At 42.6% G+C, this 245,698-nt stretch overlaps 1 protein-coding gene across 2 annotated transcripts; it reads left to right on the top strand.

The window, feature by feature from the left end:
* Window positions 1–77,494: 77,494 nt before the first annotated feature.
* Window positions 77,495–212,399, top strand: smad2 (SMAD family member 2). 2 transcript variants are annotated; one of them, XM_080205789.1, is made up of 10 exons: window positions 77,495–78,169; window positions 152,857–152,946; window positions 162,314–162,507; window positions 166,149–166,283; window positions 172,380–172,454; window positions 173,060–173,113; window positions 189,912–190,124; window positions 200,866–201,003; window positions 204,648–204,792; window positions 209,404–212,399. In XM_080205789.1, the coding sequence occupies exons 1-10, from the start codon at window positions 77,895–77,897 to the stop codon at window positions 209,525–209,527; spliced, it is 1,443 nt and encodes a 480-aa protein (XP_080061915.1). In that variant the 5' UTR covers window positions 77,495–77,894; the 3' UTR covers window positions 209,528–212,399. The 2 variants fall into 2 exon arrangements, with proteins under 2 accessions (XP_080061915.1, XP_080062003.1); XM_080205877.1 differs by lacking the exon at window positions 152,857–152,946.
* The last annotated feature ends 33,299 nt before the right edge of the window (window positions 212,400–245,698 follow it).

The raw sequence follows: 245,698 nt of genomic DNA, 5'->3' as shown, positions 1-245,698 counted from the left end.
ACGGAATTAGATTTCTAGGCTTAAAGTCTTCGCTTACAGATTTTTTTTATGGAAGAATGTTACTCACAGGCCACACACAGCAATATGAAACTAAGTGAGACCTCATTTTACAGTTGCTGAAACTCAAACTGCGTTTTGGTCAACCCTCAATCTTTACTTATTCTACCATGGCAATCATTTACAATTGTATTCTTAGCTTAAAAGACCATTATGTCATACATCTACCACATATGTCTACCATACCCCTTCCCTTAGTTTACATTAGGTGCCATTAGCTCAGCATTCTCAAACTTGCTGTCTTGGATAGAAGGCTATATAGTACAGTTTCAGTACAGTTTTAAGACATAATCTATTTACAAGTACAGAAAAGGACAAACACATAGTTCCAGATTCATTAGGGGGTTCCAAATGTATCTTAACAGATAACTATGAATCAGTCTTATAAATTTGACTGTCGACTTGACTTTCTCCAGATGCGAGCAGTTTCAGCACTTTGGTGAAGCTGTCTTTTAACAGTAAAATAGAGTTTTTAACACAAAATGGAATAAGAATGTAACTTCACTAAACATTCCCTAGCAGTTCACTGACCAAAACTGAATATATACTCCAGGTGGAGCGTGCTCAAAGCTTTGTACAACTGAAGCTTCAATTTCTCGTTTATGCATTCCAATGCTCTTGAGATAAAGGCCAACATTCTGTTACATTTTGATTATTTTTGTACCTGTGCACAAGCTTTCAGTTGTTTGTGCACATGGGGAACAAAATCCCTTTCTCTTAGTTTTTCACCATTAAGAACAATTCTAACTTGTCATTCTTCAATCCAGTGTGGATGACCTTGCACTGCCCACACTGAACTCTGTCAAAGCTTGCCTGCTCACTTATGAAAGTGCAATATTATCGAGGTCCCAGTGTCACAAATTCAGTTTATTCCATTGCTTACAGAAAAACTGTAAGAAATTCAAAATAAATTTAACTGGAACAATTATGACTATTATGTGCATAAAGCAAACATGAAGGTTTGTGTGATAACATTCATGTGTGGAGATCTCACATTGGACTAAAAAGAGGCAATTTGGCCCTTTTCTTCACTTAATATACCAGCCAACCTATTGTCAAATTTGTTTTCAAGAAAATTTATGAATGTTTCTTCAATTTGTGATAAAGAATTCCAATTTCCATTCTGTCTCGGAGCAAAAGTAATTTCTGTGATAGTATTATCCTTCACACTAATCATATAAGAACATAAGAAATAGGAGCAGGAGTAGGCCATCTAGCCCTTTGAGCCTACCCCGCCATTCAATAAGATCATGGCTGATCTGTCGTGGCTCAGTTCCACTTTCCCGCCCTCTCCCCATAACCCTTAATCCCCTCGCTTACCAAAAACCCATCAACCCGCGTCTTAAAAATATTTAGCGAGGCAGCCTCCACCACTTCAACGGGCAGAGAATTCCAGAGATTCACCACCCTTTGAGTGAAGAAGTTCCTCCTCAACTCCGTTCTAAATCGCCTGCAATGCTGGTGAATAGGTTCCTTGGCTGTAACAGGAAGTGTAAAACTTGAATAGATCCCTACCCTCCCGTCAATCCTTACAAAGGTGCTTTTGCACACTAAATATCACTTTCCAGCTCTGACAAAAGGTCATCCAGATGCAAAACATTGGCTCTATTCTCTCTCCATAGATGCCATCAGACTTCCTGAATTTTCCAGCATTTTCTGTTTTTATTACTTTCCTTATTACTACCCTAATGTCTTTATTCCTTTCTGCTTGCAAAAATGTTTCCCCATACAGGACAAAATTATCAAATTATTCTGGAACTCCCTCTCTAACAGTGCTGTGGGTGTACTTGCACAAGGCTTGCTGTGGTTTGAGAAGCTGAGAATAATTAGGGATGAGCAATAAATGCTGGCCTTGTCAGCAATGTTCAGTTAAACTCAGACAGACATGTATCACAGAAGTGTAAAACCTTGATCCTAAGCAATAATAACTCTGTAATTATTAAAAGCTTTCCACAATGGCCATGTATTCATCTAGCCTCAGCCATGTTGCACAGTCATTCCTACAATACATTGCCAGGGATTTCGAACAGGAAAGATTTTGCACTCCTGTGAACATTCAAGTTAAAGTGCACTTTTATTAATTGTGCTTGACCTCCAAGGCTTATAAATTTAGGGATACTTTGGTTAAAGGTCAATACTTGTCGATATTTTAAACATTTTGTTTAAAGCTGTTTTTTTTTATTATTCAGCTCAAGGGATGTGGGCATCACTGTCTGGGCCAGCATTTATTGCCCGTCTCTGAGGGCAGTTAACAGTCAACCATATTTCTGTGGCCCTGGAGTCACATGTAGGCCAGACCAGATAAGGATGACAGATTTTCTTCCCTAAAGGACATCAGTGAACCAGATGGGTTTTTCCGACAATCGACAATGGTTTCATGGTCGTCAGTAGATTCTTAATCCCAGATTTTTTAATACTGAATTAAAATTCCACCATCTGCTGTGGCAGGATTCAAATCTGGGTCCCCAGAGCCTGCCCCTGGGTCTCTGGATTAAATGTCCAGCGACAATACCACTATGCCACCGCCTTCCCTCATTGCAGACTTAACTTCAGATTTGGCCACAGTTACTTCAATGTTTTTGAGCATAAAGGTGATATTGTAGACCCCACAGAATGATAAAGTCAGTACAAGCTAAAGTCATTTTCATAAGGCAGCAGGCACTTTTGCAATATTGGACTAATAGAAACGATAGTCCATGTATTGTCGCTTAAAGCGTACAACTTGATTTTAAAAACTGTGAGAGCATTGATAGGGAGTGATAAAGCATTTTGCCCAATTACTCTGTTTTTAATAGATCAATTCCATTTTCTCACTATGTCCCTAAATCCCTCCTCTCTTCAGAATCTAGAAACCATCTAAATGTTGTCCACAATTTTGAGGGAGAAGATATGCCTGATTTTCCTTGTATTTCTCTAATGTTTCATTCATGTTCCCTGACACTTTGACCCTTTACCATAATAAACAATTTTTTTGCACCCACTTTCCTCTTATCGTTAAAAGATAAACTTTACTTTAGAATGTCTTGTTTCCAAATAAAAGTTGAATTCCTTAATCTTTTCTAAGATTTAAAATTAATTATAATTGGAATCATCCTCATTGCTCACCTTTATCCCCTTAAGACACAGAAAAATAATATGAGTCAATAACTGTTCAAATCTCATAATGGGTATTATAACCTATCAATTGCATTTGGATGCCTAGACTTTTCAGTAGTAATGATGGCAAAAATATAAGAGTGTGAAGTTACTGGCAGCTCACACCACGCTCCCACTACAGCAAAGTTGGAGAATTTGGTGCCTAGCAAAATCTCCATTCACTGCAGCGGGATGGGAACGTTCCATCAGTGTGCATGGCTGTAATATTCCAGCTTATTTGCTGTTGTTACTTCACAGAAACTGGTAACAATGTCTGGAGTGCACACATGCAGAACTCTAGAGGTTACTGTCAATGATTCCATGCTTCCCACAGCATACATTGTTGAAGTGCCTGTAGATGGCAATCAATGAACTGATGAAAACCTGCTCTTTTATGTTATGAGTCTCACTGTAAAATCCCTTGAACAGCTCACCTTATTGAAAGAGGTATAACTATTTTTAATGGTGTAATAGGTTCATATTCCCTGCTGAACAGCCTCACTGTACCTGGAAACTAATTTTGTATTTGTGAAAGATTTTTCCATTATGATAAAATATGTTTTTAATTGTTTTACAAAAAAAAATTGCTGATATTTTAGCTTCTATCTTAATTCCATTTCATTTGTTCTGCTCTTGTAATATTTTTAATTAAAAGTGAAATTTCAGTGTTTGTAACTTCCTGTTTTGCTGAATGTGAGAATGCCTCTATGTGGTTGTCTGCTTACCCTACTTAATGACATCAGTGTTGATGCACACCTGGAGATTCCCTTAACTTTGTATCAGATTCAACCTAATGTTAAATGCTACAGGTGTTATCAGATTTTTGTGGGTGACTTTCTTAGCGGTCAGTGGTGCAAGCCATTACTATGCCACTCCTGCAAAATGCAGCCTTCAATGTCATTGGAGGAGAGGAGCTCAGCATTTAGCCAACATAAATGCAGTTTCAAGTTTGAGTTCTGAAATTACCAAATAGTTTGGACAAATCATTGTAAAGTTTTACTGCCTAAACTGAATGGAGATTATTTGTATCCTTAAAAAGGACAAGTATGCAGAAGAGAACTGTTAGAAAACATTTGTGCATACATTCTGAAACCAGTTTATTTGAGTCTCCTATTGGTAGGAGTACATAGACGATTTTTCTTCAGTCTGTGTGTATCCCTGCTTGCTCCTAAATCACACTGACTTGCTGGAAGGTTTTCTTCCACAACCCTTTGTTCCTCCTTTAATGGATTGAGGGTGAGATTCTCTGGCCTCCCCTTAGCGTTTTACTTGGTGGCAGGAGGTGGAACATTGTTTGCTGGAGATGGGAGCCTCTGGTCCCACCACTGTCAATGAGAATTCCCATTGAAGCCACTCCATGGCAGCGGGAAGACTGCAGCAAGGGATGCTGTGTCGGTGGGACCAGAAAACCTGCCAGCATGAATGGCTGGAGAATTCTGGCCACATATGTTTTTATGCTAGAACTTTCTTTAGTTATACAGGATTACATTTATTACACAGCACGGAAGCAGATCGGTCAGTCCATACCAATGTTTATGGTCCACTTGAGCCTCCTCTCACACACTGATACCACACCTATATGCAAGTACTTGACTACTATAATCTCAATTGTGCGTTTATTTGCTCAATGTTCAAGTAAATGAAACAAATCCATCGATCAAACAAGGGGATACCAGTCACTGTATGTATTATAGCTATCATCTGGTTTCTCAACATTGATATTTGGAACGATGAACACTCGCATCAGATTGTGGTTTAGGCTGGAAACGACTAGATTGTGGTATTGAACAGTAAACTGATAATGCTTCAGTCCTAATAACAACCTGTAGATTTACACTGATTAAATCATCACTCTGCTCCTGCAAGATCAAAAACAACAAGGACCTATTTTTGTGCACACAGCACAAAACTGACCTTTGAAAATGATTCTTATGTCTTTTGCCTGAGCTTTTAGATCTGATTTTAATTCTGTGCAAAAGAAAGGGTTTTGAGTGAATTAAAATCTCTCATCCATTGACTTCTATTATCACTATCAGCTTCAGAATGACTATTGACAGATGTAGCTACAAATATCTTTGAAAATATACCAAAATAAAAGGAATTGAACATATATTTCTCTGAAGGTTCACAATGTAAAATACAAAGGACGTTGGTCAGAGAAAGGTCGAGGCTTAACGCTCAAGCCTGTAAATGCAGTGAATTTAGATCCTTGCAGATATTACCATATCTAACATCCTTTTGTTCCAGGGAAGCACCACACACGGTCAAACACTTTGAAGATACTGGACACAGCAAGCAGGTATGAATGCTTTTCAAATGTCAGTCTGCAGAAGCAGCTAACAGCAACTCACAATTAAAGTGACAGATTTAATGCAACCCCTTGTTATGGGAATGGTGGTGGTGGGGTCCCGTTAATCATGGGAGAAGCTGCATGTCAGTCTCTCCTGATTACGTTGGAGGGTGCAAGGGACGAAGCTGCCACCAATGGGATGTCAATTAACTCCTTAATGAACCAATTGTCATCCATTATCTCTGAGGCCATCGCAGTTTAGTGGTGACTCAGTGATTAAAGAGCTTTCCCACATCCTTGCAAGGCCACCCAGTAAATCTTGTTGGGTTTGTCTGCGGTTTTATGGACTTTACTCCCTTGGTATACTAAAGAACTTAATCCACAGCCAGATGTCAGGAAAATGCAGGTATTTTATTGTGGGTTTTGCTGGCTTCACATTCCAGCTCTGCTATTCTGAGGTAGTCCCTGAACAGATCTTAAGATCCCAAGGATCACATGATTTGCTCCCTTAATGGGCTATGTACCCCACATACATAATACTCCTCTCTCTTCAATAACAATTTCCCCAAAATAGAAAACAATAATCTAACTATTTACATACAATTACAAAATGTATTTACAGAATTAATCAGATGCAATGTAATGGAAACATTGTAGAATTAATCTTAGTTTTTGTATGTAATAATTATGTAATAATTGACATGATCTGTTTGTTCGGGCGACGAAGGCCCCATGGCAGGTGCCTCCTTGCACCTGGAACCAGAATTTGCTTCATCCTTGGTAATAGTGGCTTAGGTGGAACCTTCATCAGTGCACCCTCTTCCCATATGCTCTTGGTCGCCAGTGTTGGCCCCCAGCTTTACTTCACTAAAAGGAGGAACTCAATGCCTTCTTCTTCTCTTACACCAGTGACGCTGTCCTGAGCGACTCTGAAATGTTTGATGAGTTCCACCCTTTGGTGTGGGGCTGCAAACAACTGGCTCACATGCCATCACCAAATCATCCCAGTTTTCCACGGTTTGACTCAATGGGCCATCTGTGCTTCCTGCTTTCTCTCCTCCATTCTTCTTGTCTCATCTGGCTCATAGGTCAAACATTGTACGGAACTACCTTATAAATATCAATGGCACCAGGGAACTTCTGATGGTTGTGTGGGAATGTTCCTGTACCCATTTAAAACCTTGTTTAATCTTTGTGTCAGAGACCCTCCACCACCACCAACAGCCCCCCACCCCCGAAGCCTTCAAGGAGTGAATGACAGACTGTCCCTGGGTGGTAGAGCATAGACATTGCATAACGAATTCCATTTAATCCACAACGTCCCGCAAAATGAACTGCAATCTATTATTGCTTACATTCCGGTTTGAATAGCCAAACCTAGCAAACATGTTATCAAGTTTGTCGAGAATCGTTTCTATGGACATTGACTTCATACATATCACTTCTGGCTACTTCGAGTGTGCATCAACAGCCACCAAAAACAAATGGCCATCCATCTGCCCTGCAAAATTTACATGGACCTCTATATAGAACATAGAGCAGTACAGGGCCTTCGGCTCCCAATGTTGTGCCGACCTGTGAAACCAATCTAAAGCCCAACCAACCTACACTATTCCAATATCATCCATATGTTTATCCAATGACCATTTAAATGCCCTTAATGTTGGCAAGTCCATTACTGTTGCAAGCAGGGCATTCCATGCCCTTACTACTCTGAGTAAAGAACCTATCTCTGACATCTGTCCTAAATCGATCACCCCTCAATTTTAAAGCTATGTCCCCTCATGCTAGCCATCACCATCTGAGGAAAAAGGCCCTCACTGTGCACCCTATCTAATCCTCTGATCATCTTGTATGCCTCGATTAAGTCATCTCTTAACCTTCTTCTCTCTAACGAAAACAGCCTCAAGTCCCTCAGCCTTTCCTCATAAGACCTTCCCACCATACCAGGCAACATCATGGTACATCTCCTCTGCACCCTTTCCAATGCTTCCACATCCTTCCTATAATGTGGCGACCAGAACTGCATGCAATATTCCAAGTGCGGCCGCACCAGAGTTTTGTACAGCTGCAACATGACCTCATGGCTCCAAAACTTAATCCCTCTACCAATAAAAGCTAACACACTGTATGCTTCTTAACAACCCTATCAACCTGGGTGCCAACTTTCAGGGATCTATGCACATGGACATCAAGATCTCTCTGCTCATCCACATGATCAAATATCTTACCATTAGCCCAGTACTCTGTATTCCTGTTACTCCTTCCAAAGTGAATCATCTCATACTTTTCCACATTAAACTCCATTTGCCACCTCTCAGCCCAGCTCTGCAGCTTATCTATGTCCCTCTGCAACCTGCAACATCCTTCCGCGCTGTCCACAACTCCACCGATTTTAGTGTCGTCTGCAAATTTACTGACCCATTCTTCTACGCCCTGATCCAGGTCATTTATAAAAATGACAAACAGCAGAGGCCCTAAAACAGATCATTGCGGCACACCACTAGTAACTGAACTCCCGGATGAACATTTCCCATCAGCCACCACCCTCTGTCTTACAACTAGTCAATTTCTGATCCAAACCACCAAATCACCCTCAATCCCATGCCTCCGTATTTTCTGCAATAGCCTAGGCCGTTTGGCCGTTCCCATGGATGCAATGGCGACATGGCATTGCCTTATGAATTTTAGAACATGATAGACAAGAGCCCATTTTTTTCTCTCTTTGGGCCACCACTTTAGGCCACTACACATAACTGCAGGGCAAGTATTTTATTTGCATCACCTCTGGGTGCCCTTGCTCCAACGCTTTCCCCTCAAAGGACAGGGAATAACCCACAAGGCCCACATCAAACATCCATCCTACACCAACAATTCCCACTGATGGCTTAGATATGGTTTAAGTTTCACATTCTTCTGCTGACTTGTTCTTCCCTTGCAGAAGAGTCACTTGATAATATGGGATTCTTTTATGCGGCGTAGTGATAATTGGTACTTTGACATCTTCTGAAAAGTACATGATTTGGATAAACTAGTCCAGGGCCTCTTTATCACTAGGCAACAGCAGCCTGAATAAAGCATTGGCATTTGCATGTTGGTCTGACTGGCGGTAGTGAATCTCATGCCCAATGCTGTAACCAAGTTGCACCCATCAATGGAACACAGCAGTCTGTGGTCTGTCAGTAAAATAAACTGCCTGCCATATCGATGGTGACGAAATTTGATAACACCAAAGGTGATGCCTAATGCCTCTTTCTCTATTTGTGCAAACTTCTTTTCTGTTTTGGAGAGTAGCCCAGACGCGAATGCAATGGGCCCGTTTTCTCTATTTGTCTTCACATGGGATAGAACAGCTTCTACGTCATATAGCAAGGCACCACAACCCAACTATAGGGTTAGTCTGGGATTAAAATGAACTAAAACCTCGGATTCCTTTAATGCCTTCTTCTCACTCCTGCGCCCACATCCCTTCATTAATAATTGATGCAGTAGTTTCAGTACTGTCACACCGTACTTACGCAAGGATATTTTGGCCTTGGAGGGAGTGCAGAGGAGGTTTACTAGGCTGATGCCGGAGTTGAGGAGGTTGAGCTATGGGGAGAGGCTGAATAAACTAGGCTTGTACTCGTTAGAGTTTAGAAGAATGAGGGGAGATCTCATTGAGACGTATAAGATGATGAATGGGATGGATAGGATAGAGGTGGAGAGACTCTTCCCGCTCAGAAAGGATAGTAGGACTAGGGGGCACAGCCTCAAGATAAAGGGGGGGCGGTTTAGAATGGAGTTGAGGAGGAACTTCTTCACTCAAAGGGTGGTGAATCTCTGGAATTCTCTGCCCGTTGAAGTGGTGGAGGCTACCTCGCTAAATATTTTTAAGACGCGGGTTGATAGGTTTTTGATAAGAGAGGGGATTAAGGGTTATGGGGAGAGGGCGGGAATGTGGAACTGAGCCACGACAGATCAGCCATGATCTTATTGAATGGCGGGGCAGGCTCGAAGGGCTAGATGGCCTACTCCTGCTCCTATTTCTTCTGTTCTTATGTTCTTATGTCACCAAGTCTGCACAAATTTACCATAATAATTCATGAGTCCCAAAAAGGACCTCAGCTGGGCCACGATTTTAGGTCTTGGCACCTTCATTATGGCCTCCAGCTCCTTCAGTGCCTTATGTAGCCCTTCCTTCCCCATCAATAATGTGTCCTAAATATTCGACAGAGTCCTTGAAAATCTCAATCACCAGCCAGGCATTGGGAAAATGCAGGCATATTATTATGGGTTTTGCTGGCTTCACACTCCAACGCTACTGCTGTCGAGCTGTCCCCGAACAGATCTCAGGACCCCCAAAGGTCACATGACTTGCTCTCTTAAAGGGCTTTTCACCTCACATACATAACAGGAAGATTCCTATGGGTTGTGGGTGGGTGGGAGGTGGTCCCTGCTATAAAGCACTGAGGAAGGGCTCGAACATCTTTCACGAGCGATGGAAGACAGCGGGAGGTACTGATGAGTGGCAGGGGAGGGGGGTGGTCTAGGTCTGAAGTGGAACAGGAAGAGGAAGGTGAATTACTCTTGTGTTCACAGGGAGGGCCGATAGAGTCAATTGGGCAGATCTGGAGTTACGTGCATCTGAATAAGGTGATGTATCCACCTGCCCCCAGATGCCTTGCAACTCATATGCTCCACTTGTAGCATTTTTCAATGATAGGCCAGCTGGTAGCACCTGTTTGAAGTAAAGTTGAGCTTTAACTAATAGGCTTTTTTGAATAGTTACGTTATTAATCCCACATACCAGATGGTCTCTAAGCATCTTGTTAAGGGTTAAACCAAATCCACATGTTTCCACCAGTCACCTTAACCTCGGTAAGAAACCCAGAACAGATTCCCTGAGTCTCAGATTGCTGAGTTAAAACAATAACATATCAGAATTAGAGGTGGCTTGGGGTGTAGTATTCTCTAACTAGTTCAGTCAGTTCTTGAAAAGTTTTAGTACCCAGTGCCTCAGGAAACTCCAAATGACAGTAAATGCTGAAGCTCCACTGGCAGTCAGAAGAATTAGCCATTGTTTTTCATCTGCCATGATGTCATTTGCCCAAAAAAGTAACACATGCGTCCCACATATTGGGACCCAGTCTTTGACAACAGGGTTGAACACGTGTAAATAAAATAAAGGGGTGGCACATAAGAATAGCTTACATTAACCTAGGCCAAATGTTGCGAGTGAGTTCATTCAGAACCATGCTTACCTCATGAGGTAAGTGTCCCTTCGCCAAATGCAAATTTATTTACAAATGTTAGTAATACTCAGGCAAGTACTTCCCAATACAGAGTATATAACCCCAACACTCCATCTTATATACCTCAGCAGCGCTCCCAGATTGGACAGCTATTGCTGCCTCAGTCAGGGAGCTCATATTCTAACACGTCCATTTTGTGAACCTTATTAAAGTTATTACACTCTCTCCACAGATGCTGTCAGACCTGCTGAGATTTTCCAACATTTGCTGTTTTTGTTTGATTCCAGCATCCACAGTAATTTGCTTTTATCTTGAGGTTTAATGCATAGCCAATCTGGAGCCAGAGAAGACTGGTGGGAAGTACCTGCAAATTATATTGTGAGTTGTGCTGTTTATCAGAAGTTCCTGCTGTCCGGTATTCCCTTTACAGGGTGCAAAAGCTATGCTTGAAAGTTGTCTAAGGACTAACCCATTGACTGTTCTTCCTAAGGAAGAGGGCCAAAGTTCAGCAGATCTCTTTGTTCTAAGACAAATTTAAAGATGAATGTGACCATCCTTTTTGGTTGGCAGATGAGAGATGAATGGTCTCTTTAAAGACAAGTTGGCATGGCAAGCAAAAATTAAAATGTTAACACTGTGACAGAAGTGCTTATCTAATAGTGGACAGGCAAAACTGCAGCAATTCAGGGTGCTTCTGATGATGAACCAGTCATATTTGGTCATTTATACCATTTGATGGGGTAGATCTGTCTTTCAGCTCTGAGATTCTTTCTACCCTCCTTCAGAAGAAAAGTTTATGCCTAAATAGGTTTGATGGTCCTACCCAGACAAATAATGCTTTATGCTGGGTCAGTGTGGTTTCAGCTGCTTCAATTGCAGCACATATTTGGGGATGGTTAAGTCTTTACTAATGTCAAACTTCTACTAGGCACTGTGCAAATGGATAAAGGGGTTTAGAATCTGTTAGATATGAGGATGGGGTTTCTTACATATCAACATCCCACTGAAACAAAAAAAGAGTTTGCTTGCAAGGAAGTTACTGAAGGTTTTGGAAATGAGCACATGAGTTTTAAGCCTTTGCCTTTCTCCAGTGTGTACAGCATTTAATAGTCCTTTAAGTGTGTTGTTAATGTACAATGTCAGACCGCCACTTAACCTCACAACTGAGAATTTACAAACCATGGAGCATACTGAACCAAGATACTGAACCAAGATGACAGAAGCTATTAAAATTGGTTCTATTATAACTGTAGGAGGATCATAGAACAGTACAGGGCAGTACATGCCCTTCGGCCCTCGATGTTGTGCTGAGCTTTGTCCGAAACCAAGATCGAGCTATCCCACTCCCTATCATTCTGGTGTGCTCCATGTGCCTATCCAATAACCGCTTGAAAGTTCCTAAAGAGTCCGACTCCACTATCACAGCAGGCAATCCATTCCACACCACTCTCTAAAGAACCTACCTCAGATATCCCTCTATATCTCCCATGAACCTTATAGTTATGCCCCCTAGTGACAGTTACATTCACCCGAAGAAATAGTCTCTGAACGTCCACTCTATCTATCCCCCTCTCCACTCTAAACAGAAAAGCCCCAGCTCCCTCAACCTTTCCTCATAAGACCTACCCTCCAAACCAGGCAGCGTCCTGGTAAATCTCCTCTGCACTCTCTCCAATGCTTCCACATCCTTCTTATAGTGAGGTGACCAGAACTGCACACAATATTCCAAATGTGGTCTCACCAAGATCCTATACAGTTGCAACATAATCCCATGGCTCTTAAATTCAAACCCCCTGTTAATAAACACTAACACACTATTGGCCTTCTTCAGGGCTCTATCCACTTGAGTGGCAGCCTGTAAAGATCTGTGGTTATGAACCCCACTCAATAATTTAAATCATGACCTGCAGGTAGGAGATTACATACATATATATTCTCTGCCTCAGAGGTGGTGGAGGTGGCTTCATTGAATTTTTTTTAAGGCAGAGGTAGGCAAATGATAGGCAAGGGAGTCAAAGGTTATTCAGGGTAGAGGTGGATGTGTAATTTGAAACACAAACAAATCAGTTATAATCTTTCAGAATAGGGGTCAGGCTCAAAGGGCCAAATGGCCGACTTCAACTCCAATGTTGTATGTTCTTAAATTAAACTAGCAATTTTCCTACTAGCAATTAAATTTTTCTCAGACGGTGATGGCTAACACGAGGGGACATAGCTTTAAATTGAGGGGTGATAAATATAGGACGGATGTCAGAGGTAGGTTCTTTACTCAGAGGGTAGTAAGGGCCCTGCCTGCAGCAGTTGTGGACTTGCCAATTTTAAGGGCATTCAAATGGTCATTGGATAGGCATATGGATAACATTGGAATAGTTTAGGTTAGAGGGTCATTAGATTGGTTCCACTGGTCGGCGCAACATCGAGGGCCAGAGGGCCTGTACGGCACTGTAATGTTCTATGTTCTAAACATCCCAATGTGATCTGGGTTTCACAGTAGCTACCAAAAAACAATATATTGTATCCTCTCTTCAATCTCCTAGAAAAGTCACTAGCATGAATATACTCAGTTGCACCAGGTACACTATTAAAGCTTAAGGATCTTCCAAATGAAAGATCACTACCTGTAATTGGAAATGTATGTCCTTTTTGAAGGCTTCTTTGCTCCCAGTGTAGCTGTAATTTGTACAAATGTACTTCTGCAGTTGTTTGTTGACTCATTCCTGGTGCTGATTCATGCTAGGATGGATGACTATGGGTGCCAAACACCCTCCTGTGGCCATTCAGTCTTGTGTAAGGCTAGAAGATGAAGCCAGATTCTCTGAGCACAGTTCATGTTGAATAAAATAATGCCCGATAGAGTTTACACATCCAGACGTTTTTCAGCAGAGATTACTGGACTACAATTTTGAGTGGGGACCTTTACAATAGTTTTTTACTTGGCTGAGGGTTATGAGCATTGCTGGTGAGGCACGTATTACCTATCGCTAATTCCTCTTGAGTAGGTGTGTTCTGGTGAAGCTTGTCATCTCCACAAATTTGAACAGAATAGACAATATCAAACTGGAACATTTCCTATCTGATTCCGTTCCACACTCAACAATGTATGTACCAACTAAACAGTAAGAATACAATCTTTTTATTTACTATTATTTTATTTATTAGTCACAAGTAGGCTTAAGTTCACACTGCAATTAAGTTACTGTGAAAATCTCCTAGCCACCACAGTCCAGCGCCTGTTCGGGTACACTGAGGGCAAATTTAACATGGTCTATGCACCTAACCAACATATCTTCCCGCCTGCGGAAGGAAACCGGAGCACCCAGAGGAAACCAATGCAGACACGGTGGGAATGTGCAGACTCCACACAATGACCCAAGCGAGGAATTGAACCTGAGTCCCTGGCGCTGTGAGGCAGCAGTGCTAACCATTGTGCCACCATGCTGCCCTGTTACTATTTACTGTTACTGTTTGTTACTGTTAATGATATCATTTGAGTTTGCTTTAAAAGCAGGAACTACAGCAGAGATGAGCAAGTTTAAATGAGGCCAAATATTATTTTATTTATGAACTTAGTTCTTGTGTTGTGTGATATCAGAGGTAGCTTCCCACCTTCATTTAAATGAATTATCATTCAATAACTGCAGACTATTGTGACTATAGTTGATTAACAGTTTATCAGAATTGCTCAAACTACTGTTTCCTAGTCCAACCTTTTACACAACTTTAATTTTTTGAGACGCACATCGTGGGGCGGAAAATAGTGTTGATTGGTCTTTTATTTGATGTTTGGTAAAACTGGGTGTCCTGTTCGTTAAGGTGGGGACAAATCTCCATCATCTATACCTGGATAAATATGTTTAGTGTATATTTTGATGTTTGTTAGGTTTGAGAATTACTTTGATACACTTTCTTAATCCTAATAGACTTGACGCTGAATAGACTTTCTAGTGAGTCTAAGCAAGGAAGCTATGTTTCTTCAGAAAAGCTTATTATTCCTGGTTTACCACCTCCTCTGACACAAGTACTGACTTGCATTCATGGTATTATATTAAAGTACAAGTGCCGGGTTCTTCCAACCTGTTTAATTCAGCATCCACTGTATCTCATAAGGCACCCAATATTGGTCTTACCCAAAAGAATCAGGGAGGTGCCTCTGGATCCACATAAATCTTAGCTTGTAGCCCTTTGATTTTATCTAATTCATCACAAGAGACATTCTTATATGTTCTTATCAGTTTGGGCTCTTGAAAAATCTTGGCTCTATTCAATTTGATTTCTTTAAGCCAAAGACAGTCAAGAAAGCTTGGTCCGTCACCCATCACGATTATCATTGGGAGCTGGCTAGTCTGTTGTTCATGGCTTACAGATACCTGCCATAGCTGGTGTACGGTGCCATTTTGTGCCCTGCAGCCCTTCTGCACCTTTTTCAGTGCTTTCCATGGCCAGAGCCATCTCCACTTAAAATTTATGCGGACCTCTGCAAGCAATCTGTGTTGAATATATTGTTCATGCCACAGACTAACCTGTCTTGTAACATGTCATTTAGGGTGGCTCCAAAATCACAAGACTCCGATAATTGCTTCAGTTTAGCAATGTAAGTCACAAACGATGCGCCTGGGGCTCTCACCCTCAAATTAAATTTGAATCTCTGGAGTATGACTGATAGTTGAGATTGCAATTGAGCCTTCAATAATTCCATGAGCTCATTAAATAATTTAGAATTGGGCGCACTTGAGGCTGTAAGACTACGAATAAGAGGTCTGAGTTCCACAAACACCTGGAAGAATTGCTTTGCATTTCTCCTCCTCCCCAGTTAGTTTGTTTAGAAATAATATTCAAAGCATTCGATATATTGGGTGCGACCTTACAAAAAAATTCTAAGTGCTGAACCAGCTAAAAAAGGGAGAGAATCGCACTGCTTTTTACAGTGAGTTGTGAGTTGCAATTTTATGGCACTTGGTGCAATAAATGAGCCAGGATGCACTTCTTGCAGGTGGGGAGGGCAGAGCTAGGCTCACCACTGAAGCTGAACCCTTGGGGCACCATTGCGCAGGTGCTCTGATTTCCCAGTGCACAGGGCTATCACCTGCTGCCTGATCCCCCCTCCATGGACATCGCTGATCATTCCCTGTGCCAGTACCAACCCCCTCCACCCACTCATGGACATTGGGAACCCCTCCTGCCAATCACACTGTGCCAGTCCCCCTCCCCTCCCACATCACAAACATTGCCTCCCCTGAAGTGTTCATCCCCTCCCCCACCAATCAACCCCCCACTTGCATAGCTTCCCCCTTTCTGATTGCCATCCCTGCAGACTTTCCCTTTTCCCCTGCTGATCGCCCACCCCCCCTACAGAGATCCTCCTCTCCCCTACCAACCATCCACCCCTGCAAAGTTCCCCCTTCCCAATCACCACCACTGCAGAATTCCCTCCCTTCCCAATCCTCACCCCAGCAGAATTCCCTCCTTCACAATCACCTCCATCTGCAGAGTTCTCCTTCCTTCCTTCACACCCCTGCAGAGCTCCCTCTCCCTCCCTCTCTGTTATTGCTGCACCTCTATTCAGGCTCCCATACTAACTTAGGCCCCACACTCCCCTTGGCATTGCCCCAGCACAGTTATGGTGCCCAATAGGCACTGCCAGGCTGAAGCTGCCCCAGAGGCACTGCCCAGCCATGTCCCTGATCATCCAGGGGCTTCAATGGGGGCAAATTGGCAAAGTAAAATAATAAAGCCAAACAATGTTTTATTAGACACACTAGAGTGAAAAATTAGTTGTGTATAAACAATAGCAGGAACAGTTAAGGGTACAAAAAAGATTTACCCGGATGTTGCCTGGTATGGAGGGCATTAGCTATGACAAGAGGTTGGAGAAACTTGGTTTGTTCTCACTAGAACCTCGGAGGTTGATGGGCGACCTGATAGAAGTCTACAAGATTATGAGAGGCATGGACAGAGTGGATAGTCAGAAGCTTTTTCCCAGTGTGGAAGAGTCAATTACTAGGGGGCAGAGGTTTAAGGTGCAAGGGGCAAGGTTTAAAGGGGATGTACGAGGCAGATATTTTACCCAGAGGATGGTGGGTGCCTGGAACTCATTGCCAGGGGAGGTGGAAGCAGATATGGAAGTGACTCTTAAGGGATGCCCTGTCAAATACATGAATAGGATGGGAATAAAGGGATATGGTCCCAGTAGGGTAGGGGGTTTTAGTTCAGTATGGCAGCATGATTTGTGCAGGCTTGGAGAGCCAAAGAACCCGTTCCTGTACTGTAATTTTCTTTGTTCGTTGTTCTGGTATTTAAGCTGTAATTTGTACTGTACCCTCAGTATTGAGAACGTGTAAGTGAAAGAAGTCAGTTTGCTAACCTTGCCTCTCCAGCAAAAAATCAGGACATATTTATCATTGTTGGGTTATTTCTCTTTGTGTCTGAGTCACTGCCTTGTTATCTGGTCCTTCTTGCAGCTTTTAGAGATTGCTTCCTGCTCCAAGGTTAAACAGTAGCAGATAACTTGGCATGGTTGCTGACTGGCTGAGGGATAATTCAACCGACATTGCTTAAGCAACGGTTCATGGTGGTATCTTCAATCAGGCTGTTGCTCAAAATTTAACATTCAAATTTCAAGGAAAGTGATTGACTCTGTCACACAGATGTTCCATAGTTGCAGCCTGTAAGCAAAGGCAAGCTTTTTGTGTGTCTCCCAAACTGCAGTTTTGTTTTTTCAACTGGCATCTGGGTTTCCATAAAGTTTGACAACTTTGGTCGAGAAAAGTATTATCTGCAGCAATGTTTATGAAGATTACGGATGTGATTCTCCTGTTTTGACTCTAAGTGTTCCCACCAGCGGGAAAACCAGAGTGTTTCCCACTGGCATTAGCAGCACCTGACAGGTAGAATTTGGGACCTCTTCTTTTTGTAGTATATAGAAATGACTTGGAAGAGGGAGTAAGTGTTGTGATCAGCAAATTTGCAGATGACACTAAGATGGCTGGATTGGCGGGCAGTGAGGAGCAGTGTCTGGCAATACAATGCGATATAGATAGGCTGGTATATTGGGCAGATATATGGCAAATTTATATATGGCAGTTTAATCCTGATAAATGTGAGGTGATGCATTTTGGCCGGAATAATGTAGGGGGGAGTTATATGATAAAGGGTAAACCTATAAAGAGTATAGAAATGCAGCAGGACCTGGGGGTGCAAGTGCACAAGTCTTTGAAGGTGGCAGTACAAGTGGAGAAGGCTATGAAGAAAGCTTATGGTATGTTAGCCTTTATAGGAAGGGGTATAGAGTATAAGAGCTGGAGTCTAATGTTGCAGTTGTATAGAACGTTGGTTAGGCCGCATTTGGAGTACTGCGTCCAGTTCTGGTCGCCTTACTACCGGAAGGATGTGGAGACCCTGGACAGAGTGCAGAGGAGGTTTACCAGGATGTTGCCTGGTATGGAAGGACTGGGTTATGAGGAAAGATTGAGCAAATTGGGGCTGTTTTCCCTTGAAAGACGGCAACTGAGGGGGGATCTAATAGAGGTATATAAGATTATGAAGGGTATAGATAAACAGTGGTAAGCTATTTCCTATGTTAGAAACGCACAGTACAAGGGCCAACGGGCTTAGGGTGAGCGGAGAGAGGTATAACACGGAAATTAGAGGGAGGTTTTTCACACAGAGGGTAGTGGGGGTATGGAATGCTCTGCCAAGCAAGGTGGTGGAGGCAGGCACGCTGGAGTTGTTTAAAAGTTACTTAGGCAGGCACGAGTGTGTTGGAGATGGAAGGATATAGGAGATTGTTTTAAGTAAGGTTCATTAGCATTGGGACGTCCCTGGTAATGTATAAGGATGTGGAATGATACTAATGTTTTTCTCCTTTACTTCACAGGTTTTAAGTCGGTCCGTCTTGTTGTCCAACGAGGGGCATACACACGATGGGTCGTACAAGGGCTGCTCTTGGTTGTTTCGAGAATAGCCTAGTACTTCATGTCGTTAGTGTACACTTAAGCTGGACCAGATGCTGGACAACACGACAGCTCAGTGACTATCACTGTTTGCTGTGCAGACACATGGATTTGGGCCAATGTCTGTGGGAGTTTGCGCATTCTCCCCGTGCTTGCATGGGTTTTCTCCGAGTTCTCCGCTTTCCTCCCACACCCCAAAGATGTGCTATTAGGCTGATTGGAGGTATTAGATTGTCCCTAAATTAGTTTTCCCTCACTGTGGAATGCCATAAGCATAGATAAGGGTCATGGGCGGAGGGGGGTACTGGTAATGTTAAAATGGCAGCGTGGGCTCGTTGGGCTGAAGGGCCTGTTTCCCGGGCTGTTTTTGTTCTTTCATTTTCCCACTTGTAGCCTCTTTAAATATTCAAAGCATTAACCACAGCAGCCAACCCGATATTAGAGAGATTGGGAGGGCACCCTGATCTCCATACTGAGATGTGGAGATGCTGACGTTGGCCTGGGGTAAACACAGTAAGGAGTCTCACAACACCACGTTAAAGTCCAACAGGTTTATTTGGTAGCAAAATCCATTATCTTTCGGAGTGCTGCCCCTTCGTCAGCTAAGTGGGAGTTCTATTCACAAACAGAGCATATAAAGACACAAACTCAATTTACAAAATAATGATTGGAATGCGAGTCTTTAAGATAATCAACTCTTAAAGGTACAGACAATGTGAGTGGAGAGAGCGTGAAGCACAGTTTAAAGAGATGTGTATTGTCTCCAGACAGGAAGGTTAGTGAGATTTTGTAAGCCCAGGCAAGTCGTTATGGGGGTTACAGATAGTGTGACATGAACCCGAGATCCCGGTTGAGGCCGTCCTCATGTGTGAAGAACTTGGCTATCAGTCTCTGCTCAGCAACTCTGCGTTGTCGTGTGTCGTGAAGGCCATTTTGGAAAATGCTTACCCGAACATAAGAACATCAGAAATAGGAGCAGGAGTAGGCCATCTAGCCCCTCGAGCCTGCCCTGCCATTCAATAAGATCATGGCTGATCTGATAGTGGTTCAGTTCCACTTACCTGCCTGTTCCCCATAACCCTTAATTCCTATATGTGACTTAAACACATTTAACGAGGTAGCCTCCACTGCTTCAATGGGCAGAGAATTCCAAAGATTCACTACCTCTGGGAGAAGAAGTTCCTCCTCAACTCTGTTCTAAACTGACTCCCCCTTATTTTGAGGCCGTGCCATCTAGTTCTTGTTTCCTTTCTAAGTGGAAATAATCTCTCTGACTCTACCCTTTCTAGCCCCTTCATTATCTTATATGTCTGTATAAGATCCCCCCTCAGCCTTCTAAACTCCAACGAGTACAGGCCCAATCTACTCAATCTCTCCTCATAAGCTAACCCCCTCATCTCCGAAGATCAGAGGCCAAATGCCCGTGACCACTGCAGTGTTCCCCAACAGGAAGAGAACATAGAACATTACAGTGCAGTACAGGACCTTCAGCCCTCAATGTTGCGCCAACCAGTGGAACCAATCGAATGACCCTCTAACCTAAACTATTCCAATGTTATCCATATGCCTATCCACTGACTATTTGAACGCCCTTAAAGTTGGCGAGTCCACAACTGCTGCAGGCAGGGCATTCCACACCCTTACTACCCTCTGAGTAAAGAACCTACCTCTGATATCCGTCCTATAATTACCACCCCTCAATTTAAAGCTATGTCCTCTCGTGTTAGCCATCACCATCCGAGGAAAAGGGCTCTCACTATCCACCCTATCTAACCCTCTGATCATCCTGTATGCCTCAATTAGGTCACCTCTTAACCTTCTTCTCTCTAACAAAAATAACCTCAAGTCCCTCAGCCTTTCCTCATAAGACCTTCACACCATACCAGGCAACATCCTGGTAAACCTCCTCTGCACCCTTTCCAATGCCTCCACATCCTTCTTATAATGCAGCGACCAGAACTGTACGCAATACTCCAAGTGCGGCCGCACCAGAGTTTTGTACAGTTGCAGCATGACATCACGGCTCCGAAATTCAATCCCTCTACCAATAAAAACTAACACACTACACCTTCTTAACAACCTTATCAACCTGGGTGCCAACTTTCAGGGATCTATGCACATGTACACCGAGATCTCTCTGCTTGTCGACACTACCAAAAGTTCTTCCATTAGCCCTATATTCTGTACTCCTGTTACTCTTACCAAAGTGAATCACCTCATACTTTTCTGCATTAAACTCCATTTGCCACCTCTCAGCCCAGCTCTGCAGCTTATCTATGTCCCTCTGCAAACTGTAACATCCATCCTCATTGTCTACAACTCCTCCGACTTTGGTGTTGTCAGCAAATTTACTAACCTATTCTTCTACACCCTCACCTAGGTCATTTATAAAAATGACAAACAGCAGTGGCCCCAAAACAGATCCCTGAGGTACACCACTTGTAACTGAACTCCAGGTTGAATATTTCCCATCAGCCACCACCCTCTGTCTTCTATCAGCTAGCCAATTCCTGATCCAAACTGCTAAATCACTGTCAATCCCATGCATCTGTATTTTCTGCAGTAGCCTACCATGGGGAACCTGATCAAATGCTTTGCTAAAGTCCACATACACCACGTCAACTGCCTTACCCTTATCCACCTCTTTGGTCACCTTTTCAAAAAACTCGATAAGGTTTGTGAGGCACGACCTGCCCTTCACAAAACCGTGTTGACTATTCCGAATCAATTTATTTCTCTCTAGATGATTATAAATCCGATCCCTTATAATTCTTTCCAAAACTTTGCCCACAACAAAAGTAAGGCTCACCGGTCTATAATTCCCAGGATGGTCTCTACTCCCCTTCTTGAACAAGGGGACAACATTTGCTATCCTCCAGTCTTCCGGCAGTATACCTGTAAGCCAATGATGACATGAAGATCAAAGCCAAAGGCTCTGCAATCTCCTCCCTAGCCTCCCAGAGAATCCTAGGGTAAATCCTATACGGTGCAGGGGACTTATCTATTTTCATACTCTCAAGAATCGCTAACACCTCCTTGTGTACCTCAATCCCGTCTAGTCTAAAAGCATGTATCTCAGTATTCTCCTTGACTACATTGACTTTTTCCTACGACAAAGGATGAATGAGCACTGCTCGACAATCACCAAGCAAGACTGTTCTCTTCCTGTTGGGGAACACTTCAGCGGTCATGGGCATTCGGCTTCTGACCTTCAGGTAAGCATTCTCCAAGGCAGCCTTCACGACATAAGAACATAAGAACATAAGAAATAGGAGCAGGAGTAGGCCATCTAGCCCTTCGAGCCTGCCCCGCCATTCAATAAGATCATGGCTGATCTGTCGTGGCTCAGTTCCACTTTCCCGCCCTCTCCCCATAACCCTTAATCCCCTCTCTTATCAAGAACCCATCAACCTGCTTCTTAAAAATATTTAGCGAGGCAGCCTCCACCACTTCAACGGGCAGAGAATTCCAGAGATTCACCACCCTTTGAGTGAAGAAGTTCCTCCTCAACTCCGTTCTAAACCGCCTCCCCTTTATCTTGAGGTACAACAGAGAGCCGCTGAGCAGAGACTGATAGCCAAGTTCGGAACACAGAGGACTGCCTTAACCGGGATCTTGGGTTCATGTCACGCTATCTGTAACCCCCATACAAACTTGCCTGGGCTTGCAAAATCTCACTAACTGTCCTGTCTGGAGACAATACCCTTCTCTTTAACCTGTGCTTAATGCTCTCTCCGCTCACATTGTCTGTACCTTTAAAACCTGATTACCTGTAAAGACTCACATTCCAATCATTATTTTGTAAACTGAGTTTGTGTCTTTATATGCTCTGTTTGTGAATAGAACTCCCACTGACCTGATGAAGGGGCAGCACTCCGAAAACTAGTGGATTTTGTTACCAAATAAACCTGTTGGACTTTAACCTGGTATTGTGAAACTTCCTTCTTCATTCTGAGAGACAGGCCCCCCACTTCCCTCATAATAAACATGGGGAGCATCGCCAACCCCTCAGCACACAGGGGCATCCTCCCTTTCCCCACAGCAAGAACAGTCAGTGGACCCCCCCTCCCACCAATCCCCCCTCCACACACACACACACACGCACACACTCACCATGTAGACATGAGAGTGACCTGAAACCCACCCACCAACCCCAGCGAGTGGCCTCAAGCCCTTCTTGCCTCCATAACACATACACACAAGAGAGACGCCTCAGGCCCTGCCCCTTCAGGACCCTGCCCCCCATTAGGCCCCGCTCCTTGGCAGCGTCAACCTTGTACTGCCCAGCGGTGACAACCTGACATAGTGCCTTGGACTCTGAAGGGGGGAGGGGCGGCAGAGAGGTAAGTGCAGTGCCCATGTGCCTCTCTGCTGCTGCCAGGCATCAGAGGGAGGGTCCCCAAGGGACCTGGGGTTGGATAGGCTTCGGCTGGGGGGATGGGTTGTCCTCTTGGCTTTCTCCCGGGATGATGGTCATTTTCAGGATGGTGATTTTGGACACAATTCTGGTATAAAGCATGTATTACTGTCTCTGTACTTTTAAACCTTTGATGTACCATGGTCACTTTGATATTCATGCCCTTGGACACCTGGGAACCTTCAAAATCAGCACAGTACTCCATTCAACATTAGCGATTGGTCCAGGTGTTAATGACTTCTTTAAAGTGCTCTTGTAGAATGGACGTATTGGTTTTACTCAGTTTTACCGAGGAGATCTCCTTGCTTTCTCTCACAATGCACAACTGCTCTGAAAACCCTTTGAAGTTCTTTGATGATCAGTTTCAGTGGGGAGCTCCATATTTATAATCTCAATTAATGACCTGGATACCTGGATAGAAAGTACTACAACTAAATTTGCAGATGATGCTAAAATAGTTGGGATAGTAAGTTGCAGTGAGGAATTAGGAATTTACAAATGGCTATGGATAGGTCAGGTGAGGAGGTCAAAGTGTGGTAAATGGAATTTAAGTTGGGTAAATGTGAGGTTATCCATTTTGGTCAGAAAAATGGAAAAGCAACTTATTATCCAAATAGAGAGAAACTTCGGGGTACTTCAGTGTAGAAGGATCTGGTTATCCTTGTGCATGAGTCACAGAAAACTGATATGGAGGTACAGCAGGTAATAAGGAAAGCAAATGGAATTTTGGCATTTACTGCTAATGTAATAGAGTATAAAAATAAGGAAATGTTGCTACAGCAATACAAGGCATTGGTGAGGCTGCACCTGGAGAACTGTGTACAGTTGTGGTCCTCTTGTTTGAGGAAGGATGTAGTGGCATTAAAGGCAGTTCAGAGGAAGTTTGCTCGATTAATTCCGGAGATGAGGGGTTTAATTGAATAGTTTAGGCCATATGCTCCAGAATTAGAAGACTGATCGAAGATCTAATTGAGGTGTATAAGATACTAATAAACATTGAAAAAATAGATTTAGAATGGATGTTTCCTCTTGTGGGGCAACCTACAAGAGGTCATAGCTTTAGGATAAGAGGTGGCAGATTTAAAATAGAGATGAGGTGAAAATACTTCCCTGAATGGGTGGTGAATCTGTGGAATTCACTACTCCAGAGTGCTGTGGATGCCGAGACATTGAGTAAGTTTGAGGAGATGAACATATTTTTAATTAGTATTGGGTTGAAGGGTTATGGAGAATGGGCAGGAACATGGAGTTGAGGCTGAGACAAGATTAGCCATGATTGCATTGAATGGCGAGCAGGCTCAAGGGCTGAATTGCCTACAACTGCTCCTAGTTCTTATGCTCTCAACATTGAATGGTTATTATCTGATGCCTGGACCTTTTGAAGTGGTTTGAAAAAGTCGGAAGGAAGGGGGGTATGTTTTTGGGGGGGTGCACTGTGCATTGGGGGGGCACCTCTCCAAAATGACACCCATCCTTTATGTGGCCTGGCCTCCAAAATCTGCCTCCCATCCCTCTTCCCCACACCCTCCCACCGCCCCCTCCCAAGTCTCACTCTCTACTTGTGGTGGTGTGTTATTGCAGTGGGGTTGCCTATACATGGATAACTTTTCTGATGGTGGGGTGAGCAATATATCCCACTGTAAAATCCAAGCCCAGATATCAACTAACATTTGCAAGGAATACTCTCTGCATGACTGCAACAAACTGACTGTGAGTGATTAACATTTAACTTTAGTGATTAGTATAATAAACAGAATAGAGAGATTAGTTAACTAGAACATAGACTGAATGTCTGCTTCAATTTGAGTAAATCTGCTGAGCTGGAAGTCATGATGTGAAGATGCCGATGTTGGACTGGGGTAAACTCACTAAGAAGTCTCACAATACCAGGTTAAAGTCCAACAGGTTTATTTGTTAGCAAAAGCCACTAGTTTTCAGAACACATGCTGCCCCTTTGCCAAGTGACTGACCCTCTCCCCACACTGACCCTCTCCCCACACTGACCCTCTCCCCCACACCAGCCCTCTCCCCCACACCGACCCTCTCCCCCACATCGACTCTCTCCCCCACACTGAGCCTCTCGCTCACACCGACCCTCTCCCCATACTGACCCTCTCCTGACACTGATCAACCAAATTGTATAATTAGAGTATTTTCCAAATACTCAACTGTGTCACAAATGTCCCAATCAAGGCACATTACTGTGAACTACAGAAGGCAGGAAACTGACTTAATATTCATACCCACTCCCATCTTTCTTCCTCACACCATGCATTTGACCACACTGACCCTCTCCCCATACCAAACTGCTCCCCCACACTGACCATCTCCCCCAAACAACCTCTCCCCCACACCGATCCTCTCACCACACCGACCCTCTCTCCCACACTGACCCCTCCCCCACACTGACCCGCTTCCCATCCGCCTCTCTTCCCCAACCAACCCTCTCCCCCACACCACCCCTCTCTGCGACACAGACCCTCTCCCCCACACTGACCCTCTCTCCCCACACTGACCCTCACTCCTCACACTGACCCTCTCCCCACATTGACACTCTCCCCTAACCGCCCCTCTTCCCCACACTGACCATCTCCCCAACACCGACACTCTCCCCCACACCGACCCTCTCCCCCACTCCGACCCTCTCCCCCACATCAATTCTATCCTTCCACTCTGTTTGAAGAGATGGGACTTGTAGAGTTTTAAAGACAAAGGAGTCAAGAAGGTACCTTACCACTGGATGCCTATTCAGTGATCTTTATAAGGCCACTGGAAGATTCACTCTGGTGTTAAGATGAAGGGAATCTATTAAAAATCCGGGAAGAGTTTAGCTGCAAGAGTAGATACTATTGAGAAGAGTGTGACATAACATATAAATGTGGTGCGAATTTTTTGGCTATGTTAAGTGGCTAATGAGGAAAGTAGTTTGGTGTGTTAATTGCCTACTAAGTAATATTTAGTTCTATTGATTTTAGTTGGTTTATCAGAGTAGAAGTTTCAAAATGTGAAGTCTTGTGTAATTATTGCTATTGGTTCCTGGGCCATACATCTTTTATAGAAGTTATTATTCTAAATGGGGATCATAATGAAACACTGAGAGCCCGATTTTACCATCAAGTTGCACCCATTTTCGGGCACAAAAACTTGGTAAAGTTGAGCGGGAAGGATGATCTGCGCCCACCTCCGCGCCAGTTCCCCCTTTACCAAGGTCCAAAAATGGCCACAATTGGGACCGCACCCGGAACAGGCATGATGGTCACTTAAATGCATTTCAATAGACTTAATTGGCTGCATGCCTAACTTTACCAGCACTTCCCCCTTTACCATCGTGCTTGCCAGTCCTGAATTGGCGCAAAACTACATGCTCCATAAAAGTCCAATTCGAGTGCCCCATCAGTGGGGGCTAGCGAGGAGGTAAGTGCTGAGCGTCTGACAGCTTTCTGCTGCTTACGAGGGTGCTTTTGTTGTGGTCATTTTGTTTCTCGGGTCAGTAGGGGCTCTTCAAATGTGTTGGGGCGGGGGCAGATGCTCAGCAGGGTGTCCGATGGCATAGACCCCGGTCTTAGCACTGACCTCACATCTTATGGATGCTGCTGGGTCCGTGTGCACTCAGCACTTTGCCAGCTGAAGGATGTGCACAAAGCCCTTGCAAATTGCACTGCTGCAGCCTCTGAATTTTTAAGGAGCTGTGATTTGGGGAGCATGTGGATGGGGGAATAGGGGTCTGTGATTCTGGGGAGCATGTGGGTGGGGCAAGGGGGAGTCTGTCATTCTGGGGAGCATGTGGGTGAGGGAATGGGCAGTATGTACAGTGACTGTTGCTGGGCTCGGAGCAAGCAATGTTCTTTAACCTCTACATGTGTCCCTCTCCATCTCCAATCTCCCCTTCAGAATGATGAGAAGGCTTTTGCAATGCAACCGATTGATCTTGCTGTTCTTTCGGTTGCTGCTAGAGCTGAGGAAGAGGAGCTGGAGGAAGAACTGTGGGCACAAGAGGCCCACCCTTGTCACTTACAGGAGTAGAGGGAGATGGCCATCAGAGGCAGAAGGTGGCTGCCATTCACCCGGCGGGGGGGCTCTTGAGAAGGAGGGAGCAAAGACCACTGCAGTTCCGTGCACGAGTGTCATTTGAGCAGATGTTGGACACTGTGTGCCGACAATGGCTCCACCTCCAAAAGGAGACAGTGCAACACCTATTCCATCTGTTGCAGGACCATGGACACCGAGGCAGAAGGGGGCACCCATTCTCGGTGGCTGTCAAATTGATAGCCGCTCTGATCTCTTATGCAGTTGGCTCCTTCCAGACCCTTAGCAGAGATGTATGTGGCATTTCCCAGTCAGCTGTGTACACCTGTGTCAAGAAAGGCACAGACCCCATGAATGCCGGTGCTGGGCAGTACATCAAATTTAACCTAGGCCAGGTACAACAGAAAACCCGGGCTGCGGAGTTCGCAGCCATTGCGGGGATACCTAATGTACAGGGGGCCATTAACTGCACCCATGTTGTCCTCAAGGCTTGTGCAGAATCCATGAAGACTCATTAACAGAAAGGGGTTCCACTCCCTGAAAGCCCAACTGCTGTGTGACCACAGTATGAACATTATGCACATCTGCGCATGACACTCTGGCAACGTGCATGACAGCTTCATTCTCAGGAATTCTGACATATTGGAGGCATTTGAGGAGGAGCCCAAGCTGTCGGGGTGGCTCATGGGTGATATGAGCTTCCCTCTTCGGGACATGCTGATGATGCTTGTGCAGAGGCCTGTAATTGAGATGGAGACCTGCTATAATGAGACGCATGTAGCCACTGCGTGATAGTGGAGCGGTGCATAGGACTCCTCACAATGCAATTCAGGTGCCCCACAATACAGCCCTCTGATCTCTTCCTGCATTGTGGTGGTGTGCACAGCAGAGAGGTGACCTATTAAAGGAGGACGTTGAGGCCGACCAGCCAGGCATCACTGGGGAAGAAGCCACCCAGCAGGAGGAGAAGGAAGAGGAGGAGGAATAAGATGAAAAACAACACCATCCAGGCGCTGGAGGGCTGGCAGTTCGAATGAGGCATGCGAGGGTGGCAGGGGAGGCCCACATCACCTGGCAGTTCAGTTGCTAGGGGCCTGTGTCTGTGGGCTCCATTTCCCTCTCCCCCCAAAGTCCTTCTATCTCCTGTAACATCATCACACCAGAGTGATAGGCCTGGGTACGCTATGTTAGCGAGTTTTTTTTATTGTAATCACTAAATGTTTTTTTCACCACCCAGACGCGGGTTGATGGGTTTTTGATAAGAGAGGGGATTAAGGGTTATGGGGAGAGGGCGGGAAGGTGGAACTGAGCCACGACAGATCAGCCATGATCTTATTGAATGGCGGGGCAGGCTCGAAGGGCTAGATGGCCTACTCCTGCTCCTATTTCTTATGTTCTTATGTTCTATGACTAATTTGTCTCAGATTTGTCTCCTCTCCCACTGACAATCACTGGAGGGATGCTTCATGTTGACGTCAGTTGAGGAGGCCCCTCAATGCTGTGTTACTGAGAAAATGAAGCCATTGGTTCCCTAGAACCCACAAGCGTTTATAATGTCATAGAGGTTTACAACATGGAAACAGGCCCTTCAGCACAACTTGTCTATGCCACCCTAAGCTAATCCCAATTGCCTGCATTTGGCTCATATCCCTCTATACCCAGTGTATCCATGTAACTATCTAAATGCTTTTTAAAAGATAAAATTGTACCCACCTCTACTACTACCTCTGGCAGCTTGTTCCAGACATTCACCACTCTCTGTGTGAAAAAAATTGCCCCTCTGGACGCTTTTGTATCTCTCCCCTCTCACCGTAAACCTATGCCCTCTAGTTTTAGACTTCCCCACCTTTGGGAAAAGATATTGACTATCTACTTTGTCTATACCCCTCATTATTTTCTCGACCTCTATAAAGTCACCCCTCAGCCTTCTATGCTCCAGAGGGAAAAGGTCCCAGTCTATTCAGCCTCTCCTTATAACTCAATCCTTCTAGTCCTGGTAGCATCCTAGTAAATCTTTTCTGCACTCTTTCTAGTTTAATAATATCCTTTCTATAATAGTGTGACCAGAATTGCACAGAGCATTCCAAGTGTGGCCTTATCAATGTCTTCTACAACTTCAACAAGACATCCCAACTCCTGTATTCAATGTTCTGACTGATGAAACCGAGTATACTGAATGCCTTCTTCACCACTCTGTCCACCTGTGCCTCCACTTTCAAGGAGCTATGAGCATGTATCCTTTGATCTCTTTGTTCTGTAACTCTCCCCAACACCCTATGACTAAGTGAGTAAGTCCTGCCCTGGTTCAATCTACCAAAATGCATTACTCCAATTTGCCTAAATTAAACTCCATCTGCCATTCGTCAGCCCACTGGCCCAACTGATCAAGATCCCACTGCAATTGGAGATAACCTTCCTCACTGTCCACCATGCCACCAATCTTGGTGTCACCTGAAATTTACTAACCATGCCCCCTATATGTTCATCCAAATCATTAACATAAATGACAAATAACAGTGGGCCCAGCACTGATCCCTGAGGCCCACTGCTGGTCACAGGCCTCCAGTTTAAAAAAAACTCTCTACAAATACCTTCTGGCTTCTGTCAAGAAGCCAATTTTGTATCCATTTAGATATCTCACCCTAGGTCCTGTGAGATTTAACATTATGCAACAACGTACCATGTGGTACCTTGTCAACGGCCTTGCTAAAGTCCATGTAGACAACATCAACTGCACTGCTCTCATCTACCTTCTTGGTTATTCCTTCAAAAAAATTTATTAAATTCGTGAGACATGATTTTCCATTCACAAAGCCAAGCTGACTGCCCCTAATCAGTCCTTGCATTTCTAAATGCCTGTAGATCCTGTCTCTCAAAATATCTTCCAACAATTTGCCCACCACAGATGTGAGATTAACTGGCCTGTAGTTCCCAGGCTTTTCCCTGCAGCCCTTTTTAAACAATGGCACAACATTTGAAAGGCATCAACAATGGTATCCCCAATGAGCATGCCAAAAGTAGAACAATGCACAACTGGTCAGTCAGAAGTGCCCTGAACTAAAGGAAAATGTCTGTCTTCATTGCCAGCAAAGCTTATAACAAAAGAACAAAGAACAGTACAGTTCAGCACAGAAACAGGCCCTTCAGCCCACCCAGCCTGCCCCAAAACAGGATGCCTTCCTAAAGTAAAAATCTCTTACCTCTATGCAGTTCATATCTCTCTATTCCCTGCTTATTCGTGTATCTGTCAAGATGCCTCTTAAACATTTCTATTATAACTGCTTTTATCACCTCCTCTGGCAGCGCATTTCAGGCTCTTACCACCCTCTGTATAAAAAAACTATTAAAAAAATCTCCTTTAAACTTTCCCCCTTTTACCCCTAGTAATTGATGTTTCTACCCTGGGAAAAAGACTCCGAGTATGCATTCAATCCATGCCTCTCATAATTTTATGAACTTCTATTAGGTCACTCCTTGGCCTCCAAAACAAATTTGTCCAATCTCTCCTCATAAACTGGGCAACATCCTGGTATACCTTTTTTGTATCCTCTCCAAAGCCTCCCCATCCTTCTGGTGGTATGGCAACCAGAATAGTACGAAGTATTCCAAATGGGGTCAAGCTAAAGTTCTATACAGCTGCAACATGACCTGCCAATTTATACTCTATGCCCCGACTGATGCGCTTTCTTGACACCTTATCCACTTGTGTTGCTATTTTCAGGGACCTGTCGACCTGTATGACTGAATCTCTCTGCATGTAAATGCTTCTAAGGTTTCTGCCATTTACTGTATACATCCCGACTGCATTCGGCCTTCCAAAATGCATCACCTCTCATTTGTCCGGATTAAATTCCATCTGCCATTTCTCCACCCAAGTCTCCAGACAATTGCAGATCAAGGGATATGGTGGGAAGGCAGGATATTGAATTTGATGATTAGCCATGATCAAAATGAATAGTGGAGCAGGTTCAAAGGACCGAATCATCTACTCCTGTTTATGGTCTCTATGTTTCTTCATGCTGCTGTATTCTGTGTCAATCTTCCTCACAATCCACAGCTCCCCAATCTTTGTGTCATTTGCAAACTTCCTACTCAGACTATCTACATTCTCTTCCAAATCATTTATGTATATTACAAACAACAGGGGTCCCTGCACAGATCCCTAAGGAACACCACTAATCACAGATCTCCAGTCAGAAAAACACTCTTCCACCACTACTGTCTTCTGTGACCAAGCCTGTTCTGTGTCCATCTTCATCCTCATCGCAGATCCCATGTTACTTCACCTTCTGTATCAGCCTGCCATGAGGAGCCTTGCTAAAGTCCACATAGATAGCATCCACTGCCCTGCCCTTATCAATCATCTTTGTCATTTACTCAAAAACTCAATCAAGTTCATGGGACATGATCTCCCCATACAAAGCCATGCTGCCTTTTACTAGTAAGTCCACATTTTTCCAAATGTGAATAAATCCTGTCCCTAAGAATCTTCTCCAATAATTTCCCTGACATAAGGCTGATGCATCCTTCAGAGCAAACTAATTAATTCTCCCCAAGATAGATTACCTTCCCTGGTAAAAGTTTAGTCTTCAGCTGCCATACCAATAATGTGGCTATAAAAGCAAGGTTAAAGGGGTACTTCCCTTATATTGTTTAACCATTTGATGTCTTAATGCAGTAACATGTTGCAATTATCATCATTTACCTGGATTGGTAGAGGTTGGAGCAACATTCAAGAAATTTGAAACCAAAGAGACAGCACCAACCATAACCCACCACCAACCCAGCCTCCTGCCCCCATAATTCCTCCAACTCACTGGACTCAATATCGATCGGCTGCTTTACATGAAATATGTGAAATTTGTTTGTTGTCACAGTTACATTGACAACAAAACCCTCTTGCTGGAGCAGCCTCCACTGAAGAAATACAAGAGCAGAAATATAATGGAACCACCATCTGCTCCATGTTCTCCTCCATGTCATATACACTTGGCCATGTATCATTATTTCGGCAACCCACTAGCCTGCGCTTGGCCTAGACTCGCAATTCATTCCAATCAGTTGGCATCAGAAGTTGTTCACAATATTATCAAGCAGAGTAGGCTAGGAAAGTCAGCCCCCAGTTATCCTGCAGACTTAAATAAAGGATTGTGAAGCCATCGGGCATGCAGGGTTTCAATCCTCAACGTTTTCCAATCCAATTTTATTTCAATGGAAGCTCCATGGGGAATACAGAGAAACAGCAATTTGGATATGTGTGGATTTCAGCTCACAATTGTTCTCATTTTGTTAAATCATTATGAACAGAGATCATTTGAACTCACCAGCAGATGGAGACATTGTTCATTTTTCCATAGTTGAAGCTGAATTTCCAATCACAGCACTCTGCCACTATGATGATTAAAGACCTAAAATTTTCTGGGATTTTGCATATATTTCATAACCTCAGTTTGATAGTGGTGGCAAACTCTCAGAGGGTCATTTGACCCATTTGGCCAATCAGGCTAGAGTGCACGAGTCCTGGAGCTCAGCACGGCTTTTGCTGTCAGTTCAGAGTCTGGAGTTCTGGAATACAGTAACCTTTATATCACTCTCTGTACATAGTTACTTACCTTAATAAACCATTCTTTCATTAACCTACTTACTGGTCGCCTGTCTTTGCAAGATACCATAGTTGTCAATGAGGATCAAACAAAGTGCCTTCTAGCGCTGCAGAGATCAGGAAAGCAGAGCTTGTGTGGAAGCATTTTGAAACTCATTCAGCAATCTGTGTGTCAAAATGCCCCTTTTTGGGAAAGTAGATCCATTTGATCCTAACATGGAGCAGTGGGTGTAACATGTTGAACGCTTGCACAAGTTTCTTTAAGACCCATGAAATCAGAGGGGAAGAGGAGCAGTGGATAATCGTACTGACAGCCTGCAGGGCTCCAACCTATAGCCTAATAAGCAGTCTGACTTCTCCAGATGGCCCCAACTTCAAACATTTCCAGAAGCTTGTGGAATTAGTCAAAGAACATTATCACCCAAAGCCCTCAGTTATAATGCAGGATACAAATTTAATTCGACAACAGCCCCTGAGAAGTCAATAGCGGTGTTCCTGGCATGCCCAAGACAAATGGCTGAACAGTGTGAGTTTGTTGAGAGACAGGCTACTCTGTGGTGTTAACCACACAACTATACAAAAGAAATTATTAACAGAGTCAGAGATTACTTTAGAGAAGGCATTAGATTGCCAGGCTGTGGAAAAGTTGGGGGTTGGGGGTGGGCGGGTGTGATAAAACTACAAAGCGTGCAAGCAGGTGAGGTCCACCAAGTTTGACAGGAAGCCGCTGATAGTCAAGGTACCAGGGAGAAGGGCACAGGAAGTAATGAGCAAAGAGGTTCAGAGCAAAAAGGGAGTGCGGAGATATAGGGTCCATAAACGGGGAGCTGTGAAGAATGTTATCAGTGTGGGGGAGAACATTCCTGAGAAGTAAATTCAGGGAAGCTACATGTCATGCCTGCAATAGGAGGGGGCACATTAGGAGCAAATGCAAGATGAAACAAAGCCTACTGGGGGCCAGCAAAAAAAAATTCCAGTACAGAGAATTGAGACCCTGAAAATGATTCTGAAGTATACAGATTAAACATTCAGGTGGACAAGACAATACCAATTACAATTGTGATGCTGAGAAATGGTCAGCCACTCAGAATGGAGGTGGATATTGTTGCCTCCATTACAGTTGTAGGGAACAATCATATTGTTATTTACAAAGAGGGTTCAATCTCTGAAGTTAAGAAGCACTACGGCAGCACTAGCAGGACATCCTGGGGAAGCTTTAAGGATCCTAGGGGAAAAAAACAATGCCCATAAGTTACCAGCATTAGTCAGCTCAACCACCTCTAATAGTAGTAGGAGGCCAAGGACCAAGTTTGATGGTCTGAGGTCAGTTTCACCAAATTAGATTAAATTGCCTAGAAATCTTCAAAATTAATGATGGAAACTTCCATGATGCCTTAAAAAAAACAAGAGGGGTTCCAAGATGAGTTAAACAAGACACAGGGCCTAAGAGCAAAGGTTTATGTGGACCCTGAAGCCAGACCAGTTTTACAGATCCCAACCTCTATCCTTTGACTTACATGATAAGGTTGAATCTGAACTCAAGCGGCTGGAAGAATTAGGCATCATCAAGCCTATATAGTTAAATCAGATATGTGGCGTCTACAAAGTAACCCTGAATTAGGCAGCAAAATTGGATCTATACTCAATACTAAGAATTGAAGATTTGTACGCTAAATTCACAGGAGGCTTAACTTATGCTAAACCTAATATGAGCTATGTGAACCAACAATTAGAGTTAAACAAGGCATCTGGAGAGTTTGTTACAAAACCTATAAAAGGCTTACACAGTATACTCGGCTACCCTTCAGTTTCACTGGCATTGCAATTTTCCAGCGCACGATGGGAAGCTTACGGCAGGATCTACTGAAGATTGTTGTCTATCTACATGATGTACTGATTACAGGATCTTCCAAAGTGGAGCATCTGGCAAATTTTGAAGAAGTTTTCAAGAGATTTAAGAAGCTCAGAGTGAGGCTAAAAATGGAGAAATGTACCTTCCAGGCTCATGAAGTAACATACATGCTAAAGGGCTGCACCCTAGTGAGGCAGAAGGTAAAAGCAATTAAGGAAGCACCAGTCCCCATAAATATATTAGAATTGAAACATTTTTAGGGTTGGTGAACTATTATGGAAGATTTATTCCTAATTGTTCTAAAATGGTTGGCACCCCTACACACATGGTTCCAGAAGGACTGTAGATGGTATTGAAAAGAACATCAGAAAGAGGCCTGTGAGTAGGTTAAACTGGCATTGCCATCATCCAGTCTCTTGGATTATTTTGACCCCTCAAAAAGGATCAGTACAACTGCAATGTGTCTCCGTACAGGATCAGAGCGGTTTTATCGCATAAGATGGAAGAGGGTGCAGAAAAGCCTATCGCCTACGTCTCGAGGACTCTGACCAATGCTGAAAACTTTTATACTCAAATTGAAAAAGTGGGACTAGCCGTCATCACTAAGGCATCTACTATCACTTCTACCATTTCCTTCAGAACCCTGGGATGCATTCCATCCGGTCCTGGGGACTTGTCCACCATCAGTCCCTCTAGTCGATCAAGCACTACCTCTCTAGTGACAGTAATCACATTCAGGCCCTCAACTCCTACCATCCTTCTATCTTTAATATCCGGCAAACTATTCACGTCCTCCTCCATGAAGACCGAGGCAAAAAACTCATTTACGGCCTCAGCCATTTCCTCATCTCCCACCACTAAATCCCCACTCTCATCCTCTAAGGGTCCAACATTCACTCTAGCCAGCCTGGCTAGAGTGAATGTTGGACCCTTTCCTTCAGAACGGCAGAGATGATAGTCGATGCCTTAGTAATTATTTACCAAACTTCGCTGGATTCCGGGGAAGTGCTGGAAGATTGGAAAATGGCTAATGTCACGCCGCTGTTTAAAAAAGGTAGCAGGCAAAAGGCAGGGAATTGTAGGTCGGTTAGTTTATCGTCTGTTGTTGGAAAAATGCTGGAATCCGTCATCAAAGAAGAAATAGCGAGGCACCTAGAGAAGAATTGTTTGATAGAGAAGACGCAGCACAGATTTGTTATGGGGAAGTCGTGTTTGACAAATTTATTGGATTTCTATGAGGATGTGACTAGTGCGGTAGACAGAGGGGAACCGGTGGATGTGGTGTTTCTCGATTTTCAGAAGGCGTTTGATAAGGTGCCGCACAAAAGGTTGCTTCAGAAGGTTAGGGGGCATGGAGTTAGGGGTAAGGTGTTAGCGTGGATAGAGGATTGGTTGTCTAATAGAAGGCAGAGAGTTGGTATCAATGGGTGCTATTCTGATTGGTGGTTGGTAACTAGTGGAGTGCTGCAGGAATCGGTGCTGGGGCCTCAGCTATTTATCATTTATATAGATTATCTGGAGGAGGGGGCTGAGTGTAGGGTGTCAAAATTTGCTGATGATACAAAGATGAGTGGAAAAGCAAATTGTGCGGAAGGTGTGGAAAGTCTGCAGAGGGATCTAAATAGGCTGAGCAAGTGGGCAAGGGCCTGGCAGATGGAGTACAATGTTAGCAAGTGTGAGGTTATCCACTTTGGCAGGAATAATAATAGGAGGGATTACTAGTTAAAGGGCGAAAAGCTGCAGCATGCTATGGTGCAGAGGGACCTGGGGGTCCTTGTGCATGAGTCGCAGAAACCCAGTCTGCAGGTGCAGCAGGTGATCAAGAAGGCGAATGGGATGCTGGCCTTTATAGCGAAGGGGATAGAATATAAAAGCAGGGAGGTCTTGCTGCAACTGTACAGGGCACTGGTGAGGCAGCAGCTGGAGTACTGTATGCAGTTTTGGTCGCCGCACTTGCGCAAGGATATTTTGGCCTTGGAGGGAGTGCAGAGGAGGTTCACTAGGTTGATACTGGAGATGAGAGGGTTGGACTATGAAGAGAGACTAAATAGACTGGGTCTGTACTTGTTGGAGTTTAGAAGGATGAGGGGGGATCTTATAGAGATGTATAAGATAATGAAGGGGATGGACAGGATAGAGGTAGAGAGATTCTTCCCGCTCAGAAAGGACAGTAGGACTAGAGGGCACAGCCTCAAGATAAGGGGGGTGCAGTTTAGAATGGAGTTGAGGAGGAACTTCTTCACTCAAAGGGTGGTGAGTCTCTGGAATTCTCTGCCCGTTGAAGTGGTGGAGGCTACCTCGCTAAATATATTTAAGACACGGGTAGATAGGTTTTTGGTAGGCAAGGAAATTAAGTGTTATGGGGAGAAAGCGGGAAAGTGGAACTGAGCCATGTCAGATCAGCCATGATCTTATTGAATGGCGGGGCAGACTCGAAGGGCTAGATGGCCTACTCCTGCTCCTACTTCTTATGTTCTTATGTTCTTCATCTTTGGAGTGAAGAAATTCCATTAACACATTTATGGACAGCATTTCTTAGTAGTTTCTGACCACAAACCCCTATTAGGCCTATTTAAGGAGAATGAGACCATTCCTCTCATAGCTTCAGCAAGGGTCCAACACTGGCTCTATTGCTAGCAGCCAGTGAGTATGCTTTTCAACATAGACTGGGCACGCATATTTCAAACTGGATGTTTTATGCCACCTTCTCCTACCTAAAAGTATACCCCCTCCGCCAATACCACAGGAAATAGTTGTTGCTGTAAACTTTCCCGAAACATTGCCCATGTCGGTGCAACAGATCAGGTTTTGGACCCAGAAACACCCATATTGTCTCAAGTTAAACACATGGTCCTCCATGGCTGACATTATGGTAAGCCCAGTAAGAAGTCTCATAACACCAGGTTAAAGTCCACTAGGTTTATTTGGTGATAAATGCCACTAGCTTTTGGAGTGGAACTGAGCCACGACAGATCAGCCATGATCTTATTGAATGGCGGGGCAGGCTCGAAGAGCTAGATGGCCTACTCCTGCTCCTATTTCTTATGTTCTTATGTTCCTTCATCGGGTGGGTGGGGAGTTCTGATCACAAACAGTGCATATAAAGGCACACACTCAGTTTACAGAATACTGACTAAATGCGAATCTTTACAGCTAGTCAAGTTTTAAAGGTGCAGACAATGTGAGTGGAGATAGCATTAAGCATAGGTTAAAGAGATGTGTATTGTCTGAGCAGAGACTGATAGCCAAGTTCTGCATACATGAGGATGGCCTCAACCGGGAACTTGGATTCATGCCACACTATTTGTAACCTCCATGACTTGCCTGGGCTTGCAACATCTTACTTACTGTCCTGCCTGGAGACAATACACATCTCTTTAACCTATGCTTAATGATGCCAATGGTATGTACAAAGAAGGCTTCTACTCCACACAGGACACAACTGTTTAACATTCCTCAGGAAAGTAAGATCATCCTTCTTGGAGATTTCAATTCCAGGATTGGGAAAAACTCCCAACTCTGGAAAGGAACATTGGAAAGGAGGAGTTGGGAATCACTACTCTAATGGGGTTCACCTGCACACCAAATGCACAGAACACCAACTTATCATCACTGATACGCTGTTCTACCAAAAAGACAAGTTCAAGACTTCCTGGAAACATCCACAATCAAAGTACTGGCACATGGCCGACTTTGTCATTGTCTAATCCTGAGACCGAAAGAATGCCCTCATCACCAAAGTGATGACCTGTGCAGACGATGGCTGGACAGACCATGGACTCATCCACTCCTCCACATCCAAACGCCACCAGAAGAGGTGGATGATGAAGAAACAGCTCAGTAAAAAGATCAATATCGGGCAGTTTCAAAAGCCAAGCACTACAAGTTAATTATAGTGAACTTCCAATAATATCTTCACCAAAATCTCTGAAGCATTCATTCCAATGGAGTGAAGGAAAACTGAAAAGAAGACAGCCATCATCTCACAAGACCAGGAAACACCAAGACTGGTTCGATGAGTATGACTACACCATCCAAGACCTCATGGATAAGAAGAGGAAAGCTCTCTGTGCCTGGCAAAACTACATAACCAGCAAGGCAAAGAAGAGAGCTCAGCAATCAGCAAAGGCAGAGATACAAAGGAGAACTAAGGAAAACAAGAACCAATGGTGAACTGCAAAAGCTAAGGAGCTGCAACTTCTTGCCAAAAAGCATGACACCCAAGACTTCTTCAGTGCCACCAAGGCAATATATAGACCCAACATCCTAGGCCCTAAACTGATGTGGAGCAAGGATGGAACCCTCTTGAGAGACAGAGTTAACAACAGCCTTCGATGGAGAGAACACTTCAAAGAACACCTAATTTGTGACACAATCATAGATGAGGGCATGTTTGAGGAAATCCCTCAACTCCTCATCAAAAATGATCTTGGACTCCTATCAAGCATGGACGAAGTTGAAACTGCCATTAAACATGTGAAGAATGAAAAAGCCACAGGAGTGGACGGAATTCCAGTGGAGATTTTCAAACTTGGAGGGGAACATATCACCTGTCAACTCCATCAGCTGTTCCTGAAAATCTGGGGCTCACAAGAAATTCTAACTGACCTCAGGGAAGCTGTCATCGCCATCATGTAAAGAAAGGAGACAAAGTGGACTGTGGGAACTACCAAGGAATCCTCCTATTCTTCATCGCTGGGAAAATCATCACCTGACTTCCAGAAAGTCAATGTAGCTTCTGACGAAACCGTGGAACAATGGGCATAATTTTCACTGCTCGACAAGTTGAAGAGCTACGCCAATCTAGAGCAAATCAACCACTCTGCATGGCCTTCATTAATCTGACTAAGGCTTTTGACTCAGTGAATCAGGAAGTGCTATGGAAGACACTGTTAAAGGCCGGCTGCCCAGACAAATTCATCAACATCCACTGATTCCTCACCGATGGAAGTTGAGACGGAAATCTTTGAGGTCCAGACTGGAATCAAGCAGGGATTCCCTCCAACCTTTTCTCCATTTCATTGCCACCGTCCTTCAGCTTGGCAAGAACAAACTCCCCAGTGGAATGGACACACTGTCTACAGTGTAGACGGAAAACTTTTCAACCTCAACTGGTTTGAATCCAAGAAGAAAATGACACTGACATCGCGTACGGAACTTAAGTATGTGGATGTCATTGCCATCTTCCACACACTCGGAAGAGAATGTTCAAGCCATGTTTGACACCTTTGAAGAATTGGTCTCAGCCTCAACCTCAAGAAGACTCAAGGCCTTTACCAACCCATCCCAGGGCAAGATCTGGTCTCTTCCTCTATCAGGATCAACGGAATAACCCACCCAAACAAGGAACTTTTCCCCTACCTGGGGAACCTCCTGTCATCTAAGACGGACATCAGCGCGGAGATCCAACATCATATCCAAACTGCAAGCACCACCTTAAGGTACCTAAGGGTGTGAGTTTTTGATGATCATGACATTCATTTTGACACCAAGATCCTCATGTACAAGGCAGTCATCTTCCCAACTCAGAAACTTAGATGATGTACAGATGCTATCTGAAGGCCCTGGAGATGTACCATCAAGGCTGACTGAAACAGATTTTCTGCATCAGCTGGGAGGACAGGCATACTAACATCAGTGCCCTTGAAGGAGCCAAAAACCCCAGCATTGAGGTCATGATCATCCAAAACCAACTCTGCTAGGCTGGCCATGTGCTTAGGATGTCAGAGTCCCAACTGTCAAGGTAAATTTTCTCCATCCAGCTCGAGCAAGGCCCCTGAACAAGAGAAGGACAAAAGAAGGTTCACCACAAGAAATGCAACTACATCAATGCCTAGGAGAGCCTCATTCAGGAGAAACGTCCTTGGAGGAACCTCCTGACTGAAGGGTCACAATTCTTTGAGGACACCCGGCAGCAAGAGGAGGCCCAGAAAAGGAGCCTGAGAAAGGAATGCCAGTGATCTAGAGGAAACCAAGCTCCTTGAAAATTGAGTCACAGGTGGACAGAGTGGTGGAGAAGGCATTTGTATGCTTTTCATTGGTCAGAACATTGAATACAGGAGTTGGAACATCTTGTTGAAGTTGTACAAGACTTTGGTAAGGCCACACTTGGAATACTCTGTGCAATTCTGGTCACCCTATTATAGAAAGGATATTATTAAACTAGAAAGAGTGCAGAAAAGATTTACTAGGATGCTACCCGGATTTGATGGATTGAGTTATAAGGAGAGGCTGAATAGACTGCGACTTTTTTCTCTGGAGCATAGAAGGCTGAGGGTTGACCTTATAGAGGTCTATAAAATAATGAGGGGCATAGACAAGGTAGTCAATATCTTTTCCCAAAGTTAGGGGACTCTAAAACTGGAGGGCATAGGTTTAAGGTTAGAAATGAGTGATACAAAAGTGTCCAGAGGGGCAATTTAAGGTGAGAGGGGAGAGATACAAAAGTGTCCAGAGGGTAGTGAGTGTCTGGAACAAGCTGCCAGAGGTAGTAGTAGAGGTGGGTACAATTTTACCTTTTAAAATGCATTTAGATAGTTACATGGGTATGGTGGGTATAGAAGGATGTGGGCCAAATGTGGGCAATTAGGATTAGCTTAGGGGTTTTAAAAAAAAGTGCAGCATGGACAAGTTGGGCCAAAAGGCCTGTTTCCATGCTGTAAACCTCTATGACTCTATGAAACACCTGGCAGCGATACAGTCAAAAATGCAACTCTAGAATGGAGCTCATCAGCCATGCAAGGACCCAATAACGCAGGGTTTCTTAGGTGGACATTCATACTTCATAGCGAGTAATCACCAAAGAAGAGTTCAATTATTATTGAAATGTATTAATTGGGAACTTAAAGGCAGAGGAATGTGGTAACATGCCCCTTTAAGGGGTAAGCTCTAGGAAGGTCATGTGGGCCAAATAAGCCAGAAACATGAATCCTGGAACTGAGCATGGGTTTTCCTCACTTTAGGAGTCTGGAGTGGTAGAGTACAGTTGTCTTTATATCACTGTCTATACATGCTTATTTACCTTAATAAGCTGTTCATTAATTAATCTGCTTGGTGATCACCTAAGTTTACGAGATACTGCACTTAATAACTGAGTCATGTCATCCTTTTCAAAGAGTTATTGCAAACCAATCTCGGAAGTATGAGGGCAATGCTCAGTCAGATGAGAGATGTCAATCTTGGATAATAAGTCCACTTGGGTAATAAGTCTTCCTTACATCAATTTGCATTGGGCACATTCTGGCCAAGTGTTGTGGCATTGAAAATGGTCTTTGCCAATCGTGCAATAACACGTTCACAGGGAATCGGCATATCTCAAAGTGCTTTAGAGCCCAATCAAGTGTTGTAATGCAGGAGCCAGTTTGTGAATAGCAGGAATAAGTTAAATAACTAGGTCATTTTTGCTTAGTGATGTTTTTTGAGGTTGTGAACACTTTAGTCGTGCCTTTTGCACTCGGGTATTGAGCTCTACTATTATTGAGTATGAGGAATGTCAGGGATCCTCCTCCTCCTTTTATTTGTTTAATTATCCAGTATGAGTCATGACTGTAATTGACAGGAATGCAGAGCTTTGATCTGATCTGTTAGGTGTGAAATCACTTTGGTTTAGCAGATAATGCTTCTGTTGGTGAACATGCATGCAATTCTGTATTGGATAATCAGCAGCAGTAAGAAGTCTCACAACATCAGATTAAAGTCCAACAGTTTATTTGGTAGCTTTCAGAGCACTGCCCCTTCATCAGGTGAGTGAAAAGTTCGGCTCACAAACAGCGCATACATAGACACAAACTCAATTACAAGATATTGGTTGGAATATGAGTCTTAACAGGGAATCAAGTCTTTACGGGTGCAGACAGTGTGAGTGGAGAGACGGTTAAGCACAGGTTAAAGAGGTGTGAATTGTCTCAAGCCAGGACAGTTAGTGAGATTTTGCAAGCCCAGGCAGGTTGTGGCGTTACAGATAGTGTGACATGAACCCAAGATCCCTCATGTATGCGAAACTTGGCTATCAGTTTCTACTTGGCTTCTGTGTTGTCATGTGTCTTGAAGGCCACCTTGGAGAACATTTACCCAAAGATCAGAGGCTGAATGCCCTTGACTGCTGAAGCGTTCCTCGACTGGAAGGGAAATTCTTGTCTGGTGATTGTTGAGCGGTGTCCAGTCATTGTTGTTGTAGTGTCTGCATGGTCTCGCCAATGCACCATGCTTTGGGACATCCTTTTCTGAAGCATATCAGGCAGACAAGTCATTGCCGTGTATCTGGTTGATGATGTTCTCATGTGAGACAGTGGCATCCATGTTGATAATTCCACATATCTTGCAGAGGTTGCTGTGGCAAGGTTGCATGGTGTCGTGGTTACTGTTCTCCTGAAGGCTGGGTAGTTTGCTGGATATAACTTGTCCCATTGGTAAGAAGCAGCATGGGTTCATGAAGGGAAGGTCATGTTTGACTAATTTGGCGGAATTTTTGAGAACATTACATGTGCAGTGGATAACGGGGAAACTGTGGATGTCGTGTATTTGGATTTCCAGAAGGCATTTTACAAGGTGCCACACCAAAGACTGCTACATGAGATAAAGATGCACGGTGTTACGGGTAATGTATTAGCATGGATAGAGGATTGCTTAACTAACAGAAAGCAAAGAGTGGGGGGTAAATGGGTGTTTTTCTGGTTGGCGATCAGTGACTAGTGGTGTGACTCAGGGATCAGTGTTGGGATCGCACTTATTACGATTTACATACATGATTTGGAGTTACGGACCAAGTGTAGTGTGTCAAAATTTGACACTAAGGTGGGTGGCAGAGCAAAGTGTGCAGAGGACACTGAAAGTCTGCAAAGGGATATAGATAGTCTAAGTGAGTGGGGGAGGTTTGATCAAGCAGATGCAGCACGGATTTGTGAAGGGGAAGTCGTGTTTAACAAATTTATTGGATTTCTATGAGGATGTGGCTAGTGCGGTAGACAGAGGGGGACTGGTGGATGTGGTGTTTTTAGATTTCCAGAAGGTGTTTGATAAGGTGCCTCACAAAAGGTTGCTGCAAAAGGTTAGGGTGCATGGAGTCGGGGGTAAGGTGTTAGCGTGGATAGAGGATTGGTTGTCTAATAGGAAGCAGAGAGTTGGAATCAATGGGTGCTATTCTGGTTGGCAGTTGGTGACTAGTGGAGTGTTGCAGGGATCGTTGTTGGGGCCTCAACTGTTTACCATTTACATAAATGATTTGGAGGAGGGGGCTGAGTGTAGGTAACGAAATTTGCTGATGACACGAAGATGAGTGGAAAAGCAAATTGCGTGGAAGGCACGGAAAGTCTGCAGAGGGATCTGGATGGGCTGAGTGAGTGGGCGAAGACCTGGTAGACGGAGTATAATGTTAGCAAATGTGAAGTTATCCACTTTGGTAGAAATAATAGTAGGAGGGATTGTTATTTAAAGGGTGAAAAGCTGCAGCATGCTACAGTGCAGAGGGACCAGGGGGTCCTTGTGCACGAATCACAAAAAACCCAGTCTGCAGGTGCAGCAGGTGATCAAGAAGGCGAATGGAATGTTGGCCTTTATAGCGAGGGGGATAGAATATAAAAGCAAGGAGGTCTTGCTGCAACTGTACAGGGCACTGGTGAGGCCGCAACTGGAGTACTGTGTGCAGTTTTGGTCGCTGCATTTGCGAAAGGAGGGAGGCCTTGGAGGGAGTGCAGAGAAGGTTCACTAAGCTGATACCAGAGATGAGGGGGCTAGCCTATAAGGAGAGGTTGAATAGACTGGGTCTGTATTTGTTAGAGTTTAGAAGGCTGAGGGGGAATCTTATAGAGACATATAAGATAATGAAGGGGATAGATAGGGTAGAGGTAGAGAGATTCTTCCCGCTTAGAAAGGATAGCAGAATTAGAGGGCACAGCCTCAAAATAAGGGGGGGGGGGGCAGTTTAAATCAGAGTTGAGGAGGAACTTCTTCACTCAAAGGGTGGTAAGTCTCCAGAATTCTGTGCCCATTGAAGTGGTGGAGGCTACCTCGCTGAATATATTTAAGTCACAGGTAGACAGGTTTCTGATAGACAAGGGAATTAAGGGTTATGGGGAGAAAGCGGGAAAGTGCAACTGATCCACTTCAAATCAGCCATGATCTTACTGAATGGTGAGGCAGGCTTGAAGGGCTAGATGGCCTACTCCTGCTCCTATTTCTTATGTTCTAATGTTTTTATGTACGTCTGGCAGATGGAGTATGTTGTTCACCCATCGTCATCGATGAGGACCTCAACACCATTAGTCATTTTAAGGCTGGTTGCGGTTTGTCTGAAGATGACATGATCAGGCCAATTCGGGCACAGACTTGCATAGACACTGTAGTTGTTGCGCTGGTGGCTCTGGACTTGCACTGCTCGCACTTAAGTTGTGCTTCAGCAATACACTTTGCTTTGTAAGCTTGACAGCCTTTGTGGATGAGGCAGTGCCTAAATGGGTGTTTTGTGCCAGCGTTTCCAAGGTGGTCGTGTCTATGTCAAGTGACTTCAGGGAGGCTTTGAGTGTGTCTTTGAAACCTTTCTTCTGCCCTCCATATGAGTGCCTTCAAGCAGAGGGTTCCCCAAAAAGGGGCTGCTTGGGTATGCTCTCATCTGACATACGGATGACATGACCTGCCCAACGGGTCTGCGCTCCCATCAGCAGTGTGTGGACTGATGGTAGACTTGCTCTAGAGAGAACTTCAATGTCTGGTACTTTGTCTTGCCATCTGATGCATAATACTCTGCAAAGACAAGTCATGTGGAAATGATTGAGCTGTCTTGCATGCCTTCAATATCCATATTTCACAGGCATACAGGAGGGTAGTGAGTATCATGGCGCTGTAGGCCTTCAGTTTTGTTGCAGATGGAGTACAATGTTGGCAAATGTGAGGTCATCCATTTTGGTAGAAATAACAGCAAAATGGACTAATACTTAAATGGTAAAAAACTGCAGCATGCTGCTGCGCAGAGGGACCTGGGTGTCCTTGTGCAGGAATCTCAAAGAGTTGGTTTACAGGTGCAGCAGGTAATTAAGAAGGCAAATAGAATTTTGTTCTTCATTGCTGGAGGGATGGAGTTTAAAAACAGCAAACTTATGTTGCAGCTGTATAAGGTGCTGGTGAGTCCACACCTGGAGTACTGTGTACAGTTTTGGTCTCCTTACTTGAGAAAGGATATACTGACATTGGAGGGGGTGCGGAGGAGATTCACTAGATTGATTCCAGAGTTGAGAGGGTTGGCTTATGAGGCGAGACTGAGTAAACTGAGGCTAAACTCTTTGGAATTCAGAAGAATGAAGCGAGATCTTATAGAAACATATGATTATGAAGGAAATAGATAAGATAAAAGCAGCGAAGTTGATTCCACTGGCGGGGTGAAATTAGAATTAGGGGGCATAGCCTCAAAATAAGGGGAAGCAGATTTAGGACTGAGTTGAGGAGGGACTTCTTCACGCAAAGTGTTGCAAATCTGGGAATTCCCTGCCCAGTGAAACAACTGAGGCTACCTCATTGAATGTTTTTAAGGCAAGGATAGATTGATTTTTGAACAATAAAGAAATTAAGGTTATGGTGAGCAAGTGGGTAAGTAGAGCTGAGTCCACAAAAAGATCAGCCGCGATCTTATTTATTAGCGGAGCAGGGTCGAGGAGCCAGACGGCCTACTCCTGCTCCTAGTTCTTATGTTCTTATGTATAATGGTCTATTTGAGATTGCACAGTTATTTGAAGGCAAGGAGTGGGGGTGTGAGGATGGCCTTGGCGAGATGTTGGTCTTCATCGATGACACGTTGAAGACTCCAGAGGAGATGTAGTAGCTTCTCTGCTCTGGGGAAGTACTGGATAACGAAGGGTACACTGTCCGCTGTGACCCGTGTTTGTCTTCTAGTGTGGTTTTTCACTCTGGTGCATTGGAACTGTCAATCGATGAGTCGAGCACCATATCCTGTTCTTATGAGGGTGTCTTTCAGCGTCGGTAAGAGTCTGTGGTGATCCGCCTCATCATGTTTATATGGAGGGCTTGTCTGTAGGGGCTGACTTCTTTACCGTGTTTAGGGTGGAAGCAGGAGAAGTGGGGCATAGTGAGATTATCCTTGGGCTTGCGGTACAGTGAAGTGCTGAGGTGACTGTCCTTGATGGAGATGCATCTGTCCAAGAATGCAACCGATTCTGGAGAGTAGTCCATGGTGAGCCTGATAGTGAGGTGGAACTTATCGATGTCATCATATAGTTGTTTCAGTGATTATTCACCATGAATCCATAAGAAGAAAATGTCATCGATGTATCTGGTGTATAGCATCGGTTGAAGGTGCTGTGCAGTGAAGAGGTCTTGTTCGAACCCGTGCATGAAGATGTTGGCATATTGAGATGCAAATTTGGTCCCCATGTCTGTTCCTTGTGTCTGGATGAAGAACTGGTTGTTCAAGGTGAAGACGTTGTGGTCCAGGATGTGTTGTAGAATTGCGTCCTGGAGATTGGCAGTTGTTAGTGTTGAGTCCTGAGGCAGTTGCAGCAATGACGTCGTCGTGGGGATTGCTGGTATAGAGTGCTGAGACATCCATTGTGAGGATCTTTGGGTAAGCATTCTCCAAGGCAGCCTTCAAGACACATGATAACGCAGAATCGCCAGGGAGAAACTGATAACCAAGTTTCGCATACGAGGGATCTTGGGTTCATGTCACACTATCTGTAACCCTTGCGATTTGCCCGGGCTTGCAAAATCTTACTAACTGTCCTGGCTTAAGACAATTCACACCTCTTTAACTTCTGCTTAACCCTCTCTCCACTCGCATTGTCTGCACCTGTAAAGACTTGATTACCTGTTAAGATTCACATTCCAACCATTATTGAGTTTGTGTCTATATATTTGTGAACACAACTCTTCACTCATCTGATGAAAGGGCAGTGCTCCAAAAGCTCCTGCTACCAAATAAATCTGTTGGACTTTAACCTTGGGTTGCGAGACTTCTTACTGTGCCTACCCCAGTCCAACGCCAGCATCTCCATATCATGAAAATCAGCAGGTTTGTACCACACTCTTAGGTATATCAGGTGCTTTTCTGGGCATGTTCTGCTAACCTTCTCATTGAACCAGGGTTACTCCTCTGATTGAGGGTGCTGCATGTCAACTCTACCCGACACTAGAAATGGAAGGGATCCATTGTACTCCCTCAATGTCTAGCTGGTGTGTGACCTTAGGCAGCATATCATGCAGGCCAATGCTTGTATTCTGGTAACAATCATGATGCCTTTATTCAGTGGCAATTCACCGTGCCAGCTTATTTTCACCACCATAGCAAATCAGAGGTTAGTTATTGTGTGAAAAGGGATATTCACTGACTACATGGCTCACAACTCTGATTTGCAGGTCATGCACATGTGTAGCTTGCAACAAGAGGCAGGCTGACACAGGAAATTGGACAGAGTAAACCTTGGCATGTTGAAACAATTGATCTGCTACTGGACGTGCAGAAGAAGCCTTGCAGTGTTTGCTGGAGCAGGTCTCATGATTGCAGCATGCTGCAAACTCTTGCCAAGCTTGACCACAGACTATCTTGCAGGGTTCTCAGTGCACCAAGCATTTTGTCGTGTATGTTCATCAGACTTCATAACAGAGGGATTTGTCAGTGAGTGTTGAGTACCCACATATGTGCGCAGTTGGTGAAGAGCTGGCTGTGTGCAAGTTATGAGATGTGGGTGGGAGGCATACAGCAGAGCAAATTGTCTGAGGATGCAGTGGAGCATGTGAATATTCACTGTGACTTTTAGAGATGACTGGTGGGTGAGTGATGGAGAGGCTGAGGAGTGGCTGAGGCTTGTGGTGCAAAAATAGGACATGGCAATTTAAAATGCATTCACTGCCAAGCTTGGGCACTTGTAAAAAGTTACTAAACTTACAGCACTGCACCTGGTTTCCCTTAGCTTGTCTCCTGGCACTGAATTCCACAGCTGTTTTCTTGCTCTATCTTCTGAGCGTGTGTCTAGAAGGCCTTCTGACCTCTTCAATTACAGGGCAACCCTCCTCCACTAAAACCTCCAGTTCAGCACTGAGAAACCTTGGAAGCAACTCCTTCCCATGCGGTGTTGTTATTTATTGCTTTCCAGGTCAAATACAGTTCCTGCACACAACTACCAGCTCCTGATCTAGACACAACGCACTTACCCTTTATTAGGTAGAGACTTTAAGTTCAGGCAATTTGCGAAGCTTTGACCCTGATGAAAAGGTGATCGTCCTGAAATGTGAACTCTGTTTCTCTCCACAGATACTGCCCAACTAGATGATCTCATTCTAAAATATCCCTGGCACAATACTTGCTAAAGCCCTCTGGTGAGAGTTAGCAGCCAATACAGGTATTGTGCACGTGTCAGATGGGCCTGGAAAATCGAGGCCATGGTGTAAACTGATTTTCAAAAGGCATTCATAGCGCCTACTGGCAAACCTATTCAGAAAAAGTGTGTTGAAGGAAAGGTGGTAATTCAGGCTAAGGAGCAGGAGTAACGAAAAATAGATGTTTGTCTGACTGGAGAATATTCAGTGGGGTTCCTCCAGGAATCAGAACTAAAATTATTACTTTGCTTGTCCTTTATAAATGATCCGGCCTTGGGTATAGGGAACACAATTTCGAAGTTTGGAGATATTACCAAACTTGGACTCATAGTAAGCAATGATCAGAGTAGCAGCAAACTTCAGGAGGACATACATTGGTGAAATAGTCAGATAGATCATAGGTGAAGCTTAATACAAGGGTGAAATGATGCACTTTGAGAAAACGTGGAAATACATTATAATCTAAATGGTCCCATTTTGATGGGTGTGGTGAAGCATTTTCACATAACTTTGAAGGTGGCAGGGCAGGTTGACAAGGAAATTAAGAAAATGCATGTGATATTTGTCTTTGTAAACCTACAAGGTCATCCAAAACCTTTCCAAAGGCCTTAGCTGGAGTAAGAAAGGCATTAGAACAGTGGGATTATCACTGGACCAGAATCCCAGGGAGATGCTCCAGAGACAGAGGTTTGAATCCACCATGGTAGATGGGGAAATCTGAATTCAATAAAAAAAAATTTGGATTAAAAGTCCGATAATTGTCATAAAAACCCATGTGACTAGGCCTTTGCTGAATGCTTAACAAGCCACTCAGTTGAAAATTAATGCTGGCCTGTCCACATCAATGAATTAAATTCTGGGCAGAATGCTAAGTACTTAGAGAGAGTGCAAAGGAGAATGGTATAACAGATTGATAGAGATCAGTAATGTTGAAAGGATGGAATTGCTCTCCTTGAAGCAAATAAGGTTTTCAAAATGGTGAAACGTTTTGAAAAGAACAAGCAAAGAGCCATTATTTCATCTGGCAAATGGGTTGATAACCAAACCCAAATGTTTGACAAAAGAATGAGGAGAAAAACCTTCACACTTTCAACAGGACATTCATTTACAGGATGATACGTACAAACCTGGGATGTGGGGCTAAATTGAACAGCTTTTTCAAAGAGCTGAATGAACTTATTACTCTTCAAAGAATGGCTCAACTTCACCCACTCAAAGCCTCTCCTTTGTCTACAAGGCTCAATGCAGGAGTGTAACACAATAATCTCCACTCACTTGAATAACAGCAGCTACCCCAATGTTCAGGAAATTTGGCATCACTCAAGACTGAAGTCTACAGGTTAGACTTATGGACTTGGTATCTTTCCCCTCTACCAACAGGACGCCATGGATAAAGAACATACAATTAACAGAATGCACAGCAGCAAGTCACCAAGCTTACAAGACCTCACAGCATCTCCCAGTTCCAGGCTCTCTACCATTATGGAGAAGGTCAGCAAGATCTTCCAAATACAGGTTACATACCAAGTTACACACCATTATGACTTGGTCCTGTATTGCCATCTTGTTATCATCGTTGGGTCAGTACCCTGCAATTCCCTTCTGAACACCATCAGGAGAGTCCTGTTACCATGGGAAATTCTGTGGTTCAAGGAGGTGGCCATCTATCACTTTCTCAGGATGGGTCATAAATATGACCTTGCTACTGATGCTCACAGCCTGAGAACAATTAAAACATACATAAATTTAAAACTAAACTATCTGACTTCTTGGAGTCAGATTTTTGAATGGTTACAGAAGCAGGACTAGAGGCAGATAGCAGAAAAATCATCATGGAGGTGTGGTATGCTGGTTAGACAAGAGGTAGGAGCAGAAATAGGCCATTCAGTCCATTGAGTCTGCTCTACCATTTAACGAGTTCATGATTGATCTGCTGTAATAATCCTCCATTCTGGTTTCCCACCTTACATCCAATAACCCTTGAATCTTTTACTGATTAAAAATCTCTCCATCTCAGCTATAAATGTATTTTACGACTCAGCCTCTAGAGTCCTCTGCGATTAAAAAAAAAGGCTTTCAATCAGTGGCTTTGTTTAACAACTTGAAACTAGTGTCACATGAGCGTTCTGAATTCCTTAAATTGACAAACTCTTGGAAATTATAGGCAGTCACTGTTTGATTTCTCAAGAGAAACACAGAAATTAGGAACAGGAGTAGGTTATTCGGCACTTTGAACCTGTTCTGCCATTTATTTCCATCATGGCTGATCATCAAATTCAATATCCTGATCCTGCCTTCCTCCCATATCCCTTGATCGCTTCATCCCTAAAAGCTATATCTAATTGCTTCTTGAAATCACACAATGTTTTAACCTCAAGTACTTTCTATGGTAGTGAATTCCACAGATTCACCACTCTCTGGGTGAAGAAATTTCTTCACACCTCAGTCAGGCCTGTTTTCCCCCATCCCCAGTGGAGTCCTTGCCCTGCATAATATTAGATGCCTGCCCCCGCCTTACCATTGGACTGATAGATAGAGACTTGCCGATGACATCTACCCCCCACCTCCCCAAAAAGTAGCACTGCCTGTGAAGCCTGGCATTAAGTCAGAGTTGCCATGAGCACTGTGTGACGTGAACTTCAAAGTCACTAGCAAAATGCTGAGTCACCAGCTGCATGTCACAGATACTGTATACCATTATGTAGAACATAGAACATAACAGCGCAGTACAGGCCCTTCGGCCTTTGATGTTGCGCCGACCAGTGGAACCAGTCTAATGACCCTCTAACCTAAACTATTCCAATGTTATCCATATGCCTATCCACTGACCATTTGAATGCCCTTAAAAGTTGGTGAGTCCACAACTGCTGCAGGCAGGGCATTCCACACCCTTAATACCCTCTGAGTAAAGAACCTACCTCTGACATCCGTCCTATAATTACCACCCCGTAATTTAAAGCGATGGCTCCTCGTGTTAGCCATCACCATCCGAGGAAAAAGCCTCTACTATCCATCCTATCTAACCCTCTGGTCATCTTGTATGCCTCAATTAGGTCACCTCTCAACCTTCTTCTTTCTAATGAAAACAACCTCAAGTCCCTCAGCCTCTCCTTATAAGACTTTCCCACCATACCAGGCAACATCTTGGTAAACCTCCTCTGCACCCTTTCCAATGCCTCCACATCCTTCTTATAATGCAGCGACCAGAACTGTACGCAATACTCCAAGTGCGGCCGCACCAGAGTTTTGTACAGTTGCAACGTGACTTCACGGTTCCAAAATTCAATCCCTCTACCAATAAAAGCTAACACACCGTACGCCTTCTTAACAATCTTATCAACCTGGGTGCCAACTTTCAGGGATCTATGCACATGTACACCGAGATCTCTCTGCTTGTCGACACTACCAAGAGTCCTTCCATTAGCTCTATATTCTGTACTCCTGTTACTCTTACCAAAGTGAATCACTTCACACTTCTCCGCATTAAACTCCATTTGCCACCTCTCAGCCCAGCTCTGCAGCTTATCTATGTCCCTCTGCAAACTGTAACATCCATCCTCACTGTCTACAACTCCTCCGACTTTGGTATAGTTAGCAAATGTACTAACCCATCCTTCTACACCCTCCATCTAGGTCATTTATAAAAATGACAAACAACAGTGGCCCCAAAACGGATCCCTGAGGTACACCACTTGTAATTGAACTCCAGTTTGAATATTTCCCATCAACCATCACCCTCTGTCTTCTATCAGCTAGCCAATGCCTGATCCAAACTGCTAAATCACCCTCAATCCCAAGCATCTGCATTTTCTGCAGTAACCTACCATGGGGAACCTTATCAAATGCTTTGCTAAAATCCATATACACCACGTCAACTGCCTTACCCTTATCCACCTCTTTGGTCACCTTTTCAAAAAACTCGATAAGGTTTGTGAGGCACAACCTACCCTTCACAAAATCGTGTTGACTATTCCGAATCAATTTATTTCTCTCTAGATGATTATAAATCCTATCCCTTATAATTCTTTCCAAAACTTTGCCGACAACAGAAGTAAGGCTCACTGGTCTATAATTCCCAGGATGGTCTCTACCCCCCTTCTTGAACAAGGGGTCAACATTTGCTATCCTGCAGTCTTCCGGCACTATACCTGTAGCCAATGACGACATGAAGATCAAAGCCAAAGGCTCTGCAATCTCCTCCCTAGCCTCCCAGAGAATCCTAGGGTAAATCCCATACGGTGCAGGGGACTTATCTATTTTCATACTCTCAAGAATTGCTAACACCTCCTCCTTAAGTACCTCAATCCCATCTAGTCTAAAAGCCTGTATCTCAGTATTCTCCTCGACTACATTGACCTTTTCCTGCGTGAGTACTGACAAAAAAATATTCATCTAGTGCCTCTCCTATCTCTTCAGGCTTCACGCACAGTGTGACATTGGTCACACTGGATGCCAGTGTGCCTTCTTGATCCATTGATGGAGGATGATTTCAGCCAACAGGCCTTATAAAGAGGTGCAAATATATTAACCTGATGTTCCTGCTGTGTTGCAACGTGAAACACGGTCCACCATCGATAACTGGAGTAGAACATAGAACATAGAACACTACAGCACAAACAGGCCCTTCGGCCCACTAACTGCGCCGATCACTTGTATACCTACTAAGCCATAGAGCTATCTATAACCCCCAATCCCATTAGATCCCATATACTCATCCAGAAGTCTTTTAAAAGACCCCAGCGAGTTCGCCTCCACCACCACCGACGGCAGCCGATTCCATTCTCTCACCACCCTCTGAGTGAAAAACTTACCCCTAACATCTCCTCTGTACTTGCTTCCCTGCACCTTAAATCTGTGCCCTCTCGTAGCGACCATTTCAGCCCTGGGAAATAGCCTCCGAGAATCCACCTTATCTATTCCTCTCAACATCTTATAAACCTCTATCAGGTCGCCTCTCAACCTTCGTCTCTCCAGGGAGAAGAGTCCCAGCTCCCTCAACCTATCTTCATAAGGCATGCCTCCCAATCCAGGCAACATCCTTGTAAATCTCCGGCGGGAGGGAAAAGGGGGGGGCGTAGCTCTGCTGATTAAGGATAGCATCAGGGTGGTAGCAAGGGATGATATTGGAGCCAAGGATCAGAACGTGGAATCGTTGTGGGTAGAGATTAGGAACAGCAAAGGGAGGAAGACGCTGGTGGGTGTCGTCTATAGGCCCCCGAATAATGATCTGGAGGAAGGGCGGGCTGTTAACGCGCAAATAAGTGCGGCGTGCAGGAATGGGATGGCCGTAATTATGGGGAATTTCAATCTGCATATTGATTGGTCGACCCATGTTGGACGCGGTGGGCTCGAGGAGGAGTTCTTGGAATGCTGCCGGGATAGTTTCCTGGAACAGTGTGTGTTGGAGCCGACGAGGGAGCGAGCTATCTTGGATCTGGTGCTATGTAATGAGGCGGGTAGAATTAGGGAACTTGCGGTGAAGGAGCCTCTTGGGGAGAGTGATCATTGTATGGTGGAGTTTCTGGTGCAGATGGAGGAGGAGAAAGTGGGTTCCCGGACACTCGTCCTTTGTTTGAACAGAGGGGAGTATGGTAGGATGAGAGAAGAATTGGCGAATGTGGACTGGGGGAGCGCGTTGGAAGGTAGGTCTGCTGAGGAGCAGTGGAGGATCTTTAAGGAGATCTTTCTTGGTGCTCAGCTGAAATTTATTCCGATGGTCAAAAAGGACTGTAGGAGGAGAGGTAATAAGCCGTGGATAACGAAGGAGGTGAAGGAAAGTGTTAAATTAAAAGCGGAGGCGTTTAGAGTAGCTAAGAGTAGTGGGCGAGAAGAGGATTGGGAGAGGTTTAAATGTCAACAAAGATTGACAAAGAAGTTGATAAAGAAGGGTAGGAGAAACTATGAAGCTGGGCTAGCGCTTAACATAAAAAAGGATAGCAAGAGTTTTTATAAGTATATAAAAAGGAAGAGGCTGGCTAGGGTGAACGTTGGTCCCTTAGAGGATGAGAAGGGGGACTTAGTGGTAGGGGATGGGGATATGGCTGAGGTCTTGAATAACTTTTTTGTTTCGGTCTTCACGGAGGAGGACATGAATAATTTGCCGGGTGTTAGAGATGGAAAGGTGGTAGGACTGGAGGGTCTCGATGACATTACTGTTACTAGAGAGGCGGTGCTCGACAGACTGGAGGGGCTGATCGTGGACAAGTCCCCAGGACCGGATGGAATGCATCCGAGGGTTCTGAAAGAAATGGCGGAGGTGATAGTGGATGCCTTGGTGGTTATTTTCCAGACGTCGCTGGATTCCGGGGAAGTGCCGGAAGATTGGAAAACGGCTAATGTTACGCCGTTGTTTAAGAAGGGTGCCAGGCAAAAGGCAGGGAATTATAGGCCTGTTAGTTTAACGTCTGTTGTAGGTAAAATGTTAGAATCCGTCATCAAGGAGGAAATAGCGAGGCATCTTGAGGGGAACTGCTTGATAGAGCAGACGCAGCACGGTTTCGTTAAAGGGAAGTCGTGTCTGACAAATTTACTGGAGTTCTATGAGGATGTGTCTAGGGCGGTGGATAGAGGAGAGCCAGTGGATGTGGTCTTTCTTGATTTTCAGAAGGCGTTTGACAAGGTACCTCACAAGAGGTTATTGCAGAAGGTCAGGGGGCATGGAATTGGGGGTAGGGTGTTAGCGTGGATAGAGGACTGGTTGGCAGAGAGTGGGGGTCAATGGGTGCTATTCGGATTGGCGGATGGTGACTAGTGGAGTGCCCCAGGGGTCGGTGCTGGGGCCTCAGCTATTTACCATTTATATAGATGATCTGGAGGAGGGAACCAAGTGTAGGGTGTCGAAATTTGCTGATGACACTAAGATTGGTGGAAAGGCAAATTGTGCGGAGGGTGGGGAGAGTCTACAGAAGGATCTAGATAGGCTGGGCGAATGGGCCAGGAAATGGCAAATGGAATTTAATGTTGGCAAGTGCGAGGTGGTCCACTTTGGTAGGAATAATGGTAGGAAGGATTACTACTTGCGTGGAGAAAAACTGCAGCAGGCGACGGTGCAGACGGACCTCGGGGTCCTTGTGCATGAGTCGCAAAAACCCAGCTTGCAGGTGCAGCAGGTGGTCAGGAAGGCGAATGGGATGCTGGCCTTCATCGCGAGGGGGATTGAATATAAAAGTAGGGAGGTCTTGCTGCGGCTGTATAGGGCATTGGTGAGGCCGCAGCTGGAGTACTGTGTGCAGTTTTGGGCGCCGTACTTATGCAAGGATATTTTGGCCTTGGAGGGAGTGCAGAGGAGGTTTACTAGGATGATGCCGGAGTTGAGGGGGTTGAGCTATGAGGAGAGGCTGAATAAATTAGGCTTGTACTCGTTAGAGTTTAGAAGAATGAGGGGAGATCTCATTGAGACGTATAAGATGATGAATGGGATGGATAGGATAGAGGTGGAGAGACTCTTCCCGCTCAGTAAGGATAGTAGGACTAGGGGGCACAGCCTCAAGATAAAGGGGGGGCGGTTTAGAATGGAGTTGAGGAGGAACTTCTTCACTCAAAAGGCGGTGAATCTCTGGAATTCTCTGCTCGTTGAAGTGGTGGAGGCTACCTTGCTAAATATTTTTAAGACGCGGGTTGATGGGTTTTTGATAAGAGAGGGGATTAAGGGTTATGGGGAGAGGGCGGGAATGTGGAACTGAGCCACGACAGATCAGCCATGATCTTACTGAATGGCGGGGCAGGCTCGAAGGGCTAGTTGGCCTACTCCTGCTCCTATTTCTTATGTTCTTATGTTCTTTCAATAGCTTCCACGTCCTTCCTATAGTGAGGCGACCAGAACTGCACACAGTACTCCAAGTGGGGTCTGACAAGGGTCCTATAGAGTTGCAGCATTACCTCCCGACTCCTAAACTCAATCCCTCGATTAATGAAGGCCAGTACACCATACGCCTTCTTGACCACATCCTCCACCTGCGAGGCCGATTTAAGAGTCCTATGGACCCGGACGCCCAAGATCCCTCTGCTCTTCAACACAGCTAAGACTCCTACCCTTGATATTGTATTCCTTCATCCCATTGGTCCTGCCAAAATGGACCACTACACATTTATCTGTGTTGAAGTCCATCTGCCATTTCTCCGCCCAGTCTTGCATCCTGTCTATGTCCCGCTGCAACTTCTGACATCCCTCCAGACCATCCACAACACCACCAACCTTCGTATCGTCTGCGAACTTGCTAACCCAGCCCTCCACTTCCTCATCCAGGTCATTTATGAAAATGACAAACAGCAAGGGTCCTAGAACAGATCCCTGGGGCACTCCACTGGAGACCGACCTCCTTGCAGAAAAAGACCCATCCACAACCACTCTCTGCCTTCTGCAGGCAAGTCAGTTCTGGATCCACAAGGCCAAAGCCCCCTGGATCCCATGCCCTCTCACCTTCTCAAAAAGTCTTGCATGGGGGACCTTATCAAATGCCTTGCTGAAGTCCATGTAAACCATGTCTACCGCTCTTCCTTCGTCAATGTGCTCAGTCACATTCTCAAAGAACTCAACTAGTCTCGTAAGGCATGATCTGCCCTTGACAAAACCATGATGACTATTTCTGATCATTCTAAACTTCTCCAAATGCTCATAAATCTTGTCCCTCAGAAGCCTCTCCATCAACTTACCAACCACCGAGGTCAGACTCACCGGTCAGTAATTTCCCAGGCTAATCCTGTTCCCTTTCTTGAAAATAGGAACCACGTCTGCAATCCTCCAATCCTCCGGAACCTCTCCCGTCTCCATCGACGACGCAAAGATCATCGCCAGGAGCTCTGCAATCACTTCCCTCACCTCCCACAGTATCCTGGGGTACATCCCATCTGGTCCCGGCGACTTGTCTATCTTGATAGAGTTTAAAAGTTCTAACACATCCTCTTCCTTAACATCCACATACTCAATCTTTTCCATCTGCTGCAAACCTGTAGTACAACCTCCCAGATCACCTTCCACCGTGAATACCGAGGCAAAGTACTTATTAAGCACCTCTGCCATTTCTTCCGGTTCCACACAGACTTTTCCTCCTTCACCTTTTATAGGTCCTATCTCTTCCCTTCTCATCCTTTTACTTTTTACATATTTGTAGAAGGCGTTGGGATTCTCCTTAATCTTACCTGCCAAGGCTTTCTCATGACCCCTTCTGGCTCTCCTAATTTCCTTTTTAAGCTCCTTTCTACAAGCCTTATACTCCTCTAGATCCTTATCATCTCCGAGCTCTCTGAATCTTTTATACGCCTTTCCTTTCTTCCTGACTAGATTCACCACAACCTTCATGCACCACGGTTCCTATGCCCTACCAAAACCTCCTTGTCTCATCGGAACGGTCCCAGGTTGCTTTCACAATAATGGTAAACTGATATTTTCAATCTCATAATATTTTCTGCTCCTACCCACCTTGGTGCCCACCACGGGTGGGAATGGAAAATCCCAGTCCATTTTTTTTGACAAAAGGCATGTAACCTCTGTCTGGGTTCCCAAGATGGTTTAAAATTTTCAACCATTAAGACTTGAAAGGAAGGTTGCGGGGTCATGTGTCTGAACGGATAGTTAAGCGCTGCTTAGTCTGGCCTGGCTTCTGAAATTAAGCTGGCCTTGGTATAATTCTCTTTCAATTTGGTCTCCAAAGTCCAAGAAGTCAATGGTGTCTCCTCAGAGGCAATGAGGTATGAGTTTTTGCAATACTGCCAAATTGATTCCTATTGTTCAAGGATTATACATAGACATAGCTTTAGCCATTTTAAAAGTGTCTTTGTCCAATTTTTAAAATATTGGAAAATAGGACATCTACAACAATGTAGAGAATGAAATCTAATTCTCCTGACAAGAGTGATTGTTAGTTATCAACATTACAAAGCACTCTCAGTTTCATTTGATGAACAATGTGCTGTTGATACTCTCTCACTGCCCTATAAGCCTGACCCATATGTGAATCCCGTTCCATACCGACATGACTGAGTATTAAATAAAAGCAAATTACTGCAGATGCTGGAATCTGAAACCAAAAGAGAAACGCTGGAAAATCTCAGCAAGTCTGGCAGCATCTGTAAGGAGAGAAAAGAGCTGACCTTTCGAGTCCAGATGACCCTTTGTCAAACCTAGCTTTGACAAAGGGTTGTTTGGACTCGAAACATCAGCTCTTTTCTCTCCTTACAGATGCTGCCAGACTTGCTGAGATTTTCCAGCATTTTATCTTCTGATTGAATATTAACTTCCCTCTAATGTGGCCCAACAAGCTTCACAGTTTCATTGAATTAAGGCAATAAAGATGGATAGTAGTTGTTGGTTTTACCAGTGATGCCAAATCCAAAATTGAATTTTTAAAGGTTTTAGAAGCAAGAAGTCTGGGGAAATTAAAAGACTTTCTGACTACTTCCATCTTCTCATAGTCAATTACTTTTTCCATATCGTACTTTTCCAAGCTTGGAATTGGAAATGTTTGATATTCCAATTGGATTAGGCAGAATCTGGCATTCCCTCAGAATACTAAACTAAATTTTCAAGTCTTCGTTCAAATCTTTTCTTGATGCTTCTGTGTCCCAGATGTAGTAAAATCACATCTGTGATAAAGGCCTGTTAATAATCAATCTCCTAGATATTTAATGGCAAGTGGAAATCTAAAATATGATGCTAGCAATCTTCACTGTAATGTAGAGAACAGTGCTCAAAGAGAGGAGTTAATGTGTTAAACATTAGGCAATTTAAAGTCCCAAGTCCTTAGTGTATGTTAAATTGTCTGAGGCAACATCAAAAGGTTCTTCATTCACAAAGGGGTTCAGAAGGTGAGGGAGAGACGGGGGGGGAAATGTCCCGACTCCAGAAAAGCATGCAGGAACTGCTCCAACTGCAGTCGATGGGGGTTGATGTCAGGGAGGATCTCCAGGAGGTGAAGAGCCAGCCTTGCTCTTTGCCTCAGAGGCCACCAAGGTCATCTTCCAGTCCAGGGTCCACTCCGTGGAGCAGGATGAAAAGTGCTCGCGTTTCTTCTTCCAGAAGGTACACAGAGAAACCTCTGTGATCAGCAGCCTGAAGGAAGAAGTCTGCTCAGTAAGGTCATCGCAGTCTGACATTCTGAGGATCTGCAAATCCTTCTATGCCGGACTGTATGACCTGAAGCCAACAGACAGCACAGCCTCCCAGTCTTTCCTGTCGTCTCTCACACAGGTCTTAGACGGCGGCGAGCTGGACAGACTGGTATCTCTGGATGAGCTGACAAAGGCCGTCGAGTCGTTTCAGAAGGGTATAACTCCTGGACGTGACGGCTTACTGGCTGAGTTTTACTCGGCGTTGTGGGACTTGACAGGCCTGGACCTCCTGGAAGTATATCAGAGTATGTCTCTGGAAGGCAGAATGTCAGAATCTATGAGGAAAGGCATCATTACCGTCATCTACAAGCAGAAAGGGGAAAGGGAAGAAATTAGAATTTGGCGACCCATTTCACTATTGAACATGGATTATAAAATTCTGGCCAAGGTCATCGTCAACTGGGTCAAATCTGCTCTGGGGTCGGTGATTCATCCTGATCAAACCTGTGCTGTACCAGGCAGGAAGATCTCTGATAGCCTCGTGCTACTCAGGGATACGATTGCCTACGCGCAGATCTGGCAGGTGGATATGTGCCTCATCAGCCTAGACCAGGAGAAGGCATTTGACAGAATATCACACAGCTACATGATGAATGTGCTCTCCAAAATGGGCTTTGGGGAGGGAAACCACAATTGGATCCGACTGCTCTACACAGACATCAGTAGCGCAGTTTCAGTCAATGGGTGGAAATCAGATAGTTTTCAAATCAGGTCTGGAGTCAGGCAGGGCTGCCCTCTCTCCTCCGTCCTTTTTGTCTGTTTCATTGAGCCATTTGCCGGGGCCCTCAGAAGCGACCCAGGCATCAAAGGGGTGACAATCCCAGGCAGCAGAGGCACACAGGTCAAAACCTCCCTGTACATGGATGACATGGTTGTCTTCTGCTTGGACCCCTCATCTGTTCGCAGGGTCCTCCAGGTCTGTGAGCAGTTCAAGCTGGCCTCAGGAGCCAAAGTCAAGCAGGGCAAGAGCGAGGCCATGTTCTTTGGGAACTGGGTTGACAAATCCTTTGTCCCCTTCACCGTCAGGGCAGACTACCTGAAGGTGCTGGGGATATGGTTTGGAGTGGCAGGGGCATGCGCCAAAAACTGGGACAAGCACATCGTGAAAGCCAGGCAGAAACTGGGCTTGTGGGAGCAACGCTCCCTCTCCATCACAGGAAAAAACCTGGTGATCTGATGCGAGGTGTTGTTCATGTTGTTGTACATGGCGCAGGTGAGGCCTATCCCCAAATCCTGCGCTGTAGCAGTGGTGCAGGCCATCTTCAAGTTTATCTGGAGATCAAGATGGATCGCATCTGGAGAGAGGTGATGCACAAACCTCCAGAGAACAGAGGGAAAAACATTCCCAACGCCGCCCACATCCTGATGGCCACCTTTGCGTGTGGCTGCATCAAGCTGTGCTTAGATCCTCGGTACACTAACAGCAAGTGCCACTACTTTTTGAGGTTCTACCTGTCCCAAGTGTTGTGGAGGATGGGTCTGGCCACACTGCCGCGGAATGCTCCAAGTAGTTGGACTGTACCGCAGCACCTGTCCTTCGTGGAGAAATTTTTCCGCAAACACACCTTTGACCACATGGCAATTAAGCACCAGTCAGCGCGTAACGTCCTTGGGGCCCTGAAAGGAGATGGCGGATCCTGTCGGATGGTTCCCTGAGCAGACTGTCAGTTTCATCTGGCAGAACGCCTCATCACCAGAACTCACAAACAAGCACCAAGATCTGGCTTGGCTGGTGGGGAGAAGGGCAATCCCCGTCAGATCCTTCATGCACGCTCAAGGTCTCAACACCATCGCACGCTGCCCTCGAAGCGGCTGCAGGGCTGATGAGACGGTCGCATACCTCCTTGTGGAATGTGCCTTTGCAAAGAAGGTCTGGAGTGAGATGCAGTGGTATTTGTTGAGGTTCGTCCTGAGCAGCTCGGTGACGCAGGACTCTGTGCTCTACGGGCTGTTTCCGGGGACGCACACCGAGACAAATATCAACTGCTGCTGGAGGGTCATCAACTCGGTGAAGGACGCACTTTGATCTGCCCGAAACTTGCTGATATTCCAGTTGAAAGAACTGTCCTCGACCGAGTATTGTAGACTGGCACATTCCAAGGTCCAGGACTACGTGCTAAGGGACGCGCTGAAGCTTGGGGCAGCTGCTGCAAAGGCACAATGGGGAAGGCCACACTGTAAGGCCTTCTAACGGAGGCAGACGGAGGACCCAGGAACTGCAGAACACCCTCGGCCTGCGTGACTGTGTGCCAATCTGAGAAATAACGGCACACAGTAAAATTTAAGGCATGTATATAATTTTGAGTTTTGAAATGTTGTGACTGTAATTTGTATAGGACTGTAAAAATGTTTTTATTCTGCACTGTTTGCAATTCATAGACATGTAGATTTGCAATGGTTAAATTGAGATTTTTATGAATAAAGTATATTTTTGAAATAAAAAAAATTGTCTGATCATGCCTGAGATTGCAGTGAGTAAAGCATCACTGGTCTCAAGACTAAGAATAGCTGGACATTGAGCTGATTAATATCTATTACCTCCCTTCCCAACACTCCTTCCTCACCAGTAAGTGAGGGTAATTGTGAATGTCTTGTTAAAACAGGATTCACCTCAACCTCAGGACTTCAAGTGTTCCTCAGGGTAGCATCCTGGGCCCAGTCATCTTCAAACATGGGGATGTTTGTTGATTATTTGTGTTCAGTACCATTTGCGATTCTTCAAATACTGAAGTGGTCTGTGTTAAGTGCTCAAAGACTAGTGTCTAGTGTAGTGTTTTTATTGAACTGAATGGAACATGGGTGCCCTCAGACATTCCCTCATGGAACAGGTCACATGACTATCGCAAGCCAGCTAGAACACTTTAGTAGTGGTTGCATTTCCAAACCCAAACATCTCCATTCCATAACAAACACAGACAACTTTGCACGCATTACCCACCAAACCACAAATGTTCTCATGTATTAACAAGCTGTTAATTGTGGGATGGCATAGTGGCACAGTGGTTAGCATTGCTGCCTCACAGCACTAGGAACCCGGGTTCGATTCCTGACTTGGGTCACTGGCAGTGTGGAATTTGCACATTTGCCTTTGTCTGTGTGGGTTTCCTTCGGGTGCTCCAGTTTCCTCTCACAGCCCAAAAGACATGCTAGTTAAGTGCACTGGCCATGTTACATTCTCCCTCAGATAGGATGGGAATGGAGGGATATGGTCCCCGGAAGAGAAGGGGGTTTTAGTTCAGTTGGGCAGCATGGTCAGTGCAGGCTTGGAGGGCCAAAGGGCCTGTTCCTGTGCTGTAATTTTCTTTGTTCTTTGGATTCAGCTTTAGTCGCAAAAATTTGATTGATTCTACAAGTTGTGTTACTAAGGCCATATACTGACCAAAGCACTTTTTTTTAACCTTGATCCCTAATATTGAACATATAAGTTCATTTGAAGTTTAAAGCGTGCTTTTAAGGCTTTCAAATTTTCTGCAGTCTGTTTTTTCTATTCGTTGGATAGATTTGCGGTGAAATAAAACTTGTAGCAGTTTGTCCCCAGCATTGTTAAAAGTGTAGCTACCTGTATTGGTTCTTGCTTAATTAAATTGTAGTTTTGCCACTGCCAGTTCTGCCACATATCTCTTTTCATTTCAATAGGAGCTGAGAGTAGAAAATTTACAGAGATTTTGTCACACCTAGTATTTCACTTGCAGTCTTCAGTTTGTGTTAGCATTCCTCATCTGTGCTTTTTTTCTTCAGTAGCTGCTTTGCAGGCTGAACATTTCAGTGTTACTCTTTCAGTAGCTGTGGCTTTTCTTCCAGCTTTTTAAAACAATCTCTGCTCCAGTTGTCGACCTGGTGAAACTACAACACAGGACTACTTGCATGGCAAACAGTAGAAACAGTATATGACAGACAGAGCTAATTGATTACAAAGCCAACTGATCAGTTCTAAGCACGGTAGTGCTGCCGCATCTGGTTGTGAATTGTGGTGGACAATTAAACAAATCACTGGAGGAGGTGGTTCCACAAATATCCCCATCCTCAATAATGGTGGAGTCCAGAAAATCATGCAAAAACAAGGCTGACACAATTGCAATCACCTTCAGCCAGAAGTGTCAATTGGATGATCCATCTCAGCCTCCTCCTGAGGTCCCCAGCATCACAGATGCCAGTCACCAGCCAATTCGACTGATGTGCCATTGATCTATTCTGTTTTGTATCCTCCCCTGCCCAAAGTTGAATTTCATCCAATTCATTTTCCTTATCCATTACACATCCAAAAGTAAATGCGTTTATTTATTTTCAGAATCATTGAGAGTTACCAGGATTTTATGTCAAAAGGAAAAGTTACCCCTTGAGTGAGGCAGGTAAGCCCCTAGGGTCATCCAATCCCTTCTGCTGGTAAGCGAACTGGCCTTTGTGTCAGAGAGGGTATTGAATGATAAAATTTGAGGGAGTGGTATTGGGGGAAGGTATGTCTTCATATCTTTATATCAGGTACACCTGGAGTGTGACCATATCTCAGGACTATTAACTGTGGGGGTTATCCCTAATTTACCTGCGGATGGGATTGACCTGCTCATTAGCAATGACCCAGCAGGGTGAAATGATACCTCTCTGGTGGTCTTAGAGAGGCTAAGTGAGGTCATGGAGACATAGCAATTGCAGGTTCCCTTAAATTTTCCTTGACTTTAGTAACCCAGTCTATGGGCAGACAAACTCCATCAAAGGAGATTAAGCTGGCACCACAAATGGATGGCATTGCAGTTTAGTTATCTAAAACAATCCATAGAAATTTAGGGGAACCAAAGGAAGTGATGAGTAGGGCTTTCTTGGTTGACGCTTGTTAGAGTATGAGATCAGAAACTCCAAGGTATAGTATGAAGTCAGCCTGGACCCCAACTATTTGCCATTTTGGCATTAATGTGAGGATATAATGTTTCCAAGTGCCATTCTACTGACAAAACTGGGAGGTTTCTATCAAAACGCATTTTATTTAATGGCACAGTTTAACTATACCAAATGAATTATCTTAATATTTAACATTTGAACAATGCTTAAACATATGATACAATTCATAACTGCTAATGTATCCCTACATCCCTGTGTAGTTCCAATTCAAAATATTCCCCTTACACACTTAAAACCCCCTTTTGTTAGAGCATAGAACCGTGCAGCATAGGAACAGGCCCTTTGGCCCATGATGTTGAGCTGAACATGATGCCAAATTAAATCAATCCCTTCTGCTTGCCCTTGCTCTATATCCCTCTATTCCTTGCATATTCATGTGCTTATCTAAAAATCCCTTTAAACACCCCTATCAGATCTGCCTGTGCCAACACACCTGGCAGCGAGTTCCAGACACCTTTTTCACAGAATCTCTACAATGCAGAAGGAGACCATTCGGCCCATTGAGCCTGCACCATCAAGAATCCCACCCAGGCCCTACCCCCCATAACCCCAGATATTTATCCCGCTAATCCCCATGATGCTAAGGGGCAATTTAGCATGGCCAATCAACTTAACGTGCACATCTTTGGACTGTGGGAGGAAACCAGACACCCAGAGGAAACCCACACAGCCACAGGGAGAACATGCAAACTCCACACAAGACAGTCACATAAGGCTGAAATCGAACTCAGATCCCTGGCACTATAAGGCAGCAGTGCTAACCACCATGCCATTACTTACCCTTCACATCTCCTTTGAACTTTCTGCTTCTCTTTCCCTTCAGTGTATGCCCTCTTCAAAATCAGTTAGCAAACACAGGCTTATATGCTTGTAATTAGATTGCAGTCTTAGAGTTCTCAGAACACTTCTGGGGAGGGGGAGGGAGAGAGAGAGAGAGAGAGAGAGACAGACAGACAGAGAAACACCTGTCTTCTGACAGCCCCAAACAGCAATATTGAGAGACAAAGACAGAAAGACACCTCTGGCTTCTTTCAGAACCAGACAGTAACTGACTGTTTTAAAACACTGTCTCTCCTGCAAGCTTAACCCTACCCATTAACACATGTCTCTGTCAATCAACCTAATCAAGTTCCTACTCTGAAACCTCAAGGGAAATGTAAGTAAACAGAAATACACTAATTCTATTTAGACAAATACAACATTAGCTAAAATCAGTCATTATCTTGCAATCTCAACATGGAGCTGCCTGTTGTCCAGACAAATAGGCACTGAATAAAACAGAACTCAACTTTAAACATACCTCTTCCAAGAAACATGATATAAATACATTTCTTCAAGGCACAGTGTATTCACATCTCCCCCTTAAACAAAATGAACCAACAATATGAAAAGATGACTTTCCTCCGGGTGCTCCGGTTTCTTCCCACAGTCCAAAGATGTGTGGGTTAGGTTGATTGGCCATGCTAAAATTGCCCCTTAGTGTCCTGACATGCATAGGTTAGAGGGATTAATGAGTGAATATGTAGGGATATGGGGTTAGGATCTGGGTGGGATTGTGGTCGAAGGGTCGAAGGGCTAGATGGCCTACTCCTGCTCCTATTTCTTATTTCTTATGTGGTCGGTAGAAACTCGATGGGCCAAATGGCCTGTTTCTACACTGTAGGGTTTCTATGATTCTATGACTTCATTTTTCAAAACATCTAGTTTTCACACTATTAATCCTCTATAAGAAATATATACATTTTATTATGTCAAAGTATGCAAATATAACAGTAGTACAGTCCCAGTTCAACGTGAACATTCATTCCTTTGTCATCAAGTCTTTATAAGACTTTGCAATCACGTTCTCTCTTCTTGCTTTTTGTGACATGATGCTGTTGTTCAACTGCTTCCTCTGTCTTTTCAGAGGACTCCTTCTGTTTTCAATCCTGCTTTGATTCCAAGTCCCAGAGTCTCCAATGGAATATCATAGAACATAGAACATAGAACACTACAGCACAAACAGGCCCTTCGGCCCACGAGTTGTGCCGATCACATCAACACCTACCAACCTACAGACCTATCTATAACCCTCAATCTCATTAAACCCCATATACTCATCCAGAAGTCTTTTAAAAGACCCCAGCGAGTTCGCCTCCACCACCACTGACGGCAGCCGATTCCATTCACTCACCACCCTCTGAGTGAAAAATTTACCCCTAACATCACTTCTGAACCTCCCTCCCCGCACCTTAAATCTGTGTCCTCTCGTAGCAACCATTTCAACCTGGAGAAATAGCCTCTGAGAGTCCACCCTATCTATTCCTCTCAACATTTTGTAAACTTCTATCAGGTCGCCTCTCAACCTTCGTCTCTCCAGGGAAAAGAGTCCCAGCTCCCTCAACCTAACTTCATAAGGCATGCCTCCCAGTCCAGGCAACATCCTTGTAAATCTCCTCTGTACCCTCTCAATAGCTTCTACATCTTTCCTATAGTGAGGCGACCAGAACTGCGCACAATACTCTAAATGAGGCCTGACAAGGGTCTTATAAAGTTGCAGCATTACCTCCCGACTCCTAAACTCAATCCCTCGATTAATGAAGGCCAGTACACCATACGCCTTCTTGACCACCTCCTCCACCTGCGAGGCCGATTTAAGAGTCCTGTGGACCCGGACCCCAAGATCCTTCTGCTCTTCAACACTACTCAGACTTCTGCCCTTGATAGTGTACTCGTTCATCCCGTTGGTTCTGCCAAAATGGACGACTACACATTTATCTGCGTTGAAGTCCATCTGCCACTTCTCCGCCCAGTCCTGCATCCTATCTATGTCCTGCTGCAACTTTTGCCATCCTTCCAGACCATCCACAACACGACCAACCTTCGTGTCATCAGCGAACTTACTTACCCATCCCTCCACTTCCTCATCCAGGTCATTTATGAAAATGACAAACAACAAGGGTCCCAGAACAGATCCTTGAGGCACTCCGCTGGTGACTGACCTCCATTCAGAAAAAGCCCCATCCACAACCACTCTCTGCCTTCTGCAGGCAAGCCAGTTCTGGATCCACAAGGCCAAAGGCCCTTGGATCCCATGGCCTCTCACCTTCTCAAGAAGTCTTGCATGGGGGACCTTATCAAACGCCTTGCTGAAGTCCATGTACACTACGTCCACGGCACTTCCTTCGTCAATGTGTTCAGTCACATTATCGAAGAACTCAACTAGGCTTGTAAGGCACGACCTGCCCTTGACAAATCCATGCTGACTATTCCTGATCATGTCAAACCTCTCCAAATGTTTTCTGTTCCAAGGTAGTTTATTAATTTCTTTATTTGTTCTGGATGTTCATCCCAGTTTACTGCATGTTCTGTGACAGAGATATGTAGCAGATTGTTTCATTTGGTGTCAAGATTTGTTGTAATTATGGTTTTAGCGATCATTGTGGCAGTTACGCTGTTGCAAAAACTGTCATTGAACATCAGCTATGAACAGTACTGGTTCTCATGGTATCCATGTCTGTGCAAGCTGCATGGATTCATTATCCCAGCAGTTCATTTTGAATGATGGTAGTGTTTCATTAAAAAGTCTTATTTCACGTCGTGTCCTTTTTTTTGTCTGCAATAGTAAAACACGTGTGCTATTCAGTCTCCAACTTGAGATCACATATGACTTCTGACTGATCTACGTTTTTATTCTCATAGATGATGAGCTGTGTTGACAGTCCTGAAGTTTATGCTCAGGTGATTTCAATAATTCAGGAACAGATTTCAAATCAGCCAACTCTTCTTGCAACTGTCTCTGCATCTGCTGACTTTTCTTATTCACATCATTGATCAGTAACTTTTCCACCTTCACCAGTTTCGGTGTCTTTATTAACTGAAATTTGTAATTATCCATCAGTCCCTCAAAGTGCTTCGGCTGCTTCATCTCAGAGTGAGAAAACATCAGCTTCTCCTTCTGAACCTGTGCTAACTTCAGTGGATTAAGTCTATGCAGATATTGCTCAATTGGAACAGCATTTTCCACATCCACCTCATGTACAATTGCTTTAGTACTTTACAGTTTGTTCCCACATATAGTTCAATGTGATTATAATAACTCTTTCAGGTCATTTTTACTTTCCTCTGGAAGGTAACTCTGTGATTTATCCAAATTTCTCATTACTTCTTCATTATCCAATCTAATTTGAGGGATGTGAAATTCAGAATCAACTGGATTTGAGTTGTAACAACTAAAATATCTTTTTTCTGCCTCCCTTCTCTATCAAAATACCATTTGAGCATATTAACCTGGTACAGTCTGGGAATTTTCCTTTTATCTGGCGTTCTTATCAAATAATTCACCTCACTCACTTTCCTTTCAAATTGATAAAGCCCACTAAATCTTGCTTTTAATGGTTTACGTAGCACTGGTAATACTTTATCCCCATTAACAATACTACAAATTTTTGATTTCTTATCTGTTTATTTTTTTCATCACATGCTGTGCTACCTTTAAATATTGACTAGCTAAGACACTACCCCTCGTTAATATTTCCCAAATTTGACACATAGTCCAACAATGTAGTCTCAGAATGCTAGCTGAGCAATTTCTCTTTGATCAATTGAAGTGGTCCTCTCACCGCATGACCAAAAATTAATTTGAATGAACTAAATTTAGTTGATTCAACAGGTGCATCCCTAATTGCAAAAAGTACAAATGGAATTCCTTTATCCCAATCCTCTGGATAATCCTGGCTATAGGTCCTTAAAGTTTGATCCACCGTTCTAATGCTCCCTGCGATTCTGGATGGTACGCAGTTGACTTAAATTGTTTTACTCCTACGATATCCATAACTTTCCTGAAAAGCTTTAATGTAAAATTTGATCCTTGATCTGAATGGATTTTTGTGGAAAATCTATATCTGGTAAAAACATTTAAGCAATTGCTCTACATTCCTTTTCACTGTACTAACATGTAATGGAATGGCCTCTGGAAATTTAGTAGACACATCAATTATGGTCAACAAATACTGATTCCAACTTTTTCTCTTAGGCAAGGGTCCCACACAATCAAGTAGGGACCTTGTAAAATGTTCCTCAAATGTTGTAATGAATAGTAAGGATGCTGATTTGATTACCACTTGAGGTGTTCCTATTGCCTGACATGTGTGACATGTATGGCACTGCATCTCCATGCAATTCAGGCCAATAAAAATATTTTTGTATTTTTGTTTGGGATTTCTTACTCCTAATTGACCACCTCCTGATACCTCTTGTGCTACCAGTAACATCTCTTAACTAAAATGCACCGGTAATACAACTTGAACTTTTGCACGTTTTTCATCTGCCTGAATATGTAAAGGTCTCCACTACTTAATCAAGACATAATTTTACTACAATAACACTCTGGTATACACTCATTCTTCTTTGTATGCTTTATCCAGATCATTTAGCTATTTACCATTTATATAGATGATCTGGAGGAGGGGGCTGAGTGTAGGGTGACGAAATTTGCTGATGATACAAAGATGAGTGGTAAAGCAAATTGCGTGGAGGGTGTGGAAAGTCTGCAGAGGGATCTGGATAGGCTGAGTGAGTGGGCGAGGACCTGGCAGATGGAGTATAATGTTAGCAAGTGTGAGGTTATCCACTTTGGCAGAAATAATAGTAGGAGGGATTACTATTTAAAGGGCGAAAAGCTGCAGGATGCTATGGTGCAGAGGGACCTGGGGGTCCTTGTGCATGAGTCGCAAAAACCCAGTCTGCAGGTGTAGCAGGTGATCAAGAAGGCGAATGGGATGTTGGCCTTTATAGCGAGGGGGTTAGAATATAAAAGCAGGGAGGTCTTGCTGCAACTGTACAGGGTACTGGTGAGGCCACAGTTGGAGTACTGTATGCAGTTTTGGTCGCCGCACTTGCGCAAGGATATTTTGGCCTTGGAGGGAGTGCAGAGGAGGTTCACTCGGCTGATACTGAAGATGAGGCGGTTGACTATGAAGAGAGACTAAATAGACTGGGTCTGTACTTGTTGGAGTTTAGAAGGATGAGGGGGGATCTTATAGAGACGTATAAGATAATGAAAGGGATGGATAGGGTAGAGGTAGAGAGATTCTTCCTGCTTAGAAAGGATAGCAGGACTAGAGGGCACAGCCTCAAGATAAGGGGGGGGTGCAGTTTAGATTGGAGTTGAGGAGGAACTTCTTCACTCAAAGGGTGGTGAATCTCTGGAATTCTCTGCCCGTTGAAGTGGTGGAGGCTACCTCGCTAAATATATTTAAGTCACGGGTAGATAGGTTTTTGACAGACAAGGGAATTAAGGGTTATGGGGAGAAAGTGGGAAAGTGGAACTGATCCACTTCAGATCAGCCATGATCTTATTGAATGGCGGGGCAGGCTCGAAGGGCTAGATGGCCTACTCCTGCTCCTATTTCTTATGTTCTTTATGATACAACTGCTTTATCTCAGTATCTTATAGAATCTCTACATTGAAGAAGGAGGCCATTCAGCCCATTAAGTCTGCAATGACTCTTCGAAAGAACAGGCCTAACCTGTAACCCCACGTATTTACCCCGCTAATCCATTTAACCTACACATCTTGGGATACTAAGGGACAATTTAACATTGTCAATCCACCTAACCTGCACATCCTTGGGGTGTGGCAGGAAACCAGAGCACCCAGAGGAAACCCACGCAGACATGGGGAGAATGGGCAAACTCTACACAATCACCCAAGCCTGGAATTGAACCTGGGACCCCGGGGCTGTGAGGCAGCACTGCTAACAACTGTGCCACCCTCCTTCTGTTGTATTTCTGCCAACTTTCCTGAACTAAAGATATCTGCTTCAACCTCCATCTGTTACTGTTCTTTCTCAACCATCCGATCAAAACTTGTTTCTGATCACTGAACTGCAGTCTCCTTATCTTTACTCTTTGATTGCTTCTCCTGTCTCAACCTGTGGCTTTGTGATCTTGTTATCACACAGTCAGGAACAATCCCAGGCTATGCTTCGTCCAACATGTCAGTTGTTCGGATTTCCACTGATTTTTCAAACACGATAGGCATCGCTCCCACCTGTGATCTAGCTATATTGTTACCCAGGATAAACTGTATCCTTCAGAAAGATAATTTCTCTATTACTCCTAACACCACTTGACCACTTTTCACTGGACCTTCCAACTGTACCTTACATAATGGAGCACTACATTTTTCACAATGAATTCCACACACTAACACCTTTTCTGGCAATGTTCCATTCAAACTACATAGCTCCTCATTGCTCACATTACAAACTGACTTGCTCCCATAACTCTTAAAATCTTAACTTCTTTACCTACTTCTCCTTGTACACATGAATAAACCTTACCCACACAAGCCTTCTTTAAAGAGATCTGGTGCTTGCTTAACAACTAACTCCTGAACAGGTTGTACATTCTTTTGCACATCTTTAACTTCAACCATGTTTTCCTTTACTGCTGGATAATAGATGTAGGATCAGGTTGGTCAGTTTCAGATCTGGAAAATGGAGGTAGAACTCCATTTACATCACCATAGCTAGTGATGTAGAAGATGTAATGATGGACTTGGAATTACAAGAGAACTTCTAAATGTGTCTAGCAAGGTAAATTGACAGGATTAAACTGGTTATACCTCAATGCAAGTATTACAAACAAGGTGGATGAGTTAAGAGCACAGGGAGAGACATGGTAGCATGATGTCACTGCCATAACAGAAACCTGGCTAAAAGGAGGGCAAAACTGACAGCTCAACATCCCTGGTTATAGTCTTCAGACACAATAGAGTGGGAGGTAAAAGAGAGAGAGTAGCACTAATGGTTAAATAATCAATTCCAGTTGTGAGAAGTAGGCACAGTAAGAAGTCTCACAACACCAGATTAAAGTCCATCAGATTTATTTGGTAGCACAAGCTTTCGGAGCATTGCTCCTTCATCAGGTGAGTTCTCAGTTATGAGAAGGGATGATACACTAAATGCATCAACAAACAAAGCTTTATGGGTTGAGCTTAGAAATAAAAAAGGGGCAGTCACACTACAGGGAATATACTACAGATCCCCAGATGGTGAAAGAACATAGAACATAACAGCACAGTACAGGCCCTTCGGCCCTCAGTGTTGTGCCAAGCTATGTCCAATCCCAAGATCAAGCTATCCCCTCCCTATAATTCTGGAGTGTTCCATGTGCCTATCCAATAACCACTTGAAAGTTCCTAAAGTGTCCAACTCCACTATCACAGCAGGCAGTCTATTCCACACCCCAACCACTCTGAATGAAGAATCTACCTCAGATATCCCTCCTATATCTCCCACCACGAACCTTATTGTTATGCCACCTAATAACAGCTATATCCACCCAAGGAAATAGTCTCTGCACGTCCACTCTATCAATCCCTCTCATCATTTTATAAACCTCTATTAAGTCGCCTCTGATCCTCCTCTGCTCCAAAGAGAAAAGCCTGAGCTCCCTCAAACTTTCCTCATAAGACCCACCCTCCAAACCAGGCAACATCCTGGTAAATCTCCTCTGCACTCTCTCCAATGCTTCCAGATCCTTCTTGTAGTGAGATGACCAGAACTGAACACAATATTCCAAATGTGGTCTCACCAACATCCGGTATAGTTGCAGCATAAAGGGAGTTGAAAGAACAAATATGTTGGAAAATTTCTGCCTGCAAGAACAAGGAGGCAATAATAGGGGGACAAAATTTTAACACTCCCAATATCAACAGGCGGCTCTGTGACACCATGGTTAGCACTGCTGCCTCAGAGCTCCAGGGACACAGGTTCAAACCCAGCCTTGGGTGATTGTCTGCATGGAGTTTGAATCACAGAACTCAGTTCCTCCTGATCACAGTTCTGCTGCTGATGCAGCAACCATGCCGGCTTCTCCTGCCACCTTCTGAATAAAGGACCTCCTTCCTCCCCCTCACTGCTTCTAGAATGATGTCTAGCTCGGTAGAAAAAAGGGCAATCCAGCTCCAGGAACCAGTCATCTTCCTTGATCCCTGGTACTTCCATTTTCTCCACCAAAAGATAGTCACAGTAATGGCTGCTGTGATAAATTTAAATGGGGCCTGCTGAACCTGTCCTATAGTCAATTAGCAGCCTGCCTCCAAGAAACCTGCAAAACTTGACTTTTCCCTCTGTGACCTCTATGGTGGGGACAGGACCAGGAAAAAGTTCTGATGTGTTTTCCCAAACTAAAAGTAAATTCCTGCCCCAAGATTCTACCCATTCTGTGAACACCACAAATTATCATCATGCATTACTTCAACTGCATTTTTAGAAATTACCTTTCAAAGACCGAGTAGTCATGAAGATGGCAGGAACCATGTTGCAGGCTGGGGGTAAATCTGTTGGATTAAGTAGTTGAAATGGGATTGAGATTATTTTGTTTAACTGGGCTATGTTCTATGAGTCTCCAAGTCATTAGTGGACCAGTTCTGTTTATACAACAATCCAACAACTTCATGGTTACCTTTACTGAAGCTGTTGAGTTATTCTAAAGGCTGAAATGACAGTATTGATGGAAGTTATGAGAATCTCTGAGCAAAGCAAAGCAGAACACTACCAAATGCAAGTTCCCCTCCAAGCCACTCACTGTCCTGACTTGGATATATAGAGCTGTTCCTTCACAATCGCTGGGTCAAAACACTGGAATTCCCTCCCTAATAGCATTGTGGGTCAACCCACAGCATGTGGATTGCAGCAATTCAAGAAGGCAGCTCACCACCAAGCTAGGGCAGCGAGGGATGAATAATAAATGCTGGCCTACCAGCGACACCCACGTCCCACAAACAAATTAAAAAAGATCTCCTGGTTTGGAAGGAAAGGGGAATGGGATTCAGAGTTATTGGTGAAATGGCTAGGGTCTGTCAATATTGGGTAGAGAGTGTTTGTTGAGTACTAGAACATATTAGGAGTATATGGAGGAGGGTCTCAGAACCAGTATTATGGAGGAAGGTCAGGATGTCAGAGCTGACCCCAGTCCAACGCCGGCAATTCCATATCAGACCTGTTAGAGATAGAATAGCAATAAAGAATAGAATCACTACAGTGCAGAAGGAGGGGATTTGGCCCATCAGGCCTGCACTGACAACAATTCCAGCTAGGTCCTATCCCAGTGACCCCACATATTTACCCCGCTAATCCCTCTAACCACGCATCCTGGGACACTTAGGGGAAGTTTAACATGGCCAATGCACCTCACCCACACATTTTTGGACTGTGGGAGGAAACCCATGCAGACATGGGGAGAACATGTAAATTCCACATAGAGAGTGACCCAAGCTGGGAATCAAATTCTGGAGCTGTGAGGCAGCAGTGCTAACTACTCTGCCACCCAAAGGTACAGGAATTTGTCAATACTAAGGATGAGGGGCCCAGGATGCGATAGCACAGAGGAACTGGATCAAGATTTGGAATACTGGTAGAGGTATAAGTTTTAAGTTTATTTATTATTGTCACAGTAGGCAATGAAGTTACTGTGAAAATATCCTACACTCCGGTGCCTGTTTGTGTACACTGAGGGAGAATTTAACAAGGCCAGTGCACCTAACCTGCACATCTTTGGACTGTGGGAGGCAACTGGAGCACCTGAAGGAAACCCATGCAAACATGCCCATGGAGAACGCACAAACTCCGCACAGTGACCGAAGCCAGGAATCGAACCAAGGTCCCTGGTGCTGTGAGGCAGCAGTGCTAACCACTGTGCTACCGCGCCACCATGGGTGTATCACAAATCCAGAGCTCTTGAAATAACCCTTTTGTGAAGTGGATTTACTTGGGGCAGAGTCTAAGAGGTGTATAAATTGCAAACACTTGGGGAGTTTTCTTCAATCTGTGGCTTTTCAAAAAAAAACCTGAGGCCTCCACAGAAAACATTAAAACACATGTTGTCATCACATTGTTGGGAATTCTGAAATGTTTCTATGTGCAAAACCTTAATGTTTGATGGAAGATTGTTATTTTGACAGGTATTTTATTCATTCTCTCTTCTAACTGGTCATACAATTTTTTTTGTAGTGGTTTCATATTGGTAGTTTCCTAACCACTTTTCTTCCTTCTGTATTACTGTGTTACACAATAAGAAATCTCACACCAGGTTAAAATCCAAAAGGTTTATTTGATTGCAAAAGCCTGTCATACTGTCTGTAACTCCCACAACTTGCAAAATCTCACTAACTGTCCTGTCTGGAGACAATACACATCTCTTTAACCTGTGCTTAATGCTCTCTCCACTCACTTTGTCTGTACCTTCAAGACTTGATTACCTGTAAAGATTCACACTCCAATCATTATTTTGTAAATTGAGTTTGTGTATTTATAAGCCCTGTTTGTGAATAGAACTCCCACTCACCTGATGACACATTTTGATTTGATGTGTCTTAAGTTTCCTTTGTACTTTTTGTTTCTGTTCGGGCTGGTCCCCTTCCTTTTGGGGAGCTGCCCCTTTTACTTTGTCCTAATGTAATTTGAGTTTGTTTACTTGGTTCAACCCCAAAGACCCCACCCCCGCTCACCTGATGAAGGGGCAGCACTCCAAAAGCTAGTGGCTTTTGCTACCAAATAAACCTGTTGGACATATACCTGGTGTTGTGAGACTTATTACTGTGTTTAACCCCAGTCCAATGCTGCCATCTCCACATCCTTACTGTGTTATTACAGTATATACAAAGTAATGGATATAAAAAGTAACACATCAGTTACACATGAAGAGTTCAGATTAGCTCAGAGAGTAAAGCGTGAAAACTGCTTTTCCAATTTGGTTTGAACCACAATGTTACATTCTTTAAACATTTGTCAGTGTTATTATTTACAAAACTTCGAAAGAGGGATTGCGGATGGAGGTTTCATTTTGATATTGGTACAGGGTAGGTTAGTGCAAGGTTTTAAGAGTTCTTTGATTTAAGTTGAGGTACCATTTGGATTGTGGGGGGGGTCAGGATTTCACTGCACAAAGAGGGCCTGGAAACCACAACAACATCAATTTAAGAACAAAGTTTTCAAACTGCATTTGTTTTACGGTAATGAAAAATATCTGTAAATTCATCATCAAATTGGGAAAAACATACACATATCACCTATCTCTGATGTGGTTCATTACTTCGTAGCTCACAAAGTAGAAAGAGGATGGTAAAATTTAAACTCTCCCTGCCTGCTTCCCATTGAGAATCCAGGGGCAGACTGGCGGAGGAATACACCAACATGCATATTAAATAATAAGCTCAAGCACTTGGGAATGTGAAGTGGTGGCCCAATTTACCACCCGTGAATTTTACACGAGTGGAAAAGGATTTCCTTTCTCCAAATCCAGGGGCCTTTCTGGTTCAAGAAGATACTTCATTCACTTGTAGTCCCTTGAACTATTTTTGAGAGGAGGGACATACTCCTTGACCGCTTCGCCCTCCCCCTCCCCAAAGAAAGGAGGAAAAAAAGTTTTGCTGAGGCATCAACCAAACCTGTTGACCGGACGTTCCCCCGCGCACGCCAAGGAAATGATTGACGTCCACCTCGCCCAATGAACCGCGGGGTCGCTCGCGGGGGCCGGCGTTCGGTGTCCGGGCGCGCCAATCAGGGCGGGCAGCGCCGGCGCGGAGTGGGCGGGGATTCGCAGCGGGGAGCGGGGAGGTTGGGTTGAGCGGTCGCGGGGAGGTTGATAATCGTTTCTCTCCGTCAATCAAAGAGAAAAAGGGAGCGAGGAAGGCTAGGGGGAAGAGAGAGAAAAAAAAAATCAGATCTGCTCACGGGAGGATGTCAGAATTAATAATAAATTAATGCAGAAGTGCAAGGACGTTGTTTTTTGTAGGGATTTTTAAAAATATCTCGAATCGTTTCGATTGATGAGCGGCGGTTAGCGAGCAGCGCGAGGCACAATTGTTTGAATTTTTGAATCGTGGTTGCCGTTTTTTTTCTCCTCCTTTTCCAGCCGCCGGCGGCCTCCTGGTAAATTTTCCTCCTTCCTTTCCACCTCTTTTTCCTACCTCTCCTCCATTCCCTCCTCTTTTGCTTCCCCTCCTTCCTTCCCTGGGCTTCAACCATGTCGATCTTGCCCTTCACGCCGCCCATCGTCAAGCGTTTGCTGGGCTGGAAGAAAGGTGGCGAGTCGCAGTCTCCCTCCCCCCAGTCCCCGTCCCAGCAGCAGCAGCAGCAACAGCAGCAGCAGCCACAGCAGAACAACGGGCAGGACGACAAATGGTGCGAGAAAGCCGTCAAGAGCCTGGTGAAGAAGCTCAAGAAGACGGGGCAGCTGGACGAGCTGGAGAAGGCCATCACCACCCAGAGCTGCAACACCAAGTGTGTGACCATCCCCAGGTAAGGAGCGCCCGAGCTTCCCTCCGCCAAACTTCCCTCCCGAAACCGCAGCTCCATACCAGTTGCATTTTACTGGCACCTTCTCTCCAGTCAAGTTAATCCAACCCCCTCCCCCATCCCCTGTTTTAAAATTTAATTTTACTTGGCCAACGAAAGCACATGTAGGTCCCAAGGCCAGTACTCATTGAAATCACTCCTTTTGGTAATCTAAGGGAAGTTCCTTTTGCAGTTTTGTCTGATTTGATGATCATTTTTTTTAAAAAAAAGCCCCTAGGCCACAGTCTGGTTCCTGCCAATTGTAAACATCGATGCTTCGGGTAACGTAAGAGCGCTGTTGGCCTCTTTGGAAAGTAGTTCTCTACATCTAACGCATAGGATGTTTATAAATTCATGAATATAGCTTTTTCCCTCTAAGAGATATTGTAATTTTGTTTACAAAGAGGGGTAGTTATGACTTTATCACAGCATAGATCTGGATCAATATGTAATTTTGTTTTATTTTGTCTTTCTAATCCACCTGGGGCCCAGATACATTTGTAATCATTTCTATTTATGTGAAAGAGAGTGCTGCTTTATTTCTGTTTAAAACTTGGCTAACTCCTCACATTTAAGATTAAATGTAATTTTTAAAGGATTTGGTTGATGTGGGAATATTTTACAATGTTGTAGACTTGGCCAGGATCCATTTCTTGCCCATCTCTGTTGCCTAGAGAGTGTAGTGGCAGTCATTTCCAGTGGTGGTCTCATTGGTGTTTGAAAGGGAATTCGAGGGTGTTGCTTCAGTATGATGAAGGCACAGAAGTATAAACCTGTAGGATTGTGTTACTTGGTGATTGGTGTTCCTATGCCATTGTTTTTATTCTTGTTGTAGTGGTCACAGGAGTGTGGTCAATTCTGTTTTTTAGTATGGACAAGAGTATACAGAATGCAAATAAATTGTCATTGGGATAATTTTTTTATTTTGTAACCTACAATTGCTTCTTGAAGAAACATTTGGATTATGTTTCCAAAATTAAGTTGATTTTTATAACTGCGATTTTTTTTCAAGTATGAAAACGTCCCTAAAGGGCATTTTCCTATATTAAAAATGCAAGAAAAGTAAACAAGTTATTTTTATGTTGGTATTTGTTTCACTAGAGAAAGTAAGAGCATGTTTAATCCTCTTTGAGCCAAAATGGGAGAACTGATATCTTTACCTCAAAGTGGTGTCTCTTCTCCACCCAAGTAAGGGGCACAAGAGACAGAGTATATTACAAATGAAACCCCTCTCTTTAATTTAATTCTGAGTCATCTTGACCTAGTGGTGCAGCAATAACTATATTAGGGAAAGGCAATGAAATTTCAGTTAATAGACATTTACTTTACTTTGACATTATTTATTGTGGAGCATTTCCATTATCATTGATCAACTCAGTCAACTTGCAAGCTTGAAGAAACAATGCAAGAAATTTTGTTGACTTTTTGAACATTGCATTTTAGTTGTCACAAAGTTACAATTCATGAATTGATTCCAAAAATATTTGATCTATGAACAAAACAAACACTGGATACTTACATTGTATGCTGAAAATGATCATTGTTTGAAGCAAATGTATAATGGAGATTTTTAAGTAAAAAGATTATGCCCAATATTTAGTCTCTGTTCAGATACTGATGAAACTGCTTATGAATTTCCAGCTTTCGGCCCCCTCCATCATACAAATTACAGCAAAATGAAAAAAGACTAAATTTAAATTGTCTATTAGGACTAAATTCTCATTCCTTTAAACAATGTATGTAGTTTATTTATTGTTGACTGTGCTTCCCCACCCCCAGCCTTGGGTAAGAATTAAGTGACAACATGGTTTAATATGCAGCTAGAAAGTGCTGTCTGATTTAGTGTTGATGTTGAGGCTTATGATAGCATTGATCTGTAAATGTTACACCATTGTGATCTGCCTAGAAAATGGGAAGCAATTTCTTTACACGATATTTTGGACCATTTTAGTCTGGAGGCTTGGTGTTGGGTTTTAAGTTTTTGGATAATTCTACCAAAACAGATGGTCCATTAGTGATTCTGAATCTGATCTTTACTGTAGATTTCATTTTATTTCCATACGTAGTAAATTTTTCTAGAATTATAGAATGATTCTTCACGGGTCATTTGCTCATCATAACTGTGCAGGATCTTTGAAAGCTACCAATTAGTCCCTCTCCCTGATCTTTCCCTTTAACCAAGCATATTTTTCCTTTCAAGTTTATTCAGTTCCCTTTTGAAAATTATTAAATCTGTTGCCGCCATTCTTTTTTAATTTGTTCTTTCATGGGATGAGTGTCGCTGACAAGGCCAGCGTTTGGTACCCGTCCCTAATTGCAAGAGTCAATTGTGTGCCTGGAGTTCTACATAGGTCTGACTATTTCCTTCCTCAAAGGACATTAGTGAACTAGATGAGTTTTTATAACAATCACTGATTAATTTCATGGTCAACATTATTGAGATGAGCTTTCAGTTTGATTAATTTAAATTCCACTAGCTCCAGTGGTGGGATTTTATCTCGTCCTCAGAACATTAGCCTGGGCCTCTGAATTACCACTATGCCACTGTCACAAATCTTCCTATAACCTTGCCTGTTCTAAGACATACAACTTATTTTAATAGAACATAGAACATAGAACATTACAGCGCGGAACAGGCCCTTCGGCCCACAATGTTGCGCCGACCAGTCTTATTTTTTAAAAAAAAAACATTGACCCACTAATCTAAACCAATCCCTTTTCGTCCATAAACCTATCCACCAATCTCTTAAATGCCCCCAAACTAGGCGCATTTACAACTGCAGCAGGCAGGGCATTCCAGTCCCTCACCACCCTCTGGGTAAAGAACCTGCCCCTGACATCCGTCCTATAACTACCCCCCCTTAATTTAAAGCCATGTCCCCTCGTGCTAGATTTCTCCATCCGAGGAAACAGGCTATCACCATCCACCCTATCTAAACCTCTAATCATCTTATATGTTTCTATAAGATCCCCTCTTAGCCGCCTTCTTTCCAGTGAAAACAACCCCAAATCCCTCAGTCTCTCCTCATAGGACCTCCCCTGCATACCAGGCAACATCCTGGTAAACCTCCTCTGCACCCTCTCCAAAGCCTCCACATCCTTCCTGTAATGTGGGGACCAGAACTGCACACAGTACTCCAAGTGCGGCCGCACCAGAGTTGTGTACAGTTGCAACATGACGCTGCGACTCCTAAATTCAATCCCCCTACCAATAAACGCCAAGACACCGTACGCCTTCTTAACAACCTTATCTACTTGATTCCCAACTTTCAGGGATCTATGTACACATACACCTAGATCCCTCTGCTCCTCCACTCTATTCAAAGTCCTCCCGTTAGCCCTATACTCAACACATCTGTTATTCCTACCGAAATGGATTACCTCACACTTCTCCGCATTAAACTCCATCCGCCACCTCGCGGCCCAGCTCTGCAACCTGTCCAAGTCACCCTGCAAACTTCGACACCCTTCCTCACAATCTACCACACCTCCGACTTTGGTGTCATCAGCAAACTTACTAATCCACCCAACTATACCCTCATCCAGATCATTAATAAAGATTACGAACAGCAGTGGCCCCAAAACAGATCCCTGAGGCACACCACTCGTAACCGAACTCCATGATGAATAATTACCATCAACCGCCACCCTCTGTCTCCTATCTGCTAACCAATTCCTGATCCAAGTACCTAAATTACCACCAATCCCATACATCTGCATTTTCTGCAGAAGCATACCATGGTGAACCTTATCAAACGCCTTACTAAAATCCATATATACCACATCTACTGCCTTACCCCTATCCACCTCTTTGGTCACCTTCTCAAAGAACTCAATAAGGTTAGTAAGGCACGACCTTCCCGCTACAAAACCATGCTGACTATCTCTAATCAATTCATTACTCTCCAAATAACTATAAATCCTATCCCTAATAATTCTTTCTAAAACCTTGCCCACTACAGAAGTAAGACTCACTGGTCTATAATTCCCAGGGAAGTCTCTATTTTCTCTATTCTCTCCACCTAATTGAGACTTTCACCCTGGTACAATTTTAATAAATCTCCTCTACTCCTGATTATTGGCACTAGTGTCATTCCAAATTGACCAATCAAAGATTGAGTTAACAAAATGTGTTCCTGCCCATTTTAAAAGGAGCACAAAATGCAAACTAAAAGAAAAGCTAAATCATCTTGAATAATATCAATATATCTACAATGTCCTCCAGTCATTCTAAGTCCCACTGGTCATAGAATGCCTCAAATGTACCAAAAGCACAGTATACACAGTCTAGGGCCAGCAAAGTGTGAGCATAGTTGCAGCAGGGAAACAGGCTGCACCTTAGAATCATAGACTCCCTACAGTGCAGAAAGAGGCCATTCGGCCCATCAAGCTTGCACCGACAACAATCCCACAAAGACCCTACCCCCATAACCCCACATATTTATTCTGCTAATCCCCCTGACATTAAGGAGCAATTCAGTATGGCCAGTCAACTCAACCTGCACATCTTTGGATGAAACTGGAGCACCTGGAGGAAACCCATGCAGACGCGAGGAGAATGTGCAAAAGACCAGAATTGAACCTAGGTACCTGATGCTGTGAGGCAGTAGTGTTAACCACTGCCATCATGCTGCCCATCAGGCCTGAAGACCCTACTTGAAATATGGTAGCCAGGAGATGCCACACTGTTTCAATTGGGATCTAAACAGTGTTTTGAGGTCTCAGCATAACTTACTTGCTTTTGTATTCTGTCTCCATTAATAAAGCCAAGGGCCCTGCATGTCTTTTCGCAGCCTTCTCAACTTACCCCAGCATCTTGTGTATGTACAGCTCCAGGCCTATCTTCTTGCTCCCCTTATTGTCTCCTTTCATCTTGCCAAAATGAATCACTTCACACTTATGTCAAATTTCATCTGTCATTTATTTGTCTGTTTGAGCTGTCTCTGTCCTCCTAAAATGTTGTTATTCTTCTTGCTATATTTCTGAATTTTGTGTCATCAGCAACTTACGAAGCCTAATGCAACTGGTGAAACAGCAGTTCCTTCAGATTAGGCACTTAGACCATTTTGGACTTAACGTTGCATTCAACAACTTCTGAACGCATGCTTCCATTTTGAACCTTAAATCATTTTTTACCTCCCAACCCCATGGGGCCATCTGTAACTCGTTTTATATTTTGCTCTTCACATAGTGCTGACCTTTGTTCTGTTATTAACAACTTCTGCAATCTTACCTTTATGGACTATTAGCACCTTCTTTATTCTAGTCTAATGTATGTGGTCTGAGCTCCTACCTATCCTGTGTTCTATATTTTGCTCCACTCCCTCTTCAACAGTATAAAATCATCACATTTCTACCCCTCAAGAGGAGTCATGGACTTGAAGCATAATTCTATTTCTGTCTCCACAGACTTTGCCGGTCTTGAGTTTTTCCAGCATTTTCTTTATTTGGACTGATGCTGACCTCTTAGTACAGTCTGAGAATCACTCATTCATACTTACTCCAACACAAAACCCAAACACTGTGGATGTTGAAAATCTGAAATAAAAACAGTCTTGGAAATTTTCATCAGATAAAGAAGAATCTGAGGACAGGGAAACAGTTTCAGGTCAGTGATTAGTTATGATGCAAAATTGTAAGCCTGAAACATTAATTCTGTCTCTCTCTTCATAGATCCTGACTGAACTGCTGAGTATTGTGAGGATTTTAAAATTTTTATTTGTTTGCTTTCTATTTTTAGCCAAGTTTTTTAATTTGCCCCTTTAAATATGCTCCCTGGTTATTCATCTTTTGTGATGGGGAAAAGTTCCTTCCTATCCATCCTATGTCCCTTTGGCCTTCTCTGCTCCAAGGAAAACAGCCCCAGCCTATCCAGTCTCTCCTGATAGTTGAAACTCTTCCAATCCAGGCAACACCTCGAGTGCAATCACTTCCTATAATATGGCAACAAAGACTGCACACAGTACTCCAGTTGTGGCCTAACCAGCATTTTATACAGCTCCATCAGAACCTCCCTGCTCTTATATTCAGTTAATAAAGGCAAGTATCCAATTTGCCTTCTTAACCACTTGTCCTGTCCTGCTGTCTTCAGAGATCTATGGACCTACACACCAAGGTCCTTTGATCCTCTATACTTCCTAGGGTCTGATCATTCATTGTATATCCCCTTGCCTTGTTAGTCCACCCAAAATGCACTACCTCATACCTTTCAGGGTTAAATTCTATTTGCCACTTTTCTGCCTTTCTATATCGTCCTGTAATCTAAAGCTATGCTCCTCACTATTTACCACACCACCAATTTTTGTGTCATGGGCAAACTTGCTTATTATACCTCCTACATTCATGTCCAGATCATTAATGTGCACAAGGAACCCAGCATCAATCCCTGTGGAACATCACTGGACACAGGCTTCCAGTCACAAAAACAACCTGTGACTATCACACACTGCCTCCTATCATGAAGCCAATTGTGGATCCAGTTTGCCAAATTTCCCTGGATCCCATGGGCTCGTAACTTTATCAGTCTCTCTGCACCACCACCACACACACACACACACACACACACACACACACACACACACACACACACACACTCTCTCCTCCCCCCCCCCCCCAATTTAAAGCCCAATTTACGCAATCTCATCATGGGACAACCCCATCAATCCAGGAGTTAATTAGTCAACCTCCACTGCATAGTCTCCAGTACAAATATATCCTTTCTTAAATGTGGAGATCAAAATTGCAAGCAGTAGTCCAGATGCGTTCTCACCGAAACCATGTACAAATGGAGCAAGATTTTTTCATTCTTGTACTCTGGTCACCTTTCAATAAAGGCCAATCTGTCATTTGTCTTTCTAATTCGTTGCTGTACCTGCATATGTTTTCTGTACCAACACACCCAAGTCTCTTTGAACGTCATATGCAAGTTTCTCTAGTATATATAAAAAAAAACTGCCTTTTTTAATTCTTGTGGCCAAAGTGAATAACATCTCACTTTTCTCTATTGTGGTCCATCTTGTTGCCCACGCATCCAATCTGTTTGCAGCCTCTGCGTCCTCCCCATTTGGCTTGGTGTCATCAGCAAATTTAGATAAGTACTCTGTTTCTTCATCTAAGTCATCAAACCTTCCCGTTATTTATATGCTATTTTACCTGCTAGTCTTTGATAACTGAAAGTGGAGACTTATTTGTTTTCTTGTAGAGTTTAGCCCTCTCTTTACATTAAATCAGACTACTGATGTCCTTGAGGAATTCACCTTTTTACTCTTCTGAATGTATTTTGAAAGCACCCAGCACACAATTGAACCAAGTTGTAGAATTTCTGGAATGGTTCAAGTACCGAAGTCCTAGAATTCTAAATTTTAACAATAGAATTATATACTTCTTTAATTCATTCAGGGGATTGGGCTTCGCTGGCTATGCCAGCATTTTTGACCACTCCTAATTGCCCTGGAGAAGGTAATAGTGAGCTGCCTGTTTGAATTGTTGCAGTCTATGTGGTGTTGGTGCACCCACAGTGCTTGCAGGAAGTGAGTTCCAAGATTTTGACACATTGACAGTGGAGGAAAGGCGATTATAGTTTCAAGTCAGCATGGTGCATGGCTTGGAGGAAAATGTACTGTCTGCCTTTAATTGTTCGGGGATGGGGGGAGCGGTGAGGTGATAGTGGCAGTGTTTTTATTTCTGTAAATTGCTATGTGCCTGTATGTTGATACTTAGATTCCTGTAGGAGCTTTGAGCTTTCTTTACTGCTGTTGATGTTGGGTGGGTAGTGATCTGACGTGCATTGGGTCATGGGGATGTTGGGTGCTGAAGTTGAAACATTAGTTGGCGATAGTTGGTTTTTTAATAGAATTTTAAGTCAATTATAAACCTTTTGTCAAATTCAAATGATTTTTGATTAAGCAATTACATTTTTAAACAGCGATGAGTTTTTTGAAGGGGTAATCAAGAAGGTAGATGAAGGCAGTGCAGTTGACATTGTTTACATGAACCTTAGCAAGGCCCTTGACAAGGTACTGCATGGTTAGTTATTTCATAAGGTTAAATTTCACGGGATCCAAGGTGCGGTGCCAATTGGATACAAAATTGGCTTGATGACAGAAGACAGGGTGGTTGTAGAGGGATGTTTTTCAAACTGGAGGCCTGTGACCAGTAGTGTATCTCATGGATCGGTGCTGGGTCCACTGTTTCTCATTTATATTAATGATTTGGATGAGAATATAGGAGGCATGGTTAGTAAGTTTGCAGATGATACTAGGATTGGTGGCATAGTGGACAGTGAAGAAGGTTATCTCAGATTGCAAATAGATTTGGATCAATTGGGCCAATGGGCTGATGAATGGCAGATGGAGTTTAATTTAGATAAATGTGAGGTGATGCACTTTGAATCAGGACAGTACTTAGTTAATGGTAGGGTGATGGGGAGCGTTACAGAGCAAAGAGATCTAGGGGTAGAGGTTCATAGCTCCTTGAAAGTGGAGTCATCTGTGGACAGGTGGGTGAAGAAGGCATTCAGTATGCTTGGCTTCATTGGTCAGAATATTGAATACAGGAGTTGAGATGTCTTGTTGAAATTGCACAAGACATTGGTAAGGCCAAACTTGGAATACTGTGTACAGTTCTGGTCACCCTATTATAAAAAGGATATTATGAAATTAGAGTGCAGAAAAGATTTTACTAGAATGCTACTGGGACTTGATGGTTTGAGTTGTAAAAGGCTGGACAAACTGGGAGTTTTTTCCAGGAGTATAGGAGACTGAGGAGTGATCTTATAGAGGTCCAAAAAATGAGGGGCCTAGGTTATGTAGACAGTCAATATCTTTTCCCAAAAGTAGGGGTCAAAGGTTTAAGGTAAGGCATGGACAAGTTGGGCTGAGGGGCCTGTTTCCATGCTGTAAACCTCTATGACTCTGTGGGTGTTACTTTCAAGGCCAGCGTTTTTGCCCATTTAATTTCCCATGAAGGTGCTGGTGAACCATTGAAGTGAATCAAGTAGATAAGGTTGTTAAGAAGGCATACGGTGTCTTGGCGTTTATTGGTGGGGGATTGAATTTAGGAGTCGCAGCGTCATGTTGCAACTGTACACAACTCTGGTGCGGCCGCACTTGGAGTATTGTGTGCAGTTCTAGTCCCCACATTATAGGAAGGATGTGGAGGCTTTGGAGAGGGTGCAGAGGAGGTTTACCAGGATGTTGCCTGGTATGGAGGGGAGGTCCTATGAGGAGAGACTGAGGGATTTGGGGTTGTTTTCACTAGAAAGAAGGCGGCTAAGAGGGGACCTTATTGAAACATATAAGATGATTAGAGGTTTAGATAGGGTGGATGGTGATAGCCTTTTTCCTCGGATGGAGAAAGCTAGCACGAGGGGGCATGGCTTTAAATTAAGGGGAGGTAGTTATAGGACGGATGTCAGGGGTAGGTTCTTTACCCAGAGGGTGGTGAGGGATTGGAATGCCCTGCCTGCTGCAGTTGTAAATGCGCCTGGTTTGGGGGCGTTTAAGAGATCTGTGGATAGGTTTATGGATGAAAAGGGATTAGTTTAGGTTAGAGGGTCATTGTTTTTTAACTGGTCAGCGCAACGTTGTGGGCCGAAGGGCCTGTTCTGCGCTGTAATGTTCTATGTTCTATGAACTGCTGTAAGTAATGTGTAGGTTAGGCTTGTCCGACTTGCAGCCTTAAGCCATATTACATGCCCCCACTGGAGCCAATTTTCAAAATGCCAGTGAAACATGTATGTTGAAGTAGAGGATTCTGCAAGGAGCTGTTTCTCCAGTTGTAGACCATTTCTCTCCCATGTTTGCTGCTGATAGGCCCAATAGTGCAACAGAAAATATAGGAGAGATTAGAGGAGCAGCGAACAATGGAAGTGATGAAGTTGCTGCAAAGAGGCTGTTTTATGCATGACGCAATGGCAGGAGTCAGAGCGCCAGGGCACTGAAGAGGAGAAGCTGGCAATGAGGCCACATGCGAGGGGACTGAAGTGCTGTGGAACCAAAGGTAGAAGACGTGGACGGGGAAGAGCCTGATTGGTGTGTATGAGAGAATGAGTGCATGTCTTCCTATCCCAGTCGTGGGTTTTGTTTCTCACTCTCAGCTGCACATGCACAGACACAATGAGCACTGAGGGGAACCAGTGGATGCGGTGTTTTTAGGTTTCCAGAAGGCCTTTCGACAAGGTGCCTCAAAAAAGGTTGCTGCAGAAAATTAGGGTGCGTGGAATTGGGGGTAAGGTGTTAGTGTGGATTGAGGATTGGTTATCTAACAGGAAGCAGAGAGTTGGAATCAATGGGTGCTTTTCTGGTTGGCAGTTCGTAACTAGTAGAGTGCCACAGGGATCGGTGCTGAGGCCTCAACTGTTTACCATTTACATAGACGATCTGGACGAGGGGCTGAGTGTAGGGTAACAAAATTTACTGATGACATGAAGATGAGTGGAAAAGCAAATTGCGTGGTGGGTGTGGAAAGTCTGCAGAGAGATCTGGATAGGCTGAGTGAGTAGGCGAGGACTGGCAGATGGAGTATAATGTTAGCAAAAATGAGGTTATCCAACTTGGTAGAAATAGTAGTAGGAGGGATTATTATTTAAAGGGTGAAAAGCTGCAGCATGCTACAGTGCAGAAGGACCTGGGGGTCCTTGTGCACGAATCGCAAAAACCCAATCTGCAGGTGCAGCAGGTGATCAAGCAGGCGAATGGAATATTGGCCTTTATAGTGAGGGGAATAGAATATAAAAGCAGGGAGGTCTTGCTGCAACTGTACAGGGCACTGGTGAGGCCACAACTGGAGTACTGTGGGCAGTTTTGGTCCCTGTATTTGCGAAAGGATATATTGGCCTTGGAGGGCGTACAAAGAAGGTTCACCAGGCTGATACTGGAAATGAGGGTGTTAGCTTATGAAGAGAGATTGAATAGACTGGGTCTGTACTCGTTAGAATTTAGAAGGCTGAGGGGGGATCTTATAGAGACTTACAAGATAATGAAGGGGCTAGATAGGGTAGAGGTAGAGAGATTCTTCCCACTTAGGAAGGATAGCAGGACTAGAGGGCACAACCTCAAAATGAGGGGGTGGGGAGCAGTTTAGAACGGAGTTGAGGAGGAACTTTTTCACTCAGGGTGGTGAATCTCTGGAATTCTCTGCCAGTTGAAGTGGTGGAGGCTACCTCGTTGAATATATTGAAGTCACGGGTAGGTAGATTTCTGATAGACAAGGGGATTAAGGGTTATGGGGAGAAAGCAGGAAAGTGGAACTGATTCACTTCAGATCAGCCATGATCTTATTGAATGGCGGGACAGGCTCGAAGGGCTAGATGGCCTACTCCTGCTCCTATTTCTTATGTTCTTATGAGACTGGGAATGAGCCTGCCACATGTTTTGGCCATTCTCTGAACCCCTCACTCTGTTCATTTTAATTATTTACTTTTTAAAAATGTAATCTATTGCAATATAAAAGTGTTTTTATTTTTGCTCGGTAATTATTTCTTCTAATTTTTTTATTGTCAAGTGTTGTGAAGTTGGTGTTTGTACAATTGTCTGTGTAAAAGATACTGTTTTTTCTGTGCTAAAAAAAGTTTTTAAAGATGCAGGTGCATATGCATTACACAGACTGAAACAGAGAGACATAGAAAAACTACAGCACAATACAGGCTCTTTGGCCCACAAAGTTAGAACATAGAACATTACAGCGCAGAACTGGCCCTTCGGCCCACGATGTTGCGCCGACCAGTTTTTTTAAAAAAAAACACTGACCCACTAATCTAAACCAATCCCTTTTCGTCCATAAACCTATCCATAGATCTCTTAAACGCCCCCAAACTAGGCGCATTTACAACCGCAGCAGGCAGGGCATTCCAATCCCTCACCACCAGTTGTGCCGAACATGTCCCTACCTTAGAGACTAAACACTGTATCAAAGGCCAAGACAATGGGCTGTTTTTGAATTTTGCCCAATTAATTTAAACTAGGCACTTAGCTACCAGCAGCCTATTAGATTTAAATCTAATGTTTTGGTAACCTGAGAGCCAATAAGAGACAGGGGGTGTGGGAGATAGGGGAGGAATGGCAGTGGCGCAACTGGAGAAGAGCACCTGCCGCAGCTCTCAGCTTTAGAGAGAGAGGGAAAGACAGCCAACAACTGCTCTCTGCCACTGCTCATTTATGTCCTGTAAGAAAGCCTCACCTTGATTGCAGATAGTGGAAGATGACAGATTCCAGACAGAAGATTCTGGAAGACGACAAACTTGGTTGTAATTTAGAGAGTGAAAAAAGTTCTATTTCTTGTTAATTTATGGGAATTGTATTTATCACATTATTAGAATAGTGTTTGTTCAGTTTGTTAATAGTTAGTTAACCTGTTCACTGTCAGTTAGATGAATAAAGTATAACTGATTTTTAAAGAGGGAGTCTCAGGTAATTATTTTTGATGTAACCACAAAAAGTTGCTGAAGAGCAGATCATACTATTTCTCAATACTCTTAACAGATTGAGGTGAGGTACTTCTCTTTGAGTGGTTAAGTGTTGGTTCTGAGACAGGGGATCAACCTCCCCTTTATAACACAAGTGATTGATCACTTTATGAAATTTATTCAGCAGGCCCTTGAGTGAGGAAGAAATAGAAATGTGGATCTTTGCGTGAACAGGCTGAACAAGCCTGGCATAGATGGTCCATAGTTTTGTTAGTTTGGGAGTTCCAGTATTTTGATCCATAGAGAAAAGTGATATATTTCAGAATATTAGTGTGTGATTTAGAAGTGTCTTTGAAATATGACATTTCCTTACCATATCAAAGTTGCTTTTGAAGAATCACCTTTTTTAAGGGCAAGATCTGCAAAACATAACAGATTACAAGATGAAGGCATGTAAAATCTCTGGCACCAATGCACCCTTCCCTGATGAGCTCAGTGCATTCTATGCCCATTTTGAGCAAGAGGTCAGTGAGAGCATGCCCTCCACCCTGAAAGCCTTGGTTAAACCTTTATGCAAGGTTGTCATTGGAGCCATCAGAGCAGCCTTCTTGAAGATCAACACATGGAAAATGATTGGCCCAGATTGGGTACTTGGACGAGCGCTCAGATCCTGTGAGGACCAATCGTCAACCTCTCTTTACAACAATCTGAGGTCCCTATCTGCTATCAAAGAAAAGCTGGTCAGCGAGCCTTAATGACTACCATCGGTAGCTCTGACTTCCATCATTGTGAAGTGCTTTGAAAGGTGAGTCATAACATGCATCAATTCCGGCCTCCCAGATTGCCAGGATCCGTTACAGTTCACCTACCGCCACAACAGATCCATAGCAGACGCCATCTCCCTGGTCCTGTTCTCAACCCTGGAACACCTAGATAACAAAGATACCTATGTCAGATTCTTATTTATCCACTCTAGCTCAGCCTTCAACACCTATGAAACTCGTCTCCAAACTCCATGGCCTGGCGCTCAGCTCTTCCCTCTGCATTTGGATCCTGAACCCACAGGCTGCAATCAGTAAGGATAGGCAATAACAACTCCACAATCATCCTCACCACTGATGCCCCACACAAGTCCATTGCCCCTTCAGTTCCTTGCTATACTCCATACAGCTATGAATGCGTAGCCAAATTTCCTTCCAACTGGATTTTCACATTTGTTGATGAAACCACCGTAGTGGGTCAGATCTCAAACAATGATGAGATGGATTACAGGAAAGAACTAGAGGAACTGGTGCAATAAAGACAATCTTTCCTTTATTGTCAACAAAACTAAGGAGATTGTCATTGACTTCAGGAAGTGTAGTGAAAGGCATGTCCCTATCTACATCAAAGGGGATGAAGTTGAAATGGTCGAGGGCTTCACATTTTTAGTTGTCCAGATCACCACCAAACGGTCCTGGGCCTGTCTTGCTGACGCTATTATTAAGAAAGCCCAACAAAGCCTCTACTTTTTCAGAAGACTCAGGAAATTTGGCATGTGAGCTATAACTGTCACCTACCCCTACAGATGCACCATAGGTTGTGTCGCAGCTTGGTATGGCTCCTGCCTTTCTAAGCAAAAAAATTACAAAGCATCGTGAATGAAGCCTAGTCTATCTCGCAAATAGTCTCCCACCTCTTGACTATGTTCATATTTTCCGCTGCCTCGACAAAGCAGACAGCTTAAACAAGAACCTCGTGCACCCCAGACATACTCTGTTAGTCATTGAGGTTTTTTTAAAACCCTTAAGTTAGTCCCAATTGCCCGCATTTGGCCCATATCACACTATATCCTTCTTACCTATATAACTGCCTAATGCTTTTTAAAAGACAAAATTTTACCCGCCTCCTCTTCTACCTCTGGCAGTTTGTACCAGACACTCACCACCTCTGTGAAAAAATTGCTCTTGATACTTTTGTACCTCTCCCCTTGAACCTATGCCCTCTAGCTTTAGACTCCCCTACCTTTGGGAAAAGATACTGACTATCTAGCTGATTTAAGCCTCTCATTATTTTATAGAACTCTATAAGATCACCCCTCAGCCTCTTAAGCTCCATAGAGGAAAAATCCCAGTCCATCCAGCCTCTCCTTATAACTCAATTCACCAAGTCCTAGCATCCTAGTAAATATTTTCTGCACTCCTAGTTTAATAACATCCTTTCTATAATAGGGTGACCAGAACTATACGCAGTATTCCAAGTGTGGTCTTGTACGACAAAACACTTCCAAGGAGCTACGAACCTGTACCCTTAGATCTCTTCGTTCTGTAACTCTCCCCAACACTCTACCATTAACTGAGTGAGTCCTGCCCTGGTTCAGTCTACCAAAATGAATCACCCCACGATAATCTAAATTAAACTCCGTCTGCCATTCATCAGTCCAGTGGCCCAATTGATCAAGATCCCGTTGCAATCCGAGATTACTTTCTTCGCTGTCCACTACGCTGCTGATCTTGGTGTCATTTGCAAACTTACTAATCATGCCTTGTATATTCTCATCCAAATCATTAATATAAATGACAAGTAACAGTGGACCCAGCGTCGATCCCTGAGGCACACTGTTTGTCACAGGCCTTGAGTTTGAAAAACATCCTTCTACAACCACGCTCTCTTCTGTTATCAAGTCCTGCAGGTGGAGGGGATCTTTCCTCTTCTGGGATAATCTAGAATGAGGGATCTCTGTTTAAAAATAAGGGGTCACTCATTTAAAATGAGGACGAGGCAAATTTTTTCTATGTGGTGAGTCGTTGGAACTCTTCCTGAAAAGGCATTGGAAGCATTCTTATATTTTTCAGGCAAAGGTGAATAGATTCTTGGTAAGCAAGGGAGTAATAAGTTATTGGGGGTAGGTAGGATTTAATTTTGAGGTTGGCAGATCAGACGTGATTTTATTAATTGCCACAGGTGGCACGAGAGGCTGAATGGCCTACCCTTGCTCCTTGTCACTATGTAATCCAAGCAGGCAGTAAATCATTCCAGCACACACCTGATTTTCTGTCATTTAGGTGACAGAAAGGATTTGGGGAGAAGAATGTAGGCTTTCTGCCACAAAAAGGTTCAGTCACTGATATGTTATAGAAGCCATGATATTTATGTTCAGTAAAGTTTTTGGTCAATGGTGTACCACAGGGAATTGATATTTTGGTATTCAATGATGGTAAAGCAATTGAATGCTAAGAGGAGGTGGTTCAATTGTCTGTTGTTGGAGTTGGTCATTGCCTGACACTTAATGTGGCAAATATTATGCTATGCATCTGTCCGAGTCTGGTTGTTGTCCAGGTCTTGCTGGATGTGGGCAGGGATGGCTTTAGTATCTGAATAATTTCAAATGGAACTGAACACTGACACAGTAGTCAGGTTAAGCAGAATTTGAAATCGGTAATTCAAATGGAATTACTCAAGTTCATTAAGATGCACCACTTGAAGCAGGTTGTAGTTGTTTCATGGCATTTTTTGTAGTTTTTGTGCTGCTGTGAGAATAGAGGTGACCAAATGCTAGAAGGCTGGAAATGATGTGGTCTTTGAGTTAAGATGATAGATACATAAAGTTAAATTGTCATTGCAATCACAATGAAAGATCAGAGCCTTGAATTTGTCCATTTATTATATGGTATGCTTGGGGAGAGTGTTTGCTAGAGCAGTTGGGGAGGGTTTGAACTAACATGCCAGGGGGATGGGAACCTATGTAAGGAGTCAGAGAAGAAGGGAGCAAGGACAAAAACAAAAGGTAGAAAAGGGAATAGGAAAAGTGATAGGTAGAGAAACCAAGAACAAAGTTCAAATAGAGCTAGGAGAAAAATAGTGAGATCAAGACAAACAGTGTTGAAAAGATGAGCTTAAATTCGCAGAGCATTTGCAATAAAGTGAATGAACTAATCACGCAGTTAGAAATAAACAGATACGATATAATTGGGATTACGGAGATATGGCTGCAGGATGACCAGGCGTGGGAATTGAATGCCCCAGGGTATTCAATATTTTGGAAAGGACAGGCATAAAGGAAAAAGGTGGTGGGGTGGCATTGCTGCTTATAGAGGAAATTTACACAATAGTGAGAAAGGAGTTTATATGGGTAGAGTTGAAAAATATCAAGGGACGAAAAACATTAGTGGGTGTTACATATAGACCCCCAGACAGGATTGGGAATGGCATTAAACATGAAATTATTGATGCATGTGATAAGCGAATATCGGTGATCATGGGTGATTTTAATCTGCGCAAAGATTGGGCAAATCAAATTTGCCTCTGCCGTAAAGGAAGAATTCTGGAGTATATATGGGATGATTTTCTTGATCACTATGTGGAGGAACCAACTAGAGAGCAGACCATCTTAGACTGGGTACTGGTGTAATGAGAATGGAATTATTGCCAATCTAGCTGTACGAGACCCCTTGGGGATGAGCGACCACAACATAATAGAATTTTTTATCAAAATGGAGAGTGAAGTAGTTGATTCGGAGACTAGGTATTGAATCTTAATAAAGGAAACTGAGGATGTGAGGCATGAGTTGGCCTTGATAGATGGGGGAGACTTAGTTGAAGAGATGACGCTGGATAGGCAATGGCAAACATTCAAGGAATGAATGGGGGAACTGCAACAACTGTTTATTCCTGTCTGGCACAAAAGCAAAATGGGTAACAGGGCCAATCCAAGGCTTACAAAGGAAATTAGAGAATGTATCCGATCCAAGAAAGAATTGGCCAAAAAAAAAGTCTGAAGATTGGGAGCAGTTTAGAATTCAGCAAAGCAGGACTAGGGGATTGATTAAGAAGGGGAAAATACAGTACAAAAAGTAAGCCCGCAGGGAACATAAAGACTGACTCTAGAGTTTCTATAGATACATGAAGAGAAAGAGGTTGGTGAAGACACATGTAGGTCCCAACAGACAGAAATGGGGAGATGTATTATATGGGTCAAAGAAATGGCTGAGCAACTGAATACACACTTTGGTTTTGTCTTCATAAAAGAGGACACGAATCAGATGCCAGAAATGTTAGCGAATGCAAGATTTAGTGAGAGGGAAGAACTGAGGGTGATCAATATTGGTAGAGAAATGGTACTGGGAAAATTAATGGGATTGAAGGCCAATAAATCCCCAGGGCCTGATAATCTACACCCTAGAGTACTTAAGGAAGCGGCTGTAGAAATAGTAGATGCATTGGATTCATAGATACAGATTGTGCCATGGGCACGGGGGAAAGAGCAAGATGGTGTGTCATACTCAGGGGGAATGTCTCTATCGTTTCATGTTGAACCCGGAATCATTTCCGTGAACCTAGCAGGGTGACATAACCCCGGTTCAACTGCTCTTCTAATGTACAACACGCAGTTTACTTGTACACATTCCCGTCTCTTAATGGCTATTAGCACCATGCTCCAGCCTTTATCACCATTTATATTCCCTTTGTCTTTTTCTCCATGTTATTCCTATCAAAGTAAGAAGTCTCACAACATCAGTTAATGTCCAACAGCTTTACTTGCTAGCAAATGTGACTAGCTTTCGGGGCTCTGCTCCTTCGTCAGGTGAGTAGGAGTTCCATTCACAAACAGGGCATATAAAAATACAAAATCAATTTACAAAGTAATTATTGGCATGTGACTCTTTATAGGCAATCAAGTCTTAAAGTGAGCGGAGAGACGGTTAAGCACAGGTTAAAGAGATGTGTGTTATCTCCAGACAAGACAATTAGTGAGATTTTGCAGGATTCTATGGACTCTGGAACAGTCCCTGTAGATTGGAGAGGAACAAATATCACTCCAGCGTTCAAAAAGGAGGTATAGAGAAAACGGAATTATATACAAGTAAGCTTAGCATCGGTAGTGGGGAAAAATTCTCGAATCCATTATCAAGGAATTTATAGCAGAGCATTTAGAAAGCAGTGGCAGGATCAGATAGAGTCAGCATGGATTCTGATCGATAAGGGAATTAAGGGTTATGGGGAGCAAGTGGGTAAGTGGAATTGATCCACTTCAGATCAGCCATGATCTTATTGAATGGTGGGGCAGGCTCGAGGGGCTAGATGGTCTACTCCTGCTTATATTTCTTATGCTCTTATGTGTGAAGAGGAAATCATGTTTGACAAATCTGTTGGAATTCTTTGAAGATATAACTATTAGAATTGACAAGGGGGATCAGTGGATGTGGTATATTTGGACTGGCAGAAAGCGTTTAACAACGTCCCGCACAAAATATTATCATACAAGATTAAAGCGCATGGGATTGACGGAAGTGTATTGAGATGGATAGAAAACTGGTTGGCAGAAAGGAAACAAAGAGTAGGAATTAATGGGTGCTTTTCAAATAGGCAGCCAGTAACTAGTGAGGTGCCATAGGGACAGGTGCTGGAACTCCAGCTATTCACAACATATGTTAATGATTTGGATGAGGGAACAAACTGTGGCATCTCAGAGTTTGCAGATGTTACCAAGTTGGGTGGGAGGGTGAACTGTGTTGAGGATGCAGAGAGATTTCAGAATGATCTGGACAGGTTGGGTGAGTGGGCTAATCAATGGCAGATGCAGTATAATTTGGATAAGTGTGAGGTTATTCACTTTGAAAGCAAAAACAAGAAGGCAGATTATTACCCAAATGGCTGTAAATTGGGAGAGAAGAGTGTGCAGTGGGACCCATGTCCTTGTGTACCAGTCACTGAAGGTAAGCATGCAGGTGCAGTTGGCAGCAAAAAAGGCAAATGGCATGTTGGCCTTCATTGTGAGAGGTTTTGAGTACAGGAGCAGGGATGTGTTGTTGCAACTGTACAGGGCCTTGGTGAGGCCACACCTAGAATATTGTGAGCAGTTTTGGTCTTTTCTGAGGAAAAGGTTCTTGCTCTTGAGGGAATGCAATGAAGGTTTACCAAGCTGATTCCAAGAATGGCGGGATTGATGCATGAGGAAAGATTGACCAGGTCAGGATTGTTTTCACTGGAGTTCAGATGAATGAGGGAGGATCTCATGGGGACTTATAAAATTCTAACAGGTTCTAGGCAGGATAGATATTGGGAGGGTGTTCCTAATGGTGGGGGAGTCCAGAACCAGAGGTCACAGTCTGAGGATTCAGGGTAAACTATTTAGGACAGAGGTGAGGAGACATTTCTTCAGCCAAAGAGTGGTGAGTCTGTGGAATTCATTACCACAGGAAGTAGTTGATACCAAAATATTGAATGCATTCAAAAGGCGTTGGATATAGCACTTGGAGCAAATGGGTTCAAAGCTTATTGGGGGGGTAAAAGCAGGATTAGGCTGTTGAGTTGGATGATCATCCATAATCTTGATGAAAGGTGGAGCAGGCTCAAAGGGCCAAATGGCCTCTTCCTGCTCCTGTCTTCCATGTTTCTATGCACTTCATGCCATTGATGCTCTGTGCAGTTAATGTTTTTGATGCAATCACTTTCAGTCAACACTTAATTATGGAGATGTCACTTGGGGACAATTTGTTGATTGTTATCGACTGTATTTAATTGTATTTGATTACAAGATGGTAGCTGTATTATTATCCTGAAATTAGGTATGAGACAAATTATATTCTTTTGAGTTTAGCTTCATGCCTGAACCTTCCATATTTACTGTTGCATGTGTGTTGTGGAAAGTCAGAGGAGAAAGGGAACTTAAGTGAAGAATTTTTATTTTACATATCCATTTTGCATGCATGTGTTCTTCTATCATGTCTTGCATTTGTCAGTGTTTTCACAACCTGAAAGTTCACTACAAGAGCAGGTAGATTTCCACCATGTGGTGTATTATACTTTAGTAATATACAGCCCTCTTTCCTTTAAAGATATTAAATCTAATTGCTCTTCTGGAGAAAGAGGGAACACTGCAGACTTGATCTGTTCTTGGCTATTAGGAAATTGTCAAGGATAAGCAGTGGAGATTTATGTGATTTGCAAAGTGTCTGAGCGTATGCAGGTGACCAGGTGGATTTTCAATTTAATTAAGACATTGTCAATTGCTTGGACTCGTAACTGACAGATTTTCAGAGATTGAGTCCGCTATTGTAGGACAATCTCAACTCGGGTGAAATGTAGATGATATTTGCTATTTGAGCGTAATAACACTTGCAATTTGAAGTTGCTTATGAGAGAAACACATTTGCTTATGTAATCTTAATGCTGTGATTTATTTTCTGCCTAACTTTCAAGCAATTATTTTACTTATGCATGTAATACCTTTGTGTCTTAGTTCATCTGCTGATGCCCTCATTCTTGTCTTTGTTACATCTGGACTCAAATATTCCAACACTCAACCTGGCTGGTCTCCCACATTTTACTGTCCACAAACTTGAAGGCAACCAAAACATAAGAACATAAGAAATAGGAGCAGGAGTAGGCCATCTAGCCCTTCGAGCCTGCCCTGCCATTCAATAAGATCATGGCTGATCTGTCGCTGCTCAGTTCCACTTTCCCGCTTTCTCCCCATAACCCTTAATCCCCTCTCTTATCAAAAACCCATCAACCCGCGTCTTAAAAATATTTAGCGAGGCACCCTCCACCACTTCAACGGGTAGAGAATTCCAGAGATTCACCACCCTTTGAGTGAAGAAGTTCCTCCTCAACTCCTTTGCCCATCTCTTTAGTTGCAACAAGTCCTGCTCATTGAGCTATGCTGGCTCCCAGTCAAACAATGTTTGATTTTAAAATTATCACCCTTGTTTTCAAATAGTGGCACAGTAGTTAGCACTGCTGCATTACACCACCAGAGACCCAGGTTTGATTCCAGCCATGGCTGACTGTCTGTGTGGGTTTCCTCTTGGTGACCTGGTTTCCACACACAGTCCAAAGATGTGCATGTTAGGTGGGCTAGAACCAGAGGGCACAACCTCAGGCTAAAAGGACGATCCTTTAGAACAGATGAGGGGGAATTTCTTCAACCAGACTGGTGAATCAGTGGAACTCAGAAGGCTGTGGAGGCCAGGTCATTGAGTGTCTTTAAGACAGAGATAGATTCTTGATTGATAAGGGTTATGGGGCAAAGGCAGGAAAATGGGGATCAGAAAAATGTCAGCCATGATTGAATGGCAGAGCAGACTTGAATGGACCAAGTAGCCTAGTTCTGCTGCTATGTCTTATGGTGTTATTATTGGCCATGATAAATGTGTGTTGTTGTAATGATAGGGTGGGTGAAAGAGTCTGGATAAGATACTTTGACAGAGTCAGTGCAAATTCAATGGGCTGACTGGCCCCCTTCTGCTTTGAAGGGATTTGATGAAATCCCTCTAAGTCCTCAACAATCCTCACTATAATCTCCTCCAGCCCAATAATCCTCTGAGATATCTGCAGATTCTGGCCTCTTGTGCAACCTCTTGTATTAATTTCGCCATCATTAGTGGCTGTGCCTTCAGTTACCTAGGTCCCAAGCCGTAGAATACCTTCCTCCCTAGATTGCTTTCCCCTTTAAAAGCAGTCCTTAAAACCTACCTCTTTAACCTTTAATAGCTTCCTTATGTGGCTTAGTGTCACGCTTTAAAGCTCCCATGAAGGGCCTTTGGATATTCATTACATTGAAGGTGCTATGTAAATGTTGTTTTTGATGTTGCATCTGATCCTAAATGTACATAAAAGCCTTTATTTTTATTAGCCAGGAATATGAAGCTCATTGAATATCATCACCGTGTTTAAGTATCTGCAAATTGAGTTATTGAATCCATAAGAGTTTCCAGTTGCTCAAATATGTAGAATTTGAGTGCAGCTCAGGTTTTAAGAATTCTTAACTCTGCCCAAGAAGTGTTGCTGGAGATTAATTGGATGTCTAAGTGTTTTGATCTTTGCCCAGCAAAGATTGTTGTTCTCATAAGGATATCTGTTATCTGGAACTGAATTGAGGGAAGAAAATCCAAATCTCCTCCGTGCTGATGGAACTTTCTGTGCATGTTCTATTGTGAGCCAGACTTGCTTACCAATAATTAGTAGATTCCCAATATATTACAGGTGCTTCATTTAACATTGGTTGCATCTAACAATCTGGAAAATTGTCTAGGTGTGTCCTGATAGAACACATTCAACCTGGCCAGTTACTGTCCCATCAGTCCAGTCTCAATCACCAGTAAAGTCGCCTTTTGTCAACAGCCCTATCAAGCAGCATTTGCTTAGCAATGACCTGTTCATTGCCATTCAGTTTGGGTTTTGCCAGGGTCACTCAGGTCCTGGTCTCATAGCCTTGGTTCAAACAAGGACAAAAGAGCTGAACTCGAGGTGAGGTGACAGTGACTGCCCTTTGACATCAACTCAGCATGTGACCAAATCATATCAAATTATTGAGTCACAGAGGTTCACAGCATGGAAATAGGCTCTTCGGTCCAACTTGTCCATGCTGCCCTTTTTTTTAAATCCCTAAGCTAATCCCAATTGCCTGCATTTGGCCCATACCCCTCTATACCCATCATACCCATGTTTTTTAAAAGACAAAATTGAACCTGCCTCTACTACTACCTTTGGCAGCTTGTTCCAGACACCACCCTCTGTGTGGAAAAACTTGCCCCTCTGGATACTTGTATCTCTCCTCTTTCACCCTCAACCTATGCCCTCTAGTTTTAGACTCCCCCACCTTTGGGAAAAGATATTGACTATTTAGCTGATCTGTGCTTATTTTATAGACCTCTGTAAGATCGCCCCTCAGGCTTCTACTTTCCAGAGGAAAACGGTCCCAGTCTATCCAGCCTCCCCTTATAATTCAATTCATCAAGTGCCGGTAGCATCCTAGTAAATCTTTTCTGCACTCTTTTTCTAGTTTTATAATATACCTTTCTGTAATAGGGTGACCAGAACTGCACACAGTACTCCAAGTGAGGCCTTACCAATGTCTTATACAACTTCAAAAAGACGTCCCAACTCCTGTATTCAGTATTCTGACCAATGAAACCAAGCTTGCTGAATGCCTTCTTCACCACTCTGTCCACCTGTGATTCCACTTTCAAGGAGCTATGAACATGTACTCCTAGATCTCTGTTCTGTAACTCTCCCCAATGCCTTACCATTAACTGAGTGAACCAGGGCAGGACTTAATCTATCAAAATGTATCATCTCGCATTTATCTCTGTCTGCCAATCGTCAGCCCACTGGCCCAAGTGATCTAGATCCTGTTGCAATCGGAGATGGCTTTCTTCACTATCCACTACGCCACGAATCTTAGTGTCATCTGCAAACTTACTAACCCTTCTGCTTATATTCTCGTTCAAATCAGTAATGTAAATGACAAATAACAATGGACCCATCACTGATCCCTGAGGCATACCACTGGTCACAGGCCTTCAGTTTGAAAATCAACCCTCTACAACATCCTCTGGCTTCTGACAAGACGCCAATTTTGTATCCATTTAGATACCTTACCCTGGATCCTGTGGGATTCGGTCTTATGCAACAACCTGCCATGCAGTACCTTGTTAAAGGCCTTGCTAAAGTCCATGTAGACAACATCAACTGCACAGCCCTCATTTATCTTCTTGGTTACCCCTTCAAAAAACTCAATAAATTTGTGCCATTTGACCTGGTGTGGCATCAAGGAACCTGAACAAAACTGAGGTCAATGGGAATCTGGAAGGGTTGGGAAAACCTGATTTTTCAAGCTTGCTGATGATACCACTGTAGTAAGTCAGATCTCAATGACGAGACATTACAGAAATGAGATAGAGACTATGGTAAACTGGTGCAACGACAATAATCTCCCTCCATGTCAACAAAACGAAGGAGATTGTCATCGGCTTTGGGAAATGTAGTGGAGAACATGTTCCTGTGTACATCAATGGGAAGAAACGGTTGAGAGTTTTTAGATGTCCAGATCACCAACAACCTGCCCTGGTCTCCATGCTGACACTGTAGTTAAGAAAGAAATGTCTCTACTTTCTCAGACTAAGGAAATTTGGCATGTCAGCTACGCCACTCGCCAACTTTTATAGATGCACCATAGAAGGCATCACAGCTTGGTATGGCTCCTGCTCTGCTCAAGATAGCAAGAAACTACAAAATGTCATGATTGGAGCCCAAACAATCATGAATCCAGCTTCCCATCCACTGACTCTGCCTACACTTCCTGCTGCTTTGGCAAAGCAGGCACCCCGGACGTTCTCTCTTTCTTATGCCGTTGGGAAAAAGATACAAAAGCCTGAGGTCATGTACCAACCGACTCAAGAACAGCTTCTTCCGTGCTACCATTGAGACTGGACTTCTGAATGGGCCTACCTTGCATTAAGTTGATCTTTCTCTATACCCTAGCTATGACTGTAACACAATCTGCACTCTCACATTTCCTTCTCTTTGAATGGTATGCTTTGCGTAGCGCACAAGAAGAAATACTTTTCAGTCTATACTAATACATGTGACAATAATAAATCAAATTAAAAATCCCTCTACTGTTTGGAGTTGTACTTAAAGATGGTTGAGGTTTTTGGCGGCCAATCATTTCACTTCCAGGCCATTGCTGCGAGTTCCTCAAAGTAGTGTCCTAGGCCCAGTCATCTTCAGTTGCTTCATCAATGACCTTTTTTCCATCATAAAGTCAGAATTGGGGATGTTTGCTGATTGCAAATGTTCACCATTCATGACACCACAGATTCTGAGTCACGATCAGTATCTCAGTACTGCCCAGGTCTGCTTTCAAAATACAGCAAGATCTGGACAATATGTAGGCTTGGGCTGACATATGCCAAGTAATATTTTGCCTGGAACTTGTGTGGTACACGATTAGCAACATAACCTAACCATTGCTCCAAGACACTCAGTGGTGTTACCATTGTTGAATCACCCATTTTTTAACATCCTGGGAGTTAGCATTAACTAGAAAGTGAACTGAACCAGCCATGTAACTATTGTGGCTACAAGAGGTCAGAGGCTAGGAGTTTTGTGATCAGTAACTCACCACCTGACTCCCCAAAGATTATCCACCAGGCACAAGCCAGATGTGTGATGGACTGCACTCCACTTGCCTGGATCCAATAGCACTCAAGAAGGTTGACACATCTGGGAGGCATCCCTCCCACAAACATTTACTCCCCCCATCGGCCTACGGTGATCGCAGTGTGTACCACCCCCAAGGTGTACTGCAGGAATTTACAAAAGCTCCTCTGACAACACTATGTAAACCCATGACTGCTACTATCTAGAAAGAGATGGTCAGCAAACATATGGGAACACCACCTGGAAGTTCTCCTGCAAGCCACTCTCCATCTTGACAGTTGCTGGGTCAAAAATCCAGGACCCCCCCCCCCCCCCCCCCCCCCCCCAACAGCACTGAGTGTATCTACATCTTAGCAACCCCTAAATTTAAAACAGTGAGTTCTAGTTTTGGACTCACTCACAAGAGGGAACATTCTTTCCACGTCCGCCTTGTCAAGAGTATCCAGGATCTTCTATACGTCATCAAATTATCTTTCACCTTTCTAAACTACAATTTGTCTAACCTTTCCTCCTTAGTCAACTTGATCACTCCACTCTAGGAAACTTCTTCTAAACTGCCTCTAATTGTAGTTGCATCCTTCCTTAAATAAAGAACCAAAATTGTGTGCACTATTCAAGATGTGCCTGTATAACTGAAGCATAGCATGCTTTTATGTTCAGTTTCTCTCCTAATTTAAAAAAGAATTCCTTTTTTTATTGCTTGCTATACTTGCATTCCAACTTTGACATCTGCACTGGACTATCTGGATCACTCTTCACCTCAGCATTGTGCAGCTTTTGTCTGTTTAATTAATACTCTGCTTTATTGTTCTTCCTGCAAATGTGAACATTTCTCACATTATCCTCCATCTGTCAGATTTTGGCCCACTCACTTAACCTACCTATATCCGTCTGCAACCTCCCTATGTCTACTTTGTAACGTACTTTTTGACCTATCTTTCTGTCACCTGCAAATTTAGCGAGCACGTCCTTGCTCTCGGTCATTTATATAAATTGTAAAAAGTTGAGGCCCCAACACAGACCCTTGCAGGATACCATTTGTCACATATGTTGCCTCTTATACCATGAGCTTTAATTTTTAACAATAATCTTTGGCATCTTATTAAATACCTTCTGGAAATCCAAAAAAAAAACACGTCTACAAGCTCCCCTTTATCCACAGCGGATGCTACTCTAAAACTCCGATTAAATTGCTTGAACATGATTTCCTTTTTAACAAAACCATGTTGACTTTTCCCGATTTACTTTGAATGTCTCTAAGTACCCAGCTCTATCTCCTTTGATAGATTCTAGCATCTTCACAACAGAAGGTGAACAAAACTTCCTGTCTTCTTGAGTAGAGGATTTAAAATACAGGCTACTTTCCAGTCTAATGGAATCCTTCCAAAATGTAGCGAATTTTGGAAAATTAGCACCAATGCCTCTACAGCCTCATTAGTCATCTCAAAATCTTGGGGTGAAATCCATTAGGATAAGGAGTCTTGTCAGCCCACAGCTACATCAGTTTGTTCAATACCACTTCCCTAGTGATTGTAATTTCAAGTTCCCTTCCCCCTTCCACCCCCTAGTTTATAACTATTACAGGAATGTGTTTTTTTTTGTATCCTCGGCCTGTGAAGACGGAAGGAAAATATTCATTTGTTAATTTCATCTGCCATTTCTTAATTATCTATTAATTCCCCATCCTTACTCATGAGAGGACCAACACTCATTTTACTTGCACTTCTACTTTTTAACTACCTGTAGAAACTCTTCATCTTTACACTTCTACCTAGCTTTCCTTCATAATTTAATTTCTTTCTCTTGATTAACTTTTTAGTTATTTTCTGCTGTCCTCTTATGTTCAGATATGCCACTCATTGTATACTTTTTTTCTTAAATTTGATGCTTTTCTTAACTACTTCAGCCAACCATCGATGGTGGGTCTTCCCCTTGGAATTTTTTTTAAGCAGCAGGAATATGCTCAGTATTCTCTATTGATGCTCTCCCTAGGCTAGTGTCGAAGCTTACTACAGCTAGCTCAGTTTTCATGCCCATGTAATTGCTCTTGTATTTCTAACTTAAACTAGTCTTAGACCCACTTTCTCCTTTTCAAACTGGATGTAAAATTCAGTTGTATTGTGGTCGCTACTACCCTGTGGTGCCTCCACTCTGAGGTCATGAATTAATCCTGTTACATTCAGCATAGTAAATCCAATAGAACCTGGTCTGGTTGGTTTCAAAACATGCAGCTCCAAGAAACTGTCTATCAAGCATTCTATGAACTCCTTATCCAGGCTACTACTGCCAATGTGGTTTTTCCAGCTTTTTTTTATTCGTTCATGGGACATGGGCATCGCTGGCCCGCATTTATTACTCAACTCTAGTTGTCCTCGAGTAGATGTTGGTGAGCCACTGCCTTAGCGATTAATATAACTTGAGTGGCTTGCTAGGCCATTTCAGATTACACTTGAGAGTCAACCACGTTGCCGTGGCTGTGGAGTCACATGTAGGCCAGAGCAGGTAAGGGCATTAGTGAACCATCTGCTGTGGCAGATTTGTAGCAAGTAGCTAAGCTCTTGACTCCAAAGGCCTGTGCACCATCCACAAAAAACAAGTCAGGAGTGTGAATACTCATCACTTGCCTGGATGTGCACGTTTCCAATAACACTCAATAAACTTGACACCATCCAGGACATAAAGCATGCTTGATTGGCATCCCGTTAATCACTTTCGACATTCAGTCCTTCCACCTACTGCGCACAGTGCCAATAGTGTCCATTATATACAAGATGCATTGCAGGAACTCACCAAGTATCCTTTGATAGCACCATCCAAACCCATGACCTCTATCCCTGGAAGGGCAAGATCAGTAGATGCATGGGGAAGCCACCACCTGCAAGTTCCCATCCAAAGCCCCACTCCATCCTGATTTGGAACAATGCCACTGTTCCTTCAGTATTGCTGGACCAAAATCCTGGAACTCCCTTCCTATCAGCACTCCAGATGTATCTACACCTCAAGGACTTCAACAGTTCAAGAAGGTGACTCAGCACCTTTTCAAAGGCAGTTTGGGATTGACATGAAATGCTGGCCTAGCCATTGTTGCCCAAACTTGGAAGTACATTTTAAAGCATTTTAGTTTACCAATGTCAGGCTAATAGTTCCCTGTTTTCTTCTCCTTTCTTGAGCAACAGGGTTACCTGTAATATCTCCCAAAGTGTGGGGACTCTTCCTGAATCTGCTGGAATTCTGGAAGTTCAAAACCTATACATATGCAGTCTATGCAGCTAACTCTCTTTTATTTTAATAACAAATGTCGGTCTCCAGTTCCAAGGCTTTCATCCAATTAGTTCCTTCAATTTCTCTGGTACTTTTTAGTAATTACTAATTTCAGGTGTTATTTTTGAGTTTGTTTTTGTTAAATCCTCCCAATCTTTAAGCTTGACCTTATTGGCCTTTTATTGCAAGGGGATTGGGGACAAGAATAAAAATATCTTCCCACAGTTGTATGGAGGGTTTAGAAAGACTACATTTGGAGTACTATGTGCAGTTTTGGTCACTGTATTTTAGAAAGAGTGAGCTTGCATTAGAATTCGTACAGCAAAGATTCACTAAATTGATCCCTGAAATGAAGGCATTATTCTATGAGTAAATTGGACTTGTTTAAGTTTATTTATTAGTATCACAACTAGGCTTATATTAACAATGCAGTGAAGTTACTGTGAAAATCCCCTAGTTGCCACACTCTGGCGCCTGTTAAGTTACACTGGGGGAGAATTTACTATGGCCAGTGCACCTAACAAGCATGTCTTTTGGACTGTGGGAGAAAACCAGAGCACCTAAAGGAAAACCACACAGAGATGGGGAGAACGTGCAGACTCCACAGTGACCCAAGCCGGGAATCGAACCTGGGTCCCAAGTGCTATGCGGCAGCGGTGCGAGACACTGTGCTGTCTATGCAGTTTAAAAGAATGAGAGGTGATCTGATTGAGACCTACAAAATACTGAAGGAGCTTGATAGAGTAAACACTAAGATTGTTTCCATTGGATTGAGACCTAAAACATGAGCACGGTTTTAGGGTAAGGGGCCGATCATTTAGGATTGAGATAATGAGGAATTTCTTCAATCAAAGGGTTGTGACTCTTTGGAATTATTTATCTCAGGGTTATGAATGCACCATCATTGAATATATTGACTGGTTCAGATAAATTTTTGGTGTCTCAGGGAATTGAAGGATTTGGGGAGTGGGCAGGAAAATGAATTGGAGTTGAAGATAAGCCATGATCATATTGAATGGCAGAGACACCCTATGGGCTGTTTGGTCTACTCCTGCTTCCATTTCTCATATTAGCTCTTCAGCAGTAAAGTAATAACTTGAAGTCTTTTTTGCAACGAGTGCACCTTTTTATTCACTTATTATTTTATTCACTGCAGCCTTCCTGTAATGAGAAAATATGCATATTTGATTGATAAGCAGCTGACTGATTGGGCCCTTTTTTCCTTACCCCTCATTTTGCAACTGCTGTAACAAGGCAACTAAAGCATTAGTGGGCTAAATTTCACTGTATATAATGAAGGGGCTGTGCCATTTTTGATTTGATACCTAGGAAAATTCAATTACATCTTTGGTTTGATTTATCTGAAAGGAAATTCATGTTTTCTCAATTATATACCTGCGTTAAGATTTTTCTTTCAATTTTTTTGTTTGACATCTAATCCAGTTACCTGTAATCTAGTGCTGAAGTGCTGACACTCATTTTTGGTCTGGATCCATAGGCACCAACATGCTTCTAGTATCTCTTCGTTATTCATGGGTGTTGGCAGACTTTTCAGCCATGGAGGGGGTATTCTGTTCCCCAATATTAATTTCACTTTGCCCACAAGCGTCGTTGGGTAACAATTAAATTGGAATCCAGTATGGCTATTTAATCTTGACTTTGCTGATACTGTGATCAGCTTTGCACAAAAAGGGGTATATGCTATCAGTACGATTCCTTAATCAGTTAGATCTACGATCTATACCTCATTCAGTTTGCCATCTTTGTTCCATGTCCCTTGATAGTCTCATCTAACAATCCATTGACCTTGATTGGTTTGACTGGGCCTGTATTCACTAGAGTTTAGAATGATGAGAGGAGATTTGATTGAAATATTTGCAATTCTAATAGAACTGGACAAACTAGATGCTGGGAGGATGTATTCCCTGGGGAACCTAGAACATAGTCTCAGGATTTTGGGTAGACCATTTAGGACTGAGATGAGGAAAGATTTCTTCACTCAAAGGGTAATGATCCTGTGGCATTCTCTACCACAGGAGGCTGTGGAGGCTAAGTCACAATGCATACAAAGATTTTTTTTTAGATTTTAATGACATCAAGTGATATGGGGGAAAGTGGGAATAGGGTATTGAGATAAAGATCAGCCAAAATCATTTTAAATGGTACAGCAGGCTTGAAAAGCCATGTGGCCTACTCCTGCTCCTAGTTTGTGATCTTGAATCTTGTTTGACCTGCTGTGACTTCCAATATGTCTGGAAAAAGTGCTTCCTGAATTTGATCCTACATGGCCTACCTTTTATGTTTCAGATTATGCTCTCTTGGTCTGGATTTTTGCTACTCAAGGAAATTGTTGCTCTGTATCCACTTTTTGAATTTCAATCATTTAGATTCACTGAGGTTTACAGCATGGAAACACGCCCTTCAGCCCAACTTGTCCATGCCTCCCTTTTTTTTTAACAGCTAAGCTAGTCCATATTGCCCATGTTTGGCCCGTATCTTACTATATCCATCCTACCCATGTAACTGTCTAAATGCTTTTTCAAAAACAAAATTGTATCCGCCTATACTACTACCTCTGGCAGCTTGTTCCAGGCACTCACCATCCTGTGTGTGGAAACAATTGCCCCTCTGGATCCTTTTGTATCTCTCCCTTGTCACCTTAAACCTATGCCTTCCAGTTTTAACCCTCCCACCTTTCGGCAAAGGCATTGACTATCTAACTGATTTATGCCCCTCATTACTTTACTTTATAGAAAGCTATAAGACCACCCCTAAATTCTAGGGAAAAGAGTTTTAAATACCTTGATTTCGTTTCAACTTTTTGAAGTCTACAAATAAAAGTAATGTTTATGTATCCTATTCTGTTAATTTGATCCCATAAGCCTTGTTTTCGTTCTGGTGAATTTGCACTATACTTTTACCAAGGCCAATATATATTGATCCATTGTCTTCTGGTGGAAGAATGAATAAACTTTTAAGGATATAGCACTTGGCAACATCCCAAAGCAATTGGTAGCCAATGATATACACTTGAAGTATAGTTACTGTTTAATGCAGAAAACAGGACAATGCAATTTGCACAAAACAAGTCCTGCAAATAGCAATGATGTCATGACTAAATAATCTTTTGCGATGTTGGTTGAAGGATAAGTATTGGCCAAGGCATGGGAAATGCCCCTTAGTGTTAAAGTAGCACTTTAGGGCTTGATTTTCAGTAGTGCATGGGGGTTAGGTTGGGTATGGATGTGCTTTGTATTGGTGCTGTCAAATGGCATGTCAGTATCCTGACACATCCAGAATGTGTTATTTTTGAGAGGGCATGTGTTGAAGTTTGAAGTTGGCAAACTATTCACTGTCTGCTCTTGCTTTGAAGGGTCATCAATTTGAAATGTTAACTTCGTTTTTATTCACAGATGCTGCCTGATTTGCTGAATAACTCCAGAATTTTTTTGTTTTCATTTCAAAGCTTGTTAATGGGTCAGAAGGCGATTTTCAAAAATCAGATTGACAAAACCGAAACGTCTGGTACATATTCTGCTGAAAAATCATTTTTAAAATGGGATTATTCTCATGGAACGGTTCTAGATCTCTTTGACAATTTTGTCACATGTCGATGCAGTGTGGCTGCTGGCCCTCAGATTTCATACCTTCTCTATTGTACAAAGCAGTGACAAACCCAATCATGGCTGCCATCTCCCTTTAAGGATTGCTGTCTCCTGGCAGTGCATGGTGCTATTAAGTAGGTACCAAACTCTCTTCCAGCTTAATTAGGGAATGTAAGATACAATGCTATCATTGGTGCAGGGCCATGACCTGGATGTGGTCTGGGTGGGGTTTCCAACACTAGATTGAAAATTGAGCCCTTGAGATCTTTCACTTGAGGGGACAGTCGGGGCCTTCATTAAAAGATGGTGCAACTCCCTTAATATTGAAAGTTGGAGTCTGCAACTTATGCCCAGTTCTTGCATTAGTCCATATCACGTTGAACCTAGTTTGGTAACTTCTGAATACATTGCGATTCCTCACCTATTTTGCTTAATATATTAGAGTGGAAACTATAAGGTTCTGGAGATTTGTCTGGAGATTTTTTTTTTTTCCTCCGTTGTTTCAATTTTACTTAAATCCTTTAGAGTTCTTGCACCACCAATATTTTAACTTCCTGCTCCTCTTGAAAGCAGATACGCACTTCTCATTGAACAGAACTTCCATTTCCTTAATTATTCAATATTGACCAGCACCCCAGTTTACGTTCGGAAGCTTGATTAGACCCAAACAATTTTTCTATTTTGACATAAATGTGAGGAAGGTAGGATATTTATTTTCAGAAATGATTCCAGTGACAAAGTAGTGATCTTTTATAGTGAAGAAAACTTTACTTAATCTCTCACAAATCACTCTAACAAATGAAACAGTGTAACCATTAAAATATTTAAAATGAAAGGAAGCAACTTTACTTTTTTAGCTTATGACTGTTCCATCATGCTTAAACCAAATCTATTTTTCAATAAGTACAGCTAAATATCCAGGCATACTTGCTTCCTGAGAGATAGAGGGCCAGAAGCCAGCAAAATCCTTCTAATTAGGCTTGAACTATAACTAAATGCTTTCTGCAGAAGGTTTTCTCTGCTACAGACCCAGCTCTGGATATTAACCACAACATTGTGATTCTGCCAATCACTCTAATCAGAAATCCCAGGGGAATTTAAGTAAACAAAAGTCCATTAGCTCGACTTAAGGTTGATATGAGTGATTACTCTGCTGTCCCAGCCTCTGAGTTGCATTCCTGCCAAACATACCAATTGCCTGAAGCACAAAGCTGAATTTTTAAATATTCCCCCTTTTTTGTTTTTTTTGCATTTTGCTTTTTTTTGTATTTGTATTCCTTTTGCTTTTATGCTCTCCACTGAAGTTATACTTGTGTTTTTGTTGTCTCCACCTTTTTGTTTGTTACTTCTTTAGCCATGGTTGTTTCATTACACATACGTAGTACTCTTAAAAGATAAATACTGCATTAGTTTTGTCTCCTAGCGTTTGTTATAGTTTGTAGACCTAGCTTGTGAGTGAAAATATTGGCTGACCAGAACCATTTTTTAGATTTTTGTTACACAGTAAATTTATAAGTGCTCTTGATGTTACAGTATCCTGTAAAAATGACTACCTGATTTTTAAACAAGATGGCAGATTAAAAAATTTCAAATCTTTGTTATCTATTTTATTCACCTAGAATGTCAGCATACATTAGCCTTGCAATGTTGCATGCATGAAAATTTCTGTATTTGTGGTATCAGTTATTATCAGCCAGAAGCTAAACCTTCATCAATTTAGTTGTCTTCTCCACAGTAGGATGCTCTTGTGTATACAACAGGGCTCTGCTGTATATAATGCACATTCCTAAAAGACTGAGTCATTTGTCATTTGGCAAAAGGAAGGACAAGGTAAACTATTTGAGCCATGTGGATCTCCAGTACCAAGCTTTTTACAGAAAGCAAAGCAATATTATGATGGCCATTTCACTGAACCTGTTTTTGGATAAAATATATCCTATTTGTTACAAGATATCCTGCTGTGTTTGTTAATAAATTAGTGATGTAGGATGTCTAATTAGCAAATAATCCTCCAAGAGAAAATGATAATTAGACTGCTTATTGCAAGAGTGAAGCTTCAATATTTTTACTTTGCAACAGTTTTATTTCATGTTTTGGGATTGAAGATGTTCAAAGCTACTCCAATGGTAGATTACATCAAATTCTGCATAGATAGTATGAAAATTTTTGACTCTTGTATAAATGATGAACATTAGCAAGATTGCATTGCTAGTTTAGGTTTTCCTCTTGCGTCAGAAGATTGTGAATTTGGGTACTATTCTATGATTTGAATGAATAATCTCGTGCAGTACTCAGGAAGTAATGCATTGTTTCAGCTGTTGTTTTTCATACCTAGTCACCGAGAGATAAAAGATCCTATGGCAATATTTGAGCATGAGCAGTAATTCTCTATGCCGTCCCCAAAATTTCTTGCTCTGGCTGACGGCAGAAAAGATTACCTAGTCATTTTCTATTTTTGGGATCTGATGGACACTTTTTTAGCACTTCTTTTGACCTCCACTGCTCAATCAAGACCACTTGTCAGAGTTTGCACACTAAAGCACGTTTCTGCTTAATTAGAGGTTGGACCTGTTATTATTCTTGAGAAGAGCTTCTGTGGTGAAACAACAGGGAATTCTGTTGTTGTATTGAACCAGAGCTGATGTTAAGTTTATTGTTTGCCAGGAAATTATGCCAGCAATTGCCATGGGTTACTTTTGACAGAACAAATACCTTTTTAAAGGTAATGTTTGTAGCTTGAAAAAGAATGCCAGTCAGATCTCCTCCATGTTGGCTATGGCCGTTTAGTTTTGGGGTCTCTGGAAGAACAGTAGGCTGCTCAGCCCTTCAAGCCTGCTTTGGCATTCAGTTATATTGTGGCCGATCTATAACCCTCTTCCGTTAACCGACTTTGTTCCATATCTTGTGATAGCTTTGACAAAAAAAATCTTGGCGTTGAAAATTTAAATTGATCTAGTACCCACAGCCTTTTGGGGGATTGAGTTTCACGTTCCTGCTACTCACTCCAAAATCAAATGCTGTAGAATACTGCTGCAACTGACCTAAGAATCTATAACTCCTGTTCACTAGATTTAAACAAGTTAGAAAGAACATAATTTTGCAACATTTAGAATTTTAATATCTTTTAAATTTCTCTTGCCTTTTTTCCACAGGCTTTCTAAACATTTATATACAGCTGCTGCATTTTCTCATCAACTCTACCTCTCCCTTAAGAGCTCTTGCCAGATTGGATAAGGGTAGTTATTTTCTAAAGTCCACTTTTGCCTGTTACTAATTATTTTCCTTACATAGATATGTAAAAAGTGTATCTCTAAAGATTCCAAAATTTTCCCTATGCACAAGTTAAATTGATGGCCTGTATTAGTTCTGTCTTTTCAGAAAATAAAAAAAAGTTACAATCTAGTCCCCCAACACGCATCCAATGTCAATGGTAACCTGAAATGTAATTAGAGTTTCTTTCTCTCATTCTGTCAGAATCCTTCGATATTTCCTGAAAGATCTTGGTACTGTTTCTTTAGCATGACTAGCTTCTGTAACACTTTTACTAGTATATTTCATGTGATTTGTATTTTTAATCAATTCATGATTTACCTCATTTTGGTATCAAGTTTTGTAAACACTGAAGCACATTAGGGGTAGTATACTGGAGTAGTAAGGACGCCTTGGAGGGCTCATTCAGCAAAACAATGTGGGTAAAGCTCAGGAATAGAAAGGGCATAGTCATAATATTGGGGTTTACTATAGATTTTCCAACAGCCAGTGGGAGATGCAGGAACAGATATGTAGCCAGATTTTGGCAAGGTATGAAAGCAACAGGGTTGTTGTGGGTAATTTTTAACTTCCCCTTATTGACTGGGACTCATTTAAGGGGCTAGAGGTGTGGAAAGAGCATAGTTTGTAGAGAGCATCTAGGAGGGCTTCTGAAACAGTATGTAGGTAGTCCAACTAGGGAAGGAGCCGTACTGGACCTATAATTGGGAAATGAGACTGGCCAGGTCGTCAACATCTCAGTAAGGGAGCAATTCAGGAACAGTGACCACAATTCAGTAAGCTTTAAGGTACTGATGGATAAAGGTAAGTATAGTTTTCAGGTGTAGGATAATCCAGGTAATTCTTTGTGACAAGATTTACTCCCATTTGGAAATAAATGGTATCAATGGTATTAGTGAGAGGCAACATGATTTTGTGGAGGGAGGTCATGTCTCACTAACATCGAGTTTTTCAAGAAACTGAAAGGATGATTGAGAGTAGGGCAGTGGATGTTGTCCACATGTGCTTCAGCAAGGCCTTTAACAAAGACACCTGTTCAGACTCCTAGGTATTGACTACAGCTCTGCCTCAATGCTATTATTGCTATGAAACTTATCTCCCAGCTCTGTGGCCTGGGTCTTGGCTCCTTCGTCTGTGACTGGATCGTGAACTTCCTAACCCACAGACTACAATCAGTAAGGATAGGCAACAGCACCTCCTCCATGATCATACTCAACATGAGTGCACCACAAGGCTGTGTCCTCAACCTCCTATACTCCTTATACACCTATGACTGTGGCCAAATTCCCATCCAACTCGATTTTCAAGTTTGCTGATGACACCACTGTAGTGGGTCGGATCTCAAACAATGACGAAGCAGAGTACAGGAATGAGATAGAAAAACTGGTGAATTGGTGCAGTGATAATCTCTTCCTCAGTGTCAACAAAATGAAGGAAATTGTCATTGACTTCAGGAAATGTAGTGGAGAATATGCCCCTGTCTACATCAAGGGGGATGAAGGATAAGTGTTTGAGAACATCACGTTTTCAGACAGGTGACCAGATCACCAACAACTTGTGCTGGCCCCTCCATGCTGATGCTATAGCTAAGAAAGCCCACCAATGTCTCTACTTTCTCAGAAGACGAAGGAAATTTGGCATGTTAGCCATGATTCTCTCTCCAACTTTTACAGATGCACCATAGAAAGCATTCTTTCTGGTTGTATGGCTTGGTATGGCTCCTGCTATGCCCAAGACTGCAAGGAACTATAAAAGGCCATGAAGGTAGCCCAGTCCATCACGCAAATCAGCCCCCTATCTGTTAACACTGTCTACACTTATAGCTGCCTCGGAAAAGCAGCCAACATAATTCAGGACCCCATGCATCTTAGACATACTCTCTTCCACCATCTTCTGTTGGGAAAAAGATATATAAGTCTAATGTCACTTACAAATTGGCTTGAACAGCTTCTTCTCTGCTGCCATCAGACTTTTGAATGAACCTAACTTGCACTGAGTTGATCTTTCTCTACACCCTAGCTATGACTAACGTCACGTTCTGCACTCTTCTCGTTTCTTTCTCCATGAGCAATTTGCTTTCTCTTTATAGCATGCAAGAAACAATACTTTTCACTGCATACTAATACATGTGACAAATCAAATCAGTGTGGGTTTCCTCCCACACTCCAAAGATGTGCTGGTTAGATTGATTGACCTGCTAAATTGCCCCTTTGGTATCAGGGGGTGATGAAGGATCATCTCGACTCAGATGTTGGTTTTGTGCTCTTCTCAGAATGATAGATGTCAGACACTGGCTACCTTTTGATACCGGGATGATGGTTGTCTTGAAGCAAATGGGGACCTCAGATTGTTACGAAAGAAAGGATGAAGATGTCTGCGAATACCCCTGCCAGCTGTTCTGCACAGGACCTGAGTGCTAATCTGGACATCCCATCCAGGCTAGTCGCTTTCCATGAACCCACCTCTGCAAGGGTGACCTCTGACACTGTTTCTTCTGGGGTGAAGGGCACAGTCTCGCTGACCACTTGCTCAAAACAGGCGTAGGATGCACTGAGCTCATCAAGGAAGGGTGTGCTGGTGCCAGCAATTTTACATGCCTTCATCTTGTTGCCTGTTATGTCTTGCAGACCTTGCCAAATTTGGCAGGGGTCTGTGTGACTGGCCTGGGACTCTAGCTTGGTAGAGTACTGTCTCTCGGCATCTTTGGATCTCCTTAGATCACGTCTGTCTTTCTTGTTTAATCATGATTTCTTATATAGTCATCGACACTTCAAACTGCTGGCTCCAAATGGAGAGGATCTCCAAGAAGATCGCACATATCAACTTCTTACTTTCTTGTATAGGGCAGGATTGCTTGACTTGAATGCCTCAGACCTAAACTTTAATAGCAGTGGATATTCCTGTTCATCCATGGTTTCCGGTTGGGAAACATGTGGATTTGCATTGTTGGCACAAAATTTAGAAACATAGAAACCCTAAAGTGCAGAAGGAATCTGCATCGACAACAATCCACCCCAGGCCCCATTCTTGTAATCCCTCATATTTGCCCCACTAATCCGTCTTACCTACGCATCCCGGAACACTAAGTGGTAATTTAGCATGGCCAATGCACCTAACCTGAATATTCATTCAGGCTGGTTGCAGAGTTTTTAAATACTGACCAGTCTACTACTACCGGACTGAAGGAGATCATCTGATTCCTCAGACCAACATTGCACAGCTTCTGATGGATTCTGCTGCTCCAATTTTTGCTTGTAAGCTGAGAGTAGAAGCACAATCTTGCAGTCTGTTTTACCAAAGTGTGAACAAAGAAAATTACAGCACAGGAACAGGTCCTTCAAGCTTGCACCGACCATGCTGCCCAACGTAACTAAAACCCCTTACCTTTCAGGGGACCAAATCCCTCTCTTCCCATCCTTTTCATGTATTTGTCAAGATGCCCCTTAACTCACTATCATATCTGCTTCCACTACCACCTCTGGCAACGAATTCCAGGCACCCACCACCCTCTGTAAAAATCTGCCTTGTACATCCCTTTAAACTTTGCCCCTCGCACTTTAAACCTGTGCCCCCTAGTAATTGATTCTTTCACCCTGGGAAAAAGCTTCTGACTATCCACTCTGTTGGTGCCTCTCATAATCGTGTAGACTTCTATCAGGTTGCCCCTCAACCTCCGTCGTTCCAGTGAGAACAAACCAAGTTTCTCCAACCTTTCCTCATAGCTAATGCCGTCCATACCAGGCAACATTCAGGGAAATTTTTTCTATATCCTCTCTAAAGCCTCCACATCCTTCTGGTGGTGTGCCAGCTCACCTCTGATCCCATGTGACTTCACCTTCTGCATCAGTCTGCCATGAGTGACCTTGTCAAAGGCCTTACTGAAGCCCAAGTAAACAACATCCATTGTTCTACCCTCATTGATCATCTTTGTCACTTCCTCGAAAAACTCAATCATGTTCGTGAGACACGATCTCCCAAGAGATAATGCATTTTGGAAGGTCAGACACAGTTAGGAAATATACAGTAAATGGCAGAACCCTTAAGAATATTGGTAGGCAAAGGGATCTGAGCGTACAGATACACCAGTCATTGTGTGGGTGGATGATAGAATGGTAAGCATGTTTGATATTTATGTAGCAGTGGTCTAGGATGTTTGGGCCTCTGGTAGAACAGGAGACGTGTTGGTGGTATCTTGGACGCTCTTGAGCTTGGCTTGATTGAAGTCCTGGCCATGATGAAGAAGGCCTCAGGGTGTTTTGCCTTGAGGCCATTTGTGGTGCTGTATGTTTTGTCCAGTGCGGTTTTCATGGGATGGAATGTAAACTGCTGTTAAAATTACGGAAAATCGTAGGAGCAACGTTTTAGCATCAGGTATTCTAGGTCCAGGGAGCAGAAACTCGCCAGTGTCGCTACGTTTAGACACCACGAGGTGTTGATTAGGGAGCAGACCCTACCTCCCCTAGCTTTGCCTGAGACTGTTGTGCAGTCCATTTGGTGGATTGAGACTCCCTCTGGTTGTAGGGCACAGCCCAGTGAAGCAGGAGTGAGCCATGTCTCCATGAAGCAGAGCGCACAGCAGTTCCTCAGTTCTCTTTGAAATGTGAGTCTAGCTTTAAGTATGTCTGTCTTGTTTTCCAGACATTGGTCATTTGCCAGGAGTAAGCTGGGGAGGGGGGCCTTGGGACCATTGTTTCGCACTCGTCTGCATGCTTACCTACGTGCATGGACTGTAGTAGTTCAAGAAAATGGCTCATCATCACCCTTGAGGGCAGCTTGGGATGGACAACAAATGCTGGTATGCCAGCCCATATCCTGTGGAAAGAATGAAAAAAATATACACGGCAACTCGAGATGGACAACAAATATAGGTTCCCCAGGATCTTCAAATTCCTGAGACATACCTTGCATCAACATAAAGGGATTGTTAACTTCATTAATATTCAATGAAACATTTTATTTGAATGACTCCTCTTAGCTGTTTTGAAATGTTCTTCGTTTCTTCATAGTTCTTTAATTTTTCATTTGTTTAGTTGCGAGTTCTAAGGCTAGCTCATTTGCATTTATCTTTTCAAGGTTGTTTCCAGATCTTCGAGAACTTAGATTTGTAAATGCTCGCCAGCAGCAATACTTTCTGACCTTGTCGCAGTGCTATTATTATGTATACAAAATATCCCAGACAAGACAATTTTGTGGTATTCCTGATTTTACTATCTGTTCAATATAAGGGAACTGAACTCCTTAAAACTTTGGTGCATTTGTACATGTTGAAATGAAGGTAAGGGTTAAATGTATTCCAGTTTAGAAGCAATGCGAAATGCTGTGCCACTTACTCGCCTGGAAGGAAAATGTACATTAAGTTTTAATTTATCATTTAGACTTTTTAAATTCCAGATTTTCATTTGAATTCAAATTTCATTATCTGCCGTGATAGAATTTGAACCCGGATCCTCAGAGTATTAGTCCAGTGACAATAACAGTCTACCATGATGTGTACATTTATTTCATACAATCCAGAACAGTTGAACTTTCAGCACTCCAGGGAAGATGATGGTGATATTGTCACTGAATTAGTAATAATCCAAAGGGCCACACTTTTCCTCTGGGTTCAAATCCCCACTACAGCAACTGGTGAAATTTTAAATTCTGGAATTGAAAACCCATCTCAGTAATGGTAACTATAACAACTATCATTAATTGTTGTAAAAACCCTTCTGGTTCGCTGGTGCTGCAGGGAAGGAAATCTGCTGTCCTTTCCTGATTTAGCTTGCATGTGAATCCAGACTCCTAATAATCTGGTTGACTCTTAAATGGCCTAGTAAGCCACTCAATTAGAGGGCAATTTGGATGGGCAACAAATACTGGACTTGACAGTGACACATCTCGAAAAAGAAAACATTCTGAAAAAATCTTGCATGCTGGATCTTTTTACAGGATCTTTGGCAGGACTGCATCATCTCCAATGTTGATACAACCCTGCGTACATTTATATAAATTCACCAGGATTACAACAAAGATGTATTTATATAGCAGCTTTTAAATAGCAAAACATTTGAAGCTGCTTCACGAGCATTATAAATAACAATTTGACAGTGAAGTACATCAGGAAATATATGGGCAGATGATGAGTTTGGTTGAAGAGGTAGGTTGTGAGGTGCATTTGAAAAGAACGTAGTGAAGCAATTAGGTTTAGGTAGGGAATTCTGAGCTTGTGGCATTTGCAACTGAAAGCATGGTATCAATAGTAGAGTGATCAAACTTGGGGATCCAAAATAGCTCGGACTTTGAGATTTGATTGATTGAAGTATGATGGATTAACAGGACTTGGTGTAAATTGGAGCACATACTAATATTCCTACTAGTTGCTAAGGTACATGGCTGTGCAGAAACTGAAAAGTCTGTGTAAGTCCTGGTGTGAAAAATAACTCGTCTGCAGCCTCAAAAAAACGTAAAGAGACAAGTGTGCTTGAAAAAAGGCAGTACATTACTGAAGTTTAAAGGGAACATGACGCAGAACAGAGTTTTGGATGGTAACAAATTAATGGAGGTAGCAAGTTGCAGGCAAGCCAGGAGTGTGTGTTGGTGTACTTTTTAACGATGATAAAGGGTTTCAGCAGCAGAGCAGCTGAGGCATGGGCAAAATAAGATGATGCTAAGGAGGAGGCATTAGATTACTGTAAGATGTTTCCATTTGTTGATAAGGCAATTTGATTTATGATTGTCACATATATTGGTATACAGTGAAAAGCATTGTTTCGTGTGTACCGTACAGACAAAGCATACCTTTCACAGAGTACATAGGGGAGCAGGAAAGGAGAGGATGTGGAATAGTGTAACAGTCATAGCTAGGGTGTAGAGAAAGATCAACTTAAAATAAGGCAGGTCCATTCAAAAGTTTGGCAGCAAGAAAGAAACTATTTTGGAGCTGGCTTGCCTGCAACTTTCTACCTCCATTAATTTGTTATCATCCAAAACTCTGCTCTGTGTAATGTTCCCTTTAAACTTTAGTAATGTGCTGCCTTTTTTTTCAAGCACACTGTCTCTACTTTTTCTTTGAGGCTGCAGATGAGTTATTTTTCACACTAAGACTTATGCAGACTTTTCAGTTTCTGCACAGCAACTACCTTAGCAACTAGTAGTGGAAACAACTTGCAGTGTTCTGAGAAGTGATCTCAGACTTCTGTATCTTTTTCCTGGTGGAAGAAGGTGGAAAGAGTATGTACAGGGTGCGCATGGGCCTTGATTTATGCTGGCTGCTTTTCTGTGGCAGCAGGGTGTAGTTGGAGTCAATGGATGGGAGGCTGGTTTGGTGATGGACTGGGGAGCAGGCGCCATACCAAGCTGTGATACATCCGAAAAGGATGTTTTCTGTGGTGCGTCTATAAAATTAGTGAGAGCCGTAGTGAACATGCTGAATTTCCCTAATGTTCTGTGAAAGTAGAGGCATTGGTGGACTTTCTTAATTATAGCCACAGCATGGAGGGACCAGGACAGGTTGTTTGGAGGTCTAGACACCTAGAAACATACTTATCCCCGTAAATGTGGACTGGAGCATGTCCTCCACTACACTTCCTGAAGTTGATGATTGTCTTCTTCATTTTGCTGACATTGGGGGAAAGACTATTATTGTCGCACTATTTCAGCAAATTTTCTATCTCTTGCACTCTGTCTCATTATTGTTTGAGATCCGACCCACTATGGTGGTGTCGTCTGCAAACTTGAAAATGGAGTTGGAGTGGAAGGTGATAAGAGCATATAGTGAAATTATAACAGCAATAGGTAGTTAGACAAAAACCTTTCTTCATGTGGTAGTCATTATTTCCTGAAAATTCTCGCATAAGCTAGCCAGTTTTAGTTACAATGATGAGGTGGCTGTGCAAAATATTAAATATTTTAAATATATTAATATTGCCTGTGTGCAGCAAAAACAGAGTACATTGGTGGTTTTGAATGTGGAATTCACTGAACTGCTGGTAAAATAAAGTAAATTGCTTAAAATTTAAGAATATTTAATTAGATTTGGGGAAGGGAATAGGATTAAACTAGGAAACTTTTCTGGGATGAGAGTTATACTGGCAAAATCACAGTTATCTTCAGAATTTGCTGGTGGCCTTTCTCTTTCAATTGGTTACGTTCACCTTAGTGATGGAAAGGGATAGGCATGAACCTCGGGTCAGTAGTTTTAGCTGGGGGAAGGGTAATTATGAGGCTATTAGGAGAGAATTAGGAAGCATAGGTTGGACTAGGAGATTACAGGGACTGGGAACGTCCGAAATGTGGAATTTTTTCAAGGAGCAGCTACTGCGGGTCTGTGATAGGTATGTCCCTGTCAGGCAAGGAGGATTTGGTAGGGCTAGGGAACCGTGGTGTACTAAAAAAGTTGATTCGTTGGTTAGGAAGAAAAAGGAGGCTTATGTTCGGATGAGGCTTGAGGGCTCAGGTAGTGCATTAGAAAGCTTTAGATTGGCTAGGAGGGAGTTGAAGAGGGAGTTAAGAAGGGCTAAAAGAGGACATGAGGTGACTTTGGCTGACAGGATTAAGGAGAATCCTAAGGCGTTCTATAGGTATGTCAAGAACAGAAGGTTGATTAGGGCCAGTTACAGACAGTAGAGGGAAGTTGTGTGTGGAACCAGAAGAGATTGGAGAGGCATTGAACCAATATTTCTCTTCGGTGTTCACGAAGGGGGACATGAATGTAGCTGAGGAGGACACTGGGGTGCAGGGGTGTAAAATAGAAAGTATTGCAGTTGATACCGGGGATGTGCTGGATATTCTAGAGGGCTTGAAAATAGATAAGTCCCCTGGTCCGGACGGGATTTACCCTAGGATTCTCTGGGAGGCCAGAGAGGTGATTGCAGAGCCTCTGGCTCTGATCTTCAGGTCATCGTTGGTCTCTGGTATAGTACCGGAAGATTGGAGGACAGCGAATGTTGTCCCATTGTTTAAGAGGGGGAACAGAGACTTCCCTGGGAATTATAGACCGGTGAGTCTTACTTCTGTTGTGGGCAAGGTTTTAGAAAGAATTATTAGGGATAGGATTTATAGTTATTTAGAGAGTAATGAATTGATTAGAGACAGTCAGCATGGTTTTGTAGCAGGTAGGTCGTGCCTTACTAACCTTATTGAGTTCTTTGAGAATGTGACCAAAGAGGTGGACAGGGGTAAGGCAGTTGACGTGGTATATATGGATTTTAGTAAGGCGTTTGATAAGGTTCACCATGGTAGGCTTCTGCAGAAAATGCAGATGTATGGGATTGGGGGTAAATTAGGTACTTGGATCAGGAATTGGCTATCAGATAGGAGACAGAGGGTGGTGGTTGATGGTGAATATTCGTCATGGAGTTCGGTTACGAGTGGTGTGCCTCAGGGATCTGTTTTGGGGCCACTGCTGTTTGTAATTTTTATTAATGATCTGGATGAGGGTATAGTTGGGTGGATTAGTAAGTTTGCTGATGACAGCAAAGTCGGAGGTGTGGTAGATTGTGAGGAAGGGTGTCGTAGTTTGCAGGGTGACTTAGACAGGTTGCAGAGCTGGGCCGCAAGGTGGCGGATGGAGTTTAATGCAGAGAAGTGTGAGGTAATTCATTTCGGTAGGAGTAACAGATGTGTCGAGTATAGGGCTAACGGGAGGACTTTGAATAGTGTGGAGGAGCAGAGGGATCTAGGTGTATGTGTACATAGATCCCTGAAAGTTGGGAATCAAGTAGATAAGGTTGTTAAGAAGGCATATGGTGTCTTGGCGTTTATTGGTAGGGGGATTGAATTTAGGAGTCGCAGCGTCATGTTGCAACTGTACACAACTCTGGTGCGGCTGCACTTGGAGTACTGTGTGCAGTTCTGGTCCCCACATTACAGGAAGGACGTGGAGGCTTTGGAGAGGGTGCAGAGGAGGTTTACCAGGATGTTGCCTGGTATGGAGGGGAGGTCCTATGAGGAGAGACTGAGGGATTTGGGGTTGTTTTCGCTGGAAAGAAGGAGGCTAAGAGGGGATCTTATTGAAACATATAAGATGATTAGAGGTTTAGATAGGGTGGATAGTGATAGCCTTTTTCCTCGGATGGAGAAAGCTAGCATGAGGGGTCATGGCTTTAAATTAAGGGGGGGTAGTTATAGGACGGATGTCAGGGGTAAGTTCTTTACCCAGAGGGTGGTGAGGGATTGGAATGCCCTGCCTGCTGCGGTTGTAAATGCGCCTAGTTTGGGGGCGTTTAAGAGATCTGTGGATAGGTTTATGGACGAAAAGTGATTGGTTTAGATTAGTGGGTCAGTGTTTTTTTTAAAAAAACTGGTCAGCGCAACATTGTGGGCCGAAGGGCCTGTTCTGCGCTGTAATGTTCTATGTTCTATTGATGTAGTCTTGCAATAACGGCAAGTGGTATTGGGTAAGGAATTGAGGATATTTTAACCTAACGATAGAATGGCATTACATGTTCAAATCAAAATGTTTTTTGGCCTGAAGGTGATGGTGTACTGACAGCATTGATGCTTTGCTCTTGATAGAGCTAATGGTGGAGATAGATGCTGAAAGTTACAATCCAGCTGCAATGACCTAGATTCTGCATTTGATGACTAAGCGAGAATGCTTGCTTACTGACCTCTAAGCAAGTTGTCCACAAAGATCTAGAGATCTTCATGATGTTTTCTCCTTTCCCAATGGCTTTACAAATCTGGTGCCAAATTGCAGTAGCAATTGCCTCAAAGCAGTAAGCAGCCAATCGTATTGACGTATTTGCACTCAATAAACTAGCAAGTAAAAGCACTAAAGTATTTTTACGTGGCAACATAAATGAGAAGCAAAAATGAAAGCATTTATATTTTATGCATAGGGATTTTTTTAACATTAGCGAAATTTGACATTCTGCAAACGCAAAATTCACTGTAAGGGGCAGTGTGAGATTTATTAGAAATTACGAAGTTAGCACACTTTTTAAAAAAAAAGTTCACCCCACAGACATGATGGACCAAATGGTCTCCTATGCTGAAACCATTCTGATTCATTCAACTAGATTTAACTCCTTTTTTTTGTTCAGCGAGACTAATGGTAGAAGAATGGAATTCTTGTCAATTCAATGCAGTCTGAGGATGCTTCAATGGGTGCGCCCTTTAGCAAATTATAAAATCATTGATAGCTTTCGGATTTTCATGTCACTCTATGCATGAACAGCCTTCAGAAATTTTCATCATTTCAGTGAAGGGATGACTGAATACTGACAGTTTCAACATCATTGTCATCACAAAATTTGGATCAGTGCTCCACTGGTGCACTAAGTGGTTGACTTCGCTGGTAGCTTCATATCGAGTGAACTGCTCTGCCCATAAAGATGTTGAATTTCAACTGTTAAGGTTGCATCAATCCAGGCAAGTAGTCAGTATTCCATTTCACCTGATTTGAGCTTTGTGGCTTGGAGAGGCTTTAAGGGAACTGCCTCGAGAACTGAATACCCAGGACCTGTGCTGCTTTTGTATCAACAATTTTGATATATTTTCGGACCATTTCTACTTTTGGTCATTGATTGCAAGGTATTGATAGTGGGAATTTAGTGGTAGTATTAAAGTGAGATGACTGAACTTGCTTTTGTTTGAATTGTCTTTAACAAGTGCAATATACTTTGATTTGATTTGTTATTGTTACATGTATTAGTATACAATGAAAAGCATTGTTCTTTTGCACTATACAGACAAAGCATACCAGTCATAGAGAAGGAAAGGAGACAGTGCAAAATGTAGCGTTACAGTCAAGAGTTTAAAAGAGTTAAAATAAAGTTTTAGAAACTTAGAACGAAAGTAAAAGATAGAATTAGATGGTGTGCTGGAATAAAAAATAAGAGGATATTCACAGCGCAGTGAAGGCAAACTGGATAGAATTTAACAGTAAATAATGCAGCAGTGGATAATGTCCATGAAGATAATTCTAAATAACAAGATTGAATACTTCATACATTCAGATGCAAGATATTTTCTACTTTTTTTAAGAAGGCATGACACTTGTAAGTGCTGACAGGGAGACTTGATTGTACTTGTGCAAGGAAAACAAAATTTAGCAGTCAAGTTCAGCGAGAAGTTAGGAACTCAAATGGCTTGTTGACCTTTTATTGCAAAGGGATTGGCATACAAGACTAACAGTCCTACTATGATTGTACATTTTGAAACCGCACCTGGAGTAGTGTGTGTGGTTTTAGACCCCATATTTAAGGGAGAATGCACTTGCATTGGAGGCAGCATAGTGACAGTGCACCGAGTAGGCTCACATGATGAGAAACTGAGTAAAATGGGCCTGTAGTTAGAGTTTTTAGAAGGATGAAAGGTGATTTAATTGAAAGATGTAGGATTCAGAAGGTAGATGGCTGTTTTCTGTAGCTGGGGAATCAAGAACTAAGGGGTTACCATCTTAGGATAAGGGGTTGATTCATTAGGACGGACATGAGAGACTCATTTTTATGTTTTTAAAATTTTGGAAATTTCAACCCATCTGGATTGACCAGATGGATTGCCTGACTTTGCTTCAGTGCTATATTTTGTCTTTTTACATAAATAATGTTGAGCCTGGAATCTTCCTGCATTGCATGGCTCAGCAGGGTATCGTTTTTCAAATTTCATTCTTGGGATGTGGTTATCACTGACAAGGCTTTATTTGGTTGTCATTTAGAAGATGACAATGCAGTACCTATTTGAAATATTTCTGGCTGTGAGGTGAAGCTGGTCCACAATGCTGCTGGATGTAGTGTTCCTGAATTTATTCTCAAGGGTGATAAAGGAAAAGTGATCTTTGTCCAGGTCAGGGTGCTGAGAGACTTTTGCTATTCCCATATGTTGGATGCTATTCACTTATGCTGGGTTGGCCCAACTGTGAAGTGGGCTTAGGCTAAATTGCAGAGTATTCTTGAGCTTGTCTGTAAAATTATCACCAGCATCTGTCTGCATGGATTTGCTAAGCTTGTCAATTTTTGGAATCATAGAACCTCTACAATGTAGCCATTCGGCCCAACAACGCTCCTGCCCAAGCCCTATCCACTTAACCCATGTGTTTGCCCTGCTAATTCCCCTGACACCAAGGGGCAATTTAGCATGGCCAATCAACCTAACCCACACATCTTTGGACTGTGGGAGGAAATAGGGGCTCCCGGAGGAAATGCAGGCAGACACTGAGAGAACTTGCAAACTCCACATGCAGTGACCTGAGACCGAAATTGAACCTGGGTCTCTGATGCTATGAGGCAGCAATGCTAACTACTATGGCATTATGCTGCCCTTTGATCACTGATTATAGCACTGCTCTGCTCACATTTGAAGATGTTAAGCCTTTAAATTCCACTGCTAATTTTTACTTGTCAAATACTTTATGCAGAATGGCCTTTCTTTGACAAGTATTTTTGGAGCCATTTTATAGTGATGTTACAGTATTCGGTCCATTTTTTAAAAAATACTTTAGAATAAACTGATGTTGCACAAGATTTTGGAAGGCTATCCACTTAACCCATGTGTTAAAAATCAAAAAATCAATTTCAGAAAGGGAAAGTACTATGAGTACTTATAGTATATCTTGCCCTTTTATGCTGCCAAGGTTAACATTTTAAAATTTTTACATGCCGCGATTATAGTCTTTATGTTAAATAGATGAGAATTCTCAACTCATCTGGAATAGTTACCTAAACAGACACCTTTATACTGATGGCCAGGTTTATTGTGGTCTGTGCTATTGTATTCCGATAATATTTCAAATGTTATTCAGAACTTGTTTTTGACAAGTTGCACCTCATTAGTCATTGCTTAAAATAAGTTGGAAAGCATGGAAATGTAATGTCATAGTAGTGAGATCTGTTTTGGCAATTACCTTAACTGACTTGTGTTCTTCAGTTTGGCTTGTGTCTGACTGTGTGTTGGCTTTGAACAGAGTCTGGGTGATTCGCATGCATTCAGCACTATGATGGTCTGTCAGGTCAAATGGGGTTTTTATAAGGAAATTGAATCATGTGGTTACAGTGCTGGGACCACTAAATTTCAGCACAAACAATGAAGCTGTATGTATTGAATTTCTTAACACAATTGAACTAAATGCTTCTGTTTAAAGCGTTATTTTAACTGTTAAGTTCACAGAATTGTTTTGGTGCAGAAGGCGGCCATTTGGCCAGTCATCTCTGCACCAGCCCTCCAAATGAGCATTATGACTTAGTGCCATTCTCCTGCTTTTCCCTGTATCCGTGCACACTGTTTCTATTAAAATAATCTAATGCTCTCTTGAATGCTTTGAACCTGCCTCCACCACATTTCCAGGCAGTGCATTTCAGATCTCAACTTGTTATGCAAAAAGGGTTTTTCTTGCAGCACATTATTTTGCCAATCATTTTAAATCTGTGCCCCCTCATTTTTGATCCCTTTACAACTAGGAACAATTTTTCACTACTCTATCCAGCCCCTCATGATTTTGCACATCTCTGACAAATCCCCTCTTAGCTGCCTTCTCTCCAAGGAGAACCGTCCCAATTTCTCTTCATAATTAAAGTTTCTCATGCATGTAAGCTCCCCTTGTGAACCTCTCCTTCACTGTGCAATTGGTTCACATACTACCTACAGTCTGGCATCCAGAACTGTACACAATATTCCAGCTGAGATCTAACTAGTATGTTCTACAAATTCAGTATAAACCTCTTGCTTCTTTACTGTCTCCATGAATAAAGCCTAAGATGCTGTTTGCCTTGTTGACTGCACTCTCCGTCTGTCCTGCTGTATTTAATGAATTACGAACATATACACCCAAGTCCCTCTACTCCTGCAACCTCTTAAGAATATATATTCTCCCTCCATGTTTTTCCCACCAAAATGAATCACCTTCCACTTCTGTGCATTGAACTTTATCTGTTCATGCCATCAACTTGTCTGAAGTTCTTGAAGTTCTACACTGTCTTCCTCACAGTTTGCAATGCTTCCATGTATCATCTGCAAACTTGGAATTGTTCCCTGCACACCAAGATGTAGACCATTAACATGTATATCAGAAAAAGCAAGGGTCTTAATACTGACCCCTGGGGAACTCCACTCCAAACCTTCCTCCAGCCTGAAAAATAACCACTAGCCAATTCGCTATTTCCTATTACTCACTCATTCTATATCCATGTTTCTACTGTCCCTTTTATTGCATGTACAATAATCTTTTTGCAAATCTTTGATAGTTTAAAAAAAACTACATAAAATCAAATTTTAGTTAACTGAAATTTTTGCAGTTCAAACTGTGCTTTTCAAAGTTAATGGTGATAAATTTGCCTGTTCTATTATGTTCCACTTCCCACTTTGCTGTCTTTGTTAATGTGATCTTCATCATCATCCTTAAATTCTGGCCTTCTCCACTTTTCATCTCCACTATTGGCAGCTGTCACTTCAACTGCCTAAACTGGAACACTGGAATTTCTTCTCTACCAATGTTTCTCTCCTTTACCTTGCTTATGAAAACCCATTTCTTTAAGCTTTTGATTATCTTTCCTAATATCTCTACAATGTTAGGGACCAGATCAGAAACCCCAAGGTAAATTATGAAGTTAGAGTAGACACCAACTTTTTTTATTTTGGCATCAATGTGAGGATAAATTGTTTCACTACAGGTGTGATTCTATTGACTTGCTAGAAAGCTTTCATCAAAACAAACTTTTATTTAACAGTACATTTTAATTATAGCAAATAACTTAGCATAACTTTTACCAATTGAAATACTTAAACACAACAATACAATTCTTAAATGCTAACTTGCCTCTTAATTCCAATTCAAGCAATATTACTCCAATAAACTTCAATTCCTCAAGTCTTGTTTTTTTTTACTTGTTAATCATCTTTGAACACTTCTGGAGAGAGAGAGGCACACCTGTCTTTGATACACAAACACCAGTCTCCAGAAAGAGCGCTTGCTTCCTTCAAGACCGTGCAGAATCCGCTTGCTTTTTTTCATGTAAACTTAACTCCTTCCATTAGCACATGACTTTGTTTGTTGTCAATCAAGCTAATCACAATCCTACTCTGAAATCCCAGGGGAAAAACTAAAAATGCATTAACTCAGATCAAAACAAACCTGTTAGCTAAGATCAATTAGCCTGCATTCTCAGCATGTGAACTACCTAATGCAGACAGATCAGCATTGTGTAAATAGAGCTGAGCTCTAAAATTCCCCAAGAAACATGATTTAAAAAATACATTTCTCAAAAGCATTGTATTATCACAATAGTTTGTGTCACATTTTGTTTTAAATTGCCATGATTCTGTGATTACTGAAATGTTAGATTGCAGTTTCTGGAGGAGCGTGTAAAGGAGCTGGAAGGGGAATTAGAGGAGCTCCGTATAATTCGGGAAGTGGAGGAGGACATAGAAAGGAGTTATAAGGAGATAGTCACTCCTAGGAATAAGTCTTGGGTCACTGCCAGGAAGAGGGGCAAAAAGCAGTTGGGGGGACAATCCCCTGGGGCTGTTCCCCTCCAAAATAGGTTTTCGGTCCTGGAGGCTACAGTTGAGGAGAAATCAACTGGGGATAGCCAAAGGGAGCAGGTCTCTGGGGGTGAGCCTATTGGCAAGCCTCAGGTGGTTAGGGGTAAGAGATTGGGCCTCGTGATTGGGGACTCCACAGTTATGGGGACGGATAGGAGAGTTGGAGGTAAGGGTAGGGACTCTGGGCTGGTGTGTTGCCTACCAGGGGCTGGGGTCCAGGATGTATCGGACAGAGTATTCAGGACTCTTGGGGTTGATCTCCCTCTCCCCTAAGTTATAGTTCATGTGGGGACACATGACATAGGGAGATTAAGGGAAGGGGATATTAAGCAAAGATTTATGGAGTTGGGGTGGAAACTAAAGGCGAAGTCAGAAAGAGTAGTTATATCTGGACTCTTGCCTGTGCCACGGGATAGTTTAGAGAGGAATAGGGAGAGGGAAAGTTTGAACTCGTGGCTGAGGGGATGGTGCAGGAGGGAGGGGTTCAGGTACTTGAGCAATTGGGGCTCATTCTGGGGAAGGTGGGACCTCTATAAGAGGGATGGTCTACACCTGAACCAGAGGGGAATCAATATCCTGGGGGGTAAATTTGCAAAAGCGATGCAGGAAGGTTTAAACTGATTCGGAGGGGGGGAGGGATAGTGAGGAAAGGGGGTGAAAGTGAGGGGGGCATAGTTGGGGAATGCAAGGCACGGCATAGTGGGGGTGGGGCGGAGCAGGGTTTGAAATGCGTGTACTTTAATGCGAGGAGTATTCGCAATAAAGTGGATGAACTTGCAGCGTGGATCAGTACCTGGGACTTTGATGTTGTGGCCATTTCTGAGACATGGATAGAGCAGGGTCAGGAATGGATGTTGCAGGTTCCGGGGTACAAATGCTTTAGTCGGAGTAGAGAAGAAGGTAGAAGGGGGGGTGGGGTAGCATTGCTAGTCAAGGACTGTATCACAGTGTCGGAGAGAAAGTTTGATGAGGACTTGTCAGTTGAGGTAGTATGGGCGGAGATTAGAAATAGGAGAGGAGAGGTCACCCTGTTGGGAGTCTTTTATAGACCTCCTAAAAGTTCTAGAGAGGTTGAGGAAAGGATTGCGGAGACAATCCTGGTTAGGAGTGAAAGTAATAGGGTAATTGTTATGGGGGACTTTAACTTTACGAATATTGATTGGAGTTGCTATAGTTCTAGCTCGCTAGAGGGGTCAGTGTTTGTACAAAGCGTGCAGGAAGGTTTTTTGTCTCAGTATGTAGACAGGCCAACTAGAGGTGAGGCTATATTGGATTTGGTGCTGGGAAATGAGCCAGACCAGGTGCTAGACTTGGAAGTTGGTGTGCATTTTGGTGATAGTGACCACAATTCGGTTACGTTCACCTTAGTGATGGGAAGAGATAGGCATGAACCTCGGGTCAGCAATTTTAGCTGGGGTAAGGGCGATTATGAGGCTATCAGGAGTGAATTAGGAAGCATGGATTGGATTAGGGGATTACAGGGACTGGGAACGTCTGAAATGTGGAGTTTTTTCAAGGAGCAGCTACTGCGAGTCCTTGATAGGTATGTCCCTGTCAGGCATGGTGGATTTGGTAGATCTAGGGAACCGTGGTGCACTAAAAGAGTTGAGTCGATGGTTAAAAAGAAAAAGGAGGCTTATGTTCGGATGAGATTGGAGGGCTCAGATAGTGCACTAGAAAGCTTTAGATTGGCTAGGAGGGAGTTGAAGAGTGAGTTGAGAAGGGCTAAAAGAGGACATGAGAAGACTTTGGCTGATAGGATTAAGGAGAATCCTAAGGCGTTCTATAGGTATGTCAAGAACAGAAGGTTGGTCAGGGCAAGATTAGGGCCAGTTACAGACAGCAGGGGGAAGTTGTGTGTGGAACCGGAGGAGATTGGAGAAGTATTGAACCAATATTTCTCTTCGGTGTTCACGCAGGGGGACATGAATATAGCTGAGGAGGACATTGGGTTGCAGGGGTGTAAAATAGACAGTATTACGGTTGATAAAGGGGATGTGCTGGAAATTCTTGAGGGGCTGAAAATAGATAAGTCCCCTGGTCCGGATGGGATCTACCCTAGGATTCTCTGGGAGGCTAGAGAGGTGATTGCAGAGCCTCTGGCTCAGATCTTCAGGTCGTCATTGGTCTCTGGTGTAGTCCCGGAGGATTGGAGGATAGCGAATGTTGTCCCATTGTTTAAGAAGGGGAACAGAGACTTTGCCGGGAATTATAGACCGGTGAGTCTTACTTCTGTTGTGGGCAAGGTTTTAGAAAAAATTATTAGGGATAGGATTTATAGTTATTTGGAGTGTAATGAATTGATTAGAAATAGTCAGCATGGTTTTGTAGCGGGTAGGTCGTGCCTTACTAACCTTATTGAGTTTTTTGAGAAGGTGACCAAAGAGGTGGATGGGGGCAAGGCAGTTGACGTGGTATACATGGATTTTAGTAAGGCGTTCGATAAGGTTCACCATGGTAGGCTTCTGCAGAAAATGCAGATGTATGGGATTGTGGGTAATCTAGGAAGTTGGATCAGGAATTGGCTATCAGATAGGAGACAGAGGGTGGTGGTGGATGGTAAATATTCATCATGGAGTACAGTTACGAGTGGTGTGCCTCAGGGATCTGTTTTGGGGCCACTGTTGTTTGTAATTTTTATTAATGATCTGGATGAGGGTATAGTTGGGTGGATTAGTAAATTTGCTGATGACACCAAAGTTGGAGGTGTGGTAGATTGTGAGGAAGGGTGTCATAGTCTGCAGGGAGACTTAGATAGGTTGCAGAGCTGGGCCGAGAGGTGGCGGATGGAATTTAATGCGGAGAAGTGTGAGGTAATTCACTTTGGTAGGAGCAACAGATGTGTCGAGTATAGGGCTAACGGGAGGACTTTGAATAGTGTGGATGAACAGAGGGATCTAGGTGTGTGTGTACATAGATCCCTGAAAGTTGGGAATCAAGTAGATAAGGTTGTTAAGAAGGCGTACGGTGTCTTGGCGTTTATTGGTAGGGGGATTGAATTTAGGAGTCGCAGTGTAATGTTGCAACTGTACACTACTCTAGTGCGGCCGCACTTGGAGTACTGTGTGCAGTTCTGGTCCCCGCATTACAAGAAGGATGTGGAGGCGTTGGAGAGGGTGCAGAGGAGGTTTACTAGGATGTTGCCTGGTATGGTGGGGAGGTCCTATGAGGAGAGACTGAGGGATTTAGGGTTGTTTTCGTTGGAAAGAAGGCGGCTAAGAGGGGATCTTATTGAAACATATAAGATGATTAGAGGTTTAGATAGGGTGGATAGTGATAGCCTTTTTCCTCGGATGGAGAAAGCTAGCACGAGGGGGCATGGCTTTAAATTAAGGGGGGGTAGCTACAGGACGGATGTCAGGGGTAGGTTCTTTACCCAGCGGGTGGTGAGGGATTGGAATGCCCTGCCTGCTGCAGTTGTAAATGCGTCTAGTTTGGGGGCGTTTAAGAGATCTCTGGATAGGTTTATGGACGAAAAGGGATTGGTATAGGCTAGTGGGTCATTGTTTTTGTAACTGGTCGGCGCAACATCGTGGGCCGAAGGGCCTGTTCTGCGCTGTAATGTTCTATGTTCTATGTCTTGGAATGTTTTAGTAAGTGAAAGGCACTATATAAATACAATTTGCACTATTGTCTTCTGTACAAATAATCTATAAATCACTTTGGATATTCTTGTTTGTGGAGAATAATCATTTGTGCAGGATCCATGTATTCTCAGCTGAAGTTGGTTAAGAACTGGAATGCTGCCAGCAGTGAGTCCAGATGTAATACTTGAATGAAACGATTTCAGCTCTTTAGGAATAAGGTATTGCAATTTAAAATAATAATTGAATCTTGAGACTGCTCCAAGCACTTAACAAATAATTTTTTAATTTTTTTTAGCTCATTCATGTGGACATTGTTGGCAAGTCCAGCATTTATTGCCAATCCCTAATTCCATTTGAGATGGTACAGGTGGACTGTTAGGGTACATGAGGTGCGGATGTATCCACAGTGCTTTTGGGGAAGGAATTGCAGGATTTTGACCCAGCAACAGTGGAGGATTAGCAATATATTTCCAAATCGAGATGAACGTATTGCAGTGTTTCTTTTCGATGGTACACACTGCTGTTGCTGTGCACCAGTGTGTGGAGGGAGTGAATGTTTAAGATAGATGGTGTGCCAACCAAGCCAGCTGCTTGTTCTAGATGGTTTTGCACTGCTTCAGTATTGTTGCAACTGCACTCATTCAAGCAAGTGTTCAGGGAAATGCAATCTTGTTTCTTCTGACTGAAACTCTGACGCACCAGTGCAACCTAACTTATTTGCAAAGCTGACCATGGAGTAGAAATGAGGGTAGTTCTCTCCTCAAGCAGGGGTTAAAGGATGGAGATAATTGGATGAAAAATCCTGTTGCTAACTTGCAAGACTTAGCATGTGCTGTAACTACCCTAAAATAAAACTGGAGACCATGCTATATGAGGAACCTTTCTAATTTAAAAAAACTATGCTAAAGTGTAAATGTACTTTTAGAACATGCACTAAATGTGTTTGTGATTGTTTTAAAGTCCTCTTTGCAATTTGATTTTCTCCTATTCTTGGGATGCTTTCTAATATAGAAGCATAGAAGGATAGAAGTAGGAGGAGGCTATCTGGCCCTTTGAGCCTGCTCTCACATTCATCACGATTATGCTAATCGTCCAACTCAATAGCCTAATTCTGCTTTCTCCCCATAAGCTTGGATCCCATTTGCCCCAAGTGCTAAATCCAGTCGCCTCTTGAATACATTCAATGTTTTGACATCAACTACTTCCTGTGGTAATGAATTCCACAGGTTCACACTTCTTTGGGTGAAGAAATGTTCACTCATCTCACCTCCATCTTAAATAGGCTATCCCAAATCCTCAGACTATGTTCTCTATGCCAAAGTGAAAAGTAACCTCAAATCTAGAATACTTGGGACCAGTAATGTTAGAATGCTTAATCGCAAATGTGTGAGTCACGTGTAAATAAGGCATAAAGTGACAACAATATAAAGCAGTAATAAAAGTTCCTGGATGCTGGGTTCAAGTAAAGTAAATTATACTCTGGCTCCGCTATAACCAAAAAGGAGTCTAAACGTGGGTGATTGGAGAGGGATTGCAATAACTATAACGTGGGAAAACACAGGAAATAGAATTGAGGCCCAGATCCTACCTTTATCAGCCTTCGTTGTCCATCGTGCATCCAGTTTGCTGTAGCACAGTGATTCCTAAACTGTAGATCATAATTCTTTGGATTTGCAGGGGTGCTTTTTTTCCTTTTGAGATTGTGGCACCACAAATGGCTAGTCCTAAATTGCATCTGTATGCAGAAGAAAATCCAGATAACTAGTGTTTCCAAATTTCAGAGTTCTGGATTTGAGGGGTCAGAGTGCAAAGTCTCTGCCATTTCCTTGCTCCCCATTATTAATTTCCATGTCACTCCATCAAGATAACAGCACTCACTTTAACGCAAGATGCATTTTTCATTTGGATTATGTCAAACTGTGATGAGCTAGAAACTATGTGGGGAAAGAATTCCCCTTCAGTTCTAATTTGTGACAAATGATTTTAAATATATGCAATTTGGCTGGGGAAGTAGCTAGCTGTTTTGTTGGTCATCAGGTGAGTATTGAGCAAGTGTTTTAAGGTTTATTCTATTCCTAAGGTTTAAAATAGTGTAGGAACTCTGCTTTTAGTAAGATTTATTAAGTTAGGGCTAAGTAAAATAATGTTAATAAAAGTAAAACAAAGTTAACTGTGAGGGAAATAATTTGAAGCCAGTGATGTCCTAGGAAATGTTACCAGCTGCAGAAACTTGAACTCTGGGTTTCTGAACTCGGATAGCTGCAGGGTTCAGAGAGGTGATCGCACTGCAGCTTTGGAGCTTGAAGGCAGAATAGGAATGGGTGACTTGCAGGCAGTTCAAGAGAAGCAGGAGGTACAGAAATCCATTGGGATCCTGCTCACTAATGGGTTTTCTATTTGGATAGTAGTAAGGATGTTGTTCCCTCAAGTGCAGTCAGGCCCAGATTTGTAGCACCACAAGCAGCTTGGCTGCACAGGAGGGAAGAAAGAGCAACAGTGATGGAGGATTTGTTGGTTTGGGGAACATACAGGTGTTTTTGTGGCTGCAGATGTGATTTCAGGATGGTATGTTGCCTCCCTGGTGTCAAGGTCAAGGATGTCATGAAGTAGCTTCATGACAATCTCCTGGGGGAGGATGAACAGCCTTGTTGTACCAGTGACTTGAGAGGAAAGGGGATGTGGTCCTGCTATCAGAATTTAGGAATCAGAATTATCTAGCAGGACCTTTCAAAGCAATAATCTCCAGATTACTCCCAGTGCCACGTGCAAGTGTGTGCAGAAATAGGAGGCAGATTAATGTGTTGCTGGAAAGGTGGTGCAGGATTCTTGGGACACTTGGACTGGCTCTGGGGGCTTTGGCATCTGTACAAGTTGGGTGGGTTGCACTTGAACAGAGCCAAGACTGAGTTCTTTGTGGAACATTTTTGCTAGTACTGCAGAGATGGCTTTAAACTAACCTGGCCTGTTGTGGGAATGAGGAGAAAATATCAGAGGAATACCAGATGCACAGGCTACAGGAGGAGAGAGGTTGCACTAGAATAGGGAAGAGTAAGTTAATTGATGGAGTCAGAGTAAGGGAGAACGTACTGAAGTCTAAATCAGGAATATCCTGCAGACATGGAGTATAGTAAATAAGATTACAAGTGAGGATTGCCATGTGGAATTGTAATGTTATAGTTAGAGTCCTGCTCAAGAAAGGGCAGTACTAGGTGTTCAATGTTCCAGGGTGCAATGTGTTTAGAAAAGAAAGTCTGTCTTACCTAAATACTGAATACCCCTGGATGTTCAGTTTCCATCTCTGGTCACCCTTCAGCCATGTCCCCGTAATCCCAACTATATCATAGCTATTTGCACGATTAATTCGTGCACTTTATTGCGAGTGCTCTGCACATTAAGGCACAAAACCTTGAGGCTTGTTGTTTAAATATTCCTTGTTCTGTTCCCATTATTTTTCACTGTGGCCCTGTTTGATTCTGACCTTTGGTTTCTCTGTCTATCATTGTACTTATTCCCTTTTCTGTCCTTTGTTCTTAACCTTGTTTGCTCTTCCTCTGACTCCTTGCATAGATTCCCTGCCATTTTAGTTTAAACCCTTCCCAGAATGATTATAGGGAAGAGAAACTTGAGTTATTAGAGAGATTGGAGAAGTTGGGACTGTTCTTCTTGGAGAGACGAAGCTAAGGAGATTTGGTGAAGGTGCGTAAAATCATCATGGGGCTGAAGGGAAGAAACTGTTCCAGCTCATAAATGGATCAAAACTGAGAGATTACATATTTAAAGTAATTTACCAAGTAGCTAATGTGATATGAGCAAAAATTTTTGCATACAGCAGTTGGTTTGGGTCTGGAATTTGTGGTGGAGGTAGGTTCAATTGAGGCATTCAAGAGGGCATTAAATGATCATTTGAATAGAAGCAATGTGCAGAGTTATAGGGAAAAGGCAGGAGAATGGCACCAAGTCATAATACTCATGCAAAGAACCGGTAGACATGGGCCATGTGACCCCCTGCATCATTACAGTTGTGATTCTATGAAACACTCAGCAGTTTTTTCAAAAATCAGACCTACTGTAATGCTAACTTTTTACAAGGCATTTTGCAGCCATTGGACCTTAATATTGACTTTACTAACTTGAAATCTTAACAATAGCTCCTGGCTTCTATCTGATGATTGATGGTGGATATGGATGCTGCATACAGTGACATTTTTGGGATAAGGGAATTCATGTAGGTTTGCTTTGGAGGAGGAGGTACTCTTAAACCTAACTGCTGGCAGGATGGTGAATATCCTTTTCTTCCAACAAAATTCCTAGGCAAATGAGACTTTTTGTACTTAGCTATTTTAAGGCCTTATTTGTCTATAACTTAATTTCTCACTATGCCTTCTTTGTGGGCATCTCTGTTTCTCCACTCTTTACACTTTATAGATCATTGTATTTCATGTCCTGGGTCCGTGGTTTTTTTCCTTCATATTCTGTTTGTTTTTCATCTGTAATCGTTGGTGCTAAGGAAGGAGTTGTACCTGATATCAGCTGACTTTGTTTCCATGGATACAGCTTTACCTGCTGTTGGTTTTGTTTATTTTGCAGATTTCAAACATCTTTTAGCCGCTGTTGAATAATAGGTTTTAAGTAAAAGACAAATTATAGCCACTTTTGGAACTTTTAACTGTGCCAGCCATATAAATATCAGGTAATTATATAAGAATATAGAAACAGGAGTGGGCCATTTAGCCCCTTGAGTATGTTTTGACATTGTTAGATTATGGCCATCTGCTTCTCAACTCTATTTTGATCCAATCCTTTATGCCCATGCCCAAAAAAGTCTATTAATCTTTGTTTTTAAAGCTTCAATTGCCATAACCGTTTAGCAGCTTTTTGGGGAAGTTCCAGATGTCAGCTACTCTTTATGTGAAATAATGCTTGCTGATGTCATCTATGAGCTCTAATTTTAATGTTCTGATTCCTTTTTCTATACTGCCCTACCAGAGGAAATTCTACTCCTTTGCTAATTTTGAAAGACATCAAGTAGACCACTCTTTAATCTTCCATACTTTGTACGAGCCTAGTCTCTGCTACCTGTTCTTGTAATTCACATTACATCAAAGCAGTACTGAGAAGGGATATGTCTGAGGGCTCGGGCACTGAGTCTATATGAGTAGAACTGAGAAATGAGGAGGAAATCACTTTGATAGAGTTTACTGTACGTCCCCACATAGTCAGTGGGAAATTAAGGAGCAAATATGCAAGGAGATTACAGGTAGCTCCAAGAAAAATAGGGTGATAATAGTAGGGAATTCTAACTTTCCCAACATTGACTGGAACAGCCATTGAATTAGAGGGTTGGATGGAGAGAAATTTGTTGACTGTATTCAGAAAGAATTTCTCATTCAGTATGTGGATGGCCTGACTAGAGAAAGGACAAAACTTGACCTTCTCTTGGGAAATAAGGAAAGGCAGATGACAGAAGTGTTAGTGAGGGATTGCTTTGGGACCAGTGACCATAATTCTTTTAGTTTTAAGATAGCTATGGAGAATGATAGGCCTGGCCCAAAAGTTAAAATTCTGAATTGGGGCAAGGCCAATTTTGATGGTATCGGGCAAGAACTTTCAAAAGTTAATTGAGGGAGTTTTGAGAAGGCAAGGAATATCTGGGAAGTGGGAGGTTTTCAAAAATGTGTTAACCAGGGTACAGGGTAAACACAGTCCTCTTAGAGTGAAGGGCAAAGCTGGTAAAAGTTAGGAACCCTCGATGACTCGGGATATTAAGGCACTGGTCAAGAAGAATAAGGAGGCACATGACATGCATAGGCAGCTGGGCTCAAGTGTATCTCTCTAGTATAGGGGGTGTTGTCATAGAGCTGAGAGAGAAATCAGAAGGGCAAGAGGGGGACACGAGATTGCTTTGGCAGATAAGGCAAAGGAAATCCAAAGAGCTTCTAAAAAATAAAGGGCAAAAGTGTAAATAGGGAGAGAGTAGAGTCTCTTAAGGATCAACAAGGTCATCTATGTGCAGATCCATAAGAGATGGATGAGATCCTAAATGAATATTTCTGATCAGTATTCACTGTTGAGAAAGGCATGGATGTTAGGGAACTTGGGGAAATAAATAATGACTTGAGGAGTGCACATGTTACAGAGGAGGAGGTGCTGGAAGTCTTGAAGCGCCTCCGGACCTGATGAAGTCTATCTCAGGACATTGTGAGAGGCTAAGGAGGAAATTGCGGGTTCCCGTGCAGAGATATTTGAATCATCGATTGTCTTGGGTGAGGTGCCTGAAGATTGGAGAATAGCAAATATATCTTTGTTTAAAAAGGGCTGCAAAGAAAAGTTTGGGAACTACAGGCCAATGAGCCTCACATCTGTGGTGGGTAAGTTGTTGGAAGGGATTTTGAGAGACAGGATCTACAGGCATTTAGAGACGCAAGGACTGATTAGAGACAGTCAGCATAGCTTTGAGAGTAGAAAATCATGCCTTTTTTTTTGAAGGGGTAACCAAGAAGGTAGATGAAGGCAGTGCAGTTGATGTTGTCTACATGGACTTTAGCAAGGCCTTTGACAAGGTGCCACATTGTAAGTTGTTGCATAGCGTTAAATCTCATAGGATCCAGGGTGAGGTAGCTAAATGGATACAAAATTGGCTTGATGACAGAAGCCAGAGGGTGGTTGTAGAAGGTTGTTTTTCAAGTTGGAGGCCTGTGACTAGTGGTGTGCCTTAGGGATCAGTGCTGGGACCACTGCTATTTGTTATTTATATTAATGACTTAGATGAGAATATAAGAGGCGTGGTTAGTAAGTTTGCAGTAACACCAAAATTGGAGGTATAGTGGACAGTGAAAAAGGTTATCTTGGATTGCAACAGGATCTCGATGAATTGGGCCAATGGGCTGACAAATGGTGGATGAAGTTTAATTTAGAAGATCATAGAAACCCTACATTACAGAAAGAGGCCATTTGGCCCATCGAATCTGCACTGAACTCAATCCCACGGAGGCCCTACTCCCATATCCCTACATATTTACACGTTAATCCCTCTAACCCACACATCTCCGCACACTAAGGGGCAATTTTTAGTATGGCCAGTCAACCAACCCCACATATCTTTGGACTATGGGAGGAAACCAGAACACCTGGTGGAAAGCCACACAGACACGATGAGAATGTACAAACTCCACACACAGTGACCCAAGCCGGGAATCGAACCCAGGTCCCTGGTGCTGTGAAGCAGCAGTGCTAACCACTGTGCCACCGTGCTGTTGTGAATCTAAAATTCTGCTATCCAGATCCTTTTCTTCTCGCCCAACATTTCCTTCCCCGTTTATTTATGCCTGCATTTGGTCCTTAGAACTTGCAATTTAAAATGTTCGACTTTGAATCCCTTCAAGGATATTTTCTTTCCCAAATCTATAGCCTGTTCCAAATCTATAAGCCTTTGCAAGTTCATGGTTGCCTCTGAACATCCATCAACCATCCCTTTTCTATAGCATTGGCATCTATGCCTTCAACTGCTCAGGCCCATGTCCTGGACTTGTTTAAACCCCTCTGCCTGTCTGCCATTCTCCTTTTAAAATACTCCATTAAACCACCTCTGATCAAACATTTGGTCAGTTCACCTCCTATCATTTTGGTTGACTTGACATCCTTGAGAAGTTTTTTCGCATAATGCTGCTTTAAGCTTACATGTATCTTATTTAAACATTACCATTCCACTACAACTCTGATTAGACTTTCCTATTGTGAAGCTAACTGACATTCAGTTGTGGCTACGCATTTTTTTGATTTGATAAAACTTTCACAATTTCCTGAAACTTCAGACTTCCATGCTTATATCTACGTCAGTCATTCTCAAACATTTTCAACCATGGGCCACTTGGGTTTTAGTCCAACCTATTTATTTGATAATATATATTATCAAATAAATAGGTTGGACTAAAACCTGGTGTTGTCAGACTTTTTACTGTGTTTACGCCAGTCCAACGCCGGCATACCCACATCACCACTTGGGTTGAGCAGAGGAACTGTTGACTATCAGTCTACCCTGTTTGATTTCACATGCCACTTCCTAAAAACTCATCAAAATTAATAGGAACTTAAGGACTCTAGGGCAGAAGATGATTAGGCTGCGCTAGCAAACACCATTTTATAAATTAATTAATGTGACATCACTGGCTAGACCAGCATTTATTGCCATTCAAGGCAACTAGGTATGTGCTAGGTATGACTGCAGCTGATGAAGAGTTTCCCCACAGTTCTCTTCAGTTGTGTAGTAACCTTTTAAGTGAAACCTTTGAGGAAATGGAGCTCATTAGACTGCTCCATTTCAAAGATGAGTTTAAGCAGCGCAGATTGGATACTCAGTTTTAAGTTTACTTGCAATGTCGGTTACTAATGTTTGCTATAACCTATATATATTCATTTGCAGGGCCCTGCCCAACTGTCTGTGCTTTATATGCTCTGTCTGAGGCCAGAACTCTCCATTCACCTGACGAAGGGACTAACCCCGAAAGCTTGTGGGTCTATTATCAAATAAATCGGTTGGACTAAAACCTGGTGTTGTCAGACTTTTTACTCTGAAAACAAGACGTGCAGATAGGTATTGTTCCTTTTTCAGTTAAAAGCATGGGGAACAGCAGTTTCCTCAGCAATCCCCAAGGCCAGTCAAAGGTAACTTTTCATTTTTGAACTTAAAAACAAAAACTTTTGGAATAACTGTTCCCTGGTGCGTTCACCTTGGCAACATCTTGACCAATCAGACCATTTGCTAATCGACCGGCAAGCTTTTTCTCGGTTAATTAGATTGCTCTTTCAAAGAGCTGACATAGCCATGATAGGTTGATGCTATCTTTTTCTGGGTGACACTAATTTTGGTAATGTTACACATGTAAGACCATATGACGTAGGAGCAGAATCAGGCCATTTGGCCCATTGAGTCTGCTTTGCCATTCCATCATGGCTGATATTTTTCTCATCCCCATTTTTCTGCTCTTTCCTTGTAACCCCTGATCCCCTTATTAATCAAGAACCTATCTATCTCTATCTTTAAGACACTCAATGACCTGACCTCCACAGCCTTCTGCAGTAAAGAGTTTCACAGGTTCACCTCTCTTTGGCTGAAGAAATTCCTCCTCATCTCTGTTTTAAAGGATCGTCTCTTTAGCCTGAGGTTGTGCCCACTGGTTTAGTATTTCCTACTAGCGGAAACATCCTCTCCACGTCCACTCTTTCCAGGCTTTGCTGTATCCTGTAAGTTTCAATAAGATCCCCCTCATCCTTCTGAACTCTGAGTACAGACCCAGAGTCCTCAACCGTTCCTCATATGACAAACTCTTCATTCCATGGATCAGTCTTGAGTCTCCTCTGGACCTTTTCCAAGGCCAGTACATCTTCCCTCAGATATGGGGCCCAAAACTGCTCAAATACTCCAATTGAGGTCTGACTGAAGCCTTATACAATGTCAGAAGTATATCCCTGCTGTATTATTCTAGCCCTCTCGACATGAATGCTAACACTGCGTTTGCCTTCCTAACTGCTGACTGAACCTGCACGTTAATCTTAAAAGAATTTTGAACAATGACTCCCAAGTCCCTCTTGTGTTTCTGATTTCCTATGCATTTCCCCATTTAGAAAATAGTCTGTCTCCATTCCTCCTTCCAAAGTGCATAAGCTCACACTTTTCCACATTATATTCCATCTGCCACTTCTTTGCCTACTCTCCTAACCTGAGCAAGTCCTTCTGTAGCCCCCCTCTTTCTCAATACTACCTGTCCCTCTACATATCTTTGTATCATCTGCAAACTTAGCAACAGTGCCTTCAGTTCCTTCCAAATCATTAATATATATTGTGAAAAGTTGTGGTCCCAGCACTGACCCCTGAGGCACACCACTAATTACCCACTGCTATCCTGAAAAAGACCCCTTTATCCTCATTCTGTGCCTTCTGCCAGTCAACTAATCCTCTGTCCGTGCCAAGATCTTACTATTAACATCATGGGCTCTTAACTTATTTAACAGTCTCCTATGTGGCACCTTGTCAAAGGTCTTTTGGAAATCTAAATAAATGTATACAATGGTATCTGTAGAGAAAGCTTTTTTTTTATTTTTTAACAATGGGCGATTTAGTTGCACTTTGTTTCTAAATGGCAAGGGCTTAGCTTGCCAAAAAAGAGGTAAGAGCATAAAGCTAAATGAAAAAACATACATTAGGAAAAAAGTACAGGTCTTGAGCAGTGGAATGGGAAAGATAGAGTGAACATTTAGCCAAACACAAAAAGAGAGTGTGAAAGAAATGGGTTATCAAAATCAACCACAACTTTTTATAATTGGATTAGGGTAAAGGGAGTAGTCAGAAGCATTGTGGGCCCCTTAAACAGATAATGGCTAAGAAAGGTGAAAGGGAAGCCAGGAAATTATAGAACAATTAGCTCATCTGTTGGGAAATGCTTGAGTCTATAATTAAGTATCTGGTAATTAAATGTTCAGCTCATCAGAGAGAGGATTTATCAAGGGTAAGTAATGACTGAATCTGATTTGAATTTTAATATCCAAGTAGTGGACAGGGCTGCTATTTTATATGGACTTCCATTTGATAAAAACTGTCAGACTGTTAGCTAAAGTTGAAGTTCATTGAATTGAAGACAAATTAGTGAGCAATTTGGGAAGTTGCTCGAATGGAAGGTGATCAAGATTTGAATTTAACAGGCAAGTGTTCAAATTGGCAAGATGTGACTAGCGATGCCATGCACATATTCGTGTTGGCACCTTGACTATTTGCTGTATTAAGTAAAGGTCAGATAATTGGATAGAAAATTACCCAATCAAATTTGCAGAAGATGCAGCAGTGTAAATGGAAAGGATTGGATAGAACAGAGTACTTTCTAAATGATGAAATGCTGACAACGGTGGAGGCCCAAGAGACTTGGTATTCAGGTACCTAGATTATTGAAATGTCATGAACAAATATAGAAAACAAACAAAAAAGCTAATGCCAGCATTTGTAGTGGATAGAACACAAAGCGGTAGAAGTCATTCTTTTAGTTCTACAAAGTCTTAGTTAGACCGCACCAAAAATATTGAGAGGTGTTCTGGGCACCACATTGTAGATAGGGTATATTGGCCTTAGATGGAATGTAGTATGAATTTAATAGAATAATACCTGGACTCCATGGTTGAACTACAAGGAGAGCTTAAACAAATGATGGTTGTGTTCATTGGAATTTAAAATGTTAGTTATTCGATTGAAGCATTAGAGATTAAAATGGAACAAAGCAGGTAGATAGTGGACCCAGTCATTTCAAGAGGGAAATTAGGAGATAAAATCAGAACATGCTAAACATGTGCAGGATTTATAGCATGTTCTCTTATTTCAGATTTCCAGCATCTGGAATTATTTGCTTTTCTATAAGTGAAATTAGGAAACACCGTAAAGTGGTAGAAGCTTGGAGCTGGTCCACACATGTCAACTGCTGCTGAGTCAGTTGTAAATTTAAAGGTAACGTAAATCAATTTTTGTCAGCCAAATTTGTGAAGGGATATAGGTAACAATGGATGTCTGAAGTTAGGCTGTAGATCACTCATAATCTCACTGAAAGGCAAAACAGTCTGGAAGGGCAGAATTACTTGGAACAGGATATTCTGGGGATAAGAACATTTCTATCTGCTACTGAGACGTGGCTGCAAGGTGACAGGGACTGGGAGCTGAATGTCCAAGGGTATCAAGTATTTAGGAAGGATAGGCAGGAGGAAAGAGGGGGGGTGCGTAGCTCTGCTGATTAAGGATAGCATCAAGGTGGTAGCAAGGGATGATATTGGAGCCAAGGAGCAGAAAGTGGAATCGTTGTGGGTGGAGATTAGGAACAGCAAAGGGAGGAAGACGCTGGTAGGTGTCGTCTTTAGGCCCCCGAATAATGATCTGGAGGTGGGGCGGGCTGTTAACGCGCAAATAAGTGCGGCGTGCAGGAATGGGACGGCCGTAGTTATGGGGGATTTCAATCTGCGTATTGATTGGACGACCCATGTTGGACACAGTGGGCTCGAGGAGGAGTTCTTGGAATGCTGCCGGGATAATTTCCTTGAGCAGTGTGTGTTGGAGCCGACGAGGGAGCGAGCTATCTTGGATCTGGTGCTATGTAATGAGGCGGGTAGAATTAGGGACCTTGCGGTGAAGGATCCTCTTGGAGAGAGTGATCATTGTATGGTGGAGTTTCTGGTGCAGATGGAGGAGGAGAAAGTGGGTTCCCGGACACGCATCCTTTGTTTGAATAGAGGGGAGTACGGTAGGATGAGAGAAGAATTGGCGAATGTGGACTGGGGGAGTGTGTTGGAGGGAGGGTCTGCTGAGGAGCAGTGGAGGATCTTTAAGGAGATCTTTCTTGGTGCTCAGCAGAAATTTATTCCGATGGTCAAAAAGGACTGTAGGAGGAGAGGTAATAAGCCGTGGATAACGAAGGAGGTGAAGGAAAGTGTTAAATTAAAAGTGGAGAAATTTAGAGTAGCTAAGAGTAGTGGGCGAGAAGAGGATTGGGAGAGGTTTAAATGTCAACAAAGATTGACAAAGAAGTTGATAAAGGAGGGTAGGAGAAACTATGAAGCTGGGCTAGCGCTTAATATAAAAAAGGATAGCAAGAGTTTTTATAAATATATAAAAAGGAAGAGGCTGGCTAGGGTGAACGTTGGTCCTTTAGAGGATGAGAAAGGGGACCTAGTGGTAGGGGATGGGGATATGGCTAAGGTATTGAATAACTTTTTTGTTTCTGTCTTCACGGAGGAGGACGTGAATAATTTGCCGGGTGTTAGCGATGGAAAGGTGGTAGGACTGGAGGGTCTTTATGACATTACTGTTACTAGAGAGGCGGTGCTCGACAGACTGGAGGGGCTGATTGTGGACAAGTCCCCAGGACCGGATGGAATGCATCCGAGGGTTCTGAAAGAAATGGCGGAGGTTATAGTGGATGCATTGGTGGTTATTTTCCAGACGTTGCTGGATTCCGGGGAAGTGCCGGAAGATTGGAAAACGGCTAATGTTACGCCGTTGTTTAAGAAGGGTGCCAGGCAAAAGGCAGGGAATTATAGGCCAGTTAGTTTAACGTCTGTGGTAGGTAAAATGCTAGAATCCGTCATTAAGGAGGAAATTGCGAGGCATCTTGAAGGCAATTGCTTGATAGAGCAGACGCAGCACGGTTTCATTAAAGGGAAGTCGTGTCTGACAAATTTACTGGAGTTCTATGAGGATGTGTCTAGGGCGGTCGATAGAGGAGAGCCGGTGGATGTGGTCTTTCTGGATTTTCAGAAGGCGTTTGACAAAGTACCTCATAAGAGGTTATTGCAGAAGGTCAGGGGACTTGGAGTTGGGGGTAGGGTGTTAGCGTGGATAGAGGATTGGTTGTCAAATAGGAGGCAGAGAGTGGGGGTCAACGGGTGCTATTCGGATTGGCGGATGGTGACTAGTGGAGTGCCCCAGGGGTCGGTGCTGGGGCCTCAGCTTTTTACCATTTATATAGATGATCTGGAGGAGGGAACCGAGTGTAGAGTGTCGAAATTTGCGGATGACACCAAGATTGGTGGAACGGCAAATTGTGCGGAGGGTGTGGAGAGTCTGCAGAAGGATCTAGATAGGCTGGGCGAATGGGCCAGGAAATGGCAAATGGAATTTAATGTTGGCAAGTGTGAGGTGGTCCACTTTGGTAGGAAGAATGGTAGGAAGGACTATTACTTACGGGGCGAAAAACTGCAGCAGGCGACGGTGCAGAGGGACCTCGGGGTGCTTGTGCATGAGTCGCAAAAACCCAGCTTGCAGGTGCAGCAGGTGGTCAGGAAGGCGAATGGGATGCTGGCCTTCATAGCGAGGGGGATTGAATATAAAAGTAGGGAGGTCTTGCTGCAGCTGTATAGGGCATTGGTGAGGCTGCAGCTGGAGTACTGTGTGCAGTTTTGGGCGCTGCACCTGCGCAAAGATATTTTGGCCTTGGAGGGAGTGCAGAGGAGGTTTACTAGGCTGATACCGGAGTTGAGGGGGTTGAACTATGAGGAGAGGCTGAATAAACTAGGCTTGTACTCGTTGGAGTTTAGAAGAATGAGGGGAGATCTCATTGAGACGTATAAGATGATGAATGGGATGGATAGGATAGAGGTGGAGAGACTCTTCCCACTGAAAAAAGACAGTAGGACTAGGGGGCACAGCCTCAAGATAAAGGGGGGGTGTTTTAGAACGGAGTTGAGGAGGAACTTCTTCACTCAAAGGGTGGTGAATCTCTGGAATTCTCTACCCATTGAAGTGGTGGAGGCTGCCTCGCTAAATATTTTCAAGAAGCGGGTTGATGGGTTTTTGATAAGAGAGGGGATTAAGGGTTATGGGGAGAGGGCCGGAAAGTGGAACTGAGCCACGACAGATCAGCCATGATCTTATTGAATGGCGGGGCAGGCTCGAAGGGCCAGATGGCCTACTCCTGCTCCTATTTCTTATGTTCTTATGTTCTTATGTACATTAGATGACAAAGGGTCATCTAGACTCGTAACATTGGCTCTGTTCTCTCCCCACAGATGCTGTAAGATCTGCTGAGATTTTGCAGCATTTTCTGTTCTTGTTTCAGATTTCAGCAATCACAGTATTTTTTCATTAGATGACATGATTTTTGACTAGGCATTGTGAATTAATTTTCTTTCTTTGATACTCACTTTTTATTTGGGAAATCTTATTTAATGGAAACCTGAATAGAATAATGGAAAAGCATTCTTGCATGCTAAAACTTATTTTATTTCCTTTGGCAACAAAGGGTCCGTATATATTCTACATTTTCATAGGAATTGTGAGCTTTGCATTCAAGTTAGCAGCCAAATATAATTTGCTAATCCTGAATTATATGTTGTCCAATATACAATTGTATCAGGGATGCAAGAATATGGATGAGACTTCATTCCATCTTTTGTGAACTGTTATAAATTCTACACAATTCTAACTGTAAGAGTTGTTTCAGGTTGTGAATGCCCTTGAGTGGATCTTTTTGAATGGGGTGTTTGCCCTGTTTGCTTGGAAAATGTTGTAATGCAAATGAATGCATTCAATGAACATGTTCGTTCAATATCAGCTGATATTGTGTGCTCTAAATGTTTTCCAACATTATATATGTCATCCCTTGTATCTTGGTAGTGGAAAAAGAAGCTAAAAGGAGTCAGTCTCAGAGGATTGATAATTTAAAGCCCTCATGCAGATAGATTTCACATCTTTTACTGTAATCCTTGTATACAACTTGATGCAATTTTATTATGCATGCATAGCCTGTACAAGTTGCATATTTAAGCATTTACCAATTTCGAATTTAACTTTGAGGGATTTTCGTATTTTGCCTTGGCCAAAAAGGATGAGACTCAGTCAACTTTTATTTGATGTTTTTTCCCTCCCAAAGCCCCTTAACTTTTATTGACCTAATAAATTTTGTAAACAAAAGCATTGTGACAGTTACCTTTCTCAGCATTAGTATTGTTGACAAAAGACATGGGATATTGCTACCAATCTGCTAAGAAAAGCAGCACTGCCAGTGTACTTCAGGGATGCTTTTAATTCATCATTTCCAAATGGTGCCAATTTGGTGATGAATGCTAGTCAGAAAAAGAAATTCCGACTCCCAGGTTTTGATGGAAATTTGCACTTGACTTGTAAGTCCACTATGCCTTTGTTGCTCAAATGTACCTCTTCGTAGGTTGATCAAGGAAAATTTTGGCAAACCGCATAAAATCCTTCAGCCTGCTTTGTAGCAGTTGAGTGGGAGATTGAGAGGTGGGCAGTGTTTACAATTAAGAAGAAATAATGTTATAGTGGTGCCTGTGTGAAGTGTGTAACTTTGTTGTGCAAGGGCTGAATTAAGCTTGAAGCCGAAGCTTCATATTACATAATTCCATGACGATGCCAAAGCTTGCACTTGAAGAATGGTGAAGCGAGTAATTTACTAGAGTAGTTGATACAAACTGTATCCCTGCAGCGCTCACTTTGGGTTGGTTGGAGGGGTGCAGTGAGTGGGATAATGCAGATATTAAAAAAGCAAGGAGGTAAAAAAAATATTTTAATAGGCTCTAATGATTCTGAAACTGTAGACTTTTAAATTCTAAACTTTCAAGAAGTTTAATGTCCAGTATAAGATGATGAATGGGATGGATAGGATAGAGGTGGAGAGACTCTTCCCGCTCAGAAAGGACAGTAGGACTAGGGGGCACAGCCTCAAGATAAAGGGGGGGGGGCGGTTTAGAACGGAGTTGAGGAGGAACTTCTTCACTCAAAGGGTGGTGAATCTCTGGAATTCTCTGCCCGTTGAAGTGGTGGAGGCTGCTTCGCTAAATATTTTTAAGACGCGGGTTGATGTGTTTTTGATAAGCGAGGGGAATAAGGGTTATGGGGAGAGGGCGGGAATGTGGAATTGAGCCACGACAGATCAGCCATGATCTTATTGAATGGTGGGGCAGGCTCGAAGGGCTGGATGGCCTACTGCTGCTCCTATTTCTTAAGTTCTTAAATTATAAAAAGTATTTTGTTAAATTAGTAATGACTGCACAACCTGCAAACGTATGGATGGCTTAATTTTAAATGGAGAATTGGATATGTATTTGAAGAGGCAATATTTACAGATTCATGAGTGGGAGAGTAAGATTAATTGAAGAGCTTTCAACAATGGGTTGAATGGCCTCGTTCTATTCTGTAAAATTCTATGATTGTAGCCTCATGGAAAATGTATAATTTGCTATTGAATTTTTCCATCACACCTGGTTATTATTTTTAATATTGCCTTTGCTTGCATTGAGAAATTGCATATTTTATTCAGTGCATAATTTCCACACAACATTAAAAGCTCCATGTGTGCAGTTAATGAAACTATTTGCGTATCTTAATTTTCTGCACCTTTGTGGCAAGAGAGAATAATTTCTTTTTGCTGACTTATTCAAAGTTGTATCTGCAAGTTTACCATTTCAAATTATTCCTTCTATTTGCCAATAACGTTCTGCTATTTTTTAAAAAATTCACTTTTTAAGCAAAACTTATTTTAAAAGTTCCCCCTAGTTCAGGTACTCCACACGTTTAAAAAAGGTTAATATTGTAGTGTTGTAGTGAAATGCTTTCAAAACGCCATACTTGCCTTTTATTTTTCACCACTTGGTTCTTTTGGTTGTTTGAGAGCTAAAGAAAATCCTGCATTATAGCTAGTGTTTTTGAACTTGTGGAATACTTAAAAGGGAAGTAGTTTGGTTTTTAGCTGGTTTGGCAGGGAAGTTTCAGAAAATGCTTGTTTTACAGGTATACAAAATAAATTGGAGTCGTCAGTGTGCCTAGTATTGCAGGTTTTGTCAAAGTACTGCTGGACGTGTTGGTAGACTGAGAGGGAGAGAGAAACTTTTTTGATCCTTTTGAGGGATTGGGAGACACCAACCTTTTTGGGAAAGCGTAGTCGATCCTGCTGAGAGATTGCTGCAAAAGGGAGTGGGACACATTTTTATTTAAAATGTTTTATTCTTTCAGTACTATAATGTTAACGACTGGGGAGTGGCACAACTGGGCATGGGACTTGAAATGTATTAGAATTGGGTTAGGTGAAGTATAATTTTCACTACCTTACTGTGGGGTATAAGATAAACAATAGGTTTTTCATGTTGCTGTGATATGAGGACTCAACTTGTGAATAGTAAATAATCAATGAGTGAATACATTTGGGTGATGAGTGACCGTTGACATGTCAAAGGATCAAGATGGGAAAGAATGACAATGCAAGAACCTTTTGAATTAATGAATAAAATAATCAGGAATAATTTGAGATTGCAGAGAGGTAGTTTAAGTATAAACCTATTAAAGATTTCATTCAGGGCAATGATGGATAATTCATCAAAATGTTATAAGCAGAGTTCCTGAAATATGTGATGCGTGGCAATCTAAGTTGGGAATTTGCAACTTGTTTAACTTCAGAAAGACATGATATAAGGGTTGCAATTTTGAGTCATTTTTTAAAATAAAATATTTTAAATATGAGTAAATGGGCATTTCCAAAGTGAAGAGTATGTCTGTATTGAAGAGATGTGTCAAGATTTGGAGGCATATTATCTCTAGGAACAAAGTAGGAATGCTATCAACACCAGAGCTCTTCATGTAACCCTGAGATCAGGTTAGCCTGTCTGGGGTAAAACTTGGCATTGGTCTCAGTAATTTAATAGAACAAGAGACATTTTAGTTAAAATGTCAAGATTTTGAATGTGAAAAGGAAAGACAAAAAAAATTATTTCTCCAAGAACTAACTAGTGTCATCGGAGAGGATAAGTTCGGAAAAGGAGGCAACCGAGAGTTTTGGCAGGGGACTAGGAAAAACATTAGCTGGAAAGGCAGAAAAACCACTGTTGTCGTTCTTTTGTGTATATAGTGTGCTATTTCTAAATAGTATTTTGTAAGTGGCTGGTAGTTTGCTGCTGCTGTTATGAACTTTTCTGTCTTGGTATTTGTGTTGCTTTTCTTGGGCTCAAATCTTTGCTTCGCAGAACATAAAGGAAATTGACAAACCTGTCATCTACCCTAGTACAGTTTGATGTCCAAGTAGGATCCGTAACAGTGCTCAAAGAAATAGATTTTGCAATTTGCATCTGGTATTAAGTGTATATGTGTGGAGAATGTGAACTAAGGATAAACTGTGGTGCACTTTTACAGTTTTATCTTAATATTGCATATTGTAGTTACAGTAGAGATTCATAACTTCCTTGTTTTGTTTTAAAGGTGTTTTCATTTGAACAAGATTTAATGACATTTTCAATAAATATCTTTAATTCCTCCTTTGATTATATTCAATATTTTGTTGATTTGGGGTAAAGGGAAAATGTGAAATGTTAAGTGCCTACTTGCTTATCGCAGAACATTATTTTGAAGCATGCTTTGTGAAATATGTGTCTCGTTTCTGTCATGCATTGTGGAACACCAACCACTATGCAATAAGCTTCCATGGTAAGTTGATCAAATGCATATTCTCCTATTTTTCCCCTAAAACTTATTGTTTGAATGGAACCTTGACATTTCTTATTTTAAAGAGACTTATTTTTATGTTTGTCTACATGTATGATCCTCCATCAGCTTTTCACTACACCATGCCCCATGTTTACCTTTTTTTTTTCTAATTTTATGCACAGCACATGCTCTGAAATTTGGGGACTGAGTACACCTGGTACAGTAGATCAGTGGGATACAACAGGCCTTTACAGCTTTCCTGAGCAAACCAGGTGAATATGCAGTCACTAAAAGCTCTGTTCTTCCACACAGTGAGATGTTGGAATTAATTTATGGCCATTTGAGAATTGTCAATGTTTGAATTCACTCTTGGTATTTCTAGTTGTCTCTTTTTGTGGATTTAAAAAAAAGGGCAAATAAAAACAGATGGAAATACGCGGCACATCAACATCGAAAAGAAGGTCTACACCCAAATGTTAACCTGTCTTTTTCTTTTTCAGATGCAGATGTGCCTGATGTGTACTTCCAGTATTTTGCTCTAACTCTGATTTTGTAACAAATCTTGTGTAATTTTTAAGCCGAGTAATAAGACATGTATTTGTATTCAAAGGGGCTAATTCCAGTCACTGTTTTTACATAACCTGCTAATGACAGGTTAACTGTTCAAACAAAATCATGTTTGCTAGGTTTATTTAGCTAGTATCAGTAATGGGAATGTAATTTGAAAAGATGTTATCTAGATAGCTATGACATCGTCTGTTTTTTAAAAAATTATTACATGTTTGTTAATTTTTTTATGTTGGGTAAGTCTGACAATAGTTGAGGATTTCTTGCATTGATTTTTTTTTGACATGAACATAACACTTCCTTATGTGCCTGAGATTTTGATTATCAGTGCTCAAGCTATAAGTTACAACTTTCACATCAGTGCTATTTCAGGATTCTGACTCCAAGAAAGCTTTGATTAAATTAGCATCTGGGAGAGAGAGAAACAGACTTCATGTTGCAGTTCTGATGAAATGTTATTGACCTGAAACGATAACACTGTTTCTCTCTCCACAGATGGTGGCAGACCTGCTGAATATTTCCAGCATTTTCTGTTTTTGTTGCAGATTTTCTGTATTTTGTTTTCATACTCGGCTTTAGTTTAACATTTGACCTCTCTTGCTCAAGTGTCACATTGATTAAAAATTTTGGAAGGTTTAAAGACGCTTCAGCCTATACAGCTGGTTAAATCATAAACTAAAGCAGCATTTAGTTATTTTACATGGCTCATTTGTACCCCATTGCCACTGAATAAGTAAATTACAATATGTATTCTTGATTCCTAATGAACATTAGCATTAACCTGCCTGTAAACCATTGCATTCTGAAGAATTATTCTCAGTGTGAGGAAGGAAAATATGTCTTTGTAGCGGCAGATTCTCTCTGACATATTGGACTGGTATGTTGCTAGCAAGTCTGGGCCTTGCATTGAAAGCTTATTCTGTTCTTCTACTAAATAACCATGATGAATTACCGTTCGTGAAACTAGTGTAACATTTTCATTTTCACAAACATGCCCATGTCCTGGTTAGCGAAGCTATTTATGGAAATCCTAAATTTTTCTGTATCTCTTGCTCAAGCTGAGTACTTGAAAGTAGAGAAAAGGAATTTTTATATTGCCCATGTCGAGCACCAGTCTATCCTGATATTGAAGGGACATATCTCCGAAGTAATTAACTATTAGATTAACTGTCTAATTATTGATACAGTATAAAGTTTTTTGAGGATCATAATTGGTTCAATCACCCATAGTTAAGTTTTTACACTACAATTCTGAAGGTTTGTAATCGATATTTGCATCTGTGTTCTGGATTATGTTTCTGATAAAACATAATATTACTGACAGCTTCTTTGTATTCTTCGCTGTCCTATGCATTTTTCAGTTGATGAGTTCCAAACCTGATTGTAATTCCAAGTTTGTTGACCTTCATTCTTCAACCATTCCAGTTTATAAACTGATTTCTAAATGTTAATTAATTCTTTTGAAGGCATGCCTGCCATGTTCGATTAAGATTTGGTTAAAAATTTCATGCTGAGGCTTCCATGCACCAAATAAATTTTTAGTACCTGTGAATTATGCATGGCCACATTGGTTGTTTAGTCATGCACATGATCAATCCCTAATTGAACACTTCAGTGGCCAGTAATGCTTGTCTGGCAAGTTCTTGTGTAATATGCAAATATCAACAGACTCTATTCAACCATACTTTTGGAAAGCAACATAATATTTCGACTGCACTTAAAATTCAACTGATATAACAAAGTTGTGCTTATTGATCGCACCAGCATTATTTGCTCTGATCATCAGTATAATAATACATTCTTGGGTTTCTTTTTGAGTTCTGAGGAAAGTATCTTTCAGGGAAAAGTAAAGCTACATCTTCTTTGCATTGCAGTTGCTCAAAAAATCGTGCCTTCTAATGGAATATTGGAACTGAGTAAGCCCAATGTAATGGCAAAGGAAGAAACCTAATTAGACTAATTCAAATATGGAGTTGCATTTTAGATGGGGCACAGATTTGGGTGAAGGTGGGATAGCAATATTTTCAATAACGTTGTAGAAGAAAAGATGATGGAATGATAATTTAGAAAGAACTTAGAATGCATGGAACTCTGTTGACATGCATAGAGAAATGTACAAACACCCATAGTATTTGAAACTCTTGATCATTAAAAAAACTCAATCAAGATCATCAAACATGATTTCCCTTTAACTCCACAGTGACTTGCATTTATTAATCCATACTTTTCTAAATGCCAGTTCATTTTATTTTGGATTAATGCCTACAAGTTTTTTTCACCATTGATGTTAGGTTGGCTGCCATGGAGTTACCAGGTTTATAACCACCCCGTCTTTTATTTAAATGGATATGGTATTTGCCAGTCTTTTGGCATCAGCCCAATATCCAAGAAGGACTGTATGGAGTTTGCACATTCCACTGTCCTCAACGCCCGCTCCCCCCCCCCCCCCCCGGTGTTTGCATAGGTTTCCTCCAGGTGCTCGAGTTTCCCCCCCCATACCCCAAAGATGTGCAGATCAGGTTGCTTGGCCTTAGTGTTAGGGGGATTAGCAGGGTAATCCATGGGGTTAAAGGGATAACGTCTGGGTGGCATTGTTGTCGGTGCAGGCTCGATGGGCCGAGTGGCCTCCTTCTGCACTGTCAGGATTCTATTCTATGACTGGATGGTAGTGGCCAGATGTTTCATTATTTCCATCTGTTCCTTAATGAATTAGGGTGCATCCCCCTTCTAGCCAGCTGACCTTTCTTTGAGGACTGCCATTGGTTTCATTCTCCTCTCTAGTGAAAGCAAATGAAATATACTTAATTTGTAAACTCAGCCATGCCTTCTGCTTAGTCTTATTTCGCTTCACCCTCCCCTATTCTGCCCTTTTCACTGTTTGTTTATCAAAGGCTTTCGTGCTTACTTTTATTTTGGATGTTAATATATTCTCATGTTTTCTTTTTGCCCCTCCTTGTACCCTTTTTAGTATCAAGGTTTTGGAATGGGTGCAGGAGCAATTTGCTAGAATGGTATCCAAGATGCAGTTACATGAAAGACTAGTGAAGCTGGGATTGCTCCCCTTAGAGTGGGGAAGGTCAAGGAGGGACCTAATAAAGTTAAAAATTATAATGAAGCTTAAAATTATGAAGGGATTTAACAGAAATGGGGAAAATGTTTCCAAAAGCAGAATGGTAGGCAACCAGAGAACACAGGTTTAAAGTAATTGGCAAAAAGGCTAGAATTGTTAACATCGGGAAAACACTCATTGAAATGCTAGCAGAAGCAGGTTCAATAACCTCTAAATCGGAATTGGATAAGCATATGTGAGGGGAAAATGCAGGACTATGGGGAAAGGGCAGAGGAGGGGCACTAATTGGATAACTGTTAAAGAGTTTGCACAGGTACAATGAGCCTAATGGTTCCTAACATGCTCTGTCATTCTATAATTCTGTGATTATTGTTACTACCTGGACATTTTTTTCTGTCACACAGGACTAAATAGTGCAAGTGAAAAGAATTTTGCATCACCAAAAATAAACATTACTGTAAATAATGTTAGAAAAGCATTTAAAACTAGCTACTTGAGTGGGAGCACAGTGCAAATATAATAACATTGCAGTATTAGCTTATAAACTAACAACACGTAAACCATTCTTTTGGTGCATTCTATGGTGGCCTAGTGATGGCTAGTACTGTTTTTGAAGTGTTCAACAGAGATAAAACAGTGAGCTCTAAGACCACATCTCTACCGTCACACGGACGATTTCAACCTCTGTACTGACTTTGCCCCTGCCCCTGCTCATAAGAAATAGGAGCAGGAGTAGGCCAACTAGCCCTTCGAGCCTGCCCCGCCATTCAATAAGATCATGGCTGATCTGTCGTGGCTCAGTTCCACATTCCCGCCCTCTCCCCATAACCCTTAATCCCCTCTCTTATCAAAAACCCATCAACCCGGGCAGAGAATTCCAGAGATTCACCACCCTTTGAGTGAAGAAGTTCTTCCTCAACTCCGTTCTAAACCGTCCCCCCTTTATCTTGAGGCTGTGCCCCCTAGTCTTACTATCCTTTCTGAACGGGAAGAGTCTCTCCACCTCTATCCTATCCATCCCATTCATCATTTTATACGTCTCAATGAGATCTCCCCTCATTCTTCTAAACTCTAACGAGTACAAGCCTAATTTATTCAGCCTCTCCTCATAGCTCAACCCCGTCAACTCCAGCATCAGCCTAGTAAACCTCCTCTGCACTCCTTCCAAGGCCAAAATATCGTTGTGTAAGTGTGGTGCCCAAAACTGCACACAGCACTCCAGCTGCGGCCTCACCAATGCCCTATACAGCCGCAGCAAGACCTCCCTACTTTTATATTCAATCCCCCTCGCGATGAAGGCCAGCAGCCCATTTGCCTTCCTGACCATCTGCTGCACCTGCTGTAAAATCCTGATTCATTTGTTACCTCTGTGTTTGGATTATCCAAAACTCTGCTATCCTTGCTTTTACATTTGCTAAATCCATTCCTCCATTTACTCTGTGCTTGCTGACCACCTGGCCAAGCAACACTTGAATTTTAAAATTCTCATCCTTGTTTTCAAATCCCACCATGGCTTTGCTTCCCCTTGCACCCTGCAAAGCTCTGCTCTAGCCCCAAAATTTTCCCAGATATCTGCATTAATCTAAAAATGGTCTCTTGAGCATTCCTGATTTTAATTGCTTCACGATTAGTGACTGTGCCCTAAGCTCCCTCTGCTCTTAAGCTCTAGATTTCCTCTGAAACCTATGACTCTCTCCCCCTCTTTCATATCTTAAGACACTCACTCAAACCTACTTCTGTGTCCATGCTTTGTGCCATCTGTTTTAATATCTCCTAATGTGGCTCAGTATCTGTAATGCTTTTGTGAAGCACCTTGGACATTTCATTGTTCTAGGTCCAAGTCAATGCAAGCTGTAATTTGCAATTTTAGATAATGAGAAAACCTATTTGGCTTTAAAGAGAAAATGCTCAATATAGTCAGGCTAAACGGCATCTGTTGGGCGAGAAATAAAGTTAACTTCTGAGGTCAGTAACTGAAGAAACTGGAATGTGTTACGGTTGTAATAAGAAACATGGTGGGTGGAGTGGGGGGAGGAGGTTTGATAAGGGAGGAAAGAACAAAAGGTAGAACACAGGTGTGAATCAGTGACAAAAGGAATGACAATGTGGTAAGTAAATAATAACATTGGTCTATCGTTTTAAATAACGACAGAATCATTACCAGCACCCTGCTGTCTGGGGGGGAAAAATGAAAATACTGTTTCTGAATTGAAATTGTTGAAGCCCAGAAGGCTGTAAAGTGCCTCAATTATGAGGGATGGGATGCTGTTCCATGAGCTTCATTGGAACAGTATAGGGGATAAAGAGTGTGAGCAGGTGGAGAATTAAACTGGCAATCGATGGAAGTTCAGGACCACATCTGCAAGCTGAATGAAGTCCCACAATCTGCTTTTGGTCTTCCCAACGTAGAAAAAGTCTGCTTTGTGGACAATGAATATAGTACACTAACTTGAAAGAAGTGCAAATAAATTGCTGTTTTACCTGGACAGAATGTTTGGGATTGTGGAAAATAGGAAGGTAGGAGGTAAACAGACAGGTGTTGCACAGGCATGTGCTGGGAAGAGGAGTAGGTGTTGGAGATGATGGAAGAGGGGAACAGCCCCTAAGGAATGCTGAAAGGGGAATGGAAGATGTGTTTGGTGGAAATGGTTATTCATGAAGAATGGTGTATTGGAACATTTGGCCAAGTGGAAACTTGTCTCAGTTCTGAGGCAAGCTTACAGTTGAGAGTGAGTATGGAAAATGCAATTGATCCCTTGAGGGCATGTTAGCCATAATGGAAGGGAATGATTTAGAGTCAGAGGTTTACAGCATAGAAACAGTCCTTCAGCCCAACTTGTCCACGCTGCCTAGTTTTTAACCAAATGCCTGCATTTGGCCCTTATTCTCCTCTACTCGTCTTACCCGTGTAATTCTCTAAATGCTTCTTAAAAGACAAAATTGTACCCGCCTCTCCTGGAATATGAAGTATTGGTGTGGAAAGTTGCATTCTGTTGAGGATAGGAAGATGAGGGTAAAACGGAGATTTAAAGCAAAGTTGATTGCTTTCACGGAATGGAGTGGTAATGTGACTGCGCATTTTACAATTTGCTCATTCAATGTAATGTTCAACAGTTTCCGTTTATAATTGTTTTTCAAATTCTTTTTGGATATCGCACCCTGGTAATGATTCTGCTGTTGTAATTTATTGTTTGTCAATGTTTTCTATTAACATCCCCCCTTTTGTGTTGCATTATTATCCCTTTCTCATTTAATCATTCGTGCCTGCCCCCACCCCCCAATTGTCTCTTTCTCTTAGTTCTTAAAGCATGTTGGCATCCATCACATTTTCCGTGAAAGATTGTTGACATGACATACTAACTATTTCTTTCCACAGATACTGCCTGACCTGCTGAATATTTCCAGCATTTCCTGATCATATTTTAGATTTACAACATCCCAGTGACCTTTACATATGATTGTAGTAATGGCTTATGTTGTTTTATCTTTAACCCTCTCCAGCAAGACAAAACAACTCCCTTTCTATGATCCTGAATTTAACTATCACAAAGAAGTGTGCTATCTTTGGTCTGTACTGTTTTTATATTCAAGATCAACTATCATAACCAGGGAGAAAGAAAAATAAAAATACTTTACAATTCTGAATTTGAAAATAGTTTATGCTTTGCTAAATTGGAGGTTTTGTCTGCTGGTAGGTTAAAAATGGATTATTTTATATTGCCAAGTTATAGTAAAGTAAGCAAGATTTTCAGTGCTATTTATACACATCAATGTAATTGAAACTCATGCTTATGTTCTGTAACTGTTTGAATTGCTTGAGGCTCCACATGGACTGAAACATCTACTTTTCTGTCCATTTTACTGTTACATAACTTCCCAAACACACAATTGGAATATTTAATACTTCATAGTAATTCCATTCAATGGAGAGCCTTTTCCCTCCCATTTCTCTTGACTGAAAACACCAACTTTTGGTAATGATTTTAAATATGCTGGTAACTCCCTCAACTTCTCTGAAGTTGCCATTCTACATGTATGGTTGCAGATTTTGTGTTAGGAGGACTTAGACTGTAGAGGACAGTTGTGTCTAATTTTCATTTACTCCTCCTCCCTTGATGTCCACATGAGTACTTCTAGTGAACATGAGAGAGAACCCTGGCTGATTTTTTTTCTCCAATGCCCACGCTTGTGTCTAAATCATATTAACAGCTGCGCTTCCTAAGATCTAAAAATTCATCTCTGACCAAACTTATCCTAGGACAAGTTTATGTGCCTTGCTGATCTTTTGCATTGAACAGCATTGATTGTTATGTCATCAAACATAGTGGTATTCTGGGCACAGGAATCTGCAAACAGCAGTAAGATGAATAACATTTAATGTGTTTTTAGTCATGGTTGATAAAGAAATAGTGATATACAATAGGACATCACTTGAACCTTTCAGTTTTCATTTAATATCTCAAAAGGCCGATCCCTGGAACAGTGCAGTTTCACTACATTGTGTTAAGTCCTGGTGTGGAACTTGAATTTATAAACTTATAATTTGAGATGAGAGCAGTCAGCTAAGTTATCATAAGGCCATTAAAGGTGTGGGTGTAAAATGTGACCTTACAAAATTTGAGAGCTAACCTAGTTTTATCAAATGTAGATTTTAATAAATTGATGATGCTTGGTCTTCTACATGTTCAATAGTAAAGTTTGTTTATTAGTGACACAAGTGGGATTACATAACACTCCAATGAAGTTACTGTAAAAATCCCCTAGTTGCTACATTCTGGCACCTATTTGGGTACAGAGAGAATTTAGCATGACCCGTGTACCCAACCAGTTTTTCCATAGGAGGAAACCAGATCACCCAGAAGAAACCCATGCAGACAGGGGATAATGTGCAGACTCCACACAGACATTGACGCGACCTGGGTCCCTGGTGCTATGAGGCAGCAGTGCTAACCACTGTGCCATCGTGCCACCCCTAACCACTGTTCCACCTTAATACTGCTGCTAGTGGTTATGGCTCGAGTCTGGCAATAGTATTGTAACATCCAAAATGTACTGCTTTTCACTTGGATTATGACTTGAATATCTTGCCACTGAAAAGTCTTTAAAATTCAGGAAAAAAAGGAATTTATTTTGTCTGGTTGACAATATGAATGCCAGGCGAATGGCTGCTTTTATAATTGAAAATCTTCTGTAACCAAAAAAGATGTTATCTCAATCTTTTCTGTTTTCTTAGATATGTTAAATCTTAAATAAATTAAATTTGATCATTCATTATTAGTTATATTCTCTTTGCTATGGTCAATATTGCTATAGCTAAGCTAATAAATAGGGTTACAAACTTCAGATAAAGCTTTTAGGAAACATGAAATACCAAGAAACAACTTGTTGTCGATCAAAGCAAAAGATAAGATTGGAATTTGCTTTTCTCCAAGCATTGGACAATCTATACATCCAAGTTTTTTTACACAGAGGATGGTGGGTGCTTGGGACTCGCTGTGGGGGGACGTAGTGGAAGCAGATACGATAGTGAGTTTTAAGACGCATCTGGACAAATACATAAATAGGACGGGAATGGAGGTATATGGTGCCCGGAAGGATAGGGGGTTTTAGTTCAGTTGGGCAGTATGGTCAGCGTAGGCTTGGAGGGCCGAAGGGACTGTTTCTGTGCTGTAGTTTTCTTTGAGTATAATGACTTCCAGGCTAATTTTACCCCTGAAAATATTAGTGTCTGAAAAAATGGACATTATGATTTGATATTTCCAGCACATGTTCTGAGAATGTTCTATGATTGCAATAGAGTACCATATATTGTGAGACATTTAGTTGCTCTCCCTTCTCTTGCTTCTTCACCTACACTGATAACTTAATCCACAAGATGTGGTTAGTTACTGAACTTGCTTTAAATTGTATGTTAAATATGATTTATTTCACTAATAACTCTAATGCTATTACTTATAAGTTGATATCCCAAGTTTTCTACATGAGATCTTCTTTCTGTGCAGGTCACTTGATGGCCGACTGCAGGTTTCACATCGCAAAGGTTTGCCTCATGTTATTTACTGTCGCTTGTGGCGATGGCCTGATCTTCACAGTCACCATGAGCTTCGAGCCATTGAAACTTGTGAATATGCTTTCAATCTTAAAAAGGATGAAGTATGTGTTAATCCGTACCACTATCAGAGAGTGGAGACACCAGGTGGGTGCTAGATTATACAAATTAATTTTGAAAATGTAATCTTATCCATTCATACACTTTCATCTTTTGTGGGATGAGTGCCGGCTGACATGTCCAGCATTTATTGTCATCCCTAATTGCTCTCTAAGGTAGTGGTGAGCTGTGGTTGACCATTGCAGTCCATCTGCTGTGGGTACAGTGGTCCAGCGATATTGAAGGAACAATGACAGTTCCACATTGGGCTGATGTGTAGCTCGGAGGGAAACTTGCAGGTGGTAGTATTCCTATACATTTACTGCTTTTGCCCTTATAGGTGATAGAGGTTGCAGATTTTGAAGGTACTGTCAACGGAACCTTGATTTGCTGCTATGCTGCTGCATATAATAAATACTGCTGGCACTGTTGGTGGTGGGAGAGCGAATGTTGAAGGTGTAGGATCAGTGCCAATCAAGCTGCTTGAGTGTTAATAGAGGTGCACTTGGCCAGGCGAATAGAGAGCATTCATAAGTCTTGACTTGTGCCTTGTGAATTATGGACAGGCCTTTGGGAGTCGAGAGATTATTTACTCGCCACAAAATTCCTAGTCTCTGACCTATTTTTGTAACCATGATATGTTTATGTTTTTGTTCAGTGGGAGATTCAGCCATGATGATGATGTTTTTAATGTCAAGGGGAGGTGGTTAGATTTTCACTGAGATGGTCATTCCCAACCCTTGTGTGCTATAATCACACTTGCCACTTATCAGCCCATGCCTGAATGTTGAATGGATTTTCTTTGTTTCTTGGAATGCGAGCTTGCTGGCAAGCTACCATTTGTTGCTCATCCTTAATTGCCCTTGAGGTGAGCTACTACTTTGAACCACTGCACCTATCTGGGGCACATACTTCTACAATGCTGTTAAGGAAGAGAGTTCCAGGATTTTGACCCAGTGGCGGAGAAGGAATGGTGATAACAGTTCCAAGACACGGTGGTTAGTACTGCTGCCTTATAGCACCAGGGACCCAGTTTTGATTCCTATCTTGGGTTGCTATCTGTGCGGAATCTGCACATTGTCCTCGTGTCTGCCTGGGTTTCCTCTGGGTGCTCCATTTTCCTCCCACAGTCCAATTAGGTGCGTTGGCCATGCTAAATTCTCCCTCTTGTGTACCCGAACAGACTTTGGAGCGTGGCGACTAGGGGATTTTCACAGTAACTTCATTGCAGTGTTAACATAAGACTACATGTGATAATGAGTGAACTTTAAATCAAGGTGATTTGTGGCTAGGAGGGGAATTTGCAGGCGGTGGTGTTTCCATTTGCCAGTTACTCTTGGCCTTCTAGGTTGTGGAGTTCACAAGTGTTGTTGAAGGAAACTTGGTGATTTGCTGCAGTGCATCCTGTATGTCATCCGCACTGTTGCATCAGTGGGTGGGCTGCCGATAAAACTGACTGCCTTTTCCTGAATGGTGTCTAGCTTGTGTTGGAATCGCACTTGTTCCATGACACTCCCAACTTGTACCTTTGTAGATGGTGGACAGACTTTGGGGAGTCAGGAGGCGAGCTACTCACCTCAGAATCCCCACTCTGACTTGATTTTGTGGCTCCAGTATTTACATAGCTGCCCAGTTCAGTTTCTAGTCAATGGTAAACCCCAAGATTTTAGTGGGGGAATTCAGAAATGGTGATGCTGTTGATTGACAACATGCAGTGATTAGATTCTCTCTTGTTGGCAGTGGCCATTGCTGGCAATTTTGTAGTGTAAATATTATTTGTCACTTATCAGTCTAAGTCTGACTTGCTTAGGTCTGGTTGCATGTGGAGACTGACTGCTTCAGTATCTGAGAGATGCAAATGGGGCTGAGCATGTGCAGTTATCTGTGAACATCACCATTTCTAACCTAATGATGGAAGGAGAGTCATTTGAAGCAGCTGTAAATGGGTGGACTCGGACATCACCTGACATTTTACTGTATATGGATATGGACTGCTTCTCTTCAGCAAAGAAGTTTAAATTCCACAATGCTCGCATGGGCTATTTTAATTGTTTTATGGGGCCTTTTTAAACTAGATTGTTAAAATGTGAACACCAAGGATGCTACTTTTTATGTGGAACATTCCTTGAAATTCATTGTCAAAACGTGCATGCATTGGCATGAAGCTGAAATGTTATGACTATTTCAACATTTTCTGTGCACTTTGGGGCTGATAATGGAGAACGAGCTGCAATGCTGAAGATCTTCTCTCATTGAATATCCCTACGGGATGTATTTGTGCATTCCACCATAAGAACACCAGCAGATGTAGCTGCAATCCAAACATTTATATTTTCAAAACTTCCGTATTTGTGATAAAACACACACTTCTATGAGGTTTCAAAAGAACACAAGCCAATTTAAATACTGCAAAGTCTGTACAAAGGAGTTCAGTGTGCAGTCGTGTGAATTGTCTCCAGTGTTCACTCCTGATCTGGTGAATTAGCATTTGCTTGGCCTCTTGCAGCTTTTTGCTACCTGCCAACAATATTGTTACATAAGCTTCATGGTATTTAAGCCCCAGGAATCAGTCAAATAATGCTTGTGATGTTCTGTTACTTTCCAGACTAATGACCTTTACTAAATTGGGCACCTTTTGGAGTCTTCCAATCACAGGACTCTTGATATTGATTCATTTTTCACCATAGAATCCCTATAGTTCAGAAGGAGACCATTTGGCCTGCTGAGTCTGCACAAACTCTGACAACATCTTCCCCAGCCTCATCTTTAACCGCATGACTTCCCTGGGCTTGCAACTTCTTACTTACTGTCCTGTCTGGAGACAATACACACCTCTGTAACCTATGCTTAATGCTATTTCCACTCACACTGTCTGCACCTTTAAGACTTGATTAGAAGTAAAGACTCACATTCTAATCAGTATTCTGTAAACTGTGTGTGCCTTTATATGCTCCTGTTTGTGATCAGAACTCCCACTCACCTGACGAAGGGGCAAACCCCAAAAGCTAGTGGTGTTTACTACCAAATAAATCTTTTGGACTTTAACTTGGTGTTGTGAGACTTCTTATTGTGGGAGGAAACCAGAGCACCCAAGAAACACATGTGGGGAGAATATGCAAACTCCACACAGTCACCCAAGGCCAGAATTGAACCCGGATCCCTGGCACTGAGGCAGCAGTGCTAACCACTGTGCCGCCCAGAATCTTGTTACTGAAGAGCAAGAAAGCATTCCGAGAGATGGCCCACTGAAAATTAAATGCTTATTTATAAACATTCAAATGAATAGTTTGGTTGTCTTTGGGTTTTTTCTTTGCTGGTGAAGAATAGGATTCAGTGTTTTCTGTTTTTTTGAAGATCCAGTGCAGTATGAAATGCATATGATTGTATTCTTTAACATCTTAAAAATGAGCCTCTTCCAAGCCTTCATTGTTTGCTTTGAATCATTTAGAACTGGTAGATATTTCAAAGGCCAACTCTTAAGGTTTTTACAGGTATGGTGAATTTCTTAGTCCTGAGATGCAAGAATTTGTGGTAAAGATTCCTAGGGATGTTTTATACTATTAGTATAATTGTGAAGGATATATTTGTACACCTAAATTATGCTGTAACTGGGGTGTCATGCACAGTTGGGAAATATGTTTATACCAGTCTGTTTCAGTGTAATTAATGATGTACACTATTCATTTCAGTTTTGCCCCCTGTACTGGTGCCACGACACACAGAAATTCCAGCAGAGTTGCCCCCACTTGATGACTATACTCATTCCATTCCTGAGAACACTAATTTTCCAGCTGGAATAGAGCCACAGAGCAACTACATCCCAGGTAACAAACATTTGTAACCTATTGGATAAATAATTGGTTTACCTTTTCAGCAATCATGCTTCTACATAACAAGGGGGAGAGAATGAAAGCAAGTTAAAATATTGTATCAATGAAGTCCAATTAGATATCTATTAATTTTGGGCAGGAGTTTTCAGGCTCTGCCTGCTGTTGGGATCATCTGTCCCGCTGAAAGTTAATGAACCATTGGCTGTTTGACTGGCCTCCTGCATTTCCCATGGCGGTCCTGTCACGATAGACCAGAAAGTCCCAGACCTTTTTTTTGAAACTTCTCCATAGTGTATTATTCATGAAAAGAAGTTGAGTAATATTTGCCTCAGGAATGAATGATATTACAGGTAAAATAGTTAAATGGATATAAATTGATTTTAAACAATAGAAAATAGCTGAGGAATTTAACAGGGTTACATTTTTATTTGTGATCGCTGCCCATAAATGTTATGAATGTGGATATGAAGAATTTTAGAAAATTTGATATTTAACAAATGATGTGATCATGTCCTAGAGAAGCTATTTAGATGTTGGAAATGGGAAAAAAAGTGCAATATGATATACTGTTAGGAAATTGGATTTTGCATTGAACGGCTGGGATTTTATTGATGAGAGAGAAAATGGGAAAAATTGGACAAGGGACTGTTGAGACATTGTTAGACTGGAGTTGTCTCCCAATTAACTTATCCCACAGCTTTGTGTAGTGCTGTATGTGACATTGAAAATGTTTCTCTAAATTTGCAATCAGCTAACATGCAAAGAATCAGAAATTGGTCACAAAATAGGTGGATGTTATTTGAGCCATGCAAGAGCAGTTCAGCTCGTTCCACTCACCAGCGCTTCCCTTCAGTTCTGTAATTTTTTTCTCTTTTTGGTTGCTTGTCTAATTCGTTTTGAAAACCAAGGTTGCTGCCGCAACACTTGGGCAATACAGTCGTAGAGTCATAGAGATTTACAGCATGGTCCTGGTAAATTTTCAACTTTAAAGCTGACCTTTCTGATACTCTATCAGATTTTAACCTATTCTCAACTGCATCTTTAACCATTTCCATCCCACAGGATGTGAGTGTTGCTGGCTAGGCCAGCATTTGTTACCCGTCCTAATTGCCTTCGGCTGATCTTGTCCATGCTGTCCCCTTTTTTTTAACCCCTGAGCTAGTCCCAATTGCCTGCACTTAGGCCATATCCCTCAGTACCCTCCAGATCCATGTAACTATCTAAATGCTTTTTAAAAGATAAATTGTACCCGCCTCTACTTCTACTTCTGGCAGCTTGTTCCAAACACCACCAGCCTCTGTGTGAAAAGTTCTTATTATCAGTCACTTTAATAAAGATATACTTCCTCATGTCACCATTGGTTCTCCTGCTAATCACCTTTAAAATTGGTATCTTGATTCTTGCCCTTTCTGCTATTTGGAACAGTTTATTTCTGTCTATTCTATTTGGACTTCTCATGATTGAGTATCACTATCAAATTTCCTCTTAATTATCTTCAAGGAAAGCAATCCCAGTCTACCTACCAGCTGATACCTTTTATCCATGGAACCATTCTCATAAATCTTTTCTGCACCCTCCTGAAAAGCTTAATGCACTTACTGAATTGCGGTGCTCATAACTGGACAAGGTATTCCAATTTATGCTGAACCAGTGTTTTATAAACATTCACTACAACTTTCTTGTTTTTGTAGTCCATCCTGTACACACATTTAAACAGTTTTTCAACCTGACCGCTCAACTTCATCTTCAGTGATTTGTGTTCTAGGATCCCCTTTGGAATTGTACCACCTTGTTTTTATTTCCTCATTTTTCCTTGTCTTTCCCTTTTATTAAATTTCATCTGCCCATTCTACCATCCTGACTGTTATCTGGAAAACTTACTATACTCCACTGTTCATAATTCTTCCAAGTTTTAAAACCCCAATCAAGCTAGTTAACATCTTTAAAAGATTAGTCTTGGCTCTCCTTAATTAAATCATATTTTGTCCAAATTACAGTTTTATCCCACCTTGTTGTTTAAATGTTTTGTCACCCTGAAAGTGAAACTGACTGGGCTGCAATTACTGAGTATCTCCTAGCACACCTTTTTGAACAACAGTCTAACATTTGCGATTCTAAAGTCCCCTGGCATCTCCCCATGTATTTGAGAATTGGCAGATAGTAGCCACTACTTCTGCAATTTCCACCTTTACGTGTCTCCACATTCCCCAATGTATCTGCTCTGGTCCTGGTAAATTTTCAGCTTAAAGGAGTATCAGAAAGGTCAGTTTTACTTAATCAGCTTTTAACCTATCCTCAACTGCATCTTTAGTCATTTCGATCCCACAGGATGTGAGTGTTGCTGGCTAGGCCAGCATTTGTTACCCGTCCTCATTGCCTTTGAAAGTAGTGACGACTCACCACTTTGAACTGCTGCAGACCATGTGGTGTAGGTCAGGGGTGGAGTTCCAGGATTTGGACCCAGTTTGGAGAGGTACTTTGACAACATTTTCCTTGTAAAGTGTTGCAGTCTCTGTGGAGACATGTAACCTGTAAAGGGATTCAAACTTCCAGCTATGAATACTTTTAAAACAATTGTAAACAAAAGGCTAAAAACACACTATTAACTAAATGTTATTTTCTTTTTGTGAGGCAACTTGTATTTTCGCTATTGAAAGTGATGTTCCCCTTCCCCTTGTATAGTTATCATCCAATTCACACTCCATGCAATTACAGTCCATTTTAACAAATATTTTGCACTTATGCCCAGCTTCCAACTGGTTCCTATGTCCTTATTTTGGCAACTAGTAACTTGTCTTCAGGCACTTTCCTCAGTTTTTGGAGAGTTTCTTTAATCTGCCAACAGCAAAATCTATTTCAATTAATCATCATATCCCTGGCAATGCCAGAACAGGTTTCTGGCAATCTGTAGAAAACTTCAGGATGTGTCTCATCAAAACCATCTCCCCTTCATGTGGTAGCTTACAAAGTCAAGCAGCCTTTGACCACTCAGAACTTCTGCTGTTTATCAATGACATCCATTAATTTGTAGGGAAGCTTGTAACATCTCAAAATGACTACCTACCCTCTTTCCATGGCAACGCGAAACACACTAACCATATATATAGATCCTACAGTGCAGGAGGCTCATCAAGTCTGCACTGACCACAACCCCATCTAGGCCCTATCCCATGATGTCATGCATTTAACCTAGCTAATCCTCCTGACACCTGACACTAGGGAGCGATTTAGCATGGGCAATCCACATAACCCGCACATCTTTGGACTGTGAGAGCACCTGAGGAAACCCACGTAGACATGGGGAAAATGTCTGTCTGTGTGAAGTTTTCACAATGACCTAAGCCGGGAATGGAACCCAGGTCCCTGGCGCTGTGAGGCAGCAGTGCTAACCACAGTGCCACCGTGCTGCCCTTAAATGGTATCTATCATTGACCTCCACTCCCCTTCACCTTAAAAATAATTGGATAATTTACAATACAGTTGTTTACAAACATATCTACAACATCCTTCTGCAGTTATTGGAAATCCTAGGTCTACTTATGATAAACTCAAACTGCTTCCATTGTCTCAAAGCATAAATACATTACATCTCAGTAAAACAATCTGGATCTTCCCTATAATCTTCAACAATCAAATCTCTCGGGCTTTCTGTCAGGCTGTTGCAGAACAGAGCACATGACTACCTTCATTTTAAAGCTACATCCCAAAATATAATCTGTAAACTCTCAATTTTAACAAAACAAAGATAAAGAGCTTGTTGGTAACTCTGCCACTATGTATAAATCCCTTTTTTGGGACCTAATCAGGCCTAACCCTACTGTTACTATCCATTTACAATTTACGTGGTGTTGCAATTTAAAAATCTCAGATACTTGCGACCAGTTTGCTTACTCCAGTGTTTTACCCCGGTGCCCTTATTTGCAAGATGGACAAAGGACAAACACACGTAAAGGTTCAACAAGTTTATTAACAATAACACTACTAAGCCTTAAGTTACTCACATAGAACGAGAGGATACCCCAGATTCAAATATACTACCCGCAAAGATGGTTTGGTTAAAACTGCAGGCTTGATTCTGAGTCCCTCTGGTCTTTCGTCACGAAGGTGAGCCTCTGGCAGCTTCTTCCTTCCTTCTCTGGTCAGCCTTCCGAATGGCCAAGGGTCACCTCCTTCATCGAGTCTTCGCTGCTGGTGTCTGAAAATGTGTCTCTTTATCCCCTGCTTGCTTGTCTTTCCAGAACTTCTCTGGCTTCTGGCCAATGAACCCCCAAGAGGGGGTGCCAATACCCAGTGGGTTTCTTGATGTGTGCCTGACAGGACACCAGGGTCCGCCCCCAGGTGTCCATCTCCATGCTGCTGCTTACATGTAACCCCTGTTATCAGATTAAGCCAACTGCAGGAACTCTCGAGTGTGGGCATCTAACAATAGGTCGGTGCATTTCAATGGAGTGCAATGATATCCTGCTAAGTATCATTAGGGTGCAGCGACCTTTGATGAGAGATTGATGAATCAGGCCCAGACAGGTTTGTGTATTGTACAGTTGGCCTGCCTGAGGTTTTGACTGTGTTCGATTTTTAATATGCCCAATTCTTTAATTTAGGATATCCAATTTTATCAGCCTTAAAACTAGGCCCTGTTTATATTACATTGGCATGGAACCATAAAGGACTTTTGGGTTCCCTTTTCTGTTGACTGTCAGAGTCTTTCATATTTAGCTTGTTCTTGTACAGTCAACCTAACATTTTTAATGATTCATTTTACTCTCTTTCACCGTCCACGGAACTCTCACTTTGTTTGCCTTTCCTTTTGCATCTTGTAAGATTTACTTGCACTGTAACTAAACTATCTCTTTAGGCAGCCCATTTTTCTCTTACACTTCTGCCTGCCAATTCTTTTCAAGCTTTTCAAAAAATCATTTTACCTCAACACAGCCATTCTTACAGCACTGAAATTGCTCGGTTGCTAATATCAGCTAGCAGAAGCCCACAAAGCATTTGTATGCTTAAGCAATTAGCCTACTTAAACAGGTTCTATTCATCTCCTCTCATCTCCTCCTATGTTACCCTGTTGTCCCTTACTTGCCCCTTCCACTCGCTGTTCCCATACACTACCTTTCCTTGCATGGAGTCAATGAAACATGTGCCCCACATGCCTTTGCATCTGCCAAGCTACCCAGTGAATCAACCCACCACCAATTGTAACAATAAGGACTGAAACTAAAAACCTTTTCACTTGTTATTTTAGTGCATTACTCTGAAGTAATTCTGTAACTTTTGCACTCAACTGGCCTCTTAATGTCATCTTTAGCTGTGTGAGAGAATGTAGTAAGAAAATGCCATTAATCCCCTATAGTTTGAACTGTTACTGTTTTTCCCTAAAAACAGATTTACCTTTTCAGCACACTTATGGCTTTAATGGCCCAGAATATCTTGAATAATTTGTCTTTCTTGGTACACACAACACCTGAATGTTATGATGTTTTAAAATATCTAATTTATAACTTTATTATTATTTTATTCATTGTTCCCTAAATGTTCTCTTGCTGACACTTGATCCATTTAAACTATTGTAATACACAGAATCAGTAATCCTAACTTCCTTGTTGGATTAGAAATATATTAATGTGGGAAATTCTCCTGAACACATTTCAGAAACACTCCTCCTTCTGCCCTTTTATGCTATTTTTATCCCAATCTGTTTTATGATATCACTACTTGGGCCATCGTTAGTTCTTGCACGCCTCTACAATTTACCTGCAAATTTGCTCCTCTAAATACTCCTGACAAGTTGACGGCAATAGAATACACCTAGTAATGTAATGATACCTCTATTGTTAATACTATTATCCTTCCTCCATCTCTGCTAAACATTATCCAATATATTTGATACCCAGTCCTCTCTTTTTTTTTAAATTGAGCAACTTCATTTTTAATCCAGTTAATATACAAAATAAATTGAATTGACATGAGAAGTACTAGTAAGATACAGGTGTAAATTAATCCTATTACTGGATACAATATGAAATGGCATTTGATCACTTCAGCGATAAGTTGGCTTTATGGCCAGGATGACATGTCTTATTTTAATAGAAACACCACCACCTGGCTACATCAGTGAAGATGGGGAGACGAGTGATCAACAAATGAATCAAAGTATGGATACAGGTGAGCTTTTCTTGAAGGGCATAGGTATATTGGCGAATTTACAATGAATCTTGGAACTCTTTAATCGGTTTGTTGTTGATCAGGGTTTTGCATTTAAGAGGAAGTTGGAGGCTATGGTTTGCTATTAGTTAACTTAAAAGGGAAATGAGAAAATGTTTGACCATTTCAATACCTTGGTGCTCTGAAAGCAAGATTAGTTTCCTGTGACATTAAATAACAGATGTTTGCTGACTTAAAAATGGATGCAAGAAATTGTGCTACTGGAAAGTCAAGGAACTTCAACCAATGACTATAAAAAGTGTAACTTACAACGTGTTTAAAGTTTTGTTTTGCTAATTTCAGAACAAATGCAAAAGATTTAATATTACAAACTGATTAAAATTTAGCGTAAAATCCATAAATCCAATTTATAATGCATAGTGAAGTAATTATTTAATTTGTATGAGTTTTATCACTCACTTGGTGAAGGAGCAGCACTGCAATAGCTCATGCTGCCAAATAAACCTGTTGGACTTGAACCTGGTGTTGGGACTTCTTACTGTGCCCACCCCAGTCCAATGCTGGCACCTCCAAATTGAGTTTTGTGCAATTGCTTTCATTTTTAGGGTCTCCTGCAGAAATGTCACCAAGTACCTTGTCACCAGTCAATCATAGCTTGGGTAAGTAGACATTCTTCAACAAAGCCTTGTATTAAAAAGTATTGATTCTTTTTTAGGTTTCTTTACTCACTCTAGGGATGGGAGCATTGCTGTAAAAACCAGCGCTAATGACTCATTTCTAATTGCCTTTGAAAGTGTGTGAGCTGCCTTCCTGAACTCTCTGGCCCACATGGTGTAAGTACACCCAGACTGCTGTTAACAAAGTAGTTCTAGGATATTCATGGATAGAGCAGGGTCAGGAATGGATGTTGCAGGTCCCGGGGTACAAATGCTTTAGTCGGAGTAGAGAAGGAGGTAGAAGGGGGGGTGGGGTAGCATTATTGGTCAAGGACTGTATTACAGTGTCAGAGAGGAAGTTTGATGAGGACTTGTCTGTTGAGGTAGTATGGGCGGAGATTAGAAATAGGAGAGGAGAGGTCACCCTGCTGGGAGTCTTTTATAGACCTCCAAAAAGTTCTAGAGAGGTTGAGGAAAGGATTGCGGAGACGATCCTGGTTAGGAGTGAAAGTAATAGGGTAATTGTTATGGGGGATTTTAACTTTACTAATATTGATTGGAATTGCTATAGCTCTAGCTCGTTAGAGGGGTCAGTTTTTGTTCAAAGTGTGCAGGAAGGTTTTTTAACTCAGTATGTTGATAGGCCAACTAGAGGTGAGGCTATATTGGATTTGGTGCTGGGTAATGAGCCAGACCAGGTGCTAGACTTGGAAGTTGGTGTGCATTTTGGTGATAGTGACCACAATTCGGTTACGTTCACCTTAGTGATGGATAGGGATAGGCATGAACCTCGGGTCAGTAGTTTTAGCTGGGGGAAGGGTAATTATGAGGCTATTAGGAGAGAATTAGGAAGCATAGGTTGGACTATGAGATTACAGGGACTGGGAACGTCCGAAATGTGGAATTTTTTCAAGGAACAGCTACTGCGGGTCTGCGATAGGTATGTCCCTGTCAGGCAAGGAGGATTTGGTAGGGCTAGGGAACCGTGGTGTACTAAAAAAGTTGATTCGTTGGTTAGGAAGAAAAAGGAGGCTTATGTTCGGATGAGGCTTGAGGGCTCAGGTAGTGCATTAGAAAGCTTTAGATTGGCTAGGAGGGAGTTGAAGAGGGAGTTAAGAAGGGCTAAAAGAGGACATGAGATGACTTTGGCTGATAGGATTAAGGAGAATCCTAAGGCGTTCTATAGGTATGTCAAGAACAGAAGGTTGGTTAGGGCAAGATTAGGGCCAGTTATAGACAGTAGAGGGAAGTTGTGTGTGGAACCGGAAGAGATTGGAGAGGCATTGAACCGATATTTCTCTTCGGTGTTCACGCAGGGGGACATGAATGTAGCTGTGGAGGACACTGGGGTGCAGGGGTGTAAAATAGAAAGTATTGCAGTTGAAACCGGGGATGTGCTGGATATTCTAGAGGGCTTGAAAATAGATAAGTCCCCTGGTCCGGATGGGATTTACCCTAGGATTCTCTGGGAGGCTAGAGAGGTGATTGCAGAGCCTCTGGCTCTGATCTTCAGGTCATCGTTGGTCTCTGGTATAGTACCGGAAGATTGGAGGACAGCGAATGTTGTCCCATTGTTTAAGAAGGGGAACAGAGACTTCCCTGGGAATTATAGACTGGTGAGTCTTACTTCTGTTGTGGGCAAGGTTTTAGAAAGAATTATTAGGGATAGGATTTATAGTTATTTAGAGAGTAATGAATTGATTAGAGACAGTCAGCATGGTTTTGTAGCAGGTAGGTCGTGCCTTACTAACCTTATTGAGTTCTTTGGGAAAGTGACCAAAGAGGTGGATAGGGGTAAGGCAGTTGACATGGTATATATGGATTTTAGTAAGGCGTTTGATAAGGTTCACCATGGTGGGCTTCTGCAGAAAATGCAGATGTATGGGATTGGGGGTAATCTAGGTACTTGGATCAGGAATTGGCTGGCAGATAGGAGACAGAGGGTGGTGGTTGATGGTGAATATTCGTCATGGAGTTCGGTTACGAGCGGTGTGCCTCAGGGATCTGTTTTGGGGCCACTGCTGTTTGTAATTTTTATTAATGATCTGGATGAGGGTATAGTTGGGTGGATTAGTAAGTTTGCTGATGACACCAAAGTCGGTGGTGTGGTAGATTGTGAGGAAGGGTGTCATAGTTTGCAGGGTGACTTAGACAGGTTGCAGAGCTGGGCCGCGAGGTGGCGGATGGAGTTTAATGTGGAGAAGTGTGAGGTAATTCATTTCGGTAGGAGTAACAGATGTGTTGAGTATAGGGCTAACGGGAGGACTTTGAATAGTGTGGAGGAGCAGAGGGATCTAGGTGTATGTGTACATAGATCCCTGAAGGTTGGGAATCAAGTAGATAAGGTAGTTAAGAAGGCATACGGTGTCTTGGCGTTTATTGGTAGGGGGATTGAATTTAGGAGTCGCAGCGTCACGTTGCAACTGTACACAACTCTGGTGCGGCCGCACTTGGAGTACTGTGTGCAGTTCTGGTCCCCACATTACGGGAAGGACGTTGAGGCTTTGGAGAGGGTGCAGAGGAGGTTTACCAGGATGTTGCCTGTTATGGAGGGGAGGTCATATGAGGAGAGACTGAGGGATTTGGGGTTGTTTTCGCTGGAAAAAAGGAGGCTAAGAGGGGATCTTATTGAAACATATAAGATGATTAGAGGTTTAGATAGGGTGGATAGTGATAGCCTTTTTCCTCGGATGGAGAATGCTAGCACGAGGGGGCATGGCTTTAAATTAAGGGGTGGTAGTTATAGGACGGATGTCAGGGGTAGGTTCTTTACCCAGAGGGTGGTGAGGGATTGGAATGCCCTGCCTGCTGCGGTTGTAAATGCGCCTAGTTTGGGGGCGTTTAAGAGATCTATGGATAGGTTTATGGACGAAAAGGGATTGGTTTAGATTAGTGGGTCAGTGTTTTTTTTAAAAAAACTGGTCAGCGCAACATCGTGGGCCGAAGGGCCTGTTCTGCGCTGTAATGTTCTATGTTCTATGTTCTATTCACCGGCACTAAAGGAATAGTGATGCAAGTTCTTTTCCTGACATGGCAACAATTGCAAATGGTGATGTTCTCATGCATCTGCTGTCCATGGTGTTTCTGGATGGTAGAAGTTAAGGAAGGTGCTGTTGAAGGAGCCTTGGTGAGTTACATAGAAACAAAGAAAAAACTACAACACAGGTATGTCAAGAATAAAAGATTGGTTAGGGCATGATTAGGGCCAGTCAGCGACAGTAGTGGGAAGTTGTGCGTGGAGCCTGAAGAAATAGGAGAGGCACTAAATGAATATTTTCCGTCAGTATTCACGCGCGAAAATGTCAATGTAGTCGAGGAGAATACTGAGATACACGCTTTTAGACTAGATGGGATTGAGGTACATAAGGAGGAGGTGTTAGGAATTCTTGAGAGTATGAAAATAGGTAAGTCCCCTGGACTGGATGGGATTTACCCTAGGATTCTCTGGGAGGCTAGGGAGGAGATTGCAGAGCCTTTGGCTTTGATCTTCATGTTGTCATTGGCTACAGGTATAGTGCTGGAAGACTGGAGGATAGCAAATGTTGTCCCCTTGTTCAAGAAGGGGAGTAGAGACCATCTGGGAATTATAGACTGGTGAGCCTTACTTCTGTTGTGGGCGAAGTTTTGGAAAGAATTATAAGAGAGGATTTATAATCATCTAGAGAAATAAATTGATTAGGGATAGTCAACACGGTTTTGTGAAGGGTAGGTCGTGCCTCACAAATCTTAGACCTTTTTGAAAAGGTGACCACAGAGGTGGATAAGGGTAAGGCAGCTGACGTGGTGTGTATGGATTTTAGCAAAGCGTTTGATAAGGTTCCCCATGGTAGGCTATTGCAGAAAATGCAGATGCATGGGATTGAGGGTGATTTAGCAGTTTGGATCAGGCATTGGCTAGCTGATAGAAGACAGAGGGTGGTGGTTGATGGGAAATATTCAACCTGGAGTTCAGTTACAAGTGGTGTACCTCAGGGATCCGTTTTGGGGCCACTGCTGTTTGTCATTTCTATAAATGACCTAGATGAGGGTGTAGAAAGATGGGTTAATAAATTTGCTGACGACAAAGTCGGAGGAGTTGTAGGCAGTGAGGATGGATGTTTGCAGAGGGACGTAGCTAAGCTACAAAGCTGGGCTGAGAGGTGGCAAATGGAGTTTAATGCAGAGAAGTGTGAGGTGATTCACTTTGGTAAGAGTAACAGGAGTACAGAATATAGGGCTAATGGAAGGACTGTTGGTAGTGTTGACGAGCAGAGAGATCTCGGTGTACATGTGCATAGATCCCTGAAAGTTGGCACCCAGATTGATAAGGTTGTTAAGAAGGTGTATGGTGTGTTAGCTTTTGTTGGTAGAGGGATTGAATTTCAGAGCCGTGAGGTCATGTTGTAACTGTAACAAAACTCTGGTGCGGCTGCACTTGGAGTATTGCGTACAGTTCTGGTCGCTGCATTATAAGAAAGATGTGGAAGCACTGGAAAGGGTGCTGAGGAGGTTTACCAGGATGTTGCCTGGTATGGTGGGAAGGCCTTGTGAGGAAAGGCTGAGGGACTTGAGGTTATTTTCGTTAGAGAGAAGGTGGTTAAGGGGTGACCTAATTGAGGCATACAAGATGATCAGAGGGTTAGATAGGGTAGACAGTGAGAGCCTTTTTCCTCGAATGGTGATGGCTAACACGAGAGGACATAGCTTTAAATTGAGGGGTGGTAATTATAGGATGGATGTCAGAGGTAGGTCCTTTACTCAGAGGGTAGTAAGGGCATGGAATGCCCTGCCTGCAGTAGTTGTGGACTTGCCAACTTTAAGGGCATTTAAATGGTCAGTGATTAGGCATATGGATAACATTGGGTTAGTTTAGGTTAGAGGGTCATTAGATTGGTTCCACTGGCGCAACCCCGAGGGCTGAAGGGCCTGTACTGCGTGGTCATGTTCGATGTTCAAACAGGCCCTTTGGTCTACATGTTGCGCTGAACATGTCCCTACCCACTTGGCTTACCTATAACCCTGTATCTTACTAAGTTCCTTGTACTTATCCAAAAGCCTCTTAAAAGACACTTTCGAATCTGCCTCTGCCTCCACCACCACTGCTGGAAGCTGATTCCACACACCCACCACACTCAGAGTGAAAAATTTATCCCTGACATCTCCTCTGTACCTACTCCCCAGCACTCTAAACCTGTGTCCTCTTGTGGCAACCATTTCAGCCCTGGGAAAAAGCCTCTGAGAATCCATTTAATCAATACCTCTCATCATCTTACACACCTATCAGGTCACCCCCCAATCCTTTGTCTCTCCAAGAAGAAAAGACCGAGCTCTCTCAACCTATCCTCATAAGGTATGCCACCCAATCCAGGTAACATTCTTGTAAACCTCCTCTGCACCCTTTCTACGGCTTCCACATCCTTTCTGTAATGAGGTGACCAAAACTGAGTAAAGTACTCCCAAGTGGGGTCTGACCATGGTCTTGTACAGCTGCAGCATTATCTCCCGACTCCTAAACTCAATTCCTCAATTGATGAATGCCACTATATGCCTTCTTAACCACAGCCTCTACCTGCGAAGCTGCTTTGAGTGTCCTATGAACCCGGACCTCAAGATCCTTCTGATCTTCCACACTGCCAAGAGTCTTGCCCTTAATGTTATAATCTGTCGTCCTATTTGACCTGCCAAAATGAATCGCCACTTACCTGGATTGAAGTCCATCTGCCACTTCTCCGCCCAGTCTTGCATCCTATCAATGTCTCGTTGCAACTTCTGATATCCCTCCACACTATCTACAATACCTCCAACCTTTGTGTCATCTGCAAACTTACCAACCCATCCCTCCACTTCTTCATCCAGGTAATTTATAATGTTGCACTGCATTTTGTAAATAGTGCACAATGCTGTTGCTATGTACTGATGGTAGAGAAATGAATGTTTAATGGGGGTACCAATTGAATAGACTGTTTTTTCTTGAATGGTGTTGAGCTTCTCAGGTGTTGTTGAAATTGCATTCGTCCAGCTAAGTGGCATGTAATCAAAAGACACTTGATTTGTAGATGGCTGACAGACTTTGGCAAGTCAGGAGGTGAATTACTTGCTGCAGAAATTCCCAGGCTCTGCATTGCTTTTTTAGCCATAGATTTAAATGGCTGGTCCAAAGAACAGTACAGCACAGGATTGGGCCCTTTGGCCCACCAAGTCTGTGCTGATACAGATGCCCCTCTAATCTAATATTTTCTTCCCTTTGTGTGGTCTGTATCCCTATATTCCCTACCTATTCATGTATCTATCCAGATGCCTCTTGAATGTTGTTAGAATCTGCTTCCACCACTATCTCAGCAGCACGTTCCAGGCATTCGCCTCTGAAAAACTTGCCCTTTACTTATCTTTTAAATTTGCCCACTCTTCCAACCTATACCCCTGAGTAATTGACCCTTCGACCCTGGGAACAACGCTCTGGCTATCCATTCTATCCAAGCCTGTCATAATCTTATACACCTCTATCAAGACCCCCTCATCATCCAGTACTCCAATGAAAACAGTCCAAGTTTGTTCAATCTTTCTTCATAGTTCATAGTCTCCAAACCAGGCGACATCCTGGTAAATCTCTTCTGCAGCCTTTCCAATTCATTAGCATCCTTCTGGTGATGTGGCAACCAGAATTGTACACAATACTCCAGATGTGGTCTGATCAAAGTCTTATGCAGCAGCAACATGAATTTCCAATTTCTATACTCAACGCCCCGACTGATGAAGGCCAGCATGCCATACGCCATCTTGATCACCTTGTCCATCTGAGTTGAACACCTAGATCCCTCTTATGCTAATATTTCTGAGGGCTCTACTGTGTATTGTCTTCTGCAGTAGACCTTCCAAATCACATTACCTCAATTTGTCTGGGTTAAATTCCATCTGTCATCTTCCAGTCCAAACCTCCAGCCGATTGTTTTTTTATATATCCTGCTGTATCCTCTGACAATCTTCCTCACTACCTGCTACTCCCCAGTTTTTGTCAGAGACCTCCAGTTAGAAAAGGCCAAAATATCCTTGCGCAAGTGCGGTGACCAAAACTGCACACTGTACTCCATCTGCGGCCTCACCAATGCCCTGTACAGTTGCAGCAAGACCTCCCTGCTTTTATATTCTATCCCCCTCGCTATAAAGGCCAGCATCCCATTCGCCGCCTTGATCACCTGCTCCACCTGCAGATTGGGTTTTTGTGACTCATGCACAAGGATCCCCAGGTCCCTCTGCACCATAGCATGTTGCAGCTTTTCGCCCTTTAAATAGTAATCCCTCCTACTATTATTCCTGCCAAAGTGGATAACCTCACACTTGCTAACATTATACTCCATCTGCCAGGTCCTCGCCCACTCGCTCAGCCTATCTAGATCCCCCTGCAGACTTCCCACACCATCCGCACAATTTGCTTTTCCAGTCAAGCCAGTTTACACCCAAGCCAGTTTTGTATCTATTTTACCAGCTCACCTTGGGTCTCATACAACTTCACCTTCTGCATGAACCATGAGGGACCTTATCGAAGGGTTTACTAAAGTTTATGTATACAACATCCATGGCCCTGCAGTGGTCAATTTTTCTTGTCACTTCCTCAGAGAACTCGATCAAGGTCCATTTGCAACAGAAGTTTTGGTTTACAAACAAATTCAATACATTGCACGCTGTCTAACATTTTTGAACTGCTCTTGGGCTTTGTATAGGAGCAAGAGTTTTCTATCATTCTGTACTCACTGAAAAGATCCTGTGGTGGTGTCATCTGGCTGTAAGAGATCACAAGTTGTGGACAGTTTAAGAAAAAGAACTGTCCTGCTAAACCTTAGACTAAACAGAGCTTCAGAGCATAAATTAATGTGCATATGGACTGTACCCAACCTGATCTCTTTGTAAGGGAAGGAATTTTAGAATCTATAATTAAATATGAAATATCTAGATGAACAGAAAATAATTAAAAGTCACCAACACAGAATTCAAAGGACAGCTATGCTTCATCAACAAAATGGAGCTCTTTTGAGGACACTAATGTTTTAGTGGAAATGCAGTATATGCATTGAATGTGGATTTAAGGCAAATCACTTGCCTATGATGCAGTTAAGAATATATTAATAGGTAGGCAAATAAGGGAAGTATTTTTTTAAAAAATTCCCTTGTTTATAACTAGTTTTTAAATCCATCGACACCCTGATATAGGAAATTTCTCAGACTAATTGGAATTGACTTGTATGGTTCTGTTCTGGAGCCTCTTCCCACCCACTTGCATTACTAATTTGCATATAGGATAAGGCAGAGTGGTGTCTAAATTTACAATTGTTCATAAAATAGAAAAGTTATAAATAATTCTGAGAGCTGTTGAGAACTCTGCTGATGTTAAATGTAGCTGTATTCCAAAACCCACAAGAGTAACTTGGAACACTGATTCTTCGTAGTGTATATTTTCAATTTGGTATAATATCCGAAAAGATATGCAGTGAGAAACGGTACGGCCTTTGCAACAAATATTATAACACGCCACAACAGTACATCTCTCAGTATATCATGAAGATAACATTTGTTTCTAACTACCTGTGTTTCCTGAACTCTTGAAGTGCCCCTTTTTCCCTAAACAAGCTCCGAGTTAAATCCAGCATATGTTGGGGGCTTCATAGTGGTTAGTACTGCAGCTTCACAGCGCGAGGAACTTGGGTTCAGTTCCTGGCTTGGGTCACTGTCTGTGCAGAATTTGCACATTCTGCTAGCTGCGTGGGTTTCCGTACTCCAGTTTTTTCCCATGGTCTGAAAGACATGTTGGTTAGGTGCATTAGCTATGCTATTATCTCATTGAATGGTGGAGCAGACATGATGGGCCAAATGCCCCAATTCTGCCTCCTACGTCTTATGGTCTAGTCAGTACATTGCCTGTTGCAAATAGCTGAAGGGTCATGGTATGTTACAAAATCTACCATTTTTGGGACTACATCCCACATACCTGGCATTGCAGTGGCACTGGAATTCATGTACCATATTACCTGTGTGTGATAGGCAGAACATCTTTTTGTCATGGTGGCAGTACCCTGTTAGTGGAGAATGCCACTTATTCTACTGCACAGTAGCAGGTAGAAATGGCTAGCTTCAACAGCATGCCTGTCTTTTTTTTTGGAATGCTGCAGAATTACTAAAGCTGAATCCTTTCTCTCTCAAACATCCTGGCATTACCATTGACCAGAAACTGATCTGGATCAACCGTATAAATACTGTGGCTATGAAAGCAGGTAGAGGCTAGAAATTGCGTAGTTGTTAATTTGCCACCTCATTCCCCAAAACCTGTCCAGCACTTATAAGTCAGTGTGATGGTATACTCTCCACTTGCTTGCATGGGTGCAGCTGTAACAATGCTCAAGAAAAAGCTTGATGCCGTCCAGGACAAAGCAGCTGTCTTGATTAGTAGCCCATTCATCACCTTAAACATCCTCCACCACTGGCATGTAGCAGTAGTGCATGATGTAACCATTTTCAAGATGCAATGCAGCAGGTTGTCCAAGTCTTATTTGGCAAAACAGTTCAAACCTATTAATGGTAATTACCAACTCAAAGAACAATTTCAATGGGCACGTGGGAGTGCCACCTGCAATTCTCCTTCCAAGCCACACAGCATTCTGACTTGGCTGCATCATTGTTCCTTCATAGTCACTGGAAATCCCTTCTTGAACAGCGCTGTGGATGTACCGACACCAGATGTCCTGAATGGTTCAAAAACACGATTACCACCATCTTTACAGACAATTAGGGAAGGACTGTAAATGTTGGCCTAGGCAATGATGCTCAAGTTTTATGTTCTTTTTTAAAGTTACCTTTATCACAGCTACAGTCCCAACAGGGAGTGTGTTTTAGCCCTATTCGGTTTTCCTTAATCCTTGTGCATGTTTTCTGAATATCCATATTGCTGGTCTATATGCTCTTTATTTGAAAGGTGAGAACACATCAAATCACTGAAGAATGAAACAATGTTCCCTTGAGCTTTGTGGCTGCATGGCAATCCAAAGTTCCATTGCAAGATGTACAAAAGCCATACATTTTGGAATATCTTGCTTGGTTAAGCAAAAAAAACCCCAGACCGTGCACTTAAATGAATGTTGTGCGCTGCAAATAGCAGATATTTTGATAGATAACAGGTGATTAGTACTGAAAACATTGGTTAACCTACTCCATATTATATAGCAAGTTGTCTTCCAACTCTTATGATCTAAAATGGGCCAAGTGAGTGCGATGTGCTGGACGATTAAATACTCGTTACCAAGGAAATGAAATTTCTACATCCTTTTTGACAGGCCGCAGAACACAGCCTGTCTGTTGCCTTTTGAGATACCCAAATCTGCAGGGTTCAAGATAATTTGCTCAATGGCACAGTGGACACCAATTTGCGGATCTGTTTGGACTGTAGATCTTTTACGGGAGCGGCAGTAGAGCATGTGATTCAAGGAAGCCTACTTGTTTGAGCAGATGAACCACAATTCTGCTACAGTTCAAATTCTATATTTATTCAGCAGCAAAGCTTCAGATGTTGCATGCACTTCTTGTAGAATACTCCCCCGCATACAGTTGAAGCTTGAACTCAATTAAGTACTTAACTTTTTCCTGAACTAGGATTGCTGGAACATGCATTTGATGTCACAACCTGCACCACCCACACTACAAAAAACTGACATTTATAAACTCCTAATATCTAGGTACTTGGAAGAAAGTTAGGTTATGTTACATCTGAGCTAGCTGTTGATTTACATTGGCACATTTAATTCAACTTAATATAGTTGGTAGGAATCTTAATCATTAAGTTGAATGTTTGTGGATTTAATCTGTGAATTCTCCTCATCTCCTGACACGCCCCCACAAAAGCCTGTCCACCATCTACAAGGCACAAGTCAGTAGTGTAATATACTCCACTTGACTGGATGAGTGCAGCCCCAACAACACAAGCTCAACAAATAAAAGACAAAGCACCCTTCTTGATTGCTACCCCTTCCACAAACATTCAATCCCTCCACTACTGATAAACCGTGGCAACCATGTGACCAATCTACAAGATGCACAGCAGGAACTCAGTGGAAATAGCTAGGTGCTTGATAGGTAGCATGGACATGATGGGCTGAAAGGCCTTTTTTCTGTGCTGTATTCTCTGTGCCCTACAACCAGAGGGCTTCTCAATCCTGTTCTGGTCCCTCTGTGCTGACACAATAGTTAAGAAAGCCCACCAACGCCTTTACTTTCTCAAGAAGCTAAGGAAAGTCAACATGTCCACTATGATTCTCACCAACTCTTACAGATGCAACACAGAAAGCATTCTTTCTGGTTGTATCACAGTTTGGTACGGCTCCTGCTCTGTCCAAGACTGCAAGAAACTGCAGTGGTGCTGAATGAAGCCGAGTCCATCATGCAAACCAGCTCCATTAACTGTCTACACTCCCTGCTGCCTCGGCAAAGCAGCCAGCATAATTAAGGACCCCACGCAACCCAGACATTCTCTCTTCCACCTTCTTCTTTTGGGAAAAAGATACAAAAGTCTGAGGTCATGTACCAACTGAGTCAGGAACAGCTTCTTCCTTGCTACTGTCAGACTTTTGAATGGACCTACCTCGCATTGAGTTGATTTTTCTCTACACCCTAGCTATGACTATAACGCTACATTCTGCACTATCTCTGGATGGCACAGTAGCACAGTGGTTAGCATTGCTGCTTCACAGCATCAAGAACCTGACTTCGATTCCTGGCTTGGGCCACTATCCATGTCTGCGTGGTTTTCTCCGAGTGCTCCGGTTTCCTCCCACATTCTGAAAGATGTGCTGGTTAGGTGCATTGACCCAAACAGGTGTCGGACTGAGGTGACTAGGGGAGTTTCACAGTAACTTCGTTGTAGTGTTAATGTAAGCCTTACTTGTGACTAATAAATAAACTTTTAACTCTATCTCGTTTCTTTCTCTATGAACGGTATACTTTGTGTAGCGTGCAAGATACAATACTTTTCACTGTATGCTAATATATGTGACAATAATAAATCAAACATCAAGGCAACATTTGACAAAGTCTAACAGGAAAGAGCCCAGCATAACTTAAGTCAGTGGGAATTGAGGGAAAACTACAAAGGAAGATGGTTATGGGTGTTGGAGGTCAATCATCCAGGTCCTAGGACATCACTGCAGGAGTTCCTCTGGGTTATTACTAACAAGGAAAAGGATTAGATCACAATTCTTTGGATCTGCTGCACCATTCAGTAAGATCATGTCTGATCAGATAACCTCACTTGCACTGTGCCTACATTGGATAACCTATCACTCCCTTGCTTTCCCAAAAACCTATATATCATGGCCTTAAAAATATTCAAAGACACTGCTTCCACAACCTTTTCAGGAAAAAGCATTCCAAAGACACTTGGCCCTCTGAGGAAAAAAAAAATTCACCTCTTCTCCATTTTAAATCGGTGACGCCTTATTTTTAAACAGTTAACCAATAAGTCTAGATTCTCCCACGAGAAAAAGTCCTGTCTATATCCACTCCTGTGAAGGCCCCTCAGGATCTTGTGTCCCAATCCACTCATCTATTACTCTCCCAGGGCGGGTGCAGCGTGGGGTTGGATGCAGGGTGGAGCTCCCTCTGCACTGTCCCCCATTGGGCACTCCCAGGACAGGTACAGCATGGGGTTGGATACAGAGTAAAGCTCCCTCTACACTGTCCCCCATCAAACACTCCCAGGACAGGTACAACACAGGGTTAGATACAGAGTAAAGCCCCCTCTACACTGTGTCTCTCCCCCCCCCACCCCAATCAAACACTCCCAGGACAGGTGGAGCGGTTGAAGAAAGTTGAAGTCGGCACCATTTGTCTGGCTGGGGTTGATGTTCCAGGTCGGGGGGGGGGGGTGGGTGGGGGGGGGGGGGGGGGGGTGAAAGGTTGGAATTTGACCCCGGTTGAAGGGAGACTGAGCTGGATTTCCTGGGCTGTGTTTAAATTTCAGAATCCCCCTCTCGCTCTCACACTGTCTGTTGCTAAGGAGGTGTTGATGTGTGTCCTGTTTTGTTGTGTTATATCCAGCTGGTTCCAGAAATTTCTCTCCTGAGGCCCTGCTTGCAGTGTCTAATGTCCTTTCTTTACTCCATGTGATAGTCAGTGTGGTTGTACAATTGCAGAAAGGCCTAGCTGAACCCAGGTAGTTCCTGCAACCCACGTCAATCTGAATTTCATTGATATTCCCGCTCAGAAAGGACAATAGGACTAGGGGGCATAGTCTCAAGATAAAGGGGGGGCGGTTTAGAACGGAGTTGAGGAGGAACTTCTTCACTCAAAGATTGGTGAATCTCTGGAATTCTCTGCCCGTTGAAGTGGTGGAGGCTGCCTCACTAAATATTTTTAAGACGCGGGTTGATGGGTTTTTGATAAGTGAAGGGATTAAGGGTTATGGGGAGAGGGCGGGAATGTGGAACTGAGCCACGACAGATCAGCCATGATCTTATTGAATGGCGGGGCAGGCTCGAAGGGCTAGATGGCCTACTCCTGCTCCTATTTCTTATGTTCTTATGTTAACGAACTTAGTGGATACAAGCTTCCTGATAAAACAACCAGTAGAATCCAGGCCCTAACTATTTTCAATTGCTTCATCAATTACCTTCTCTCCACAAGAAGGTCAGAACCGGGGATGTGTGCTAATGCATTTAGCACCATTTTTGACTTGTTTGAATACTGGATGAGTACTGAATACTGGATGCTGAAGTGTCCATCCACTGCAAAACCTGGACAACATTCAAGTTGTGTGGCATGAGTATGACCTTGGTCACGGTGTCTGTGGAGTTTGCATGTTTGCCCCGTGTCGTCTTGAGTTTTCCCCAGATGCTGCGGTTTCCACCCACAGTCCAAAGATGTGCAGTTTAGGTGGATTGGCCAAGCTGAATTGTGTCTTGGTATCCAAAAGTGTGTAGGTTTGGTGGATTAGCCATGGCAAGTTTGTGGCGATAGGAGGAGAAGGGTGGGCCTGGGTAAGATACTCTTTCGGAGGTTGGTGATGAGCTGAATTGCCTCCTTCTGCACTGTAGAGATTCTAAGTTGATCTGCCACTTGAGTGCCAGGCTAGCTATTTCCAAAAAGGCCAGAGGCTGGGAGTTCTTGCCACTTGACCCTACTTATCCGCCCACCCAAAGTCTGTCCACTAATCAGGAGTCTGATAAAATACACTCCACTTGCCTGGATGAATGCAGCCCCATCCAACACTTGAAGCATGACACCATTCAGGACATAAGAACATAAGAAATAAGAGCAGGAGTAGGCCAACTAGTGCTTCGAGCCTGCCCCGCCATTCAATAAGATCATGGCTGATCTGAAGTGGATCAGTTCCACTTTCCCGCTTTCTCCCCATAACCCTTAATTCCCCTATCAGAAACCTATCTACCCGTGACTTAAATATATTCAGCGAGGTAGTCTCCACCACTTCAGCGGGCAGAGAATTCCAGAGATTCACCACCCTTTGAGTGAAGAAGCTCCTCCTCAACTCTGATCTAAACTGTTCCCCCCCCTTTATCTTGAGGCTGTGCCCTCTAGTCCTGCTTTCCTTTCTAAGCAGGAAGAATCTCTCTACCTCTACCCTATCCATCCCCTTCATTATCTTATATATCTCTATAAGATTCCCCCCTCATCCTTCTAAACTTCAACGAGTACAGACCCGATCTATTTAGCCTCTCTTCATAGGCTAACCCCCTCATCTCCAGTATCAGCCTAGTGAACTTTCTCTGCACTCCCTCCAAGGCCAATATTATCCTTCTGCAAGTGCAGCGACCAAAACTGCACACAGTACTCCAGCTGCGGCCTCACCAGTACCCTGTACAGTTGCAGCAAGACCTCCCTATAAAGGCCCTATCCCCCTCACTATAAAGGCCAGCACCCCATTCGCCTTCTTGATCACCTGCTGCACCTGCAGATTGGGTTTTTGCGATTCATGCACAAGAACCCCCAGGTCCCTCTGCAGTGTAGTATGCTGCAGCTTTTCGCCTTTTAAATAATAATCCCTCCTATTATTTCTACCAAGATGGATAACCTCACACTTGCTAACATTATACTCCATCTGCCAGTTCCTCGCCCACTGGCTCAGCCTATCCAGATCTCTCTGCAGACTTTCCACACCCTCCACGCAATTTGCTTTTCCACTCATCTTCGTGTCATCAGCAAATTTCATCACCCTACACTCAGCCCCCTCCTCCAGATCATCTATGTAAATGATAAACAGTTGAGGCCCCAGCACCGATCCCTGCGGCACTCCACTGGTTACCAACTGCCAACCAGAATAGCACCCATTGATTCCAACTCTCTGCTTCCTATTAGACAGCCAATCCTCTATCCATGCTAACACCTTACCCCCAACTCCGTGCACCCTAACCTTCTGCAGCAACCTTTTGTGAGGCGCCTTATCAAGCGCCTTTTGGAAATCTAAAAACACCACACCTACCGGTTCCCCTCTGTCTACTGCACTAGTCACATCCTCATAGAAATCCAATAAATTCGTCAAACACGACTCCCCCTTAACGAATCCGTGCTGCGTCAGATTGATCAAACCATTCTTTTCTAGGTGCCTCGCTATTTCTTCTTTGACGGATTCAAGCATTTTTCCAACAACAGACGTTAAACTAACTAGCCTATAATTCCCTGCCTTTTGTCTGGTACCTTTTTTAAACTATGGCGTAACATTAGCTGTTTTCCAATCTTTCGGCACTTCCATGGAGTCCAGCGAATTTTGATAAATAATTACTAAGGCATCGGCTATCACATCTGCCATTTCTTTCAGAACCCTGGGATGCATTCCATCCGGTCCCGGGGCCTTGTCTACCTTCAGTCCCATTAGTCTATCAAGCACTACCTCTCTAGTGACAGTAATCGCATTAAGGCCCTCATCTCCTACCATCCTTCTATCTTTAAGACCTGACAAACTATTTGTGTCCTCCTCCGTGAAGTCTGAGGCAAAAAACTTATTTAAAGCCTCAGTCATTTCCTCATCGCCCACCGCTAAATCCCCCTCTCATCCTCCAAGGGTCCAACATTCACTCTAGTACATAATACTTGATTGGCACTCCATCCAAAAACTCGAGCATTCACTCCCTCCACTCTGGACCACGTGGCAACATGATGTAAAATCTACAAGATGCTTTGTATCAATCCACCAAGGCTCCTTTGACAACACTTTCCAAACCCATGACTTCTACCAACTAGAGCAACAAGGGTAGCAGATGCATGGGAACACCAGCATCAAATTCTCTTCCAAGCCCCATACCATCCTGACTTGGAACTACTGCTGTTGCTCTGTCAAAATCCTGGAACTCCCCTAACAGCACTGTGGATGTACCGTATGTCATATGGGCTGCAACAGTTGGAGAAAATGGCTCTCCACTGCCACCTCGAGGGCATTTAGGGATGGACAACAAATGTTGATCTCGCCAACAACACCCACATTCTGCTCAAAAAAAAAGCTTTGTGTACATAGTGCAGTAATAATCCCATTTGCTTACACAAGTTTGATGACAATGAAATGCTTTGGGGCCTTTGAGAGATATAAGATTCTACATAAATATAAACAATCTGCTGTTATTGAATCCTTAATTGTTTGTATTCTACCTGTTAGATTAGTAAACTTGCTTTAGTATTGTTTATTCAAGGAAATAGTGGAGTAAAATTTTGATTTTAAAATACATTCACCAGAACAAAATTAAGAGACCATGGTTGATTTTACGTGGCACCTCATCCTATAAGGGATCAAGGTATGATTTTGAATATAACAAAAACATTTTTGCCTTGCCTGTTTCAGATCTACAACCTGTGACCTATTCGGAGCCAGCATTCTGGTGTTCAATAGCATACTATGAGTTAAACCAGAGAGTTGGCGAAACCTTTCATGCATCTCAGCCTTCATTAACTGTGGATGGATTTACAGACCCATCAAATTCAGAAAGATTCTGTTTGGGTTTGCTGTCCAACGTCAACAGAAATGCAACAGTTGAGATGACGAGACGACACATTGGTAAGTGTGTATGTATTTTTAATTATTTTTTAAGATGTGGGCTTTACTAGCAAAGTCAGCATATGAAACCCGTCCCTATTTTCTATTGAGAAGATAGCAACTGAGTTACTTGCTTGGCCATTTCAGAGATAGTTTCCAGTCAATTGCTGTGGATGAGGAATATCGTGGACTGGGAAGGACAGCAGATTTCTTTCTCTAAAAAGAACTAGATGAGCTTTTATGACAGTGTAGTGGTTTCATGGACAGCATTACCAATGTTAGCTTTTTGTAACAAACTTGCTATGTTCAGGAAAATTTCAGTTTACATCAAAAGACCAGAACTGGACCTAAAAGTCAAAGAATGGAAACCTCTTTTTAGAAAAAAGGACCGTGGTTCTGAGCTATATAAATAGTAATGGAGAAACTTTTAAAGTTGATACTATTATTTCGTTACTTGTTACAATATTTGCAATGTGCTCCTTTGAGCATGATTTTGCCTTCAACTTTCTCAGCCCCAATTTACTGCCCCTCCTTTTTTATTTAACCTTTCTCTTGACCAATGCATGAATTACTACTTTGCAAGATGGATCATAAACTGATCGTACTGTTGGAGAGAATTAACTTGTATTTATACATTACTCTTACCAGTGAAGCTGGTGGAATTTAAATTTAGTTAAATCTGGACTATAAAGCTAGTCTCAGTAATGGTGACCATGAAACCATCATCAGTTATTGTAAAAACCTACTTTGCTGATTCAGAAAAGAAAGATACCATCTTTACTGGCCTGGCCTACGTCTGACTCGAGACCCACAACAGTGTTGTTGAATCTCTGAGATGGCCTGTCAGGCTGTGTAGTTCAAGAAAATTAGGGGTGGGCAACAAATTTGGGCTTGCCAGTGGTGCCCACGTCCCATTAAAGAGTAAAGAATAAGTATCTTCACTGATTTCTCCCTCAGCCTGTTCACCGAGTGACTTGGCATCCTTGATGATATTAGTCACCATCCCCTTGACTTTAAGTAGTAAAGGCAGTGTCAGTAATCCTAGTACCAGATAGATCAGGCAAAAGCAAGACAGAGAGCCAGGGAAGTCCAGATTAAACTGCATTTATTTCAATGCATGAGGCCTGACGGGCAAGGCAGATGAACTCAGCATGGTTGGATATGTGGGACTAGGATATTGTAGCAATTACTGAAACATGATTAAGGCAGGGACAGGACTGGCAGCTCAATGTTCGAGGGTACAGATGCTATAAGAAAAATAGAACAGGAGGCAAGAGAGGAGGGGGAGTTGAACTTTTGAGTAGGGAAAACATCACAGTAGTACTGAGAAGAAATATATCCGAGGGTTTGGATACTGAGTCTATATGGGTAGAACTGAGAAGTAAGGGGGAAATCACTTTGATAGGGTTGTTCTATAGGCCCCCAAATAGTGGGGCGAAATTGAGGAGCAAATATGTAAGGAGATTGCAGAGAGCTCCAAGAAAAATAGGGTGGTAAGAGTTGGAGATTTTAACTTTCCCAACATTGACTAGCATAGCCATAACATTAAAGGGTTGGATGGAGAGAAATTTGTTGAGTGTATTTGGGAGGAATTTCTCATTCAGTATGTGGATGGCCTGACTAGAGAGGGGGCAAAACTTGACCACCTCTTTGGAAATAAGGAAAGGCAGGTGACAGAAGTGTTAGTGAGGGATCACTTTGGGACCAGTGACCATAATTCTATTAGGTTTAAGATAGCTATGGAGAATGATAGGTCTGACCCAAAAGTTAAAATTCTAAATTGGGGCAAGGCCAATTTTGATGGAACCAGGCAGGAATTTTCAAAAGTTAATTGGGGGAGTCTGTGGGAAAGCAAAGGAATGCCTGGTAAGTAGCAGGCTTTCAAAAGTGTGTTAACCAAGGTTCAGGGTAAACACAGTCCTCTTAGAGTGAAGGGCAAGGCTGGCAGAAACCTGGATGACTCGGGATATTGAGGCCCTGGTCAAGAAGAGGAAAGAGGCGCATGACCTGCATAGGCAGCTGGGATCAAGTGATATCCTTGTAGAGTGTAGGAGTAGAACTAAGAGAAATCAGAAGGGCATAAGGGGGACACAAGATTGTTTTGACAGTTAAGGCAAAGGAGAATCCAAAGAGCTTCCACGAATACATAAAGGGCAAAAGAGTAATAACGGAGAGAGTGGGGCCTCTTAAGGATCATCTGTGTGCAGATCCACAAGAGATGGGTGAGATTCTAACCGAGTATTTCTCATCTGTATTTACTGTTGAGAAAAGCATAGATGTTAGGGAACTTGGGGAAATAAACAGAGATGACTTGCAGAGTGTACATATATATAGCAGGGGGTGCTGGAACTCATAAAGCGCATCAAGATAGATAAATCCCTGGGACCCAACGAAGTGTATCCCAGGACATTGTGGGAGGCTAGGGAGGAAATTATGGGTCCCCTAGCCGAGATATTTGAAACATCAATAGTCACAGGTGAGGTGCCTGAAGATTGGAGCATGGCAAATGTTGTGCCTTGGTTTAAAAAGGGCTGCAGGGAAAAGCCTGGGAACTGTAGGCCAGGGAGTCTCTCATCTGTGGTGGGTAAGTTGTTGGAAGGGATTTTGAGAGACAGGATCTACAGACATTTAGAGATGCAAGGACTGATTAGGCACAGTAAGCATGACTTGAGTGGAAAATCAAGTCTCAAATTTGATTGAGTTTTTTGAAGGGGTAACCAGGAAGGTAGATGAGGGCAGTGCAGCTGATACTGTCTACGTGGACTTTAGCAAGGCTTTTGACAAGGTACCACGTGGTAGGTTGTTGCATAAGGTTAAATCTCACGGGATCCAGGGTGAGGTATCTAAATGGATACAAAATTGGCTTCATAACAGAAGCCAGAGGGTGGTTATAGAGTTGTTTTTCAAACTGGAGGCCTGTGACCAATGGTGTGCCTCAGGGATCAGTGCTGGGTCCACTGTTATTTGTCATTTATATTTAGATGAGAATATAGGAGGCATGGTTAGTAAGTTTGCAGATGACACCAAGATTGGTAGCATAGTGAACAGTGAAGAAAGTTATCTCTGATTGCAATGGGATCTTGATCAGTTGGGCCAGTGGGCTGACAAATGGCAGATGGAGTTTCATTTAGACAAATGCGAGGTGATGCATTTTGGTAGATTGAACCAAGGCAGGACTTACTCAGTTAATGGTAGGGTGTTGGGGAGAGTTACAGAACAAAGAGATCTAGGAATACATGTTCATAACTCCTTAAAAGTGGAGTCATAGTTGGACAGAGTGGTGAAGAAGGCATTTGGCAAGCTTGGTTTCATCAATCAGAACATTGAATATGGGAATTGGGACATCTTGTTGAAGTTGTACAAGGCATTGGTACGGCCACACTTGGAATACTGTGTGCAGTTCTGGTCATCCTATTATAGAAAGGAAATTATTAAACTAGAAAGAACGCAGAAAAGCTTTACTAAGATGCTACTGGGACTTGATGGTTTGAATTATAAGGAGAGGCTGGATTGACTGGGACTTCTGTCTCTGGAGCGGAGAATGCTGAGGGGTGATCTTATAGAGGTCTATCAAATATTGAGGGGCATAGATAAGCTAGATAGTCAATATCTTTTCCCAAAGGTAGCGGAATCTAAAACTAGAGGGCATAGGTTTAAGGTGAGAGGGGAGAGATGCAAGAATGTCCAGAAGAGCAGTTTTTTCATACAGGGTGGTGAGTGTCTGGAACAAGCTGCCAGAGGTGATAGTAGTAGAAGCAGGTACAATTTTGTTGTCTTAAAAAACATTTAGATAGTTACATGGGTAAGATGGGTATAGAGGAACATGGGCCAAATGTGGGCAATTGAGATTATCTTAGGGGTTTAAAAAAAAGTGTGGCGTGGGCCAAAAGGCCTGTTTCCATGCTGTAAATCTCTATGACTATGATTCTTTTATGCCCTCCTGCGTTCCCTTAATCTATCCCTGTGTTAAATTTGTCAATCTCTGTTCACAGCCATCCCTTTAACCATGCTATCTCATGTGACTTGGCTGCTCTCATGCCATTCACAATGCCATCTCTGATCACTTTGAGTCGCATTCCACCATCTTCCCCCTCCCAACCATAATTCCTCTTCGTCAGCCTCTGGGAAAACTCTTAATTCATTGAAAGTTGTTTTCAAGTTCCCAATCTGGCATTTGATTCTCCATTTCTACAGCCACCAGTCTGATCAACACACTGTCATTTCCAATTACGATGTTAAAATTGCTATTTAATCAGATGCCAAAACCACTCATTATTTCAGGACCAGAATGCAAAGGTAAACCGTTGTTATTTTCTGTAGTACGGATTTCTTTTAAAAATCCCTCCACCCCACGCCACCACACCACTGTCTTCTTTACCTTCAATTCCCAAAAGCCCGTGTGAGGAGCTTGTGGGCTTCTTTGTCACTAAGTTTTGAGATCATTTAATCAGCTGCTTCTGCCAGTTCTCTTCCTTTTCGTGGCCTATGTAAGGCTAAACCAGATGTCTGGAATATCCACCTGACTCTGCATTCCTATCCTTGAACTTGTAAAAAAAAATACTGTGGATGCTGGAAATGTGAACTAAAAACAGAAAATAAACTGATGAAAGATCGTCTCGACCCAAAAGGCTAACTCTGTTTCTTTTCACAGATGCTGCCTGACCTGCTGAGTATTTTCAGCATTTCCTTTTATTGTTTCACACCCCTCTGAACTCATCGTGTTTTAGCATGCAGGTGCAGCAACCACTTAGGAAAGCAAATTGCCTTATTGCAAGGGGGCTGGAGTAAATTGGGCCTATATTCTCTGGTGTTTAGACGAATGAGAGATGACTTCATTGAAACATAGAAGATTCTGAAGGGACTTGATGGGATAGACATGAGAAATAGTTTCCACTGTTTGAGGAATTTGAAACATGGTACACAGTTTCAGGATAAGGGTGATCATTTAGGACAGAGATTAAGAGGAATTGTTTCACGCGAAGAATGGTGAATCTTTGGGATAGTTTGCTCCAGATCGTTGTGGATGCTGTATTGCTGAATAAGTTTCAGGCTGGAATCGACAGATTTTTTTGTGTCTTGGGATCAAGGGATATGGGGAGGGGATGGGAAAATGCTGTTTGATTTGATCAACCAATTGCTGTGATATCCTGTTACATACCTGGCATTGCAGTAGCACTGGAACTCATGCATGATTTTGCTTAGTTGTAGACAATGTCTTTTTGGATGGATGGTAGCATCTTGTTAGTGGAAAATGCCTCTTGCGTTGCTACTGCATAGTAGCAATATAAGAACATAAGAAATAGAAGCAGGAGTAGGCCATCTGGCCCTTCGAGCCTGCCCCGCCATTCAATAAGATCATGGCTATGAATATGAAATGGCTTCCTTAACTTTGCTAAACCCAAAACAATACTTCTGTTTTGAAATGTCATTTGACAAATGGGCAGTACCTTTTGAACAATCTTGAGTGCGCTCGTAGCTACACTAACAATCAATTCAAGATAATCAGTGGACCATGTAACGTGGCTCATTCACACTTGCCAGAAGTGTTAGTACATGAGATTTGTTCTTTACAAACAGAATATTTTCAAGCCTTGTGTCTTTATTGAAGCTTGGCTGAGCTTAAAGTTCCAATTGCTTTCTCCAGTTGAGGGTAAACCAGTGATTTATTAAGGTTTGTCCTAACTTCTTTGCTTTTGTACTGTATGGGCCTTTTAATAAAGCTTGGTATCCTATCTGCCTCATTTACCATTTTCCCTACTTGCCTCCAATGATTTGAGTCCATAAATCCCCAGGTCCTTCTGCTGTGACAGCTGCTTTAGCATTGTACCATTTATATTGCCCCTCTGCATTCTTCCTACCAAACTAATCAAATTTCACACTTCCTTTCATTAAATTTTAACTGCTTCTTGTTTGCCCATCTTACGAATTTATCTGTGTTTTTGAAGTTCAACAGCTTTGTCATCTGCCAAATTTTCAAATTGTGGTCTGTATTCCAAAGTTGTCTAATATATATCAGGGAAAGTAGGGGTTCTAACAACTTCGCCCCAATATAAACCTTCTTCCATCCTGAAAAACTACCATTTTCCAAACTGCTGAAAAATCAAGCAAGTTAGTTAAATAGGCTGTGACTGTAACATATCTGTGCTGGTTTTCCTTGATTAACTATTTGCATTTGGCAAAAATGGCTATTTGTCGAGATTTTTTTTGTTTCTAAGTTCCCTGCCACTGGAGGTAAAACAATCTGGGCTTATGCTTATACCTTCAAATGAAGGTGTAACATTTGCAAATCTCCAGTTCTCTGTCACCACCCTATCCGTGGTGACATATCAACTACTAAATCTTTCCAATACTTCAAATTCACTTTTTTTAAAAACATCAGGTGTCTTGACTATCTCCTGTTTCACCATGACTTGAGGAGCCCATTCTTTCTGTGCAAAGTACTAACTTTGTACCTCGGCCATGCCCTGTTAATACATGTGTAAATGCCCTTTCAACCCTGCTCCTTTTGCCATCCTTTAACTTTTTAGATGCCCACTGAAGACTTTGGAGTTCCCTTTTATGCTATTTGCTGTTGTGCTGTCTTTGCTTCTATTGTGGCTTTATCAATTTAACTCTGAACTTTCTATATTGAGTCTGATTCTCAATTATATTGTCTACTTGACATCTGTTAGATCTACTCTTTTTCTGTTTCATTTACTCATGGTCTCTTTTGTAATCAGAGGATTTTGGCATTAGTTTACAATTCTTTTTCCCTTTCATGGGTAAGTACCATAACCATACCAAAATTATCTCTTTAAAGGCAACTCGATTGTTCAGTTACAGTTTTGCCTGTACATCTGACATTCCGATTTATCTGGACTACAGCATTATTATCCTGTTGAAGTTTACCTTTGTTCCTTTCATTAATCTTAATCAAGGTTGCTCTGTGTTCTTTTCCATATCAAACCTAAACATTATGGTACAATTATCATTGCCCCTTTAATATTTTCCTACTGACACCTTGTTGTGCAGAATAGGTTTAAGTTCAACCGATTTATTTGATAGTAAACTCACAAGCTTCCAAGGTTTACCTCTTCGTCAGGTGAATGAAGAGTTCTGGCCTCAGACAGAGCATATAAAGCACTGATAACCAAGTTCCGCACACATGAGGACGGTTTCAACAGGGATCTTGGGTTCATGTCGCACTATCTGTAACCCCCATGACTTGCCTGGGTTTGCAAAACCTCACTTACTGTACTGTATGGAGTCAATACACATCTCTTTAACCTGTGATCAGTGCTCCTTCCACTCACATTGTCGGCCACTTTAAGACTTGAATAGCAGGTTAGGTGTAAAGATTCGCATTCTAATCAGTAATCTGTAAACTGTCTGTGTTTTATATGCTCTGTCTGAGGCCAGAACTCTTCATTCACCTGACGAAGAGGTAAACCTTGAAAGCTTGTGAGTTTACTATCAAATAAATTGGTTAGACTTAAACCTGGTGTTGTCAGACTTCTTACTGTGTTTACCCCAGTCCAATGCCAGCATCTCCACATCGTGCAGAATAGGCCCAGCAGTGTCTCCTTTCTCATTGGATTGGAAACAAGTTATGTAAAAAATTGTCCTGAATATACTTGCCCTTTTCCATCCTTTATTGTTACTATCTTAGTCCCTAGGATAATTAAAGTCCCCCATTATAACTGCTCTACTTGCACATGTTGATCACCTGTAATGCTTGCACGTTTGATTGCCTGTAGAATACACTAAGCAATGTAATGGTACTGCTTTGATTTCTTAGCCCTAGCCAAATAGATTCTGACCTTGACCCTTCTCTCTCCAGCACTGCATTGTTTTGTTTAATCAATACTAACACCCATTGCATTTCCTTCCCTATATTTCCTGAATATCTTTATAACCAGAAATATTTAGTATTCTATCTTGCCCTTCTTTGAATCAGGTCTCTGTTATCGCCAGAGCATCATATTGCCACATTTTATCTGTACCATTGTTCACTGCGCATTTGTGTACATGCGCACTATTCCTGCACCATCTCCCCAGCATGCACTTCTCTATCCTTGATGTCTTTAGTTTCTGACGTGTGGTACTGGCAATAATCCAGGTCCAACTTGCTATTTTCCTTCCCAACTCCTTAAGCTCTTACTGTGGGATCACATCCCTCTTTCACCTTGTGCTCTGCAACTACTCCATGATACCCTTGACCCTGGTACCAGGCAGCTGACATACCACTCTGGATTCAAGTCTGCAGTTGCTGAAACATCTATTCCCCTAACTATTAACTATCCTGTTATTAATGCATTTCCCGTCTTACGTTCCATACAGCAAAGCCAGCTGTTCAAAGTTACCCCTTTCGTTAAAAAAAATGCTTGAACTGCTTGACTTTGCTCAGCATGCCAACCCCAATTTCTGAAGTCCTGGCATGTGCTATGGTCTGCCAAATCCTTACCTATCTTTCTTGGCACTTCCAGTTTTATTCAATCTAATGAGATTTCCACAGTACTTACCATGGTACTGCAACAGCTCTTATGAGAGTCACAGAAGATATCTTGTATCACTATGACAAAGATAATTTCTCCTTGTCCTTCTTGACTTGTTTGACCTAATTGATCTCTCAATCCTCCTGCAGTATATCTCAATGGGACTGCACTCACCTGGTTTCACTTTTGTCTAGCCATTTGTAGCCCAGGAGTTGCCAACAGTGGCTTTTCTTCCTGCACCCATGCCATTATCACTGCTATCCCCAAAGGTCTACCTGAATTGTCATCCATATGCTTCCCCTTAGCAATATAATCCAAAAACACTGCGCCAGTTTTCATGTGTACAGAAATGATATGCAACTGTATCTCACCACAGTGTGACAAGTATTGGGAACCCTGAATAACGAAGGGTTATTGTGATTATGATCTTGTGAAAAAGGAAAGGGAAGCATTCATAAAGTCTAAAAGGCTTGAGACAGATAAAGAACATAAAATAAATAGGAAGTAACTTGAGGAAGGAGTTAGGAGACATAAAAGGGGTCATGAAAAGTTGTTGGCAAACAGAATTAAGGAAAATCCTAAGGTATTTTATGCGTATCCAAAGAGCAAGAGGGTAGCCAGGGAAAGGGTTGGTCGACTGAAGGATAGTGGAGGGAATCTATGCATGGAACCTGAGAAAATGGGCGAGATACTAAATGAATACTTTGCCTCAGTATTCATCAAAGGGAAGGACTTGATGGATGAGGAGCTTAGGGTAGGGTGAGTAGATATTCTGGTCATGTCGTTATTAAAAAGGAGGTGACGTTGGGCGTCTTAAACAGCATTAAAGTAGACAAGTCCCCAGGGCCTGATGGGATCCACTCCAGAATATTGAGGGAGGCAAGGGAGGAAATTGCTGGGGTTTTGACAGAAATCTTTTTATCCTCATATTTTATTTTTAATCACTCCTTCATTGGCAGCTGTGACAAGGCTATATGGACTTTAATAATACTAGTCAAATGCCAAAGCCATGATCTCTGGAATTTCCTTCCTGCTAGGTTTAATGCTCTCCTTCTTCTGTACTATAACCATGCGATTCTATGGAACCTAGCTTCTGTTCTTCCTCCCTTTCCACCTTTAAGTTGCTCCTTAAAATCAATCTTATCATCTGCCATAATATCTCCTTGTGTGGCATGATGTCTGATTTTGTTAGGTAATGCTCCTGAGAATCACCCTGGCATTTGTTTTGTTTAGTTAAAGTTTAAAGTTTATTTATTAGCCACAAGTAAGACATTGTGATTAATAAATCCATTATTAGTGTTTGCAGCAACACTGCAATGAAGTTAGTGTGAAATTCCCCTAGTTGCCACAGTCCGACACCTGTTCAGGTCAATGCACTTAACCAGCACGTGTCTCAGAATGTGGGAGGAACCGGAGCACTTGGAGGAAACCCAGGCAGACACAGGGAAAATGTGCAAACCCCACACAGACAGTGATCAAACCGGGAATTGAACCCAGGTCCCTGGCACTGTGAACCAGCAGTGCTAACCACGTGCTACCGTGCCGCCCCAATGTTGAAAGCACAATATAATTTCTTGCTGTTGCTGTAGAAATCCTTTCGTGGCCTCTGGATGCTCTAAAATGCTTTACAATAATATAAGAGATGTCATAGCCTGTCAGTATGAACCTTGCTGTGCTTAGGCAATAATGATATAGTGACTGGATAATCTGTTTTGCAATGCTGTTGGTCGAGGCCTAAATATTGACCAGAACTCTTGCTCTTTTTTAAATAGTGGTATTAGATCTTAGGTGGCACTTCCATCAACATGGCTATGCTGCCACAGTTATGCAGTGGAATTTCAACAGAGATTGTGTTCACCTTCCTGCAGTGGGATGTGAACCCACAAACTTGTCATTTGGGGTTGATTATGTTACCACTAAGCCATAGCTGATTATTCAGATCAGAATAATTGAGTTTGATTAGTCCTCATGATACCATTGTACTAATTTGAATTAGTGCAATGATCCATTAATTGTGCAAAATCCTTTCCCACTGTTTATAATGGACAGAATAAGACATTATTGCATCCTTCCACTGTGCATGCATGCTTTGCTTTTTTGTTCCATCATTATTAAAGTCCATGTGTCATTTCTTAGTTTATTTTCTTAATCTAAATATTCCCTGTATATAATTCGTATTTTTGAAAAAAACATCTACCGTACTGGCTTCTGTTCGTAGTATTTTCCCTAATGTCTTGTTTCGAAAATAGAGAAGTATTCCTAAGTTTTCCTGTGTTTTTCCCTTTTAGGGAGAGGAGTGCGGTTATATTACATTGGTGGGGAAGTTTTTGCAGAGTGTCTGAGTGACAGTGCCATCTTTGTTCAGAGTCCAAATTGTAATCAAAGATACAGCTGGCATCCTGCGACTGTATGCAAAATTCCACCTGGTAAGAACAGTTTGTGTTCAGACATTGTGAATCCTTGTTTTCCGTCAATATTGCTTGTGTAATGTACCTCAAGTTCTACTTTTGAATACTTTGTTAATACTCATAACTTTTAAACCCACCTGTCAAGGAGCAGTGCCAAGAAATGTTTGATTTGCTAAGGTACAGATACACTGTGCAAATCCCGTGGCATAGAAAACAGCTGACCCAATTCTCATTCCTTGCTGACTAGGACTGAATTTGCATCTGTAGCTCTTCTATAAAAGATTTGAGGGATGTCTGTACATGAAATTGAGCTTATATGGGAGGTGAAGTGGACAAGATGGCAGGGCAGTGTCTCAAGCATAAGGCTTTTGGTATTTGCTCAGTTCAAGTCATAGGAATGGAAACCTTGGGCATAAATATTATGGTTGAAAAAGACTTCTAGAATAATATAGAAAAATGGCATACAGGAGTTGAAGGTGAAGTGGGAATTCTTCTGTCCATGGGAATCGCGGACCACACAAAGGTCCATTGACCTCGGGCGGGATTCTCTGGTTTTGGGGGGAGCGCGGCCAGAGCACTCCCACCCAGTGTGTGTAGAGTTGTTTTTCAAAGTGTTAGTGAAGCCTATATGAGCAGGTATGTGAAAGAGGACTCTGGTTGGGGAATTAGATTAGTTGATGTTTTGTGTCTGAAGCAGGAAGGCGACTGAAATTATCATTTAATAAGATGTAGAGGTCCAGGAGGAAGTCTAGGCTGGATGCTTTGAACACGCAGCTAGAAAAACCCAAATGAAATGGTGGGACAGTGAGCATATGGTGGTGAAAATGATGCATTCACGGACTTGGTAGGGAGGGTATGGATTGCAAAAAAAGTAATAGTTGTATTTGGTCAGCAGAGCTGAGGATGTGCTTTTCAGTGGAAAGGAGGCTCGAGGAACTTGATTCCTTGCTCTTGTTAACTGAACATGTAAGTGATGGAGTAACAGCACCTTTAGAAATTGTTTTAGTTCAGATCAGCTGAATTTTTTTGTCATTGTTGTGTGGGAATTGGAGAAGAGAGACTGCAAGATTGTACTAATTATAGTAGAAAGCCACCATTGATGGAAGATGTTCTAGTCTTGCATCTTGAATTACCTGGAAACTTGAGGTCAATAATTGCGTTTTCCATGGTGATGCCTTGGCCAATCAGTCGACTTGCCAACTGATCAGCACCCTTTTCCTCTTGTAGTGTAAATTGTTGAGTTAGTTTGAACTTTGGCATTCTTGTGTTTGTCCTGATGAGTGCAAGATGAAAAGCTCCAGCAATGGAAGACCAAATATATGAATACACTTAAGATGCCTCAGTATAGGAGAATGGGAGTTTAAGGGATATGTTTAAGCGAATGAGACATGGCCAAAATTACCTCAGTACATCACTATGAATATGATGTGGACCTGGTGTTGTGAGACTTCTTACTATGCTCACCATGAATAAAAGAAGCAAACCTCCAGAAAAGAGCTGATGTTTGCCAACCAAGAACTCATCTGGATTTTCTAAAATTACATTCTTATTGTCTATGTATTCTTCAGGTTTCACACTCCTGTAAGAATTGAGTTTAGCACTGGAGATTTATGTAGCTTTGAGAAAAACTACTTCAAAATGTCAACTTCATTCCAAATTGACACTTTCACTGTGTGGTGATGGTATATGTGGCTTGGTATGCATGAGTTGCTTTTAACAACAGTGCCTCACTTGACTTGATTAGTGCCTTGCTCTGTGCAGAAATTTCTAAGAAAGCAAGAACATGCTGTATTATGTGTACTGTGCATGCGTGTTGAACCTGAATTTCGGAGGAAACTGGCACAGCAGCATGTAGAGTCTCATTTCAGCCCGATTCTTCTCCAGCGGCAGGGTGTTGGATAATGAGAAGAGAATTTATCGTTTTGAGAGGGAAGTAGTTCCATACATGTTGCAAGGTCAAAATTCTGGAACTCCTTAGCTGTCAGCACTGTATATCTACACTAAATGTCTGTAGTATCACAAGATGGTTAGCCAACAACTTTTTAAGGATAATTGGAGATGGAAGATAAATGCTGGTGTTGCCAGCAATGCCCACATCAATGAACAAATAAATAACTAAAATGTTCAAATTGACTATTTTTCAAATTGTGGAATGTAACATGAGCTTATTCAATTTTTGCACAAGGAGCCTCATTTCATTTTACCCATCACTCAAACAGCCAATGAGCTAATATCAGAATGATTAGATTTGGCAGAACAGGATATGTGAATTTTAAAGAAACGTTTTGGTATGAAAATGAGAAGTTCACGGCAATAAATGGATCATTAAAAAAAAACAAAAATGACTGTTTCTCTCCCTGTGTGTGTGTGTCTGTCCCTGTCTGTGTGTGTGTGTGTGTGCGTGTGTGTGTGTGTGTGCGTGTGCGTGCGTGCGTGTGGGCCCCGCTCTGCCAGTGTGCGCGCGGGCCCCACATCCTCTATCTCTGTCTCGCTGCCTTCTGTGTCTGTGCCTCTGCCTGCCTCTGTGTGTGTGCGCGCGAACGTGTTAGTGTCCCTTGCCCCTGTGTGCGTGTATCTGTTCTCTTGCTCTCTGTCCCTCTGTCTCTGTCTCCCTCTCCGTCTGTCTGTCTGTTTCCCTCCCTCCCTCCCTCCCCGTCTCCGTGTGCGTCTGCCTCCCTCTCTCTCGCTCTCTTCCCCCCCGCCCCCGTATCTCTCTCTCTCTCTCTCTGTGCGTCTCTCTCTCTCTCTGTGTCTCTCTCTCTCTCTCTCTGTGTCTCTCTCTCTCTCTCTCTGTGCGTCTCTCTCTCTCTCTGTGCGTCTCTCTCTCTCTCTGTGCGTCTCTCTCTCTCTCTCTGTCTCTCTCTCTCTCTGTGCGTCTCTCTCTCTCTCTCTCTGTGCGTCTCTCTCTCTCTCTGTGCGTCTCTCTCTCTCTCTGTGCGTCTCTCTCTCTCTCTGTGCGTCTCTCTCTCTCTCTCTATCTGTGCGTCTCTCTCTCTCTCTGTGCGTCTCTCTCTCTCTCTCTCTCTGTGCGTCTCTCTCTCTGTGCGTCTCTCTCTCTCTCTCTCTCTGTGCGTCTCTCTCTCTCTCTCTCTCTCTCTCTCTGTGCGTCTCTCTCTCTCTCTCTGTGCGTCTCTCTCTCTCTCTCTCTCTGTGCGTCTCTCTCTCTCTCTCTCTCTCTGTGCGTCTCTCTCTCTCTCTCTCTCTGTGCGTCTCTCTCTCTCTCTCTCTCTCTCTGTGCGTCTCTCTCTCTCTCTCTCTGTGCGTCTCTCTCTCTCTCTCTCTCTGTGCGTCTCTCTCTCTGTGCGTCTCTCTCTCTCTCTCTCTCTGTGCGTCTCTCTCTCTCTCTCTCTGTGCGTCTCTCTCTCTCTCTGTGCGTCTCTCTCTCTCTCTGTGCGTCTCTCTCTCTCTCTCTCTCTCTCTCTCTGTGCGTCTCTCTCTCTCTCTCTCTCTCTCTCTGTGCGTCTCTCTCTCTCTCTCTCTCTCTCTCTGTCCCTCTATTTGTGTGCGTGTCTCCCAGGCTTAGGGTACACACACATTTTCACCTACTATGGATGCAAGTAAATCAATACTTATGTTGCAACTGGCATTTGCTCTTGTACCAGTAATCTACTCTGCATGTGCGTATAAGATGTAATTTGCTGCTTTGTAATTATGTTTCTTAGGCTGTAACCTGAAAATATTCAACAACCAGGAGTTTGCAGCGCTTTTGGCTCAGTCTGTAAACCAAGGCTTTGAAGCTGTTTACCAGTTAACCAGGATGTGCACAATTAGGATGAGTTTTGTGAAAGGCTGGGGTGCTGAATACAGGTGAACAATCATTATTAATTCTCTAGTTTTTGTTTTTTTAATATTTTCCTAATGTGATTGATCTACACTATTCCTGAGCAATAATGTTGAACAGTGTTGCTCCTGCTCTCCATACTCTTCATTGTGGTAAAATTGATATCATGGAATCCAAACAGTGGAGAAGGAGGCCAATCAGCTCACTGAGTCTGCACTGAATCTGTAACAGAACATTTTAACTCGGTCCTGCCCCGTAACTCCACATATTTACCCTGCTAATTTCCCTAACCTACATACCTTGGGACATTAAGGGGCAACTTAGGATGTCCATATCACCTAACCTTCGTATCTTTGGACTGGTGGGAGGAAATTAGCGGACACAGAGAATATACAAACTCCACAGAGTTACCTGAGAACATCAGAGCATAAGAGCTAGAGCACAAGTGGGCCATCTGGCCCTTTGAGCCTGCTCCATCATTCAATAAGATCATGGCTGATCTTTTTGTGGTCTCAGCTCCACTTACCTGCCCACACATCATAGCCTTTAATTCTTTTACTGTTCAAAAATTTATCTATCTTGCCTTAAAAACATTCAATGGGGTAGCCTCAACTGTTTCACTAGGCAAGGAATTCCATGGGTTCCCAACCCTTTAAGTGAAGAAGTTCCTCCTCAGCTCAGTCCTGGTCACCCCCATCATCAAGGGCATCCATCCTGTCAATCCTGGCCTACTGTTAGAATTTAATATGTTTCCATGAGATCCCCCCACCCCGTTCTTCTGAACTTCAACGAATATAATCCTAACTGACTCAATCTCTTCTCATACATTAGTCGTGCAATCCCAGGAATCAGTTTGGTAAATCTTCGTTGCACTCCCTGTATAGGAAGGATATCTTCCTCAGATAAGGAGACCAAAATTGCACACGCTATTCCAAGTATGGCCTCACCAAGGCCCTGTGTATTTGCAACAAAACATCCCCACTTCTGTATGTGAATCCTTTTACTGCCTTCACCTCCTGTTGCACCTGCATGCTTACCTCCAATGACTGCTGCATGAGGGCACCCGATCTTGTTGCACGTTCCCATCACTTTTTATTATCTGAATGGCTATAAATTATCTGCCTACCTGTTTTGCTACCAAAGTGGATAACCCCTCATTTATCCACATTATACTGCATCTGCCATGCAGTGAAGCATCTCTGCATTCTCCTTGCAGCTTACCCTCCGGTTAGCTTGTGGCATCTGCAAATTTGAAAATATTACATTTAGTTCCTTCATCTAAATCATTAGTATATCTTGTGAATAGCTGGAGTCTTAGCACCGATTCCTCTGGTGCCCCACAAGTCACTGCCTACCATTTGGAAAAAGACCCATTTATTCCTACTCTTTGTTTGCTATCTGTCAACCAGTTTTCTCTCCATCTCAGTGTGATACCCTCAATTCTATGCGCTTTAATTTTAGGTATTAATCTCTTATATGGAACTTTGGCTTCTGAAAGTGCAAGTAAACTACATTCACTGGCTTCCCCTGATCAACTTGGTATATCTATTTTGCAGGAGAATGGCCACAGGAGATTCCTACATTGCCTACCTAGTCCTCTTGCTCTGCTTGGTGGTCACCCATTCCCTTCCTTCCTATGGAGTCTTGAGCCTATGATGTGGCCATCTCTCTATAAGTGCTATCGATGATACTCTGTGCCTCATGGGTGCTCCAGTGTCCCCAGCCACTGCTCTAGCTCCAAAACCTGGGTTTCCAGGGGCTGCAGCTGGTGATGCTTCCTGTACAATTGCTGGCCCTGATCACTGGAAATGTTCCTGGCTTCTCACATGGAGCACAAGGATCACACCATGGCTTCAAGCTCTCCTGCCATGATTTGCCCCTTTAAATTAAACTTTTGCACTGGTGGAATTTAAAGCATGGGAGAGGGGCACAGTTTTAAAATGAGAGAGGCTATTTGGCAACTAAATTAGGAAGCGTTTTTCTCACACTGGATAGTTGTATATGTGGAATTTTCCTCCCCAAAAGTCCATGGATGCTGAGTTAGTTAAAATTGTCAAGACTGAAAGTAGCATCTCTTGTTGGGAAAGGTTATCAAGGGATATGGATCAAAAGCAGGTAAATGGAACTTGGGTACAAATTAGTCATGTTCTAATTGAAGGGCAAAATAAGTTTGATGGACTGAATGATTGACTATTATTCCCAAAATCATGTATACAGGGTAAATGAGCAGTGATGTGTCCAGTTTTGGTGTGTTATTCAGTAACCCATTTGTGAAACGGCAAACGCTATGTTCCAGTTCCATGGATTGAACAATCACTTTCCTTCATGCAAAAACACATTGTAATTCCCCATTCTTTCCTAGAAGAGGAAAATATACTGAAACTACTCCCAACCACTTCTTCACAAAGCTGTCAAAATTGATTAATTGCCATTCAACACCATGCTTCAGCCCAAATTACAATGATGCTTTCTCATTAGAGGCAAATCCTAGAAAGACCTGTGGTACTGAGAAGAATGGCAGGTAAAATGGGATGCGTTGGAAGTGCTTTCTCTACCCACGTGCTGCTACTTGTTTTCCTGCCTGGAGACAGAGTTGACTTGCCCTTACTTTGCAAAATGTTTGTAACATGGGGTAAGGGAGAATCCAATCCAAAAGATGTGCTATAGCATTAACAGTGCACAGATGAGTATGAAGTGGTTATATTAGTTCATTCTTTAGGTTCACTTAGTGATGGTATGTCATGCTTTATACCCAACAAAGCCATACCCATACAGATACAACCAAGCATTTTTGCATCTACCTGACAACAGCTTTGGAAGTAAAAACAAAAATGCTGGAAAAAGCTCAGCAGGCTGTAGAGAGAGAAACAGTTAATGTTTGCAGTCCAATGTGAATTTTCGAAACTGAATATATTAGTGCTATCTGAAAGCAAAGTAGCATAATATGTTAATTGTTCAACATCACTGGAGAAGTGTCTTCGCATGAGTCAACAGTGTGATGTAGATTTTTTTACCTCTGTTTTTAAGGGTATTTGAAGAGGATTGATTGAATAGATTTAGGAACATGTTTTCAATCACGAATGAAGCCAAAACCAGAAGTCGTAAATGTAAAATAGTCACTAATAAATTCAGTTAAGGATTTGGAGAAACATCTTTACCATTACATTGGTGGGAATGTGAAACTTGCTGTTGCAGTGATAGCTTTTAAGGGGAAGCTGGAAAAGCTCATGAGAGAGGAATAGAATGACTTGTTGATATGGTTGGACGAAAAAGTGTATGAGAAGGGTCATGTGGAGCAAAAGTATCAGCTTGGACCAGTTGAATCAAGTGGCCTGTTTACTTGACATAGCTAGTGAAAGTTGTGACCCCAAGCTTTCTTTTTAACTGTCCTCCTTAAACTCCATCACTGGCAAATGCTGCTATTGGACCTCTAATGTTTGTCTAAAAACCTCCCAAAATCCTTGTGATATTCTGTTTTAATTTTCCCCGTCTTATAATTAATTTGAAAACATTGCAAATGTGTTTGTTTCACTTGACCTGTTTTATGTTTCTGTCTGTGACTAGTCTGACTTGTATTGGTTAAGTGTCATCAACATTTTACTTTTCAGATGGAATGAAAACTAGTTCTTCACTTTTAAGATGTACTTGTCATGAGTGTTGAAAGTAATCTGAAAGTCAGGAACTAAACCTACAGGCGGTGTTGTATCGGTACTATCACTAATTAGTAATCCAGAGACTCAGGGTCATGCTCCGGGGATTCAGCTTTGAATCTCACCACAGTAGATGGTGAAAAAACTTTAATTCAGTAAAAATCTGGAATTAGAAGTCTAATGATTACTATTGTCATGAAAACTCATCTGGGTCGCTAATGCCCCTTAAAGACGGAATCTGTCATCCTTACCTGCTCTGGCCTATATGTGACTCCAGATCCACAGCAGTATGATTGACTCTTAAACGACAAGTAAGCTACTCCGTTCAAGGCTAATTAGGGATGGCCCGTGCAATGATACTCATAGCCCATGAATGAATTAAAATATATTTATATAAAGAAACATGTCAAATATCCAAGTGCACGTCACAACTAAAGCATTAATTTTGGAAGTGCAATCACTTTATTATCCAGATAAATGTGACAAGCAGTTTGTATGCTGCGAGGCCTTGGGGAGGGGGAGAAGAAATGAAAAAGGACCAGATAACTTGCATCGGTGGTGATGGTCAATGAATTGACCAGTGGAGAGGAAAACTCTCTGCTCTTCCTTGAGTAGAGCTTGGGGATCTGTTTTGCCAATCGGAACAGGTAGTGGTGTCCTAGATTTAATACTTTATCCAAAAATGGATACTAATAATGCAGCACTCTGTCAGTATTGCCCATAAGCCTGGATAAAGTTTACAGTTGGGCTTGTACTCACAAGCTTCTGACTTGGATGATGCTATCTATTGAGCCAAATTTTGTCTGAGGAAAAAGGATAAAACCCACAAACGACATTCTGGAAGAAGAAAAGTCTCTGACAAATTCTCTTTTCTCCTATGCAGAAGTAACATTCTTCTTTAAAAACTGTTGTATTTTGGACTAAGTTCAAAAATGTGACACCTCATTACTTTGCATTAATTGCTCCAACATTTCTTTGTCTTTATAGACGGCAGACTGTGACGAGCACTCCTTGTTGGATTGAACTTCACCTGAATGGACCTTTGCAGTGGCTTGACAAAGTTTTAACCCAAATGGGCTCCCCCTCTGTCCGCTGCTCAAGCATGTCCTAAATGACTACACACCTATTTCAGCATCAAGACTGGATTAAGCATAAAATGGAGTCCAATCAACAGACTTAAACAGCTTTTCTGTTGTAGTACTTGTGTGTTATCCCAGAGACTGTTTGTTAATACAAAACAAAATCAAAAAGAATGGCACTTGATCTCATCAACTTAAGCACCTTGTTGAGTTTTATTATCCCACACCCAGATTATGACATAAATGTATTAGTATTAGTGTATTAAACACAAATATAGCTTATGACTGAGGGTGAAGGGAAAGCTGTGTAAAGTTACATTGTATTATGTGTTAATGCACATCATGTATTGAGTGCCTGAGGTCCATCAATAACATGTACAGTAATTCAGTATGTGATTCCCCACACATTTGCTATGTTTTAAAATGACATTCTTCATCGTTAAATGAAACCTCTATCTTTGTCTTTTCTCTTTCCTCCTCCATTCCCACTCCAACATAGATATACCAGATAAAAATAAATTGACACATGAGAAACTTCTGATTTAATAATGAAATTAAAGTAGTTGGTAGTGGGGAAGCTAAGCTTCAATTTAGTTTTTCTCAAGATATTCGGTCATAATTATCACAAAGCTCCCTTTAGCAACAGAGTATCATGGCATTTGGATAAAGAAGTTTGTGTTTCAAAGATTAGGCAATGTTATACTGCTGGAGAAAAGCTGAGTTGTGACAGTGCAATATTGAGTGACTTTGGACTTGCCACTAAAAGATGGATGAATGTAGCACTATATTGAAACTGGCATTTTCAGAGATGGATCTGCAGGAACAGAGGAGCAGGAATGTGGTCAGATCTGGCATGTTATTAGTTTAGGTAGACTGCCAAATCAGCATAAAATTCTCCGTGTAGCTCACCTGAAATGCTGAGTGAACTTTGGTATGAAAACATGGAAATTCCTACGGTATTTTATCACTGTTAAATAGCTGTACCTTAGATTAAGGAAGTTAGTGCAGTTTATTTTAGTTTTGTTATCTGTTCAACCTTATCTTGAAATCAAGTGTTTCAAAATGGTCTTTTGTAAGCTATTTTAGTCCCTTGAGTTATTTCATTTAATTTGTTTTAGAATATATGTAGAACTATTATGGTACAGATAGGTGAGTGCTGTTCACACTATACCCAGCATTAAGCAGAGGTTGTAACTGTTATGGTGCATACTGTTATAGTAATTTGAACTCCTGTTGAGATATTTGCTTGTGATATTTTGGTTGTGTGTGGCACCATTTGAGGAAACTAAACTTCCTGGGACAAAGGAGGATCACATTGGGCAAGATTTCTAAGAATTTTTCAATTGACAGCGTTTTAATGGTAAACCAGTAAACTCTGCATGTAACAGATACTTTACAATGCTATGCTTGCCTCTGGCTGCTCATTGTGAATTTTGATGTTGCCCCAAAGGTGTGTTCTTTTCCCAGCACTGAGAATTTGTGAAACTGGATAGTAACAGGTCCAGCAAAAGGATCATTTCAACAAGTTGTTGAGCAATTTGTTTCTGGAGTTAACAGTATTGATGACTGGGGCTTAATGTTTTAAAGTGCTCCATGTGTTTATACTTTTTATACTTTATCAGTGAAGTATATTACTCAAAATGGCGTTGGAAATATTTGGGTATTTTTTATTTATAGATGATGCCAATCACTATTCTTCATTACTAGTTGCTACCTCTGGTTCAAAAAAAATCATCAGTACAAAACCATGAGGTTTGTGCCATTTCCATTTTAGTTGAGGTCTAATTTAGGGTCATTTGTAAAGGGGGAGCAAGCCTACATACACCATATTTTAAAGCCTTTTTAGTTGAATTAGAAGCTTGAAGGAAAATTTGGGGAATTGCAGCTTCTGTGTTTTTAGTCATTTTTGCATTTAGTCATTATGTCAGTGCAGTATCATGTTAAAAATAATAAATGTTGGCTGCATCCTGTAAATATATTTTATTACGGAGTTAAATTGTGTCTTCAATCTTAGAGTGGACTTCGAGTACTTGCGGAGTATCCAATTAGGCAAAAGATTCCCTTTGTTATTGAAAGCAGAAATTGACCAATAAGAGTAAAGTTTTTAATTTCTCCTTCCTCTCCAAAGCTGTTTATAACTATGAAGTGTCTTAAATCATTTGAAAGTTGCAACTTGTATTTAAAGACTGCCTCTCTGAAGCAGTGATTTGACTTCTGAGATATACCCACAAAAAGGCACAATCTCTGCATTTGCTGCTACAAAATCTGCCTTGCAATTTCAGTATAATGTCTGGATAATAGCTGTACATGTTCTTCATGTTCCTCAAACACTACAAACTCATGCACCCCCAAAAAGCTTAGAGAATACATATTTTAATGTGTTCTGTTGGAGGGTGGCTACAGGTGGGATTTTTTTGAGTGACTGTGTAACTTGTAAAATAGAACACAAATGTACAACTTACTAATAATTCTGTGATCTAGCTCTGTCATATTTCCCTTTTGTGGCAGTAGCAGGATTGCTTTTTAAATTTCTTTTACATTGTTAATTCCTCTACATTACACTAGTGCTGTACTTTGTAAGTGCAGCTAGTGATAGCTTATTTTTGAGAACAAGATGGTGAATGTTAATGCTTCAAAATGGTGAAAGCTGTGGCTGCTTGCAGGCCATGGGGAGCAGTTTTGTTTGCCGTTGAGGTTTGGGAATGAAAGGAAGCAGCACCAAATAATAGAATATGGTCAGACTTTTTAAAGAAAAGCTAGCAAAGCATTTACCGTTCTATTTGTGAGCTTGTTTTACCAGTAGAATTCTGTATTGGTAGAACTTGTGAATTTGAGAGGAATAAAAGCTTCAGGCCTGTTGCATATGCAGACTAAGTGAATACACTAATAAAGTTTTAATTCTGATGTTCTGTATTTTTCTTGTGTAGAATGTGGGGAAATACTGATTTGTGAGCTTTAATTCAATGTAACTGGAACAAGAGTGCTGAATTCCATACCTGAACATTGTATAGAATGCACCTGTTTGACCTCATCCCCAAAAATGATTAGACTTTTTTCTTTGATATCCATTTTTGCTTTTGAGGTATTTATAGTTCACTTTTACCTGGAGTTCCATGTATTCCAAAAGCTGAATAATGGGAGAAGGTTTGTGCAGTAGAATGGACTTAAAAGGGCGGGATAAAATGTGGCATGAAAGCAAATCAGCATTTACCACTGACTTGGAGGAGGGGGCTGAAGGGTGGGTGAGTAAATTTGCTGTTGATACCAAGACTGGTGGAGTAGTGGATGAGGTGAAGGGCTGTTGTAGGCTGCAAAGAGACATTGATAGGATGCAGAGCTGGGCCACTTAACCCTGATAAGTGCAAGGTGGTTCAATTTGATAGGACAAATTTGAATGCGGATTACAGGGTCAACGGAGGGTTCTGAGGAATGTGGAGGAACGGAGAGATCTTGGGGTTCATACCCACAGATCTCTGAAGGTTGCCACTCAAGTGGATACAGCCATGAAGAAGGCCTATAATGTGTTAGCATTTATTAACAGGGGATTTGAGTTTAAGAGCCGTGGGGTTATGCTGCAACGGTACAGGACCTTGGTGAGACCACATTTGGAATATTGTGTGCAGTTCTAGTCATCTCACTATAGGAACGATGTGGAAGCATTGGCGAGAGTACTGAGGAGATTTACCAGGATGTTGCCTGGTTTGGAGGGTAGGCCTTATGAGGAAAAGTTGAGGGAGCTGGGGCTTTTCTCTTTAGAGCAGAGGAGGATGAGAGGCGACATAAGAGGTTTATAAGATGATGAGGGGGATAGACAGAATGGATATTCCAAGACTATTTTCTGGGCTGTTCCTAGGGAGCATAACTGTAAGGTTCATGGGAGATGTCGAAGGGATGTCCGAGGTAGGTTATTTCCTTGGAGTGGTTGGGGTATGGAATGGACTGCCTGCTGTGATAGTGGAGTCGGACACTTTAGGAACTTTCAAGCAGTTATTGGATAGGCGTGTGGAGCACACCAGAATGTTAGGGAGTGGGATAGTTTGATCTTGGATTTGGACAAAGCTCAACATAATACCGAGGGCCGAAGGGCCCGTATTGTGCTGTACTGTTCTATGTTCTATATCAACAAATGTGTATTTTCTCAAGGTGGAAAGTGTGGAATTTTGGATAAATCACAGCTCAATTTTAACATTCGAAACTCCAGTTATTTGTGAGGTTGATGGGTTCACTAGTGCCTAGTTATAGCAATGAAACTAATATTTTAAACAGCACCCTTGCATTGAGAATACTCAAAACTTACCTCTGTGGTTTTAGGTTTGGGTCAAATTGTCGACCAGTTCTTCTCCACCTGATTGAATTTGCACTAAATAGAACAAAACTAGGCTATTTCACAATATACGAGCTACTTTGTGTTTCCTGTGAGGTCATACCGTTATGAAGGATCGGTCCAGAGTAGTTATTACCAAGACATCACCGGTTCTCTATGATCAAAGTTCAGATACAATAATGAAGAAGAGACTTATGTATAATTAAGTAAGTGATGCTGCACTATTTTTAAAGTTGTCTTGTTTTTCAAACAAGGCAAATGACATTCCTAGTTCAAGTAATTTGGAGCTGGGTGGTTAATTGTAGGATGTATTTAACTCTGTCAGGTGTAAGACACAGCAAGAAGCCTCAGTGAGTCACAGGTTTATACAACTATAAAAGGCAAATGACATTATAAATTAGCTGTCAGTGTATCCAACCACCCACACATAGTGTGAAACAGTTTTAAAAAGGCATTGTTCTAGAAAGTTCAGATTGGAAAGTAATTCTTTCCCTACAGAAGGTGTTAGCAATTGAGGGGTGGATGGGCTAGGAAAGAAAAGGATGATTTTTCACATTCATTTGACTTGGTAATCTATCAAAGAAATGAGTTGAAATTTAAAAATTGTTCATTCCCAAGTAACTTAGATGCATGCTATGAGGAAAAAGGGAAATCTGCAATGCTGGCCCTCCAACATTTCCATTTTGTTTGCCACAGGATTAGGAGGGGGTGGGGAGCATATTTTCTTTTGGGCAGTAGGCAAAAGAAACACCAGGAGCCAATCCCCTCCTTACTGGTCCCTCCATGGTAGCAACTGCTAGTTTTCCTCCATCTGTTGGTGGGTCTGAGGCCCTACCAAGAAACTGACCTGTGCTGAATGAGTGAACAGTTTCCAGGTATGAACAGGAAAGATAGGGTGTGCTCCATATTCTTGATGCCCAGGCATAAGAAGGCCATAGGAAAATAGTTTTTCTCATTTCCCATTCAGGATGTAAACATTGCTCAAAGTTTATTTGTTAGCCACAAGTAAGGCTTACATTAACACCAATTAAATTACTTTGAAATTCTCCTAGTTGCCACACTGGCACCTGTTTGGGTCAATGCACCTAACCAGCATGCCTTTCAGAGTAGGAGGAAACTGGAGCACGTGGTAGAAATCTATGCAGACACAAGGAGAACGTGCAAACTCCACACAGTGACGCAGGCTGGGAATTGAACCCGGGTCCCTTGCACTGAGGCAGCAGTGCTAACCATTGTGCCATCAGTCTGTCCCCATGCTAGTCATCTTCTGTCTTCCTGAACTTGATTACTGGTTTTGATCTCCATCGGTACAAAATTTGTCTACATTTGAAATTGTTTTATGCACATTTGCTCAAACGTCATCTATATGAGTATGCTTCAGTATGAACGTGATGTTTGTGTGCCTGCTCACTTAGAAGTTGAGCTCGAGGTTATTAGTTCTTCTGCCACTTCACTGTTCCCCAGTATAAATAATCCCATCCCCACCTGTAATGAGTTCACATTTGTCCCCTCTAATCTTTTCACGTACCTAGAGAAGATTTTAAGTCCACTTTTATGTTCCTTGCTATTTACCTTCATATTTTTTCCCCTTTCCTAATCAGTTTCTTTGCTGGCTTCTAAATCCATTCTTTCTAGCATTTTTGTAGGCTACTTCCTTTGATTTAATGCAACCTGTTTGTAAACCGTATCAACTACAGATTCTGGAAAGGTTCCTATAAACTGGAAAGTAACAAATGTAATCCCACTATCTTGAGAAGAGAGGAAGAAGGAGGATGGAGAAATGTTGACCAGTTAGATTGATGTCAGTAGCAGGGAAAAAATTAGAATTTATCAAGGATGTGATAACTGGAAATGTGGAATAGTAGAGTTGGAGCAGAATCAACATGGATATATGGAAAGGAAATCATGTTTTGAGAATATTGTTGAGGCTTATACTTGTAGCATTGACAAAGGAGAATCAATGGTTAAGAAAATTGATCGTTCTCTGGTTGGAAGGCTAGTGGGGTGTGATGAGTTTCAGTGTTCAGTTCAGAGCTGTACACACATCTGAGTAATTTGGATGAGGGGCCAATTGGAATTTTTCCAAATTTGCTGATGTTTATCTAGTGGGGTGGGGACAGTTGTGAGGAGGATGTAAGTGGGATCGAAGAGGACTGGCCTTTTTTAGAATTTATTTTGTAGGATGTGGATGTTGTGGGCTGGGCCCAGCATTTATTGCCCATCCCTAATTGCCCTCTATTTAAGAGGGCATTTGAGTGTCAACCACCTTGCTGTGGACCCAAATCACATCTAAGCTGGATCAGATAAGGCTGACAGTTTTCCTTCTCTAAAGGACTTAAGTGAACCAGATGAGTTTCACTATACAGCAATCAACAATGGTAACATGGTCATCAGTAGACCTGTAATTCCAGGTATTTACTGAATTCAACTTTCACCATCTGTTGTGCAGGAATTCACATCTGGATTCCCAGAGCATTACCCTGGGTCTCTGGACTAGTCCACCAATAATACCACTAGGTATGCGACTGCATCCTGTCCCAAGTGAATGGGCTAGAACATGACAGATGGAGTATGATGTGAATATGTGTGCAGTTATTCGCTTTGATAGAAAAAACAAAGGTAGAATTTTTTTAAATGGTAAGATATTGGGAAATGTGGGTGACAGAGACCTGGAAGTCCTTTTCAGGAATACTGAAAGTTAGCATGCATAAATGATATGTTGGCCTTCGTTGCCAAGGGATTTGAGTATAGGAGTAAAAGATGTCTCGCTGCAGTTGTATAGAGCCCTGGTGTGACTTCACCTGGAGAATTGTGTACAGTTTTGATCCTCTAATCCAAGGAGATATTTCTGCCACAGAGGGAGTGTCATGGAGATTCACCAGATTAATTCCTGGGATGGCGGGATTGTCCAAGAGTTTAAAGAATGAGGGGTAACCTCATTGAAACTCATTTACAGAATTTAACAGGGCAGATGTGAACATTTTTCTCCTGGCTAGTGAATCTAAAACCTGGGAACTTAATGTCAGGAAAAGGGGTAGGTGCTTTAAGATAAGATGAGAACTTCTCTTCATTGCTTGGTGAATTTTTGGAATTCTCTACCCCGGAGGCCAGAGGAAGCTCAAGACTTAATGACAACAAGGGATTTGGAGATAGTGTGGGGAAAATAGCAGATGATCAGCAATGATCTAATTGAATGGCACAGTAAATAGTCTCTCAACACCAAGTTAAAATCCAACAGGTTTATTTGGTAGCACGATCTTTTGGAGAATTTATTTCACAAACAGGGCATATATAGACACAGTCTCAGTTATGAGATAATGGTTGGAACGCGAGTCTTAACAGGTAATCAAGTTTTTACAGGTGCAGACAATGTGAGTGGAGAGAGGGTTAAGCACAGATTAAAGAGATATGAATTGTCTCAAGCCAAGACATATACTGAGATTTTGCAAGCCTAGGCAAGTCGTGGAGGTTACAGATAGTATGACACGAACCCAAGATCCCAGCTGAGGCTGCCCTTGTATACAGAAGTTGGCTATTGGTTTCTGCTCGGCGATCCGGCATTGTGTGTCCTGAAGCCTGCCTTGGAGAATGCTTATCCAAAGATCAGAGGCTGATGGTCGTGACTGCTGAAGTGTTCCCCAAATGGAAGGGAACACTCCTGCCGGTGATTGTTGAGCAGTGTCCATTCATCTGTTGCCGCAGCATCTGCATAGTCTCGCCAATGATCTATGCCTCGGGACATCCTTTCCTGCAGTGTAAGAGGTAGGCAATGTTGGCCAAGTTGCAAAAGTATGTACCATGTACCTGCTGGATGATGTTCTCGCATGAGGTGATAGCATCCGTGTCAATAATCCAGCACGTCTTGCAGAGGTTGCTCTGGTAGGGTTGTGTGGTGTCGTGGTCACTGTTCTCCTGAAGGCTGGGTAGTTTGTTGCGTACAGTTGTCTGTTTGAAGATGCACAGTTGTTTGAAGGCCAGTAGTGGGGGTGTGGGGGATGGCGTTGACGTTGGCAAGATGTTCGTCTTCATAGATGACGTTGAAGGCTCTGGAGAAGATGTCATAGTTTCTCCGCTCTGGGGAAGTACTGGACAATGAAGAGAACTCTGTTTGTCATGCCCCGTGTTTATCTTCTGAGGAGGTTGGTGCGGTTTTTCGCTGTGGTGCGTCGGAACTGTCAATCAATGAGTTGAGCGCTACCTCTTGTCATGAGGGCGTCTTTCAGCATCTGTCGGTGTCTGTCGTGATCCTCCCCATTCTGTGTATACAGAAGGCTTGTCCATATGGGATGTCTTCTTTAAAATGTTTAGGGTGAAAGCTGGAGAAGTGAAGCATCGTGAGGTTATCTGTGGGCTTGTAGTACAGTGAAGTGCTGAGGTGACTATCCTTGATTGAGATGCATGTGTCCAAGAATGCAACTGATTCCAGAGAGTAGTCCATGGTGAGTCTGATGGTGGGATGGAACTTGTTGATATCATCATATAGTTGTTTCAGTGATTGTTTGCCATGAGTCCAAAGGAAGAAAATGTCATCAATATATCTGGTGTATGGCATCGGTTGAAGGTCCCGTGCAGTAAAGTCTTGTTTGGATCTGTGCATGAAGGTATTAGCATATTGAGATGCGAATTTGGTCTCCGTGGCTGTTCCATGTGTCTGGATGAAGAACTGATTATTGAAGGTGAAGACATTGTGGCCCAGGATGAAGTGAATGGGTTGTAGAATTGCGTCTGAAGTTGATGGGTGTGTTCTTTGGCCGGATCTGTAGTGTTCCCCGTTCTTGCAGAGCAGGCTCAACCAGCTGCATGGTCTACTCTTCTGAGATTGGGAAAGTTTTAAAAACCAAAAGAAGATGACCATAAAATGGAGAAGGTAAACTGTGGGTAAACTAGCATGTAATATAAAAACAGGACAATAAGTCAAAAATGTAACAAGGAAGAGAGGCCAAAGTGGACATTAAGTCACTTGGAGAATAAGACTGGGGAAATAATAATGGGAACCAGAAAATGGCAGAGTAGTTAAAACTTTGCATCAGTCTTCACAGTAGAAGTCTGATGATATTCCAAAAACATTAAATAATCGAGTGGCGAAAGGTGGGTGGGGGAAAATAAATGCAAAACCTACCTATCACTAGTGAAAAAGACAGTATATCAGGGGAAACTAATGGGATCAAAGGTCAATAAACTCCCTGGCCCTGATGGATTGCATTCTAGCTTTTTAAAGAAAGTAGATAGTGGTTGTACTGGTCATATTCTTCCAAATTCCCAGAGGATTGGGAAACTACCAATGCAACACACTTATTCAAAGAAAAGGAGGCAAAAAACAATTAACTAACTGTAGACCAGTGAGCTTAACATTTTTCACTGGTAATATGTTACAGTCTATTATAAAGGAAGTAATAGCAGAGCATTTAGAAATAATATCAAGCAGAGTGGATAACCTCACACTTAACAAGTGTGAGGTTATCCACTTTGGCAGAAATAATAGTAGGAGGGATTACTATTTAAAACGCGAAAAGCTGCAGCATGCTACGGTGCAGAGGGACCTGGGGGTCCTTGTGCATGAGTCACAAAAACCCAGTCTGCAGATGCAGCAGGTGATCAAGAAGGCGAATGGAATGCTGGCCTTTATAGCGAGGGGGATAGAATATAAAAGTAGGGAGGTCTTGCTGCAACTGTACAGGACACTGGTGAGGTCGCAGCTGGAGCACTGTGTGCAGTTTTGGTTGCCGCACTTGCGCAAGGATATATTGGCCTTGGAGGGAGTGCAGAGGAGGTTCACTAGGCTGATACCGGAGATGAGGGGGTTGGACTATGAAGGGAGACTAAATCGACTGGGTCTGTACTCATTGGAGTTTAGAAGAATGAGGGGGGATGGATAGGGTAGAGGTAGATTCTTCCCGCTTAGAAAGGATAGCAGGACTAGAGGGCACAGCCTCAAGATAAGGGGGGGGTGGGGGGGGGGGGGGGGAGAAGGGGGTGGGGATGCAGTTTAGAACGGAGTTGAAGAGGAACTTCTTCACTCAAAGGGTGGTGAATCTCTGGAATTCTCTGCCTGTTGAAGTGGTGGAGGCTGCCTCGCTAAATATATTTAAGACACGGGTAGATAGGTTTTTGATAGTCAAGGGAATTAAGGGTTTTGGGGAGAGAGCGGGCAAATGGAACTGATCCACTTCAGATCAGCCATGATCTTATTGAATGGCGGGGCAGGCTCGAAGGGCTAGATGGCCTACTCCTGCTCCTACTTCTTATGTTCTTATGTTCCGAGTCAGCATAGCTTCATGTCTGACAAATTAATTAGAATTCTTTTGAGGTTGTAATGATCAGGATAGATAAATGGGAACCAATAGATGTAGTGTACTTGTCTTTGCAAAATGTGTTTGGTTAGGAATCGCACAAAGACTATTTAGAGAAAGAGCCAGTGGTGTTAGGGGTGGTGGATTGGCATGGATAGAGGATTGGCTAACTGATAGAATAAACACAGTAAAAAGTCTGACAACACCAGGTTTTAGTCCAACTGATTTATTTGAAAGTAAACTCACAAGCATTCGAGGGGACTCCCTCTTCGTCAGGTGAATGGAGAGTTCTGGCCTCGGACAGAGCATATAAAGCACAGACAGTTTAGAGATTACTGATTAGAATGTGAATCTTTACACCTAACCTGCTGTTCAAGTCCTAAAGTGGCTGACATTGTGTGTGGAAGGAGCACTGATCACAGTTTAAAGAGATGTGTATTGTCTCCAGGCAGCACAGTGAGTGAGGTTTTGCAAACCCAGGCAAGTCACGGGGGTTACAGATAGTGCGACATGAACCCAAGATCCCTGTTGAGACCGTCCTCGTGTGTGGAACTTGGCTATCAGTCTCTGCTCAGCGACTCTGCGCTGTCGTGTGTCGTGAAGACCGCCTTGGAGAACGCTTACCCGAAGGTCAGAGGCTGAATGCCCGTGACCACTGAAGTGTTCGCCAACAGGAAGGGAACAGTCTTGCCTGGTGACTGTCGAGCGATGTTCATTCATCCGTTGTCGTAGCGTCTGCATGGTCTCCCCAATGTACCATGCTTCGGGACATCCTTTCTTGCAACGTATCAGGTAGACAATGTTGGCCGAGTTGCAAGAGTATTTATCGTGTACCTGGTGGATGGTATTCTCACGTGTGATGATGGTATCCGTGTCGATGATCCGGCATGTCTTGCAGAGGTTTCTGTGGCAAGGTTGTGTGGTGTTGTGGTCACTGTTCTCCTGAAGACTGGGTAGTTTGCTGCGAACAATGGTCTGTTTGAGGTTGTGTGGTTGTCTGAAGGCAAGAAGTGGGGGTGTGGGGATGGCCCTGGCGAGATGTTCGTCTTCATCAATGATATGTTGAAGACTCCGGAGAAGATGTCGTAGCTTCTCCGCTCCGGGGAAGTACTGGACGACGAAGGGTACTCTGTCCACTGTGTCCCGTGTTTGTCTTCTGAGGAGATCGGTGCAGTTTTTCGCTGTGGCGCATCGGAACTGTCGATCTATGAGTCGACACGAGGGACGCTCCTCGTCACAATGGATGTCTCGGCGCTCTACACCAACATCCCCCACAATGATGGCATTGCTGCGACTGCCTCAGTACTCAATGCTGACAACTGCCAGTTTCCAGATGCAATTTTACAACTCATCCGCTTTATCCTGGACCACAGTGTCTTCACCTTCAACAACCAGTTTTTCATCCAGACACACGGAACAGCCATGGGGACCAAATTTGCACCTCAATATGCCAACATCTTCATGCACAGGTTCGAACAAGACTTCTTCACTGCACAGAATCTTCAACCGATGCTATACACTAGATACATCGATGACATTTTCTTCCTTTGGCCTCATGGTGAACAATCACTGAAACAACTATATGATGATATCAACAAATTCCACCCCACCATCTGACTCACCATGTAATATTCCCCAGAATCAGTTGCATTCTTGGACACACGCATCTCCATTAAGGACGGTCACCTCAGCACCTCACTGTACCACAAGCCCACAGACAATCTCACAATGCTCCACTTCTCCAGCTTCCACCCTAAACATGTTAAAGAAGCCATTCCCTATGGACAAGCCCTCCGTATACACAGGATTTGCTCAGATGAGGAGGATCGTGACAGACATCTCCAGACGCTGAAAGATGCCCTCGTAAGAACAGGATATGGCGCTCGACTCATAGATTGACAGTTCTGATGCGCCACAGAGGAAAAACCGCACCGATCTCCTCAGAAGGCAAACACGGGACACAGTGGACGGAGTACCCTTCATCGTCCAGTACTTCCCCGGAGCAGAGAAGCTACGACATCTTCTCCGGAGTCTTCAACATATCATTGATGAAGACGAACATCTCGCCAGGGCCATCCTCACACCCCCACTTCTTGCTTTCAGACAACCACACAACCTCAAACAGACCATTGTTCGCAGCAAACTACCCAGTCTTCAGGAGAACAGTGACCACAATACCACACAACCCTGCCACAGCAACCTCTGCAAGACATGCCGGATCATCGACACGGATACCATCATCACACGTGAGAATACCATCCACCAGGTACACGATAAATACTCTTGCAACTCGGCCAACATTGTCTACCTGATACGTTGCAAGAAAGGATGTCCCGAAGCATGGTACATTGGGGAGACCATGCAGACGCTACGACAACGGATGAATGAACATCGCTCATAAGAACATAAGAACATAAGAAATAGGAGCAGGAGTAGGCCATCTAGCCCTTCGAGCCTGCCCCGCCATTCAATAAGATCATGGCTGATCTGTTGTGGCTCAGTTCCGCTTTCCCGCCCTCTCCCCATAACCCTTAATCCCCTCTCTTATCAAGAACCCATCAACCCGCTTCTTAAAAATATTTAGCGAGGCAGCCTCCACCACTTCAACGGGCAGAGAATTCCAGAGATTCACCACCCTTTGAGTGAAGAAGTTCCTCCTCAACTCCGTTCTAAACCGCCTCCCCTTTATCTTGAGGCTGTGCCCCCTAGTCCTACTGTCTTTTTTGAGCGGGAAGAGTCTCTCCACCTCTATCCTATCCATCCCATTCATCATCTTATACGTCTCAATGAGATCTCCCCTCATTCTTCTAAACTCTAACGAGTACAAGCCTAGTTTATTCAGCCTCTCCTCATAGCTCAATCCCCTCAACTCCGGTATCAGCCTAGTAAACCTCCTCTGCACTCCCTCCAGGGCCAAAATATCCTTGCGCAGGTGCGGCGCCCAAAACTGCACACAGTACTCCAGCTGCGGCCTCACCAATGCCCTATACAGCTGCAGCAAGACCTCCCTACTTTTATATTCAATCCCCCTCGCTATGAAGGCCAGCATCCCATTCGCCTTCCTGACCACCTGCTGCACCTGCAAGCTGGGTTTTTGCGACTCATGCACAAGGACCCGACAGTCACCAGGCAAGACTGTTCCCTTCCTGTTGGCGAACACTTCAGTGGTCACGGGCATTCAGCCTCTGACCTTCGGGTAAGCGTTCTCCAAGGCGGCCTTCACGACACACGACAGCGCAGAGTCGCTGAGCAGAGACTGATAGCCAAGTTCCACACACATGAGGATGGTCTCAACAGGGATCTTGGGTTCATGTCGCACTATCTGTAACCCCCGTGACTTGCCTGGGTTTGCAAAACCTCACTCACTGTGCTGCCTGGAGACAATACATATCTCTTTAACCTGTAATCAGTGCTCCTTCCACACACATTGTCAGCCACTTTAGGACTTGAACAGCAGGTTAGGTGTAAAGATTCACATTCTAATCAGTAATCTCTAAACTGTCTGTGCTTTATATGCTCTGTCCGAGGCCAGAACTCTCCATTCACCTGACGAAGAGGGAGTCCCCTCGAAAGCTTGTGAGTTTACTATCAAATAAATCGGTTGGACTAAAACCTGGTGTTGTCAGACTTTTTACTGTGTTTACCCCAGTCCAACGCCGGCACATCCACATCATAACTGATAGAAGTCAGAGTTGGGCTAAGAGGGGCATTTTCAGATGTAACTAGTGCCACTGGGATCTGTGCTGGGACCACAATTATTTACAATATATTTTAATGACTTGGACGAGGAAAGTGAATGCCAGATTTGCAGGTGACATAAAAATAAGTGCGAAGTCAAGTGGTGTGTGAGACAGAGTCTATAAAAAGATCTAGGAGTTGAGTGGGCTGATGGAATATATTATAGTAAAATGTGAAGTTATGCACTTTTATATGAAGATTTCAAAGAGAATAAAGTATACAAACAGGCTAAACCTGTTAAAACTATACAAGGCACTAATTAGACCTTACCTAGAATGTAGTGACAGTTTTGGTCCCCTTATCTAAGGAAAGATATACTGGCTTTGGCAGCAGAGAAGATTTTATTAAGTTGATCCAGGGTATGGAGGGATTAGCTCATGAGGCTAAGTAGGTTGGGCCGTACTCATTGAAGTTTAGAAGAATGAAATGTGATCTTATTGAGACACGTAGAATCCTCGGGGGGCTTGTCAGGATAGATGCTGAGGTTGTCTCCCCTTGTGGAGGAATTTAGAATGAAGGAACAATCTCAGAACAAGGTGTTGCCCATTTAAGACCAATGAAGAGAAATTCTTCTCTTGGAGGGTAATGAATTTGTGGAATTACTTTAAGGCTTGTGTTCGTGGCTGAGAGATTTTTAATCAGCAAAGGAATTGAGGGTTACGGGCATGAGGTGTAAAAGTGGAGTTGAGGATTTTCGTATCAAATCAGTCATGATTTCATTGGTGGAGTAGACTCAATGGGTCAAATGGCCTCCTTCTGCTCCAATGTCTTGTGGTCTATGTGCAGCTTATCAGAAGGAGTACCCCTATGGAAATCCATAGTAAATCTTTTCTATAGCAGATTGGTAAAGTCAGTTAGTCTTTCATTTCTCTCAAGGGGCGCAGATTGGTTGGTAGGACTGCTGAGGAACAGTGGAGGATCTTTAAGGAGATCTTTCTTGGTGCTCAGCAGAAATTTATTCCGATGGTAAAGAAGGAATGTAGGAGAAGGGATAATCAGCTGTGGTTATCGAGGGAAATAAAGGAGAGTATTAAATTAAAAGCTGATGCGTTTAGAGTGGCTAAAAGTAGTGGGCGAGTAGAAGATTGGGAGAAGTTTAAAAATCAACAAAGATTGACTAAGATGTTGATAAAGAAAGGAAGGATAGACTATGAAGCTAAACTAGCACTAAATATAAAAAAGGACAGTAAGAGTTTTTATAAATATATAGAGGAGGAGGCTGGCTAGAGTGAATGTTGGACCCTTAGAGGATGAGAGGGGGGATTTAGTGGTAGGGGATGAGGAAATGGCTGAGGCCTTAAATAAGTTTTTTGCCTCGGTCTTCACGGAGGAGGACGCGAATAGTTTGCCGGATATTAAAGACAGAAGGATGGTAGGAATTGAGGACCTGAATGCGATTACTGTCACTAGAGAGGTAGTGCTTGATCGACTAGTGGGACTGATGGTGGACAAGTCCCCAGGACCGGATAGAATGTATCCCAGGGTTCTGAAGGAAATGGCAGAGGTGATAGTAGATGCCTTAGTGATTATTTACCAAACTTCGCTGGATTCCGGGGAAGTGCTGGAAGATTGGAAAATGGCTAAGGTTATGCCGCTGTTTTAAAAAAGGCAGCAGGCAAAAGGCAGGAAATTATAGGCCGGTTAGTTTAACGTCTGTTGTTGAAAAAATGCTTGAATCCGTCATCAAAGAAGAAATAGCGAAGCACCTTGAGAAGAATTGTCTGATAGAGCAGACGCAGCACGGATTTGTTAAGGGGAAGTCGTGTCTGACGAATTTATTGGAATTCTATGAGGATGTGACTAGTGTGGTAGACAGAGGGGAACCGGTGGATGTGGTGTTTCTCGATTTTCAAAAGGCGTTTGATAAGGTGCCGCACAAAAGGTTGCTTCAGAAGGTTAGGGGTTATGGAGTTGGGGGTAAGGTGTTAGCATGGATAGAGGATTGGTTGTCTAATAGGAGGCAGAGTTGGTATCATTGGGTGCTATTCTGATTGGCAGTTGGTGACTCGGGGAGTGCCGCAGGGATCGGTGCTGGGGCCTCAGCTATTTACCATTTATATAGATGATCTGGAGGAGGGGGCTAAGTGTAGGGTGTCGAAATTTGCTGATGACACGAAGGTAAGTGGAAAAGCAAATTGTGCGGAGGGTGTGGAAAGTCTGCAGAGGGATCTGGATAGGCTGAGCGAGCGGGCGAGGACCTGGCAGATGGAGTACAATGTTAGTAATTGTGAGGTTATCCACTTTGGCAGAAATAATAGTAGGAGGGATTACTATTTAAAGGTTGGAAAGCTGCAGCATGCTACGGTGCAGAGGGACCTGGGGGTCCTTGTGCATGAGTCGCAAAAACCCAGTCTGCAGGTGCAGCAGGTGATCAAGAAGGCGAATGGGATGCTGGCCTTTATAGCGAGGGGGATAGAATATAAAAGCAGGGAGGTCTTGCTGCAACTGTACAAGGCACTGGTGAGGCCGCAGCTGGAGTGCTGTGTGCAGTTTTGGTCGCCGCACTTGAGCAAGGATATTTTGGCCTTGGAGGGAGTGCAGAGGAGGTTCACTAGGCTGATACCGGAGATGAGCGGGTTGGACTATGAAGAGAGGCTGAATAGACTGGGTCTGTACTCGTTGGAGTTTAGAAGGATGAGGGGGGATCTTATAGAGACGTATAAGATAATGAAAGGGATGGATAGGGTAGAGGTAGAGAGATTCTTCCCGCTCAGAAAGGACAGCAGGACTAGTGGGCACAGCCTCAAGATAAGGGGGGGGGGCAGTTTAGAACGGAGTTGAGGAGGAACTTCTTCACTCAAAGGGTGGTGAATCTCTGGAATTCTCTGCCCGTTGAAGTGGTGGAGGCTACCTCGCTAAATATATTTAAGACATGGGTAGATAGGTTTTTGGTAGGCAAGGGGATTAAGGGTTATGGGGAGAAAGCGGGAAAGTGGAACTGATCCACTTCAGATCAGCCATGATCTTATTGAATGGCGGGACAGGCTCGAAGGGCTAGATGGCCTACTCCTGCTCCTACTACTTATGTTCTTATGTTATGATTTTCATTTAAGTTCAGACTGGTTTAATTTGCACTTGCTGATCCTCTATGCATTTATTCTCCATGCATAGCCTTGTACTTCATAGGTTGGGGCTTTGAGTATAAAAATTCAGAGATCATGTTGCAGTTGTACAAACCTTAGTTAGGTCTCATTTGGAATATTGTTTCATTTGACCTATGCTGAAGCATTGAATAAAATGTTTCTCTCAAACAATTTTCTTAATTGCTTCCATTTTTTTAAAGAGATCTTTTATATTCCTGGTTTACCTTGGTTCACACACTCATAACTTAAGTTCTTGAAATGCAGAATTGCCTTTCTTCAATTTATCTTTACAATTCTTGTACGGAAATTGCATTGACCAGCATGGTGTTAACTCACTGACTGTTAGAATCACATTAAAATTAGGTAACTACATTCCTGCTGTTGTTTTGTGGACTGGAGGCATATTAAGTGGACAATTTATAGTACACACACTACAAAGCTATCTGGTGTGAAGCATGTGTAGTGAAAATGGTGCTGAAGCGAACTGAGCCTCATTTCTCATATTAGATCAGGTTCAGTGTATGGATTCTGACTGCATTTGGATTTAAACAGCAGTTTTGATGTGAAGCGAAACCTCTGTTTGGAATGTAAATTGTAACTGCAGAGACAAACAAGTAATCTCAGCTGAAGGGAGCCTGTAATCTGATCTTAATGTTTTCTAAATGATTACTAACAGAAATTGAAATAATCTATTTTGGTTTCGGATCACAGTACTTCCGAGCAAGAGTCGGACTTTTGACTGAGCCTGCTCCAGAGGAAATGGAATATGAAATCACTATTTTAAATTCCATTTCCCTTGAAATAAAGGTCATTCCATTTGTCTTCCGAATCACTGCTGTACCTGCATACTAACTTATCCTAATTTCTATACTAGGACATCTCGATCCCTCTGTCAATGCAATGTGTCTCCATTTAAATGCATACTAATTTTCTATTCTTGCTGCCAAAGTGGACAAGTTCATATTTTCCCACATTAAATAGAAATTTGGCAGATGGAGTGTATTCATTTAACCTGTCCATATCCTATTCCAGACTTCCTGCCTTCTCTTGACAACTTGCTTTCCTCCCTATTTTGCTGTCACCAGCAAATCTATCGATCATATATTCAGACTCTTCTTTTGAGCCATTAATGGATTATAAACAGTTGAGACACATTGATCCCTGTGGCATTCTTAATTACAGTTTGCCAATCTGGAAATGACCCATTTATCCCTACCCACTGCTTCCTGTTCATTAACCAATTCTTGATCTATACCTAAATGAGAAAATAGAAACCTGATTTTTAAAAAGTAATCATTAAAATATGTCACTGATTCTGAAAATATACGTTGAGCAAATGCACGGAAATTGTAAATTTGAAATACGTCAGTCAATCAATTCACACAAGTTTACTCTGATACCATTTGTTGTAAGTATATTTACATGCCTTGCCATCTTCCACATGCTAAATCCATTCATGCATTCTGACGTAGGCCAACAAATCCTTGGCCATTGTTCCTGTCTCAACTGTTCCAACGGAAGTGAATTACACAATTCAGAACTCTATTCAAGGAAGGTTCTAAATCACTTGCATTTAATCGTGTACCGACAACCCCTCAACTCGTGAAAACAGTCAACTTCTGGCTACTCTATCCTGTCCTTTCATAATTGTAAAATCACTCTATAGATGTATTTTCTTCAGTGGGCGGCATGGTAGCACAGTGGTTAGCGCTGCTGCTTCACAGCTCCTAGGTTCAATTCCTGGCTCGGGTCACTGTCTGTGGAGTTTGCACATTCTCCTCGTGTCTACACGGGTTTCCTCTGGGTACTCCAGTTTCCTCCCACAGTCCAAAGATGTGCGGGTTAGGTTGATTGGCCATGCTAAGAAATTGCCCCTTAGTGACCAGGGATGTGTATGTAGGTTAGAGGGATAAGTGGGTATAATATGTAGGGGTATGGAGGTAGGGCCTGGTTGGGATTGTGTTTGGCGCAGACTTGATGGGCCGAATGGCCTCTTTTTGCACTATAGGGTTCTATGATTCTATGATTTAACCCTTGATATGCACAACAGGAATTAGCATCTTAATGATTAATGATGGAATCTAAGAGTTTACATCTTGTATTCTTTAAGCTAGACTCTAATTGAAAAGGGATAGTGAGAAAGGTATTATTTTTAAGTAGTTGCATGATTGCTACAAGAGCTGGTCACAGGATGTCATTTGGGGTATTTCACAGCTCCTACTCTATCAGGCAACATCCTCTTTCAGAAAAATAGTTGTTGGTTCGAATTTAATTGTGCAAACCACTTTTTTGTTTAAAGCCCACAGACCCTAACCTAGTTAGGACATTACAAACCTAAAATTGGTGATGGGGATGGGAATTTGTTTAATTGAGAACATGATGAAAGGATCCTGAGTAGAAGAAAATCACAGTGGGTCCTTATATTTGAATATTAGAATACTGGGGGGAGAAAAAAACAACAAAAGGATTAAGGATTGAAGTGCTAGTGGCAGGAATACAAAGTAGGGAAAAAAACTTCTGATTTTTAAAAGAGGGTTTCTTTCTGAATAGAGAAGGGTGAGATTCCAGGTAGCATGTGCCATATTTGAAAAGGAGGGATGCTTTGCTGTATAATTGGGGCTGTTTGAACATAGAACATAGAACACTACAGCACAAACAGGCCCTTCGGCCCACGAGTTGCGCTGATCACATCAACACCTATCAATCTATAGACCTATCTATAACCCCCAATCCCATTAAATTCCATATACTCATTCAGAAGTCTTTTAAAAGACCCCAGCGAGTTCGCCTCCACCACCATTGACGGCAGCCGATTCCATTCACTCACCACCCTCTGAGTGAAAAACTTACCCCTAACATCACTTCTGTACTTGCCTCCCCGCACCTTAAATCTGTGTCCTCTCGTAGCGACCATTGATAAGGTTCACCATGGTAGGCTTCTGCAGAAAATGCAGATGTATGGGATTGAGGGTAATCTAGGAAATTGGATCAGGAATTGGCTAGCAGATAGGAGACAGAGGGTGGTGGTTGATGGTAAATATTCGTCATGGAGTTCGGTTACGAGTGGTGTGCCTCAGGGATCTGTTCTGGGGCCACTGCTGTTTGTAATTTTTATTAATGATCTGGATGAGGGTATAGTTGGGTGGATTAGTAAATTTGCTGATGACACCAAAGTCGGAGGTGTGGTAGATTGTGAGGAAGGGTGTCATAGTTTGCAGGGAGACTTAGACAGGTTGCAGAGCTGGGCCGAGAGGTGGCGGATGGAGTTTAATGCAGAGAAGTGTGAGGTAATTCACTTTGGTAGGAATAACAGATGTGTCGAGTATAGGGCTAACGGGAGGACTCTGAATAGTGTGGATGAGCAGAGGGATCTAGGTGTATGTGTACATAGATCCCTGAAAGTTGGGAATCAAGTAGATAAGGTAGTTAAGAAGGCATACGGTGTCTTGGCGTTTATTGGTAGGGGGATTGAATTTAGGAGTCGCAGCGTCATGTTGCAACTGTACACAACTCTGGTGCGGCCGTACTTGGAGTATTGTGTGCAGTTCTGGTCCCCACATTATAGGAAGGACGTGGAGGCTTTGGAGAGGGTGCAGAGGAGGTTTACCAGGATGTTGCCTGGTATGGAGGGGAGGTCATATGAGGACAGACTGAGGGATTTGGGGTTGTTTTCGCTAGAAAGAAGGCGGCTAAGAGGGGATCTTATTGAAACATATAAGATGATTAGAGGTTTAGATAGGGTGGATAGTGATAGCCTTTTTCCTCGGATGGAGAAAGCTAGCATGAGGGGGCATGGCTTTAAATTAAGGGGGGGTAGTTATAGGACGGATGTCAGGGGTAGGTTCTTTACCCAGAGGGTGGTGAGGGATTGGAATGCCCTGCCTGCTGCAGTTGTAAATGCGCCTAGTTTGGGGGCGTTTAAGAGATCCGTGGATAGGTTTATGGATGGAAAGGGATTGGTTTAGGTTAGAGGGTCATTGTTTTTTAACTGGTCGGCGCAACATCGTGGGCTGAAGGGCCTGTTCTGCGCTGTAATGTTCTATGTTCTATGTTCTATTTCAACCCGGGGAAATAGCCTCTGAGAATCCACCCTATCTATTCCACTCAACATTTTATAAACTTCTATCAGGTCGCCTCTCAACCTTCGGCTCTCCAGGGAAAAGAGACCCAGTTCCCTCAACCTAACTTCATAAGGCATGCCTCCCAGTCCAGGCAACATCCTTGTAAATCTCCTCTGTACCCTTTCAATAGCTTCTAAGTCCTTCCTATAGTGAGGCGACCAGAACTGCGCACAGTACTCCAAATGAGGCCTGACAAGGGTCTTATAAAGTTGCAGCATTACCTCCCGATTCCTAAACTCAATCCCTCGATTAATGAAGGCCAGTACGCCATACGCCTTCTTGACCACATCCTCCACCTGCGAGGCCGATTTAAGAGTTCTGTGGACCCAGACCCCAAGATCCTTCTGCTCTTCAACACTACTAAGAATCCTGCCCTTGATAGTGTACTCGTTCATCCCATTGGTCCTGCCAAAATGGACGACTACACATTTATCTGTGTTGAAGTCCATCTGCCACTTCTCCGTCCAGTCCTGCATCCTATTTATGTCCTGCTGCAACTTTTGACATCCTTCCAGACCATCCACAACACCACCGACCTTCGTGTCATCAGTGAACTTACTTACCCATCCCTCCACTTCCTCATCTAGGTCATTTATGAAAATGACAAACAGCAAGGGTCCTAGAACAGATCCCTGGGGCACTCCACTGGTGACTGACCTCCATGCCGAAAAAGATCCATCCACAACCACTCTCTGCCTTCTGCAGGCAAGCCAGTTCTGGATCCACAAGACCAAAGCCCCTTGGATCCCATGCCCTCTCACCTTCGCAAGAAGTCTTGCATGGGGGACCTTATCAAACGCCTTGCTGAAGTCCATGTACACCATGTCCACTGCACTTCCTTCGTCAATGTGTTCAGTCACATTATCGAAGAACTCAGCTAGGCTCGTAAGGCATGATCTGCCCTTGACAAAACCATGCTGACTATTTCTGATCATGTCAAACCTCTCCAAATGCTTGTAAATCTTGTCCCTCAGAAGCCTCTCCATCAGCTTACCAACCACTGAGGTCAGACTCACCGGTCGGTAATTTCCCGGGCTATCTCTGTTCCCTTTCTTGAAAATAGGAACTACATCCGCAATCCTCCAATCTTCCGGAACCTCTCCCGTCTCCATTGACGACGCAAAGATCATCGCCAGGGGCTCTGCAATCACTTCCCTCGCCTCCCACAGTATCCTGGGGTACATCCCATCTGGTCCCAGCGACTTATCTATCTTGAGAGAGTTTATAAGTTCTAACACATCCTCCTCCTTAACATCCACATACTCAATCTTTTCCATCTGCTGCAAAACTGTGGCAAAATCTCCCAGATCAGTTTCCACCGTGAATACTGAGGCAAAGTACTCATTAAGCACCTCTGCCATTTCTTCTGGTTCCACACAGACCTTTCCCCCTTCACCTTTTATAGGTCCTATCCCTTCTCATCGTTTTACTTTTCACATATTTATAGAAGGCCTTGGGATTCTCCTTAATCTTACTCACCAAGGCCTTCTCATGACCCCTTCTGGCTCTCCTAATTTCCCTTTTAAGCTCCCTTCTACAATCCTTATTACTCCTCAAGATCCTTAACATCTCCTAGTTCCCTGAATCTTTTGTACACCTTCCTTTTCCTCCTGACTAGGTTCAACACAGCTTTCGTGCACCACGGTTCCCGCGACCTACCAAAACCTCCTTGTCTCATCGGAATGTTATCGTGCAGAGCTCCAGACAAACATTCCTTGAACATCTGCCACCTACCTTCGGTACTTTTCCCTAAGAACACCTCCTTCCAGTTTATTTGTCCAAGTAACTTCTTGATGTCTTCGTATTTCCCCTTACTCCAGACAAACACCTTCCTAGCCTGCCTGATCCTATCTCGTTCCAATGCAATTGTGAAGGAGATAGAATTATGGTCACCATTCCCAAGATGCTCTCCTACCGAGAGATCCATCACTTGTCCTGGTTCATTCGCCAGTACCAGGTCAAGTACAGCCTCTCCCCTCGTAGGCTTATCCACGTAGTGTGTCAGGAAACCTTCCTGAACACACCTAACAAACTCCTCCCCATCCAAACCCCTTACCCTTGGGAAATTCCAGTCGATGTTTGGGAAATTGAAGTCTCCCATCACGACAACTCTGTTATTAAAACATCTCTCCAGAATCTGTTTCCCTATCTGCACCTCAACGTCCCTGTCACTATTGGGCAGCCTATAGAATACACCCAGCAAAGTTATCGACCCTTTGCTGTTCCTAACTTCCACCCACAGAGACTCCGTAGACAGTCCCTCCACGGCATCCTCCTTCTCTGCAGCCATGACACTGTCCCTGATCAACAGTGCCACTCCACCACCTCTTCTGCCACCCTCCCTGTCCTTCCTGAAGCATCTGAATCCTGGCACCTGAAGTACCCAGTCCTGTCCCTGAGACATCCAAGTCTCCGTAATGGCCACCACATCACATTCCCAAGCAGCAATCCACACCCTAAGCTCATCTACCTTATTCACTACATTCCTGGCGTTAAAATAGACACATCTCAGCCCCTCAGTCTGGGCATTTCCCATCTCCACCGCCTGTCTAACCTCCCTCCCATTCTGCCTGCAGTCCTCTCCTACCTGGGAGCTAACCTCCTCCGTCCCAGTCTCCCCATCACAATTTCCTCCCCCCATCCTTTCTAGTTTAAAGTCCCCCCGGTAGCCTTAGCCAGTCTTCCCGCCAAGATATTAGTCCCCCTGGGATTCAAGTGCCACCCATCTTTACTGTACAGGTCACACCTGCCCCTAAAGAGGTCCCAGTGATCTAGGAACCGAAATCCCTGCCCTCTACACCAGTCCCTCAGCCACACATTCACCCTCCACCTCATTTCATTTCTTCCCTCATTCTCCCGTGGCACAGGCAGCAATCCTGAGATTACTACCTTCGCTTTTCTCTTCCTCAGCTGCCTACCCAGTTCCCTATAGTCCCTTTTCACGAGTGCCTCCCTCTTCTTGCCTACGTCAGTAGTACCTATATGTACTACAACCTCTGGTTCCTCATCCATCCCCTTCAGGATGTCTGGGACACGCCCAGAGACATCCCGAATCCCAGCCCCAGGGAGACAAACCACCATCCGCGACTCACGTCTACGTCCACAAAAACGCCTGTCCGCCCCCCTCAGTGTGGAGTCCCCTATTAATACTACCTTTCTGCTCTCTTTTTTAATTTTTTGACTTACTGGCTCAGCTCCAGAGACCTGGCCACTGCTGCCTCCCTCGGATGAGCTGTCCCCCCCAGTAGTACTCAAGCCGGAGTACTTATTTTGAAGGGGGACATCCACTGGCGTGCTCTCCATCACCCGAGGTTTCCCCTTCCTAATAGTTACCCAAGTGCCCTCTTCCCGTTGCCCTGGTGTGACTACTTGCTGATAGCTCCTATCTATAACCTCCTCACTCTCCCGAATGAGCCGAAGGTCCTCGAGCTGCATTTGCAGCTCCTTAACCTGGTTTCGTAGGGTCTGCAGCTCCACACACCGAGCACAGGTGTGGATGTCTGGTAGACCAGGAGCTTCCAAGACCTCCCACATGTTGCACTGGCAACAACATACTGGCCTCACACCCATACTTGCCCCTTTTAGTAACCCAGAGGAAAAAGCAAAAAAAAACTTATAACTTACCTTGCCTCACCCTTATCTCTTTGGCCCTGTGAGCCAAAGCCCTTACAGCACACTCAAAAACAGAAGCAGTCTTACCTGCTCTCAGTCAGAGCCCCTCTCTCTCTCTCTCTCTCTCTTTTTTAGGTTAGAGGAGGGGGGAGGGCTGGGATACTCTACCTATGTAGAGTATCGGGAATCCCCTCCGGTCTAATTTATAGTAAGGTAAAAAAAAAACTCGACCCGAGTGCCCTAGCAACTACTTCCGGTGCAAAAATTAAAGCAAAAAAAACTAAAACAAAGTTAGTTTTAAAAAAAAAAGAAAAAAGTCGCTGTACTCACCCACAAGCTCTCCACTCGCAAATCGCAGCCTCTCTTCAGTGCTCCCACGGAACAATCAAGGCAATAGTCTCTGTGGTGACAAAGGAAGTACTGGGAAGATAGTAAACGATATATACTGAGCAGCCTTGAGTGGCTGCAAGAGAAATGGGGGGCCAATTAGGATCCATGGGCTCTATCAATTAAGAAAATGAATCCTGAAGTTTCTATGCAGAGTGTTTTTGGTGCTTTGTACAAAAGAATAAAATTGAAAATAAATTGCTTGTACCAGTTTTTCTCCATCTGTTTTGTTGTGGGAATTGCTTTTTGGAATAACATCCACACCAGCCCTATTCCAAAGATCAATGGATCAAAATTTTAGTGGTCTCTCTAGTGTACAATGTTACTGGGATAATCTGCAGCGAACAAGAGCCCTTGAATAATTTCAAAGCAACGTTAGAGTGTCTTCAAGCACATGGTCAGCGTATCAAGCAAGAGTGGTCTGACTTTTTTTCAGTCCAGTTTTTGGGTTACGTCATTGATAGTAAATGCTTACATAAAGCACTTAAAAAGATGGGCGCTATTTTAGAGCACCACATTTAACAAATGTGACACAATTGAGGTCCTTTCTAGGATTAGTAAATTATTATGGCAAATTTGTTCCTAACTTAGCTACATTATTAAAGTTATTGCAGTATTTATTGTGTGTAATCAGTCATGGGACTGGACAACAGCATATGACAAATCATACAAGGATGTCAAAGATGCTTTGCAGAAGTCTGAAGTATTGGTTCATTTTAAACTGAAGCTCCATTATTACTTGCTTGCAATGCTTCACCTTATGGAGAAGGGACAGTTACTTCCCATATTATGCCTTTGGGAGCAGAATGACCAACAGCTTTTGCTTTGCATACTCTTGGCCAGTACTAAATTTGACTATACTCAGTTAGATAAATAAGCATTGAGTATAATTCTTTGTGTACAAAAATTTCATCATTATTTATTGGTTATCATTTGACATCATTGACCCTTTTAACTATTTTCAGGTCAAGTAAAGGCATACCATCATAAACTGCTATCGATTGCAAAGATTGAATTCTCACAACACCACGTTAAAGTCCAACCGGGTTATTTGGTGTCACAAGCATTCAGAGCCCTGCTCTTTTATCCAGTCAGTTCACAAACACGGCATATATAGACAGGGTCACAATTGCAAGATAATGGTTGGACTGCGAGTCTTTACGGGTAATCAAGTCTTTACAGGTACAGACAGTGCGAATGGAGAGAGAGATAATCACAGGTTAAAGAGGTGTGATTTGTTTCCACCCAGGAAAGCTAAGGAACAAAGAAAATTACAGCACAGGAACCAGCCCTTCACGCCTGCACCGACCATGCTGCCTGACTGAACTAAAACCCCTTACCCTTCAAGGGATATTATCCCTTCATTCACGTCCTAGTCATGTATTTGTCAAGACGCCTCTTAAAAGTCACTATTGTATCTGCTTCCACTACCTCCCCCCGCAGTGAGTTCTGGGCACCCACCACCCTCTGTATAAAAAAAACTTGCCTCGTACATTTCCTTTAAACCTTGTCCCTCACACCTTAAACATATACCCCTAGTAACTGACTCTTCTACCCTGGGAAAAAGCTTCTGATTATCCACTCTGTCCATGCCTCTCATAACCTTGTAGACTTTTATCAGGTTGCCCTTCAACCTCCGTTGTTCCAGTGAGAACAAACCAAGTTTCTCCAATCCCTCCTCATAGCTAATACCCTCCATTCCAGGCAACATCCTGCTAAACCGTTTCAGTCCCCTCTCCAAATCCTCCACATCTTTCTGATAGTGTAGAAAGAACATAGAACATTACAGCACAGTACAGGCCCTTCGGCCCTCAATGGTTCCACTGGTCAGCGCAACAATCTAATGACCCTCTAACCTAAACTATTCCAATGTTATCCATATGCCTATCCACTGACCATTTGAACGCCCTTAAAGTTGGCGAGTCCACAACTGCTGCAGGCAGGGCATTCCACGACCTTACTGCCCTCTGAGTAAAGAACCTACCTCTGACATCCGTCCTATAGAACATAAGAACATAAGAACATAAGAAATAGGAGCAGGAGTAGGCCAGCTAGCCCTTCGAGCCTGCCCCGCCATTCAATAAGATCATGGCTGATCTGTCGTGGCTCAGTTCCACTTTCCCGCCCTCTCCCCATAACCCTTAATCCCCTCTCTTATCAAGAACCCATCAACCCGCTTCTTAAAAATATTTAGCAAGGCAGCCTCCACCACTTCAACGGGCAGAGAATTCCAGAGATTCACCACCCTTTGAGTGAAGAAGTTCCTCCTCAACTCCGTTCTAAACCGCCTCCCCTTTATCTTGAGGCTGTGCCCCCTAGTCCTACTGTCTTTTTTGAGCGGGAAGAGTCTCTCCACCTCTACCCTATCCATCCCATTCATCATCTTATACGTCTCAATGAGATCTCCCCTCATTCTTCTAAACTCTAACGAGTACAAGCCTAGTTTATTCAGCCTCTCCTCATAGCTCAATCCCCTCAACTCCGGTATCAGCCTAGTAAACCTCCTCTGCACTCCCTCCAGGGCCAAAATATCCTTGTGCAGGTGCGGCGCCCAAAACTGCACACAGTACTCATAATTACCACCCCTTAATTTAAAGCTATGTCCCCTCGTGTTAGCCGTCACCATCCGAGGTAAAAGGCTCTCACTGTCCACCCTATCCAATCCTTTGATCATCTTGTATGCCTCAATTAGGTCACCTCGTAACCTTCTTCTCTCTAATGAAAATAACCTCAAATCCCTTAGCCTTTCTTCATAAGACTTTCCCACCATACCAGGCAACATCCTGGTAAACCTCCTCTGCACCCTTTCCAATCCCTCCACATCTTTCTTATAATGCAGCGACCAGAACTGCACACAATACTCCAAGTGCGGCCGCACCAGAGTTTTGTACAGTTGTAACATGACCTCACGGCTCCGAAATTCAATCCCTCTACCAATTAAAGCTAACACACCGTACGCCTTCTTAACAACCTTATCAACCTGGGTGCCAACTTTCAGGGATCTATGCACATGTACACCGAGATCTCTGCTCATCAACACTACTAAGATTCCTTCCATTAGCCCTATATTCTGTACTCCTGTTATTCTTACCAAAGTGAATCACCTCACACTTCTCCGCATTAAACTCCATCTGCCACCTCTCGGCCCAGCTCTGCAGCTTATCTATGTCCATCTGCAAACTGTAACATCCATCCTCACTGTCTACAACTCCACCAACTTTGGTGTCGTCAGCAAATTTACCAATCCATCCTTCTACACCCTCATCTAGGTCATTTATAAAAATGACAAACAGCAGTGGCCCCAAAACCGATCCTTGAGGTACACCACTTGTAACTGAACTCCAGGTTGAACATTTCCCATCAACCATCACCCTCTGTCTTCTATCAGCTAGCCAATGCCTGATCCAAACTGCTAAATCACCCTCAATCCCAAGCATCTGCATTTTCTGCAGTAACCTACCATGGGGAACCTTATCAAACGCTTTGCTAAAATCCATATACACCACGTCAACTGCCTTACCCTTATCCACCTCTTTGGTCACCTTTTCAAAAAACTCGATAAGGTTTGTGAGGCATGACCTACCCTTCACAAAACTGTGTTGACTATCCCTAATCAATTTATTTCTCTCTAGATGATTATAAATCCTATCCCTTATAATTCTTTCCAAAACTTTGCCCACGACCAAAGTAAGGCTCACTGGTCTATAATTCCCAGGATGGTCTCTACTGCCAGTCTCGAACAAGGGGACAACATTTGCTATCCTCCAGTCTTCCAGCGCTATACCTAAAGCCAATGACGACATGAAGATCAAAGCCAAAGGCTCTGCAATCTCCTCCCTAGCCTCCCAGAGAATCCTAGGGTAAATCCCATATGGTGCAGGGAACTTATCTATTTTCATACTCTCAAGAATTGCCAACACCTCTTCCTTATGTACCTTAATCCCGTCTAGTGTACTACCTGGTGTGGCGGGCAGAATTGAACACTATATTCCAAGTGCAGTTGAACTAAGGTTCTGAAAAGCTGCAACATGACTTGCCAATTTTTAAACTCAATGCCCCATCCGATGAAGGCAAGCATGCCTTATGCCTTCTTGACTACCTTCTCCACCTGTGTTGCTACTTTTAGGTGTACTTGTACACCCAGATTCCTCTGCCTATCAATACTCTTAAGGTTCTACCATTTATGATATTTCCTCTCTGTATTACACCTTCAAAATCCATTACCTCGTGTGTCTGGATTAAATTCCATCTTCCACCTGCCCAAGTCTCCAAACAATTTATATCCCACTGTATCCTCTGATGGTCCTCATTACTATTTACAAATCAACCAACCTTTGTATTGTCTGCAAAGTGTTTGCAGACAATACAATTACATTTTCCTCCAAATCATTTATATATATTACAAATAGCAAAGAGCAAAGTTCCCAGCACTGATCCGTGAGGAACGCCACTTGTCACAGCTGTCCATTTAGAAATGCATCCTTCCACTGCTACCCTCTGTATTCTATGACTGAGCCAGTTTTGTATCCACCTTGTCAGTTCACCTCTGATCTCGTGTGACTTCACCTTCTGCACCAGTCTGCCATGACAGACTTTGTCAAAGGCTTTTCTGAAGTCTGTGTAGACAACATCCACAGCCCTACCCTCATCAATCATCTTTGTCACTTCCTCAAAAAACTCGATCAAGTCAGTGAGACACGACCTTCCCTTCACAAAACCATGTTGCCTCTCACTAATATGTCCACTTATTTCCAAGTGGGAGTAAATCTTTGCTTGAAGATCCCTCTCTAATAATTTCCCCAACACTGATGTAAGGCTCACCGGCCTGTAATTACCTGAATTATTTGTGCTACCCTTCTTAAACAAAAGAATGATGTGGAGATGCCAGCATTAGACTGTGATGCCCACTGTAAGAAGTGTCACAACACCAGGTTAAAGGCCAACAAGTTTGTTTGGAACCACGAGCTTTCAGAACACAGCTTCTCTCAGTATTCTGGGGTCTATCCCATCAGGCCCTGGGGACTTTTCTGCCCTAATGTTTCTCAAGATCGCCAATACCACCTCCATTTTGGTTTCAATGTGACTCAAACTTTCTACACACCCTTTCCCAGACTCATCATCCACCAAGTCCTTCCCTTTGGTGAATACTGATGCCAAGTACTCATTTCATACCCTGCCCATTTCCTTTGGCTCCATGCATAGATCCCCCCCCTTTCCCCCCACCCTGCCCCTTTCCTTGAGAGGGCCAATCTTCTTCCTGGCTACCCTCTTGCTCTTTATATATGTATAAAGAGCCTTGGGATTTTCCTTAATCCTGCTGGCCAGTGACATTTCATGACCCCTTTAAGCCCTTCTTACTCCTTCCTTAAGTTCCCTTTTACTTTCCTTGTATTCCATACATGCTTTGTGTGTTCCCAGCCTTGTACCCTTAACAAATGCTTCCTTTTTCTCTTTGACTAAGCTCATGATATCTCTTGTTATTTAAGGTTCCAAAAACTTGCCGTAGTTATCCTTCATCCAGAAATATGCCAGGCTGAATTCCGATCGACTTACACTTGAAAGTCTCCCACATGCCAGATGTTGATTTGCCCTCAAACATCTGCCCCCAATTCTACATTCTTCAGTTCCTGTCTAATATTGTTGTAACTAGCTTTCCCCCAAATTAACACTTTCAATTTTTGACTACACTTATCTTTGTCCATCAGTACCTTAAAGCTTATTGAATTGTGGACACTATTGCTGAATTGCTCCCCCACTGAAATGTCAACCACCTGGCCAGGCTCATTCCCCAATACCAGGTCCAGTACTAGCATTTTGCAAGCCCAGGCCAAATGGTGGGAATTACATGTGGTGTGGCATGAACTCAAGTTTCCGCTTCAAGCTGTCCTCATGGCTATCAGTTTCTGCTCGGCGATTCTGCATTGTCATGTGCCTTGAAGGCTGCCTTGGAGAACGCTTACCCAAAGAGCTGTGCATTGATCCATTGCTGTGGCGTCCGCATGGTCTCACCACTGTTCTCAAGAACAACAAGCACAACACCATGGCATGGCAGCCTCTGCAAGATGTGCCGGATCATTGACATGGAGGCCACCATCACACGTGAGAACACCATCCACTAGGTACATGGTACATACTCAAGTGACTCAGCCAACGTTGTCTACCTCATACGCTGTAGCAAAGGATGTCCCGAAGTGCGGTACATTGGTGAGACCATGCAGGCGCTATCACAACGAATGAACAACGGATGAACAGACACTGCGTGACATTTGCCAGGCAGGAGTATTCTCTTCCTGTCGGGGAACACTTCAGCAGTCAAGGGCATTCAGCCTCTGATCTTTGGTTAAGCTTATAGGTCCCACCATTTGGCCTGGGCTTGTAAAATCAAAGAACAAAGATAATTACAGCATAGGAACAGGCCCTTTGGCCCTCCAAGCCTGTACCAACCATTCTGCCTGACTGAGCTAAAACCCCCTCCCCTTCTGGGAACCATATCCCTCTATTCCCATCCTATTCAAGATGCACCTCAAAAGTAACTATTGTATCTGTAATAGGAAATGGCCGAGGCATTAAACAGGTTTTTTCATAGAATCATAGAATCCTACCGTGCAGAAGGAGGCCATTTGGCCCATCGAGTCTGCATTGACCATGAATCATAGCTAGTCCTTCTGAGTCTAGCAATTTAGCATAGCCAATCCATCTAACCTGCACATCTTTGGACAGTGGGAGGAAACCGAAGCACCAGGAGGAAATCCATACTGACATGGGGGGAATGTACAAACGTCACACAGGCAGTGACCCAGGGCGGGAATCAAACCAGGTCCCTCGCGCTTGCTGCAGCAGTGTTAACCACTGTGCCCCCATGCCACCCAGTCCTATTAACTATCCTGGCTTGAGACAATTGACACCTGTGATTATCCCTCTCTCCACTTGCGCTGTCTGTATCTGTAGAGATTTTAATTGCCAGTAAAGTCTCATGTTCCAACCATTATCTTGCAATTGTGTCTCTATGTATACTGGGTTTGTAACACCAACTTCCCACTCACCTGATGAAGGAGCAGTGCTCAAAACCTCATGAAATCAAATAAACATGTTGGACTTTAACCTGGTGTTATGGGACTTCTTACTGTGCTTACCCCAGTCTAATGCTGGCATCCCCACATCAATGCAAAGATGGTCAATGACAATATAAATCAGAATGACTTGCTAAGGCTGATGCGTTATTACACTTGCCTTACTGAGCAGATTCCATCAACTGGTTTGCTAATATTCTTTCAGAAATGATCTCGTGATGGGGAAGGTGATGGATATGGTATTGAAAGGAATGATAGTTGGAATGCATTGTCTGTATCCTGATGTGAAACGATATAAGCTTGAGCCGACTGTCCAAGGTGAGTGTTTATTGCGGGGAATCTTGAGTCATTATTCCTTCTGGTCTGCATGGAATAGTTCTTGAATAAATTCATGAAGGTCTTTCTGGTATAGTTCAGGTGAAGGAATGAGCATGTAGTTATTTTTGGTGGCTGGGTCCAGCTGCTCAGATTGAACAAAAAAGTAGGACAGTGTCAATCCTGTGCACATATAAGAAGTACACCACCACCGCAGTTTCCTTTATACTTTGGGGATGGCCTAAAATGTCATGGCAATGATTGCATGTAAATTTTGCTTGTCCTTTTGAGGAAGTTCCTAGTCATAATTGATGCACACTCAAAGTGGCCTGAAGTTATCATGAGATCTGCTACATCTGAACAAACCATTGAAAATGCAATTAATTTTTTTACGAAAGTAGCTAAACTGGAACAGATCGTTAGCAATAATAGTTCACAGTTAACTTCACGATTTGAGGATTATCTCAAAGTAAATTGTATTCGGCATAAAAAATCCATTTTATCATCTATCAACAAATGGGTTAGCTGAAAGAATTGTAAAATCTTTGAAACAACTTTAAAAGCTTCACGGAAGCAGGGTTCATTATCAATTCATGTGAATAGCTTTTTGGCATCTTGTAAAAATACTACTTGTGTGGCTACCGAAAGTCCACCTGCATTATTACTCAAAGAACAAAGAAAATTATAGCAGAGGAACAGACCCTTTGGTCCTCCAAGCCTGCATTGACCATGCTGCCCAACTTACCTAAAACCCCCCATCTTTCTGGGGACCATATCCCTCCATTCCCATCCTATTTATGTATTTGTCAAGATGCCTCTTAAAAGACACTACCATATCCTCTTCCACTACCTCCCCCGGCAACGAGTTCCAGGCACCCACTACTCTCTGTGTAAAACAATCTGCTTTGTACATCTCCTTTAAACCTTGCCCTCGCACCTTAAACCTGTGCCCCCTAGTAATTGACTCTTCCACCCTGGGGGAAAAGCATCTGACTATCCACTTTGTCCATGCCTCTCATAATCTTGTAGACCTTTATCGGGTCGCCCCTTAACCTCCATTGTTCCAGTGAGAACAAACCAAAGTTTCTCCAACCTCTCCTCATAGCTAATGCCCTCCGCACCAGGCAACATCCTGGTAAATCTTTTCTGAACGCTCTCCAAAGCCTCCACATCCTTCTGATAGTGTGGTGACCAGAATTGAACACTATATTCCAAGTGCGGCCTAACTAAGGTTCTATAAAGCTGCAACATGACTTGCCAATTTTTAAACTCAATACCCTGGCTGATGAAGGCAAACATTCTGTATACCTTCAAGGCTACATTCTCCACCTGCATTGCCACTTTCAGTGACTTGTGTACCTGTACACCCAGACCCCTCTGCCTATCAATATTCCTAAGGGTTCTGCCATTTACTGTATATTTCCTATTTGTATTTTCTCACTTAAAGAGAGAAAACGGAAAACTATGTTAGATTTGTTATTACCTCCAGAAACTTCAGAGATAGAGCATCAACAACAATTTCAAGTTGCAAGACAAGAAGTGAGAGCAAAGCAACCCTTATTTCAACAAGGAGAATGATTGTTAGTGGATAATTATGCCATAAGTGAGAGAAATGGGTATCAATAATTTGTTGCATGGTTCAAACCAACGATGAACTAGTTTGGTGACACCATGCTGACCGATCGTTATCATCTCAGACTGATTTCTCAGAATCCTTTCCAGAAATACCAACTTCTTTAGTTGATAAAGAGAACATAAGAATGAGCGTAAGAATAATACAATCCCTACAGTGCAGAAGGAGGCCATTCCATCCATCAAATCTGCACCAACTTTCTGACAGAGCATCTTACCCTGCCTAACTGTAATATGATTTTCTAAATTTCCTGCTACTACTGAATGATAGATGTTGGGCTTTCTGTCCTATTGTTTATTGTTTATTTTTCTCTTTACTGGCAACACCCCGCCTTCTTGACCAGAAGTATTTCATTTATGATTATCCAACCTGATGGGACTTTTCCAGGATCTAGGCAATTTTGGAAGATCACCACCAATGCGGTATTCACTGTCTCTGCTGCCAATTATTTTAAGACCCTAGGATGCAGGTCATTGGATTCAGGAGATTATCAACCTTCAGTGCCATTAGTTTTTATAGTACTTTTTCAGTAGTTATTTTGATTGTTTTAAATTCCTCTCTTCCTTTTGCCTATTTATTTTCTACTATTCTCAGGACCTTTGTATCTTCCACTGTGAAGGTGGATACAAAGTACTTGTTTAAAGTCTCTATCATTTCCTTGTTTCCCATTACAAATTCCATAGACTCATCCTCTCTGGAACCAATACTTTTATTTTAGCTAGTCATTTCCTGCTTGTATACTTAATTACCATCTGTTTTATATTTTTTGCTAGTTCTTGCTCATACTTTTTTTTCTCTTTTTAGTCACTCTTTGATAGTTTCTAAAAACTTCTTAATCTTCTAGCCTACGACTAATCTTCATGGCATTAATACAATCCTTAACTTGCTTAGTTAGATAAGGTGGCATATTTTTCTCAGTCTTTCTTCGTTATTGAAATACATGTTTACCGACAGTTATGTGTTAACTCCTTAAATGTCTATTACTGCTTCTCTACTGTGCTATCTTTAACCTATTCTCTCTGTCTAGCTTCATGTAATTGCCTTTACTTAAGTTTAAGATGCTAGATTTTAGACATACATTTCTCACCCTCAAAGTGAACACGAAATTGTCAATGTTATGATCACTCTTGCCTAGAGGAGGCTAAAATTGTACACTACTCCAGCATAGCCTCACCAAGGTCCTGTACGACTATAATTTTTTTTATCCCTAGAATATAAGCCGTGTGAAATACAGGCTAATATGCCATTTGATTTCCTAATTCCTTGTTGCATTTACATGTTCATTTTCTTTAATTCATGTACAAGGATACACAGGTGTTTCTAAATATCACCATTTCCCAGTCCCTCACTATTTATCAGATATTTTGCTTTTCTGTTTTTCTGTACCAAAGTAGAGAATTTTACACTACTCTCAAATTCTGCTCCATCTGCCATGGTTCTTGCCCATTCACTCAACCTGTCTTTTTCCCTGTGCAGCATCCTAACATCCTCCTCAGCAGTATCCTGAATGAGAAAGGATCTCATAGGAACTTATAAAATTCTAACAAGGTGGATTCAGAAAGAATGCTCCTAATGGTGGGGAGTCCAGAACCAGGGTCATAGTTTGAGGACAAGGGGTAAACCTTTTAGA

This window comes from Carcharhinus amblyrhynchos, chromosome 1 (assembly GCF_965287045.1).
Source record: "Carcharhinus amblyrhynchos chromosome 1, sCarAmb.v2.hapA, whole genome shotgun sequence".
NCBI lineage: Eukaryota > Metazoa > Chordata > Chondrichthyes > Carcharhiniformes > Carcharhinidae > Carcharhinus > Carcharhinus amblyrhynchos.
This window is presented reverse-complemented; position numbering and strand designations above follow the sequence as displayed.

What these genes read in the sequence shown, in the direction of transcription:
- smad2 (XM_080205789.1), top strand. Translation starts at nt 77,895, where the DNA reads ATGTCGATCTTGCCCTTCACGCCGCCCATCGTCAAGCGTTTGCTGGGC. An exon ending in GATGACGAGACGACACATTG is followed by an intron (nt 190,125 to 200,865) that starts GTAAGTGTGTAT and finishes TTTCCCTTTTAG; the next exon opens with GGAGAGGAGTGCGGTTATAT. An exon ending in TGTATGCAAAATTCCACCTG is followed by an intron (nt 201,004 to 204,647) that starts GTAAGAACAGTT and finishes TATGTTTCTTAG; the next exon opens with GCTGTAACCTGAAAATATTC.